Source organism: Pieris brassicae, chromosome 11, assembly GCF_905147105.1.
Source record: "Pieris brassicae chromosome 11, ilPieBrab1.1, whole genome shotgun sequence".
NCBI classification, from domain to species: domain Eukaryota; kingdom Metazoa; phylum Arthropoda; class Insecta; order Lepidoptera; family Pieridae; genus Pieris; species Pieris brassicae.
This window is the reverse complement of record NC_059675.1, coordinates 5,451,687-5,713,234: the sequence shown is the minus strand read 5'-3', so window position 1 is coordinate 5,713,234 and position 261,548 is coordinate 5,451,687. Positions and strand designations below refer to the sequence as shown.

The window sequence follows — 261,548 nt, the reverse complement described above, 5'->3', positions numbered from 1 at the left end:
AGTATAATCATCGAAATTCTGTCCATACCTGAACATCCTTTCAGACTTTACAACCAGGCTTTTAAGAGGTATACTTTGCACTTATGTAAAGATAGCTACGAAGTTTGGCAAAGGATATTAAACGAGGCTTTATCATAAAGGATGGAGAATGTTTTCTATTGTTGATATTTATTCGAGCTGACGTGTGTCGGTTTTATGTAGATTTACGATAGTACTGTTCAATAACGTAAGTAATTTTCCTTAACCAATATTGCTATTTTAAGCCATATTTTGGATCGGGTAAAATCAAACATAAATCCGTATTACGTAATGTGTTGGACTTTCCAAAGACTAATGTAATTTAAGGATCAGAACAAACATTTCGATAAACTGTAAAACTTTGATATATAATATCTAAAGGTAATAGATACGTACCGTTGCCTTCGCTTAGGACAGTTGAGCAGAAAAGTTATTACGATCACTTATCTCACCAATCGATATGGTTTGATTATGATTAAAGACCCTTAGATAAATTTAGTCAGACTTCACATAGTTGTAGTCTTGTCTCTGATCTCCCTCGACATACTAAGTATAATGATGACCCTAGCTAAATCAATATGTTTATTATAGCGCATAAGTAGATTATATTATACGCTATGAACTTTATAATAAACTCAAGTGAAGTGGCAATTACATATAAGGTATTTTAGTCCAATAAAAGTAGGCAACGAATACGTTAATCGTTATAATATAAATATTTATATGGAAGTATTCAACACGCGTCTGAAATTCGAATTATTTAAAGAAACAATAAAACGTTATGTGTGCTTAAATATTTCTACTTATTTGCGTAATATTAGTTTTGATATATAAGTATGATTTTTTGATGTATTAAAGATTGTTACATGTTAATAATTAACATGAAGTTAATTGTAATTGTTATTTTTATTGGTGTAACGGTGAAGTGTAAAGCTTTTAGTTTGGGTATGCTCGTTTTAAGTAATGTAAAATAATCCTTGACGTAAAGGGGTTACGAAAGACATTGTCAATAACAGGATCATAATCCCATTATAACTTTTGTTTTGTTCTATAAGAGCTCAAACATATTGCCATTGGAATACTACCAGTTATATATTAAAAGTATGTTTTTTTTTAAATTTCAGATCCGGACTGATTTACTAGTTCCATTTCAATGATACTCTATACTTTTAATCTTACAACTTTTTTTTGTATAAAAAACGTTGATAACGTTCGCTAATAGTTTTTTATACATAATTTATGTCACTTTATAAAAGGTATTATTGTTATGTACCTATGAGTTGATTCTATACACAGTATAGAACACAGTATACGTGCAAGGTGATATGTACTAACCATACGTGCAAGGTTTTAAAGGTGTGTTTATCTCCAGACTACTATGATGCCGGTCCCGACTTCGATAGGCCGTTGGATAATGATTCTGAAGAAGATTCAAATCAGGTAGGTGTGGGAGTTTTAAATAGGACTTATTCGATCAAAGCTTTTTAGGTACTTCAAACATATCTATGTACTTTATTCAAAGCTTGTTCGAACACCATTGAGAGAATAATATTTTGTACGGAATATGTGATATTTCAAAACAAGAATGTAATTATAATGTACTATCGGCCTGTCCCGGTCCATGACAGGAAACTTATAAAATAAATATAGTTTATTTATTTAGAAATAATTTATTTCGAACGGTCAATTAGTTTTTGAATTAATCTGAAGTAAAGAACACAATTTCGGGCAGTTTAAAAATGAGCTATTATGAGCTTGGTTAAATGCCGTTTTAAATTAACAAAATAATTTAATATTTCATGAAGGATTAGTCATTGCCAATAATTTGATGATGAATTGACACCTTAATAATTTATTGGTTTGTTAAATTTAAATTAATAGCATTTTAGGATACGTAGTGTTATAATTACTAAATCTATCGAAGATTAGTAATAAAACTCTTTAAAAGTTTGAGTTACTATTATATCTATATATATATAAATTACTCTCGTGTACGTTGCAGGACGTGTATTCATTTGTAGATCCTTAAAAAGTACAAATAATTGTATTTTCGAGGTCTTTTGTCCACTATGGCGATCATTCGACACATAAGAAATTAGCCTGGTTTTAGCAAAAATAGGAAGATACCTCGATATATACTTTTCGCTATGATAATGCCTATATAAGTATAAGAAAGTCATTATATTAGTCGAGGCAGCGCGATCTATGACTCAAAAATCCGAAATGTTTTGTCCACTTAGCACTAAGAGTGTTCGATTAACAATAACTAACCTGAAATTTAAGTAAACGACAGCCACAATTATATAATTCTTTTAAAAACATACACAGATATTGACTCCAATACCACATAGTATATATGAGACACCGGGGTCACTTTAGTAAGTCTACTATAGACTTAATTTTTGTATGGTTTAAAACCATTAAAAAATAATAACAGTTTAAGATAATAACAACATCAATTTCACTTGCCATCATTGCCCTAAGGAATGCTACGGGAACAAGTTACATGCGTGTGCGCTGGATATTGTGAAGTCCAATACTCGTGCTTTGAGGTATAATATTTGCATAATGAAGTATTCCCACAGCAATCAAGGTTCTGATGATAACTCTGCTGACAAGGTACGACTTCTTAACCTAGTAAATTAATTTGTTAAAGATCCAGTAGAATTATAAATTGAATTTCAAAAAAATGAAACCAATGGCGCTACAACATTTTAAAGTCTAGTGAGCCTCAGATTTCTTTTTTTTTCGTGATCATTTGTTTCTTTCTAATATACAAGTAAGTAGGTATAGTCTTCTGCGCCTGACACACGCCGTCGATTTTTTGGGTCTAAGGCATTCCGGTTTCCTCACGATGTTTTCCTTCACCGTAGACTTTCTACGTGCTCATACTACACAGTAGTACGTAGAAAATCTACTTTCGCCCAGTAGGAGTTCGCAAAAATACGCAAGCTGATGCCACTCTGATGCTGTATAGAATTATAAAATAGTCATTATTTTTAGTTTAACTACTGTTCATACATTTGTAATTTATTTTGCGCGGTCGTGACTATTCAGCAACACAATTTACCGATCGACTTTTCCTGAATGAACTTTATATAGACATATTATTTTAATAAGTTATTCTAATGACAGAAAAGCAAAATAAATGAAACTTATCAATCACTTAACTTTTCAGTGTGGCAAAGCTCTGTATATCGACTCAGCACCAATAAGGGAATGCGCTAAGGGTAAAAGAGGCACTGAGCTTCTAAAATACTACGGCGAAGAAATCATAAAGGCAAATTTAAAGCACGTTTCACACATTCAAATAAATGGTGTCAAAAATGACGGAAAACACTTTATGCGAAATGTTTGCGCAGCATTTGCTGAGCCCCCTACAGAATGTCAGGATATTTTGTAACTCGAGCACATTTGACATTATTATATAGTTCCCATATGAACTCGGATATTAGCTATATACATGTCGAAGGTAGAGGAAATGAGCTGGTGTGTGAAAAAATAAATATAATTAAAAAAGGCTTTATTTTGAACACATTCATTTTCCTTACACACAGTAAATTAAATTAAAAACTGCAGTTTCTTTTTACATGGACCTCAACTAACCCGAAACAAGATTCAAAGAAATAAAGTCATAGAACCTAAATCTCATTACACTCAGTCGAAGTGAGAAATGTCATGTTGTCATTTATGAAAAAGAGTACCATGTTTTTGATAAGTGTATTAAATTATGCTTTTTCGTAACATCATAAAGGGATTTTACTACTTCCAAAGAATAATTTAACTTTTTGTTAAATATGGTTGATTTTACCACAGGTACAGGTATAATTTTAAATATATTTTGCTGATATTCTTTATACTGGTATATGTGAAAATAGCTGGTACGTTAGGCGCTAAATCATCTACACTACATTTAAATAATATAAATTATTTCCAATGAACTTGTAAGTTTGATCTGTGGCTAATGACCCGTGATTGATAATATTAGCTATATCTAATAAATGTGTGTTAGTTTGACATCATTGTCAATAAGATACAGAAGTTAACATGAAGACTATAATTTATTTGTTTTTGGTTCATTATTTTACAATAAGAGCATTAGCAGGTATTTTTTTTATAATTTGTCCCTTTTAAAAATCCAGCCCTTGTATTAGTTCAAGTTCAGTCAATTATGATTATTATTATCGACCATTGAATAGTCGTTAATTTATAATTCTATCAATATATTATCACAGACTATCAGAAAGTCTTTTAATTTGTAGATTTATGAATATTGGTAAATCAACTAAAAAATATAGCTGATTTGAGCTAATTTAAATTTGATGTTATTAAAAAACGAAAATGGCAGGTCATACCAGCACCATTGCTCCGACATAATTATATAATATTGAATGTAAAACACCAGTAATCCTTTACAGAGACGAACGAAATTACAGAGAAAAATGAAACAAAACTATTTGATGAGAACGCGGTAAAAAATCTCTTTCCACATTTTTTAATCTGTTATAAATCCATTAAGCTAAATTTGTATTATAGTTAAACTGTTAACTGATAGTGTATACAGTCGGCTTGACTGTATACACTATACACACAGAGTAATGTATTATATTTCAAGCACTTATCATCCAATCGGAATATGTAATTACTATATTTAATTGACTGATAGTAAAAAATCGCAATTCGAATTCAGCGCAATATTTATTTTCTATTCAAATTTAGACCATTTGCAAGATTAAAACGAGTTTTATATCACATTTTTTAATACCGATGTTTTCACGTGTTACGTGTGTTTGCGTTATTCCTAGAATTATGTCAGACTATATGGAAAAGTCTTTAATATATTAATGCCATTCATTTTCAGGACATTGAAAAGCCTCCGAAATTAAACATAAAATATTATTATGAAAGCCATTGCCCTTACTGCAGGAATTTCGAGACAGATCATTTTAAACAAATTATTGAAAAGCTACATGACTATTTGGATATTCAAACATATCCATATGGAAATGTTAATGTAAGTTTATTCTCAGTGTTTGTGTATGATTGAATTATAAAATAAAATTATACAAATGTCGCATAAAATGGGCATACTAGAGATACCTACTATGCAAACTTTATTGTATTTTCAAAAAGAAACAATTAGCATTTTTTTTTAAACCTGCCATTGTCAAATCCTATTAAAAAAAATTTGTCCCGAATAACAATTCCTTTGATTTTAAGTCTTTCAGGTGGTATTCGAATTCGAACCTGGTATATGAACGAGTATATTATTCATAGATTTTATGTAAAATAATAAGAAAATAATGAATGATATAATATTCACTAAAGATCTGATGCTTTCCTCGCTCAACAAATAATTATAGCAACCAACGAGGATATGCTGCCACAGGGACAAAACTTATTAAATTTATTTTATAATTATCCAAGTTTATTTATTAAAATGTCAAAATGTATTTTTTATGAGGTCTTAACTACTGTAAATCTAATTTGAAAAAATAATATTTTTCTTTTACAGAGATTACATCTACCAAATAATACATTTGAATATGCGTGTCAACATGGGCCTGAGGAATGTTATGGTAATAAATTGCATGCCTGTGCTTTAGATGTAATTAAAAACCATACTGCTGCTCTACTGTTTAACAATTGTTTGATGGACATATCACAAGAAAACAAGGGTTCTGATGATAAAGCTGCTGACAAGGTATTTTCCTATTTTGGTGTAATCTCAATTTATAACCTGTAGAAAGTAGAACAACTTAGCAATTAATAGTTATAAGCTAATAGGATCGCTAATTAAAAAATACTTGATAGATCTTAAAATATGTTTTATTTTTATAGTAAATAGTAGAGGTATCTTTTTGCAGTGTGCCTCTAACATGGGATACGATTCAAATGTAATAAAAGAATGTGCCCTTGGAGAAAAGGGCAGTGAACTTTTTAATTACTACGGAGAGGAGACAAGTAAACATAAAATACGTGGTGTACCAAAAATATGGATAAATGGGTCAAAATATGAAAGAAGTCACGACGTTATGGGAGATATTTGTAAATATTTTCTGAACCCTATACCACCTTGTGAAAATTATGATAGCACGAAAAATGATGAAGAAAACGATAAATAAATCACTATTTATTTAATTAATTGAATTATTATTTAATTCATTTATCCATCCTCTTAGTTACATGTAAATCAATACTTTTTTTTACTAAAATATTCATACGCTGAGATAAAAGACATCGCCCTTTAGCTTTAGCCTGGCTGTTTCACTATAGTGCATACCTTGATATATAATAGACGTTTTCTCTGTTTGAAAGTGAACTCACTTCCTAGGTTGACTGTGTCTGGTCGTTGATTACATTTCTTGCCAAAACTACTTGGTTAAACTACTACTGCTGTGCCTTCTAATTCTGAGTCTTCTCTTTCACATTATGGGTTACCAAGCTGTATTATATACTATTCATTTTATTTAAAAAATGTAATTAAAAATATTCGCAATAAAAAGAAAATTTGATTAGAATGTTGTGAACATTACAAAAAATGTGAAATGTCTAAATAATAATGTTAACTATATGTTATGGCTTACATTTACCAGGGTATTTCCAAGTCACATATATAAATAATAAACGATACGTATTAATTGATACAAATATTGTGTCAGTAGCTCAGTATCCAATGAACATTCGAACCGAGAGAACATAAAATGGTGCGTGATTTTCTTCTTTGTTTATTCTTTGTGACATTAGCCAATTCGTACACAGGTAAGGAAACATTTTAATTATATTAGCAACGCTTTTATAGTGCTTAAAAAATATTTAAATTTTATTCACGTCAGAAAATACAATTAATTTTAAAATTACCTTTAAAAACCACAGAAGTTTATAGAAACTTAACGAGACTTGTCAGTAGCGCGTATTTTTTTCTAAAACTTTGATTTCTTTCTTCTTTAATCTCTCTCACCGTATATTACCTTGTGAAGTAAAGAGCGGGTACGTTACACGTTACACATTTATTTTATTTGACGATTATATGTTTTAAATATGGTATCCAAATTATCTGGTATACATCCATCCTAGAAAATAGAAAATGATTTAACATGAAACAAGAAACATTTTTTTAAAAATTTTAATAATTAGAATAATGACAGAATAACATATATATCCTTATACAATTCTTACAGATGTACTATTTAACGACTTGCTTGATGAAGATCCACCTACTATTGATGCCGATTTAATGAATTTTATTCCTGACAAGGTTAGTTAGTTATTCGTATAATAAATACTTAATATATGTATTATCCTTACTAGATATATTTTGCAGACGTACACGGGAGAGAAAGTCAATATAAAATTATTCTACGAATGCTTCTGTCCAGGTTGCAGAGATTTTGAGAGCACTGAATTTAATGAAGCAATCAATAAGTTGAATGACTATCTTGATATTCAAACTTATCCCTACGGAAATGCTGAGGTAATATATAAAACTGTAGAATACCCGTCATTTTCAAAGTTAAATTCATTATATCACATTTGATACATCAAAATTCATAATATAATAACCTTTTAATGAATATAATTATTTTTTAGATGTTAGAACAATATAATTGCATATTTATTGTAATATTGAAAGAAATTTATAGTAAAAATTAAGTAAAACCCTATAGAAACTAAAACCGACAAATGTCAAAAGTGTCTAATTGACCCTATATTTTATTGTAAGATTTTTTTTGTAAATATATGTAGGGTTATATAAATAAATAAAAATCTATTCATTCATACGATGCTCACTATTGATTTAACAGACAAAAGAACATGACGGTAAAGTGGAATTTATATGTCAACACGGGCCTAGTGAATGCTACGCAAACAAACTTCACGCATGTGCCTTGGATATAATTACAAATCACACAGCTGCATTACTGTTTAATATCTGCATGATGGATAATTCACAAGAAAACTTGGGATCAGATGACGAAGCCGCTGATAAGGTAGTTTTTGTCTCAATACCTTAAATGTTCTGCTTTTGTGTATTTGATCAGATTATGTCGAACGTGAAATCCCGATGTTTCAGTTGAACGAACGAATACCATATTACGAATGTCTGCTCAACATTATTTTCATAAAAACTTGCTTATGAAATGAAAGACACAGAAATTTAAATAAAAAATATAACTTAATATACTTGTTATGTTTCAGTGTGGGGCAAATATGAGAATAGATTCAACGCCCGTAAAATCTTGTGCCAAAGGAGCTAAGGGCATAGAACTGCTAAAATACTACGGATTAGAAAGCAATAAAGTTAATTTTAAGTATGTGCCATTCATTCTTATAAATGGAGAAGAGAATAAAGGACAAAATTTTATCCAAGATGTATGCAAATATTTCTCGAAGCCACCACCACCCTGCCTTGGTTTAAAAAACTAAAAAATAATTGTCTCACAATATAATATTTTTTGTTTACTTATTTTAAATTAAAGCAATCGGTAATTATATTATAACAGAGAAAATACCACCCAACCGCTAAATTATATGTATGATTTTCTATAATTATATGTAATATAAAATAACTAAATTCATGTAATGAGGAATAATATTGATACCTTCCTTATAACTAGGCCTGTGTATAGAATACACACATCCTAGATTATAGTAAATGTTTTAATCCAATAGTATAATAATTGCAAATAAATTACATATTTAGGAGCATAAATGTCCTATAAGTTAAATTTGCAAGTCACTATAATACGCACTTTAACCCTTCGCCAATACAAAAATTGAGATATACAAAAACAGGATAACTTGAGGCTGTGGATTTTCCTTATTTTATCTTATTACCAACGAAACTACATTAGGTTACGTATCTCTCAACCAATTGTACGCTACATTACATTAACCACGAGCTGATTTTTAAAATTTATTTAACAATTTGTGTCACACTTATGGTTCACCTGTTTAATTAATCTGTTATTGTTTATTTATTTTTCTTTATCAACGTCCATCTCCCTACTTCATGACCTGGATGAAGCTGTTACACAGTAATAAAAAATATGAATAATATAGGCGGAGTGTTTCATTACCCCAAATAACAAAATAATATTATCGTTATCGTGGTCATAAATATTATTACAAATATGTTATACCGGTTATATATGGTGCACGTTTACGTCGGTAACATTGAAAATGTTTAGAACAGGCCAGTTAAAAACATTGCTAATGAAAACTTATTTGAATTTTAATTTAAGAATTTTAGTTTTTTTTTTATTCTTTGGTAACCTAATGTAGTATATTGCATTCATTTGTCATTTGTTTTTGAGAATTGGAGGCAAACCTAAAACTCTTGTTACAAGAGAAAATGAACCTAACGCGAAAAAAAAAACAGTCAATGATTTATTATGACTATCTTTGTGGGCTTACTCAACAACAAAGCTATGATAAGCCCCATCTTGTGTTAGTGGCACTAATTTACAATTACTTTAACGATTTAAAGCATGAACGTAGCAATGTCAATAATGATCCGCGTGAGGGACGTCCTGTAACAGCGACTACTGAAGATAACATCAGTGCTGTGCGACGCATGATAGAGGAAGATAAGAGAGAACCTATCAGCAGATACGGGTAAACCTAGGCATTGATATGAGTCAACTTCAAAAAATAATACACGAACATTTACGCGTCAGGAAGCTTTGTACCAGATGGATTCCTCATACTTTAACCGATGACTAGAAACACCTACGCATGGACTGGTGTCACCAAATGTTAGATAAGTTCAACGGCGGCGACTGAATGCTTTATTTGACATCGTCACAGATGATAAAAACTGGATATATTGCTACGAACCCGAAACCAAAAGACAATAATCTCAGTGAGTGTTTCCTTTCGACGATCGGCCAACTACGGTAAAGAAAGGAAGAAGCCAAGGAGAAAAGATGATTGCCACATTCTTTGGTCGGAAAGGTCATTCGTGGCAATTAAGCTAGAAGAGGGAAGGACAGTAATTGCAGACTGATGTCAATCGCTGTTTGCCTGTTGTCTTGGAAAAAATTCGACAGCAGCGCCCTCGAAGCAAGATCCTCCTTCATCAAAACAATGCTTCAGCGCACTCCGCAAAACGGACTATTGAATATTTGACTAAGGCAGGTGTCGAGATTATGAGTTGTCCGCCATCCAGTCCTCACCTGGCGCCCTGCGACTTTCATTTATTCCGAAGAACTGTACTGTACGAGCCCTGAAGATCCGGTGAAAGCGTACGAAAATGCCATAGAAGGGAACCCTGAGGAGGAATGGGCCCACTGCTTTTCTCAGTGGTTCTATCGAATGCGACGATGTGTAGAGAGGTACGGAGATTACTTCGAAAAACAATAAAACTACTGGCGACTTTCTGTATTTAGTCGTTTTTCATTTTCAGGGTCACGGCCGTTTAAATTAAAGTTATAGCAAATATTTAAAAGGTGCTAAAGGTGCTATATTAAAAATTTAATTCGCCTATAAAGAATAACTTGTTCGTTCTTACTTAAAACCAATATTGTGAAACATTTTAAAGGGCGCAGTATTTTTTAGTCATCACAAAAAAGTTAGAATATAACACGATATCAAATATTATAATAAAACTTTAGGACAGACACCATACATCTTTTTGGACTTGTTTATCTCACAAATGGCCTTTATAGAGGACTATCCGAATAGGAACCGATTTATAAGCGGAAAGTAAGCATTTGTATGTGTCGAGGCACACGCAGATCCGTAGCCAAAATCCCGTTGTAAATAATTCGAAGTGGCAGGTTAGTACGAGATTTATTTATAACTATCCCCTGTACATTTGATTATTTCAGGTCTTATTGAAATGACGCAGCTCCACAACATAAAAATGAATTTAAGCAAAATGTTGAAGGGGTTGAAGTTGAAGGGTCTTAATTACAGTTAAATTAGATATTTACGAACGTTTTTGATTATTCGATAAACCTATACTAGCCGCACTGTTGGGTATCGTAGACTCGTCGGGAATTCTTGGCGCATGTGCGCTGTTCCCACATGTCTGGCACAGGGTGACACGGCAAACTACATCGCTTATTGTTCCGAAGCAAATACTTAGCTTCATATCGTTTATATCCGCATAACAGACTCTCGCTAAAATTGCGATTGAATTTTTAACAGGCGTTTTACAATTTTATAACTAAGAACTAGGTAGGTAGGTAGGTAGGTTTCAATAGAGCTTATAGTAGTATAAGATATTGTAGCTTACGACATGGGAAAAGCTTTATGATATTGGAGTACAAGATTTAATTTGTTCTTCACTAACTATATAGTCAAAGTAGTTTTTATACAGAATTGGGCAGACGTTTGGCCACAATCTCACCTGATGTTAAGTGAGATGCGGCCCATTCAAGGGCAAATCTGTCCAGAAGATTATTATTTACTTATGCGAAACAAAAAATATTTATTATTTTCTTTGTATATGATTAAATTACAATCAAATATGTCCAGTTTAACATTATTAGCAACCTGCATCGCAACCGTATTTAGCTAAAGAGAAATCAATTACATAGTTTGTTTGATCAAAAATACACAAATAATCTCACGCATTTAATAATTAAGTTATGAGTTCCACAAAACTTCTTCAGATAGCAATAGTTCGTAGTCCATAAGTTTATTTTAATATAATATTTGTATTACTCTCAAATGCAGCTTTCTAAATAATTATAATTTGGTAAGTTTAATTAACATACAAAAATAATATATATATACAATCTTATTTTATCTAATAACACAAGCTTTCCAATACTTACTATTACATGATCGATAAGTAAATATGGTGCAATATGAATCATTACAGAAATATCTCAAATATTCGTATGACTAAGTTACCTCTACATTTGATCATAAAGAGTTATTTACGGCAAAGAGAGTTTACATTACAAAGACAGTTTATTACTTTGAACAATAAATTATTACGTTACTAAATTGACTTATTTTAAAAGGATTTGTTTATTTAAATAATTTTAACGTCTTTAAATTAAATATAATAATGGGGCTCTTACCGATAAGTGATATCTAGCCATTTCAATATTTAAGATTTGTTACTCAATTTCTAACTACTAATTATAAAGAGGAAATATTTGTGAATTTGTAACGAATGATAACGGGAACGATTTTAAAAATTATTTTCCTATATCCCTGAGTAACATAGGCTCCATAATAAAATAATATTACTGTGCTGCTGACTGATACATAAGACTTAAATGGATGCTTATCATAATACCTACTTAGCTTGACATGTTTATAATTATACTGAAATACAACACCTCAATAAAGAAAGCATCATATAACAAATATAATTGCTTAGATAGAATGTAATAAATAGATACATAATCAAAGATTATATACGTAGGTTACTATATCTTTTGGAGCAGTTAATACTAGGTTTCCTACGCAATCTTTTCGTCTTTCGTAACAACATGGCAGATAGTTTTTCGGTAACTATCATAAAAAACTATTTTTTTTAATAATTGATTAATAGTAAGAAAAAGTAATAAAATTAAATAACGCCAAGGCAAATATATAACAAAAAAAGGATATTATTCACAAAAACATTATGATTACTACTATCGTATATTATGAATGACACTTCTATTAGGTTGCTTGTCGATTTTTGAATGCAAATAAATTGATTTTCTTTAACTATTTATGTCTTATTAATAACACTAAAATATAATGAACTAAAGCGTTAATTTATTTGGAATATAGCAGGGTACAACCAAATTGAGATTGTTTGTAATGTCTTGTGCAAAGCGAGATGGAGTAACCAGTTTTATCCATTAAAGATCGGGGTTGTTCAGTTAGATTCACGACCAGGCTATTTAAGAATAAAACACCTCCCTTCTAGAATTCAAAACTAACATGCTGTAGTTGATTTTTATAATTAATCTTACCCTTAAAAAAAATTAAGAACGAACTTTTTCTATGGTGCTATCTTGATCGTGGGATGGGTTCCAAATTTGAATAACATATATTAATAATTCTACAGGAGCCTCTGTGTGTAATAATATGAGTTCGTAGTTATTTGTAGTTGCATAGCAAACGCATTTCCGCGCCTTATGCGACGCGGATGCGTGTGCAATTCATTATGAGCTTTGACAACTCCTGCGTATTAATTAAAACGGTAGTGTTGAAAGGTTTTTAATTTTAAAGTTCAAGGCAAGAGAAAGGATAGTGAAGGAAAATAAATATTATATACAATGGAAAGGTTTAGCTAATGTAGTTTAGTACTTTATTGTTATTAAGATATATATATTTATTTAGATTAGATATGTTTATACAATTAATTAAAAAGATGAAGGAGGTTGTTGGTTCAAAGCGCTAATTTCAGAAAAATGATTTGAAAATCCCTGTTTGTTTTGTATTAAGACACCACGTTAGGACCGAATTAACAAGCAATTAGCAAGCAAAGCAAAGCACAGCTAGTATATTAATAACAGTTTCTTTGTAATTCTTTATTTTTATATATATAGTATATTGTAAAATATGTGGTTGATACGTGACAACTATTACATAATTTAGTAAAGAACTTGTGATCAAATCATATGCCAACTAGATGTAAAATCATGAACCTTGACAAACGCGGTGGAAATTCGACACTCCCACCGCAACACATGGGTTAATAGTATGAAAGCTAAACATCTTTTTTGACATCTTAATATAAACTACACCTGTCTAATTGAACTGTTTGAACTAAAGTATTCAACTGTCACTTTTGTGTCAAAGTTTATCTACCACATAATATAAAAAGGACTTCAGTTAATACACTGCAATTACATTGATTTATTTTTCAAGAACAAGTACTCCTTGTTCCTCCCATTACTTAAGAAAAGCATAAATCTGACACTTCTCAGAGTCTACACCAGCGTCGCCTTATTTGCGTTTAGCACATAATTATGTTATAAACAGGCTCCTGTGTAAATAAAATGGCCGTTGCATGGAAGCATGAAATTTTAATACCCTTCCTAAAAAACTTATCTAAAACTTAATTGGTATGATATTGATATTTAGACGTTCTTAAGAAGGTCCCTGTAACGTTTAAGTACAATTATCATTGTTTTAATACTTTTATTATTTAAAATTATTTAAATAAAGAACACTTCCCGGCCAACAAATAAATATTTAAATGACCATTGACAATATCTTGCAACTCTTTGACTATATGCTACCAATCCTCATTGCTTTAACGACACGTTATCTAATACTATTATCTGGTATGTTACATAAGAGTGTTTGTATCAAAATACAATGAATCTTTGCTATCTAAGAAAACCACTCGTCACGATATTTGAACCGCATTCTTCGCTTTTTGGGATTTATTATAATTATTTATATTAAACATTTTTACGCCTAAACTAACATTTTAGATAAACTAAGGCAAGGTAAACCTATCGATCACAATTTGATTGTTTGCTTATATTACATACTATAATGAACCTAAACTACGGTACCAAAGAAAAACTACCAATGTTTTGATGGAGCCAAGTGTTAATGATTTTAAAAGCCAAGTGTTAATATTTTTATCATTTGAACACCAAGGTCGATCTTTGCTCTAATTTTAAAAGATCAAACAAATGACTGCTTCGCATATTTTATAACGAAAAAGTGGATTTCAATGCGGTTTCTAATAGCGTGCTCGAGGTTCCAACAAGGCCAAGGCCTGCCGTATAATAGAGCTCTGCTAATGGTCGTGTTAATGCTACAACAATACCTACCCATTCAAACATATTGCGGCCATTCGACCCGGCCAAGATGCGTTTACGAAAAGTGTGGGAGGCATTGCAACAATGCTTACAACAATAATACCATATGGGTATAATCACGTTTTATTAAAAAATCCGTTTACGGCAAAAACTAACCTGTAGCAAAGTATGTAATTGAATTAGAAAGTTTGTTAGTAGATAAAATATCTTACGACACTTTTATCAAACATCTTTAGCTACTTGATGGTTAAGATGAGTTTAATTATATAAAATATATATAATATTTTTCTAGAAATAGAAAGAACCTCTTGCAGCACAAAATAAAACTCCATGATACCAGACAGTATTAGTAGAAATATGTATTATATAGAGTGAAATTATCGAAGTTTCAAATTGCTGTGTAAGACAGGGGTAAATTCAATGCAGGGGATTACCCGCCCTAGACAGTGAATGCGTCGCCGTGTAATGAGGCTAGAGACGCATCGCGCTATGCAATATGGGAATAAATAATTTATTATATATCTTTGAGTATTATATTTTTGATCTCAAAGGAAAAAGTATTCTTTATAAAAATAAAAATCTTTAGTCTTTCGCCCTTCCAGCATTTATCAATAAAACTATCTATAAAAATATACCTGGAATCAATTGTTTATTACTGATGAGGTCGTCAATTACCCTTTGTGAATTTATTGCTTTACTGTTGTAGCTTTGTTCTATTATGAGCAATAGTTAATAATTAAATACAAAGGGTTCGAATTCAATTCCTGAAATACAAAGAACATATTATATTTAAATGTAGAGTTTAAGTTAATTACTCTACTATAAGGTTAAAATTATTGACATAAGCCTCATCTAGGGGGTGGGGAGGATTCCAGACACTCTCTCCTGACTTGGCACTTTGCCCAGTGACGTGTGCCAAGCGTCATCCACGTGTATCCAGACAAATAATGAACGAAAATATCAATTTCATGTTTCCTTACAAGATTCACGCTTTACAAAACACGGAACGTTCAACTCGTTGAAATATTCCGCGAAAATGACGAATGCTAAATGAATAAACGTTACGAAGAAATTTGCGTTAATTAGGTAGGTCTTTCGTAAACATGATTTGTCGTCCGCTTCCAATAAAAGCGTAGACTATATTATATATATTATAGCGAGAAATTATAACGTAGAATTAGGAGGAACTTATCCAAAGACGGAACAGATATGTACACATAATGCAATCACTTGAAGCAATTTAAAGCTACATTGGGAGCGTTGATTTTTAATATAATAGAACTCAGCGTGCCGAACATATTAATTTAGAAGCGTGATCCAGGAATAACAGAAGTTATTTGGGATAGACATTAGTCAGAACCATAGAAATCTGTAAAAAAATACAATAGTAATATAATCTTTGGAACATAGCTAAGTCACAATCAAATAATATTAAAATTATTTGTCAATATGTTTTAAATTCTATCGCCAACCTAAAAGTATGAGTAGAATGCAAAATTGGTTTGGCGTCTTTTGTTCATCAATTGAGGAAATAAAAAATGTGAATAATTTGCATAGGTCTATACGTAATGTAATAAAGCTTCTTTGTGCAAATTCCATTTTCATTCATACATACTTTATGACAATTAGGTGGGCAATTCACGTTTTAAGTGGAGCTGAGAATCGCTTTACAGCAATGTCGTGATTACTTGGAATATTAAATTTTATTTACTGATTCTAAATAATTATACATCGTAATGGCATGATATATATAGAGTGGATCGGGCAATAGTGTCTTCTAGGCGAATTAAAAATGCATGGTGTTTATATTATCAGAAATTAAATTCCTTAAAGTAGCAATTGCTATACTTACGCAAGGTTTACTAGTATAATTAGTTTTTAGACGTAATAATATAAAGTGACAATAAAATTTCTTAATCTAATTAATTAACGTGAGAACAGTCATGAATTGTTAATCTACTTTACAGTAGTTAAATGTTTCTTCTATTACATTTATTGAATCTTTGTACCGTTTTAACAAAAGCTATATATAGGCAAATATACATTCAAGAGTTATGCGGACAATCGTAGTAGCTTGTCCAGACGAACGACACCTTAAAATAATTGCCTAGGGACTCAGCAGGTTTCTCGTACAGCGAAAAAATAGCAGCACTTTTTTACAATTATGTATTAGGGGTAACACACTTCTTTATTTTAATATGACTACTTGTATTTTCGTTAATGAAAATGTATATTAAAATTACTTGCTCAACAATATGTTATCTAAAAACTTTTTATCACTGTCTTATAAATCTACTATCATTAAAAAAAGATTGTTCAGCTAGCTATATTAATGTACAATAATAATAAATTAACAACGCAATTTATAATAAAAAATGTTTAACCTAGGTCGGTAAGAAAGTAATCATTCATTGTAATAAGAGTATCTGACATTGATAACAACATAAATGAAATATTTATTAGTTTTACAAAACAATGTTAACATTTATATTATGTAGTTCGGATGTAGAGAGGTCACTATTAATTAACATAGTTATCGGTATGATTTCGAGTCAAGGATTTAGGAACCTTTCATTAGGTTTATTTCAATTATAACGTCGGTAGAATGAATTCAAGGATATAAGATTTAGAGCGATTATCGCTTCGATAATCTACGGCTTACGATTTTTTTGGACAGTTTTGTTCTGTATTGGAAATCGTGTCTGACATAAAACTATTCAGCTATAGTTATTAATCCAATGCTGTCAATGTTTTAATGTTATCGAACCTCCGTAAATTTACGTGTTAGAAATCCCAAAAGGTGTCTAAAATAAAAGCTAATTGTATCGTCATGAATCTAAACAAGAATCTCCAGGTAATACTAATAAATAGTTAACCAAATTGAATAAATATGTTTAACTTGAGATGAAAATATTTTGTTTCCATTACATAAATGATGAATAACTTTTTCTTTATGGCATGGTCCATTGTGGGAGAGACGGACGCGCCTTTTCGATGACGTCACACTCAGCTGACTCACTCTATTAAGATGCACCAGCGCATACAATGCTGCCTACCTGACAAAACCAACCCAACGGTCACGATATTATTTTTTATCACTAGACCTTTAACTTCACCTTACTTACGCCATCGCTATTACGATAATAATGATACTGTATTTGCTATAATAAATTTAGGATTTATGAATCCCGTAACAGGTCAGGTAACAAACAGGACTTGTGGCAGGGTCGGATTTTGGACAAAGACTACATACATACAGTTTAAATTTACCTGTTTTATCTGTATAAAGATGTGTCCCGCGTAAGCCGACACAAAAAAAAATCAATTCGACCCGACGCTCCCGACATTTGTACGATTAAACAAACACTGACCAATTCGAAAGGATATTATTTAAATAAATATCATATTCAACAGTAAATGTAATCAAAGTCTTAGGCATTTACCATTGATTTACATTTGGTGCTATGCTAAAAGGTAGTCATCAAGAACAATGAGGATATCGAATACATTAGGTAACCAAACCACGTTGATTACGGTATCGGCTACTAATAGCCCTATGGCAGTTAAGTTTACTTTGTATCTGTTATTAAATTATACAATATAACAATATTCGAGTATATAGTCATTTGCAAATACGTTGAGGAATTTTTTTATTAAACTGTATATATGATACAATACTTTATTTTTAAGTGTTTTTTTATGTAAGAGACATATCTAATATTAACATTATTCAATATTAGAGATGTAACTGAGTTAAGTTTTTTTTTAAAATCATACTTCACGTTTAATTTTTATTAACAATTTTCTTAACCTACAAAATAAAAAGAAAATCACAACAAATTTAAAAAGTTTCGTGTGTTCCTGTGGCAGTGTACCTTTAATGCTGCCTACATTTCCTCGCTGTATTGCGATACTTATTCGTTGAGCCACGAAATCACCAGCTCCAGGTCACCGGTAGTATCTACCAGGCGCCAACTTAAATCTTTAACTAGTGCCTGTGCACTTAAACCAAAGGGAACAAAATAATTTAGTTGTATTTATTTATTTAGTTCGAATAAAAAGTGTTTAATTTGTCACAACTGATTTCATGCAAAGCATGAAAAAAGCATTTCACTTTAGTATAACTATAATCTAATTGGAAAGTATAAATGTAAAATAAATGCTGTTAATATATGTGACAGCTAATTACAATTGCGCACATGTTTATCAATACGAGCCCTTATCAATGCAAAGTACAAAGGAATGGAAACATTAATCAATGATTGATAAGCGATTCATTGCTTTCAAATGGTATGTCAATATCATAAATCATTCTTTTGTGAATACACACTGAGGGACAATGTTCGAAACGTATGGAAAGAGTTATTTTTACTTTATAGACAAGTAGGTGATCAGCCTTCCGTGCTTAATTCATGCCATCGATTTTTTATCTAAAGTATGCCAGCTTCGACACGACGATTTCCTAAATCGTTCAAATTGCGCGTCATTCACGTACAATTAAAACAAAGCAATTCCATATTATTCTCTTCCGACTCCGCGCCGCCATTACGTAAAAGGGTAGACGGAAACTGTACGAATATAAAAAAAATTGGTTTATTGATTAACAAAATGTGGTACTGGGTAGAGAACAATAATCTTTTAAGAATTTTGTTAACACGAGACAAGTGAAAGCTTTATATGGAACACGTGTTGAGAAGATACTTGAGTGGGGTAGGGGTGAAGAACCTACGTCGAGCGATAAGCTGCCATGTTTACTTGACAATCGTTATAAATCAAAGACAAAACAGCTTCTGACCCTCAGCCTTATTCTTGATCTTCCATTTGAATTAATGGGATTAGTGGGATTATAACACAAATTACCAGCAATTATATATATATTTAATGTATTGTCTTTTGTTAACATAGCTTTTACACACTAAGAAAACACTTTTTAAACGGATTGAAGCTATGTATTATTATTAAAAACTTACGTCACCGTGACGCACGCTGTAAAGCACGCGAAACGTCGGAAAAAAATAAAATTATGCAAATAATTATAAGTTTTCAATAATACATAGCTTCAATCCGTTTAAAAAGTGTTTTCTTAATATTTAATGTAACTCAAAAATGTTTAAGAAATAATTAAAAATACTCTGGTACATTTCATTAATAATGGCTTTGTTATTTTATATTAAATATATATTGTAATGTTCAATGCATCTTAGAACTTGAGAATTTATTATAAATAAATGTTTTGGTTTTGTTTAATTTTTTTGTATAGATAGGATTTTTTTAACTGTGCTTAATGTTTATGTTTGAATATGTATTCCGTTTTTGGCTTTTGAGTATAATGTATTTATTTGGATAGTGTTCAGTGCAAGCAATAGGAATACTGATGAGCAAATAAATAAATAGATCACCAAGCTAATTATTACAACCACGTTTGTATAATTGAACATATAACACTAATCGAGAGGATTTAAGGATCGAATTTGAGAAACCAACTCAATATGTTTTAATTCTCAGTGAAATTAAATGTTATGTATTTATTGATATGATTGATAGCTGTAGTTTGGTATATAATAACAGAAATACACAGAAGTAGTGAATATTATGAATGAATTATAAAGAACTGCACAGTCAGACAGAATTAAATTATTTTAGTGTCATATATTATTTGTATGTATGTCAAAAACTTATAACCTAAGAACTCAGAACTAGGAATACAGGTGGTATTATAAAATCACTGTGTCTATGTATGTATGTGTAGACTCAGTTTCCGCACTTAGACGCTCAATAGGTCCATTGTGCGTAAAATCAAAAGCACAGAAGCCTCCTAGGCACTTCGCAGGCTTCACGGAGCGACCTCAGTGTTCCGAGGATTTCTGCACGTTGTTTAGTCACAGCCTCGCATTCCAGGACTACGTGGGTGACTGAATCCTCTGCGCTGAAACAGCCTCTGCACAGGGGGCTGTCTGTCGCGCCTAGGACATAAAGATGTTTATTAAGGAGACAATGGCCCGTAATTGTCCCTATCATTGTTTCTATAAAAACTAAATGACTAAAATACTTAGAGCGATAGGTCCAAGGAAGTTTTTATAGGATTGATAAGCTCTGACTCTGATTTCTAAGACTTTTGTACGGAATATTTCATTGACGACGATGCAAATATGCAAATTATTTTTCTTTATACATATCTGTGACAGTATATACCAATATTACAACCTCCAACTTAGTGATTTTAAGATACGCCATAAAATTAAAGCACAACGTCCTAGCACTCCCGGTTTCAATTTTCGGCGAACCAACTGTCAGTAGGCTCACTTACTTCGTTTTAATAATAAACAAAGAAATAGCTGAAATGTCTGTCCAATGGTCTTAGGGGAGACATACTTTGGGACATAAACTTTAAAGAATCATTATCAGCCTCTTTATTAGTCCATTTCTGAGAGTAGGCATCCAACCTCCTTGACGATGTCGTCAGTCCAACTAGTCGGTGTGCGGCCGCTCGGTCATATTTCTGCCGAGGTCTGTGTTCAAGGAGCCTGCGGATCCATCTTTACGCGCTATGGTGTCTGACCTCCGCCACTTGGATGTTGCTTACTACGTCGCTCACACCAAGAGAGATTCCAAGCATTGCACGCTCCATCGCCCGCAGCGTGACTTTCAGTCTTTCCGTCGTCTGTTGTGTAAGCGATATTGCTCCATAAGTAAAGACAGGCAGGATGCACTGATCCCGAATTAAGTCGCTGATCATGGTTGCCATATCCTCAGGGTTATCAGCGAATAAGACTATGCCATCATCGAATCTCAAGTCTCTCTCATCAACATACCCGACCAAAGTCTTACAAAGTCTTTGGTCTTATTGCCTTAACATCGCCACGGTAGCATCTTAAAGACGTTGCCGCAGTGAAAAGTTTTGCGGAGTTTCTCCTCTCTCCAGCCGAAACTCATTCGTTTTATCATGTAACACAGCACATGATGTGGTGTGAGCTTGCAAGTTCTTCAGAGCCGTATCAGTGATAATATATCGTTGGCCGATTCATTCTTCTACAGTCCATGCTTTCAGCGTATCAAAAGCCTTTTTTAGAGTGTACGAATGTGATAACGATATTATTTTGGTACTCGTTACATTTCTCTTCTCTTTGTGTGCATGTGATTGCAAATGCTATAACCCGTTCGAAATCCAGGTTGCTCTCCAGCTTGATTAAATAATATATTTTTATCAACATATAATGAAATAGACTCAATAAATACAGCTGTCAAATGGGTAACAACAACAAAGTTATCGTATCACCAGTTAATGTGCACTGTGGGCCAGTGGCTTGACCACTTCCGGTGACACAGCTCCCGCGATAAACGGGCTAGCTTCCGTCGCCAGCACATACCTACACTTTCCCTGCATCCTAAATCATCCTTAACCGAATTAACCAGGATTACAAGACATTTTAAACTGCCATTATAATTGCATTTTCTCCAGTAATTAATACCCTTAAAATTTATCAATGATATCTGCATATTGTTGCCTTTTAAGTAGGTAGTTGTAACGTTTTCCAATTCAGTACATATTTTTATTACAAAACACTTTTGACAAAAGAGGTTTGAAAATATAATCATTTCGAAACCTCTTTTATCATGGTTTCTATTCAAAAACCTGCTGCTAAGAGTAATTTAAACGAAAATTTTAAATTAAAAAAAAACATAATTTCGCACTAATATGTCTATCGCATTCGCACTTATTAGTAGGAAAGACATTAGTTACATCGTTTAATTCTGGTTTACGGAAGCTACATTTTAACTTTGATTTTAATACATGCCAACTTATGTGAATCATGATAAGAAGACTAAATATATAAAGGCAAACACATTGATAAGCGATATAATTTGACATGATTAGATATTAGGGCCAATTGCTAAGTAGCAAACGTACGATAACGGTCCTAGTTGCAAATTATTATATGTCATTTACATATTTCAAATAATCTAAGTTTATTACTTCTACATCTGCGGTACTTAATTAAACTAAACATGATGTTTTTAAAAGTCTAACAATGTATACACTATTGTACCCACAATTAAGTGATTTCCAAATTTTATACTTATAATTTAACTATATTGAAAATACGTTCGGGATCTGATGAAAAGAGTACTTACTGTGTTGTAAGATATTTTTGGTTTTAGAGTATGAGCACAATAAAATCACTTTAATGAAGCCAGTACCATATGACGATTAATTCACGTATTTTATAGATCATTAATGGTTCTACTCTTGAGCCGCCGACCACGTTAGGCTAATTAAACAAACCAAGCATTCCACTGAACCATCCAGGAACTTAGGTTGATAATAACAGCTAAGGTGACATTCCTTTATAAAGCTTTGGCTTGCTGAACCTACCACGTATGGATTCACGCTTCATTGCCTTAAGAAGATATCATTACTTATATCAAGTGCCGTACAAAAGTAGGTTAACAGTCCGATATTTTTTATCTCAAAAATATTGAAATCGCGAATAAATGCCAGGTCAGTCAACGCAAGCGTGCTAAAAATACAGTTAAAGCCGCTTGATTAAGCAACATATACCTACATGTTATAAGAAATATTTAATAAGTGAAATCTATTTGCCGTAATTATTTACGCTTGCCTACTTTTGACCCAAAGACATTTTGTCTTATTGTCTAACGAATATCAATTGTTTACATTTTATATACTAAATATTTAAAAAGAACATTAGGTATTCAAAGGTTCTGTATAACTTTCTGTTATTATTTATAAGCGCCAAATGTCAGAGAAAGACATTGCTTTTTCATTAATACAATTTAATTATGAAATTCATTTAGCGTGTCATGCACGAGGTTGCATAATTTTGCTTTTATTATATTAATAACAGTTTCTCAAACGTTGCTTTTTCCTTTTCTTTATACGTATCAAGCTAATTATGGCTTTAGTAAATGCGTCCATTTACCGGTTCTCATTTCAGTACAGGCCAGAACACAATTACAATTTAAAAATACTTCGACTTACGAGTGTCCGTAATAAGGGTTCAGTTCAGTAAATTCTATTATTTTGGTCCATTACATGAGCCCGGTACGAGTCGTAGCATATTAACAGGTGTATGTCAAGGACTATTATTAAAATCCTGCGTTCCATTTTCGCATGTGAAACTGGACAGTAATAGGATGCAGTGATAGTGGTTGGTTTGTCCTGAAGAACAAATACTTACACTAAGTATTATGACTTGGCACCAAAGTCGAAAACTATCCAAACAGAAAGGACGAATTCCTATTTTTGCTATAAAATTGTTCCTTGACAGGATTTGTTTTAAGTGGTTTTGCATTTTAAAAAGTACACAATCCTATGAAAGCGCCATTACGATCCATAAAAATAATAATAAAACTCTTAATACATATATATATATATATATATATATATATATATATATATATATATATATATAATCACTATGTATATATATATATATATATATATATACATAGTGATATGATCAAGACTCCTTCAAAAAAGACTTTACCTACACATTAAATTGTTTATTTTATCTATCTATATTTTTTTGAAATATGTTTCAAAATTGCCGTCAGACTTAAAAATACTTATAATTTATATAGGAACGTGTAACCAATTCGATTTTGAATAGGTATTCGATTTGGCCATCTCCTAACTTCAGTTGGTGTTGTAAATTTCATTAAGTTCTTGGTTTGTATCACGAACAGGAAGTGAGCAAAAAATAAACATTCAAAATGCAATACTACTGACGAGTCTATAGGACTTTTCTTGTTTAATGTTATATTTGGCAGCAAATTTCCTATATACAAAGTTGAATCATTACTGAAATGGTCCTCTCAAATTCCCATTATCAGTTTGGAACGGCCATTTAGAGCAATTTGTCGCTTGCTCGGTGTTTTTGTTTGATGGGGCAATGGTAATTAATCAGTCCACGGAAGGCAGTGAGCTAGTTGAATAATTTTATTTACAGCTTCGTATCTCGAGTAAGAGATTTTCTGTGTTCCACTCACGGATATTGCAATGTTTCAACGAATCTCCAGGTTCAAATTAATAAAAAATAAATACTGAGATAGTCAAGTAATAGTGATTGCTTTTTTTTACAATCAATCTAATACACAACAAGAGTTCTGTTGACAGACTCTACTTGGGCAAATAAACAGTTCTCTTTTTTTATAAGTCGATGATTCTGCTCTCGAATCCCAGTTTCAATTTCACTGTCTAAATGCGCTTACAGACAGCTATTTGGTAAAGTTTAGTCGTTTCATTTATTTATGAAAGAATTATAATAAAAGTGAGTAATTTATTGCTATTAAATATGTTTACGGTTATATACATTGTGTAGTTTGCGATAGAATGATATTATAATTACCTTAATATCTATTGATTAATGAGTTTATAGTTTACCATACCAAACCTATAGTATTATCACAGCAGTTAAGGGGTAGTTAAGTTACATATATGAAAAAATGTTACCAAACCTCAGCTCACAAGCGCAATATATTCACCCTTCGCAATTATGGCCTTTGCGCAAACAATTTGCCATCAACATAAATGTTACCTACGCTGTTTGAGGATAAAATTAATCGTATAAATAGATTTTATTTCGGTATCGCAGTACCATAACTGTTGTTGCCAGCTGCGTCGGTTCTCGAGGCATTCTATCGTTTGGGACCTTTGTACCGATAACAAAGTAAATCTTTTCATACAATGTACTTGTATTTCACATTAGGCTTATCTAAAACATACTATTTGCCTTAGCTATCTAGCACCCATTTCAATGAATACATAGGCAACAAATGATAAGAAATGTCTTCCAAAGTACTGTGTTATAGGAATAATAGGTGCCCGGGAAATAGCACAAGTAGTAAATGTGAAAATCGCTTTTTGCACGTTTGCTACTACAAAAACATTCGCAAACTTTCCCCCACTACGCATCATCCTGTAAAAGTACGTGCGGAGACTAATAATAAACTCGCGCTCTATAAATCTCCAAATAATTTTTTTTGATGAAAATGGAACTTTGAACATGGAAGTTGGTATGAGTTTAGATATTTATATTTCTAATTAGCTAGATTTCTGGTTATGTACCAACTACGGCTTTTGATACGCACTTTTATTCCTTGATACTTGCCGAATATCTAATCAAGCAGGCATGTGTTCCCCTATGCCACACATACCGTGTATTTGGTGTATATGAGGCAGACCTGATCAGTAGTTTTGGAAATAATCAGGGATAAAGGCATAGATATAGGTCCAATATCTCATTATACATCCGATCAGAAACTTAATTATTCTAGGAACGTGTAGATACAGTTTCATTCCTTTTTTAAATTGGCTTAATGTGTGTTTAGGTCCAGCTGCAGTAGGGCAGACGGAGTGATGCAGCGACAGTAATTATCGGGCGGGTCGTGTCGACGACTCCAGGGAGAGCATTCACCCCGAGGGCCGCGCACAATACTCACAAAACTCAGGGTTGCAAGTCGATCACATCTAATCTCACGGATATCAATATTATATCTATATCTGTTATTTGTCTGAGTTTTCAATTGTTTAGTTCCAAAAATAAATTATTGTCTCTGATTATCAACATATGTATAAGATAGATAAGGTTTATCAAAAAAATCTCACCATGTTTTTACGCCAATACTGTTGGCGAACCAACTGCAAAAAGGGCTAACGCATTGGGCGTATAATCCTGGTTTCGATTGCCAACGAGTTATTGTTCTGTATTGACGCGCAGATGACTGATCAACGCCTTCTTTTTAGAAGATAGAAATTTAGAAAGAAACGAAGAAATGTGACTATCATATACTCTATGGGGCAATACTCTAGATAAATTATGTTACAAAACATAAACATTGAGCAATTTATAACTTCATATTATTGTATTAAAAACAAAATCGGGATTCCAGAGACAAAAGACGTAACGTGCTATTTACTGTAACTATTCATGGTACGCTTATTATAATCAAGGTCGGGATAATTGGTTTTTTATGCTTTAAACGTCACAGACAATAAAAAGTCACAAGAGGAGCTAGTAATGCAAGAAAATAATATAGAAATACACAGTTATGATCACGAGTGATGAATAAAGTTTGTAATGTAATGTGCAGCCATTCTTGGGCGATTTTTTCCTTATACATTTCCTGTTCTTCTTAGAATTATTATAATTTATTTCACTGTTAAAAACACTAAGCTTGTTTCATAGTAAATAGGTAGCTATAGCATATAACTAAATGTTATAAAGTATTTTAAACCTAGCTAAAAATATGATTAAAGCCATTGAACAATATATTTGAAATATATACAGAGTTTAACAGCCGAATCGCGTATTGACAATTTACATTAAGTGCATATACTTGGAATAGTTACCACTACCGTCGAAGAAGACTGACACTACATTAACTTTAATTGTCATTGGAAAACACACCTTTAATACTAAGCTAGTCTAAGACTAAGCTAGCTCACAAGACATCACAATTTATAAGAACTAAAAGTAAAATTAAATTATATTGGTTAATTGCGGTCATGACATGACTATAGGATGTATAGACACTGGCCTAAACTTGTAGTATAATTTAATATATTTATAAACAACAAAAAACTACACCACACATTAATATCTCACTCTAAAAAACTTTGCAAAAATAACGAATATTTTAAGGGTGTGTCGCAAGCGCAAAGGGCGGACCAGGCCAATATTACAAGTTGACGTCTCATGGTCGCCAGCTACCCACTCGCGCTTTAACACCTTATACAGTATACAGACAGTAAAATGTATAATATCTTTATATTTGCTTAATAAAGCAATCTATATGGGCAAAAATCTAATCGGCATATATATTCGTAAACAGAGCCAAGAAGGTTTCTAAGGATATATGTAGCTTTATGTAAGTAAGTTTGAGGATTTTCAATTTAATAGACTTCGTAAACCTGAAGATGAAGTCGGGTCGAGAAGATGCTGCGCTTGGAATGGATCGCGATGGAACCAATACGTCTCTGTTGGTTAAGATATGTAATAAATAAGGTAAGAAGTTTGTTTGTAGGTATTCGTCGGAACTACTGAACCGATTTGGGAATGTTTATCAGTATGTAGATTTTTATTCCTGCGTGATTTAGCCAATAGAGATAACATTGTAATGAACTGACGCGAGCGAGAATTTTTTGACTATTTAGTATTCCATGCATTAAGTCAATAAAGTTTATTGTTTACAAAGCATTAATAAATATTTTCTATCGCTGTTCGTAGAAAGATAATTCTGAATGCATTCCCTGTAGTTTAATATCAACAAAACTGTCACGTCATAGAAGAATGAAAAGTTGTTTTGAGTCTAGACTGTAGACAGTCTAAAGGTTTCTATTTCAAAATGTATCATTTTTAATTTTGTGAAATTGTTTATACTTTAAACAGATTTTGGGGTGTCGTTTTTTTTTAATTACCATTCATTACCTTATTGATATTTAATTATATCGTAGAAAAGGATCATTAAAAACCTTTATCTTAATTATTGGTAATGGATCGAAAACGAATCCCGTTTCCGGCGGAGCTAGACCCCAGAGTTTAAAAGCATAGATTCTGACAATGCATCAACGGACCTGTCAATTGAACGGGCGTTCACCCTACACATTATCTATCCTTCGTGGCATAAAAATTATAGATCAGTTTGTGTTTCATAGAGAATCTTTCATAGTCTATGATAATACCGGAAGTTGATAATCCTGTGACTTGTGACCGTTAAAGTCAACAGTGAACCAGAAACAATGCCCCATTAGCTTTCCCTAGGCTAGAATTTCCCGCGCATAAACAAACTTTAAAGCAGTGATTACACTTTTAGTGAAAGGTTTTTAGTACTGGCGTTGTTATGTAAAGGATTTCCTTCACGTGATACAAGCCATTAAAAATTATAGAATTTCTAAAAATCAATTAGCCTAGTAATTAAACATCTTTACATAGTATGAGATTTATGACATTTAAATACATATTTAAAAAAATATATTAATATTACATAGAGCTATTCATAACCAAAATTACCATGAATTTTTAAGTTATTTTAGATTTTTTTTCAATATTTCAGATACAGTTCCCCTGATCCACTTCGATATTCTATCTAAATCAAATTTAGATAAAATAAAAATTTTATTTTTATCCTTTTTTTATTACGTTACCCAACTCAGTCCTTAATGACTCAACGACATATGTCTCATTCAAAACTGTCGAGGCATTCCTGTCCTACCTGCTATGTTTGAATGGCTTTAAGTTTTGAAGGTCAGCGACCCATATCTGTTTGGGTCCTTACAATTTATATAATAAACATATTGCTACTACTGTACTGATATTATATTATAATGCAAGGATGTGGAGCGATCTGAATATGTTGATACCAATTAATACAAATACGAAAGTTAAGACACCATGTACTTCACTACGCGGTAATTTTTTCATCGAATAGAGGCAAGAGGCTGACCTCATGTTGTGATATAGACTCGCCCATTGACACAGCCACAAAGATAGTGTGATGCCGTATACTGTTTTATATTCAAGCAATCTTAGAAGTATCCGATATCTAAATGCAATGCGTTTGTACATACATACATATTGGTCATAATTAAGGCTAAGTCACGACTCTCAATATTTCATCGTATAGGTTCATAAATAAAAAATAAAATACGAAGAAGATCGAAAAGACAGTTTATTTCGCGTGAAGCAAAGCTTTTAAACCGATTTTTCACGATAAGTTAGGTCCATAAGTACAACTGTATATATAGGTGTTCTTAATAAATTCCACAACTTATCTATATACTTACCGCCGTCCATGTCAAATACCCTGACAGCTGTCAGGCATTTATAATATAAAGCTTAAAACTGGGCCTCGTGTTAACAATAGATGTGTTAATTTATCATAGTTAAGCATCCTCTCGCGGCAACTGTATCGGTGACCTAACAATTTAGTGTGATGATCCACTTAGATTATTTGGGACAACTAGTTAAAATAGAGATGGTACAATTTGTCTTTTACACACCAGCCACGCTAAGAAGGCTCGATAGGTGTTCGTTTCGGATTTTTACGCTTAAGTCGTTGAATTGATTTCTATATACTCTGTGTCATTAACATTATTTAACAATCTATAGTTATTAACATATGCTTGTATGGTTTATAAATAAACAATTGATATAAATTAAAGGTGCTTAACAGGCAACGTGTGCGTCTGGTATGCGGCTTTTACAGAATTCGAACCTAACGCCAAACGTAGCAAACAACAATGTAAAATCCTTGTTTTAGACAGCATACATATGTACTCATAAAATATTCAAATGAAAAGACGCTATCACAGTTCGTATTACAAACGTTTCAAAATAATATTGAAGTTCGCTTTTTCAAAAGAAAATCTCTTTGTCTGTAAGTTAGACGAAACAACAAAAAGGCCTTTGTATATCGGTGATGTTATTGTTTTATGCTCGTTTTGCGATTACAATACCAAGTTGTGGCCAAAATTAGTAGTTTCAAGGAAGGGAAGGGAGACGCGAAGGGTATAACGCAAATAGCACTGTGACCCGGCCGTTGACTCGGTTTATCCTAATCCGGCCCACTACTCCAGTTCAATTTGAATCGGGACGCGGAATCCCGATCTCTAAATTTGTTATAGGAACGAACTGTGACCCAGAATATTAATTCACTTCTAGATGTCTTATTCACAAGGAAATATTATCAGTATTTTATAAATAAATTTAATACGCTTTGCCGGATACTATTTTGACTACTAATGTAGGTGAAATGATAGATTTTAACTGGTTCGATTCCAATGAAAGTATACATTAGTATCCTTTAGTAAATATTAGTATCCTTTCCAACTTAACAGTTATATGTACTAATAATTCTAATTTCTAAATACGATTTTCACAAACTTGCCATTTTTATAAATAAACTCAGTCGCTACGCGCTCTTAGTAAAAATTATGCTTTAATAAAGATAAGGGTATATATTTTTTGGGTCATGTAGATATTGAAACAGCGCTAAACGTCTAGTAAGCGATCCAATTGCACAAATGGCAACGAAACAAAGGAGATTAAACATTTTCTCCACTGGCAGCAGATGTGAAAACATGCCCCTTGTGGCTGCACCGAATCAAAATAAATATCTTGTCATGGTCTAGGCAAACATACTTTTAACCTACTTTTATATTTAGCAGCTGTGCTCCTAATGCGCTATTGATTTTCATACTCGACTAATGTACTTCAAGTAGTGTTATAATTTATTACACTTATCGTTATTTAATTTTGGTTCACTACGAAGTCTGGTAACGCTCTAATTGGGCATGGGCTAGATTCACCTTTCTATATGAGTTTCGTTTATGTGTCAACATGCACAAAGCATGAGCACACAGCCTCAGATTGAGTCACACGCATCACTACTAACATTGTAATTTGTATACGAAGGAAAGAATAAAAAAAACAACACATATTAATATAACAATTGATAACTCTTTAAGTTTAGTAATTCAATTAAAAGTGCTTTAGGTTTAACAACGTTCAACTTCCGTGTAGAATAAGCTGTTGCTCAAGAATTATATCTTTATTTGAATGTTGTTGGTTATAAGCTGTTTCCCCCTCTTCATTAATTCTATAGAATATCGTTGTAATCAGAATGTTATCGTATCGAACTTCTACAATAGACACGACCTCATGGAATTAGCTAAACGGATACGTCACTGCTCATACAATAGCTGACTAGTGCTGGCGACAAACAGCGACAAGCAGACAATAGGCGATAGGCCAACGTATACATTGCGGCAATATTTCCCATATTTGTAATTGTACCACGTGACATTGATTTATATGCGAAATAAATAAATCACATTTTAGCCACCATTTATTTACGAGTACGTTTAAAACCAAAAATAAACGTTGTAAAATTAACACGTACGTACACTCGTAACTGAAAACGTGTTAATTTACCTCAGCAGTGTGCGTAACTTTTTACCTTCAAAATGTAAAGAAGCTTTATTTTTCTTTCTAATTATTATTCTAAGAAGCGAGTCAGTGTTCTTATAATCAGGTGCGGAGCTCATTTTATCCTGTTGTCAGACACACACTTTCAAGTTAGGGTTCACACGCTTTGTTCGAATACAATGACTCTCTACGTTCTTTTTGTTTTCATTCAGACGACCTTTGTTGATAATAAACAATATCGCTACTTTAATGAAAGAAATCATGTAGCGTGAGATTTTTATAACATTTATTTTGCAACTAACCTCCCCGAGCATTCCTAAATGAATTCATTTGTGACCGTTGAATGAATCGTCTTGCAACTTAACAGTTATATTTACTTAACAAAGAGTTTGAAACAGCTTTTATTGTTTTATTTCATTTGTAATTTATGTTGAGAGTGAAATACCATGATCACATTAGCATGATTTTTATATTCATGGTAAAATGGCTAAATCAACATTTATTTTCGAAAAACTTTACGTACATATATTACGAAAAGGGTTTAAGAAATGTTTTATTGTATTGTAACACCGATAACGGGCTGTTAATTAATAAAGAAATTCAATACAAAAATACACACTGGAATTTTCCGTTTTAATTCGTTAGGCAGGCATTTTCATAGGCAGTGTTTACGTCAATGTAACTGAAATAGGCCGAACTGAACACGCAGTGCTAAACCGTTTGCCGCATGAAATTATTATGGTATTTAATACATTTAGATTATATAATAACGAGTTTACTTACTGTCGCTCGCGACTTCATTAAAGCAATTTAGTATATCCTATAGTGAGACGAACGACATCCAAGGTCTGCGATACTGCAAAGATCGTCGATTTAGCATAGCATGGTGAATGTTTAAATAAAACTATTTATAGTTATTATAGTATTACGATATAACATTCTTTACGTGACTAGTGGAATGTAAATGCATGGTGGAAGGATAAGATAGGATCTTCCATGTGTCTTACCAATGACTGGCGGGCCCTATGGAACTTTGGTTGATATCGACATGTTTCATGTTGAATAATCAGCCGTCAGAAATAATTCGATGGCGCGATTTAAGATATGACGTCATCGTACGGATATATTCGCTACTAATACGTAAACATGTAATTATTTGCTGATGAAAAGTAATAAAATCAGTTTTCCTGGTGGACAGTCACGAACATAAGCAGCACAACGTGTTTTTCTCTTATTTTTGTTTGTTTTCAAAATATTACACAATGTTGTCGCATTTAGCGCACGTGACATTTCATAAAACCGAATCGCGCGCAGGGACCGAATCTTTAAATTGACTTTTGGCCTTTGTTCAGTGCAAGTGGGATGTTATTGTAGTTCAATGATAAACTTTCGCTTTCAAAGTTATGCTTAAATTATTATTTACCTGGATATTAATAATTTATAAAATGGATACTGATGTTTTTTTATGACAACTATAGAACTCAAAAAGTAAGTGTGAAGTATTATATATAATTCAATTGCATATTTACGACTCAGCTCTTGAATACATCCTGAACGAATCAGGGGAGGGCCGTTTAAATAAACCGCTTGTTCTTTTATTGAATCCTCTATAAAACAATTTAAAAACTAAAAATAATTTTAGGTTTTAAATATATTATGTATAAACATTATTTAAAAGCAATCTGTCAGTTACAAGAAGATATTGGCAAAAAATTTAAAGCACGCGTGTCTGATATGCCACACGCGTGCTCTCCGAAAATTTGGCTACTGTATAATATGCGCTGCTTGGAATAGCGTTACAAATATCACTACAAACTGTTAACAATGAAAACTTACATTATACGTAAGAAATAAATATTTCTCTTACAAGTTAAAGGTATTCATTATAAAAAAATAAAAAATAGGCATTTAAAGATGCATATGTATTACGTTTTTCCAATAACTATGTTCTTCTTCGTAAATGACTAAAAATGAAACGATCGTCTTTGGAGCGGCATTTCAAACCATTTTAGCGAGTGGTATTACCATTCATTGCTGCTGTGACCTAAAGACCAAAGTGGTTCTGACCTGACTATTTATACATCGAATTGAGAGTACTTTCAACACGTATCCTCCTCGGTGTTATGAAAACGAACCGGTTTCGTATATATATATATATATATCAATTGAAAAGATTAACTGTACTCATGTTTAATAATATTGTTTCATACTTGCAACAGCAAAAGACATGATGGATTGTGTCGAATGTATGGCTTCATATATATGTCTACGCTTGCTTATAATTGTGTGTTGACCAAGTTTAAGCAAATTCAGTAGTGTCTCATTTTAAAATATAATATATTATTTTAAAGAGGCTAGCGACCGTAGCACATTGATTCCCGAAAGAACAAACGATTAGTGAGTCCGTCGCCGGCCCATCGGGAACGAATAGGTTAGAAGAGATGCCAGTCGTAACCTTGAGAAGACCTCCTCTGGTAGCCGATTCGACAAACCGCTGGCTAAAGGAACTAACGCCCCAAATACTCCAAAGGCCCCGACGGAGATGTGGAGGAATCCAGCCGTGCGCCAGCGACCGTACCAGGTGGTGCGCGTGAACAGCGTGTATATAATGTTTAGCACCTACCAAACCCCTTCTATATGCTATATCACAAAGTTTTGAACCGTTAGTATAAAAAGTGCTGCAAAAAGTAGTAATGATCGCAATTACAATAGTTTTAAGTCATTAGGTTTTCCTTTTGGGCACTTCGCAAACGTGTGAGAATCCGTTAGATATGACGTAGTATCGTGCCCTCAATATGCATACGATGGGACAGGCTATCAAAACAGGTTTAATTGACTTCTACCGATTTAGTGCAATTGTTGATTTTAAACAATGAATAGTTAAGTAACCTTTAGAAAAGCTATTTATCTTCGCTCCTGTGTGCAGAGTACTCCGAGAGAACAAAAGTCGCAACTTTTCTAAATTAAATAAAGCAGTTTTTGTAGGTCAAATGATAGGCGGGTAGTAAACAAACCTTAGCCCATGGCCAAAATAAAGGCTTAAACGCTACAAAAATATTGCTTTTAAAAATCATATCGTGTTCGCTGAATTAATCGCTAGTAACCAAAGAACTAAATAATTAAAATAGATTGCCTTTATTAAAACTTAAAAGCTTTCCTTGACAGATGTATCTATGCAATACCAAAGCAGATATGAAGCAGATGTAGTGGTTGGCAGCAAACTAAATTGATTTTAATATACGACTTCTACATGTTATTTATCGTCTCAAAGTGAGGCGTGTGAATATATTATCTATTCATGGTTACTCAATTATGTTGTAATATTACGTCCAGAACATCAATTTTGATGAGAAAAAATTGTTGTAATGTAGTTATTTCTTAACAATAGTCTTTAATTCAGACGGTGGTAACTTTGTAAATTAGTAATCATTAACTGTATACTTTAAATATAAATATTGGTTCATATATCGCAAGACTAAGAAATTAGATACTGAATTAATTAGCATCTTTACCTTCATTGAAAGTTGCCTCTGGATGCCGAAAATGAGAAAACGGTTTTATAATAAAATTTACTTAATTTATAAACTTACTATGTTGTAATTAACAAATAAATTTAAAGTAAAGCACATACAGATATACATAATTGATAATAAACGTAGATTACTTTGTTCTTTTATCAGCGTGAATTCAAATTTTATCAATTACACTCGAATTTTTCTTTATAATAATAATAATTTATGGCAAGAATATGGTACAAAAAGGTGGTACAATAGTTAGTTCGCATATTCTGCCACACACAATGACGCGCAAATTTGTCTTTAAAGGAGTTTTACATTTTACATTATTAGTCATATGAATTGGTCAATTCTTATATTATTTGTATCGTACATATCATATCAAATGTTATTAAATTTATATCAATAACAGTGTCTCAGGCAAATAATCTTTTATTGAATAATACATTTTTTCCAAAAGTAATACACCAAGTCAATTTTTAAAGTCTCTAGTCGGAAGATCTTTTAATTCTTTTGGAAATTTATTATAGCTTTTACTAACGATTAAATTCTGAACTAAAACTTTGTTGCTTTCAAAGTTATTTTTATAAAGTTTTGATATATGATGAGGTTAACGTTGGCTGTTAGTCGAGGTTATAAAGGTCAAATCGAATGTCATTCACGCGTATCCGTTAGAAGTGCAGTAAATACCAAGCATTTGATTCACTTTAATGAACCGTCACACATATATAGGTGTCGATGATTCAACAATGACGTTCGCTATCTAATATGCTTCCAAGGCAAACAGTCATCTATCTACTTGTAATAATAACCGATTACAACACGCCTTTTCCTTGTTCACGTTTACTTTTGAAGCTTTTCTTTAACTAACTAGAATCACTGTCTTTGATTAACGAGAGTACTACATAGTTCTAATAGTTACTTATTTCAGAAAAGAACTGAAAACGCCGAGTCAGATAAATAATGTCATAAATCTGGGTTTATCCGTCAAAGAAGTTTAATTGAAATAACTAATAATTTATTGATAGAATATTATGCATCTGTTACGTTTGACTCAATGTTAAACCACTCGCTGAGGCCTGAGGTTTCTACCTGCGGCATCTTCCAGCGGAAGAAGGGCGGGGGGTATCCGAGTATGGTATGTTAGGGTAGTGTACAACTCTATACTTTTACTAATGTACTACTATACTCCCTGAGTAACGTAGAGGATGCCCGATGTCAGTCGAGCCCACATGTCTTCATAGTGGCTTTAATTTAAATGGAATAATATAAAACGTCCTCTGGCTGCCTGCGTGGCTATTTATATGTATAAGCTGGCCAAATAATGTATCCAATTTGAAATATAAGTACAGATAACCAAATCTAAGCTGGTGTAATATTAGCTGTAAAACATACAAGATGCCTACATAGTTTTAATTTGCCTTTCAATGGCTTTTATGAGCGTTTATTTATTCCAAAGCACTGATACTCGGTTGAGCTTAGCTAACGCGTATATAAATAGAATTAGAAACAATAAATGTGCTTGTCTGCATAAATATGACCATGTAATAGAACACATTTCTGTAGAAGCGTATCATATAGAATTGTCAGCATGTGTGTGTTGTTTGATTTGTGTGATGTCCGTTGTGTGCTTATCGCTCGACAGGAAGTGGCTTGGTTTATTATTCGTGTCGTGCATCATGCGGCTGCGTGCGCGGGCGCAGCTCGGGCGTCCTGGAGAATTTTACTCAATACGCAATAACGGGAAAATGATATTGCTTCTAATTATTATTGAACTAGATTATGTTTTTTGTATCATTATACGTATAGTTTCCTTTGTATTGTAGGATAACCTTTCTTAAAGAAACTCTGTGTTGGAGCTAAATGCAAAATAACATGTAACTGTTTAAACAAAAATAACTTGGTTTGGTTACAAGATTGGTTACACGCCATAAAGTCGTATTGTGGTAGGAACGAAATTATTACAAGGTCACAAATTCAAAACAGTAAAAAACAAAAATCGCAGATAATATAAATAATTATAACAACAATTAAAATAAATTGCATGGTTTATAATTAAAATGCGCTCGTCGATAACCATAATACCAAGTAGATTAGTCAATTTTAAAACCCTTGTGGGTCGAAGGTGAATAATACACAATACAATAAACATAACATCAAAAAATTAACTTATGTATGTTTGTATGTTTAAGGAGATTGCGAAGGTAGGACGCGGCGCCTGCGCTGTCAGTCTCCGTAAGAACTGGTTTGCAGGCAATTGCAGGTCAACAACTTGAAGTACGTAAGCTGATCATCCGCGAAAATCCGTCTCTTGGAAGACATAATTCTTTGAGATTGTTATCATTACTACAAAGTTATTGCTTAGAACGCGATGCGTGCAATCCAGCTCACGGCTAAATAACCGTATAGGTAGGTAGGTTATATAAATATATCAAAAGGTTCATAATACGTATAGTCCACAACTGCCGGATATGCTAGTGATATATTCAATTTTGGTGTTGGTTTCAATTCTTGGAAAATAAAAATATTTTTAAGTTTATAAAAGAGGTTACCATGTAATTGGTTGTTGCAACATATCATTGAAAACGTACGCAGAACCAAAAATTAAAAGGCAAATTGACAATATATAATAAAATTCTTCTGAAGTGTAGCCCTTCCTTGTACTCCTGCATCTTGTACAATGTAACTCAAGACAAGATACGATGCCAGGTATGGAGATATTTTCATCATGTGTCATTAGATAATTTTATTATGTAACCGTAACTAGTTATCTAGAACGTCATAGCAGCTGCGTCTTAATTGGTGATTTCGGTGAAATATGTACACAGATGTCTGGCATAAAATATCGTACAATATTTGGATATAATTAAAGAGGAAAAAGCTAGGTATATTTTACCATTATTCCAGAGAAAAGATGCCCGTGGCATTCAGAACACTACGGACACAACTGGTACTATATTATACATCCAAAAGTGATAATAGACATTGTTTTTTACAAAAGTGAACAACAAAACAAATTAATGAGATTACAAAACAAACAAAACTTTAGTTTAGTTTTAGGTAGTACATATATACATTTAAATTGACTTTGTGTATTCGATCAAATTCGTTTAGAAAATAAACCTAAAGACTGATTAAAACATCATGTGTTGTGATTACGAGAAACAGACGAGCCGCTACTTAAAAGTTGGAGAACATAAAAAGTTGTTAAAGAGTTAAGACTTAAGATGTGTACTAGAGAGCCGGATGAGCTAATCAACACTGAGTCACATAAGCAACTTAAGAGCGCACGCGCTCCCGTCCTGTTAAGAAGCCCCTATTCTTGTCTGCATGTGGGTTTTCATCCGTTTGAATGTTAATGTATGCATTATATTTTAAATATGTCGCCATTAAATAAGAAAAAAGAAAAATAGTTTATTTGGGTCCCATTGTATAACCATAAAAGACAATTACTGCGCCACTCGGCTTTTAGTTAAAAACTTTTCATCATAATGAAAAAATGAGAAAAGTATATAAATTATTAATCTGTGCAAGTCAACTCTTAAAATGTTCTCATCTTGCAACTATCTATTACAACAATATCTACGTTATTTTAGTAAAGCTTCCTAATACGCTACCGAATGACGGAATTAATATTTGTAATGTATTCGTTTGACGTACCCACTTTTTAGATTTTACATAAAACTATAATCACTGAAGGTCTAAAACACTTTGTTCTTAGGATTTTAGGATTGGAAGAGGAATTTAGGATGAGGGTTTAGTACCTATTATTTAAAATATAATCAAGTATTTACATTTCGTTATCCCTAATTACAATCTATATGCATATAATGCAATTTAAAGCTTAACATCAAGTCATTGAAAATCGCTGATAAATAAAATTAATTATTATCGGTTAATAAACATAGTTAATCTTTCGAAGCCGTATTCGGAGAGGTACTTATTGCGCAAACTGTTCTTGAAATCGCTTTCTACGTCGCGTCACGTCTCTGCCTTGATAAGCGAACTTATCTTACGTAAATCGGCGACTTGGTATCGGTAAGCGCAAATGTAATACAAACAAGGTGATAATTTATCGGAGTATAAGCTTATCAGTCGTACTCAGAGTCATTTCGGGGTAGGTTTAGAGTCGAGAATTAGCGCTAAGCCGGTCAAAAACGTTAATAGTTTTGACATACGGGACTCGATACCATACCCTAAGCCTCGACTCTGACATTTTTCCAAATATTTAAAGGTCACTTAAAACAATTAGTAAAGATTAAATAATTTGACTACATCTAGCCAGAAGCGAAACAGGGATTTTCACTGTCCGCCAAAATCCACATGCAGACGAGAATCAGTCGTTAACTAATCTAGAATTAAAATTCATATCTGAACTGCACCATTCTTTACGTGTATAATTGATAGATAGTGAATTGTTCATTTAAATTTGAACGAACTTAATGGAGAAAGACTAAGCACGATTGCTAGTGTCTCGAAAAAGCTTATATCTTTATTATAAGGTTGGAAACATGTAGGTAAAGCTTTTTCTTGGACGGTTAGCGTGATCTACTAGGTAGGTTATCTCATTGAAGACTGCTTATCAGCTCCTTGTAACATAAAACTATAACTAATTTGCTTATAAGTCATTAGTTGCAGTAGACCTGGTTAATATATGTAGATAAACGCATAGACAAAGGTAACTTTCGAATGTTTAAATATAAAAAAATCCAGCATCCAGGGAATTTGAGAGAAAAAATAATTATAGTTTTAACAAGCGCGAAATTACAATTTATTAACGGTTTTAATTAGTTAACTTTAACCTCTACTTAATTTAAATACCTAGGCGATAGAATTCAATAACGTTTTTTTATCTACATTGATATTTCCGACTACCGTTGATAATATTGTTTAGAATTATAGGAAATAATATGAAAGTGAGAGTGATTAATACTAATATATAAGAAACGAAATTATTAGGAACAAAATGTCGTCATTTCAGTTACAAATCAGGAAGCCGTTAATAACGTGAGACGTTTTTATTCTGTACATAATACTACATTTAATTGCTTTTTAACCTTCTAGTTACTGCAATTTGCTTTAAATATTAATGTGTGTGTGCGTGTGTTTAATGCTTGTTTTTCATATATTTCATTGTATGCCACACGACATTCAAGGTACTAAGTTTTATCTCTAACCAATTCAGTCGCAGTTCGCATAAGAAACAAAATAAATGCATGCTAAAATGATAAACGACTAGAAACTCTTTAGTGAGTATTATAAGTTTTTTTTGCGAAAAATTTAAATTATAATATGCAAAATAATTGTTGTTTCTGACGTCATTTACAAAGTGCACTAACTGCGCCCACCTTCACTTTCTATCAAGCAATCTGCCATTAAACCTGTTATACCGAATTAATCTTTCTGATAGCCTTAAGACCTGTTTCTCTTACCTATATTATAAAACTGGGACAGTTAATTAAATTAGAATTTGATAGGTTGCATGAAGGGACTCGAATGCTTTAAAGATCTGCAACACAGTCCTTGTAAGTACTTCTTTGTTTTTGGTTTCATAAAAAATAGGTTTACGTTTTATGGGAAACAATTATAATGGACTATAATTTCAATGTAGGTAGTTTTAAATCTTAAAGTTTTTATGAAAGTACCTTCTTACCATGTTTTCCATTCAAAAATGACTGAATAATGACTTCAACCTTAATTTGAAAGATCTAGAATTCTGAATTTCTACTGTTTTGTAGTGGGCACCTTAACATTTTTACTAAGATGTTTTAAGAACTACGTTTAACATGGCGTAATCTACCAGGACCTAACCAAATTAGTAACATCCGATGCATCTGCTCCTTGTATTATTTAATGTGAACACAACGTCATTACATTTTTTGTAACAGGATGAATGAGTCATCCTTTGTAAAAAATCTCATAAGCTCATCGGCTTTTTGAGCTAAGCAAACCTATCAATATGTATTAGTATGTTAGTGGATATATTGTTTTTTAGACTAGAATTGTAATGGCATTTAGTTTTATAATAAGAAAAGAATAATATCAAATGTGTTTAATGGTAGGTTTTATTATAAAAATTTACATGGATTACAATCTTAACGATAGTTAGTGATTGTACATTGAGTGCGTAAATATTGAGCCAAATCACTTGTTCTCTTGGCTTTCAATGTTAGACCATTAGTTCCTTTGACCACCGTGTAAGATATTGTTGTATTCATTCAGCAATTATTCAGTCGATGTTTGGCGATGTGCCACAACCGCGGGCCGTGACTCAAGCGTGTGTACACAATTATTGACTGCAGCGCTGCTGTTAGCAGTTAGCGCACATACTTCAATGCAATTAGTAACTTGTGTAGAACCATATCGGTTTTTTACCAGTCGCGTGTGAACACGCGATTTCTCCGCTAAACAGAATAGTGAACGATGATACTTCGTTACGTTCGATTTGACGTAGGCACTCTTACGAATTGTTAATTTTGTAAAACGGTCCAACCGTTTTTTTTACAATGAATTGTACGTATTTTACTACGAATGATGAGATCATTAAAAGCAAACTTCTCATCGAAGTATATGACGACTGAAGTTGTACGTATGCAATGACTTGACATAATATGATTGTTGTCCTTCCGTATAGTGACTACCTTCTTCCTGCTTAGATGAAGGATTTTTTACTTTAAACATTTCGGATGAATAAAATGTCGAGTCAACGGTCAGTTACAGTGCCTGTAAAACCCAGAGATTATGCGTAGTAGTACCAGTACATGACTGATAAATAATAAACAACTAGACTAGAAAAACGAGAGAAACACGCTTTGAACTATTCAAAATAAAATCACGTTTGGAAACACATTTTCTACCTTGACCTTGTTTTAATAGAATTGACTTCGAGTAATTATAAAGGATTTCAACCCAATTAACGATGCCTAGTGATTTTAATTCTTATTTTGTATAGATGCACACGAAATATGTAGTAATATTATAAACAATACATTTCATTAATGTATTGTTTAATTATAATATGTATATTAATAACGATCATCTAATGGTATAAGAGCTGATTTAAAGCATCATCTTTAAATATCCAAAATCCTTACTACTCATTTACAAGAAGTTCTAATAGGTAATCTCATTACATAAGCCATCGTAGTTTCGATTTGATACAGAGCAAAATTCGTCTCAGGCGCACACTTAATTTTACTTTCTGGTTTCTCTATTAGAGTATCGGCACTTCGATAGTTGAATGCTTGTAACTCACACGCACATAGAATCTTTTTTTCTGTGAACGTGAAAGAAAATTCGACTAAGTTTCTCCTGCATATCCGAGGCTTGAGGCACAGGGGATAAAAAAGTATGGTACTGACTACTGACTCATCAAATATATTTTTAGTATTTATTTTATTACTGAATTAATTTTAATTAAGTAGTATCTTATGCAACTTTGACTTAGTTCATTAGGATTAGGAATCACACTGCAATTCACCACGGCACTCGGGAACATTGGACGGTGGCGGCTACTATCGAACTAGGCCTTATCGAAATTCTTTTCAAGTTTAGAATGCCTTAACAATATTAAAATAACAAAGTATAATAAAACGTAATTAACTTGAAGTAAATCGTAATAACTACATAATGCATGAAATGTCCCCCTATAAGGTTCCATGACTTCATACTATGGACATGGCAACGAAGCATCGATTTCCGTTTTAGTTAGTAATTGTGATCTTTGACCGCATACGAATTGTGTATTTAACTTGTGGTAATTTTAACTTTAGTACATACTGAGTAGCTGTTCCCACTGATTATTTAATACATTTTTAATAAAGATGAGTCGATATTATGATCTTCCAATTAAACAAGCTTATTGTAAATATATATATATATATATATATACATATTATTTAAGTCCTGGTGTAGAATAATGCATAAACATCGGATAAAATTTAATGAAAGTTTTAGTTACGTATATTATTTGATATGAACACATTCAGTCGATTCTAATATACTCCGACCAAATCGGTATTTTATATAACGGTTCATTATCATAAGCATTAGTTAGTCGAACTCGTTTGATTTTTTACTCGAAAATACAGAATCATATTGTAGCCATGTTGTAGACTAGAACACGTGGTCACATCTTGCAGGGCCAGGCCAGAGCAAACAATGCAACTCATTTTGTTATTGTCGACCCTCGGAAACTGAGCACGTGTTCACTTGCTCATCCCACCCGTTAACAAGCCTCAAATCATACAAACATATACTTTAGTACCATATATTTAAGGCCCATTACAGCTGTAATACTATGATAATTAACGAGATAAAGCATTCATTTACTTCACTATACTGAGAACTAGCGACAAAAGACTTGTGTAAGGCACCGATTTTTGGAGAATTCGTTCACAAAGCTTAATTTATAAATTACTAATGTAGAGAAAGACCTTCTTAATAAATCATACAGAAATCACAAACGAATAACGATGTATTTATTATTCAAAAGTAATTAGTTTTAATTAAAGCTAATAAGCAGAACGTGTCATCGCAGCCAATAGATACGGTGAAATCTTGACATGTATTTAAACCAGCTTACCATGTTCGGTGCAAGCAATGCAAGTCAAGGTGGGCGTTTGCGCAACTCGCCAAGGACTGCTGCTGACTGCTGCAATGCAACCAGCTGCCCACATACTAGCAACAAGTCGAACAGCTACATACACCAACACTATAATACTCCATATAAACCTAACATTTTAATAAAATTTTCAAAAATTCACAAGCCGGATTAAATTTGTTACATATTTTACTAAGTTTTCATAATGCAAGGATTACAAAGGCAAATTTTAATTCCAGTATTGTAAATTAAAACCAGTAGCTTGGATATGTACTAATTAATACCATCATTTCGGATGTATTATATTAATATGTATATAAGTTTAAAAATAAAAGGATTTTTATTTAATTGTATCGTTGAGTGAAAAATTAATGCGTACTTTCCTGAAGTGCGTACTTAACTTGGTAGTCTAAGTAGGTGCTTTAAATAATAACTAAAGTTAATAGTTATTACAAGAGCCACCGCTATTGTAATCTAAACACAAAGGCAATCATAATAAATGATAGTTGAGAGTTATTCATGCGTTACAACAGTAATTCCTGCTATGCCCGCATTGATTGTATAGATGAGATTCGATTTATAAGAACTAAGGGCTATTGAGTAGCCATTCAGCAAAAGGTTCACTATAAGTTTTGAGTGAATGTGAACCTAAAATTAAAACAATACATTTGTGCGAGTTCAGTACCAAATAAAGCGTTGTGATGAATAAAAAAACCTAAACTATATGAGAGAAGGTGAGCATTAGAGAGACAAAAATCTACTCTTTAAACTTCTACTTTGCCTAATTATTAATGAGGTATTGAATTTACTTCGTTCCGTAATGTACGATCTGCCCCAATGGTATTTATGTATTTATAGCTGCCCCACACGCCGTATTAACGTACGAGATGCGCGGGAGACGCCCATCCAAGCTTCTATTCCCAGCGAGACCTTGTTTTATATACCAACACACGAATATCAAGATTATTGAACAAGGGCATGATATTATACTAATAGTTTACGTTCAAATGTAGATTGGTATTTTCTATCATAGTTGATAATTAAAATAACTATTTGTCAACTAATTATGAAATACTATTCAGTATTTCTTTCGTTAATTTTCATAAAAACAATGTTACAATATTTTAAACCAGTTAACCCGCGAACAATAACTATTATTTATTTGATCTCGGTACTACCGGTATATATCGTTTTTCGAATTGTACATTTTTCGAATCACACATTTATTATCTATGCAAAATAAAGGAAATTCTACGTAACTTAACTACTTTCTAGTAGGTAAACAAAGATATCATCATAAGCTAGCCAAAGGTTTCCATTAAAATAAAAGGATCTAAATAACTTAGAGACTGCATAGATGCAAGGCTAACTTTTTTACAAACCTACCTGGGCCTACCTAGAACTGGATACATTGCTCAAGACGAAGCAATGACTGATAGTTTCCTACAAGGTAAACTTATTGTAACTAGTTCCTTAATAAATAGCTGACAGTCTACTGGTTTTTATGTTACGCCGAATGGTTATTGAATTATAAATAAACCTACTCACTTATAAAAGATGGAAACTACAGATCAGTGATGTGATCAGAAAACCCATTTACTATGTTTTTTTCAAATGCGTTAGCTACAAGTTTTATTTCCGACTATTATCGTAATAAATAACAACAGATTCTATCATAAAGATTAAGCTAATAATTGGCATTTATAGTATGTTATATTCTATGTTACTTAGCCTTGTACACAATTAATTCTTCTAAATTATGGTAAAATATCTATCTGGGCCGGTAACGGCACCTAAATTGTGCCCGTAGTGACTCGGGCCGACTGTGCAACCAAACCATGACCTTAAACTCGTCATGTCCCACTTTAACGAGCCTTTACAAGACAGATATCATGTAAGGAACTTATAGAATTGGTACGTCAATAAGTTTATCTCGAAAGCTACGAAACAAAGCTATAAGCTTTCTTTAGAAGGATATACTGAATTTAAGTCTGAACTCTCATCAAACTGGTTTCTCTTAAGTTGTTACCAACATTAACCATTTATAGAAGGGAAAATCGAAACTGTATATTGATCGAGAAAATTATTGCAACGATGTAGAATAAGTGGTGTTTAAAAAGATGGTTGCGCACACGATTGTTATGGTCCAACAGTTTCTTTCGATTACAAACACGCGTCCATTCTGATTGCACCAGTAACAGGCCCTTGAAGTAATACAGTTTACTTTTTAGGTAAATTATAACTCATCAAAGCTTAATAATAAATTTCAAAAAAAATATCGTAATTCCCTTGTTAACTAATAACAGTCTCATCCTTAAAACAACCAAATGTATTTTTATGTATTTTGGAGCCTTACTCGGGAGGTATTGTTATAATAATTTGCAACAAAACAACAAATCCCCATTATTATAGTTAATAAGATGTGGCTGCACTTGTAATATTTATTTAGAATATTAAATGATAAAACATAAGCAAAAGAAGCTATTAGGAAGAAGCATGTTTTGTTTTTCTACTTGTAATCTAATAACTAAGACTGTTGACTTTAATACCTTTTAAGCATCCTAAAAACTGCAATTACATTTTAATATTTAAATTGGATCATCTTTGCCAAAAAAATTAAATGAGCCTACAACTAAGCATGAAATAATATCTCAAGGATTTTTTTGGTTGTATGTTCATTAAAGCAATAGTGTATTCTGTTGGTGAGTTCACAATAAGTTTACTTTTCATAAAAGATAATTACTAGTTGAAATACTATGGCATATAAAGTTTAAATGGTTACCTGGTCAGTCCATGAATAAAACTTCACAAATTAATCTCCCACTTAAAACTTTTATTATAGATATTTTGTTATATGTATTATCACAAATCCTGGTAGACTTTTAAAACACAATCACACATCTGACCAATCTTAAGTCCATATTTTCTTGATTACTGATTTCTCATATATAAACATAATTTACACAGTAAAACACAATTTCAATATGACTTAGGTGTAAACGCTTATTCATCGCACTTCACTCTACACAATCATATAAGATTATTGCATAATTGGATGGCCTTTTATTCCCTAAACCCATCCCTGTCCTTTCTCATTTTAATCTCATGAAATTATAAATTATGTACAAAGTGACTAATATTAATATACAATACATTATTATTGTTGCTTAAAATGACAATAATTACACTGTCTGATGTTTTAAAAAGTAAATAAGTTGTTACGATTTTGGAATCTTTTAATAATACATGTAAAAAATCCCTATTTAGTTGATGTACTTGTTGCTTTCATATGAAAATGATTATTGCGGGAGAATCTACCAGTACTAAAGTATGAAAATATAAGATAAAGCACCTCGATTGGACAATGGTATGTATCAAAGATATTAACAACTTGATATGACGCGCATCCCGATCGCTAAGTGTAGAGCGACCAGGGCTGGCGCGCCGCCGCCCAGGCCGCCCTGGAGGCGGCCAGTCGTCGAGCCAAAGAGGACAAGCCTCCACCTCGCCGTTGCAGTCTTACGAGAAATAAATGCCACATTACACTCTAAGTTTTAAAGCACTGTACAACAACAATAAGGTTTCTTTTCCTTTTCAGGACTAACGTTCATTTCACGCACAATTTCCGCAAACATTTCGTTGACATTGGTGCGACTTTTCGCAGAGGCCTCCACAAACGGACAACCCCACAGCTGGGCAAGGGCCGAGCCTTCGGCTTGGGACACTTCGCGCTGGTGTTCCAAATCCGCTTTGTTGCCAACTAACAATATGGGAACGCGTTCTGAACCCTTGACACGCGTTATCAATTCCTTCATTGGTTTTATATCTTGGAACGTCTGGTGATTAGTTAACGAATAAACTACAACAAATCCTTGGCCATTCTTTATATACAAATCTCTCATGGAGGCAAATTGCTCCGTGCCGGCAGTATCCAATATCTCTAGAACACACGGAGAATTATCCACTTCAATTTCTTTCCTATAGAAATCTTCTATGGTGGGGTCATACTTTTCCATAAAACATCCGGAAACAAACTGCACTGTTAAAGCACTCTTTCCGACCCCACCCGAACCCAACACTACCACTTTGAATTCGCGCATTATTGTTGTGTAAAATCACTTGTCTAGTCTTCTAAAACGTTTGAAAAACGTATTTCCACTGTGTGCTATAAAAATGTCATTGCTATGTTGGTTTATGACTCACTCGAATGTGATCACTGAGGAACGTTCACGTACAGAATGATAACTAAATGATAAATAGCGACGCCATTTTAGATTGATAAGTGGCAAAACAACTGTCTTTGCATCGCGGTACTAGCTCTTTCGTTTTCACTACACACCCGAAGCTATAAACGCGGAAGCAACATCAATTCAACTGACTTGCAAAGTGCTGGAATTGGCAGCAGTAGCAGGTTGGTCAATGCACTCAATTGCAATGGTTTGATTGGAGAATGACAGTTGGTACAATTGGTTTCAAATGTTGCAATATCATCAAATTATAATTACGGACAAACGATATGAAATTATTCAGGGCTAGAATCTAGATTAATGTTATTATCGTTCCGGCTTATTTTTATTTTATTTTTTATTAAAAAAATATGGTTGGGTTACTAGGGTGGGTACAATGGTGGAGTAAATTTTATTTCTTAACTGGCTAACTTTTGGCATTTTGCTTTTAAAGATGTAAATCTTTTATAAACTAATTAAACACTAAATACTAAAGAACATTTTAATACTAAAGAACTACATATTTCGCTTTGGTTTTACTACAGTCTTTTTTATGGCAAGTTTTTTTTTTCTTATGTTGTTGTAGTTGTAAACGTTCAAAAACGTACATGTATTCACTAATCTAGATCTTTTGATAGACAACATTTTGTTAAATAGGATCGCATAAATTTTATATTTGAGCCATATATATTAATTGGTACCTTCAATCAAATACATAGAACTTTATTTCGTTTTCAAAACTATTTGTCGACATATGTACATTATAGTATAAATTATAAATATATTACTATGTCATCTGTGGAGTGTGGATTACAGTTTACACTCTATGTTCGCTACTGGGTGAACCTACTAATACTAATTATTAATAAAATTTACTTGATTTATTGATTTTCCTAAAGTCAAAATTCTAAATATTAATTTAATTGGGTTTTCCGCATTATGTATTCAGTAGTTAATATCCTGACTTAAATTGTTTGATATAGTTATAGCTACGGTAAATAAGGAAATTGGATAGTGTAATAATCACTAAACCGTTCTACTGAATTACATTTTTAAGGTAAAGTTGCTGCTCGTAAAGTTTAAGCAATAATTTTTGTCACTAGCTTTTCTGGTATTTATAAATTTACTTAAATAAATTACCAAAGGAATCTTAAAGAACTGCAATAATATAAACATTGCTGTCAGTTTTTGCAAAATAGTTGTATTAAATAGACCAGACGCTGTCCTATTCCTTAGTTTAGTTTTACCCTTTTTCAAGAGAGTAAACTAAGTATTTAACTTTCTTACAGAAACAAGATGTCTCACAAACCAACGCCATATAGTCCAAACTTCCCATCTAGTCAGGGTTATGCTCCACCAGCAGAAGGGGGAAAATCAAATGAAAGCTACCCTATGAATCCACAAGTTGGGTATCCAGGACCACCACCTTCGCTACCCCCAGGAGCTCAACCATTACCAGGAATGCAGCATGGATTCCAACCAGGTTTCCAGCCTGGCTTTCAACCTGGATTTGTGCCTGGTTTTCAGCCAGGATATGCTCAAGCACATCCTGGATATCCACACCCACAGCCTGGTTATCCACAACCACAACTGGGATATTCACCTACACCAATTGTTCAACAGCCTGGGCCAGGCCAAGCTCCAGGTGAGATATCATGTTAAGCTGGTGTGTAAGCTTTATTGAGTCAATGTTTCAATGCATAGTAGATATTTTGTATTAGAAATGTGATATATAATTTCTTTAATATAAACAGAACTAGTAATAATATTGAGACTAAATTTGATATTATTAAAAAGTTGAACATTTTAAAAATGATGGTGAATTTCACAACCTGAAGTCTAGCTTTTAAACAATAGTTACTAATATTAAATGTGTTTTTACTAATCATCATAAACTCTTGTCAAATTATATATTAATTTACATATGAACAGTCTTCAGATTATAAACTTAAACATTATTTTTGTTCATTGTTATATTGTAAGTAAGAAAATTAATAATCTATTTGAAAAATAATATTTTTGATTTATTCTAGAGTTGAGATAGTAACTCTTTAAAGATAATAATGATGTTTGTTTACCCTTACAAGCACTCTCAGAGGCATCATTTCAGTCCATTAAACTGTAGATAGCAGTACTGCTGTCAGTGAAAATAAGTTTTAAGTTAATTAAAATTATTTATTTTCAATGTCAAAAAATCAAGCTGGAAGTTATTTTGATAACTTTTATGAAGAGCCTTATATGAAAGTCAAAAAATCTGCCATAGGCTCAAACTTTATTAATAATTTTTTTACAATAAAGATAAAAAAAAACCTACATTTGAAAGATAAACATGTGAATTTGGAAACCTTAAATATTTCATATGTGAAAAGGGCTTCAAAGCGCTTATACAAAATATTTTTTACTTCTAAATGCATTAAATATGAAGTATTTATGTCTGACGATGAAAAAAGGTTGATTCATGCTACTGTTGATAATCATAGTGTGGTGGAAGGCTTATAGTGGTGTGTGGTAGTGTTTATTTAACTAGTTGTAACTAATTATTATTGTGTTTTGTGCCGCAAATAACATGTGTTTGTTGTAACTGTTTAAGTCCCATTTACTTGCTCTTAATGTAATCTTTAATGCATACTAAAATTACCAGCTTTTTTACATATTTCATACATTTAAAAAATTCCTCATTAAATACACCTATACCTATTGGTGTAATATTGTTTTTATTTTATGCTAAAACATATTTTTTTTATTGAGACAGGTGGATGGATGACTATACCGCAAGGACTCAGCAACTGTCCTCCTGGTTTGGAATACCTATCTTTGATTGACCAATTACTTATACATCAAAAGGTGGAACTTCTAGAGGCGTTTGTTGGTTTTGAAACAAACAATAAGTATACAGTTAAAAATGCAATGGGACAAAAAGTATATTATGCTGTTGAAGATAATGATTGTTGCACAAGAACTTGCTGTGGGCCAATACGTCCATTTGATATGAAAATCATGGACAACTTTCAGAATGAGGTAATGCAATATACATGTCTATCATACTCTAGTTTCAGTACATCGTACTTTGTAATGTATAAATATATTTCAATGTTAAGCCAAAAACTAAGAATTTAATATAATGCATGCAGTTCTAAAACTTCAAGAGAGTCGTCATAGGGTAAGTCGGTTATATTGAAATAAGTGGTTCATACAAAAAATTTATTCAGAACCAATCGCTTGAAAATACTAGTAAAATACTCGCTACTATTTTCAGGTTATTCACCTAAATCGCCCTTTAGCATGCGATTCTTGTTGGTGTCCGTGTTGGTTACAAAGCATGGAAGTAACTTCGCCTCCTGGTACCGTCATTGGCTCCATTGAACAAGAGTGGTCAATCTTCAAGCCCTGCTACGTCATAAAGAACGCCACAGGAGAAGTTGTACTTAAAATCAAAGGGCCTGTCTGTACGTTTTCTATCTGTGGAGATGTAAAGTTTAATGTAAGCAAATTTTTTTCTCAAACTAATAATGCTTTTGAGAGTGTTTCCGTGGCATTGTATACAAGAATTTGATTGTTATACCTTGTTTTAATCAGTTAACTTCGTACTAAGCTTCGTAACTAGCTAACAAAACCTATTTCGTTTTAAAATGGAAAACTTATCAATGAATCTGGTCAATTCTCCATCACATCCATTTTATATACTTTATGTTTATCGGAAGATTTTTACTATGACAATAAATTAAATAATAATATGCAACTATAAATACGTTACAAACGCGACGGGGACAAGTTGAATTAATTATAACAAATTAATAGTTAATATGGTTTTTTTAATAATATTTTGTAACAGTATAAAATCAATATCGATTTGGTACAATGCACCATGAATGTTGTCGCAAGACAATAAACATGTTTATCAAACACGTATTGACGTACTCCAATAAGTCCTTAGACAAACATTGAATTATCAAGTAATTTAATTCGAGTTCAACTGTTATCTGAGTTTAAACAATATATTATCAATAACAGTGCTCTTATATACCTAAATGGGTTCTTATATAGACTAAATGAAATAAATCGTACCAATTATATTTTGCATTTCTGCGATTATGTCTGTGTAAAATTGAAATTAGTTATTGCCATTTTTAGTCATTAGGAACTTCATTCTAAAAGTCTATTGAGAGTTTATAAGGATTGCTATTTTATATGTTTTTTTTTAACTTAGCTGGGGGTGTAGCAAAGTTTACTAAATACATATAAAAAGTTTTGTATCCAAAAGTACAGTAATAGAGATTTCAAAATAACCCATAAATCTATTTAATATCTTTGATTGGTGTCATACACCAGCATTTTAATTATTTACATCATTGAAGGATATTTTATCTACTCGCTAATTAATTAACAAAAACTTTTCTGTAAAGAATATATTAATTGTTTTTTGTAATTGTATACAATTTTGAAATTTTATTGTATTATTTCAGGTTTATTCCAAAGATGGTGAGACCAAAGTCGGGAAAATTACCAAACAGTGGTCGGGTTTGGCCCGTGAAGCCTTCACCGATTCAGATTATTTCGGCATCACGTTCCCAATGGATTTGGATGTCAGGATAAAGGCAGTGCTGCTTGGAGCATGTTTTTTGATTGTAAGTATATTGTGGTAATTCTTGATTATTTCTGTTACGTGTTCTTCATGTTTCGAATGTAAGTGTAAATGTAAAAAAAATGTAACATTTTTTTATGGATTTGTATTTTTTGACCAATGGCGCTACAACATTTAAAGTCTGGCCTCAAATTTCTGTATCTGTTACGTGATCGTTTTTTTTTTCTTCCAATTTTTCTATAATTTTATTTTCTACGACTTGGTGCTCAGCTGAGGTCGAACCTACGACCTCAGGGATGAGAATCGCACGCTGAAGACCACGCAGCCCCATACTTGCTCTTAAATTTATTTACTAATATGAATTTCAGGACTTTATGTTCTTCGAAAAGTCCGGAAATCAAGAACTAGATCGGCCCGGTATGCTGTAAGTTGACTCGTGGTTTTAATGCGATCACTGCGATACAAGTTTCTTTTGGCACTGAGCTTTTGTTAAATGACGCGGACTTAACCTTGTAAAATGGTGTTCTGATAACAAAGAATATTTTTAAGTGCCAAGAATCCTTGTATGATTGTATTTTTATATTAATACTTATATGTTAGCCATATATATCACAAAGGCTTGCTTCTATTAACAAATGTTATAGCCATTTTGTTTCGTTTTTTTTATATTTGATCTTTAATGGAAAGTAAATATAAGCATTTTCCTTTTAGTATTTAAGAATTTTGTGATTTTCATTTGTTCTACTATGAATCTATTTTAATAATGATTTTGTATTACTTCGTATTATTTACATAAGTATTTAAACGCACTCAAAGAATCTCAATTTGTGAATTTCAGTTCAGTTTTAAAATCTGGTTAAGTTTAACGGTTTGACTTGAGATGCGTTGATGCCTAAAATACGTAATTTATGGTCTTTTAATAATAGCGGTTGACACAACAAGAGAAAGAGCCAAAACAGTACGTAAGTTAAAAGAGTGTAATTATACTGATTTGGTTTCCATTCATATGGGAGTTCATCTTATCTCACCGAAGTATATAGCTGGATTTTTTAAACAAAACCTTGGAAAGTACCCTAGAGTAAATACATTTCAATTTTCCTAAGAAACACATGACGTGTGCCATAAATGTACGTAAAGCCTGCCTAATGTCGTAATAGTGGTTCCATCGGGCTATAAGACTTACCTTCCTAAGTAAGATTTGCTAAGTATTACAAATCAAAACCTCATTTGATAAAACAAAACGGCAATGAATTTCAAAAATATATAACTTAGTTGATTTATGTTTGTAGTACATATTTAATATGAACAACCAAATGCTCTAATTTTTTGTAACTGTTACGGATTTATGCCGATATAATCAAATCAAATAAAATTGCATTAAATTAAAACTCGCTCTCTATGGTATTTTTCGTCCAGGTGGTGATAGAAAATTCCACCCTATATACCAATGCTCCCTTAAATGTTCATGGCACTATATTAGAGATCTTATGTCTAATCCTTGAAGTGATCCACATAAATGTAACAAAACTTGTTTGTACGTGAGAAATACCACCTATTCATATAATATAAACGAGTAACATATGCTGTTTTTATTATGTACTTATTTGTCATTACGATAAAAACAGATAGATCTAATGGCCTACCAAGACTATTACGATTGTTTCGTCAAGTTTGTCACCGTGAATACTGTATTAACAATTTGAGCGCTCGATTTTGCATAAAAGTTGTACAACTTATATTGTATTCATAGAGCGCTGCTCAGATTTTTCATACAAATTTCTATCGTTATTACGTAGTCGACTTTAAGAAATACAGTTTTAGTAAAAACGGCGTTATAAGTCTGTTTGTTTTTCTTGGATTTTTGTTACCGTAATTTGGGTTAAATCTTATTATTATTCAATGATCCTATTAACAAGAGGAGATAATTTTTCATGAGAAATGAGGCTTATATTCACTAGAAATTTTAACTTGAATATTTTTTTAACTCTGTGATATTGATTTAAGAAATTGACAAAACCAAACTCATTTCGGCATTTACAAACTTTTTTAATGATTTATAGAAATGGTTGTTTGGTTTATTTAACATTTATTTTAATCTATCCCTGTGCTTGATATTAAACCTAGATATAGTCAATGTACAGGAAAACGGCACAATATAAACATATTTATACATGTTTGTACCCAAGTCAATATTATTCTATAATGCACAATATTGTCTCATATTTATATGTTCTGTATTAAATACGTCTTGATAGAATTTTTTATGCCTCTGATATTCGGAATTATACTATTTATTATGTAATAAAATATAACCGCTAATTTTGTACTCAATGAAGAAGCATATAAGTTTGATATGAGTGCCAAAAATTATATTTTGTCTTAATTATACATCTACAAAGACTAAGATAAATGTATACTTATGCACGTCTCTGTACTGCTTTAAATTTAAACCGTTGCGACGAACTATGGTTAGTAATAGTCAGTGTGATTGTTATTGCATATTAATTATTATTTATAATTTTGTTAAATGTTCATATTATTGAATATCTTTTAACTCAAAAGTACTCTTGGATTGTATTCTTGCATATACCGGACATTACGGCGAAACACGTCGTGATGTCTACATTCTGACCTTTTATAATTTTTATAAGAATTAGTAATATTTAATTGTATTGGTGCTAATAATTTCCTATTGAAGTGTTATTTCTTGTCAAAATGCATTTTTTTATATAAAATATTCTAGTAATTTACAATGTATGGGTGTGTTTCTTGGAGACGACTAAGTGAATTATTGTCAATCTAAAATATAAATTTAGAATAGCTGAAAGACGCCCATATTGTACGCTTTGTAAGACTTCAATAAAACAGTGTATCTTTTTATGTGTGTTTATTTTATTAATTTAATAAGTACTAAAAATAATAATGGAAAACCCAAAGTTAGGGAGATATAGTAAAATCGCTCTTGACTTTTAATTTCCTTAAGATCTCGGCTGCCTCTTTCTTAGCAAGATGATCGTCATTTGACTTAGCAGGATAACTGGCAGCCAATTTTAAGTAATATTTTGCTTGGTCCTCCTTATTTAATTTGAGATAGCAACAACCAAGTCTCAATAAATTGACACTATAAAATCTTGGCTGAGCGGCTTCTGCTTTTAAAAAATAGTCTAGGGCATCTTCATACGACGAGTAAGGTAAAGGCGTGTATAGGGCTTCGGCTGTTTTCCGTTGGTGCCATGGAAACTCAGTCACTTGATAACACCATTCGCCAAGCATGTGTAGTAATGCAGCATCGTTTGGGTTTAAGTTAATTGCCAACTAAAAAACATTTGTGGTTACAAGGTCTAGGTATGTTCTTTAGCTTTATAAATAATTAAAATGTATAATTATCCAGATGGTGAACCAACAAAACTAGCTTAATTATAAAAATGTTTAGTTTCCTTTAGCTTTAGCTAAACATTATGGAGTCTATGAACATTGATTCTACATACTCATTTTATGTCTGAAAATAGATGTCTTGGAGCGGGTCACTTATTAAAAAATAAACAGTTTGTAATACTGATATGTGCACTAATATGTTTAACTGATATGATTTTATACGATAAACTTTTAAACAATAAAATAATGACTTACTTCCATATGTTTTTTAATATTCGCAAGTTCTTGTATCTTTCTTTTTATACCATCATTAGTGCACTTTAAGTCCAATATTAAGGCATACCATTTTTGGACTGCAAAATGATCCGAATGGCTTTCTAATTCTTCAGCAATAATGCTGTAGGCTTTTGAAATCAACTCATCTCTATGTGCTTGATCATGTTTAGGCTGCTTCGCTATATTATACAAAACGCGACACACGCGCCATTTAATTTCTATGTTATTTTGATCCTGTAATTAGTAATATAATATTTTATAAAGGAATTTTATATATTCGAAAATAAATGTAATGAATAAAATTTGCATTAAAGTATATGCTTTAACATTTAAATTGTTAAACTATTTGTTTATTTTTTATCTAATATTATTTTCTAAACAATTTATAATACACTATTTTCTGGACTATCATAATATGTTGTATAACATCAAGTCTAAAGTTGTCATAACCTTAACTTTATAAGTGTATTTTTATAATAAATTTAGTGTAGATACATATAAAGAGTGAGTTCAGAAATGTTATTTAAGCTACTTAACATAAAGAATTAATGCTCCAATATTCCATAGGAACTACAATATTTTGCATTATTATGAAGAGGTTACTACAACATTTTATAATAAGGAGGACATATTATTTACTTGGACAATGGACTACCTCTGTGCTTGATAAAAGTTTGAAGCATTCCTCATATTTTCCATTTTCAAACAATTTATCAGCAACACTGGTTACTTCAACAGAAGGTTTAAAGATCTCTTTCTGTTCTGAAGATGTAAATTTTAGTTTTGCAGGCCATGCTATTGTGAATGTTATAGGAATTTTAATCTTTAAGACAGCCTTGGCAATGGAAAATTTGATCTGGAAGTTAAAAAAAATATTATAAATAATTTATAATAGGAGATAGTGTAATGTAACTAGATACCTTATATAAATAGTACTAGTAAGTAGGTAGTGAATATAGGGACTAAGATCAGGACAATTAAAGCCAACTTGAGGATCTATTATTTTATATTATATAGGTACAATAGTAATAATTTTCTGAAATATGGTCAAAACATGTTTTACAACACATACTTACTGGTCTCATCCAATAATTTTTGTAATGTAGTAAGTTTGTTTGTAACATAGTAACAAAAACATTCTTGCTAATAGAATTTGGTTTAAAAATAGGAATCATATATTGTGAACAGATCAGATTTTTCATAATGTCGCTGCAGGAACCACTCTACAATATGAATTACTGATTTATTATGTTTTATCATTAATTAGTTTCTATAAATAAACAAATGTAGAATCTAAGCTAGGTCGATGGATAATTTATTAAAAAAACAAAGTGAATATCGTCCGAGATTGATTCATCATACGACTTATATAAGCTGAGAATATTATAGAGTGATAATAATTACAGTTTAGAACAATAAATCTGAATTTTTATTAAGAGAATCGACCAGCAATCGCATAACAACGTTAATATTCCTCTAGAATTACGATTTCTATGTATGAATATAAGAATTTATTTATAATATCATGGATAAACACACACAAAACAACTGTTGATTTGTGATTTTATACTAAATAGCAAATACCTACTTATTACTTAATTTTCCATGTTCATAACTACGCGGGAAAGCTGCAAAATAAAATTGTATTTATTTTTATTGATTATTGCACAGTGTATATATTCTTCCTTTACTCTTTAAATACATAGATGCGGAAGATTGAAGTCTAAACCAACACTTATCAAGTTCTGCCAAAGTCTGTTAACAGAAATGCAGATGTCAATGAAATATAGAGAATATATGAATATGTATTAGAACTATACAGAGGTTTAAGCGGAAAAATTTCCTTTTTTGTTTTTAGTAACACTATTATTTTTTTATACGTTATTAAAGATGAATAAATATACTTAATATGAAAAAAATTCTGAATAAAGAAAAATTTAGTTTTTATAGCCACCATGACATTTTTGTTTCCGCGCATATTCTAGTTTTATTATTATACATATTTAGGTATGAAACACTTTAATAAAATTTACATAGAACAAAAAATATAAACCTTACAAGTAACACTACACTTGACTTAACTGTTACTGAAAGATAGATGTTACATATACAAAATATGTATACACAATAAGATACACGTGAAAATAACAAAAAAAAATGGGGTGTGGCATAAAGCGCTTTATTGAAGCCTCCAGCCTATGGTCTTCCCGAGAAATTATGAGACTGGATATTCAGCTTTCAGCTAGTCCGATCGGAGTGAACCATCGGGTCCCACAAGGTTGTGTCCTTTCCCCGACCCTGTTTCTATAGAGATGTGGGGTCCCTTGTGGGGGGCATCTTCTACCGCATTTACCACGGAGATTGTTCAGAGGAGATGTTCGGATTAATACCTGCAGCTGAGTTTCATCATTGGACGTCGAGGCGGAATATGAAATTCCATCTCGGCGTCCGTTGTTCCACAACTGAGCGTTCTTTAAGGCAGTTTTTGCCACGCACCACCACTAAGTGGGACCAGCTGCGGGCTGCCACTGATGTTTTTCGACCAATTCGACTTAGGGTCCTTCTATAAAAAAGCGCAACAAAACTGACAAGGCCGGCAACGCACCCGCGAGCTCCCTGGCATTGAGAGTGTCCATCGGCATACCGCTGCCGCTGCACTTAACATCTCTATAAAAAAACTAGAAATAATTTTTTGGCCCGTTCACTTATGACACTATCCAATCAGTACTTTATCTTTGTAGTACCAAATATTGCAGCATATTATATAGATTGTTTAAAATAAGTATTGCTAGTAATAATAATCTTACAACAATCTACACTTCTGTTATAAAATATAAATTATAGATATAAACTTCATTATATAATTAAAATTATCCATATTCAGGTTTTGCAATTCAATTTTTAAACTAATTAAAAACTAGAAATTTTCTCTACTCTGGCAAGAAAATCAAAAAATCAATTACTACCCGGTGCTGCCGCAAAGGGCGGGTGTTGCTGTTGACAGTTGTACTATAGTGAAGTGCTGATTTAAAATTTCTGCTGTGTATTAATATGTTTTTGAATTGATATTAATGTGCGGTTATTTGTTTACTATATCAATATGCAGAGATCAGGTAAGAATGATTGCTTAAAAGACTTGCGTTATAAGCAAAATAATTCGCGCCAAACAAAAATGTTAATTCTTAAATGATCAAAAATTAACAGATATTATTCTGTTATCAGTAAGCGTTATAATAAGGTATTTTATAGGATTTCATTGCTCATTTAGTAACTATATAAAGTCAATCTATTGAACACTGTACACCAATGTAAAAATTTCAGCGTCGACATCTGTAATTAATAAAAATTATGATCTTCCATGCATGTTGATGGAAGATCATGATTGATCACTGTAGTTTCTTTCTTTTGTAGATTTTTTATTCCTACAGAACATAAACAAGGATATGCATTTCTTAGCATGAAAATTTACCATACATTATTTGAACTTTAATGATTTTTTGTAAACTCATATTCAATGTTTGAATAATATCTAAATGTTTAAAAATGTTTGTAGTTTCTACATTTCTTTTAATGATGATTTAAGTCAGTTGTAAGAAGAGTTTTTTTGCCACTGCTTGTGTATGTAATAAGATATGCATCAACATGGCACATGATTTAATAATTCTAATATATAGCTTTCCCAGTATGGAAGTCACTCTCTTCATCCTAGATATGATAGAATTATAATTTTGATGTGTATATTTAAGGTAACTTTCAAAAATTCTATAAATGGGTTCCAAAGAAAAATAATTTTGCTTTAAGTTATATTTATTTACCTATAGGTTGAGGAGCCACTTAACTAGTCACAAAGAAAAAATAGACATTAAGATCTGTCAGGTTTTTGTTTATTAGCGAAATAGATAATGTAATTTTTTGTACTATACATATTACTTGTGAAGACATTATAGTATATATATAAACTATATTTATTTATAATGGCCAATAGTTTTTTTATAGGCCGGTATTCATTTTATAAGTCTCATTGATGTAGAATCTTTAATTTCTTTAGATTCAATTTAGCTAATAAATTGTATATATCCCACTTGTTGGAAGAAGTACTGTATGCAGGCATGTGGAATGACACCTAGCTTTTGAGTGCCTATTTAGACTTTAAAATAGCTATGTTATAATTATTTGGGAAAAATAGATAAAGGGAGTGACTCACCTAGTGTGGAAATACTTGTTTTTCTGGGGCATAAAGTCCTGACCTGAGTTACAAAGCTTGATTGTACTTATTCTGCACATTTCAAGTTCTCTTGAGCAAAATCTCTTATTTAATAATAGATACTTTTTACATATTTGTGCTATATTTATAACTAGGAGAATTTTTTCTAAATAAATATATTGCAATTATTTCGTGTACTCTGATTTTACGTCAACGTTAGGCTTGTAACCTCATACTTTACGTTGATCTCTCTAGCGGAACTCCGACCACGGTGACGTACTTACGTCCTGTAAGGCTGTAAATTGACACCGTGACCGTAACTACTGGTTTGGCTGTAATTGAATATTAGAAAATGTACCATTAAAATTTTAAAATACCACAAAATTTTAGTACCAGTACCATACACTTCGTTTTAAAAATTGGTGCAAAAAGTTTGGTTTGAGTTCCTGTTCATCGCAACGAAAAAATACAACTATCGATCGGGTCTACCAAAAACAAAAACCTTTTTTGCTTACAACCGACGTTTTTAATACGAAGATAAAGCTGTAGTTGTGACCTAGTTCTTGTTCGTGTCATCATTAAAGTACTACATAGCGGAGTTGACCTCAAATAAAGTGCTTTAGATCGACCACCCCTGGCGCTGTGGAATCTGTTGAGTTGCGAATTCCCTGCATGTATTGAAATAGCTTAGAGTTCAGTTGCATATGTTGCCGTTCCTCTACGGATTGCTCCCGCGTGCATACGTATCAACCACTCTCAGTCACCGCCGTTAAACGCACGCCAAACTATACCCAGACCTCTAGTTAGTCGCACATTTTGTATGTTAGTTATTTTGTCAATATTTACCATGCTACTCAATTATTATTTGATTGAGAGACGTGGATACAGTTAAATTAGTGACAGTATTTGTGGTGATTTTGTGATGGCTCCTTGAAATTAATTACGATGGATTCGACAGACGCATCGGATTTATTATGTAAGATTCAATTTCGATAATGCATTTGTCATGTCGAGAAAACGTTTTGTTTATAATAGTTTTCTCACTCATGTGTACAAGATAAACATTGAAATTAAAAACAATGCTGGCATGTTTTCTCTATATTGGCAGAGACTCATTGTTGTATTTTTTTAATGGATATTGTCGTGCACGTACGTGTTCTCACTTATGCATTATTATTTACTATGTGTACCTATTTGGAACATAAAATTTAATGGAAAGAGAATACATGGGTAGTGATAGCCTAGAGGACGTAGGTACATGTTGTCTTCCTTGTTTCGGTACGTGATCGAATGTAATATGATCGAACGGGCTTCGGCTCAAAAACTATTGTTATTGATTAAAAATGTTAATGTTTGCATTTTTTGTTACATGTGCTGATTTTCTTCGACATTGCGATTTTAGCGGTAAGTGCAATTTGTAATTAAAATATTTTTTATAATACACGAGTCCAAATTTACAAAACAGCGTAAGTTGTATAGTGTAGGTATTTTAATATGTAGACTTTCGTTTTGTAAAAAATCAAATGAAGTCAGTAGGTGACTATATCGTAAGCGTTGTCATTTATGTATGCAATATAATAAAAAAATAAATTATTAGGTCACAGAGGCCAAGGACCGTTTGTCCATTGGGCACGTACGAGTACGTTTCGTTGCACGTTGTTTGAATTACGAGTAGGAATTCGCGACCGCTATTTAGCCCTCGATTGTTGTGACTTGTCTACTATCCTGACACCGATAGCCAAGTCCCCATGGCATATGTGACCGCAACATATACGATACGGATTGCAGTGACGACTGTATTTGTCACTTCGACGCGCCCTTGCCTTTGTTCCAGTATGCGAAAGTCGAATCGCGTAGTGGTCGTTCTTTCGTAGACTATTTTTCTGTCATTAAAATTTCTGCTCTAGAATTCCGCCGGTGAACAATCGCTATTTTCAGTACGGAGCAGTAAACTGTAAAGCATGTGGACGTGAAATACTTATTATAGAACCATATATGAGTAAACTGATTTTGCATTAGTGTCTTGCAATTAGGACTTTTAAAAACATAAAATTCTTATCAGTGCTTTAAGCCGTAGTTTGCGTTGATTCGCCCGGTTTCATTCGACTCTTCTCCGGATGTGATTTGTCGACGGAAAATGTGGTATCGCATTTGGTAGCAACATATTGCTGTAATTGTAACAGTATGTTTCCTTCGCATACCATTGACGGTTGTTTTATGTAAATAAATTGAAATTAAAATTATTGAGCGACTGTTTAAGTGTTGTGTGTGCAATAAAATGGCGTCTTTGTCAGACTCGCCTTTAAATAGATCTCGTAATCGGCCCGTGTTATCACGGTATAGACCCAATCCTTTGGATTCTGCTGAACAGGTGAGTAAATCAAAATTAATATTAAACAGTGTTATTCTCCGTAATTGGTGCGCAGTGCCATCGCTTCCTTAGGCAACCTAATTTGTATATTCTAAGCTCAAATTTTAATACATCAAATAAAAAGCCTAACGAATATGGTAGGAACTAGGCAGAATACAACATATGCATAACGGAAACCTAATATTATAATTCAATATAACTTAAAATAAATATGATAATATTAACCTTACACAACGGATATTCCGGCAAGTGAATCTTATCACTAAATAAACGTTGCGCCTATTACAACGTACAAATACGTACATTTTCATTATTTATATGAACCTGTAAATGTACTAGTAATAATTACTTAAAAGTAAATTATTCATTCTTTTTGTTGTGGCGTTAATAGAAACCACTGCTCAGTAATATCGCAATTCTATTTTTTGTATCTACTTTAGTGCTTTTAGTGTAATATAATAAGTTTAATCAATTGTTTTTATAGTGTTTGTAAAAATTGTTGGAGCTAAGCTATTTTTTACCTATTCATTTCAATGTGAGCCTTAAGTTCGAGCAACGTAATCATAATGCCGTCATCAAAATATTGAAATACAGTTCAGCTATTGATTACTGTATAAAGTTAAATTAGTATACGTGTTTAGATTATTACATTTCGGCCCGTTCCTTCAAGGCATATGTTTTAGAAACATTGATGTTGTTATGATGGCACACGTGCCTTTCAGCTAAACAAACGCTGCTGTAACTGCTTTTTGATTATAGCCTCTTGGACAATACAGTGTGTTCACAGTAATTTCCGATTAAACACGGTTAAAAACTCGTAATAACTGTAATGTTCGTTTTATTGACGCACGCCCCACAATATACGCCGAGGGCTTGAGGCACCGTCACTTTTCGACCTACTAACGCCAAATTTGTACGAATATGGTCATGTGACAAAGCATAAGCCAATGTAATTTCAATACAAATATGTTTCATTCCGTCTACTCCTTAAGAGTACCGTATGAGCAATATCTTTACAAAAACATTGAAACCAACACCCGCTACATCACTTCCACACACACTGCATACCAACCACTTCCAACTCATATTGGCAATAGCCTATTATGAGTATACTAGTACTAGTACATAAGCTTTATTATTAATTATATTATACCTAAGATTTGATATAATTTATTCATTAAAACAATTTTATTTCTACTCGAAATACAGAATGTAAATGATTCACTATTATAACTGGTTACTCACCTTATACTAATGCTTGTATCATTAAAAGTATCGTAACGCCATTTATTTTCCTTGTGACAAACCAAATGAAGGATAATTATATACACTGACTGTTGACGTAAAACTTATGTACATTTGATTACCGGAACGATTAGTATTTGTGTTACTAACCTAAATAGGCACTTATCTCTTGGTAAAGGTACCTTAACGTATCGCTCTTTAAATATTTTATCATGTGCTGGACAAGGGAACTTAATTTATACATAACTTGTTAGGAAATAAGGTTTTCGTAACATATAAAATTTGGAATTCAACTTAAAGCACTTCATCGTCTTTATACGTAGTTAAGGCTTATATTAAGAGCGATACAAAAATATAGTCTTACGGTGTCTGAAATATTTAAATTAAAAACATTTCAGTATGATACTGGTCAAGATCTGTGCCTTTTTTGTGTGTTTGACATGTCCAAAGGTATAAAAGGACTTTGATTCCTCTATGTCACTGCGATTTGCGCCGTCTGTTGTTTGATCCAGTTAGAATCCAATTAAAGGAAGTCTTATAACGACGACGCTTGAGGTATTTAAAATGAAGTGTTCTGGGAAACAGGCATTTGTTCCGTTATGCAATGTTGTTTAGATCCTTAATCGGAGTAACGAAGTTACTCTTGTCAGAAATAAGCTTTAAAGAATTTAAAGATTAACAAAATCGTTAATTGTTGTCATTTATCATCAACATTTTTAAGGTAAAACTCGGTTTATTTGAAAATTGTATAGTTAGTTGTTTAACGTTTTCCTTTTAGTAATCGACTATATGTGAAAAAGCGGCTGCTAGCGGATTATGACATATTGTATCAGTATGCAATTAATTAATAATTTTTAAACAGGTACATCTCAACAGATATATACAATAAAAGTAAATAATCTAAATAAAACATATAATTAACACATTGGATATATGCACAAAAAGTTTCACTGATAAAAAATAAGTTACAAAGCAAAACAATACAAAACATGACAGTAGAATGTTATTAAAGTAGACGATACTATACAAAATGTATAAATCATGACAACGACAAACATACTAGTAGCTATAATAAAGAAGAAAGATACAAGGTGTAGGACATTAATAGTTGTTTTAACCTATTCTTAAATGAAGCAGTAGAGGAGCGCGATAAAAGGGCCAATGCTAGTAGCAAAATCCAAAGTAGAACATAATATCCTGTGAAGAGGCTCGGAAGGTTAAAAGGTTCTGTGCGAGCGTAGAGATCTGGCAAGAACATTGAATTTTATGAGTACGAGAGAGTTTTCTTATAGTGACACAATCTATCAAATATAAGTATAAATGGCAATATATAAATAGATGTGACCTTGAAATAGCAGAATACGTAAACGAAGCTTTGCGGTTATCAGTAACAATATGTTAACTAAATTACTACTATTATTGAAGAAATCATACACGAAATCTTCAAAGGGAGATTTCGTATTTTTAGGTTGAGTATAATTTGTTTATCTAACGTATAAGGTAACAGACGTGTTCTACATCTTTATAATATCTTTCACTTTGTTTATGGTTCAACAAACTTGGGTTGCTTTAAAAGTTATTGCATATAAAACTAGCAATATTGCTAAATATATTTTTGTAAGGAATATAATTTTATGAACTGGAAATTTCCCTTAAAAAATTAGGTTTTTTATTAAACTTTATTTCATGTTCTGTGATTGTAAATAACCTCGTCAACTTCAGATTAATTAACCTAATAAATATTTAGCGATTCATGAGCACCATTTATGAATGAATTTTTAAATAAGTTTAGCATAAGACATTTAAAGACCACACGGATTCGTACGTAATTTCAATATACAATATTTTTGACTTATATTTTTTGTCTACGAATCATTGAATACGTCATACTGTAATGAAACGGTAATTTATTATAGACTTAATAATTTCACACACCTATGTTCTTAATATCGTATGATAGTTCCAATCGGCTCACTTTATGGTTGTAGCTAACTACGATGCCTTCTATGCCTATCTAATATTTGAATACTATATAAGCGTATGGTATTCAGGTTAGATGCCAGTAATCAAGGAGTAGCTGAGAATTCATTAAAAAATTCACAACAAGTCACCCGAATTAGGTACATTCTTCATGAAGGTGTTTCGAAATCATTACATACTGTGAGTTCCATGTGGCTGTCTACATGCATTTAAGTATATCTTTAGACTAAAATCTATAAGCTTGAACGTAGGCATGAACATATAATCCTTGCAAATCTCTTTTTTATTAAACTTAATAGATCGTTCGCGTTTGTATTTCAGTGTGCACAGAATCCTGGCTCGAGTCTAGAACAGTGTGTCATTGTTTTTGTGCTACTTCCCACGTTTCAGGCGTACTTGACTTAGCGTAACGAGTACCTGGGGAGAGCTTGTTAACAAACGTAGTGTAATAGACAGAGTGCCTATGTTGCGTGTATATCTAGCTAATATTAATTCCTTCACTGTACGGTGATGTTCAACGCACTATAATAAGTTTAGGTAGGATTATTATTCGGACTGATGGTAAATCATCTATCTTTCGTAATTATAAATTATAACTAGTACAAAAGTAAAATCTCCACACACTACAATTTATTAATACACAAGGGCTAATCTTATTTGTAGTTTTGCTATTGCGCATTAGTGTCAGTAACTTACAAGTAGGTACTAGAAAGGCATTTTAATTGTGTTTTAACATTGTTAATTACAATACAAAACATTTTCCACAACTTGGTAGACGTATTCTTGTGTTATTCTAAGTGGTTAATTTTAATATGACATAGATAACTGGTGATAATTTCCTGCCTAGTAATATCTTTAGTACGATAAATTGTATCAATTTTTACTATGTAATGAAGTACATTAATTTATTACACTTTGTGCTGCCATCTATGTTCTGTCGCATGCACTCTGTTGCATTTAAATTATAGCTTGTTCAATTTGCGGCTATGTTGAGCTACATTGAATTATAATTATATTATAGGTGGCGCCAATTTACAGTACATTGATAAATAGTAATTATTACATGTTTTATTCTGATAGTTGTAAAAAAAACTTGTGTAGGTTTAGCTCTAAATAAATTGTATGCAATCGCTTGAGTTTAATAAAAAATCGTATCTTACATTAAAAAAGGAAAAATGCTGTGTGTTTTGTAAAGATTAACAACAACAGATTTAATTGTTATTTTATATTGTGTGTGCCTTGAATTAATGAAGGACCAGAATATTGGAGATTTTATATGATTATATACTATACCACATATACCACAGTCACAGAAATTTAGTTTGTATTTGTATAGAATAATTTTATTATCTGAATTTAGCAGAGATATTTCTGCATGTTTCCTTATACTCGTAGACTAACACTTCTCCATAGCACGGGCATACAGCTGAGATTAAATTCGAATGTACGATGACAACATCCTAAGCGATAAGAATTATGCTTAATACTTGACTCACGCGACTTTTCCACACATAGAAGACATCATTTAACATATACTAATAGGCAGCCCTATGGTGAATGCAGCGTACATTTTACAGATGTTTTTTTTTAAAACCACTTAGATGTGTAGCTAGCCGAGCCCAGTAAAAATTTCGTTTAGGTTTCTACGCATGCATCAATTAAATAAAGTTGTGCGCATGCGTGATGCATGTTACGGTCGATTGCTTGACCATGATCACAAGATGTTGTCTGTCACGTTGTTTTAGTATCATGTCCTTTTCCTATGTATAAGGTTTTACTATTTTAAATATTGTGGTATAAGCGTTAATCCATTAGATACTTTTGTCTTAGAATATGCAAAATATCTATCATACAAAATATATGTTATGTAGTATAAAACAGTTGTGCCATAACGATGAAATCGACAGGATTTCTTGACTTAATATGGACAACGTTGCATGATAGGATAACAACAGATTTATTGGTAATATAAATTGCATTAATTCAATACAAGAATTCTACTATTCTAAAGGTAAACTCGTACAATTAACACCAATTAGAGCAAGTCAAAACCCTTGCCCTTACATTGTTAATTGGTGCCGTGGATCGTGATTAATAAATGCGTGACTGGGGAACTCAAAATAGCACCGACATAAGACGTATTTTTTTATTTGTAACAAGGCATAATGTGCTGTAAAACATATTTAAAAATATTTATTGTAACTCAAAATATGCTCTGGGGTTTTTATTAGTTCTAAATAATGTAAGAAACACTTAAAAATGTTAAGAACTAAACGTGAACTAAAAAGCATTACAAGAACTTTATTTTCTTTATGAATAAAATTTGCTTCAATGTCGGGAAAGAGATCGAAAGATGTAACTGTCTGTTTTATTATAGTGACTACATCTTTTTAACTTGTGTTCATTGAACTTTGTTTCTTTTAATTTAAAATTTGACATATATTGTTCTATTTAATTTGAGAGTTATGAAATTGTATTTTAAACCTGGAAAACTATAAAGAATTTCATTTGCATTTAGTTTACAAAGATTCTAGATGTTTATGTGACAGAATGACGAACAGTCTCCATTGTTTTATGTTTCGTCACCTTATTGTTAATAATTTGCAAACAATTCCCAAACAAAATTTACTTTAGATTCAATATTTAACTACCACAATATATTAGCTATGTACTTCAATTATATGCGGTATAATATGCAGCACGTTAAAGTGGAACGTTAGTGAGGTAATGTAAAAATGAGTCCAATGGGGGTATGACTGAATTCGCCAAGAATTCAGGAGTTGGCCTTGACAGAGAAGCAACAGTGCGTTTTCAACCCTCCCGCGGAAGTCTTATTCCAATAGCTTTAAGAACCACAGGGGTCGCGATAACCGCGGCCTGTGCGGGGCGCCGCCAAATGAGTCCACCCGCGCGCCTTGTCTGCATCGCGGAGCTGTCAAACCGCCTCCGACGGGCACCCCGCTCGAACGCACCTATATTGCCCGATCGCGATCGTATTCTTGTGTTCTTTCGTGTGTTTATAAACCTCGTATGACGTGTTAAGGAGATGAACGGCAGTGCAGCGACGGTGAATGGTACCGTCAATGGTACCAACGGTACTCTTAATGGAATTGGAGCCGCTCCACGTACAGCTACACTTGGAACTCCAAGCAGCTATGCATATACATCCAGCGGTTCCTTACTTGGTAGAGGAGGGTCGGCAAGGCCAGTGCCGCCACCGACTTTGCCCAAATACAGTGGATCGTTTAGCGCTGGTAGTGTTAGTTCTACCGGATTGAGGGAAAGAGATAGGGAAGGAACAGGTGGTTCTCACAGATTAGCAAGTTTGGAAAGATTAGCGCTTCGACAGAGGATTATAGAACAAAGTTCAAATAACCAGGTAGTTACTGGTGCTCTCAATAATTCCACTACCAGTACTGGACCCACCTCAGCTACAGTCACCCTCACCGATACGGCTACAGTAAGTCCCCTTTTGCCATACATCTTATTCACCCTCGGATCGCTCCCCTAACTAAAGTTATTGCACCCCCAAAAGGGAGTATTCGTTATTACAAATAAACGTACCCCATGAGTGCATCTAGTGCATAACAAAATACTAACATTTTCAAAGACTACAATTTATAACATAATATTATAAAATACATACAAGTAATCCATTTTTAGTTACACATTCATTAAGATAACTCTTGTTCTGAATAGTGTAGTTATCTATCGTTATAGTACATAGGTTAGTAAATAATATACAAAAATAATGATTTCATGAGTTGATGAGTAAACATGTAGACAGATACTGTAAAATATTATTCCTACCCGCTTTACACAACATAAACATTTACTTTCTTAGCTTACTGTGATTTTTGATCAATTTCGACTAACAAATATAAAATACATTTTTTTTGGCAATTTGAATCGTGAGAGCATCGTAATAAATTGAGGGTACAAGATTATTTCTGTGCTTAATTGCTTTAGATTAATTTGTTTATTTCCTAAGGATATTGTTTATTCCCACGCAAGTTCCTTGTGCTTGGGACTGGTCTTTGCTGCAGTAGAGACCGGGTGACTGACCCTGATGTCTACAGGGTTAAAAATAACTCGTATCGGCGGGCATTCTGTTCGCATGTGTCGAATCTACTAAGCATTAACTGTTTCAGGGTCAACCTGACCTGAAATTTCTTAGGATCCTTTGACTTAAAAGTTCTTTGTCATTTGAAAAGTCAATTTATCCAAGGTTATTTTCATTTATGTTATTTCGCTCATGTCGTGTTAGTTAATATAAACTTGCATATAACAATATAACGTATCGATATGTTAGTACAGACACATCTTCCTTGCAGATGCAATACTTGCACGAAGATAGGCATAAATAATTCATAGCTATTTACAACACAAGTGCTGATATCATGAGTCCTTTTGTTTGTCTCGTTCTTAGAATTTCTTATCAATTACGTTATCACTGACAAACGCAGGACTACAGATAAGTAAACAAATTATGAATGCTGTCATTCAACTTACACGTTCTGAAGAATTTATAAGACTTAAGAAAATATAACTTAAAACACTTGACCTCAAATCGCTACAATTAAGACGAAGTTATCGAAACACTGTAGCTAAAAGAAGCCATATTGACGTTCAAATTTTTTATCAAGCCCGCAAAGCGGTTAGGGCACGTTCTCTTCTTGCATTTTGATTTGTGAACTAAAAGGACTTAAGTATGATCAAAAGCGGGTAATCTTGGACCTTCGTGTTACTATAATAAGATTGACAATAGTATTCTATCTACTTGCCTTTTTCTTAAGTGTGTAAACTGTCCTTGCTGTTGTGTGCCTGTTGAGTATAAGTGTGACGGGCTCAGGATCCTTTTACATCTCCCTATATAAATGTACAGCTATAATTAACTTATACCTGAGTTAACTTTAACCGTTTCACACGCGCACTAACTCTTGAGATAAAGTGTCTTACTTTTATTAATATTTAGATTTTTTTATAAAATTTAAATCAGTTTTTAATAATTTAAAAAGGTTTTGTCACAGCATTTATATGTGTGTGACGCCGTGTAAGCGAGTAAAAATTGTGACTAGTGGCTAAACAAGGGCGTAGGCTTTAAAAACATCTGTTCGTGCTTTCGTTCCACGTGATAGGGCCAGGGAGCTTGTTTCCTGCCAACAGCCGGCTTTGCCGGTAACTTAACCTCAAACCGACAGACGTGAGCGTACATTAAGTTGAGACAGACCATTTAAAACTTATCTTATTGACTAAATTGAAAAACGAATATTGTGGAAATATGAAATCATAACAATTTATTTTATTAGACGTTTCTATTAATAAAAACCTAAGTGAGTGCAAAATGTGTGTTGTGAGCAGGATTATCTATCTGTGCATCTAGTCGGTTTATGTGAGTTGAATGGATAATATGGCATCAAACGGACAAACTAAACTCACAAGGTGTGCGAGTAGTGTTGGCGATAGTGGTATTGATAAATCCAAGGTGGGATGGACAAGTCCCAGGGAGATTTGGCGAAATTTGTCGTTGCGCAGAAAAGTAGAGGTAAATTGTAGAAATAGCGTGAATTATGTAATGAATTATTAGATGTTTATTGATTTACCGTCGAAGATAGTGTCCGCGACACGTGAGTGACAGTTAACCGAAGTTGGCGCCTAGATAGCCAGATAACAACATGCAACGTTTCATTACAAAGAAATGCCCTCATATTATATTATGTTTTATTAGTATGCACTATACAAGCTATAAGTATATAGTATATTAGGCATATTAGATGCGCCTTCTGCCTTTTTATTTACGCTAATCTTACATAGAAAAAATATCAACATTAATTTCTCATAGCTGTGGTATGAAAAGTGTTTTACAAACACGTAACTTCGTATTTTTATGTATAGTAATTTATATTACAGTTTAAAGGTTTTGATTATGCCTTCTAATATTTTCCTTGCCACAATATATAACATAACATGTCAAGTTTGATATGAACATGAAAGTTGTCTGTTTTCTAAAACATTTGCTGCTATTGATCGGCTTAGTGACAACTCAATCCATATACATTTCTAATAGCCGACGACTAGGTCATTGACTTGTTCTTATAGTAAATCACAACCGCAATATGTCTCAGATCACATAGTATTAAAGCGATAGCAGTTTTCAAATATTGTATGAAAATAGGATTTTTTTTTGGGTTATGGTCTGTGTTCAAATAATGAAGTTACTTAGATCCACAACTGTTGTTTATTTTTATATTTATAAAGATTTGAAGTTTTGTGTTATATTTTAAAAATTATCTGAAACTAATTAATTATATTAATAATTGCAATATAAAATAAATAAAGCTATTTAAAGATTTTTAAGATACGTGAGACAGGTGTACTTATTGTAATTTTTGTACGTTTACAAGTGTCAATTAAATTAAACTTTATTACAATTAACTGAATGCAAGACTTAAATATTGTCTGAAGTGATAATACGAAACATTTATGTTAAATATATTCGATTCTGATGAAATGTTTGCCTCTGAACCACGTAGTTTGCAGATGTTTGTAATGCAGGACAAAATGGACACTGTATTCGCGTGATTTATAAAATATATTCCGGGTCAATGTATGCGTGTGTTTAATATATTTAACAATAGATATTTTACATTGCATATCCTTAGTATAAATCGAATCATACAAACTTATCGGCGTACTTTCATATAAAATAAGAACCTATCATAATAATGATTCTAAGGTAAGAAAGTTCATTACAAGGTCTGCAGGCTTATGCTTTTATAGAAAATTATTGTTAATTCATTCGAGTTTCCAGTCTTGCCCACGCCTGAACATCATCCACCCACTTCTGTTATTTATCCTATTATAAGCTATGAAGTTAATTCTAATATTTGTTACGGTTTTTTCGTTAATCGGGGAAGAAAATGATCCCTTCATTAATTCATCCAAAATAGCGGTTCATTATTTAACAGCATTGCATAAATGTAGTGGTTTTTTGATTTAATTTGTTTTACCTATAACTAGCCTGCCTTGGCTTCGCACAGGCATAATAGATTAAGTAGTTCTGTGTCTAGTTACATGACTGTGGAGGATTCTCTGGCACTTAATAATATCTATAACGCCTTGTCGCATTGGAGGCATAATTTCACGAACAACAAACTAGCGGTTTCTGTATGTAGAAACCGTATTATTCAATAATATCTATGTAAGTGCAATCGTGGAGAAAGTAACAATGATGTTAAATGAACAGCGTCGACCTAAATTGCAGTTATCGTCTTTGGACATGACGTAGTGAAATCAGATGACTCATTATTAATTTTATTTAATGTTTTAAAAAGTGGGACAAATACCCAGGTTTCTTATTAATTATTATTAAAGACTTGTTAATAAAAAGCCTTAACATAATGAGTTCTGACTTAAATATTATCCTGTTTTTGTTTATTGTTATTTAAAAATACTCATTGTTCCTTAACTAGGATTTCAAAACATATTTAGACCATATTAACCGTAATATGATTAACTGTTAATCGATTCGTTAATGAGAATGAATTTTGAACTACAGATAAATGTACATACATTTCCTTTTGTTCTTATCATTATAACCATACATTAGATTTAGGTATTTCATTAACATTCTTTTGTATTTGTGTTTCAATTGCTCAATGCATAGCTAATTAATAACTTTCAAAGAAAATACATCATGCGGAACTGGTCGTGTTTGTTGAAGGAATACTCAACCATTGTTTCGTGACATTTTCTACTAAATGGGGTTTTGTATTATCCTAATGTAAAGCATTGAGAACCTTACATTCATTATATTTAAAACAAAATTTTATTGATTGTAAGCTTATATATTAGATAATACTCAAATTGACAATCACGACGAATTTGCTTACCATAAATCGTAGAAGAAAAAATAGTTCCGTAAATGTCTATATTCCATTATACAGAATCGCAAGCTATAAGCTACTGTTATATATTAGTTAATTCGAAAAGCTTGAACAGTTGGCTATGATTGTTAGCGCACGTGCATTCATTAATGTTACTTCCCGTGGCTGGGAACGTAACGTTGTTTGGGTAACAGTGTTAGTACGTACCAATGACCAGAGACTAATCGTTTGTCGTATGTACAAAACTGATTCAAAAAAGACAATCTTATTATATAAGGTTAAGAAATTAAATGACAAAGTTAATTACGATAATGAGAAATTCACATTCGAGTCTCCGGAATGTCAAAATATAATCGTCGAAAACGTTTTCGACATATGTGTTATGACTTAAAATACGCTTCTGAGTCTGACCCTGAAATTAATAGTTAGTTAATACATAATTTAACATTGGTAAAATTTATAACCCTCCAATTTGACAACTTAAAATATATATAACTGGGAAATATGTGATTTGATGGAATGACAAGCCGAAGAATACAGTACTATTGACAGCTTTACAGTTTTTAACAAAGTAAATGTATTTGTTGTTAACAAAAACAGTTGATAAAATAGCCATATATAACAAAATTTGTTCCATTTTGTAACAGGTTTTGTAACTATCGAACTAGTATTCCCATATGTCTAGAACCTTAATCAGACTTCTTCAATCTTGTTTATGATTCGTTAAGAGTTTTCTTGCTATTACGGTGACCGCAATGAGTCAGAGGTATTAAGGAAGCCGGTTGTGCTTGTTAGTAGGTAAATCGTGTTACCGTACACTATGAGTAATTTATTTTTTGTTAGCCAAAGACATGTGTATGAAGGGATGCCAAGATTTTAATATATTTTTATAGGATCAGTATTTTTGGGGTATTACGAGTACATTTTCATTAAATGAAAGACCCGATTACAGTTTTATACCGACTTAGACCAAAATGTCGACGGCGTGTGGCGAAACGGATACGGAAATCTGAGACCTTAAAAGTTTGATTTGGCGTTATTGTCGCTAATAGTGGAACATATGTGTATACTGAATACTTAAAATGTAAGAAGGGTCCTCTACCGGAAGCCTCTGAATTGCTTTACTATTGAATTTACATACAACGGAACTAGGCTCGATTGACAAGACGTGGTGCAGACAATTCTACTTGACTTGTCATGATTATTTATTGCTGCTACACTCTAGTGTCTTACTAATACGATTCCAATGTAGCCGATGACATCGACTTTAAAGCAATAGTTATGTATTTTGAGTAGTAATTTAAACACAGAAAAGTCTCTCGTTTCGAAGCGAGGGAAATTTAACATTCACATGTAATTTCTAATGTATACTAGATTATAAGCTATATTATTTGCGGTCTGTGGTTTGGTATATATACCTTCAGTTACAACGCAATTGTACTATTTAATGCAACTATTAACTCTTTAGGGGGCTACCAAGGTCCAACCCAACCATATTAAATGAGTCCCCAGGTGCTATATTGTTTAATGTAGCATGACTACATTGTACACTTCATGCTCTGTCTCACTTTGTCACCTAATGAATACACCTTCGACAACAATACTGCAACAATAGACGCTAAAAGACAAAAAGAAACTATACTGAAAATGTTTCAAAAGAGAGCAGCTTTATCAAGATTTCCAGCGTTCTAAATAGCAATAAATTTTTAGATTTCATACTTAGTTTTCAGTATCTGAAATTCGAAATATCAAATATCATGATGAGTATTTGAACGGTGTAACGGTTACTGTTTATATTAATTAACCATAATACAAAAATCTGTTATTTATATTGAGAAGTGATTTATATAACTTTCCAACAATTAGTTTATTACATTTAAGATATACACATAACATGTAGGCCCATTAGCTTAATCTAAACAATACACCCAATTTTAGAGCTTAGGAATGAATGACGTTAATTAGTCGTCTTAATTCAAAAATAACAAATTTGTTGTTATTAATAATGCCGGTGTATAACGTTATTTTATGCTATTTGTGAAGGTCAATTAATCTAGTTCTTATCAACCCTAAAGTATGTTTGCTCGTCATTTGTTTCCTCATTAATTCGTTCGCTGTGGTCCTATTTAGACGGTTCACTATTTTGTGATGTATTGCAATGTATTTAAATAAGTTGTTTAATATGGTTAAGAAAAAAGTTCACAATCCGGAGCATGAATTCAATACTGTAAGTATTTTCCCATTGTTAACAGTTTTTTATTGTGTCATGGAGAAAGGAGGCTCGTACAATGGGTTTTTTATGAAACGAATTAGATATTACCAGTATAACTTGTGTACAGTGCATGCTTCGTAAATACGGTACTAAACATATTTGTATCGAAACCTTTCAGTAAGAAATGTAATCATAGAAAAAAATTTGGCAGTCATTAAAAATCCAAAATAAGCATATATAGTGTACATTATGTTTTTATACGGCTACGTTACAGTATTGATAATTATTACGTATTGTAAGTACAGCATTCGATATATGGCCGAATGGAATTTCGCACTCGCAAAATACTCATATGCATAAAACCGTAGTGAGACTTGAGAAACGAGACTCTCATTTTGAGCCTTTGGTAACGGTACGTACATTTTCGTTTCCTCAAAGCACCTCAGAGTTGTTAGCGAACTGACTTCGATCCAGGTCAATCATTAGTGCAATTGCTGTAATTTTCTGATACAAGTGTCATGCCGATAGAAAATTATACCTTTGAGATTCTAATAAGCATTATTATGAGATGTACTATTGTTAGATTTCTTGTTGTATATGCACGATTGTACAGCCAATAAAGAATTGTGTGAATGTGGCTTGTATACTTTTATATTGATACGTTACTTTGATGTGACATTTAGTCTGTTTAATCATGGGCGAGAATAATAAGTACACTTGCTTTTAAATCACTAATCAAAGGACACGCAACTTAACCACGGGTTTAAGTTTACTGGTTTTGTATTATTCCGAAACAGCGTGTAACAATTGATCAAATGTTGTGTTTGAAGTACTCAACGTAAACGTGTTTGGACCTAAATGCATTCAATGATTAATCGCTATGGGTAGCATTGCACGTTTTGCCTTGGTATCGATGAGTCATCTGACGCCATATATCCAGCTGTAGCCTGAGCCAAGATTATATCGCTATAGTGCCTCTTGTTTCACAAAATGAATTCATGCCTCACAGTGGGAGTTATTTGATAAAGGAATTATACGTCACGTCATATTCTTGTTTATTACCTTCTCTGTTTAAGACTTATGTATGTATTAAATATCTAATAAAAAATCTAAAGTACTCTAAATGGCTGCCATATTTTTAAAGGCAGTCTTAAAGAAATATATAGAAAAGAAGAAGAATATTAGGAAAATTAAAAAGCCTTAATTAGATTTCCATAAGTTTCAATTTGATTTTCTCGTACGAAATGCTAACTTGTGTGTGTTTTTTGCAGTTACAAAGTAAACGCGAGCTGTTTTTCAAGTCTGAATCAGTTAGCAGCGGCGGGGTGAGCGCAACAGGGCTGCCAAACGCTACGCCGCCCGCTCCGCCGCTAGCGCCCTCGTCCCTTAAGGACGCGCTCGCGAAACGCTCGGCGACTCTCCCGGAGCCGCAAGAGAACAACCACGTAGAAGCGAATGGTACAGCGAAGTTGATTAGTAGCGCATCAGTTGACATAAAATCCAACCCGCCACAAATGCCCGCTCCGCCTGTACCAACATCAGCTCCGCCTGCTGCGCCACTCAGGAGCACAGAGAATATAATTAAGGTAATAACTGACATCTTACTTTAACGAATTTACTTCTTTGTACTGTAACAAAAAATGCTATATAAATGAAAAAAAAAAGGGAATATTTTATCAGTCGTAAAAGATCTGAGGTCGGCGCCATCAGTTTATATGTACGTGAATTTTTTAAATCACATTGATTGCCTCTGTTCCTCTTATCGTTGTTCCGTATTCCTTTTATTTTTGTTCGTCTTATTACTGACAATAAGTGTGGATTTAATATGATTTCTGCCCGTTTTCACGTTAACTTTTACTTGGCCGTTATTAATTTGGTTGTCTGGATATGGTAATGTTAGTTAATAAAGTTGTTGTTTCAATAGACTTGTGAATGCAATACTGATGCTAATCAATGTTTTTGATTAGTTCTGGTTCATTTTGTAGAATTGGAATTTAACCGTTAATTTTGAGTAATTCACATTTTAGCTTATCGAAATTTACTAAATACAAGTTCACTACGTTTAACCCGGAGGTTGAAATAATTTCTTAGGTACCTGTAAATAAATGGTCAATTCATTATAATATATATATATATATATATAATGAGAGTTATTGTTTTTCTTCTAACTTAGAACAATTGCCATATTTTTATAACATAATTTACCAAATAAAACGTTAAGTAACGTTTATCTGAACTGTTACTTATCTAGTAATATGTTGATTATGGACATTTAAGACTGTATAATAAATAAACTTATTCATTATATATGAGTACGCAATAGTTACTTTCTAACAACTGCACGAATGTTTAGTTTATTTAACGTTTATAAAAATGTTCATTGTATGAAAATATATAAAGTGTTATAATTTTTCAGAAGCCAGATCACCCACCGGTTGCCCCAAAACCAGAACTACCTAAAATAGAAAAACCCAAAACCAAAGAACTAGATGGTTACGTCGGCTTTGCAAATCTCCCTAACCAAGTATACAGGAAAGCAGTCAAAAAGGGCTTCGAATTCACTTTAATGGTTGTTGGTAAGTTTGTCTAAAGTAACTCCCTTTTACATGAAAACCATATCAGTTTTGCAACGTTTGAGCTGAAGCAATGTTCTGAGACGAATGACTAGGTATTATAATTAAAAGCTTGTATTAAAGCTGGATTTCCTTTTTTTCTCAAATTGATTAGTGCTGAAAGATATCTCTTATGCCATTTAGTGAGTTTTTCAAAGGTCCCGTTTCGCTATTTGCCTCATTATTTTGTGAGCGTGTTGACTAGGGAACCCTGATTACAATAGCAACGTACTTCCGAAATGAACTTATAGTCTTAAATAAGTTTGCGATGTACCTAATACGGTAAATGAAAGACCGTGAAAATACATACTAAATTTAATACTAATTATTAAACGATAATTCGAAGATGATGGGCCATGCTTATTTGGGGCATATTCAACCTGACATTTTTTCATACAATTTCCGTACAATATGGCACCACACAATTATAAATCCAGGCACCATAAAGATAAAAAACAATCTCTTTCGGAGTATTCTCATAACTTTTCAACTTGAAATGGCAGATACAATTACAGTAAACATTTCCTTTTAAGCTTTCTCTCAAACATTTCCATATATGCGAGAGCCGAGAAGTTATCTGCATCAAACAAAGCACGAAGAACATGCAAACAGTTCTCTTAAACTCACTCATATTTTATGACACACCCCATTACTCATATTTTTAACATTATATAAGATATAACCATAAATAGGATAAGTAAGTTATTATATCTGCCGCGTGTTCCCGTGAAAACGAGTACTTTATGTTTGGTTGCCACAAAAAGATAATTACCGAATTATAAAAATTATGAGTAAAATACGCTCGGGTTTATGGCCTGCTTTATTTTTTTGCTTCGTTTATTTGGAGTTAAATTGTTATGCATCTCCATAATCGATGGATAATCTAGCTACTACAATATCTATATTAGATCGGATAAATTTAATTATATTTTAAAAGTCTTAAAAAATGGGACAGTTTATCCTGCATGTCTGGATGTTGAAATTGGGATGATATTTAGATATGATGATCTTTTAACGCGTCCCAATTTCGTAAGGAAGTGTGAATTTCTCGAAAAGGAAAAGTCATACAGGCAAACACTGATGGAGGGTAGATATACCTAGGTAAATTTTGATAGGTATTTAAACTCAACAAAATGTTTTTTAAACTTTTATTTGGATAACACCTGATTTCTTAACTTTCAGGTGAAACCGGTTTGGGAAAGTCAACATTAATAAACTCGTTGTTTCTGACCGATGTTTACGATAAGGACAAACACCCGGGTCCATCGCTCCGGGTTAAGAAGACAGTTGGTGTGGAGACCAGTGTTGTACTGTTGAAGGAAAATGGCGTTAATCTAACATTGACTATCGTTGATACGCCAGGATTTGGAGATGCGGTGGATAATAGTAACTGGTAATATATTGATTTCTTATCTCTATCATCTATGTTTGACTGTGCCTTAGGTAAAGAGGCTGCCTTTTAAAATATGTTTAAGGAAATTTAAAACGCAACCTTGGCCTCAGACCTGTAAATAATTTTCACTATAGGCAAGTAGGTCAGCCTGACAATTGCCGTCGATTTTTCAAAGAGTTCAAGTCGAGACTTGTAAAGTATGACTTCTGGCAAACCCAATATGTGACTCATGCAACTCACCCTGGTTTAAGCTAAAAGCAAGACTGCTTTGAAAATACTTTTAGATATTAAAATATAAATATATTAGTGTACAGGATTCGAACGCACGACCTCACCCACCAAGCGTAGGGTTAAAATTGTTTTATTGTTTATTACTTTCATTCGATGTAATACTAATATTATAGTTTAAGAATGTTTCTACTACAAACGAGTCGTGGTGTAATTAGTTGTTTTGAGTTTCTTTATAAACATGTTGTAACATAACCGGATTATATAATAATTAAATATTCATAAAGATGCTTTTTTCAGTGCATGACTAAAACTTGTTCTAGTCAGAACTAGTAAGTGAAAACGAAAGTTGAAATTATAATTCGTACGTTCTAAAACAACGAATGTAATCTTTTAAATTGGATTATAATTAGAAGCCTAACGTACCAGGTTAAATTAATTATTGCATATTCTTGTTCGTCGCTTTTCAAAAAATAAACAATTCTCACATCTACTGAATAATTCTAATAAATGTTTGAATTATTTATTTATACGAATTCATTGATAGAATTACTAACCATATAACTTGCATAAGTGTGCTTTACTATGGGTCTAAGTGGTCATTGCTATAATTCAATGGAACTGGAAAATTTACTTGATACAATTTCCCACATAATAAAGGAACCCGTATATTACGTAAATCCCTAAAGTAAAAATCCCTGTTGAGCCCATATGAAATAGTAAATGCGTTAAATTCTGTAAAACTGCTTTATAGCTGGCAACCAATTATCGACTTCGTGGAATCAAAATACGAAGAGTTTCTCAATGCGGAGTCTCGCGTGACGCGTCAAGCGGCGCCACCTGACACGCGAGTCCATTGCTGCCTCTACTTTATTGCGCCGAGCGGACACGGGTTGAAACCCCTCGATGTAGAGTTCATGCAGCGGCTCGGCGATAAAGTTAATATAATACCAGTTATTGCTAAAGCGGATACCATGACACCAGAGGAGTGTATGGAATTTAAAGAGCAGGTTAGTTTTGAGATTTTATAGGCATTTAAAATAGTAAACCAAACATGAGGTATACTATTTGAAATGCCTTATTTCATCAGAATATTTTGATACTGAATTTTTAATACGATGAATTTCTCATAAATTTTGTTTTATTACTGTAGTCTCTACTTTGTTATTAAAAAGAGTAAGAGTTGCAAAACAAACGTAGAAGTGTAACAGGGACATCCATCGAAAAGCGTAACCTTATATTGTAAGAAAACAATTATTTTACCGGATTAAAGTTATTTGTATTATTATAAACTTATAATTATTTACATAATTTTAAATTTAAATTTTCCATCGTTTCCAATACGCGAAAATAGAGGACACCGTGAGTCATTTCTGCAAAAACCCGTCATCTTTTAGTCGATACCAACTCTGGGGAAATAAATACAGACAACACAACTTTCTCTGCAGCTGTGATACTTTTGACATTTAACACCTTTTGTCTTCAGTCACCGTGACCACGCACCCTGAAGAGTACGCGAAACGTCGGAAAAAATTTAAAATTATGTAAATGATTATAAGTTTATAATAATAGAAATAGCTTTTATCCGGTTAAAAAAATTGTTTTCTTTCAATGTGTAAAAGTTATGTTAACCAAAAACAATAAATACTATGTAACCTTACATTCTAGAATTGATGGTTTTGTGAACTTGTACAAGACTTATTTCTTATGTCTTTACGATATTAAACGTGCTCAATATATAATCTAGAAGATGTTTAAATTTAATATTATCTGTATATCTTTAGATAATGAAAGAAATAAATCAGCACAAGATCAAAATCTATGACTTCCCGGAGAGTACGGGTGAGGAGGGCGAAGGAGATGCGACTAAGACGCTTCGGAACAGAGTGCCATTCGCGGTGGTCGGTGCCAATACGGTCATTGAACAGGATGGAAAACGTATTCGGGGCCGGAAGTACCCTTGGGGTATTGCGGAGGGTAGGTCATATATATTTGTGTATTAGAATATAAAAAACTAAGCTGCTTCCATTATTAAGAAAACACTTTTTAAACGGATTGAAGCTATGTATTATTATTATAAACTTATAATTATTTACATAATTTTGGATTTAAATTTTTGCGTGCACACAGCGTGCGTGGTCACGTTGAAATTATGTAAATAATTATAAGTTTATAATAATAATACATAGCTTCAATCCGTTTAAAAAGTGTTTTCTTATTGTGTAAAAGCTATGTTAACAAAAGACAATACTATGCTTCCATTACATTTGTCTCTGAAACAAAAATATCTGTGGTCGGAATCCTTTGGCCGAATTATGAGCACTGCTGCTTTGATGCTTGCTTTTTCATTACACAAAATCATAAAGTATTGATAAATGCTTATCTCTTTAGGGGTCTGAAGTATTCAAAGTCAAAGTAAAAAATCATTCATTCATATAAGTAACACAATGAACACTTATGAATGTCAAAAAAAGTAATATACATTAAATGCTTCTAATTTTACATTTACTGCCAGTTCTCAAATCAAGGGCGTAGAACGGAAGAGAAGAACTGGCAATAAACTCTCCGCCACTCTTTTGATTCGCCAAGTTTTTTGTTTTACACAACGTTTGTAAGGAGCTGCAACGATTACACCATGTTCCACATGACATCTTAAGTAATAAATAATAATAAAATAAATTAAAAACAAACATTTTTCTCAAGTTGTCAAAGATCCTCTATCAGCATGAGAGGCATGGTGAAATCGGGGCACGCACTTACATTCTCGTGCGAACAACACGCAAATACATAGTCGAAATAACTAACATTGATAAATAATAAAAATTAAATAACTTTACACCAGACAAGTCGCTGGTTCTAAAAGCTTGGTTGGGCAATATATATACAAACAATTGAAATTATTGAATTTAAAAAAAACCCTAAAAAGATCCCTATACGAGTATAGTGCACGTAACTACGCAAAGCGTAATGCATGACTCAAGTAGCCTGATAATCAATAACTCTGAAAAATTGTTAAATGCATTCCGATCAATTTCGTTCAATTTATGCATTTCATATATTCCAATTACCTGAACGATTTAATTGAAATGCGGAACAGCCAATTGAAAACGTATTTACTGTCCACTTAAGGCTAATAAACCTCAATGAATCCCAGTTGAAATTGCGAATCTGGAACATTGCTTTCTGCCTAATTATTACTAGGGGTTTAATACAAAATCACTTGACAGGCGTGATCCCTGATCCGTGACGCCAAACGAATAAGCATAATCCTAAGAGCCTCAGTGAACTGAAGCCCATGATACGATTCGAGAATAAAAATATAACAACAGAGTATATATCCAAAATAAAAATTTTGATTTTAATTATACAGATTTAGTGTTATTGTATGAAGCTCAGACCAATAAAAGGTTGGCAATATTGAATTCTGCCAATTAAGCTTATTATTGGTTTTATCATTGAAACCGTTATTGAGAGTTATATTGTATGGAGTATAGAGTTATACTCCTAAGTCAGACCACTTAGGAGTATACTTTCTGATTCAATTATACCCGTATTATTCAAGTATACCACGTTATTACATAAACATATAATAGAGAATACCCAAGAGACGTAAATTAAATATACAACTTTAATGATTGTTTGAGAGAGTGGCCACTAACACTGGTTTGATGTTTGTGATATTTACTAAAACTATCTAGATGTATACAAGTAATAAATCCTTTGTTTTAAATTGACCAATAAAAATACATTGTATGTGTTTCCTGATAAATAATAACAAATTCCAGTTGAAAATCTCGAGCACTGCGATTTCCTGGCGCTACGGAACATGGTAATAAGGACTCATCTTCAGGACCTGAAAGATGTTACCAGCTCAGTTCACTATGAAAATTATAGATGTCGCAAGTTAGCTGGCCTTTCACACGACGGCAAACCGCACAGGATCAATTCTAATAAGTATGTATAATTTCACTTTGATAGATCACATTGTCATATGTTAGGGCAACCGAAGGTCATGTGACCTTTATTGACCTTGTGACACGTTATTGAAATTAACTTTTTTTATAAATATATTTGAGGTTTATTTAAAGAAATTATGGGATTCTTGTTGATGGCACCAATTTGCACTGTCACACTTCGTTAATTGTTCGAATTTTAAAAAATACTACTAGATAATACTAGATACGTTTTTTAAAATTCGAATGTTCGTTAACATATAACGAGTTTACTGTCCTACTGTACTTTCGACTTGAAGACAATGTGATTTACGGATTGGCTCCTATTCCAGAACGCGACACGGCTGATTTTAAGAGCTGTTGTATTTCATTATGAATAGTGTATGTATGACAATAACTTAAACTGAGTTATGATGCGTTTTGAAATAAGAACTAAATTGTATGAAAAATACTATCCTTAAGTTTCCTTTACTTTCCAATAATAGCGCTCTTAGTTATAAATGGAGGCATGATGACTAACAACCTATGTAGACGGGGTTGGTATTTACATATGTCGTCACTTCAAGGTGACCAGACATGCCTATTACCATAACCAACTTACGAATAATTACCGTACGTTAAAACCCGTTTTTTAGATTTTATTTTCACCAAAACAATTAAATCAGCCTATTATGATGAAAAATCTACATCTTTATTCTTGTGAAGACGATTTCTAAGGATATCTATCGTAAATAACGGTCAGTTATTCGTAAGTTATAGTAATCGGAAATTATATATGAATCCGAAACTAAAATTGTGTTACATTGCTGCATGTCTGGTCATCTTCGAGTTCGCTATTTTCTTTTCAACTCCTATTAGTTATATATATGCGCTTGGGCATGCAGAAATGAAATACGTGGATGTTTTGGTGATTAGCGAAAATTAATTAAAAAACTTAAGATTAAATTACTCTATAAGTGGCGATAAACATCTTAGAAAAGAGATTATTGCATTATTGGACACTGTAGACACAACGACACAGAGCGTAAAATAAAAATATTTGTGAAAATATTGCAAGAAATAAAAATTGGTTTTAGATTTGTTCAGAGCTTTGTCAAAAACATATTTAATAAATTTACATTGTATATATATTCTTTCAAAGATATTTCCTATTAAAACAATTAATACAAATTCAAATGTTAAAATAAGTGAATGTTTGAGCTTCCTTTCAGTAAATGTTTTAGTCATACATTATATAACTTTTGGCTTTGAAAAAAGAGGGAAAATGTAAAAGTATAACTGCATACAATAAACATTTATTGTCTCTTTCCTAAGGTCGATTGCATTATTGTCGAGTCTTTTTTTGACAACTTTCTACCACGGATAATATTGCATTTTAAGTTGGCATAAAATTGCTTTATAGATAAAAAATCACCAGGACATCATAATGTCATGGAGGTTTTAATAAACAATCCACAAATTGTACGCTCATTAAAATATCCATGACCACCTCATGAATCATAATACTAACATCGCAGTGGCATTAAAGCAATTGTAATTTCGCCCAGTTTTTATTTAAATAATGCACGTGTTATGTAAATTTGGTCAAAATTTGTACACGGTCTGAATAAACAATGACAGCCGAGGAATGTTGCACGTTTTTTGTTCGTTTGCATAATTGCCAATGTTTGGCGTGTTTTATTACTCACTAGTCTAACAAAATGTTAACACCAAAGCACTTTCATTCTACCAAAATTCTTCGAAAGTGACTCGGCAAGACTCGTCTCATATACATAAATGTCTCGTAATTTAACGTTGATCTCTGAACTGATCATATACAGTTTAACTAAAACATGAAAAGCTTGAACTTTACATAAAAACGAGTAAAATAACATGCATTGCTTGATGTCACTGCGTATGCACAGCCATTGGTATGCTAACTGGTTGTGTTGGTGTTCAGTTTCTGCCCGCAAGGATTGATGAACAGTTTCATGACCGTCTGGTAAGTCTCATCGCATCCCCATATATGTTATCTATTATGTTTTATTGGGTACAATTAGAAAAGATTTCATTTTCAGACCGTTAACATATAACGGAGTTAAATTAGAGTACCGGAAAGAGAATCGGCGTGGCGATTATGCAAAATGACAATGACTTCGTCATTTTATAAAGTCACAATAATTATCTACTTAATTTTGACGGTCACCAATCACGACGGTTCCTTTTCCGCACAGACTACATGAACGGAAATTTAAAGTTTCCAAATATTGGTCTTTTATGTCTCTGCATGCAGGTTTTTAAGTGTAACTTCAGTGTCGTGTATATTTGTAGTGCATGTACATTTGCATATCAAAGCTTCATATACGTCATCGCATCGGCTTTTCGTTTGAAGCACTTTTACAATAATCTCAATATCTAATCCATTCTTCCTACTTGAGATGAACTTTGCAATAATACCCTTAAATGACGCAATTTCCCATATTTCTTTGGTAAAATTGCAAATTTTTAAACATTGACTTAAAACACATTAATTTAAAATCCCCTCGCATGTCACACTCGATTTAAATGAGTGTTTTTGTACGAGTGTGTAGAAATTACTTTTGTAGTTTTTTTTTATAAACATGGTTTCGTTACAGGAATCCGTTAGCTCAGATGGAGGAAGAAAAGAGGGAACATGATCAGAAAATGAAGAAAATGGAAAGCGAAATGGAACAGGTATAATTTTGTTCAAAATTGATATCTACTTAAAACCGACTTAAAAACCACACACATGGCCAAGGTTGTACGACACTAAAAATATTCTTATATGTCAATCCGATACTGTCAATATTTGACAGCTCGAATAGATGACAATATGAAAAGTTTACACGATTTATATTCTATGTATTTTCGTATTTCCGATTAGTCTCAAATATGCCTATTCGTTTCTTTGAGCTAAGGGTCTTACATAGATTTCTGGATCAATGCGGTATGGGAATGATAGTAATGTAACTGAAGCACATTTTCTTTTTAAAATTGGCTTCATTTTCTATAAGATCTGGGAGAATAATTTGATAAGATTAGATTTTTAGATATTTTTCTATTATTTACAGGTCTTTGAGTCCAAAGTCCGCGAGAAGCGTGCAAAGCTCAAAGAGTCCGAGGCCGAATTGGCTAGACGGCACGAAGCCACGCGACGCGCTTTGGAGGCTCAGGCGCGGGAGTTGGAAGAGAGACAGAGGGCGCTGCAAGCGGAACAATCTGCCTGGGAGAGGGAGACCGGGCTCTCGCTTGACGATCTGCGACGCCGATCGCTGGAGGCCAATAGCAAGGAGTCAGTATTTTATTCGTTTTTATAGGTTATGCGGCCGTAACAGCCGAGTACTGCATACCGTGGACAACCATTTTATTAGTGGATGCTTTACCGGGGGAGAAGCGGATTGTGAAATATTTTCAGCCATCAAGGTGATGCGGAAGAAACCTGATATTGGAAAGCCGATAGAAAATATATAAGTCTAATGTTTTTGGCTTGCTTACCATACCATACAGTTATTAATATTTTTAGTATTTTGTTTTTAGCACAGTTAACTTGAACCTCAGTAATTTTCGTCTTTAAATCCAAATCATGTAATAATACTGTTCGGAAGTATAGGTCGTTTTGGGATTAACGCACCGTTGAAGTTCTTTATATTGTTTGGCATTTTCTTGACTGTTTTTTTTGTCTCAGCCCGGTCATTTTCATTCATACTTATGCCTATGCTTTCTGAGATTAGATTTGAGCTGGTGCTGTGAATTTAAGTATATTGGTGAAAATGACCCCCGAGACCATGTGTCAGCTCGATGTCTCGTTGTAGGTATCACATTTGATAATACCTAAATGTGTGTGAAATTCTCCATCCATTAAACGTATAGATCACTTACAAATTACAACAAAATAATGCATTGAATGAAAAATTTAACGGCTCTATGAAACGGATTTTAATAAAAAAATTAAGGTATTTCTATATTTGAATGTGACATTTAACCAACTTCAATAAAACATTATCTATTCGATATTTTTTGTGCATTTATTAAATGATTTGGTATTAAAATTTCAGAACAATGGACGGCAAGGAAAAGAAGGATAAGAAAAAGAAAGGTTTGTTCTAATCGCGTTAAGCGTCGGCTTCGCACCCACCGTAACACACGTGACTAACCGTATACCAGCGTAAGGAACGTGGTAACATTGTCTAATTCTAATTATATAAAGATGTTTACGTATGTATCCTTTATAAAAATCTTATTCACTCAGAAATAGTCGAAGTACGATTTTATTTTGACGTATACGACACGATTTTTTACCGTTATAGGTAGTATTGTGACATTCTATTTTTAAAAATATGTTTTTTTTCTGTATTCATAGTGCCTCGATTGTAGGCCGATGTATCTAAATTGGTTTAGCCATGGAGTTTCCGTTTCCAATTTGAATCTATTTCCGGTTTATGACGTCTGATTTTGGTCACATACTTAGACATCCTTATACTCAGTAGGTCATTAGACTAAAACCGGATGGGAATTGTCGGATACTCTTGCTTTGGCCTTGTTGCTAAACACATTTGTATAGAGTTTTAACACAGTGTTTTCATTTCAAGGTTTCAATTCGACATATCGTAATGTGTTGAAGAAATGTACTTTATAAAGTGAATCGGAATTTCATGAGATTAACTCAGTGCCATTTCTGGAGCGGTTTCACTAAATATAAACCATTATACCTGTCTCTTTCATTACGCTAACTTTAAACAGAGACAACATCCCAAATTTAAGGACAAGTATTACACTTTCTAAATTTCTATATACTAATGCGATCTCCATTTTGTGATGTAAATAAGGTTCCGGGGTTAACTTGTAATTTGACATTCTTGTATAGTTTTCTATATATTTATTATTTACGACTTTCAGATTGGTCATTTAAGAATGTCACGAGCGGTATAGCACTATAATCGAGCGATCTAGTATTAAATTTATAATAAGAACAACGATTGTAAGACTATTGAATTATTGACCATTATTCCATGACAAAGCATTTATTTGTAAAGGCCTAATTTACTTTTTGTATCGAAATTTTGTAACTTTTTGAGCACAATTTTTTTCGAATACGTCCGCGGAGATGCCAAAGTAGTGTAGGAATTAATTAACATCTTTTGTAAATAGGGGTTTGTCATACGGTTATTCGTAAAATTGAACAATTTGACCGCAATTTGCATTCATCTTCTTTTCTAAATCTTTGCGTAGTTTAAACGCTAGTGTCTTAATAATTGAAAATTGTTTATCTAGAATGTTCACGTTTAGACACACCTCTTACTTATACACAAACGCTGTTTATTATAAGTAAGAGGTTATTTTAGGAAACACGATTCTAAATTTTAATGAATTTAGATATTTTTTATAACTAAATGCTTGACATTGTGTGGAGTGGCACGACGTTATACATGTGCTTAGTGATATTTAATGCTCATAGCTCAGTTGTGAAATAGATCTAGCATTAGCTAGGACTCGTATCTTTATCATAGGCGTATGCGCATATTGCTTCATACACATTGGAATTACTTAACTGTTTATGAAGTTATTAGTTGGTCGAGTCATGCCTTCATTTATTCCTATAAACCAGATTACTCTACGCTGTTGTGAATTATGTTATTCCATATTAGCCTCTTAGTCTTTGTAAATATTTTCGTTTATTCATAACATGACAAAGATATATACAAGTTATGAAATGCATAATCTTTATTTAATATGTATTCTCACAGTATTGACTTCCGAGTTGAATTAGCGTAGTTATAAGTGTAATGCTTTTTTTTTCAACCCGATCTAAAGTGCGTAGTCATTACAAGGAATGTAAGATGAGCGACGTTCGGACGATGTAATATATTGTACCTTTGAAAATATAAATAAATACGTAATATATAGGCATGGTGTGTATTATTTATTTACCTTATAAAATGAAACTACTTGCAGTATCTGTAGACTATAAGTCACTTGGACGTTTGAAAATAAATTTCGACTCGTAAATTTATTACGCTAACGTACAAAACGTTGGCCAATTTCTCGGGTTTTGGTGCGAGAAATCGTACGTGACTATCACCAGCAATAAACGCCATAGTATTAAAACATTTACATACAGGCAAGCACTAAATTCTCACCTACGATTATGTCATACGAGAATCGCCAGTGATTTAATAATATAATATATATTATTATAATTTAGGCGATAATTTCCTGCGTCTGTTTACACATCGGCATATTAGTAAGAAAATTCCTACGAGAATCTCGACTAGTATAAACACGATCTTGTTTGACATTCTTTTATGTTCCTACGAGTATCGTACAAATTGGTTTGAACCGTTTTGAGTGCGAGATGTTTCGAGGTTAGTGATTACTAGGGTATTGCTCTCCAAAATCCTTTAAATTTTGCGCTGCCGATAAAATTAAGTTCATTGAACTTTATGGAAGACACGACTGTTCGTGGAACACGGAAAATAAAAATTAGCCCAACATCTTTTTTCTGTATCCGTTTAAGTAATTCTTGTCTTAGAAGAGCAGATATAATTAGAACACCCTCATGGTAGCAACGGGCCCAAAACCTCGAAATACGATTATTGCCTTTGAAATTCTTTGTACACGTATAATAAAATGGTCATTGCAAGGCAATTATCGCCAAATTGGAAGAACGAGAGGTGTGAATGTTTAGACGAAGAAACTTTTTTATATTCTTTCGGTAATCCTTCGAAACGACAAATCTTCCCATCTAAATGGGCCTTTAGTGTGGGGGTCGCTGTAAAAATTTGCGACTTAATAAGAATAGGCATAGAAATAGCGTTTAAACACGCAAACGAAGGAATATGTTGGTCCTTTTTTTTTTTTTTTTTTTATAAAATAGGGGGCAAACGGGCAGGAGGCTCACCTGATGTTAAGTGATACCGCCGCCCATGGACACTCTCAATGCCAGAGGGCTCGCGAGTGCGTTGCCGGCCTTTACTTTCTAATGCGACAATAAGAGAAAACAATGTTGTCATTTAATTTGTGTAGGGTGGCAGGTGTTTTCATCTATTAACCACTGTCAACACCTTATTTCATTAACATAGAAATATTTGTACCAGACGTAATTCATATTGTCGAACTGGTGTAAGTACCGTATCACACTCGTGTGGTCAAAAGGCGTTTTTTTGTCTAAGGATTGGTGGCCCAAAACAATTAATCTTAGAAAAAAGGGTCTGTATCGAATTTTTCAATTATATTGAGATAACTTTTTATTTGATATTGTAGAAATACTGATATTACTGAATCCAAACATTGTTATTACAAATAATTTATTAAGGATTACATGGATTAACATATCTTTTAAAAATGTTAATTTTTTTATGATTTCTAAATTTAAATATTCGATCGTAACGAGGAATGAGAAATAAATAAGTTCAATTATTACGAATACTTTTTATTCAATAAGTAAATACAGTTATGCACATGCCAACGCAGTATAAGTAATTTGACAATTTAGTATAATTCTTTTTAATGTCTAATTTCTTAAACGATTTTGGCAGTCACATAATAACTTCATAATCAAACATTAAAATACATTATTCCACATACAACCTCAATTCTTGATGACGTAAATATCGTGACTACGTCTATTCATATTAAACTTTGGCAGCCCTATTGAAAATATACTATATTTTAATGAAAATGCAACATTGTATATGATAACAATCACAACAGTTTCGACAATACCTAATTTTCCACTCTTATTAAAATATTGAGTTGATTTAAATACGACACAAAACGCGTAGACGAGAACGATCTATCATAAATATTTACATTCGTTTCTGGGGTTTATTCCTTCAGGGTTACCAACGTTTACACTTTAGAAAAAATAAATGGAAAGCCAATTACCCACTAGTCCTAATTTTAAATATATATCAGAAACTAGAAATCTATAAAATCGGGATTCGAAGCAGATATTTAAATTTCTATTTAAGAATATTAATAAATTAATTTATTAATGTGCGATATTTTGTAAATATTTTTTTAAACATTTTATAGACCAACGCAGAATATATCTATTTATATCTTCGTTTTAATAAGAGAAATTTGATAATTAGCAAAAACCATGCATCATGACTAACAGCTGCTCTCTATATTATCTTAATTTACCAAATATGTATAATAACTAATCACTATGATTTTATATTGGTGTTCATTTCGTGTCCCACTATTCTAAATATTGAAACGATAAAGGACGTTGTACTAAATATCAATTAACTCGTAATATCACAAATCTGTATAGCTATCTACGTCACTTATCTAGCTGGTTATAAATGCAATGGAAGTCACGGTTATGGTAATATTACCTTTATGATACATCTCAGCCTTTAGCCAAGTGGCTTTTCACGCAAGTTACTGACGACGTACCTACGATCTATTCTCATTGAAAGTTAACAGCCACGCAGTTAAATCTGTTCGTAAACATTTTTGTTTCTTTTCGCCGATGTAAACCTCGCGTCTAAAAGCTGAAGGATGTATCTAATATTCTAGTGTTGCTAACAATAGGCAGTACGTAATGTGATTTGTACATTAATTTTCTTGAACACGTACAGATGTGTATATTTATTATTGCATTACCTACACAAAATTCATACTGTCAACTGCACTTCCGAAATACAAGCCTAAACTTGACATCTGTACGTTCACAGAACATAAATTTATACAATTAAGGTATTGCGTGGCGATGCTTGCATCTAGCCATATCTACTATAAGAGGCACGACGGCTATTGTATGTGTCATTCACCGAGCGATCTAATTTGAACATGAGGTTGTCTGCGATCCGTATAAGCCTACTGCACTACAAATCTCTAGCTTATGGTAATTACATTGGTCATGAACATAGTTACAACGTTATAAGCAAGTTCCTAATGCCATGATTTGTCAATAACGTACACTGTATTTGTTACGTTTAAACTTAAACATGTATTTAAAAAATATATTAGAAAAGTAACGTGATTTGTACGTAAAACTGCATACTTAGCATCTGTACCTAATATAAGCCTTACAAATCGTCATTTAGAGCTTGCTTTATCGGAATAACTATATGAAAACTCTTATAAAATTAGATTTATAATTAAGATCGAAGGCATTCTATACTAAACTTGAGTCTAAACGTTACGTGGCCACGATTTCGATTCACAACTCTTATGATAAAGCTTTGTAAAGCTCTTTACATTAATCGAATATTGTTCGTGAATAAAACTTAAGGCGTTTTTAAGAACTTAAGCTAACTTACAATATTTTAAGAAGATTTAAAGATTAAATAGAAATCGATGTAGATAATCTTAGATTAAGTAAATTGAAATCGAGAATAATGAAACGAGAGTTATATAGACCCTGAAAGACAGATCGAAGTAGACCACAGGCATGTTTTAAGACATAACTGAAAAGCGAATTTAATATTTCTACGTTCCTATCCTAATAAATATATAATAACTTTGATATGCAGATTTATATTATTGCTTTTGTGTTTTATAAAATAGGAATACAGCAGACTCACGCCTTTTAAAAAGCAATTGTTTATATCAAAATTAAAATTATTAAAAAAACAATGTCTTTATTGTTCTATTCATGTGATAATATGTTTAAATATTTCGTTGATTAATGTTTATTGCGGTGTTATATCTAGTAGGTATATTTGTCGATAAATGTATAAAGATTAAAAAAAAATTGGTGTTACAGTCGCTGATATGTATAAATCAACATTTGACTCTAGCCTAAGCAACTTAGCGAAGCGTGATATCCGAGTTGCAAACCTTGAAGTCACTTAAACACTAAATAACATTACCCCCGATAAGCAGTAGATATGTTTTTGTTTATTATTGCGAGCGACATGCCGAGCGATGTACATTTAGCAAACACAGATCATGCAACATTAAACTTGCCAATGCGTTCCTTCATTCGGTCTATATAACATCTGTTCCAAGGCGACGTGGTGGTGGAAACCACCAGAGTCAAGTTCCATCATGTTTATCCTAAACGTCTTCCCGTTAAGATGAAGTACGACATCCATAACCATTGTCACACACATGCAACACACATCTATTTTATCCGATTCACATTCATGCAATGTTGATCCGATGACGTTTGCTATATTTACAGTTAGACATGTAACACGGAATGGAAGTGTTGTGATTGTGAAGTAGCTTGTTGAAACTGATGCAACGAAAACATAAAGCAAACGTGCGTAACTCAAAGGTGCAACAGGACCACAGAGGTGCATATTTAGAGCGTCGATTAAACTTAGAAATAGGAACTCTCTACCTAACGAATAATACACAGGTCTGGACTTAGGTCAGCTAGAGGGAAAATTAAAAAAAATAGGCTTCTTTGTATCATTATGTAACATTGTGTAACAATATTCTAGTGTAACAAGTATTTATTGTACGTTTTCACTCTTAATTAACGATCACATTTATTATAACCATGGAAAATTCGTAACGCGAGTGTATGCTTAGAAGAACTACGCTATGAAACATAAGAACAGTGAACAAGAAAGAAGAATATTACGATTATAAGGTATGTTAGTTCCACAGCCTTATGCGTGTCCGCTCTCTAACAATAAGAAGGCTTACTGCATTATTCACGAATTACCAACGATCTTGTGTGTCGCAAGTGGTCTTAAAATTATTTCTATATCGTACTATCCATCTTAAAATTAACTTGTTGAAAACCAAATAACAATGGCAAAAATTTGCACATTATTAAACACATTTTCAACATTTTTATCGGTTTACAGCATTATATTTAATAACACAGTTTGCACGATGATATAATCCCATTACGGACCAGTTAATTCAATTAGACTGTAGGCGCAGGTTAATGAATATAATGCTTAGAACAAGGCTTGGTTAAAAATACATAGCGCAAATACTGTGAAATAAACATTGGGTTCTACAGTGATTTCAACTCTCAAGGAATTGTGCTCCCGTTGCTAACTACACATGTGAAAAGTGATTTTTGTCACTTTTGTCACGTCTTACGTTATCATTTTATCTTTGTTTTTGTATTATTTTTACCTAAGTTTGTAATTTTAAACATGCCTTTGTTGAACCGAGTGGCGACGAGTTGTTTTAAGACGTTTAAGTGCTTAAAACAGTAGGAAGCTGACCCTGGTCCGGCGCGCGTCGCCTTTGCCGCGCCGGCCCATGCCGTACTGTCACATGGCCGTATCTGACGAGCTCCCTCCAGGCTTCGCATCTGTACCTCCGCCACCTCCGGCTTCGTCGTCCCTGGCCGTCCGGCTTGCTCCAGCCCCACCGGCGGACAGCCCCGTGAAGTCCAATTTGTACTGCATAAAACACATTCGTTAAGATAAAACTTGCTGGTGGGTCTCAATTATTTCGACGATTGTTTGGCGAAACAAAGGAGACCCACAGAACACTACACCACCGCTAACGCACCCACCGAAAACGCCATGCATACGTACTCTTGTTAAAATACGATTATGAATTAGCTTCAGACGAATAGTTCGTTTTAACGACAGCAAAAATGTCGTATGTACTAGCATATTCAACGATAGCGAGACTTAAAGTTTATAACTGCTTACAAACTTTAAGAATAGTCCTCACACGTATTCTAAGCTAGTTAGTATTTCATTGCAACATCACATAAACAACATTCATTAATTAGCTATGGGTAAACACCATAAAACAATTCTACACTAAACTCCATTAAACCATGTAGATGTATAGGCCTCTGACTGTATTACAGTGAAAACAACGCTGTTAGTGAAGAACACAAAACGTTTACCACACGTATACCTACATTAACCATTCAATACACTATTTTCACTCTTAAATGTAGATGCTTTTCGTAAATTTGGCTTCCAATACATAGGGACTCTCTCGGGCATACAAAGCGAGTACTGAAATTACGTAAACAGAATAAAACTTAATTGGAAGCTTTATTGCTTTTTTTGTTCGTTGGAAAATTTTTGACATACTATACGTATACTAGGAGATTCAAAAAATTAAAGACCAATTTTTCAAGAGATACCACATAAACATGCTTGGATATGACTAAATACAGGGTCCAACTTTAGAGGACACACACTGAATAAGAAAGTCTTTCGAAATGTATAAGAAAATTTTAGTAAAACGATGTTAAAAATATACATGGAAATGTATTAGCCTATAGGCCCCATAATAAAATTTTGGAGAGAAACGAATTCGTGATAAGCACCAGTTATTAAATAAAACCAAAATGAAATTACAACAGGATGTGACACCAAGATAAAAAATTACTATTAATCTATTGTACTAAGTATATCTAATAACTAAATAAATTTTATTCTCGTTTTATACTTAAATATTTGATTAAAAAAAGCAATATCATCAACGAGAATAAAACTTAACAACACACTGATCACCCCCTCAAGTCTAACAGACAACGAAAAAAAAATCGAAAGTACTTAACAGGTGCAACACTCTGGTGCCTTTTAACTCCCACACTCTTCTCCCACGGCAAAGGTACCTAAGGAACATTACGTTCCAATGCACTAAAATCTTTAATTTGCCTAGAAAAATCTCTAAAGGATTTTAAAAATGTGCCATGTGTTGCATTTAATGAAAAATCAATTGATAATGGTCATGATGTTACCTTGTTCGCGCAATCGAAGCAGGTCGTGACAACTTTACTAATAACGTTCATGAGGTGTTTAGTTTCTTGAATAACATTATCGACTTTGCTGAAAGTTGCGGCTCGACCGACCGTTGGCTCCTTTACCGTAAATTGTAACTGTTGTACGTACGTTGGGACTCTGTCCAAATGTTCCAACAACTCTTTCTTAGCTGTACCTGCTGGAACCTTTAAAATAACCTTCGACTTAATAAACTGAATGTCATGAATCATATAATACATATATAATGTAACGATTCAGTTTGAAAAATTCAGGTTTCAGTTCGATGTCAAGCTATATTATATTTTATTAATATATACATAGATTATTCAGGATGCTCAATAGAGCTGTGTTCGATTATTCGTAAAACTAAAATAATTCAACCTTATTTATTGGCGTAGAAGGCATAGAATGCTATAAGACATTTCTCCTAAAAGTAATCATGCCACGCCCACTAAAGTTTCACGCCTTATATTTTTTTAACAATTTAGAATGAACAGCCTCACCTGGTATGAAAACTGTCTAACAATTTTATAAAGTCTATTCGCCTCTTCTGCAAAGTATTCTGCTTGGGTGAAGAGATCTTGCGTTGTATTAAGTCGACCTTCACCTTTTGTGAATTGGTACATAGCGAAGGCCATGGAAGACATATTCTTAGCTCTAAAAACAAAACAATGGCAACTAAGAGCTCGCCTTTGAGACGTATAGAAAATATTCTATACATGATATTAAGTACCTTTTCACGATGTCATTATTTTCATCTGCGCCCTGCCACTTTTCAGTTTCAGCGTCCATTTCAGAGGACATCATTTTCATTTCAAGACCCGATTTGGCAATTTTCGCTTGCTCATCCGAATCTAGACGAACTGCTTTTAAGGGTTTACTAGTTGTGCCGTGTTTCTAAAATAAATAAGCACATATGAATGTTGTCGAAAATAACAATAAAGTTTATGTTAAGACATTGTTAGAAGCATTTATAATATGAGAGCATGGAAGCATTGATGAAACTTTCAAAGCCTTTTATGGCTGCTGCGTATCATAAACACTTTATAACAACTTTTGAAGCATCATAAGGTATTTAACGGCCTCTGCCGTAGCGACAATTTTATGATTTTTAAACTTAGATACGACTCATTTTATTGCTTGCATCAATAATCTCTCTAACAGAGAAAATATTACAATTACCTGTCACTATACATTTTTAAGTTAATGTAATACCTGCCTTCCAATAAACTGAATGTAAAGGTATACTACACGTACGCACGTACGTGATCAACAGTATTGATTTTTTCATAAGTTACATACTGGTATAGGTTTGTGATACTAAATCTCAATAAACACATAAGAATACTTACACCAGGTCTAGGTAAACTACTATATTGTTGTTTATCGGGTCTTTCGTCTGTTAAATCTAAAAGTTCTTTAGCTAGGCGTGCGGCATCAGCTAGGAGCCAAGCCCACATATCTACGAACACATCGAGGTTTTCTCTTGCCGCGGCACTGCCCGGATGGGCAGCGAGAGTCCGCGCTGCCGTCACCACTTGAGGGCCGTATATCCTTAAATTTATTTCAGCGAACTTAGCACTAACTTGAAGAGTCTCCGACAACGCTATATGCCTAAGTAATTTGCATACCTGTCAAAATAAAGTGTTTCAACCTGAAGCTATTATAAACTGGTTTGATATAAGATCAAATTATTATATTAGAAGATATTTATTACACTATAAATACCCACAAACAGCAGATGATCCAAATGTTATTGTTAATGTATCTTTTGTGAAATATTGGCTAATATTATAACCGCTTAAAAAAAAATAAAGCCGTCAAAAACTCTTATTCCCTTCCCTAAAATTTAAAGCATAATATATTTAATGTATAGATTGTGATGATATTTTATAAGGCTGTAACTTGCCTCAATTATATGATCTAATTGCTCGTGAAGCTGGCTTGCTATATTGTGCAGTCTCTCTGATTCTCTCTCACCACAGGAACTAGCTGAAACGAGTGATAGGGATTTAACAAAAATTAAATAGAAATAAATATCTAGCTAAAGCGAACACCTCTGTGTTGGGGTTTAGTATTTTTAAATTAGCAGCAGTGTTTTACCTTATACCAATACCAATCTATGTTTAAACCATTTGTGATAAATTACTAGTATATCTATGGCAGAATGTTATTAAGATAAACTTGCTAGATGACAAAGGGCACTATAGTAAGAAATTTATCAATAAGCAAAACATTACACAATAGCACCAACTCATGCACCATCCTTATATATTACACTCGATTGTATCGGCATACGCTGCACCTGAATTCTCCAATTACCAATACACACAAGTGTTCGCTACTCATACAAGTACGACTGTACCTATTTTTCTTCGAAGGTTACCTATGTGTGCGAGGTCTGTAGCTATTTTTCTAGCTTGTTCCGCTAGGGAAGCCAAATCTCTCGCTTGATCCCTGGCGGCAGCAACTAAGGCTCTTTCTAATTCACCCGCAGCAGTGGTTGCACCCGCACAAGCGCTTTCCAATGCTGCTAATGTACCACTTACACTCTGTTCCTCCTGAAATAGGTTTTCACGAGTAATATGTAGTTTAACCAAGTCAGATACACGATGCCGTTTTATAAGCTCTAATGGCGTTCCAGCTGAAATTATTTCACGTTTTCGTGCTATATAAATCCATACAAATAATTGACACTATGTAAAGAAATAGGGTTTTAATGTGACATTAAGGCCAAAACTAAAGGTACTATGAAACAATATTTACTCACTAACGAGACAGCAACAGACACTAATCTCTCCAACTCATAGGCTATTCGTTCAGCTAAGGCCAGTATCCTTTGTCGATGTTCGTGCGAGGTATAGGCGGAGTCTGTGAAGTCGTGTGTGCGTTCGACTAGAGCTCTCAATGTTGCCGCTAGGGCTCTTCTCCGTGATCCGTCAGCGCCACCCCTTGCTCTTGCTGCCCGAACCTGCGTCGTCAGCCCCCTTAAAGCACCTAACGCCGTTCCTGCTTCCCATTGAGCTGCCTAGCAAAAAGTCCGAAATTCGTACGTTGTGCAATACTAGCTCACGATGCATTTGTTGCAAAAGATAACACAAATATGATGCTTCGATGATCATGTATTATTATATTTCTTCTTTTGCAACATATCACATAGTGAACAATAATATTAAATGCTAAGCCATTTCAGAGAGTTAATTTGAAAGTGATGCCTCATATGTTTACATATTACCATGCAACTGGAAGAATTAACCTACATCTTTGTGTCTACTAAAAAGCTTTTTTCTACATCAGACACCCTCACTTAGCGGTTCGAATAAAAAAGTGGTATTAATAATTTAAGAAACCTACGCGGCGTGGCACTAAACAGCTTATATATAGAGATTTGTGGTAAAGCATTAAGCGTTACTCGTAGCTTATGGTAAGTGGACAGCGTGGTATGGCAATTCTAAGTAACCGTTTCTTAAGCATAGCTTTGAATGTAGTGTTGATTCTGATAGCTGAATTTGTAAGGTTTTATTTTTAATACACAAACAAAGGAATATCGATAAAAATATTGGATACGTTATGTCTACAAGAACTATGCTTCCCCATTGTCTGATAATTAAAAATGAAATTGTTTACCTTACGTTCTGGTTATGAGATACGATGTAATTGATATAACAGAAGTTTACACGTACAAGCTTAGTATTAATATATTTTTTTCTAATTCAACGAGGCTTTTTATAAAGAAACAACTTTACCTAAACAAATACTGGTATACCTGTTCTTGACTGTCCGAGAAAGGTTGCAACTACAATAGAGAAATTTATTTAAAGTTTTGATAGTAAAAACAATCTACGTAGAAGATGTTTAAATATTAATGGGAAAAGAGCTGAAAATAAACAATCGTACAATATTAAATCTATATCAAATAATAAAGGTTCAACTACACGCCGATTTGTGCCGTTTATGAAGGTTTATATTTTAATAACTTTTTATAACACGCAAGTCGTAACTCAGATTTACGATAAAATTTCAAATCAAAAAGCGTAGTTACTGTAACTTTTCTTTTACCTAGGCACGACCTACATAAAAGTCATAAATACTTCTTTACGATTATATAAAAAGGCCCTAGAAAGAAGACCGAAGAAAATACATGTTATTGACTTTTGTTAAAATACTTTTTACACATTAAGAAAAACACTTTTTGAACGGATTACAGCTATGTATTATTATTAAAACGTATAGTTATTATCTTAAACTTATATATAGTGACCACGCACGCTGAAAAGCACGCGAAACGTCGGAAGTTTAAAAGTTAGAATTATGTAAATAACTATAAGTTTTAATAATAATACATAGCTTTAATCCGTTCAAAAAGTGATTTTCTTAATGTGTAAAAGGTATTTTAACAAAAGTCAATAACATGTATTTTCTTCGGTCTTCTTTCTAGGGCCTTTTTATAAGGCCTATATTAAGATTAGCACGATTATACAGTTGTTCCGATGGAAAAGTTTAACGTTTGGGATAATTAAATGCGTTCTCGTGAATATAAATAACTTTAATAAAAAAACATTAACATAATCACTTGAATGGCGTGAAAATTTACAGCGTAGTTTCAAGATAAGACACGTAAGAAATACCTAAGTGAATATGCATTCGTGCATACATTTACATAGTGGCGCAATGCATTCAAAGTAGTCTTGACATAAGTAATTAGGGTAGCGTGTGCAACGAAGCGTTCTATGTTTATTGCTATTATTAGGAGGGTATATCTGTAATTTTGCACCAACACAGTTACTTATTGGTACTAACACTAACTAACTTTCTTTGGTACCTATTTTTTTCGCGCTCCTCTACTGCTTCATTTACGGTTAAAACAACTATTAAAGTCCTACACCATGTATCTTTCTTCTTTATTATAGCTACTAGTATGTTTGTCGTTGTCATGATTTATAAATTTTGTATAGTATCGTCTACTTAAATAGCATTCTGCAGTCATGTTTTGTATTGTTTTGCTTTGTATCTTATTTTTTATCAGTGAAACTTTTAGTGGATTAATTTTTTTTTTACTTTTAGAGATGTATCTGTTTTGTTTCTTATATGAATAAATAAATAAACATATATCAATAAGTAATATTTATATACATAAAACCAATAAAACTACTAGTGGTCTAGGCCTCAGAATTTTGTTTCTGTTTCGTGATAAATTTTCTAATAAACAAGTAGTTGATAAGCGACGATGGCTTGTCTATAGAATTTCACAAATCATCTTAACTCTTAGATTTTTCAAAGTATGCCATAGTATCGATTAAAATAAAACTAAGTGAAATGGCGTGTCTTGCGTGTATTAAATCACGAATATTTTTTTATGGCTAGTAGCCCGTGCTTAAATCAAATGTCTGTTTACGTAAGCGCCGTATACACGTATCTTGATGTGTTTATGAATATCCTACGCATTTTACGACCACCAAATGATTTATATGTTTGTTTAATAAGCGATATCCACTAAAATTCTGGCCGCGTAATAGTATTTACATTTGTGTTAAATTCTTTTGAATTCAAAACGCGGGTCAAGTTTAAACAAAAAGTACTAAATTCATTTTTGATGACACAGTAAGTAACATCAGAATAATATATATACGATATTACATCAAGAAACTTTTTCCTTATTATGCCCGTTAGCGTCTGAGAATCGCATAAAATGTGAGTGTTGGTGACATTTCAATCATTGATTATAAAAGACAGGATTTCCAATTTCGATTACACAAAACAAATATTTGTACTAAGTCAGCTATCTAAAAACTGCATATGAATTATGAAACACACATAAATGTTAACTTGTGTTAACCTTATGTAATAAATTATTTTTTACGCATTACATTCGACCTTCAACGCCTAAAATTATGATTCCAATTTGGTGAAACTGCAGTTTTTTTTCAAATCTTATGTTCTTAATTTAAAACAATAACATCACACCTAATAGTGGTATTTGGTTTCCATTCAAGAGACTTAACTACACCAGAGGTCTTACTGACTAATAAGGATTTAACTAAACAATTTAATATGAGTGAAAAGTCCAAATATATTTTATAACATTGAACGTAAAAAAAACTGTGCAATACAGTGTGGTAAATTGCGAAATGAAAGTTAAAATCTGTAAAAAGCTCATTCCTGTAATGCGACTTATTTAAGTAGGCTCACCTGCTCTTTATCACGAGAGTAGGTTACCTTAAAGGAACAGTCAAGTTTCATATTAGCAATTTCATATGGTAATTATGGCCAGAACTTAATTCAATACTGACTTTATATGCTATACCTGTCTAAGTATATTAAAATGTAAGGACGTATCGCATAAAGAATAAATAAATCAAAATATTAATTATATTTATCAATACTAAGGTAATTAATTAACCATTGAAGAACATTGTGACATGGCCCTTATCGGAAATACATTTAATATTAAGAAAACAAATCTATGAGATAATGATTAAGTGATATTAACGCTTATTAGATTAGTTCCAAGCGCCAAAAAGATTAAATGTTGATTTTTATTAGATTATTCGCATATAAAATAAGGCATTGCACAGACCTCTTGTGATTGCTCTTCATGTCCCGGAAGTCCGTCTCGAACAACGTAATGTATTAGATCCATAGCTCGTCTCATTTGACAGAAAACTGTATCTCGATTTTCTCGCGCTGATGCACTCCCTGGATGCCTTAAACATGTCTGAAAATAGTTCTAGGTATAAATAAAAGTTCTAAGAATACCTGAGTTATTTCTGAATTTATTAATATTATTGTACTTATTTTAAGCTTTTCTGAGCAGGTTTTCCTGATACTTTACTTTTAACTAGAGACGAAATTTCGCTCATGTCGAAGTAGGAAAGCAGAAGGAAGGAAAGAATAGTGTGTAGATTATTGTACAATTGAACCTCCTTTTTTAATATCTTTAATCTCCTTTATATTAATGAAGTCTGCTGATTTAAATTGTCCGTACCGAAGTTTAATTTACCTAAGAGGACAACAGGAAAACGACTATTTAATACTTTTCAGACAAAGACAGTTAATTAGAGATGTCATGGCGTTATCTGTGAATTTGCGAAAATTGTACTCCATTTTATTGTAGACTTTCTAACGTAACGTTCAATTTAGAATACATATATGCGAATTCGAACACGCTTCCACTTCCTACACCAAGTATATCGATCGGTAAGATCCCAAAATACGAAGGTATTCGTAGACCGGTAACACTCATTTCAGGTTAACTAGATGCAATTAGAGCTAACATCCCGGTGAAATGTTAAAATAGCTTTATAGCTGCAGTAGACTTAGCAAATTACGTAAGTTGGATTAATGTCTAGTCTTTATCGCATTAAAATATATCCGAGATTATTCTAGCTTTATTTAAAATTATGTTAGTACTGTATGCATAATAACATTCAATATGTTGACTAAGACTCAATGAGTCTTAGTTGTAATGTTTTAAGTTGCAACGGCGTATTACAGAAATAATTTATTTCTACACATTATTATGTTTTGCATTAATTTGCAGCAGAATGCTTTTCTATAGAATAAATATCTGGGATCATATATGAAACAAATTTACTATTAAGAAAAAAAGTAGTTTTAGGTACAAAGGCGTACAACAGAAATACTTTATTTATACGGATAATATTTCGACACAGTGTTGTTTGCTTTAATTTGCAACATAATATTTTTCTGTATAATAAATATCCAGGATCACGTATGAAACATCTGTTTGAAATGTCGTCAGTGCTTGATAAGTATTTGTGTCTCTTCGAAAGCTTAAATTAATATCTAAGCCGGTCGTAACTTACCTTAGCGTCGGGTAGCCTTTACACGCAAAATATGCATATTTATTAGATTTCTCCCTATTTTGTTAAAAGGGTTAACACATTTTTCACCATCCAAATGGGAAAGCGGCCGAAAATTAATATTTCTTTTTGTGTTTTATTTCTTTTCGTTTCATAACCTTGCCTTACATGTTAATTGCTTGAGCTTAATCCCGAGAGGTAATTTTTATACAAATTAAATTTTAGGATATTATTTTATATAACGAGTGTTATATAAAATATGGACGCTATATTTCGACAAAAAGTGAAATCATTTCGTACGTGTTAGTAAGAAAAATATGATTCGAGAAGATCTTGAAACTTATATTTCCAGCCTTTCATTGATTGTTATACTTTATAATGGAGCTAGTTAATAGTCATTATTTTACGTAGCTTTACTATCTCTTTGAGAACTAAAAAGGTTCTTAGTATGAATTGGACCTTTCTTTTATTTATAGATGTAATTGTATTGTCACACTTCGAAGTAGCCAAAACTCGAACTCACTCTGAACCTACATAATTGATGGCGAATCCCAGAACGCTCCTTCTAATTTACGAAATACACGAACCGAAGGCGCAGAAAGATTTATTGTGACCTTTCTTAAATCACTATTCTCGATTATAGACACTATCACAAGCTAAAAACGTAGCAATATTTTTAGATTAATTTTAAAATATATGACGGGAAATTTTCAAGAATTTCACGAGCCATCCTATTAAAATATTTCAAAACCTTTGCTACATGTGTAGTTGTTTGATATGCCAACAAACGTTAACTGAATCGATAATGGACGTTCCACTATCGATTCAGTTCGTAACAACCCGATATAAAGTTAATAATTCACAGCAACCACCATTCTTTTATTTTCTATGTCGTATTCTTCTTTACTGTGTTCTTATCAAGAATGTGCAAAAACATTATTGACGAAGAATTAATTGTCTTAAGTAAGTATATGATACTGTGATAACAAACAGTGGTATTTCCTTCTTTCCATCCTGAAGCTGTATGACTAAAAGATACATTTTCCAAGAGCAAGTTACCTTAGATGACGTCAGAAGCATCAGCGTAGACCTTTCAAGTACATTCCTTGCTGCTGCTACCTGCGCCCTCCGCCTCTCATCTCTTAAATCTGCTCTCCGCTCCGCCGTAAGTCGTGCAAGTTCCACCATACTTCCTCCAAACTCCGTGAATGCGCGTACAAACTCTGCAAAGTTGGACACCGACTCCAGACGATCCAATGAACGTGCAACCTGCCAGAATTCAAGTTATCTAACTTTTGCTTCTCGCGTTCAATTTTTAAGTTAACTATCAGTTAAACTTGTGTAGACTACAGGTTACGATTGATTTAATTTTTATACATGTAATAGATGTTTTAAAGTTATATATATAATAAAGTGATATAAAAAAAACACGGTGACAAGGAATAAAATGGTTGGAACGAATGAATGAGCCGCTTATCATGGCTAAACCACCTAAACATACGAAGGTATTGCTTGTATTCTAGGAATTGGAGGTATTGCTTGGGTCCGCATAAGCATACGAGCCAATACCTGGTGCCGTGCATCGAAGGCAAGAATAACAGCGCTTCTATCATAATAAAGCTGATTGAAGCGGCTTACGAGTAGGATGTACATGGCAGCCGTAGATGATGAGGTCGGTTCAGGTAGCTTCTTGGTTCTAGGTTCTTGTTGTACATACCTGGACGAAATCCAGGATATACTAGAAGGGGCAGTTCAAAAAAGCCCACAATCAACGTGCATGCATGGTAACTATCACGAAAGTGGATGAAGCGAGAAGGCTAAAAGAGGTCTGTGGTCTCGATCTCGGTCTACCTCTTCGGGAAAAAGGCGTGAATGTTAAATTTTTTTTTTATTAATAATTACAATAAATATATAACTTGCCAAAATTATGGGGTTTTTGTATGGCATGGCTCGGCATCGAAAATCTCTGGTAATTAAAAGTATTTATGTTAAGCAACAGCAGGTAAGTATAAAAATTTAGTCATTATTTGATGTAAAGATATAGTTGCGTGCTCCGTGTCGGAAATAAAACTGTTTGCCTATTCATAGTTCGCGTGACTGGATAAAACGTTTAGTCGTGACAAATAATCATCATCAAATCGCCCTACAGCTTTATTGGAGGTAACATCGTAAATCATACATGATAACACACGTGACTCTTGCGGATTTTGTAAATTCTTTTACAGCCTTATTACATAATATCATTATTTACTTTGACTCTCTTTCTCTCAAATTGTGTTTATGGCATGATGAAAAGAGACAGAAAAGCGGTTAAGTAGTCAATTACAAAACAGCGAAATTATACTAATTTATATTTTAGTAATAAAAATATAAAATGTCTCGGCTTGTGTATTTTATTTTAAATATTGTAAATTTACACGGTTACTGTGGTATTCCTGGTAGAATTCCAAATTGGGGTAAGTCTACATTACTTACACCCGTGCCAAATTTGGTGAATAATTTAGTAATAAAATATATATAATGTAATACAGTAGGCTAAAGAGTTGGCAGCGATGCAATTTAATTGAAGCGATTAATTGAATTAATAATATCATAGGTTAAATCTCTAATCACAGTTGAAACCAGAGCAAAGGCTACATAAAAGTTGACTAAATAATTATATTACCCTATAGAATAGTTTATCTACCGAAATAACGAATAGTTCTGTTTAATTATATTCTGTAAGCCGTGTATCTAGGCGCGCGATTAACTTGCTTGTATCTAAGCGAAGCACGAAACCTCGGCAGAGAAAGATTATCCTTTATACAGCGCGCAAGCTGGTGGATAAACTATTTGTCTATAGAGAAAATACAGAAAATTAAGGTCATTTATATAATTCGAACCATACACATAAACTCCTTCTATATATGCGTATGTTATTTTAAAAGGGGTCCATAAAACCTAACCTTGTCCTTGGCCAATAGTAATTGTCTGACAACCACCATATCCGCTAAAAGAAGGACCCTAGTGACAGCTGCAAGTAGCGCCCGCGCAGCTGACACCATCCCCGCACCATCAGTACCACTGCACACTCGCTCTATCGCACGACCTGCAAAAAGATGTTGTATTATTGACAGAGCTCATTATGGATATTTCATTGACGACCTTTTTTTAGTTAGCTAGTACATTTAACGACTTAGATTATGTAACTACACGCTATTGTACCTGGTAGTTTGATTTTATATGTTTAAATGAATTGAAAAAGAATATATTTTATTGATAAACCGTTTGAATACATATGGCAACATCTTGCCAGCGTTGTAAATGTATCTACTACTTTCCTTTATTAAGTTCTGAACAACTTATGGACCTTTGTTTAAGTTACCAACATTAACTGGATGTGGTGATGCCTTTGTACAACTTAGATAGATATAAGTTAGTAGTTGCAATTATAAGATAAAACTTGAAAGTTATCTCACGCATAATAATTATAAAAAACTAAAGTTTAGGTTATTTCAATTATCGTACTATATATTTATCATACGCTATGTTGTTTTTGCGGAATATATAATACGAGAGCTCTTCCAATAGCGATATATCGAATGGATTTTTATTCTGGGGTCCCAAGGCGACATTAGCGCGGATCGATATCGATGTCGCTGTTGGAAGTTACAGAGTACCTGACCAGGCCTCTGCAGTGAGGCGTTATAAACTTAAAAAATAGTATCCAAATGGAACCTTAAAGAGTTTCTTCAAGTTAAAATATAACACACATAACAGATTTGATTAAAACAATTAACAGATATGAATTTGGAAAAGTCAACGACCGCTTTCGAAATAGTTTTATAGTGTCAGTCATTATTTGTACGTCTCTAAAAATACAATCTACTTTTAACACGAAGTTTTCATATAGTTTCTACTGAAAATCGAGGTTTTATACGACGCGATCGGGATGTCGAAAATTTTTCAAACGATAAATACCTTAACTTTTATTATCTTATAATGTCAAGTAACATCACATTAAATAGAGTTATTATGTAGAATAACAACAGGAAACAATTGATTTTTTTCGTAACCACCATCTATAAAATTAAATATAATTTATAACGCATTAGAAAACCTTACTATGAATATGTATAACAAAAACAAAACAAAATGTTAATAATTACCAAATATTTAAAAAAAAATGCATATATCTCATGTTAGATGACATTTCGTGTTAACATCTTCTAGTACAATTGGTAGCAAATACAAAAATAATTAACACTATTCAGCTATATATACAAAATTAAGCGGTTCCCATGAACATGTATTATGCCAAACCACCGCATACATTACTCAATGCCTTAAACAATTAAATACGTAACCCTGGTAGCATAGTCTGCATGAAACAAACAATTCAAATTAATTTAACAAAAATACAATTCACAACACTGCGTAATACTTCACTGCAATCACCAATCGCCCCTGTGTTTTTATTGAACAACCTTCAACAAATAATTACCTATATACTTATTATATAATCATAGGTAATAGTAATATTACCTTAGCTTAAAGGTCTAGAAACGTATATTAAAATTTAAATATTCAAAGGTAGCGCTAAGTAAAGCTTTAAATAAATATTTACAAAATCTAGTTAAGCTTCAAACGATCCCCGTGGAAATGTTTTTGTATGACACCGGCATCTAAGTAGTTGGAATTTCCAGCAGTAATTTATAGAACTTTACTGAATTTATAAGCTGCGCTGTTAATCGCGTACTTAACAAAATACAAACACCAGTCTCATTCTTTCCTTTAATTCGCGCTAAGTGATATTATACTGAATATTCAATGCAATTAATTTAAGAACGTCACACTTTAATTAAAAGAAAAGCCGTTTATTAATTAAAAACGCTACGGAAATTATGGAAAAAATTATCTTAACAAAAATTTAATATCGATAATTCATATCTTGCATGTAATTATTTTCGTAAAATAATATATCGTCGTAACCTACTTCTCCATTCTGCATAAAATACTGCGCAAATATGACATATTAAATTTTCACATCGAAAGCAAGCAGGAATATAATGATAATATTTTTAAAGATATGTAATATGCTATAAGAGTATTTTATATTGCTTATCTTTTAAGTTATTATAAATTTAACATGTCTATATTTATTTACAAAGAACGGTAAATATAGTAATAAACCCGTTTCAGTCAGTCAATATCACAAATTAAAGAGGGCGAAACGGTAAGTTTGTTTTTTTCCAGAAATACGAGAGTGACCCGATCCACTTTTGGTAGGTTTTGTAAGAGCCTCACTTGCGTTATCTACATTTTTTAACATTCATTCTTGTTAGATAAATCTTTCGAATTTTATTCTTCACATGCTCCTGCAACTTTATAATTTTAAACATAGATTTGAATTTCGAATGCACTATATTATGATTTTAGCTCATTCGAAAAAAACATGAAGGAGGATACTTATAATTCAGTCTTGTTTTTTTTTGTCTATGGGCAGGCATAAATACGTGAGTAAATTTTTAGGATTATTACCATTATTCTCTATTTTAAGGATTTTTTGAATACGTCTATATTTCTATTATTCTATGCAAGACCCTATAAGAAGCACCAACATATTTATTGCATATTTGTTGATATTTTCTTAATAAGTTCACTTTTATTATTTAATTTAGTTTATTTAAATAATAAATGTTCATTGAACACCATCTACGTGTGTTTGCGTTTCATTATGTATAATTTCCAATTACTAAAATTTGCACTGATTTATCTGTTTTAAAAATATATTATCCAAAGCGTTCAGCAAGTTGAAATGTATTTTTCATTGTTTATGAAAATTGCTTTTTGATAAAAGTGATATGGTTTTACCGCAGTCTGCGTCACTGCAGCGTTTTGCGGATAACGCTCAGTCATATGTGAACGCATAGCTGTGCTAACTCTGTATGCAGGAATCGCTTTCCGCATGAACGGCTTTAGAAAATTTGTATTTTAAGGCATTTTATCAAATCTATCGTGAAGCTAACTTTACGTCTTTACATATTTCTGATTAACTTTAATTGTATCTAATGTCGTGTAAATCTCGCTATCCGGTCTGAATTATCTCTGCTTCTCTTTAAGGCATGTAGGTGATCAGTTGAAACAATTTCAGACCGGGCGGTAATCGAATCTAAGACTTTCAGTCTTTATGTAAATTGACATTTTCGTAAATATTTAACACACCACGAATTTGCAAGAAATATTTATTGCGAGAATCTTAAAATGATATGTTTTCTAAATCTCAATGTAAAATCATTAATTGGCAAACAAAGACTCCCGTTACACCGTTTTACGAACATGCATAACACTTTACATGCATTTTCATTTCACAACTGTTTATATCATTTACGATAAATGAGAATATGAGATACATGATAAAAGTCGTTACTGTAAAAGCTAATTGAAAAACCGGCGTATCGATATCGTGTAACATTTTGAATTCAATAAAAAATAAATTTGTCTGGGCTTAAATAGAGGAAAACGGATCAAGTTTTATGGCTTATCTCTAAACTTCCATAATTTCAAGGTGGCTTAAGGGTCGGTAGCAGACATAAAAGTGTTGAAGCATTTAATGTTATGCTCTCATCGAGCGATATAAAATTATTTGTGACCTGAGAAAGTTCATAAATATAAAAACATGCATATTTTTGGATACATTATGTAACTAAAAAACCTTTCATATTTAATAACTATGTTGAGTTTTCGTTTAAATATTAGTTTCGTATTTCTTATTGTTTACATAATATTTTTAACATTTATAAAAATCCACTGTCTCGTGAAATAAGTATATTATGAGCCTAAATAACAAGCAATATAAGATATCTACTTCTTTAAATAAGAATTCAAAACCAAAGTTATGATCTTTCTTATCTTAATAAAAATATCTTCTCTGAGGCTAATTCGTGTGTGTTTTGATAAACTAATGACTACAATCATGCAAAAACAAAACATAAGTAGAATCTATCATTTAATGTTTTACGCTATTGATTTTCTCTTCATTTGTGTTCATATAATACACAGTTTATACTTCATATGCTCCAATAAGCACGTGAAAAGTTCAAATATGTTAATATATCTGTCATAAAAGGTTAATAACGGAACTAGACGGCACTATACTACAAAGATGATGTTATCTGTTATCTGTAATCTGTTTTGGCTTAGTATATTATTTAAGTATTTTGTTTTATAATATGGATATGTGTAAACTTACAGTTTACTAATAATTTTTTTGAAAAATGTACTGAAATTTTAATCTTTTATTGATAGATTCATGTCTACATACATTTTCATCTGGTATGCTGAACACAAAGCGTTCTGCATGTCGAAATGTTCTTTTAAAATCAAAAACGAAGTTCCAATAGATATTTCAGTACCATCATATAAATCTGCCTTTGGTATTTTGTAACTTAGTTTATTTAGAGTATGTCACGCTTTAACGTTTTTCTTACACCGTACAACGAAGTGTTTATTACAGGACAATCGCATGGACTACAGATTGAGAATCGCAAACTAGCCCATCTTGCCAATTTTCTAATGTGGTTATCTAAACTGTCGTCCTCTGTTGTAATAAAGTGCGGAAGGTATTTAAACTTTTAAAATATTATGAAACCATTTTACTCCGCACCTGTGGCTGTTAATGACTGAGATAAAGTTAAAACCGTTTCAGATAAATGCAGTGAATTTATATGGTTTGATATACAATTGGGATTTAACACGTAATTAATTTTAGTCGTTGAAAATAATTTATTTCAATTTAGCAAAAGCCCTAGAGCTCTTGTAGCTGGCTTTTGTTTTCACTTTGTATACAGGTTGTGGTTAACGGCTTTGTCAAGTAAGTACTTATTGAAATGAAGGAGATTAGTGTGGTGATATTTTGTATGTGTTTGATGACTACGACTTAAGGTTACAGCTGTTAGTGTAAGGTGAAAGTTAGGGTTAGTAGCACGAGTGCCAAAACTTAAGAATAATGAATGAAATTGCTGTATTCGTAAATTCTATAACATAAATAAAAAAATATGTGTTTAGTATATTGCACATTTAAATAATGTTAGTAGTGTGGTGGATACAAAACCTACAGATTTTTTTTCTGTCCAAATCTATTTACCAAAGATATTAGAATTGTTTGCCCCAAGAAGGTACATTATGACCTGCCATTGCAAATCATAAAGATCAATCAATGTAAATTAAAGAAGAAAGGCGAATGTAGCCGTCGCATTTGTTATACAAATTTAAGTTGCTAAACATTGTTTCGTTTAGGGAATATAAAATTAAAAAAACAGCCTGAACTGAATATTTTAAACCATGAAAATATTATTAAAGAAGTTATTTTGTGTCCCGGTTTCATGTAAATAAGGGATCGAGATCCTTTTACGCATCATTGGGTTAAGGTAATTTTTAAAACACTCTGTTTTCCTTTATGTAACAAAAAATACGTTGAAGTAAGTCCAAGAAAATATAGCAAGCGATGTTTAATACCAGCTGCAACCATATTTTCCTATCCATAAATTTCAGACGAAAATGAAAGGTGTGCAATATTCCCTACTTGGAGTTGCCAATTTATCAAATTTTATTATAAAATTTTCAATATGAAATTGAAGTTTTGATATGTATTAGTGAAATAACATAACATTGTTTTAATTGTTGTTATAATATTGATTTTTTAAATGTATACGAAGAACATTCACTTTTGAAATAGCTTAATGTAAAAATATTATAATCTGATAAACAATAACTGTAAAAAAAATCGTTTTCTGTTTTAAGAGACTTTTTTTTCCTGGTTCAAAAGCTCCGACATACCAATATTTACTAAAATTACTTTAACGCTTTACGCTTTACTAATCGAATCCAAAACACACTGATTATTATAGATCAAGGTCCGATAATGTAAGCACTTCCTTCAAATAGTCAACTTCTACATGTGGTGAAATATGTGGCTACAATCAAGCCATTAAATTGCATAATCTACAATCCTAATTAAGCATAACACAAACATAATCCCATTAAACAAGTCACTCAATTCTCCGCTGAATTGAAATCGATTAACATAAATTATGTGCAGCTATCAGCAGACATATCGATCTGATTTACGATTTGATGACATGGATTGTCACTAATGCGGATTACCTTTGCACATTAGAGTTATGTGAGCAGTGGCGTAACAATAGGGTGGCAGGGCTGGCAAAATGCTTCGGGCCCCCGACCCAAGAGGGCCCAAGAGGCCGCGAGCTTATTTTTTTTACTTCATTGTAAATGTATGCAGGTTTCCGCAGGTTTCCTTCACCGAAAAGCTAGCGAATAGATGATGAATGGATTGAGATATTATGTTCTATCGATGAATACAATACGCATGGGGCTAGCGTAGGGACTATAAACCATTCCCTCTCACCTAAGAGAGGAGTTATTATTGTGGCATTAGTGGGATATATACAACGTGTAATTAAGTACGCTGAAAATCTCGAAGCTTATTAAAATGAAACTGAGTACAACGTGGCGATGATTACTGATAGGGCTCCATCAAAAGAAATTGCCACGGGCCCCAGATGGTATAGTTATAAAGATGGTATAGGTATAAACTTTATCAACTTAGCAAAAAAAATTACCAACTTTATTAATTTGAGATATAAACTTTTTTTAAACAGGGAAATTTAAATCCTAGCCTATCGGGCACGCAGTCAGGCAGATATGTGACCGAATAGCTAAGCAAAAGGGGAGTGTCGAAGTCCCCGCTTTCTTAAACAGGGACATTGTTAATTTAAAGGGTTGCCGTCTCCCGCCGGGCCCGGGCGACAACTACTCCGGAAATACCGTCATGATATTTATGGGCGCGACGGAGCCCGCTGCCCGGTGCTACCCACGTTACCTCTCGTGCAATTAATGTTAGTGACATATTTGACAATCTTGCCGCAGAATTTTTCTAGCCCAGCCGCAATCTGTGCTTAAGCAACATGTCGGATAGCCCATCCCGGGATACCCTCATACCAGTCTCGAGCTTCAAATCGCAACTGGCTCTTGCAAATGTAGCACAGTCAACAAGTAAATGAACCACCATTTGGTCGGTTCTGTCGTCACTGTCACTCGCGGGGCTTGTCTTCAGTTTAAGTCAGTGTAAATAGTGTCCAAAAGCCCCGTGGCCAGTCAGGATCTGCGCCATGTGAGGTGAGAAGCATGCAGCTTGTCTTAATTTGTTTGTATGCAAGAGGCATATAAACAAATCAAGACAAAACTCTATGCGTTTGCATCTTTAAAAAATATTTTTGTTACTGTTAGAACTCGAAGCTTATTAAAATTAAACTGAGTACAACGTGGCCATGATTACTGATAGGACCCCATCAAAAGATATCGCCTCGGGCCCCATATGGTATAGTTACGCCACTGTATGTAAGTATATAATATTGTACGTATTAATTACATAAACAAAGTTAGTACACAAAGAAATGTAATTGCATTATATAACCATGCTAACTTAAACTTTGGTATTGTTTATCAACTTGTTGTTTCAATAGACCAATATAATAAGCTAGTGGCGCTACACATCCATATGTGTCTGACATTTAATCATTAGTTTCATCTATCATTTTTATATATAGGGAAACATACTGATAATAATAGCAGGCGCTGCAACCCTATATGGTTTTTGGCCTTAAATGACATTTCGTTCGTTTCTCTGATCATTTTTACTTCATAGACAAGTAACGTAGGTAGCCTTCTCTAAATCTATAAGCGCACATTGTATCGAATAGCTTCCATCAGGACACCGAACAAATTATACCAATGATAATATTATGTTGTTCACGAAACAAAACGAAATATTTAGCGTTGCACCGCATAACACAAATTATATTAATACACAAATGACTTCGCTAAAATAAACTATACCTTCACATCTCATTTTCATAAAACAAACGTACGTATTACTATTTAATCAGTTTGTAAAAAAAACTAAATCCTTGAAGGAGATTTACATGTTTCGCAAAAAATATAATTGAATGGAAAGATTGCATTTCTTTTTGTTTAATCGAAGCTTGTTCAATCTCAATTGTGACTTCGATTTGTCGATTTATTTCAATCATATTTGAAACAGGAATCTGGGACATTCCCTAGACGGGATTCAATCTTTACAACTTGTTTTATCCTGCTAAACGTTTATTCTGTGCAGAAACTATTGTAGATCGATTACTTCAAGCTTCTTGTCAAATTTAAAACTTGGCGATTAAAGTGAGCGGTGGATAGATTCAAGCCAGTTCTCGTCCGGATTTGATTTTAAAACTAGTAAAGTAAGTTTAGTATGATCATTTCTTACATGTGCCTAAAGGGTACATAACCCTACATATATATGAACAAATATGGTTGTTTGACGGACTTGATTCAATCTAATCAGTATGCATAATTTTTTTCTAAATTTTAATTTAAATGCTCTAATTGTATAGCACTTAGCAATATTCAATGACCGATAATGTATTACAGAACTTCTAAGTTAGTGAGACCCTTTTTGCCTTCCAATAGGATATCTTGTGAACTTATTTTAATCACTCAAAAGACAATCTCAGCTAACTATACAAAAGAAATTTAAGTTCAAATGGTTTACATATGAAATATTTAAATTAATTCCAATTGCTACATACACATTTAAAGTGCATAGAAGATCATGAATGACAAACGCGGTATACGCACAAAAGCAAAGACAATAAAAGAACTAGAAGTAACTAAAGTACAGAGAATTTCCTTACGAATATGACTAGAATACCAATGCAGATTAAGTTTATTTATTTTCTGTTAGTAGTGAGTTTAATCTTAGCGAAATAAATGTAACAATGCGACTGTTTGTGAATGGATGTGACAGAAACGGAATAATTACCATTCTCCTGCTGAAGTTTCAAAGATTTCGTAAGCTCGCTATTACGCTTTTATCTGCGACCCGTATATTTCCACTTTAATTGTGTGTACCTTCGCTTTGTATGGATTTAATTTTTGACAGTAAAGGGTTTGGTCAGATAATGTCAGTGTTTTATCTTATCCCTCATAATATTCTGTATACGTTTAGAAGAAAATCGTTTGTAATGTTAGAAGTTTTATATGAGCAAGACGAAAATTTCATATTTTGGTTTTTGTTTCTTACTCGCTCTTGTTACCTGAAATTTGTAATTAATTAAAAACATAAATACATGATATGTTATGTAAAATAACAAAAAACTACTTCACCATTTAAAGGTTGCAACAAAAAAAAATATCGGAATTTGTAGACTTTTATTTGCGAAAGACTTTAGATGGTGACTTTAGATAAATGTAATTAATGATATAAAAAGGCAATGATAGCGAAGTTAACCCTAGCCACGAGTTGATGATTATTTAGTGATAGATGATCTGAATGGCTCACTTAATGAGACTTCTACTCTGTTTAGCATCCCTTTCTCTCGGATTAATACGGCGCAACCCCCTTTTATTTATGGGGACTGGAATACTACTTCTTGGTTTCACAACTTATCGATGTATAATGTGTATGTGTATGTGTATAATGATTTCATGATTGCGCAATAGTTGATTTTTATAGAATCGGGGGCAAACGGGCCCGAGTCTCATCTGATATTAAGTGATACCGCCTACCATGGACACACTGCCGCAGCTGCCACTGAAGCAGCTCGAAAAATATTATTTGTATAATGAATACAAGCATACTTAGATACTTTGACATGGAAGAGTTCATGGCATGACAACTACTTAAAAAATATTATACTAATAACTATAATCGACATGCAGAAATTTCTTCATTTTCATTTAAATTATTTGAGGTGGTTTTTGAAGTAATTTCCTTTACAAGAAAAGTAAGAGACGTAAAACTTTTTATCTTACGTCGAATGATTATCCGACAAAAAGAGTCCCGTTTAAACTATCCCAGTATAATTGAAGCATAAGCGTCTTTTCGTATAGAAAGAATTCGCATCGTGAGCACTCACTGCTCACCTCAAGCCCGTTTTTATTCCTTTGTAGACTCAAGGATTGCTGAATACACACGATACTCAGCATGAAATTAAACGAAGTCTAATCTCACAGATTATCTTCTTTTATGCACCTTGCGAAAACTCTTTTAACTCTTTCATCAATTCATCTTTGAATTTAAAACTGAATAAAGCTAACTATGTTATGTTTCGTACCCCTTAAGTACTATTTTTTAATGACTTTGTCCAGATGTAGTTACAAACAATTATTTAATCGTAATATAAATACCTAAAGAATGTATTTATGATATGGAGGTCTCGGATCGGCTTCCTCGTCATGCAATAATTGTTAAAAGGTAGTTAGTTATTATTTATGAAATAGATGCAAGAATCTTTACCATGATTAACAGTTGTCTTAAAATAAGTCAAAACCGTATATCGAACTTTAAAAAGTAAGTTCCGCGAGATAGGAACTCTTGTTACAATAACGAGCACCGGTAATGATGCCCCTCGGCTATGCGACGCTTGCTAACAAAGTGATGTGTATAATTAAAATTAACACATCAGCATAAGATAAATAAAAATCTAAGGCAAAATAAAAAAATCTAAATACTGTTATTTATAATAGATTATGTAATTAGTTAAGACAAATTAGCACTCTTACAATTGATGGGATCTTAAAGAAAATACTAAAGTATCCAGTATATAACATAACAAACCAGATACTTGTGCTGAAATAAGTATAAAAAATTTGGTATCTGCTAATTAGTTTTATCTTTGTAAACACCAGCCATTATCAGCAACATACTCAGAGCCAGTGATTCCCCTGGCTTTATTGCTTGCTAAAAATATTACAATATCCGCCACCTCGACGGATTCTGATACACGTTTCAGTGGAGCGTCATCAGTCATCATCAGTCATCTTCAAATTTCAAAAAGCCAACACCAGCATTCTCCAACAGGTCTGTTTTTACAGGTCCAGGACTCACGATATTTACCCTCACCCCTTTACTTGCCAATTCAAGAGCTGCGCATCGAGAGAAATGAGTCAATGCTGCCTTTGATATGTGATAGGCAATCATTGATGAATATGCTGGAAGTATTTTGCCAGCCACACTGGAGATATTTACACTATTTCCTTGAGTTTTTATTAAATGAGGAGTAGCCAAAGTTGTAATATTGATATGAGCCCTAACATTAACTTTCATAATCTCATCGTACGATTGTAGTATGTTTCCTTCTAAGATGCTTCCAAATCTTGTCAAGCCTGCGTTGTTAACAAGAACATCTAATTTTCCCAATTTTGTTATTAATCGCTCCAAATAATTTTGGCCTCGTTGTCATCGCTTATATCTGATTTTAAAATGAGAGGTTTTTGTCCAACCTTTTCGATTTCAATTGCAACGCTATTTAATTTTTCTTCATTTCTTGCTACTATTGCTACGATAGCACCTTCTTTTGCAAATTCAATTGCTGTAGCTGCTCCTATACCAGAACTAGCTCCAGTCACTAACACCACTTTATTACTAAAAATCATTACCATCTTGTTCTTAGTAACACGGTCAAAGAGATACTATTGCATAATTGCTTGTTTATATGTATTCTTTTCTAATATGTTATCAAAATATTATTATCTAATTAATCTTTACGATGATAAATAGTTTCGAAAAGATTATTGTGCAGGTGACATATTTTTTTTAATATTAAGGTAATATTGACAAAGAAACACAATTTATCTTGGAGTATATATCTAGTTTATATATTTTTCAATTATGAAAATATTATTTTATTCATATGAAATTCGTATTTGAATTATTATTATTATCGAAAATTCGGAATAATTAAAAAATAAATGTACATATAATTTCAGAATAAAAGTTTTATTTTTATGTTAAATATTTAATCTTTTTATGTTTATTTGCTTGCTCATTACAAACATCTAAACTTAAATATTAAAAAGTTAAACTTAATTCTTAATACACCATCCATTATCAATAATATATTCCGCACCAGTTATACCATTTGCCTTGGCGCTTGCTAGAAAAAGAATGACATTCGCAACTTCGACCGAATCTGATACTCGCTTAAGTGGTGTTTCAGGTAGAACATCTTCCATTTTCGTGGAACCAAGCCCTGCATTTTGCAATATATCCGTTGCTACAGGCCCAGGGCTAACCGTATTGACTCTAACACCTTTTTCAGCTAATTCTAAAGCTGCACAACGTGAAAAATGACTTAATGCAGCTTTCGTGATGCAGTATGGAGTCATACCTATTGTCCCTGTTTGTGTTCCGACTACACTAGAAACGTTTACAATATTTCCTTTTGATTTAATTAAATATGGAGCAGCTAAATTAGTAATATTGATATGAGCTCGAATATTCACTTTCATTACAGAATCAAATGCTTCTAGTATTCTTCCATCCAAGATACTTCCAAATGTAATAAGACCTGCATTGTTAACTAATATATCCAATGTACTAAGTTTCCTTATTACCTCTTCTATAACACGTTTTGATTCTTGATCTCCGCTTACATCCGCCTTGATTACTAAATACTTTGCTCCAATCTGATCTATTTGTTTAGCGATTTTCAAGAGTTTTTCTTCATTTCTTCCAACTATTGCAACAGTAGCACCTTCTTTTGCAAATTCAATAGCAGTCGCCGCTCCTATGCCTGAACTGCCTCCCGTGACTAACACAGTTTTATTTACGAAACTCATTATTTGTATGTATTAAACTGAGGAGAACACTATACTAATTACAACAACAAGAATCTTGAATATGATAAACTGTACTTTAATATATAATAAAAAGGGTATTTAATATTGCACGTTTCGTAATTAAATGCGCGTTAGTTTCGTAATTAAAGCGATAAAATAAAATGAAAACGTGAAGTGTTATCCTTGACTATAATATACTTAAATATAATGACTTATGTAGGACATTTGAATATCATCTATTTTATTTGACTGCATACATAATGATTTCAAAGAATTGAAGGCTTTTATCGAGTAATTAAAAATTATTATGTTTATGATAAATTACTATTCCTGAGTTTAGCTTAGTTACCGCAACAGTTGAAAAACCTGTGAAGGCGTTAAATAATTCAGATAATTTATCTAAACTATCATAACTCCATCAGATTGAAGCGAGATTGAGGTGATAGCAAAAGACCAATTTACTTTATGGGAGATAAATGTATAAAATAATTGCACTGACGTAGATCTTTGAATTGAAATTTTAATAACCATATACCACTTACTTGAACAGGGTATATATTTGTAAAACTAAGAGTCAATATTCGCCGAAAGATTAAAGCTGTCGCTAATGTTTGTGAAAGTAATAAGAAGCAGACACTTCTATTGTTTTAAGCTCATAACCAAGCATTCTGATTCTTTGTTTATAACTGGATCTCTCCCGCTCTTAAAAACGAAAGCGAGCCTATTTAGAAATTTTCATTTCCTTTCGTTTATATTCCGCAAAGTTTATGAAGTCTTTCTGGAATAATTTATATTTTAACTTTCTAAAACCTCTTGAATAATTGACGTCTATTTCCTTAAAAGTAAAAATTCAAAACTCATATTGCTTCATATACAAATAGTCTTCTTAACAATTACATATGTGCTATAAACATACTATGCCTTTGTTTTGTTAGTGTGTACGTTTATGTTTCTTACGTTTGAAATTACAATGGGTTACGCACTATGCGTGAAGGTTATCAAAGAGACGGTTGGGTAGTGTAAATAACAATTACATTTGATAAAGATAAGATAACTATCCGTATTCCCTAAAACTATCTATACTTAAGATCCATTTTCCCTTATTAGTCCATTCTTCTTCTTCTTCTTATCCGGTACACTCTTGACAGAGCGGTCGTGATCGCTATTTAGTAGTGGTAATCAAAGGAGCAGATGTGATGCGCTTCACGACGTTTCGCCATCGTTGCCTATTAGTGGTCATCCTGCTACACTCATTGAGTGTACCTCCTACGGCAGACTTGATCTGGTCAGTCCAACGCGTAGGTGACCTGCCGCGCGGTCTAGTGCCTTCTATCTTCCCCTGGACGACAAGGCGTTCTATGGACTGAATACCACGTCGAGATATGTGTCCGAAGAATGTAAGGATGCGAGATTGTACTATTGAAAATAAACGCTCCTTAATACCGAGTTCTTGAAGTATCGAGACATTTGTACGAAACTCGGTCCACGAAACCCCAAGCATTCTCCTCCAGCACCACATTTCTAGCTTCATAGACGCTCTATTTTCTGTCTTTCCACATCTCGCAAGGTCCACGTTTCAGCCGCGTACAGAAATATGGGGAATATAAGAGTCTTCACGAGCCTGATCTTCGTGGCTTTTGTTATGTTCCTGTTTCTCCATATCTTTTGCATCTTGTCCATAGCCGTTCTTGTGATGCCCATACGTCGTTTGACCTCATCGATGCATCCGCCATTGTTTGAAATCTGAGCCCCAAAATAAATATAAGATTGGACTACGTTGCATTTCGCGATTTGAGTCACTTGAGGCGAACTATTTCTGGCACGGTCAACAATCATTACCTTGGTTTTGCTGCGATTTATCTTAAGTCCAAACTCATGGCTCACTCGTTCCATCCTTGACAGAAGCTCTTCCAAGTGTTGCGAACTGGATGCAAACAGAGTGGTGTCATCCGCGTAACGCAAGTTCGCAATCCGGTATCCACCAATTGTTACACCGTCTGTCCAGTCTTCCAAGGTGATGCGCATTATGAGTTCGGTGTACACGTTGAATAAGAGCGGCGATATTATGCACCCCTGGCGTACTCCGGCACTTGGATGGGAATCATCTGTGCGAACCGAAGCTGTGCCCTCTTCATAAAGCCATCTTAATAGGTGCACAAGATGTTTTGGTGTGCCCATATCGAGCAGGGTCTTCCACAATACCGGCCATCTCACCGAGTCGAAAGCTTTGGAGAAATCAACAAAGCAAATGAATATGGGCTTATTAAATTCTCTTGACTTCTCCATGATCTGCCGTAAAATGAGTATTTGTTCCCGAGTGCCCTTTCCCTTCACAAAACCAGCTTGTTCTGGAGCGATCTCATTATAAAGGTATGCTTTCAGGCGCTCGTTGAGAATATGTAACAATATTTTGCTAGCGTGTGATATCAGAGCAATGAGGCGGTAATTGTTACATTTCTTCGTTGAGCCTTTTTTGTGCAGGGGTGTAAATATGGTATGTGTCCATTCCGAAGGCCAAATTCCTGTCTGCCACACCTTATTACAGATGAGATGAAACATCTGGTCGCCACGTTCTCCTAAGGCTTTAATTGTCTCTATAGGAATTGCATCTCTAACAGTTGCTTTTTTACTTTTCAGATGTTTTATGGCAGCTCTTACTTCGGACAGAAGGATGTCTGGTTCCAAATTATCTGGCTCTGGTTTTGTGTCTATAGACTGCCGCGACTGCGGATCCAGGAACAATGACTGGCAATAGCTCCTCCACGTTTCCGAGATTTTGTCGAGTTCTGTTACCACTTCATTTCTGTCGTTCTCGATAGCCCACGTTTTAGCAGGTAGAGATTTTGTAATAAGACGAATTTTGTGGTAAAGATCTCTAAATTCGTGCTTCATAGCATGTTTTTTAAGTTCGTCACAAATGCTATGAAGGTGGGAATTGTGGTCTCGCCTGCAGCAGGCTTGGATGTTAGCAGACAGTTGATTCACCTCTCTTATGTCTGTTCCTGCGGCTTTCTTAAGGCGCCTCTCGTCTATAAGAGCAAGGGTACTCTCCGTCATCCAGTGTTGACGTTTGCGCGTTTCTGATCTCGGACTGGACTCCGCGACTGCATTTTGGATGAGTTGTTTAGCCTTATTCAATAACGTGTCTGGTGTAGCTTCGTTGTGGTTCATAACTGTCCAATCCTTCCAACTCCGCTCAATGGCTGTATTGAATTTCTCGATATCGGTTACTTCAATCCGTCTTGACTTTTTGAAGGATCGAGCGGCTTTGAGCTTCAACCTCTTCTTTGCGATAACGAGTTCGTGATCAGAACCACAATCAGCCCCAGGAAGTGTGTGGGCATTAAGAATAGAGGTGCGCCAACGTGATCTTATCAATATGTAATCGATCTGGTTTTTGGTACCTCCTCCAGGTGATGTCCAGGTGAACAGTCTCCGGGGATGGTGTTGGAATAGACTGTTCGCCACCACCATATTGTTTTCGTCAGCGAACTGCATAAATCTTTCACCTCTTTCGTTACGTACCCCAAGTCCGAAGTTTTCCACACATTTGCTTTACTGGGCAGAGTTAGCGCCAATTTTTGAGTTGAAATCACCCATTATTATAAGTAACTCTCTATTAGGGATTTTAGCAATTGTTGCTTGTAAATCTTGGTAGAAACTCTCCAGGACGAGGGGTAGAGATTCACTGGTGGGGGCATATGCCTGTATTAGATTGATGTTTACAGGTGACGCTTTGAGCTTCATTGACATAATGCGGTCGCTAACTGCCTCATACCCCATTACACTGTTATTCGTATGCTTAGGAATAATAATCGCTACTCTGTTACGGCTACTGTCATCGCTACGGGAAAAGTAGACGGCATGGGCGTCGGTAGAGAAATGCCCGTTGCCTCTCCAGTGTGTTTCTGTTAGACCGCAAATGGATAAACCACATCTGGTGGCTTCTCTCTCCACGATATTAAATTTACCGGGTTTAAGCAACCCACGAAAATTCCACGTGCCTATCTTCTGGATTTTTCGCAACTTTATGGAGTTTCCAGTAGCATTATTTCCACGTGAAGCCTGGTCTCTTACTCCATCATGGCCGGTAGTCCATTTCCCACCGCTCGATCCGGACGCGGCGCGGCGCCGCTGGCTAAGCGGTTCGCATGGCAATCGTGATTCTTTTGGGACTACTTTCATACCGATTTTCTCGGGAGATTAGCTGCAGTGGTTTCCCGTTGCCTTCTGCGCCAGTTCTTTTAGGGGCTATTTGAACCCTAAGGCCGCTGTAGCCTCTTCTGACCTCTGGTCAGGAATGTGGTTATACCGCCACTGCTCGGTCGCCATTGCCTCGCCTGTTATCTAGCAGGGGGACCACGGTATAGGAATACCGCCGCGGATGATGTGTTGTCCGCGCGTGCAGGTGAGGTTGACAGTTGGGGCCGGAAAGATGTTAACTCCGTTCTCCCCCATTAGTCCATTTAGAAAGTCGTTAAATATTAACCATAAGCTATGTTATTTTAAAGTGTGTTTGTAAGAGTGCCGCCGTCATGTCGTGGCAGTTTGCCAGATACAGTCATCTTACCTACATTTGGGAGAGGGCAGCCATAAAGATCCTCAAGAGCGATGCGGTCATGAACTTGTGATAATTGCACAACCAATAAACAAAATGGGTTATTCGACTTGGCATTAGCTTATTAAAATAACGTAGGTCCTTTTACATTGTAGCTGACATAGTGCACACGTACAAAGTATTTTAAGAGACGAGACGAACAAGGCTATATAAAACGATAGCTTATTTTACTTTAATTACAAGACAATATAATTAAATATGTTGACAGCGTTAACTGTTGTGTCCTTGTTTACTTCGAATGAAAAATATTGTATTAGATCTACGAAGAAGTTTTAATTATTATAATTAAATTATTAATAAAACAGTATTTATTAACAAAGAATACATTACGAGTACTAAGGAATGAGATAATAATAGAAATTAGCTGTTATTTCAGCACATTACTCAAACAAAGAGTATCTTGGCCTACTTTTTTCTAAGAGAGGAGGCACCGTGCCCGGTTCCATTACCTTCATTTGCTTTTTCTGTCATACTTTCATTTACATTATATAATATATAATTTAAATTGCGCTCATAGTTTACTTCTGTAACACGTGGTTTATTTAGTGCACAGAACCCGGTAGCCTGGATTCCATTCAGACAAAATTTATTTTTTCCGTTATTGTTAACATAATGGAAACTCAACTCTTGTGGAGTTACCTAAGCGTGCTAGCGATTCAAGAGCAATATTGCTATGCTCAAATTAAACTCCTAAGACTCAAAGTCAGGCAACGCAGATTGCCGATAAAGAATCACATTATACAATGCAACAACATTAAATAGTACAAATATTAGGCTTAAGTCTCCTAGAGAGTTGTATCGCTGCTATATATATATATATATATATATATGCTCAGTAATATAATGTGGATAAGAAATACTATGGCATTAACTCAAATGAGTAATTAAAACTTGGTATGACCCGACGCGGTTAATGTTCCTTATCGAAGTTTCTTGTTCGTGTTCCAAATGCTCCTAATATAGCGTAATGTTCTAACATCTTCGAAAGTAATGGTCTATTAGTGGACGGCTTGATATTTTCTTTAATTACTTACGATATTTCATAGAATAGCGAACAAAAACATACCGTTCCTGCAGATCGTGAAATAAAGCAATCTTCTCTATCCATATAGATTAAGGAGGTTAAAAATCTTTAAACAAATTGTATCGTGTTTTTTTTAAACTGTCGTTTTTGAAATGAATTGATGCTTTTTTGCTGGTGTGTTTTTTTATTAGATGTCCTGAAGTCTCTCTATTAAGTTCTTGTGCTTGGTTTTAAACCGATTATATCATATTATTTTTTGTTTAATTTATTTTGTTTACACACAGGAGCTGCAACAAGGAAAGAATCTTACTACTGAAAAGAAAGGATCTTACGAAGGCGGTTTTTTCTTGTCGTAATTAACGGTACATACTGTTTAAAGTTTGAAATTAAATTATTGAATTCAAAGAAAAGCATTAATGGGACTACAATGATTATTACTCTTTAAAGGCAAGTAGGCGATCAGCCTTCAATGCCTGAAACACAACGTCGGTTTTTGGGGTTTTTATCCTTAAACATGATGATTTATGGCATTGCCCTATAATGCTGAAGTTACATAACATGCATGCAAATTGACAAATCAAGGGAAACCCGAAGAAGTAAGCAATCTAATTTGAAATGCTACATACATCATCAGCCTCATGTTGAACAGATTTTCAGTTCTTTCAATTTTGATCAAAAAATTGATATATGTGTGCAATGAACACTTGCACATACTTGAGTGTAACTTTAACAGTTTTGTGTAGTTCACGTAAAGGTTTACACAATATGTATATCGTAATTTCATATGATAAATATGTTTTAATGATAAATAAACAGTGTCCTCAGCACAAATTTATTGATTTTATTTCAAGATTGCATTAAGCATTTATTTTACGTAAGTACCTTCCTTTAGCGTAAAAGTTGCAAATAAAGCCCTCCTTTGGTTCTTGAAAACAAAAATTTCTCAAAACAATTATTTATTACGTGAACAATTTGATTTTGACCTATTATTACTAGTAAATGTGAACAGAGTATCTATGATAGGAAATAAACATGTTTGTTATTTGGAAAAAGATCATATTGTTATGTGTATATTTTGTAATCATGATAGCGAATGCTAATGTAGCGGATGCTCAATTGGCTATTAATCAACCACAAACCAACGTCGATTCAAGATGACTGGCGATTAATTGCTCAGTTGACGGGGTAAAGCTCGAAACGTGTTTTAAATGTATTCTGTATTTAAATATTTTATAAAATTTACTTTTAGTATCATCGTGGAATGTGTATCCTTTTTTGGTCCCTTGGCGTTGCGTAGAGATGTTGGGTCTCTCTGCATCTTCTACCGCATTTATCATGGGGAGTGTTCAGAAGAGTTTTTCGGTCTAATACCCGCAGCTGAGTTTCATTATCGGACGTCAAGGCAAAATACAAAATACCATCCGTATCACCTCGACGTCCGTCGTTCCACAACTGAGCGTTTTCTAAGGCAGTTTTTGCCGCGCACCACCACTATGTGGAACCAGTTGCCCATTGAAGTATTTCCGAACCAATTCGACTTAGGGTCCTTCAAGAAAAGAGCGTACCAATGCCGAAAGGCTGGCAACGCACTTGCGAGCCTTCTGGCAATGTGAGTGTCCACGGGCGGCAGTATCGCTTCACATTAGGTGAGCCTCTTGCCCGTTTGCCTGCTATTACATAAAAAAAAAACAATTATAACACTACTTTTGTGATATTATTAGTACCCGCTATTGGAGTATGTAGTGTACTCGTAGTAATGATTTATTTATGCTTCCTAAGCATTACATTTTTGTTACAAAATTTCTTGGAACTTTGGTGTCATGTCGATGATTTAAATCAAATATGGAATATACTTAGTGAACAGTGTTTCATCTGTTAAGTAGGTTTTGGTTGGTAAATAATGTTCTTTAGTTATAGTTACGATATAGCCTATTAATATGCTAAAATCTCTATACTCGTTCTACAGAAAATAAACAAATGGGTTCTATTTAGATAACGTATTATATAGGCTTAAAATATACCGCTTTATTATTTATAAAACACAGTACATCCAGCTTTGAATTGGAAGTGTTTATTTAATTTACTTTCTATGAAAGGCCATATACATTTTAACAGTCACCGTTCACTTATAATTGAGCCAGTTCCCTTTCATATAAAATAATGAAATATGCGTGCAATTTTAGTCCAGTATCATTTAATTCAAAAGCAACGTAAAGTGTACGAGTGCAACTGATAGTCGTAATTGAAGTTGAATCTGGGTAATAAATTGTGAGTGCGACGGGCCCGGCGTCTCAGGGGAAATTATTGACATTTCTTTTCCAACAAATTGCAATACTGCGATCTACAAGACCGCATGCCGCGACAGAACTAGGTGATTTGCAAAAAAATGTGTATTATTCTTTTTAAATTTAGAACGTTTTTAAGTATGTGTGCGATTAACACTTTTACCACATTGTGTTTAAAGAATTGTATATATACACGTTTTGATCATTATTTACGTTACATACAGCCCTGAATAAGAGCCGTTGAAGTATAACCGTCTTCACAACGACCCTTAAATTCATATGAAATATAAATAATTTACCTCAAAATCCCAATTTATATAAGCGAGGTTAGTCTGGCGTGACCTGGCAATAATGACGCGGTTAAGCACAGACGATCGATACACAAAGATGACCACAAACTCTGGGCGTCTTCTAACTTTAGGAATGCATTTAAAAGCGCAGGAAGCTAAAAAATTCTGAACTGGTAGCTCCAACGTTCTGTTTATTTTTTCTTGGAAAATGCCCCAGTTTGACTTGAGTCTAAAGAGATAACTTTAATACTTGATATGAAATTGTTGGCTACTAAAGAATACTTTGCATTTTGAATTTAAAATTACTAAGAATGTACAGAATTTTAAAAGGGACACAGTGTTTGTTAAATAAGAAAAAATAATGTCTAACGTAAAATACTAAACATAAAATATGTAAATTATTTAGTAAAAATGCTGGTTATTCCACAATCTGCCGCCGACAAAGTCACGGAACCACATCAATTCGTCGGAACACCGCTAACACGACTCTTTTGTACGCTTGCTTTGTTGGTAATGATTAATATATTGTTCAATGATAGTAAGAATAAACTACAAAACACTATTAATCTTTCTTATTCAAAGCCAGGATTTCGAACTATCGAATTTGTTAGGCTAAGTTTTGAATATATAGCGTCCTGATACGGCGGATTTGAACGAATATGTTTCTTCTGTATGCGATTTCACCAAAGACAGTAAAATATCTATCTATCTATCTAAAATGACAGTAGATATTAAGCGTGACGCAATCTTTTATTAAATATATGAAGTTGTGGCGATTACGTGACATATTAGTAGAATTTATTCTAGCGGGATATTCCGATCCACAACTGTAGTCTATTGCAATTGGCACATGACAGATTGTTTCTTGATACAAATAAAAAGCCTTTTTTAATAAGACCGTAAAATATTTGAAGTTTTAAGCTTGAACCCCCTGAAGAATGAGCTTATATGTTTAAATGCTTGACAATAAGGACTTTTTTTAAATATAGGGGGCGAAGATTTGTATTTATGTTCAAGATAAATCGTATATGGCTATGTTTCAATTTTATCTTAAACCATCGCTCGGCTTCGCCTGTGCCAATATTTAATTACTTTCACTCCATACAAGTTCATAAATCACCGTTCAATAAGACTCCGATGTACATTATTATTTTATATATATCTAAGCCCTAAACACCCTAAATTGGTTTTGGCGTAATGTTAAAGTAAATACAGGCAAAAATTCTATATCAATTTGTCCTAATATTACGCTGACCAAATGTAATTTCAGTTATAGATTATAAATAATTACTTTCTTTTTGTACAGCTACGCTAGAATACAAAAGAATCTCGTGGTAAAATCTATTTATATGAAACACCAAATTAAAGGGACTGTTATAAAGCGGCTTTGTAGTAAATGGATTTCAGTATTTTAAACTCTATTTTGTTGTGCTGAGCGTTGATGAACACTTGTTAAATTCTAAATATACTTTTAAATTTTCAAGAAGTTTATTTTAAAAATAAAGTTTTAGTTACCATCTACAACACGGATTTTCTTGAATTATTTTGTTGTATTTGCAAAAGTTCCTTCCAAAAATCTGATTCCCAATACTACCAAAAAGTTTATAAAATGATTCTAAAATCTATTTAACAAAATAAAAATACTTATGCTTATTCAGTACTAGTTATTAAAACATATATAAATCGTCATTAACAAGTTTAATTGAACGATTCAAATGTATATTTTAACTTTTATATCAAATATTATAAAAGACTAGGCATTATTTCTGATTAATCGCGACTAAAGTCGTGAAGTAGAAAATTAATGAAATTGTATCGTAAACTGTATAGTGAAAAATAAAATGATATCGCCTGCCAAAACAGAATGAGCTGACAAAACGATAGTTTTACGTTGAACATCAAAGGGGTTTTAAGAGACATGTAATGATTTAAGGGCTATAAAACGCCCTTGGCTACGTCTTAGAGATGTTATGTAATCTGAGATGAAATAATAAATTGTTTTTTAGAAACTATTGAGCCGCCAGTGCCAGAAAAAACGTTCACATATTAACGTACCGTACGTACGTGTATTACATACGTACATGTATAGTTGTACTGTTATAGTAATATAAAAATATAAGACCCGAAATACAGATTACATCTTACAAAGAACGACCGCTAAGACTGATATTTCCAGGAATTCCAATAATGAATAAGAATTGGTATGTATTCTATTGTATTATTGATTTATAACTGGTATGTGTTGTGTGTTTTATTTATGCTTGTAGAAGTCTTACTAGTAATTAGTGTCAGAAAAATCTGTAAGGAAAATACGGCCTCCAACTAACTGTGTTGTTAACTAAAACTACTCTTAGTTACAAGCTTCTATTATTTTTCTTCTATTAAAGATATAGATAGAAATGTGCCGTATTCCTCAAGAGAAATTTATAAAGAATATATATATATCTCAAAATCCCCAAGGTAGAAGTAAAAAGAATATATATATATATATTCTTTTTACTTCTACCTTGGCTACCTTAACTATTTTATAGTTAGTATAAAGTCTTTTGAACGAAACAAATTCAACATGTTCCACGTCCAATAAAACGGAAAACGACGACAAGTAATTTCTTCTATTTACCGTGTTTCCTGTTTATTTCCAAACTGGGTCCAGAATTGAGGACTTACAAATTGCTGACACTAGAGAATCTCCGGTGGACCGGTTTTAATTTCCGTTAAATAATGCTGAACGATTACAATTATTTGTCACTACGAATGTTTTGCACACCATTGCCAATGATTTAATGGTTATGAAAATAGTACATAAACATTCGAAACCAACTTATACTTCTTAATCTTAAGTAGGTTTTAACTATTTTCATAATTATAGCTTCAGGTCGGCTTCGTCGTGCAGACAAAGAATCAAGAAAACACGTAGATCGTTTTTTACAGATTACAACTAGTTATAAATTTATATATAAGTGTATCAGGTTTTGCCTGCTTTTCTTTTTTTCCAGACTTGGAAAAAGGACACGGATACGGCAGGATGTGACTTTGTTTTCGCCTGATTTAAGTAGAAAGATGAGGGTTGCTTAATTTTAACGTGCTTAACAAAACTTTTTTATGCCGTGGTTCGTCATTTATACGTATTTAATGTTTGTTGTGAGTGCTACTAAATATGATTACCCCTTTATAGTTAATAATTCTAGGCTTAATATAGTTTATTAGTTGTTGATTTGTTATTTTGAAAGTACATATAGGTCACATTTTGCACGTTGTTAAATCATATAAGGGCCTCTTGTATGTTAAACGTTCATTGAGCATTAAATATGATAAAAACTGGCTAGTTTTTAATAATATAAGCTTATTTTTTCTGAAATCATATATGTCATTTTGATGAATCTGCTGGCTGTACTAATGAGTCGAGCGACAAGTCATGTAATCGCAAACGAGAAATGTCACTTTGTGTCAAACTCGAGACACTCGATGTATAATTTATCGGAATACATGATACGCAATATACGCAGTTTTCGGGGTGACAGTTCGGAAATTCGATCAGGCGTTGCTCAAATTATATTTCATATATTTGATGTACCAACTAAGAGGTTTTACTGCACCTAATATGAAGATATAATATGAAGAATATTAAATTGCGTTCGAAAACCATAGTACCTAAAATTAAAATAAAAAAAATTCGCTCAGGATATAAAAAAAAAACTTTATGGAAAATTAGTTTTGAAATAAAATCGCTCATGAAACTAAAAGTCTAATCAAAATAATATTAAGCACATCTAAATATTGTGTCATGTCTTCATCTTCTTAAGTTGTTTTCCATTATTTGGCCGTCCTATAATAATGGGTCGTAAACTCCGATTTATGACGCTTGGGACAGTAGCAGACAAGAATATTACTTTTATTAAATAAACACGTTGATCGTTTATTTCAGACTATATTTGCTTTGCTGGCGACTTTGTTCCTGGTTCCAGCGAATCTAAGATAAGCTGTATGAAAAAAGTTGAGTTACATCTAAATTATATACAACTTCTTGGTGTACATATATATTTATAATGGTTTTATTGTAAAAAAACAATATAAAAAAAACATGTTGTTAAAAATTATTTTGAGATTTCTGTCTTAGAGCGAATTCTAAACTCCAATCTATAATAGGTACGTTTTATTAGCTAGGTAACACTGAAAATGTTCTTTTTGTAATCTCAGTATTGTAATTGTAATCTGCGTTCCTCTGTACACATCGTCGCATTCGATGGAACCATTGAGAAAAGCAGTGGGCCCATTCTTCCTTCTTGGTCTCTTCTATGGCATTTTCGTATGATTTAACCGCATCTTCAGGGCTCGTAAAACGAGTACCTCGAATTTTATCTCTAGTCCTTGGGCATAATAAAAAGTCGCACGGCGCCAGGTCAGGACTGTCGGACTGGCGGATGACTCATTATCTCGACACCTGCCATAGTCAAATATTCAACAGTCCGTTTTGCGGAGTGCACTGAAGCATTGTCGTGGTGAAGGGAGATCTTGCTTCGAGGGCGCTGCTGTCGAATTTTTTCCAAGACAACAGGCAAAAAGCGATTGCTATACCAGTCTGCAGTAACTATCCTTCCATCCTCTAGCACAAGTGTCGCAAAATGACCTTTCCGACCAAAGAATGAGGCAATCAACTTTTTTCCTTGACTTCTTCCTTTCTTTACCTTAGTTGGCCGATCCTCGAATGATGTTTTGGTTTCGGGTTCCTAGCAATTTATCCAGAATTCATCACCTTTGACGATATTAAATACAACATTTTACTCACCGCCGTTAAACTTAAACTTTGGCGACACCAGTCCATGCGAAGATGTTTTTGGTCGTCGGTTAAAGTATGGGGAATCCACCGGGTACAAAGCTTCCTGACGCCTACATGTTCGTGTAATATTTTTTTAACTTGACTCATACCAATGCCTAGGCTTGCCCGTATCTGCTAATAGTTCCCTCTCTTATCATGCGTCGCACAGCACTGATGTTGTCTTAAGTAGTCGCTGTTAAAGGACGTCCCTCACGCGGATCATCATCGAGATTGCTACGTTCACGCTTTAACTCGTTAAACCAATTGTAAATAGAGGCACGAGATGGGGCTTCATTAAGAGTTGCTAATCGCAGTTTTGTTGTTGAGTAAGCTCACACCAAAAGTCATAATAAATCATTGACCGAAAATATTCTCGCGTTTGGTTCATTTTCACGTGTCACAAGAGTTTTAGATTTCCTGCCAATTCACAAAAGCAAAGGACATGAATGCAATATTCTATATTAGGTTAGCAAAGAGTCCTTCCTTCCTTCAAGCGTCCTGAGGCGATGAGAACAGATATCCTCTCTGACGTACACGCAAACTCCCGCCCGCGGCACAAATGAATGTTGAACACAACTAAAAGGAGGGGTAGGAAGTATCAGCCGAGGAGAATATCTGAGTCTCGGTAAGAAAGCAAGTAAGGCCGTCTTCGCAGTCTCTAGCTCTTCAGCGTTGATGTTAGAGTCCCCTAACAATTATGAAGTCCACGGCGAGTGTGCGAGCAGAATTGCATCCTCCCAGAATACGAAGTGCGCCTGTGCGTCCACCACCGGGTGCTGAGCGTCCCTGTGCACACCCAGAGGGGTATTCTCTCTCGCAGCTAGATTATACCGTGCAAAACGCGAGTACAATAAGGCGAACCTACAGCATCACTTTACGTTGGATTTCTGAGAGACAGTGGTACTGTCCCGGTCGTGCCTGCCTATTTGGCTGAAGCCAGAAGTTAACAGCATGGCACTCCCACTAGTAAGGGGTTGAGTGTAATATCCGCTATCACAGGTTATTTCACCAGTTGTGGTTGTCACGTCCCGGCGCCAAAAATACTTTTATATAACGTTCTTATTACTTCTTAACACGTGTGAGGTAACGTGCGCGCAAGTTATTCTATTCATATTTAATTTTGGCCCATATAGTACGGGAATGTAGCGTTCATTCAATTTGCAGCGAAGCCCCTGAGGGCGTAATCCCTGGCTTAGGTGTGTTGCGTCCTGCTTTTGATACTTCGAGAAACACAAACATTGGCCAAGTCATTTTGAAAACATATCCAAAAGCAAAAAAGATAAGCTCATTCAATTTCGTTCTATATATGAGGGTGTTATAATTTTTGTTCTTTATTGTGTTCGGTAAACGGATATCTTGTTAAATAGACACGCAACACGCTGTGTCGTTTCTTATGACCAATAGTCAAGCGAAACATCATCGTTTTGCATTTAAGAAACTAGGAGAACACGTAGAACATCTACAACATTGCTCGTAGAACTTGTAGCTGTCATACAATTTCAATTGCGTACTACAAATCTCAAGAAAATGAGAGTTCACTCTGATCATTAATTATTTAGACATATTTTGGGTATTTGTATTTGATGTAAGTAATCTACAAATTTAAATGTGTTAGTTTTGTCTCAACAATTATGTGTAGTATGTAATTTTGCACTTCTTGCCTACCTTATCCAATTTAATACATTTTTTCTCTTCTCACAGTGGTTGCCTGGAAGAGATCGCTCGAAAGCGATAAGTCCGCCAGTTGCCCTCCTTTTAATTTAATTATGTTCACTTTATATATTATGTGCAACGAAGTGTTAATAGATAAAATAAATATTGGTAAGACAGAATAGTAAAGTTGTTTTAATGTATAATTAAAGAACCATTTATTAATCTTTATATCAAATTTTAGCTTTAGGTGTGAACTTATAATCATTATCATACTCTTAACCTGTAAGTAGGTTCACAATAATTTCGTGTCAACGATAATTTAAGCGTTTAATAAGCAGTAAAACCTAAGTCGTACCACGATATCCCTTCGTGCTTAGGTTTACTTCTAAGAATAACATATTTCTTAAATAATGAATGACACGCACTATTTTTGTTAAAGCTTTTATGTTTATACAATGCTCTCAAATACTTAGTATTTTGGAAAAGGTACAGTACAGTTACATAATAAAACTATAAAATAAAATATGTAACTGAACTGTTTATGTTTAAAATACAACATTATTATTGTTACTGAGACACTTTGATATAGCCCCACATTATAATATCAAATATGTGGCGCAAGAAGGCCTCAATAAATAATATAAAGAGCTTATTTGTGCGCAGATCCCTGAGCCATAATCCACAGGCTCAAGTCCGTACTTCAGATTCACATTATCACAGTATTATGCTGATTATACTAGTCTGATTACGAAAAGGGCTAGTAATTAGTTACTATGTATTCGGCTTACTTGCCACATATTATTAGTTGCCTATATTCTGTAGTGTGCTTACGTGCTTACTTGAAATCGTTTTTATGAGTTAAGGTAACATTTGCATACACATTTAAAAGCAGAGTCATGTTCATTGGCATAAGACGGACGAGAAGAATTGGACAGAAGCTCCATCAGTCTTTCTATTTTAAAAAATAGGCGCAACCGTCACAGCTTGGTCATATATCCTCAACTGAAAAACCTCCATGAAAGATCGCAATAACCCTTTTTAATTCTAAATCTCAGATTTTGTATTTGATTGCTGACATTGTTTCAAGAGTTCTATTATCAAAGTAATCATAGATCTGGATTCTATATTTTATTATAGGTAAGAATAGAAAATATTCGATTACAGATCTATAAGAGCAGAGTTTAACATCATACCTCAATATGGCCCTCTTGTGTATTGGTTATTATTTCTGTGAGGTTTATATTCAAATTCAAGCCCAAAATAGTATTTAAAATCACATATTTCTCTTTTGTTGACGGGCTGCAGATTAAAAGGATCCTCTCGTAAATGGAATGTTACAGTAAAACTCTATACAAAGGGAACATTGGTTGTCGGGCTCATTTAATCTACCTCGATTACATACTGTCGAGAGAGCATCCCCAAAATGACGCGATAAAACCTAATGATCGCATGTGCAATAAAGCCTTGAGGAAACCTGCGGTTTATTAAGTCATAAAGTGCCGATTTATGCTCTTATTAGTGAGTTATGTACAACATAGTAGATAACTAGCCTTTACCGCAAAAACACTTTTAAGCTAAATCTGACACAGTTAGGGAACCCCTAAGTCGTTTAAAGTTGTTAGTTTTAACATAGATCCATAGATAAAGTTATTTGAGCTTTATTGTACAAATAAAGATTTTATTATGTATATATATAGAAGTGTCATTATTATTTATATTTCTGGTTGTAATGTAGGATGTTAATGCAACGAAGTGTTCAAGAAATAATGGTTATAAATTATTCATCATATCAAGCTGATACATTATAATGTATGAGACTATCATCTTGAGTAAGGAGATACATTAGAATAATAGTATATTTTCTACGGCACGGTACATAGAATACATTAATATCAATTAAAAGTTTAAAACGATTAAAAATACTCAAAGCTTTTATACAGTTCGCATCGACTACTTGAGTTGATATTTATTTAGTGCATCGCTCATAGCTGACTGCATAGTATACGGCACACAATGGAACAAGTACCACTTATACCTGAAGCCAAGTAAACGCTGAGTGAAGGCACTGTGCATATATGTTTTTCCATTTTGAGAGCAATGTATGTTCCTACAGCGTTTTAAAAACAACTGTCAAAGTATATAATTTTTTAGGTAGCTTAAAGTTTTAATAATTACTTAAATGAAAAGGAAACGTGCCAAAATTTAGAAAAGGCTAAGTGAAGCCTAAAAGGAAAGTATGGTCGTGATTGGATTTTTAAGGCGCAGAGCTTCTATATTTTTTCTAAGATTTTGGAGGTTTGGTTAAGTTTAAAACGCAGTGTGCGTTTTAACACACTTACACGTTACACACAACCAATAAAGTATTAGTAAATTGTCCAGGTTAGTACGTAATATTTTCGTTGTCTCCGAGTGTAACCCGTTTTGGTTACATTCTTTAATTTAAAAATTATAAATTTTATCATCAAATGCATGCATTGGAATTTAGAAAACTAGACCGTGTTATTTTACTTATCTATTGAACAAAGAAATATTTTAAAAAGGGTTCTCATCTAATTAACAGAAAAGGGTTTCTATTCTAAACATTAACATCGGTAGAGGTAAAAGACATTTTTATTCCTACTCTCCAGTAAGTAATTGACACAGTTACATACACTACAGACACGCTTACTGAGATTTAGCATAAACTGGATTTAAAAATAGAACATGCTTATTAACGAAAGCGAAAACGTAAATGAAAAACGGTCGAGAGTAATTAAAATAATTACTTTTCATAGAGCATAAAGTTATTATTCTAGGTAAGCGGATATGTGGCCTCTGATAATTACGTATTCACTGATTCGGTAATGACGGTTAATTGCGTATTATAATGGTAATTATTCTTCGTATTAAAAATTACTGACTTTTATGATAACTTTTCCATAGACCACATTAGACCCGTTTTTTCTTGAGATCATTGACTCGTAGTATTTTTCTTATGGTTCCTTTACTTATCTCCTTTAGAATGTTGTCGAACGTTTAGATTGTTTCGTTTGGTCTGGTAAGGTCGTGACGAAGTCTTACTTTAAGTTACTTTAGGCATTCGATATATATACGACACCGTATTTTTTGCCACACCTCATTGATATTTTGGGCAAAATCATGGCCGAATGTCCTTTAACCAAAATCCGTCTGCGGCCAGGCTTCTACAGTAACCAGTAGTTCAGGCCACATCGTGATTGCATATCATATATTGCGTGATAAATATTATTTATACAATAAAACCAAAAATATGTAGCAAGAACAGTGTTAGTGTCATACGACTCTCATCCCTGAGGCAGTGCGTTCGAATCAAGACTGTGCATGGTGCATTGCCACCAGGCAAGCATTGTCATGTTAAATAAAGATGGTCCAAGAATGGATGATGAGGTCAAGACCTATATAGAGATGTAGCGCCACTAGATTATTATTATTAACAAAAATACAGACAATAAACTCTTAAAAATATATTTTACAATATATAGATCTTTTTTACGTGCACGACTTCATAGCTGACTAGATTCCGTATTATGTCAAGTTGACCCAGCTAAAGTTTCAATAGACTGACCTAAGGCAAGATATAAACTGTCGCCTGAACTCTGAAGCACCATATTGCTATATAAGTCTTCAGTACTAAGGAAAAAGCTTGGCTTTCCTCAGTTTAAAACTGTTATATATTGGAAGATAAACGATATAAATTACGGTGTAAAGTAAATTGAAATTGCACAACAAATTGAGACTGAATTAGATTTATATTTAGATCTTGATACCCATATACACACTAATGTAAATCAATTTTTAATTTTGTTTCTACCGAATATGTTATATTATACATCGAATAACATATATTATACGTAAAAATTAAATCTTTACTCATGCCCTAGAAATATGCAATAAAATCAATTGAATCAGAATTTATAACATAATATCACATACGTCTCCCTTTCGCCGCAGTAATGACAACGTTGTAAAACAGACCGATATTTTACTGAAAACAGCGAAAGGGCGTAAATAATTATGATGAGTATAAATTTAATAATCGCTATAACTTATAACTATTTAAAAAAATCCTTCGGATGCATTATACTTAATTATATAGTTCTGAACATATTATTGGCGTTATAGGATGAAATGCCACCAAACTTCCTCGTTAATGTTCTAAAAACAGGTCAACTACATACTATAACACTATATTATTATGAGTCTGTTAATTGTTATTAAAATAGCTTGTGTCATGTATTGTAATTCAGACATTTAGCCAGCTGTATAATGCAATTTCAATTAGGCGATATAGAGAGTGAAAATATTCAATTTCTTTGGCTAGAAATTTAAAATGCTACGCTTCTGTTTACTATACTTGATATTATCTTCTGGAATACATTTTTCTTAAATAATCGCGAACTGTACAGTGTACAACTTAAATTGCAGTATCAATAAAATATTTCTACTTAAATAAATCATCTTCAAATAAACGTTAAAGCGAATTAAGTAAATATTGTATTTACTGAATTCGCTTTACACACAGTCGTGGACAATAACTCAACGTCCAGATATGTGAGCAATGTAATTAATAAAATCCGCCAATGACGTTTAAGTGCATGATGTCTGCGTAACTCAAAGACTGAAGAATACTACTAGTATTGTGTCACCAAGGATTGGATGAAATCTTCCATTACAAACACGCAGTCAAAAAATCTACTCAAGAGAGGAACTCGCAAGCGAATTTTAAAATTATTCTTACATACGAGAAAGAAACCAGCAGACAACTACACTAGATACCTAGGTCGTACTAGCTTGGAAATACAGTAATAGCATTAAAATTATTCATTATTACAGGTTATAAGCGTTTAACTAACTTGACTCGCGTGTTAAGGTTTTCATCATATTTTTTTTCTGTTCACTAAGAATACAAAACCTGCGAATGCATTGTAAGGGTACACTTTATTATTGAAAGAGTTTTAAGTATATACACATCTAGAAAGTTCCAAATAACCATTTATGGTTATTTTATATGTTATTTTTAGGGTTTTAACCCTTGCCCCTAAAGTTTACCATAGGCGGGTTCAGTCATAAATAGAACTACCGCTCCAATATCTCAAACTGAGTTTCACTGAGGCATCATTTTAATACAAATATTCCATTCACAGTTCTACAAAATTGGGTCTGTTCCCGGAGACTAAAAGAAGTGTTTCTTACAACATGACTTTTATTAACACACGAAAACTATTTGATACTTAATTATTTATAAAATATATAATCATTTATATAAACACACACAATATAGCGAACAATATTTTTATTTCAAAAACCGCAGTCCGTTGTAAAATAAAAGAATAACAATAATAAGGTACTAGCGAAAAGGTGAAAGTTCAAAGTCTGCCCTTTGTGAATGAGACAAAGAACACTGTAGTCTCGCTAATCTTTAATGACGTAATTTATGATTAAATCAAATGTTAAAAGTGCACTTTATAGACTAAGCGTATAATAGTTTGAGAAATATACAATTATAATACTAAATGATCTACAAACATTATGTGTTATTAACCCGTTCTTATTCATGTCATGGAACATTGATTGCCAAAAATTATTTTAACTAATTTAACGCAAAATTTGTAATTAAATATAAACAAGTGTGCTAAAATAATATTTAACGTAAGAATGTATCCAATAATAATTTATGCGACGATTCAAAAATAGTAATACATACTAAAAACACATATGAAAAATTAAAGACAAAATTTTATTTTAAGAAACTAATTAAAAACCGCTACTCCGAATTGTAAATTTCAAAAATTGCTTTCAATTGATGCTTGATATTATCACGGTGACAATTTTATAAGAAAAAATAAAACCTTTTAGGCTAACCCAGCTGTGCCGTGAATCTATAGTCGGAGTTAAAAATGAGGTTGTCCAATAAAGCTTTCAAAACTTCGGTTTTACGACTCTCTCGAGGATGTATAGCTTACCACAGTCATTATATAAAGCGAGGCCACCTTATTTTAAATTTTCCCCTATGTATATTCTAGAGATTCGAGATATTGTAGACTAGGACTGACAAGATAATTGTATGAAATTGCCTAAACATGGTCCAAGTTATTAAGTACTAACCTGCGTCACATTTATTACAAACTCTAACAGATAATTTCCGTGTGGCTTAATCTGTGTATTAGAAATAAATCAAAGTGATGCTTACTCTAACCGATTTGATAATAACAACGATTGTAACTCACGCTATACATTTGTAACTGCATTTGATAATCCTATTAAAGTAGTATAAAACAAAAAGGTTTTATTTGAAACAAATTGTCCTAATTATTAATCTAACACAACATAATCTGTGCAATAATAAGTTAGTCTGAATGTTTTAATAATTAATTTAAGGGATGTAAGGTACAATAGCCCTCCAGTAAAATAAACGGCCACATTTAGTCGTCTGTTTCATTGTTATCTTTGCTTTATACACCGCACAGAATTCCTCGATATATATGTTATTTTACTAGAACAGTATACAATGTTACAACAATTATCATCGTAAATTCTTCATATTTTAACTTGCGTAATGACAAAAGTTTCCGATTTCATTACCACCGCCCCGTCGTAAATATTAAATGTTCAATAGCCGTAATGTTCGTGAATAAATGGAGCGTTGAAATTTATGTGAAACTCATTTACGAGGCGTACGTGGTTAGAAGGTAGAGTCAAAGTACTTGAGCAGGTAACATCAAGGTGTTTGAGACGGAATTTACGTTACATCGCTTTTACGGGTGCAAACAATGAATAATGAAAACGCTAGAATGTAGATGGTAGATAGGATATAAAGTTGACAAATGATTATAGCTAAGACCCAGTTTTCTCAAAGCTGCGTGGTGCAACTATCAATTGTTTACTCAGTGGTTTAGCTTTTCCGACAGATAACATTAGTTTACAGCCTTACATATTGTAAGCAAACAGAACATCACGATACATCTTACAAGAATATAAGGATATTTCTTTGAAAATATTTACGTAGATTTGTTACTTAATTCAATACACAAAGGTTTATAAAAAAGTGGAATTTGAAATTCTCTTGTAACGCATAAGGCTGGAGAACTTCACCATTGCGAGAAATATTAAATCTCGTGCATTAGGCTGTGAGATTACGTGTGAATAAATATATTATCTGATGCTTTGGACTTCGCAAGTAGAAATATGTCGTAAAATGCTCCCTACTAATAGAATTATTGTTCCATTTCATTAGGCAGGAGGTGCAAAGGTCATACGACCATTCAAAATTAGATTTGTATAATTCCCATATTATAATCTTGTTACGCGGGAAATTTTTCATAAATACAATGTAAGTTGAATATTCTATTTGTATTGTTTAATAGGCTTCTGTTGTTTTACCATCGAGACAAAAGCCATTTTATACATTAATCCGCACACGTTAAAAATAAATTCTGCAACTCACCGGCTTTATGATTTTTACTATATTGTACATTACGTACTACAGAGACAATTCAAAACATGAAAATTTTATTCTACAACGCGCGACTCGAACAAAATTTATCTGTAGTGTACATGTTATAAACACACTCTATTGAACGAAAATTTAAACTATTACTTATATACTTAGTTGTCTTAAGGAATTAGGATTATTGTGGTAATAAACAAAATAACAAACTATACAAGTAACACTAAATATAATTGTGTTTTATTTTTAATTAATTTTTCCAATAGTGTTTATCTGTCATGCATTGTTGCGTAACCAACTGCATATTTACTCATTCTATTTTTAAATTTTCGTCCACATGTTTTGATAAAAATATAAATCAATACTATAAAATAACTCTTGAAATCATATCAGCAATTTGTTTCGGACAAATTTTGCTGACGTTTGCGTGATTGATCTTCTTACCATTGGGAAATTGAAAGCGATTTTCACGGAGGATTGCTAGTCTTTAGTTATTAGTCAGCGCATTTGGTATTGGCATTATCTGTTTATGAGATAGATTAGATAAGTATTACCGTTTTATATACGATAAAGGAAAATAAGCCAATAGACATTATTCAGTAGTTTATGGACCATGGGAGTCTTCAGCGATTGCTAAATATATTTTCATATTAATATAAACAAAACGAACTCTCTAAAGAATTGTCTTAAAGGAATTTTCTTTAAATATTAAGATCTGTAGAGCTTGCCAGCTAGTAGACTGTGAAATGTGTGTATAAGTATAAAATGTCAGACGTATAGGTATTGTATATATAGTGTATTTATTAGCAAGCTGCACTAGATAACTGAATATATGAGATGGTAATAACCTAACAACCCTACGGATCGCTAAGCTCTATAGATCTACTCTAACATTTAAATAGTGAATATATAAATAGGTACGGGATGTCACCAAGAGAACAACCTAAGTTAACAGACGGAGCGCTACGCGTAGAATCAAAGGTTCAAGGTATTGGTATTATCTCAAGGCTCACTACAATAATTAAGGGCTTGAAGGAGATTTTGCCACTTTGAGAGGAAACGAGAATATGACAGAGCAATATTCAAATCTGATTTAGTATATACCTATTCACAAATACATCATATTATTCTTGTGAGCTGTTTCTGTATCGCATCTTCAGCTATTCAAGTATGGAACAGCCACGTGAGCCATGTTAGCAGTTGGTCAATGTTCTACAATCATTCTCCCGAACTTATAAGAGTATTGCAAATATGTTGGATATATGATACCTGTCAATTGTCAGCTTTGACTGCTAAATTATGAACATGTAAAACAATTATTAATTCATAAATAAGACGAATAAACTGACAGTATATCCAAGGCTACGACCACCACCTTTGAAAATCTGAAAGCTATTGGCTAAGACATGTAAATAAGTGTGTAAGCCATATTATATTGATTCGTGAAACACCCTTTCTGGATAGACAGAGGATCTATTGTTTTCTTTTGTTTGAAACACGCAATAACGTTCGAACATTGAAATTCGGGTCAGGTGGCTGACACAAATTTATGGAGGCTTTACGATATCATAGCCTTGATTTTCTGTAAGTCGGCGATTAGTGGTATTAGAAAATTAAATGTGTAAATCGATACGTGATATACCTGATTATCCTATTAGGTGTATGCTGCATTTAATTTTTCTTTACGATAGAGGATTTCTTGATTTTCAAAACAGAAGTTTTTAATTCGTTAAAATTCTCAGGACTGTTTTTAAACATGACTGAGACCTTAGTGTAGTTGACATTTCATTACATAAAAATCATTGGTTTTGGATAGTATATACGCTTTGCAATACGTACCTGATGTTGATCAAAGTCACACCAAGTTACGTGAGCAATTGTCAGAAGTTAATTTAATCACTAGAACTGAATAACACAACAAACATTACAATCTCTTCAAGTAAATGAACATAATTTAGTATAACGTTGAATAAATGGAAAGCTGTTTTTGAATGTTATAAATATACCTATATATTCTCGGCGTCTTGTTTATAATAGCATTAATAATGTTACAGTTGCCAACAATTATCCACAGTCAATGCATGTCTAAAGTTAGCCAATTTCAATATAAAGTTAGATACTGTTCGCTCAGTTTGAAACTATCATTAAATGTCTAACAAAGGACGTGCATATAAATACTTGAACTATTTTTCCACGCCATTTACCGAACAGTGTCACTGAGTATACTTTAATAGATTCTCGTGCAATAGATTTTATAATAACATATTCAAGCCATAAGTTCTGTTACTAATGAAAATGCATTTTATTTTAATGAAGTAATGTAATATTATTAAAATACCTACATATTTATTAAAGTCTCAGCAAAAGATAACAATCCTTTAATCTGTTTGGCCCCGAATCTGTGGATTTACGCAGTGTTTCCAAGGTAAATTTTGCCACTGCTTGCTCCAAAGATTTTTTAAGAGACTGAATGTCACCGTGTCGTCTTAAACTCACCAAAATTTGTAATCAAAAGGGTTAAGGTCTGGGCCACGCCTATATATATTATAAAGCCTGGAAGGTTAGGTTCAAGCCAGGCTTGGGTATTTCATGTTTTGTGACCAAGTGCAGAATCCTGCTGTAAAGTCCACGGCATATTTTTAAAAAGTGCACTGCTGAGAGGTTGTACAACATGATCCATGTCTGTATCCTGATACACTTTGGCTGAAGTTTTCACTTCTTTTACACAAAAATTAAGTTTTGTGACTCCTTGTGACACGCCCCACCATCACTGACGCAGGATGATGACCAAGTTGTACCTTTAAGACCACTTGAGCAGTTTGTATAGAATTGTGAGCGTATACTTTATCATTTTGCTTATTGTAGTGTTCTTCAATCGTGAAAGTTTTTTCATCGGTAATGTGGTATTTTTTGGTATTTTTCTGTGCTTTTCACCTGCGTATCGCGACAGGAGGCGTTTTGATCGATCTACTCTCTTTAATTGTAAATGTTGATTTAGGGCAAGACCTGTATATTGTCGATAAGCACTGAGCCTCAGGTCTCGTTTTATAATACGCCACAGATTCCTAGCGGGAATCTTGATTTCTCGCGATAAGGTTTTTTGCTTCCTAATGAGGTTTCGACGAATTCTGGCTTTAACAGCATTAACGGCCTTTATAGTTGTAACTGCTCGTGGCCACCCCGATCTTGTCTGGTCTTTGACAGACGAGGCGTTGTTGTATCTGTTGATAGTACGATATACGAACATACGGCTGATACCAAGCTTTTGAAGTGTCTGGAATATGACCGACGGTTCATACCACATTGTGCAAGGCGATCATTGTAATCCTATTATCTTTAACAGCACATTCCATATTGTAATTTAATAATGAACACGAAAAAATATGTGAAACGCCGCAAAATCGAAAGATGTTTTTACAATAATACACGTGTTCCGAATTCAAAATAATTGGAAGTTGAAAAGAATATTTTTTTTAATGTAACAGTATTTATGGCCAGACTAGTTATATAATAAATTGTCATTTGTGTGGGTTTTATAGATCATCGTTATTCTGTGGGTGGTCGACTGTCAAATGTCACTAATATTTAAGTTTAAGTTATAAAAACTAAAAAATCTCTCCTGCTGGTTCCTGAAACGTATGACATTATAATCAAGACTATAATAATGTCCACATTGACCCGACCATAATATATACATGGCACTGCTAAATCGATATTTCTATTTATGGGACAAGATACAGGATAAAGTCTTAGTGTTTAAAAGTATAAGTCACAATCGTAGTCACTAAATAATTGATTGTTTGAATGATACTTTGTAAATTAAGAAATTAATACCTGCTGACCGAGCCTCTTTACACGCAAGAACCATACTGTGCCGAACATCTGGGTTGTCATCCGCTATAGTTTCCCCCACGGCTACGAATCGTTCCACTGCGCACGCGACGGCAGCTCCTACTCTCTGTACCGCGGCTCCACCAGCTGCATCACCTCTCGTTGTAACCAGACTGCTGATCTGTAATTTTAAATTTAAATATTAAAAGATCTAAAGCGAACCTTATAATAATAATAGAAATGAGATAACAAGTATATGGTATGTATGTTATGGAAGAATTGTTTTCAGCTATGATGTATAGACTGTTTGTAAAAATTTGAATTGTAATTAATATCAAACTATTTTTGAATTTGAATTTTAAATACAATTTAAACATTATTACATAAAAAAAATTGTGAATTTGGTACACGTATATTATTTTAAAAATATCGTAAGATTTTGCGCCATTTCACATATTTTTTCGCGTTCATTATAAAATTACAATAGGTATGGAATGGGGTGTTAAAGAAAATAGGATTACAGTGGCTCATATTCCAGACACTTCAAATACAGTCAATATACGGGATATGCCCTAAATCAATCTGTACAATTAAAGAGCCAAAACGCCTTCTGGCGCGATACGCAGGTGAAAAGCGCAGAAATATCCTCTTTACTAGAGAAACTGCTCAAGTGGTCGGAACGGTACAACGTGGTCATCATCCTGCGTTAGTGATGGTTTTGCAGGGCGTGTCTTATCATGGAGTCACAAAACAATTTTTTTGTGAAAAAGTAGTGAAAACTTCAGCCAAAGTGTATCAGGATAAAGTCTTAGATCGTATGTGAAACATCTCAGCAATACACTTTTAAAAACTATACAGCGGACTTTCCAGCAGGCCTTTCCTGCCTGCACTACTCAAGCCTGGCTTAAAACCAATGTTCCGGACTTTATAAAAGCTGAAGACTCGCCTACTGGCTAGTAATGTAGAGTGTAATATTTATAACTGGACAATCAAATGTTTTTATGTGATACAATTATTTATATATGTAATGGCCGTAACGTAAAAATTAAATGTAAAAGACGAAATTTTAAGACAAGAATATTTTTTTTCATATCACAGCCATATAGCATCAACCAAAACTTATATATTTTGAACTGTAGTCCCACAACAATTAATTAATCAAAAACCTTATTGCCTATCTTAAACAATAACACAAAGGGTTCTCACGGACGCTGTTTCATGAATTGACTATTTATTTAATGAAATAATTTATTTGTAACATTAATTACACTTATAAATATGCAATGTTCAACGAAGATTTGAATAATAATAAACCTATCGAGACAGTTTGGCATCATAGCGCCTTAACAGCTAACGGCGCCTTGGACCGGGGAAATAAGAAGGCCGCGAAATTCGATCAAGGTCGTTCTTGCACGCAAGTTTTTGGCATAACTACTTGTTGAATTGATATATTTGAAGCCCCAGGAATTCAACGTGCACTGAACGCTCTGTTATATGCGGTCAGCTCTTACCTGGGGCTCCCGGCACGTGTAATCATCGTCATCGGATAGCGCGTCCATGTCTCTTGTGTGCGTTAAGCAAGGGCCCGCGTTGCGGCGGCGCGCTGAGTCGGCGCGCACGTGTGGACGCGCGGGCGGATCGCTGCGGCAGGGCGCCGCTCAGCCTGCCTCCGCCGCGGCACTGCCGGACCCTCACCCGCGGCCATCGATCGCTGCCGACACCTGCACCCCGCCGCCCTCCCACCCTTACAAACCCACGTGGCCGCCCGCCCTCCTTCCTCTTCATATCGCGTTTTATCAATCAGTCATTTCCGCTAATTTTTATATAGAAAGGGAACTGATCCCTTCCCGCGATGCAACTGTTGTTTGTTACGTTGATATTATACATTTTCGAAATGCCCCATTACGTCAGAATGCATGTACTGCGCAGACGCGAACCCGTATGCAACAGATGTCGAAAAGGCGGGAAATTTAGAGTTTGACGTAAACTGTCGTGCATTGACGCGGATAAATCTAAAAATATAACTACCGCTTTAGACAGTGCGTAAGAGCACCGATAATTCCGTCAGTTTATCGAAGTTCTGACGTAGAGGACGCGTGTAACGTGGTATCTTTACGAGCGTAGTGACAGGATTCGATGAAGTTGCGGAAATGAGCAAAGCGTGTTTAGCGTACCTGCTTGATGAGTGGGAGTAGCGTTTTCTCGATGGAGTGTGTTTTAATTTTGGAGAGATAAGCTTCGAAATCTGGCGAGTCGTCGGCCGCCATGGCCGGCGCGTGCGCGGGCGCGACTGCGCGGGCGCCGGGCTCACAGTTCTCACGTGGCGCCCGCCGCGCCACCCGCCCACGGTAAACATAGGTTTGCGTGTACACACGTACTTCTGTGGGATTATAAAACCCCACAACCTTGAGTATTTTGTTTTGATTGAGAATGCCATATAAATACAATCGTACGTTTACTGTTTACGTATACTGATTATCAAACTATAGCTCAGCCTACATACTTTTAATATTTAGAACGTCATTAGAGACTATTTCTGGCTTGACTACCTTTAAGCTCTTATTTATCGAGAGATTAGAGAAAATTTTAGCTCGCTGAACCTCCAGTCCCATCCGTAGGTAGTGCTGCATTTGTATTGACTCAAACTCAAAATAACTTGTTAGCGGTAGTTGATCTAGTGTTTAGGGTAGAAAATTAAACACTTCAATGATGACTTAATTCACTATAATTTACTTCACTGATTTTACGTGAACTGTATAACTTCAAACTTGTAGAAAGGAAGAGTCCGTGCGCATGTGTCACAACCTCTTTTTTAATCACAACTTCCCTACTCCGACTCGACCATCCCACTTCGGGGAGATGGTGGAGTCAATTCGTAACAATTCGTAAACAACCGAACGAATCAAATGAATAACTATTAAAAATATTTAGAATTCAATTAAATAAATATTAGAAGCTAACAAACTTTATTCATATAGGTAAACAAGTACCCTTATGAACGTCAAAAATAAGTTAAATTAATTGTAAATTTACATTTACTATCAGTTCGCAAGTCAAGGGCGTAGAGCGGGTAAGAATAACTAAATAAAAATTACAGACAATTCAGATTATTACATCAATAACGGAATTTAAAATGACGTACCCCATATATCGTCACTTTTTTTAAATTAATAAGCTTAAAAGTTTTAACGACATCACTACAAGTTATATTTTTAAACTGAAATTTAGATACACGTTTTTCTAGTAATCGATCGCAGCAGCAGGTGAATAATCCAAGGACTTTGTCGTATTTAGAGGTACAATTGTAAAAAAACTCTTCAAAAGTAGAAGCTACCTCTGGGTCCGATTTTATTAATTTCCCTTTAACACTTGCTAACCCTAGCTCAAAACATATTGTTACGAGCTAGGGGATCGGATAGAAAATTATATATTAATAAGGAATTTATAAGCAGAAAACACTTATTATACACACAAAATACAGTCACTATTTAGGTACTTTAATTATGCACTTTACACAGTACTTTATCTCTTGTCTTCACTTTATCGCTTCGGTGTATATCTCTTGGTATCGCATTCAAAACGAATTTCACTAGTCGCGTTTCGGCTTGCTTATATATGCCTGGAAATAATCTTAAATGATCCGCCTCCGCCCTTATCCGTCTAGAATATTTCTTCATATGAGGAGTATAACTAGGCCTGAAAACGGGTCTCCTGAAAACTGCACCACTCGACTAGACATGTTCTGAAACTGCCTGAAAAATGTTTCAGCTTTCTGAAAACTAGGGTAACATTATGCAAATTACAATTTTCTATTATGTGATTGACCCTCTCCTGATACGGTCAGAAATCATAATTTAGCCTATTGAAAAGATCTCTAAGTAGTGGAAATATTGCAGTCGAACCGTCTTCGCATCAAATATAATTGGTTCGTTTGTCAGACGTTTTACCTGATTCTTTATTTATTATTTTCCAGGTAGTTTTTACTTAATCCATGCAATTTTTTATTTTTGAGCTTAAATATTGTGACTTAGCAATTTTGCAATCTTTTTTGAAATTATTTGAATACAACCTAACATATTCCCGAAATTCCACAGTGTTATATTGCTTTTCATCATACATTTCATATCATTTTAACCTTCATCTGTGTAACTCCTCATTTGCCCATTCACAGAAACCAATAAAGTCATTTGAGTAAATGCTTTCTTGAATTCATCAATAAATGATCCAAAAAAAGTACTGTATAAATTAGGGGATGAGTTTTCACACAGAAATGGCATCTACAACAAATAAAGAATAAACATAACTATACTCGTATAACAAAACTACTAGCATTCAACATACTGTAACTGAGCTACAACCTACGCGTCGCTCTATACATATAAAATAATTTGCAATATCTCTCACGACTGTTAAGGGATGTTATAATGGTCAATTGAATAAATTAACTTCCGCCTAAAATAAGCATTGCAATAACCGTCAGTGTGTTCAAGCTTGTTTTCGAAATAGTCGATATAATTTATCGTGTGATTTTTGAGGCATAGCTGAAATATCGAGCGAAGTTGAATCACATTAATTTTTATCAGAATATTTATGCGAGAAGAGCTTTATTTGATTGAGTATTTCATTAATGGCGTTGAATATAGTATAGTATAGTCCTATCAAGATCGGAGTGATGAAAAAGCGTATCTCGGAGTAGGACCTACGCGAACTCCAATTGCCCGCGATCGGCAAAGATGGAGTTCTCTAGACGGGGCCACACTTTCGGTCGCTGCGTCTAATTTACTTCATTTTATGGCAGTCAGAATTTTAATGCTCTCTTTGGTGGATTCTGTATAATACAAAATTCTCCTCAAAAAGATGTATTAATTTTGAAGGGAAGACGAAATTGAATATTAATTCAGAGAAAATACATATACGCAACATTCGTTATTAGCGTAAAACAATTCAATACTTTGAGATTTTTTCTTTATTTAATAGGTTTGTTTTATATAATATTGGTTTACAGATTTTGTACATATTTTTCAGTAATCTATACAAGATAATGAAAGAAGTTGAAGAAGAAGAAGTTCATGGAACTTTGGTCCACACTTCATTCGGGAAGCACTTACTTTTGTTGCTTAATCCTCCACCTAATGTTTGGATCCTTTGTTAGCTGTATGACGTAGCAATAAAACTCGTTTTAAAAAATAAAGATCTATTCATCACAAACAAAACACTCAAAAGTACCTTAACAATAATAGACAAACTAACAATAATCATTGGCACATTATCACAAAAGTCGTCAATGATTTTCTTTCAATTTCAAGTATTTAGTAGTAAAGAATTTATTTTGAAATATGAAGGCATCACTTATACATAACTTATAAACATATTTAAAAATATACTTTGGTAATGCTTTTATCTTAAAAAAGAATACATTTGTAAATAATTTAAGATAAGGTGTTTAAAGAAGATTAAAGATGCTTAAAGGTTCTCGCACTTAAAATATTTTCTACCCATTTTACAGATATTTACTTAAAAACGGACAAACTATGTAATATAATTATCTAAAAATGGTTTAAATCTCTTTATCATATAGAAATAATTATTATTAAAAAGGCGTTATGACCTTATATTTCGTAGTTCATATAAATTATGGATGGAAAGGAAAATTCTTTGATACTTTGTCAGAGCTGTCGTAAATTAATTGTAATATACTCCCATACTTATTTGAGGTCGCCGTTTGTTATACAAGTCCTTTGAGCTATTACTATCTTGTGAACTGTCCGAGAGCCAGGGATTTTGGCCTGAGTTTTTCACTTTCCTCTTACGAAGGCTTTCAGTGGGTCCAACCGTCGGTCGTAGCAGTTGCTTAAAGCGAAACGGTCCGTAATCATCGTCAGAACTGAAGATTGGTTTTGCGAGCATTTCTGGGGAATTTCTAAGAATCTTACGCAAATCTGATTCTGGGTCGTAAGCTGGACTGTATACTTGCCGTGGCGGTGGTTCAGATTTTTGTGACTTTTTCACCAGCTCTATTATTTTATTACTGAAACGATGAAGGAAACATTAGTTATTTGCTGTGTGCATTACAAAATAGAGTGATAAATGTGCAAAGTGTATGGGTGACTATGACTTCTAAAATCGATTAGCAGGTGGATACTAATAAAATACAAAGAGACAATAGTGATATCGATTAGTGATTACCCAAACGTGTTTAGACTTTTTCATACTATAATGAATGCGTGTGTAATGTTTGTAAGTTATTGTTTGCTGGAAAACGTCATGTATGTAGTGAGCTAAGGGATATAATGTCAAAAGACAGTCTAAGGTATAAAATCCGATTGCCATAAGGGAGTTTGTTCTGAGGACCGACTGTCGACTGTGAATGCAAAATAATCTTTGCATAGGTTTCGTCTAGGTTAGTTATGAGATACTTTGCACGGTGTTAAATCCTCAAAAAGGCGATTGAGTCTTTTAAAACCTCACAAACTGGGTATTTATTAAAAATTGTTTTACAAGAACATCGCGGAGGTAACCTACTTTCTGGTAATTTATGCATGAGCCGTAGAGCTCCTGAGATAAGTGTCGAAAGGTTGGCGTAATTACTTTTTATTATACCAACTTTTACTCTGAATGAAAGTCATTTAAAATTTAATTTAACACTTTAAAGATTAAATTAATGTTTAAGTAATGAATTTAGTGCTTTACGTGACACGCTTAGAGTTTGTAAAGCTGTATATATAAAATACAAATACTAATTATCTTATAAACGAATTCTTAACCAAATTGAACCAAGTTTATTATCAAAATGAACGTTCTAACGTTTTGAACACTAATTGATTTCTATATATTACAGATGTTGATTATCCGTTAAAAGATAAAAAAATGTTAATCTGGAAAATCCATCATAAGGAAATTTATTCCGTAATATTGTTTTTAGCTTACGTGCGTACTACACATTTAAATAAATTAACGGATTTAAACACGAACTTATTGCATTATTGACCTTTCGAATGGAATCACAGCAGTAGTGTAAGCCACGAAGAACTACTTCTTAAAAGTGTATCATAATATACCTAAAATTTGTAGCATAGACTTCAATACATTTTATTTTAAATATAAATAAATAATACGATTATCCTTATAAATCGCGTTTAAATCCGTTTTGGATGATTTTTTCTAACTATTTGAGGTTTATTATTAGCAAGAGAATGCAATAAAAAACGGATAAGCACCTAAAGTCTCATTAAACTCATACCCTTGTGAACCATCCTTACTGTGGCATGCGAGTTAAAAATAATATTAATTAAGGCCAATAGAATTTTACGTCATTATCATCATACCTGACAAGACCACCACACTGTCTATTAGAGGAGAATTGTCTATTATGGTTGCTTTGAAGTGGTCTGTCTTCAGCGTTGCTGTGATTGCTTGACCTGGAATATAGTAATAGTAAATTTAAAGGACTGTTGTAAATAGGTAGTAGGGTGACTCATTTTCCGCACTTAAAACCAATTTTTGGATATTAATTCATCTTAGTCAACTATTTTCTAGACTCTGCCGTAATCTATAAATTTTTACTAAATTTTAAATTTAAGAGTCGATCTTGGTGTGATGCTCGGCGAAGTGAAATTGTTTTGGATCATACCGCTTCATATAGCTGATCCCCTCCCGATCCACTCATAAATTTATCATTATTTAGCTTTAAAAGCTATTTTTTATTATATTTAGCTTCTACCCATATAGGGCTGAAGCGCTACTGAATTATTATTGCGCAAAAACACAACGGCGACTCTTAAGTATCTACCAACTAACCTGTTAGACCTAAGTATCTTTACATTATTTTCTTCATCATAAAACTCATTATTCCAGGGTGTACCAGGACTCATCAAGAACTCTGGCGACGGACTGATTCCACAAATGGTGGCGTGAACAAGAATTTGTGTTACTTCATACATGAATGTGATGCCCAAACGCAATCAAAACTAAATTTTATTGTACCAAGACATTACATTATTATTTGTAGTTTTTAGCAAATAGCCGTTACTTACGCTATCGGCTAAAATAATATATCTATATACTCTCTGTGAGAGATTTTAATTATATATAAGTTATCTATCGAGTATAACTTTAAAATCATATAATAACGTGTTGTACCTTTATTTTTTCTTTATTCCTGTATTCGTTAGTAGAATGAATAAGGTCAGTCATAAACAATATTTAAAATTTGTCAGTCGCGCTACAATATAGATTTAATTTCGTGACGAATTGTAACGCAAGCCTAGCAGGAGCAAAACGAAACCGTCATATTTAATAAAAAATATCTAAAAACTTACTGTATTGAAACGCTAATTACAAAGTTAATATGTATGGGTAGTTATCACTTATACCACCAATATTTATTTATGTATTAGCTTTATATGCCTACAGCTTACTAAAATTATATTTATCAAACAAAAATTATGCTAAAAATGGAATATAAATTATATATAAAGATGATTTCACCATTAAAAAAAATCCCCAGAAATTCAGTGAGTAGGTAACTCAACCGTTTGTTTATAGAAATTACCTTGACAGTCTGCTAGAGTCTATTTCTAGGTGAGATGGTTGTCCTCTGATAATCGCAGGAACCAAGGTAAATCCTGGAGGCGGACGGTAATCCTCCGGTGGTTTTCGAATGTCGGACAGGTGAATTCCCGATTTGTTCCTGCGTAAATTCTTGTGGATTTCTTGGTTTCTGTTATGTATCTACAAATGTATAAATATACTATTTTTAATAAAGGTTTACACTTTTATAGGTAAATGTTTCAATGGAAATTCACAAATAAAACAAAAAACAACATAAACACATGTCAACGAGGCATGGAAAGGAGCATGCTAAACATTAAAAAGGTAGACAAGATCAGAGACGCGCCAAAAAACTGAAGTGGAAGTGGGCGGGTCATATAGCACGCCTAACAGATCACAGGTGGACGTAGTCACTACATGGAGAGGCCCACCAGGCAAACGGTACAGAGGCAGACCTTACGCTCGATGGGATGATGACACCAAAAAAATCTCGGGTCCTCAATGGATGCAAATAGCTCGAGATAGAGAAAGACGGCAAGCCTTGGAGGAGGCCTTTACCGGAGAGGGTTCCTGATACATACTAACTGTTACAAATATTTACTAACACATAGGATAACCGGATATTAGTGGATCGGGAAATAATTTAAGGCTTAAAATAAAAGAATAAATAAATAAGTAAATGTTTCGACTATGGGACAGTCACATTTCTTAGTCAAATTAAAATATAATGTTTTTAAGCAAAGCGAACTTTATTTCTGCGGAATCAACGAAATGTGACGTCTTACAATACGTATTGCATACTTGGGCAGACATATATCTGTGCCTATTTAATTCCGATTATTTATAATATGTATTTAAAAACATCATATTAAAAGGCTTGACAAAAAGGCGATTGCAGTCTACAAACAGCGAACCGATAGAAAACATACTTTACTAAAAGCAAATTATCTTACCCTTCATCTATAAACACTACAGTACTAATATATATATAGTTAATAGTACAGTTACTTGTTGAAGTATCAACTAATTATTTTTTTACGAATAACAATTCTAATTGTATAAAGCGCCATCTGTGTTATAATCAACAAACTACGATAACTTCAAAGTGTTTTTGTATTGTTAAATTCATTTAATTCATAATCTATGAAATATATAACGAACTAAGACAAACTAACTTTACAAAATACCACTGATAACGTCATCTATCGTACTATACGCGAACTACGTCGTATTTGTAAAATTTTTGTATTAATTATGAATAACGCCATCTTGGTTATTATTATCGAACTACGTTAGTAACATACCCGTTCTGCAAATATTTGAAGCTGAGCGGCTCTCTCTTGTACGGAATGGTTAGACAGTTTCTGTGTAGGTGGCGCTGGCGGAGCATGGTTAGGTGGTGGCGGAGCTTGACCTTTTTTAAGCTTTCTTCGCGTGTTATAGCCGCGATAATCTGAATTAATAATTCAAATAGTTTTTATAATTTTCTTGTAAATTTCTTTTATATACGTTAATTCAAGTATATTTTTAAGTGATAATTTTACCATCTTTACACCTTTTTTAATATGCCAGGTACAATTAATAAATAAATACATAAAGTTTGTTTGATTTTAAAATAAATAAGGATTAAGGATACTAACAACTTTGTATAACGACTGCTGCCTTATCGGATATGTTTTCCTTATTATTGACGTTATTGTTCTCTTCTGACGTCATTTGTTTGAGCACCTTCGCTTTCATCATGGCTTTGTTTTTGTTCAGCAAACCTTATAGAAATATGTGTGGTACTATTAATTTATATCCTTACTACTGAATGAATACAATACTGTAATTAGCAATACTGTTTAACTGATTTTAAAGTATATGATGTAAATCATACATTTTAAATAGGCTGTTTATGGTTGTCCTCCAATCGCCTACTGAGTAGGCGGCAGTAATCATAAGACATAGTGAAACTTATTTTTAATATTAAAGTGTACTTTTTTGTTACCCGCACCTTTATCTATACTGAGCCTATAATATTATATTATTTCATGTCATGTGCTTGTCACTCTATATAGTGTTTTTTTTAGGATTCCATATATAATCTATACACATTCTAAAATGATATAAACTGTCTCGGTAAGTATGGCAAATAGAATAAACAATTTATTTGGTCTAGACTCTAGGTAATTGAAGCCCGTATTCAAGACCGAATTACAAGCCACTTAGAAAGTCCTACAGTCGTTTTTATATTACTTTGAATGATAATTTATCTCTCTACCTCTTTCTTGTTTTCTCGATTTATCTTGCTCTCTCTGGAACTCCCTCGCAAGCAGTTTCTGCCGTTCCTTCTCTAACCTCTTCCTCGTGAGCCAGCCACGCACGTGGCGTTGCAACGTCAATGCTGATATCGCCATCTGAGCGCGTAGGCGTTGGTACCGTTGTCTGGCCAACCAGCCGCGAACTTGAGCTTGGACGAGCACCACTTTTTTTATCTGGAAATTTTATTAGCTATATTATTAGAAGTACTTGAGCTAAGTAAATAGTAGGAATGTAATCGTAATACATAAATATAAGTTAATTTCATAGGGACGAAAATAATTTCCATTAGGTATTGTTCGGGCTCACAAAATCAAGAAAGCCTTAATTTAACACGGCACCTACTAAGTAGAAGTTACGTTAGCAGAAGCCGATTTACCTTAAAGAGCATTGCACATTTTTTATATAATTAGTCAATTTGGACTCGATCGAATAAACAGGGTTCAATGGCCGCGATTAATGATCACTATAAACAATATAGATTTTAAACGTACCTGTTCCTCATAAATTCTTGCTAAAGTCTCAAGATGATAGTATTTAAGGAACACCTTCGATTTACCCAACGCCCAACCATCCATTCTTAGCCGTATCAGAAGTAGACGACACGAATCGCGATTTGGTTTGACTTCCTCGTTGTAACTAAAGGCTAAGAAGCCGTACCTGTAAATAATTATGAATATTCGAGTTCTTTGACAATCTTTGAAAGAAATATTGTTCTCAAATAGTCACGGATATAGGCATGAAGAAAAAAAAGCTGTGACTGTTAGCAAAGTCCGCACAATAAATTTTATTATTTACCATAAATTTTAATGTAAATTTATGGTTTCTTTATTTTGATAAAATAATTAAAATATGTACCATGAAGTTATCTCGATATAATCTAGGTTATTTCAAGTATCTGTCTTTTACCTTTTGATAAATTCTTCATATGCCAATCTATGGGAAAACCCATTCTGTCTGATCCTTATGGTTTCCAGTACTCCAGTATAACGCAATTGTTTTAGTATTTTCGCTGAATCGAAATGTTTTGGCGATCGGGAATCATTTGGCTTTAAACACCTGACGAACTGAGGCGTACCACTGACCATTTTCTGTAGAAGTTCCATTAAAGAATATCGGAAATAAGTGGCCACCGTCTGCTGAGCGCGGGATTGTGATGCGAGACCTCGACTGTTGAATCGATCCTGAAAAACCATTCTAATGAAATCCGCAACTGACACATTGGAGTTTTAACAAACAATACAAAAAAACGTATTTCCTGGCCAGAATTTAAAGATTGTAAAAAATACATCTAAACATAATTTAATTTTATTGCTAGTTAGAAATATATATTGGGATTTTATACAATGTTATATAGATTTATAATTGTTGTTAATACATATTCATATTTGATTCGCCTTACCCGAAAATCTCCTGATGTAGGTCCATCCAATGTTCTGGAATCTAAATCGCCTTGCAAGGGTGAGTAGAGATTGCCCGTTTTCGTTATAGGGCACTGAAAAAGAAATCTTATCACATCGTACTGACTCTGTCGCATTAATTGTACCACTTCTGGAGGTAAAAAGTTCCTGTTTTTCTCCAGAAAGCCATCAGCTTGGTATACAACACGTCCGGCGAAATGGTGAATCGCAAAACATATGGCATCTGATTTCGGACGAACATAGAATTTACTCTTAATGTTTCGGTGAAATTTTTCTAAAAAATATAAAACAACAAATGTTTAGAAATTAAAAAAATATATATATTTATGAACAGATTCCATGAACTTTTAGCAAGAACTATTATCAATTATTTTACAATGAAGCTTTGTAGTTACCTATGAGGCTTCGATCTGTTGACCGTGGAAACCGGCTCTCTTCATCCAGAAGAGCAAGTAGACCCATAGGTCGTGAAAGCAGCATGTCTAAAACGGGTCTGTTGTCTGAAAACTCTACAAGATCAACCGGGACCCCTTCCGCCATGTATTCCTGCTGTTCCCAAGTAAATATATGCTGATTGAAGTAATACTGGATTTGCTCATTTGCGACGTTGATACACAACTGTTCAAATGAATTTCTTGTAAAATTTTCAAATCCAAAGATATCCAGGATACCAATAGAGAGTTCATCAATACTGTAAAAATCATAAACATTGCTCTTGAATTACATTACTCAAATGGCGTATAGCTTATGTCTAACAAATCCACTGCCAGGCTCCTCTCTATAAAACTAAAGTTCTTCTATTACATACCTCTGTGGTCGATTATGAGTTAATAGAGCATTAATTCTCTCGACGATTCTATCAAAGGCTCTGGCATACAGACCCCTGGCAGTTGCGTCTCTGGCTACAGCCGACTCTACCGGTGAACAATATCGGTTTATTGTCTCTCCTCTCGTAACTACACTGCTGCTTGTCAAACAGTCTCTAAGGTCGACGGTTTCAACTCCTAATAAACATGACGCTAAAATAGGCAAAATTCAAAACTTTAATGAAGTCACAACGTATTATATTTGTTTATATAAAAGTTACTGACCCCTATGTAATGGCGCAGTGTCAATAATAGTTGCTCTATTATCCGAATTATCTTCCGCAGTTTCAGCGAACTCTATATCTCCCAAGTGCAATATTGCCGCCAGCATTTTGTATAATACTTGTACTTCCTCTTCGTGAAATCCCACCACCTAAAATAATAAATATATGCAATATAAACGTGTTTGGAAAAGTATATCTTTTTTTTTAAATATTGTATAATTTCGTATACATTTAGTATTTACCTTAAAAGCTTGATTTAATTGTCTCCATCGGTAAACGTTATGTTCGCGATGAGTAACGGAAAGTGGTTGTAAATATCGATGTCTCGATTTTAATTGTTCATCGAGGTAAAACTTCCTCCAACGACCCTCACTTTCAAGACCATCGTACAGATAGTAGAAAACGTGAAAATTGCTTTCACCTCTGTAAATCGCGGGAATATATTGAATTATTATATTCATACTTTAACGTAAAAAGTATTGACAAATATTTACTCACAATGCTTGATGAACAACTCGAGATTGTTCAAGTAAATACACGGATATTCTAGCTCCAGATATTTTGCCAACTTTCATCATATTTAGATCTAAGTATTTTCCAAAGCGTGAACTATTAGCATTAATTCCAGTTCGTGCGTTTCCAAACGCTTCCATTATTGGATTTACTTGCAAGATTTTGTCTTGTAAATTTCCACTTTGAGTCTATAACAACACAAGTATTGTCAGATTAACAAATATTTTTCAAATAGTAACAAGTATTTGAAAGTATATAAAATCATTGCTAACTTTTGATAGGTACACTAGCTGTTTTAATATGAGGTTTGCAGATTCAGTTTTCCCTGCTCCACTTTCTCCAGATATAACAATAGCTTGGTTTTGCTTTTGATGCATCAAAGCTTGGTGAGCTGCATCAGCAACTGCGTAAATATGGGGTGGGTTATCGGATCGACAGCGTCCTTGATACAATTCTTGAGTCTAAAACATAATTGATAAAAATTAAGTTTGGAGTTTTTCAACAATATTTTGTTGCACTTTATACGTACCCTTATTGTATAAATTCCAACGTCTGTAAAAGGATTAACAGCCACCAAAATATCTCCAATGTAGGTATAGATTTGGTTTTGAGCATATCTCTTTTGAAGTTGTTCTACAATAGCTTCTTCAGTGAGGACTTCAAGAGTAGCAAGATCATCAGTATACATTTTTTCTGCTTTAGCTTTTCGATGGGATTTAAGTTTGCCTCGTTTTGTCGTTGCTTCAGGAGCTCGACAATTTCGACCCTCAGCTCGCTGTCTTTTTATTTCAGCTTGAAGTTCTTTACGAATCTGTAAAGGAGTCTCAATTAAATATATAAATGTATGAAGTAGCTACCAAATAGAGATAGATTTGCTATTCTAGACGTTAAGTATTGGATAGAACTAAACACCCCTATTAAAACATAATTACAATTAATTAGGAGCATACTTACATTATCTTCAAAACTACTAACAGCTAATAGTAATGGGTGCTCTAATAATTCACGCGCAAACGGCCTTTGATTCATATCTTTGACCAAGCATTCTGAAATAAAATCCGTAAGTTGAGGAGAAAAATGTTCTGGATGGGATAAACTTGGTGGTGGATTTCTAGGAATTTGGAATAACGCTCTCATTGGATGTAGCCCAGATAGTGGCGGTTCGCCTTCGGCTAATTCAATAGCTGTTATGCCCACTGACCATACATCACATCTACAGTCATAAGATTGGTCCAACTGTTGTTCACAAGCTATTACCTGAAAAAGAAAGGTATGAATTTGGTACTTTAAGGAAATTATTTATTTGTATTTTGGCCCGCATGGGTTGACTGTAATTTTATGTTAAGATTTCTATCATATTTCTTTAAGTCTTTTATGGTATAGTTATGTTTTTATTACGTACTTCGGGTGCCATCCAATATGGAGTTCCAACTGAAGTGTTTCGTCTTGCTATTGTAGCAGCCAAGTGAGACGATACTCCAAAATCGACAAGTTTGACTTCAGCATTTTCGGTTAAAAGAATGTTGTGTCCTTTGACGTCGCGATGCATACACCTATGCGCGTGTAGATGTGTAAGTGCCCGCACAGTACCACGCAAAACATAGGCAAGCTGTGGTTCTGTAAGACTTGAAGCTCTTGCTCGCATTCCAGCGCTTAAGTCAGTGACTGAGCCTCCAGTACAGAGCTAAAATGTATATATATATATATAGTCAATACAACTTTAAAATTAAGTCTTAAATTTTCAAATATTGTTTTTCCAGAAATCAAACAACACGCTTCACGCATTTTATATATGAAGTAGGAAGTAGTCATTAGGCGTATAATTTTGAATTATTAATTAAAACAGTCAGTTAACAACTAACCTCCATGACGAACCATATTTGATCATCTTCCGATGAAATTCCACGCTTCAAAAATAAACCGAAGAATTCTGGAATATTAGGGTGACTAGAGAGATCACGAAAGACTAGGAACTCCTCTTCAATTTCTTCAATATTTTCAGCAATATTTTCCAGAATCTGACAAATTTAGAATAATTAGAAATATTGACTGACATAAAGTATACCTTGAGTTCTAATAGCAATGTCATATTTTTTGCTACAATGATTAAGGCTATTTTATTCAATTGCAGGACAATAATGACCACTGACACAAAGGCTATATAGATGTAGGTAAATTACGAATTGTTTAGTGACCTTGACACGGATTCCGGTGAGATAAGATCTGCCTACGCAACTACTTGCCTCTTATAACAATACATTTGTATTATTCATTACACGCAGACGTCACATAGTTTCAGTATTATTTATAATTATTTAAATTAATATTATAGATATAAAAACAACGTTTACAATATATTTATACGTTCAAAAACATGTTATGAAATTACAAAGAGGGTATAGAACCAGTATAGTCTCAGAAAAAAAGGTTACATTTTGGGACCTCGAAATTAAAACGTCATTAAGTTGTTAAATGTAATCGATTGTGGTGTGGTATATCTAATGTCATTAATATTTAATCTGTTTCTTAATTGTATTTATCCAACTAATTATTAGTTTGTGGAATCAATAATAATAACTTAATAAGATAATGTCTTCAATGCAGGAGTTTTAATTTTTTTTACAATAATTGTAATTGGATTACCTTGACAGCAACACGTTTTCCGGATTTCTTATCGCGAGCACTGTACACCTCCCCATAAGTGCCTTCACCTATGAGGTCCTGGAGGGTATACTGATCACTAGGGTCCGCAGCCCTGTCCAGCTCAACATACTGCGACAGCCCACGGTACGCCATATCACTTCTCATGCTTCTCACATTGATGAAATCTGGAAAACCGAAAAATTTCCGTAGTATAAACACTACTGAATTGAGTCGATAGAAATATTCTGAAGTAGGTACTACCCTCTAGTAATACTCTGTGGTTTTAAAATCAATGTCATCTCTTTTTTAGCTACGCTTTTGCGTAACCTACGAATACCTACCAGACGAATAAATTTTGTAATTATAATAATTACTTTTTGGTAGAAAAATAAATAGTAGATTTGACTGAAATACTTTTGTAACTATTTCGTAATTTACAGTATACTCTGAACATTCTAAATTCTAGATATTGTATGAGGAAGCCATTATTATATAACATAATTGAGGCAGACGGATACCTCTTCATATATAATTAATATATTGGAGATACTCAAAATACTTACTCGTGTAAAATACTTATGACAATATAAATTATCGATAAATGAAATTTTTATACTGTGACGGAAGTTAATTAAATTTAATCGTTAATCGATTATATTTTAGTTTTATTATCTTATTTCGTTGAGCAAAATATTCATAACTCAATAGGGCAGAGTAGGATCTCACCGAGGAATGATTAACAGGTTCTGTATTCATAATTCTAATTATTCTAGATTTTATTTGAATATCCGGTAATGTTTAAATTAATTTATCAAATGGATAAAGTTTTTATTTGGCCTGTGACTAATTGGAATGAATGTTCATTTGTGAATTATACTATTTACACATTCAACTGCCAATAAATTCCTGCATTTAGTACTATGGACTCCATAAATGGACTCAATCAGGCGGCGTCATTCAGCGATATCGGGAACGACCGATTGGTCAGCGGCCAGTTGCTGATGCTTCTTTGATAATTTTTAGGCTCATTATACGCGCAAGCGGTGTGAATTATAAAATAGTAGGTTCATTATGTTGAACTAGTAATTTTTAATGTCACCTCACAGCACCTAATCATACCGAACGTCGCACTAAATACAACCACAAACCTACCGCAGGTAAATCATATTACCTACAAGCGAAGCAAAATATTAATGCTAGAAATAAGCAACACGCTAACGTCCGGTTATTTAAGTTATACTTACTTCTAAATATTTTAATAAACGAATTCAATACCAAAAAATATTAATTTTCTAATGCGAATTTACCAAAGTAACTTGTTAATTCAGTATGTATACTATATATAAACTACATATTTATATATGTTTAATCGATTTTTACATAACTATGGCTAAACATTTCGGTCCTTTGTTGAATCTTAAATACATAATTAGATTTTTGTCATAAATTTATGCGAAACAGAGTTCAATATGCAGGAAGAAAATGAATGGGTGGCGTGTGTTTCTGGTAAGAATAATCTTATATATTTTAAATCCTTAAAAAGAAAAATTGATGTTATCAAATAAGAAACTAAATATGGATTAAAATTATACTTTACTCTGTGCGTGCTGTAAACACATTAGTTGTAGTAATAATGTTCACGATATCCAATAATATCATTGTCACACGGCTGCCGTATGAAGAAAACCATGTTATGAAACTCTTCAATATTGTTGATTCATTAAGAATGAGTGTTATGGATTTAGTCTGTAATTCATTGATCATTGATCTGTGTCATTTGAACTAATTTATTGCGAGCCACGCCTACGTTTCTACCTTATGATTTGTCAAACAAAGGACACCGGAAATTTATGCTTCGGTGCAACAAATGATGGAAATGTGATATAACATAAATGCGAATGTGTGTTTGTTACGCTTTCAAACGTAAACTAACATACAACCAGTATATTGATAACTTTTCGAGAGATGGGACCTTGGCACAAATACAAACAAAGGCAGAATCAAATATTACAGATTTATTGTACACCGTTATGAAAGTTTGTTGCTTTTATTGTATGGTCTTTAAACAGTCATATTATGGTAATGTAAATAGTTTTAATTTGTGGCGCTTTAACGAGGTGATTATCAGAACATTTTGATTAATTATGATTATGATTTTACACCTTGTTTGCATTTTTAAATTTATATGTGTGTACCCGTACACAAAACAAAGCAAGTTTATCTACTCCCTAATAAAATGGGATTTTTTGTTTATCTCTTTATTAGTTTGTTATGAATCATCTTTATACTATTTTGTGATATATTATTATTAGTTTCTCGCGATATATCTACTCTATCAATGAGGAACATACATTATAATTATTTAAAAAATAATTGATAAAATAATATTTTGGAACCTTCAGGACTGGCTTAGGTAGGTTATCAAACGTCCACTGGGACTGGCCTGTATCACCATCTAAACATATGTACCACATGAAATGGTTTCGTCATCCTAAATATGGCTTCCAAAAAGGTCGTGAGGGCTAGGGTAGCTTAACTCAAAGACGCATCATTGAAACTTTAAAAATTTATTAATTAAAATATTATTCTGAATCTTTATTTAATTAATAATTAAAAACAAATTCGTCTCGTTACAAATTATAATTATATGTTTACATTAAATTTCCATATTTTTAGTATGAGCGAAAATTTTACTGACAAGCGTATGGAATGTTAGGTTAAATTTAGATGTTTTTAATAATCTAATTATATATGATACTTTGGTTAAATACGTATTTAGTATCATAGTGTCCTTATTTACACAAAGGTATAGAGTGTACATATAAATGATGTTTGACGTGTGTTTTTCCAAATTTTTCACGGAAACTAAAATATATATCTTACCTAGGTAAATAGGGTTAACAATTCGGTGTTGGTGTAATTTATAATTAATTTTATAGAAAAACTTAAAATTACATTAAATTTAATGTCAAACATGACTGTATTTTGAATAATAAAACCTAAGGAGCTATAAATGTCCTGAAATTGCAAATATCTTGATAATTGACCGAAATCAAAGATCTGTTCCACAGAGTAATCATGCATGAAGTGGCACTTAACTGTCACAAGGAAACCTAATTATGAGGTTACTGTATTGAGTTGCAACTTCCTAGTTCTCGCGTTTCGAGTTCATATAAAGTATTGTTCGTAAATTGAGAACGGGCAAAGGTGTCACCTGTGTGAGAAAGACATTGTGCTAATATACAGTCCGCCAAGTGTAAGTTGGCATGTGGAAAAAGACAAACTTTAATAAATGTATATTTGAAAGTTTGGGGGTCTTGCAAGCGTCGTTTAGTGTTCAATTTAACAAAACTTTTTAAAAACATACTTTACCTACATTACATAATAACTAACATAAATATATTATTTTCAAGAGCTTGGCAGAAATAATGAAATTCAATAACAAATACAGTGTACGAGGCACCTTTAGCACGCCAAGTTATACTTGACAGCCTGTAACTGACGTAATCGGAGTACACTTTGTATTGGCAATTGGTGTCAGTTTTGTTTGATGGGTATCGTAATCGTAACGTGAATAGCAATATTTACAAAGCCTCATTAAAATTACCATAATATTACTATTGCACAAATCATTTTGTAATTTATTATGCTTCCGTGATTTGTTTGACATTGAAATTTGTTTCGGTCAATAGTCAAAAATAATAAATTATCACACAATAAAACGTCATATTGGACTTGTGATATTCTAACAAATCTCAACGTCACATTTATTCGTTTATTATTTTAGTCAATTTAAAAAAATTACATACCAATACATACAAGTACATCATATAAAACTCAAGTGACGTAAGTTCTAGTCTAGTTTATATTGGCTAATGCATTCAGGTGACTCCCGCGCACCCATGACGGCAGTGTCGTCATTGTGGCTTAATTAGTGCTAAGTACAATAACGTAATGCATGTATTAAAATATTTTCATGCACTTCTCTCCAACTCGGTGCCGATGGACGGATGAAGGCGACACTTTCACTGTCCCATTGTCACGAACAGCGACCGTTGTTTCATATTCTGATCTATATTTATTACACGGGAAATAGCAAAATCAATATTCTAAAGCCGTTTGTGCTTAACTAAGCATATTATTGTAAGTTGTTTGAAAGCAATCGATAGTAACCTGCTATTAGAAAGTGATCTAAGGGATTGAGGTAAATCCGTGGTATTGAATTTTCTTAAATGTTAACATTTGTAACATTGAAGATTTTTTTTTAAATAAGACCTACCAAGGCTTTCTACAAAGTTGTACATCACACAAAGATAGCAAATATGCAAAAAACCAATATGTTAATTACCGAATTACTCAACGTTTTCTAAGCGACGCTGTTGCTCTGACCCGCTATAATTTGAATTACATTGCGCCATCAAGCGTAATTAATATCTACGCATATACTTGCCACGCTCGTATCGATTGAATTACACATGAAACATGTAATTTGTAATATCAATAATGCATATTGTAATGTGTATATTACATTAATTTGCGTATTTACTTTCATAACGCGCAGAAAGGCACGTTCCTTCATTGTTATTGTATGTACCTAACAATACAAAATCTCGAAACATTCGCAGTACAATTAGATCATAGATAACATTATAGACCTTATATGTAAATGAGGATTCATTTTAAAACGTAATATTACTGAATCATGTCTCAATATTTAAAGCTAAATAAATATTTCCCGTTTTTTTATAAAATAGAGGCCCTAACGATTTTAGCTATCGTTCGTCCAAAGAGTATTGGATTTTGTCGTACGAGATTCGTATTAGAGAAGTAGATATAGTTTTGTAAAAAATACTTATGGCATACTTTGAATCAACGAACATACCTTTACTACACAAATTGTCAATATGGTCGAGCTGTCAAATACGGACATTATTAATATTGATAAAAAAATTGTGTTGCTGTATTTATAAATAAATAGTTAGTAGAAAAATTTAGCAGCGTTCTATGAGCTTATTTAGACATTACGTCTAAACTAAGACTAAATCAGATTAGACTATAGTTAAACACTTGCCACTATAGCAAACGAATGCGACATTCCAGTCCTTACGTATATAAATACAGATTCACAAAATATCATTGGTAGATTGAATCGTTATTAATTCGAGCCTTTCGTGCTTTTAAACACATATTTACAGTTAGAATTAGGAATAAACTATTTCTAGAAAAAGTAAAAATAGCGGTAATATTATACGTTCACAAAGTGTTAATCAAAATTATTATAGCTATTACAAAGAGTAATGATTAAGCTATATTCCTAATCTAGTTTTGAAGATTCATTGCTACAAATGACTTGGCCAGGTGTCACTGTCAATAATAATGGATTATTAATGTCAAAACAGTGATGCATTGCTGTCATATAACATTAAAACATACTTTTTAACACCGTTGAAACATTGATACATAACAATACTTTATGACGTTAGTTTATTGCAAAAAAAATTAATTTCTTGAACTTTTAAAATTACATTTCAATATCAAAATCATTTTAAATATATCCGGTCTGAACTTTGTGTGGTAACTATCTGAACACTACATTATTTTTTGTTGTTTGTAATGCCAATAAACAAAGTACAATTTTAAGCATATTATCTTTTTATGTTCTCAAAGATTTGTATTCAGACACGAAACCTTATCTCGCATAATCTTCTTTGCGAAGTTAAGTCTAAGTTAACCAGGGTCATACTCGTGTCATATTAGTGTACATAAATAGTTCAAAGCTATATAATCATATGTTTAATACCATTAGTTTCTAAGTTAATAATTTATTACTTAAAGTCAAAGCCGAAATTAAGTTTAGACTTATTTTCATGATGCGTGTGTTGAATTTGTATTTTACTGCAAAACCAATATTTTCCGGCCAAACGCCACTGACGTTTTATAAGTTCGTCGTATTATTACGTTAACCTACGTTTGGCTATTAACTAAATTGACTTTTATGGAAACGTTTTTTATAAAAGAGAAAAAATCGTTTTGGTTAATTTTAGTTTACAAAGACCTACTTGAAAATACTTTAAAAATATTAGTCGCGGACAAAGGTTTCTAATTTTATTTATTCTGTTTGCTTTGGGTTCCAGTCTGAGATTATAGAAATCTATTTTCCCTACAGATGTACTGCAATTCCGCATAGACGGCTTCAGCGTAAAAAACGGTTAGTTATGCATTTTATAACACTTTACGCTTTAACATAAACAAATAACAGCGTGACAATAACTCGGATTGTTGAAATCTTCTTCAAAATAAACGTGAAGTTTAAAATTGCTGCCATAATACCGAGAAAGTACCACTTTCTAGTCACAATTAAGGTAAATAATAGCTTTCGTCTATCGATAACGACTTTTCTGTTCAATCGGCAAAGTTAATACGAACAATATTCTTTTTGTATTCTATATATTGTTTCTATGGACTAACAAATGAATATACCTAATTGTAAAGTCTCTTTAACCTTTACTTATCATGATTTATGTATTATTTATTTGGTATCTATTGAATGGCGAAAGTCAAGGATTGTACTAATTTGGATTGATTGAAAGTCACATCTTCTTAAGGTAGTACAGGTTCGCTTGGTTATTATCAATGTTGTTTGAGAAGCCAGTTTCTAAAGGTTCAATAAACGAATGATAACTACAATTATGTTTCTATAGCATGGTTCGCCTATCTGTTTATTATATTGTATTTTTTACGTAAGGTGTTTCTGTACTTGGTTATTTTCGCAATTAAAATATTGGGTTAATTCACTTCTTTATTTTTGCTCGAAAAATATTTACTTACTCAATCTCTTTAACGACAAAATAGTGGTATTTCGGATGCATTTTATTCAGTAGATCAGCAAAAGTCAAAATTATAATCGTATGGCGCCAAAAGTCAACTATATCGCGCATGCGTTGCATGCAACTAAATGACGCCACAGATAAATTTGTAAAATATTGTGTCATATAGACGTAGTGGTGACAAAAACTTCTTGCTCTTCTTGGACTAACTTTAATCGTAAAAAAGTACAGTATTAAACAAATTGTTTATACTTACTGTTTATTAAATACGCGATAGATACCATGTGAAATATACCTAATACTGTGTAAATAATTCCTTTACCCCGCAATAACAAATTAACGATAATTAAAAAATCTATTAAAAGACAAAATGTAAACAGAGTGTAATACGGGTTGCAGACAAAGAGCTAAGCTAAGTTAGTTTAGCTTAGCTCGCATAGCTGTCGCAGTTTTCCATACTTGTATGCAGACCGCAAATTATGCGAACTAAGCTATGTGAGCTAACTAAAATATGCGAAGCTAAGTTAGTTGTGTATGCCGATGCGCAGCTACACGAGCTAAGCTAAGCCCCTCCCGCTTCCCCGGACACCCTTTGCACGACCGTCTAATTGAACCACGCAACACTGACTGAGCTTTGGCTTAGCTGTTGGTGTGCACGCTATTTATTTCTAGCTTAGCTTAGCTTGCTTGGCATAGCTTAGTTTAGCCTCGGTATAGCTTAGTGTTCGGTCTGCAACTGGCTTTACTATAACAATCAGTTATAAACGCGTGAAACAGAATCGATTTAATTTATCCGAGCTATCCCGTTCTGAATCGATTAATGATAACGGTGTGTCACGCTTTTTGCTATGAAAAGTTTTTCACAACATCGCAAGCGCACTTTTATTATGCACTCGATACATGCATTTACCTACGATTTCATGTTTTTAAAGAACTGGTAAGTAATAACATGTAATTTAACTATTTGTTAACAATCTTTAAAAGATATTAACATTTAAATTTGGAAGGTATATAATCTATACGTCTATATAGGCAAATAGGTCTTAGGAATATTCGCGATATTCTTTTCCTGTGACCAAAGAGAGTAGAATCCACAGCCGGGGCTCAAGCTTACAACCTTAGGGTTGAAAATCGTCTACTAAGTCTGGCTAACACTGCTCATTCTAACCTTACTTTGAAAAGGCGATTGATGACTAATTAAAAATATAGGACAATGGCTTTTTCAACCAAAATAACGTTTTCTGGTAAAGTAATATGGTATTTATATATTTTATTAGCTACATTGATGGAACAATTTAAAATTTAAATGACTTACTAGCAGTGTACCTGTGCATTTAAATCATATATATTTGTATGGCTTTTTACCAATAAATTTGGTACTTATAATTGAGAAATTTTACTGAAATTCTTTTAAAGGCCCACATCAGGAATTTGTTTAGATGTCTGAGCTAACTGCATATGCTGTAAAATTATGTACTGACTTTTTAATCAAATGTTAATCACGTATTAAAGAAAACGTAATCATTATAAATTGGCAAAATGTATTAAGCGCGTGTTTTAATGTATGGCTTCATACTCAGCACAACTATGGATTCTTACCACGTTACCTGCACCGTCAATTGTCACAATGTCACGATCAAGAATAAGCTGACCGTGACATTTTACACGTGTTTTTATGTATTTAAGATAAACCTTCTTGCCGGATCTTTCTATTTTTTTTTAATTTGTCCTTGCTGAATCACTCTCTCTTCACTCTTGCCAAATAAATTTTATATTTTTTAAACGGACCTAAATTCAAAAAACGAACGAAATTAAATGCAGAGGTTGATCCGAATTTCACATTTTCATTTCTTTGCATAATAAAGATATTTTTGTAATAAATGTGTATCTCGTTTTTAATCACCCATTACATTTTTTTCTTAGAAAAAATTCGTGCTATTTAACTGTATGAAAATCAAATCTTTTAATTTTTAAAGAAAGAGTTTTCCGTATAAAATATGGCAATAAAAAGCGTTAAGGAATAAATTGCGATTTCTGAGTTTTAGATAAATTCATGTGTGTATATGATTATTATAAAAGTAATAAGGTTAGCACGTTTCTGAATTATTTGATTCGAATAATATTTCGCAAGGCATTCCATTCTTAATTATTTGAATGTCAAAATAGTGAGTCACGAAAAATGCAAATGCTCGTTTGAATGACCTTTATTTAGCTTAGGTTGTGTCTACAATATAATAACCTTAGGCATATTCTTCAGTTGAGTTTTTTTTTCACGTAATGCTTAAAATTAATCATAAACGCACGGTGAATGTTGTAACTGCATTACCGCTAATAAGCGACTTCTTTCAGGTATCTTGAGTGAAATAAATAACGTAAAAATTACGAATAAGTGCGAAAATATAATTAGGTGTTTGTGAAAAAAGGTTATTTTTAAATACTCAACATATGAATAAATATTTAGCTTTGATAGATACAAGCAAAAGACAGTAATGTACACAAAACGCAGTAATTTCTATAAAATATTTAACATAATGACGCTTTTTAATTGGTTTGGTACAACTTAAACTCAGTTTTAACTTAGTTGTTAATTGCGATGCGTCAAACAATAAAGTTTATTGTATTTATTAACGTTGCATTCAGAAATATAATATAATTTACATCATTATTTAATCTTTTAATTTGAAAAGGAGGTTAACTGGCGGCCATTCGAGATATCTCTTCAAGACAATAAAAAAAAATCATTTTGTAACTGTCAATGAATTCAATTGCTCATTTAAATATTCTATACAGTTCAAAAACTAACTAGGGTGTAATGTTTACTCTCATAATACAAGTCAACACATAATTATCTTCCATTCAATTATGAAGGCAAACATGATTTAATACCTAAAATAATATAGTACATAAAAATTACCTGCGAACCACATACAACGTTTCTCAAGTTATACCATATATAAGACATACTGAAATTGCTTTTAATGTAAAAAAACACGATTTTTGTAACTGGATAGCCCTGGCAGATTGTGTTGCGAAACGGGTTTTCGTATTATTTGTTTTTGGTTGCGTTTAATTACACTTTGTTCTCCACTTATTAAATTTGTGTACGCAACTTTGTCTGTTGATTTTACGCATCGTTGTGTCACAATTTTCAAATGTCAAAGACTTTGCGAATAATGAGTTTCATACGGCTCGATTTCAAGGTTGGGAAATCGGCGTTACGGGTATTTTTTTATCGAACAGGGGCAAACTGACAGGAGACTCATCATATTAAGTGATACACATGGACACTCTCAATGTCAGAGGCCTCGCAGGGCACCTCCGTTGCCGACCTTATAGGAATTGGTGCTTGATATTAGATAGTAAGAGAATTATATCGAACTTGCATTCAAAAATGTAAGAACTATTGAAAGTCAAACTGAGACAGTGTAAGGAAGCAGATTTACACAAAGCCTGTATCTTACTCCGCACTAAACTTTATCTTTTGTGAAAAGAGGAGAATTCAGGCGAGATAATCATAAACAGAACCAAACAAAATGTTCTATTCTTACACACAATAATTTCCGGTTAATTAATTAATGTACACACAGTTTTTTTTTCTATCATGTGTATTTTTGCAATTTTGCTCGAATTACAACTGATGAATTATGTGGCCCGAGGAAGGAACGGAATGTAACAGTGATAGTTTATTATTATTGTATAGTTTTATTTGGACCAATTTTGGTAAATGTGACGTAACAACCAAATAGACGTACATATAAACATATTAAAACGGTTCCGTCTTTTAATGTGGACACGACCAGCAAAATTAAGTATTAGTCCAAAAAATTAACATAATCAAAAAAAGAAAGTTATTAAACTTTGCACAAATACAAATTATAAAGAGAATTAAACTATCAAAACTGTTCTTGTTTTTGTATTAAAACTGTTTGTTACAAGAATTATTCAAACAGGTAACTGTTATTATTTGTTATAGTTTGGAAATAACGAATTTCCCAGTTCATCGCTCTGCTTTATCGCTTAGTTCTAAGTCATTTGTCTTATCTACGCTAATTACTTACAAATTACTAAAATAAACGATACTATCGTTAAATATACATATTTGTACTTGAAATTAATATGTTTGATCATTAGACGATTGAATCATTTATTTAATGAATCTTACGTGATTTGCGTAATAAGATTAAGTAAATAGCATTTTTGGAAAGTACGTACGTACTATTAAGCAATTTGTTACTGATTTAAGTATATAGCGTCATTACTTTTAAGGGATCAACGTAACTTCAAACGCCGGCAACGCACTCGCCTTCATGCCTTCCGGCATTGGTCGGTTGAACCTCCTGCCCATTTTTTAATAAAACAAACAATCGATCGTAGCCTAAAACTTTTCTTTGAAAATAGACTTTCCAAACTTATTTTTTTTTAATTCGTAAAAGTAGTTCCTTCAATGAACGCGCTATAGCTCCATGAGTGTATATGTAAGTAATTATTTATTTAATAGAAGATTTTTAATGTTCATATTATATATTGGTAGCAGCTTTTTTTAATCTAGAATACAACAAATAATGTTATAGGTCACTTCCGTGAATTAGAAACTATGACAAACAAAGTTTTGCTCCCTGACTTTGTGGTTATTTTTCATACTTAAAGTAAATCAGATTAAACAATCATTCTTTCTATATTTAAGATAAAGTATAAAATTTGCGGATTTTATGCTAATGTTATTATGTACCTATTGAAATGGATATTTTCAATGTATTTGCAATTATTGAATAAATAAAAAACAAGCTGTCAAATATGATATATGAGGGTCGATATCATTAATAATACTTTAATAACTACTTAAATATGATGTAATATCACTAACTCATTAACTAAACTCTAACACATTAATGCAGACGTAACTTCGCATACGAGGTTGACGCTTACACCACAGCATAGTTATGGAAGAGAAATGGGTATAGCACAGCCTCTCCACCCCGGAGTCACCTTGTGGTGAAACCAGCATGCCCTAGGAACTCAGAAATTATGACTCCCGTATGCCCAAATCCAGTACGATATTAACATTCATAAATATTAGCGGTAAGCTTTACAACGCTCTTAATCTTCAATCTTAAAGTAAATCTGACCTTTGACGCGACCATTTTGAACAACATGAGTCAATCGATAGAAGTCACGATTCTGAAACTCATGCTTAGGTTCTTTTAAGGTAAGACAACACCTACTTGTCTATAGAAAATACGCATGAAAACACATTTAAAAATCTGATGTCAAAACCTCCGTTTTCGTTCATATATCATTAATAAGGCAATTAAAACGTAAGCAAGCCGAATGTAACAAATGAATTAAATAACTCCGTATACATTTAATAGACTCTTAATATTTTTTTAATTATTATAGTCAACATAGCAACAGTGTTTCTGGGACATTTTAGGAAAGGCTCTTACAACTTATTCCTCATCTTCCAACATGGATTAAGATTTTTGTTGACCAATTTCACAAGTGAAATCGGAGACTAGAGCTTCGAGGTCGAACTTGCAATTGTGTAGGCGCATCGCTCTGATTGACAACACCGTGACGTATCGATGTCGGACTATTTCACGCGACCGCGACCAATGTACGAATTATGCAGTTCCAAGTGATTACAAGAAATATTAACCAACTCTCAGATTTCACGAGAATAGTTCTAAACATTATTACGAATGCTCTATCATACCTGCAACTGATACCTGATTGCAGGTCTTAATTTAGACGCAATAGAAATAAATTATTTCTGATTTTTTTTGTTACCACTTTTGTAAACGGATCTATACTAATATTATGAATCTATATTAATATGACCAAAACAATCTAGGAAGACTTTAAACGCCGACGGATTGTATTTTCGGGTGAAACCGAAGCGCACAACTACTATATGGTGCTATGAACAAAACAAAGTATCGGTGTATTGTAACAAGATGAGGTTTTGTTACGGTTTCAAGATTTAGTGTTGATGGCGTCGTTTTGTGAAAATTCAGTGCGCATGAGTGATGTCGCACTTTGACAATTAGTTACGGAAGACACAATGCACGCTAACCATCACTTAGGTGTTCTTCCGTTGTCTTTTAATATGTGTAAAATAACAATGTATGTACAACATAATAATAAAGCCTCTTTTAATGTAATAAAAAAGAAAATTCGTACTTTGTGTAACTTTTTTTGTTGGAGTAAGAATTAAGAATATTTTGCACATTAGCTTTATAAAAAATTTCTTATTTTCAATTAAAATATATCCGAGATAATGTAAAGAAGTAAATAGGTGACAATTAATATTTTCCAAGTATGGATATCCATAAACGTTTATATTTCTAATCGCAAATACAATACCTATAAAGTTAAAAATGTTGTTTGGTTCAGTATGTCGTGTAAGACAATAGTGAGACTTGAGACTTACATAGAAAATCGTTATGGGAAAATGGAAAAACAATACAACTGATACAAAGAACTCGTCTGTTTAAAGAGGCTGTATAAAATGAGCCGTGCATACAATTGTATTTCAAGATAATGATCGTTTTTTAATAGCGAGCGTGGGATATAATTTATTTTGTCTATAACATTTGAAATTAGAATATGTCTAGTCTGTAACAGATAAGAATGTATAATAGTGTGAAGTCTATTACTGGAGGGGTTTTTTATCTTCTATGCTTTACCAAATAGTTTGTTTATTCGCGAATCGAACTAGATATATTTAAACGCTTTGAATAAAAGTTGCCCAGATATTTCTATTATTCACACAATCGACATTATTTGGTATGCCTTGTTTAACTAGGTGATTCACCACTACCCGAATTCCTTTTTGATAAGCTTTAATCTGTAGTTTAGGTATGTGTGTGGTTTAGTTTATAGTTCTGTATCTATAGTTTGCCCTCAAAGTTTAGTAAACGATGAAGGTAATTTCGGCGCATAATAGTTACTTATATACACATATAACTGAAATCAGTAAGATGTATAAGTATGTGAATATAAGTAACTATTATGCGCCGTATAAAGTATTTACTTTATACCTGTTTGGAGATCACTTATTTATGAGATACAATTAATTTAATTCCGCAACTCGGTATTTGTGGTATATATTTTTATTATAACCAAATAAGAATATTATATTTGCATAAATTATGCTTATCCTCATTTACGACTTCAAAAAGAATATATTATCATACATGTTGATTAAAACCTCTTTAAAAGAGTTCACCGAACAGTAAAGTTTATAGATCGTACAAATATCTGGTATAATTTAGAAAATAAATAAACGAAGACTAGAATGTTTAGTGGCTAAATACGAATAATAAAAACTGTTATGGACGATATCCCTATAAAAAATAAAAATTACTCAAGTTTTCTTAAAATATAAATTCATATAAGGTATTGACTGATAAAAGTCAATGAAAATGACTCATGTGTTGATAATGCCTCTGAAATGTATAACCTTCAGTCTTTGTAATATTAAACATTTTCCGCAAATGCTTTGGCAACACTTTTACAACCAAAAACCAGCATATCCATTTTGCAATGTGATATGAGCAAGAATTTTGAAAAAGCTCGTTACCTAACACGCACAGTTTGCAAAAACACCCTACCAACAATTTAACAACACCAGGAACCAAGCCATATAAGTGAATCTGTCCTACATTACTTGTAATTGAAAATGTATCAATGCTTAAGAATCGAATATCAAGTTAACCGTAACGCAATTAACAGTGTTACATATTTCATGAATACAAAAACTTACCCACGGAAGGAGGATATCAGTGCACTAATTACAAATAAACACGATTGTCACTTAGCCACTATTTATCAAATAGATTTAAGTTGCCGGCATTTCTGCAACAGCAGAGACGAGCGCGCGACGCGGCGGTCACAGATATGTGAAATCAGCTGTGCAGTATGCGGTGAAGCTAACGGGCCTGACCCCCGCTCCCCTGCCGTAGATAACCAGATAAGATAAATGCTGTTTGTTTATGGACAAACATAGCCACTTAAAGTGCGTGACCATGCCGTGGGAATATTAAGAAGTTAGTTCTTTTCTAGTATTCTACAAATTCGAGTGGAGTTACACAGTTTCCATGCTCCATGCTATAAGTATATATTAGTGATTATCTGCCAGCTCTCTTAAAGGTTGAGGTCTAAGGATACTTCTGAAGTGAATATCTCTTAGAAAGGTACTTATTATGTACGACAGATGACATCTCGTGTAGGTCTGCGTGATCTGCATAAGTGCAGTGTTTTCACTCTGAAGTTAACAGGATGTACCAAGTATATACCGACTGAGACAACGGCAAAAAAAATCAAATCTGTAATGTATGTTCGTTAAGTTTAAAGACGCCTACTGAAAACTGAAATATTACTGAAGATTTCGTGTTATTTGTCATGTCATGTCATACATTACTACTTTTTATCAACATTATTCGTCAAAGTGATTTATCAAGCTAATAAAAATATTTACTTTTTTGTTACGTATCCTACCTAAATTTACAAACATTGTCAACAAAAATTAAATTCAACACATCAAAGGTTGTGAGGTATACATCTGCACGTGGCCTATCTCCATGTAAGCTCAATGCCCATGTATACCAATAAACTTTTAACATTAGTACCCTTGTATTGGTCTTATGCTTTTAAGATAAATGGAAACCGATGATGCTCATATTATGATTCAAGTTAGCTAATGCTAAAGAAGAGATGGCGCGATTTGTTTGAGAAAAAAGATTATATCATAAAATGTATTCAGATACGAATTATCACTTGTCTATAATAAAATGCCAAGGAGGATGTACCAGAGTCGTAAGGCCAGTTTTTGATCGTGTTATAAATATATATTTAGCATGTTTTTTGGTTGTATGATTTCTGCCGCTTTAACAAAAATATCCAAAAGACTAGTTGTAGTTTCATGTATTTGTAAAATGAATATATGTATAATACTGAAATAATAGTAATAGATATACTATGATAACTAAAAATCAACAAAAAAGAAACTCATCAAAAGCCAGCCTTTCGCCTTTTGGTGACATTCACAACAACATGCCGTCGGCATTGTTTGCTGTTTGTTGTTCCTCAGGCGTTACTTTCCCATTTGCAGAATTCTACTGATACATTCAGAAATTTTGTATTTACTCACAAGGGTTAGGTTAGACTACTAGAAACTCCTAAAGACTAGAGTCATGTGTGAGGCAAGTCCTTTAAGTTACACATATGATTGACTAATGACTATATTGTTATGATTAGTATATCATTGGCCTTAGTATCGTAATTAATTATTTAAATCTGTTCGACGTCCTGGTGGACAGTAAAACTGTGTCCAGTATGTGTTTCCACCACACCGTTATAAACGTCTTTTTATTTCAGATTATGTATACAATAAAAATAAAATAAAACGTCTTTGTGTAACCGATTATATTGTCATTCAGAATTCTGTAGAACGGAGACCTGAACATTTTGAAATATGGAAATGGATGGAGAAAGCTGGTGAAAAGTTCAATCTAAAGGAAAAACTGGACCCTTGACCAGTCTATCCATTAACTGGCCGGCCCGAAGGCCCCATTGGCCCTTATATGAGGCCGTTTTTGTTTTACGATATCTTAAATGATAAATTTTACGATGCGGCCACGACATGAATTATTTAGGTGCTTTACTTACGTTTTCAACAACATAGGTGAAGGATGTAGATAGTAGTAAATAATTTTCTTGCTTTCGAAATAAATAAAAGTTTTTCGTATTTATTTTTTTCTTCCTGATATTGCACTAGCCTGACGACAAGGCCTTAGGATTAAATGGAAATCATAAAATGTCATGTGATGGAAAGAGAAATATTCTGGGTTTTGGTAGTATGAACACTTGCAAGCTCCACTTCCAAGACGCTGAAATTATGAACGGCTTTTAGTATTTCAAACACTTCCCTTCAAGTTTCCTGTTTATAATAATCTTAAGTTTAATAATAGTGTAAAATTTAATAAGTATAATGGATTAATTTGTCAACATTGAAAATAATGCATCAATTATTGAGGAGTCACGATTTAACTACGGAAACTCCTTATAAAAGTACAATATGGTTATATAAGCACTATTCAGTAAGTCTCAATTAATCGTAGATGAGAGACTGTATATGTAACAGAAGTCTTTTGTTGAAGACAGGATTACTATGACTCACATACTCGTATACTCCAAATGTATTTACTACTTAAACATATAACAAAAATGACATTTCATTGGGACCTTTGACATGTAACCATTCTATCAATTGAAAATACAATATATTATTATTATTTGTTGTACAGTTGGTAATCATACAAACCTCTCCATCTGTGCATCTAAATACTCCAGTTGGTACTCCAGATAATGGCTCAAAGCTGGGTCTTACGGAATCGCAAGGCAATTTGTGTCCATATTTTCGCGTCTTAAAAAAAGATTATGTATAGTAAGTACCTAGTAAACCGCGATTTTAAAATTGTAATATTAGACTTTTTAATAGGTAACTACTCAATGAACAATGAACAAGATTCGAATAAAGCACAAATATCACTTCACAGTTTTCCTTTTGCTTATAAGTATCTAATGTTCTTGTTAGTGGCTTGTGAGTACGAATATGTAATGCGTGAAGAACATCGCTAAGATAAAACAAGATTAATAAAAACTATACATTAGATTTTATTGTTTTGTCGTTGATGGAGGATAAAATCTATACATATACATAAAATTCTCTTAGCATTGTAACTTTAACAGTTAAAATTCTCCAAAATGGTTAACCGATTTCTAATATTTTTTGTGTCTATATTGCTAGGTTGAATTTTATATCCCTAAGTGATGAGAGCTAACCCTAAATTGTAGATCTTTGCCAGTTTAAAACTGTTTTTACCGGCACCTCATAATTTTTATCCAACCTGAAGGAGATCTCTTCTCCAAATTTTAATCTTAGTGAGTATTTACTTATACTGTTCTTGTTCTCTTTATAGATCCTTGATTATAAATGACTGATAAATGAAGACGTACGTCATAGATTGCTGGAGACGCTGCATCTGGACAGGGGCTCTGGTCTTTCGGAGGCTCTTTGCTATCACCACTACAGCTATCACTGTATTTCGCGGAAGGAATATATTGACTACCAATTTTTCTAAACCAAAATTTTTGAGGGAACACCTTGGGTATTAATAGTTTTGACATTGTTACTAAAATATATTTTTACTTTGGAATTTTAATAATTTTTGTTCAAATTTAATTAATTTTAAAACTTGACATTATAACGTCAACATGTCAATGTGTAGTAAAGGAAACAAAGCAACTTTCATGGTAAAAAAAAGGGTGGCCACGTTTTGATTCTGGCAATGTGTATGAAATGATATTTATTTTAGCCTTTATGCAAATGTAAGGTACCTTTTAAGCAAAATGTACCAAGAACGAGATGAGAGATACATTCAGTAAAATCGGTTTATTGATAAATTTTGTTTTTTTTAAATAAATTAAAAAATGCATTACATTGAATAGTGTGAGTCTAGTTACCCTCGAATATATTATATATATAATCATTGATCAAGGAAATTTACAAGTATATTATCTAGATCAGACCTGCCGCATAAATTGTTTTTCAAAAATAAAAATAAAAAACAATCCAATAAAATTTATTTTTAACAATAAAATTAATCAAATCATTACATTTACGATTATCATATTTTGGGCATCATTTTTAACATATGTAGGTATTTATTTCCATTTATTTTTCTAGCGAATCGAGTAAAAAATAGATAAATTTAAACGTGAAAATCTCTTAAATTGAAGATAGACTAACAACAGAGCCCTTAGTATTGTGTTCTAGAACAATTTATAAGCGATTGAATTTTATTTGCTTAAATTTTAAAAAGCAACATGTATATCTTTATATCTATACGTAGCTACAATTCTATCTAACAATATTGATCAAGCTGGCATTTTTTGCTACATGTTTCCATTACCCATAAGTTTCTATAGAATGACTTATTAGTTTACTATTTATATATATTATTACTAGTAAATATTTTGTTGGATACGTTATGTTGTGGCAATTCTGAATAAGCTTTCTCATAAAAAAATATTAAAATTGGTACAGCGGAAATGTAGTATTGTTGGCATATTGACGAATAACCTCGATAAATATAAACGATATTTATAAGTTTTAAACTTTATTTCCTTTTACTCTTCACGTTACATCAATTTTAACACAACTTCATTACTAAGACTGGCAGGCCTGCCGCAGTCTCTGGATTGCCACTTTGCATCGCGCTTCCTTTTGTAGAACAACCTGGTAACATTTTACTGAATGAGCGTAAGGATTTTTACTTTCTCGCCCGATTTGTAGGGTCCTGCATTGGGGCCACCACCGCCAGTGAGAGGATTGCGGCCTGGTTGAATTCCCGGGGGTGCCTCAAAACAGTCCGCCTTACAAGGAGCATCCCAAACACATGGCGGTGGTGGTTTCCAATGCACACAGCCCGGACGAGTACAAATTTCTTTTGGCGCTTCGACTTTAGATTTACGAGGTCGTCCCCCGGGTCCTATAACAACCTTTTCTTTGCTTGACGCGACCTCTTTATTATTAAATTTACTCATTATACTCTCTAAGGTTTTTTCATCAAACACAAACATTGACGACATATTGGGACCCTGGCTAGAAGAATTACAATGACAATCTTTGCTACCAATGGTTTGAACTTTCGAGTTATTCGCTAAAGGTGGGCACTTACAGCACTTGGTCGTTTTATCTGCTTGTGAGTCCGGAACTATGCCTTTCAATTCACAAACAATGAACCTTTTTCCGCCACCGGCAGCTCCACTAGAGTCATTTGAAGGGCCAGCTCCACCACCTTGCGCTCGGTAATGTGCTGCCAAGGGTGCGGGGTCCGCCAGGCCTCGTGCGCGAGCTAGCTGACTAGGGGCACATAAAGGATCAGGAAGAACTAGACATGATGGCTCTCCGCCACAACCAGTTCGTCTACAATCATGTTGTAGCCCGTTACGTTTAATACAATGACAGCTGTAATACATTATCCCACCGCGAAGTTCGCGGCTTTTTGTTCGTTTGAGCTGGTTTTCCTTATCATTCTTTTTTTCATTGCTACTCTCCTCTTGAGGTGTTGCATCACTTGATCGGCCTTTCTGAGGACAAAACAATGCTTATGATTTTAACGGTCACCCAGAGCCTCCAAACGTCCGCCGTGATGTAATGAAATAAAATTACCGATGCTCTCAGAAGCCGGGGAGTAGCGTTTTCATTTTTTTACCATTGTGAAATTAGGTCAAAGTCACTAAATCGTGTCACGTAGGTTTTTCCGGGTGGTGGGCGTCGAACACACGGCGGACAGGGCGGAGGACAAGGCTTCGGACAACCAGGACCATCTCTGCATAAATAGCGTATGGACCCTTGCTGGAAATACTGGCAATCTTGCAGACCATTGCGTTTGAATGCTGATCTCGGCAGGCACTGAAGCTGCACACAAAACATGTTGTAATTTTGATAAAGATGGTGTTTGTAATGAAAATGTATTAGTAGATATTATGACCCCCCGAAAATAATGAATATACTTACTGGAGGACCACAATCTTCGTACTTGTAACATATCATAGGACCACATGGTGAACACCTGGAAGAAGATAATAATATAACGTAAAAATAGACTAACAGAACAGCATAAAAACCTATACACACTTACATTTTGAAAAAATGGTTTTTATGGAATCACACAAGTAAGGAGAGTTAAGCTTTTAATATTTTACAGATTTTTATTTATTTTAATTTTATTTTATAGATAAATTTTTACTTGTAAATTTAGACAAAATTTTTTATAAAAATTAATAAAATATTCATGTGCATTTGTCGAAAGACGATAATCTTCTGTCACTTGTATATGTTTCTATTAAGAATTTCATTTTATTCTTCTTAATATGAAAATACGTGCCAGTATAGTCCTAATATATATAAAGGTGTTGCTCGATACTGATAGACTTTAATAATTATTTTTCCGCATTTTACAAATGTTGTATAACGGTTCAGCGTGTGGATTATATCTGTGCTTAGCGCAAGCTGTGTTAGCTGGTCCACATAGAGGTGCTGGTAAAGTTTGGCAGAGTTTGGAAGCTTGGCAGCCACTTCTTCGACAGTCATACTGTAAACCATTTCGACGTAGGCAGTGGCAGTCGGTATATAGGATCCCTCCTCTTAGCTCGCGACTTTTGCAAGCTTTTAAAGGCGCACACATTTTACGTCCCATTGTTTTTAAGTAAAAAATAATATAAATTTAATATAAAATACACTGGAATTTTGCTATGAATGTCTTATTGAAAATGAAGACTGTTTATATTTTCATCTAGATGGCTATGTTATAGTTTTATATTTTTAATCTATTGTGAGCTAAAAATAAGCTTTTTTTTATCTACAAAAATACGATAAGATGAGATATATGTGTTGTTACCCTTTTAATACGTCACATAAAACCTTTATAATAAATCCTTTTTAAAATATTAAAAAAAATTCTTCCATTTTCAAACCTATTATCATATAAATAGCAGTCCAAAGAAGTACAATCAGTAGTTCAATAAAATCTCCGGAGTCAAATAAACCTAAAAAAGGATAAAAAAAACCTAATAACTTCGATTACTAATATAAATATTTTTTATTTAACTTCAGTCGTATAAATCTTAATCAGTCAAAATGTGAGCATATGAAGATATTCTTTAAACTAATTACCTTACTGGTTTTCAACTTTCTTTTTCCTTAGGTGTGGACCTTGCGGTGGTTGCGGCGGATGCTGTGGAGGATGCGGCCCTTGCTGCCCCTGCATCACTATATACACGTGCTGTACGAAGATTTGTTAAGCAGTATGAACGGGTCGACTACCTGGTACCGCGGACTATGGTGCTTCGACCCTATGTGTTCAGTCAACTCAGTGCCGTCTTGTCTTAATAAAATATCCTAACCCATTGGTATCTTTTAATTGTCGTACAAATAAATTAGTATCTTCGTCATAGAGCTTCTGGGGGTTCCCTTAATAGATTGTTAATGGGGAAACGGCGCAGGACCATACCTCACCAAGATGCCATGGCGACGTGGCCAGGGAAGTTGCCAACTAGTTCTTATTGAAATGTGTGCCGGCTAACTCACTTGACGACCGACTGGCGACGTTGCCAAGTAGCCTTCGTAGCCAGAGTCGAACACTCCGCATGCAGCGACTGGCAACTCTGGCGTCGTCGCCAGTTTGCACGTGTTTGTATGCTCCATTCATACTCATACTCAGCCGGCATACATCTCAATAAGAACTAGTTGATGACGTCGCTGGCCACGTTGCCATGGCATCTCGGTGAGGTAGGCTCTTACGCTAGGAACAGTGTTCTGTCTGTTAAAACCAATCTAAGAGTTAAGGCACCTCTCATTCTAAAGGTGGGTACAGACTGGTGAAACGTAACATGAAATGTATAATTCTCCCTTTCATTGCATGTTCGCTGCAAGCGTGGACGCATAGCGCGCTCTTAACGCGCATTCACTACGAACCTCCCGCGTTCGTCTGTTTCCGCCATTCTGCCGCGAACACGGCCCTTCGATACACGTTTTTAAACCGGTAGATCACACGAAGCATGGAGTCCGGGGACTCTTATACAAGTCTGCAGTATACGTTTAGAGTATCAAAACAATCCATAAGTGCTATTGTACCTGAAGTGTGCGCCGCAATAATGGAGGAATTAAAACAATACATTAAGGTACGTATTATGAAAATCTTTATTTATGTTTAGAAGTGTCTTTATCACATTAAAGTCATCCATAGAAGACGTGTAAGACTCTTGTGAAGGGACCGACAAGGGTGGCTGGATGGTTGGGTAGTCAGTAGTATCTTCATTTCTTGCCGTAGTATAGCCATAGGGTCCCGCTTCGTTTGTGCCCGATGGTGGTCCGGCCGACATTGAGGGACGATTAGAATATCCGGTCAGATCCACACAGTTCTTGCCCTGGATAAATAATCATCTTGGTGTGAACCATATGCATGGTTATTTTGATGACGCCACGATTCGTAATATCCCCTTCAGCTTTCGTAATTATTTCAAAAATTGAATTTTCCACCGAAGTCCTAGTTTGTGGAGAATAACTAGTCATTTTAGCCCCTATAAAGGAAGCGAAACTTTTCGTTGTATCAGGAATACCTATCGAATTGTCCAATTTATTAGCTGTTGTTTTCAGTATTCCCATCACATCTGAGAGCACATTGTCATCCCTCCTGGTTTGATTAGCGCTCTTTGGAGTACATTCATTTGGTAGTACTGGAGGGGTGAACACATTTTGGTCGGCAATGTTTTCCAAGTCCGAGCGATGAAGTGACTCCTAAAAATGCAAAAAATAATTAATTGTTTTCTTTTTAGGTACCAACGACAGCCGAAGCCTGATTGAAGATAAGCAAGGAGTTTGAAGACCGGTGAAACTTTCCACACTGTTCAGGGGCATTAGACGGAAAGCACGTTACACTTGAAGCACCTATCAAAAGTGGAACCGAGTTCTATAATTATAAACAAAATTTTAGCATCGTTTTGTTTGCTCTAGTTGATGCAGATTATAATTTTATATTCGTAGACGTGGGATGCCAAGGGAGAATTTCAGATGGCGGAGTTTTCAAAGATACCACATTATATGATATGATAGAGAATCACACAATAAACCTGCCATCGACGCGTCCACTCCCCGATAGAAATATTTCCATCCCATATTTTGCCTTTGCTTTAAGTGAAAACTTGATGAAACCATATGGATCCATCCATGGAACACATCCAAAGGTGAACCCTTTGAGAATATTTAATTACCGATTAAGTAGAGCTAGACGGATTGTTGAGAACGTATTTGGAATTATATCGTCTATGTTCAGAGTTTTAAGAAAACCAATGCTTTTACAGCCTGATAATTCTGAATTGGTAGTTATGGCAATCGTTCTTCTACATAATTATTTGAAACGTCATTCTAGAAACGTGTTCATAACTCCAGGATTAGTTGATCAGGAGGAAGAAGGAATTTTAAATGAAGGTTCATGGAGGCGACATAATGACGACATGACACCATTACTGCCCATAAGAAATATTCCCAGACGATCACCTGCACATCTAAATGCTATTAGAGATGAATTGGCTGATTATTTTACGAAAGAAGGAAAGGTTTCTTGGCAAGACAGATGTTCATAGAATAATCCATACCGTATTTTTTCTCTTTCTCGGTGTGTTCCTGTCGTCTAAGAACTTCAAAGCATCATAGGCAAACCATCGACTTATGTATGTTTCCGAGGCACCTGCAACCAAGTAATACAAAGTTAATTGTTCAGAATAAATAAATAATGTAGCTGAAACATGAGGTTTGAATTCCTTTTTCTCGTTTTTGCATCGAAATTGGTCCATCCGTTTAAGCGCTACGATGCTACAGACAGACAGACCCACAGTTTTAGGGGTCAGACTTATAACACCCCTCGTTTACGTCAGAAGTAAAAAATTACACATTCTCGTGGTATTTTTTATACACTTACATTACAATATAGGCTGTCCCGTAAATAGTACGACATACTGCCAGAGGTTAAACTACTCATCAATACGAACAACTTTTACTATGGGACCAACTTCGAAATCGCGAAAAAAAATCAGCTGTGGCAGTATGTCGTAGTATTTACGGGACACCCTCCCTGTATGTCTTTATCTACCATTATACTTTAAGTAGATACTATGTGGTTAATGTTGCTGGTTTCACAATGTTATAGGTTTAACTACCAAAATTTTACACTAATTAATGTGATTACCTACTGTTTGTTAATCTTTATAAATGAAGAAAAAAAAGACAATAATAATACAAACATTAATCATTATTCTTACCTTTTCCTGTCCCCTTTGATTTTTTTCCTTCAGCTTTTCGCGGTGGTATGAAGAGAGAAGACTAACAATTTTGCTGTTGCATTTTTGTACAGTCATTGACATCAACTTTGCAATTTCCGACCACGCATCTTGCTTAAGATTTTTCTTAAAATAGTTTTCATTTTGCGGGTTCCACAAAATTTCACGAACTCTGTACGCATCTATCAAGCAAAATGCCTTTTCGTCACTCCACGCAGTGTCGTCCTCCATGTTCGTTGCGTGCACGTGTTGATTTCAAAACGACCGTCCATGTTGGCTGCTCCGCGCACCTTTGTGTTCGTTCGACAAACCGACAAATCACGGATCGCTCCGCACGCGGCTTGTAATGCTCGTAGCGTGCGCGTGAAATGCACATTCGCATCGCGCGCACAAGACGTCCAAACTATGAGAAATTGTTACAAAAGTAGTTACCTTTCATGATACATTGCAGCAATGTGTTCGGTGAATTCTTTCATTGCATGACACATTGCATGTTACGTTTCACCAGTCTGTACCCACCTTTATGTGCTCGTTCAGACATGGTGAAAACCGCGCGATTGTCAGATCGTGCTGTTTGAACCGCAAAAATGTCGTCTATTCAGACATTGGCGGTTAGTTAGCGATCAGTTTTAAGATGGAAGTCGAAGAGGAACTAGCGTGAACGCAAATGAACGCTGAGTAAGATCTTCGTAGTAATAGAACCGCGCGGGTGCCGAACGATTCTTTTTTTCTAGCGGTTGAGTGGCGGTAACCGCGCGGTTCGACTAACCACGCGATTATGTGTGGCCGATTATATAAACACCATGTAAATAAGATCCGCGCGGTTCACGTGTGAATTTCAAACCACGTGGTTCCCGCCGTGTCTGAACAAGGCCTAATTCTTCGCAAATACAACACAATGAACACTACTTTATTCAGAGCTTGATATATTCGGTAGCGTAAGAAGAATTTTATACAAAGGGTTGTTAAGCGCCTATCGGGTATCTAATAAACACTAAACACTGGACGTGTAATACTTTAATAAAATAAAGAGATATGAGTAAATTCTATTATCTTTAGTTGCTTGTTTATCACATCATAAATCCAGTAGATCATAATAGAAATTTCTAGACGATCCAAACAAGATAAATGATTACCAATGTCAATGATTACCAGATTAAGGGAACGCATAATGAACACATGAGTTTACAATAGGTACATTTTAGGAGTATTTTCAATTTTTTCGAATAAAAGGCTAAGTAATTCTCTTATCCTTCGTTCTACATTCAATCTTAAGTACTTAAAAATATATACATTAAAAATACAACGTATACGTTTAAAGCCGGGTTAAATACTGTCAGAATTGCACACAATTTTTTTATCCGTAGCGCTGATATTGCAACCTTGGAATAACGCTGTACAATATCCATCGTTATGGAAGTTACAGATTGCCGGTGCGATTCCGTATATTTTAAAGGTAAGTTTATATAAGTTAAGATAACATTTACGCGATGGCAAATATTCGCAGGTCAACATTGAATAAACAGTTGGAAAAACCATATTACTATTATGTAGTTATTATATTTGTTTAAGGTTTTAATAAATAATATTTTTCTATTTTCACTAATATAATCTAGAATGGTCTAAAATTAAGTTCCTCCAAAAACATAATAAAACCAACACTTGTTGGTTCGTTTATTAAAACTATCTGTACCTAAAATGACTACTAGCAAATTATTTTATACGTGTGAAAATAATATATTTTTTAATGATTTTTTTTTCATACTGGACATATTACTTACTATACATAATATGTATAATAGTGAATATTAATTATGGACAAAAATCAAAATATATTGAAGTAGCCGCATCACAATTAACTATTCTGAAAGAAAGAATCTAGTGTTTTTGTATGACAAAATTGTCAAACATAGGTGAGAAATCAAAATGTATTTCAAGTGAACAAAAGCGCGTGCACCTGTTAGTTTTAAATTGTAAATTATATCAATAGTCAGTATGATTAATGATTATTTATCAATAATCCAAATAATAGACAAGAGAACAAGGCTATAAAACATGTATCATGGCGAGTCTAACTAGTCTGTCGTATAGTAATCTTCCAACATGAAAGTCGCCGTGATAGCTCTATTTGTAGCTGTTTGTGCAGGTGTGTTATTTTTTAATTATTTTATTACATATTTCAATAAAATGTAAACTCTCTTTGGAGTAACGCGTTTCCAGAGTTCAAGACCGATTGTATAAGGCTAGATAAATATGACCTCATTACTGGGGTTATATTAATAAAAAGTTCTAAGTATGCAAACTGTAAGTTTTATAATTTAGAAAACAAAATAATAATAAACAAAGAAGTAATTAAGTACATTTCTAACGTGTCACTTTAACGTGGTCGTGTTTTGAATTCTGTGTTGTTTTTACAATTTATATTCGAAATACATTTTCGCTTTTTATTCATATTCTGTTTTACTTGTCTTGCATTTTCGCGTTAGCAATTTTCTCGCGTTACGGCTGTATGAAGAGGAAAATTCATTTATTTTCATCTAACCAGGCGCACCACAACAGAGAATCACTGGTGGAACTACAGTGGATATTACGTCTTATCCCTATGTAGCTGCACTCCTAAGATACGATTCCGAAGTAGGGGCCTACTCCCAAGCCTGCGTCGGCGCCATTATCAATAACAGATCCATTTTGACTTCTATTAACTGTGTTGAGTAAGTTTAATCTTAACCTACAATTTATAACCTACCGATTTTTCTGGCAAATAAATAAAGAGGTATATCTCAAAAAAATAATATTTCGATTAAATCACGCAAATTACGTCATTGTCAGAATATTGTATATTGAATTGCCATCATGGGGGTTGGTTTCGGTAGGATTGTCCGTACACCAATAGATTTTGTCTTAATTAATACACACTCGTACAGTGATAGTTAAGTAACATCTTGAAAAAATCACCAACGCAAAAAATGTCCACACAAAACGAGTTTTAGGCTGGATTCGAAGCCTATAACCTAGTTGCAGAGCCTCTGACTTTTTATAAATATTTATATATATCTATCTTATCTATATATATATATATATATATATATATATAAATAAATGAATCCCTATTTCCCTTGGTCACGGCATCAACGGGTGAACGGCTGAACCGTTTTCGCTAATTCTTTTTTTGTTGTGTTTGTTATTGTCAGGAGAAGGTTCTTATGATAGAAAAATTAAGTAAATTGCGCGGAAAATTAGAAAACTTAAGAATACCGAAACTTAACCACTATATTAAGTAATTCTGACTTTTGTTACGACAGCAATTTTTTTTTCAGTGCACTTTACAATTCAAGTTTTGATGTATCGTTATGGCGTTTGATATAACATTGACAGAACGCGTGCTGCAAATATCGTCAAAGAGGATGGAAGAAAAATGAATATCGTTTTAAACAAATGCTTCGATCAGAGTTATTATATTGATAAAACACATATAAAATAATTACAGTAGCTAATTGTTTGTGGCATTAATTTTGAAAATCCACGTTTTTAACATGGCCAACTATATGTCCCGTATTGGAATACCAACAAAACTATTTATATACGCGCCAGAAAAACAAAGTATTTTGCATATCATAAAGCATTAAAATAATAAACGCTTTGTTTCTGAAATATTTTTAGTTACCAATTCGAAATCAATATTCATAGTTAAGACAGGACGACTCAACGTCTGTCGGGTCTGCTAGTTTTTATAATAACAATGTTTCCATAGTAACTTTATTGGTAATTATGAAAATGTTATTTTAGTGCTAGGTGGTGAATTGTTTTAAAGATTGGCATCAGTGACAAGGAGACACAGATTTCAGGTATAATTTTGACTGAAATTACAGGATTGATCCAGTTAACTACTGGCGTGCCCGACTTGGATCATCCCGTGCCAGCAGTGGTGGTATCGTCCACTATATGAGAGCCTTCCTCTTTAACCCGAGCTATGACAGCTTCTCGTCTGACGGTGATGTTGCCATTTTAAGGACATTACAAACCATCCAATACGGAGGTCGAGTTGCGTTAGCTGGCAGAAATTACGTCGTGGCAGATAATTCTCCTGTCACTCTTCTCGGATGGGGTGACATTCGTGTAGGTGTTTGTTAATTATTGATAAGGATTTAAAGGCGCTAAGTCACATTGTTAAAGCATTTGGTTTTTTTTTCAATATTTGTCGGGGCTATTGTCTGTCAATAATGAGTGTTTTTTGCTATAATTTTTTATTATTGATATTAGACTATCTCACTACATCTTTTCGTTTTCAGTATGAAGGACCTCGCTCAGAAAATCTACTAAAGGCCGATCTCATTACGATCAACCAACAGAAATGCAAAGAAAACTACAACTTAATTGCTATGACTGTCACTGAAAATATGCAGTGCGCTGGCACTGCTGAGGGCGGCGCTGACTTCTGTGAAGGTGATGTTGGAGCTCCCTTGATTCACAATAATGTGCTCATCGGCGTTGCCTCATGGCGTACACCAGTTTGCGGTCGGGCTAACTATCCTGGTGTCTACACTCGCGTTAACCGATACATTTCATGGATACAGTCTTACGCTTAAATTTAGAATATTAATAAATGTTTAATGTAATTTTTCTATTATTTTCACGTAACTAATCTCTACGTAATATTTATCGTTACGTGGATGGTCTGAAGGTCGATTTACATCAAACGCAAATAAACCTAAAGCTAGAACACAAGAACGCTTTGAAGAGACCGCTCAGGGGCGCGATGACGTCCGAACACGCAAGAGCGCTCAAAGCAACTGTTCCGTGTTCGCGCGGTCTAGCGCCGTTTACATCGAGCGAGCATTCTTAGAATATTCCATAGAATCTTTGTGAACGCAATAATAACAATGAAAGAATGCTCTACGCCTCTAAAGAAATTAGTACGAATGGAGGACATAATATACATAATATTAAGTCCTCCAATGGCCACAGTCCTGATGTCAGGTTCTAGTGCGCCAGACGCGTGACTGTTAAGCCACGCGACGTATACGTAATTAACGTATTCAAGTTAAACGTGCGATTCATGTCAATAAACAATTCTCGTGATTTTCATGTTATTTTAATTTAACACATATTAAAATTTCATAAAATGACAACATGTGAAAAATTGAAATTAACTTTCTTCGAAAGTCAAGATATTTTTAATACCTTGAATGCCTCATCTATACAGCTAACGTAGGTGATATTACCTAAATGATTTATACATTTAAAAAATATCTTAAGTTAATTCAATTATTTTATACAAAAGGTGTGGGATTAAAAGAACCAATCTGAACTTCATCTCAGACTTTTTAATGTAAAGTATAACAAATATTTCTTATTTCTATCGATTTTATGAGCTATAACTGTATCACATTTCAACCCTTTTTAATGAAACCAAGAATTATTTAAATGAGAAACCGTGTCATTTTGTTTAATGACGATACCATCAAAAACATAACGTACCTACTACATATCGCGACAACATTTTCATTAAGAGAATATAAATTTTATTGTTGTACACATTTACTCAATATTAAGGATGACATTGCATCAATTTGTGACAAATACATAGTCTTAGTTTACCAAATTGGCATGCAAGGGCCGCAACACCCGCAGCAGACTGGAACTCCAGGATGACTGCAACGCTTCGGTGCGCAAGTCCCGGGCCCTATACAAGAGTAGCAAGGGCACGGCTTGCAACGGTTAGGCCTGCAAAACGGTATCGCAACGCTGTCGCAGAATAGGTCTGGTTTAGGTACGGGTGTCGCAGGCTAGAACAATATAAAAATGTGTGAACGTAACTATATTAGTATACCGCACATTTACCAAATTGGAACTTTATGTATTAAACGTTTTTTAAATATATTTGTGTAATAAGTTACCTAATAATTAACAAGCCAAAAGAAATGAACTTACCTATGAAAGAAGCTGTCTGAAAGAGATTTTTAAGAATTTTTTTATTACCTTGTCGCAAGGTGGGCATGGTGGTAGACACGGTAAGACTGGTGGAGCTGGACATGGTGCGGGACAAGGTCTTACTGGTGCAGGACAGGGAGAGCATCCTCCTCCTGGACAAACGGAGCACTTGCCAAGATCGTTAATTGAGGCTGCACATGGCTTTGTCGAATACGGGTAGCAAGCACCACACGGCATACCCGTGCAAACACACGGATCGTAACTGTAAAAAGGAGCACTCATTTTTAATTTTTTTATAAATTTAATAAAAAAGATGCCGAAATTTTCACTTGAAATTTATAATGGCATATTTCATTAATGTCATTGTTTTAAACCTCTTTCCGACAAAATACTGCTGAAAAAAAGAAAGAAAAATTATAATCTGTCAATAATTTTGAAAAGTGACTTATACTTTCTAGAAAATCATAAATAAAAAATTTAAGTAAATATAAATTTTTAAAAATCAGTAATTCTTTAAAACAAAAATCTGAAAAAATGTGTTCATCTATGTGTTTTTGCCCGACATGCCCATCAATATTGCCGTGTGGCAGTGGCCCGTGTCGCTTTAATTGTCCTCCACCGCCTCCCTGCTGTCAGCCTTGTTGTCCACCACCTGTCCCTTGCACTCCCTGTCCGGCTTGTACATGCAATCCAACATTCAGACAATGTCCGGCTCCAGTCATTCCTGATTATGTCCCTCCTATTATACCCATGTTACCTTGCTGCAAGCCACGCCGAGAGCCCCCACGTGACCCACCACCTTATCCACCACCAAAACCTGTCTGCTGCCCACCAATATTACCCTGTTGTCCTCCTCCTGAACCTTGTGATCCACCGCCAGTAAGTATACATAGTGTCAATTAAGAACACGTATTATTTATGAAATATAAATAATATACTTTCAGCATGTATGTAATTTATTATCAAGTTAAGGTATGCAAGCTCTTGTACATATATGGATATCTTTTTCAGGTAATTCCGTGTGTAGAACCGATAAGGTGTTACCAACCAGTTCTACCCTGCTGCAATCCGCAGTGTCCTACCCCAATTCTTCCAAAGCAGCGCCCCATTTGTCCCAGAGCACCTCCCTGCCCATACCCATGTCTACCAGTTTGCCGAAGCTCGTGTGAGGATTGTGAGATAGACCCAGTTACGAGACGAAGACCGCTTATCGTCCATGACAGCGTCTTCGCAAAAAGACCAACGGCTTTCCCGAAGGAATGCATGCAACGCAAAAACCCTAATGTCCGGTATTCGGTCAATAATTGGATGAAACAGGTATGTGATATTTAATTATTTACGGGTATGTGACTCTCATATGCCAACTTGTTTTATTTGAGTATCAATAATTGGCCACTGGGTGCTAGAATTCACCATTAAAAAAGAAACAACGGATGGGGAGCAGAACCAAGGGTTCACGTGTTACCTGTACTCATCATTGTGACATCTAAGATCATGCTTTTATTTTTCGGTTTATTATAGAAGCAGAAAAGATCCAATAAAACTGTCATAATAGTATTTTATCACTAATTCACTATTTTACAGGGTCCAACGCCTAACCTGTGCTATCATGTTCCGGTTCCTTTGGTGTAAGTCTTAATATATGACCAAATAAATAGTGTTTTTTAAACGTGTATTACTTCGACGCACTGTGTGTAGTCCTGATAGTATATACTAATTATGTGAAGCTAAATCTGAATGTATGTCAATAAATTAAATTTTGTTCTGTTTTCTTGATTTATTCCGGTACCTACTTCGTAGTTTCCTCGTTTTGGAAATCAGTAGTATTCGTAGTATAAATGTAATTTTGTATTCAAAGTCACAGTCAAAAATCATTCATTCCCAAAGAACGCTGTGTCAAATGAGTCGGGGTCACTGTTATCAATAAAAGTAAATAATGCACGAAACAGATGCAGTACTATGGAATTCTTACTTATATGAGACAAAAACTTGCTTAAATTATATAATAGCGTGAAGCTCCATCTGTAGTACACTAGCTAAATTATATCTAACATGTACATAAATACAGTACCAGTTATCATGATCTACTTTCAATAAGTATCCTATGTAGTTATAAACTTGCTGAGCTTTTATAAAATGTCTCATTTACACGATGCAAGTGTATTGCCTGTTGAATACAATAATATTAGAGGAATAAATTACTTGCATGTTATAATATAACATAGGCATTCTTGATTTCTAAGTAATCATAAGATTTGAACGAAACATAGATTAAGTGGTTCCAGTCCGAAAATAGGTAGAAAAAAAATATTAAAAAATATATTTTAATACTCCTCATTCGTTTTTGGACTATATACGTCTCAGTTTTTGATTCTACAGACAGGGTTTATAATAATCATAAAAGATAAAATATTAGATAACGGACTAATCCATTTAAAATGGTTTATCACGAATTAATCAAATTGGATTACGGTAATATTAAGTTATCATAAATTGAACTTTTCTAATAAAGTTGAGAGACCCGTCTATAATTACCCGGCTTAATTCAATAAAAAGCTTCGTTATATACTATACTTTATTGTTGTAGCCTTCAGGATTCAGACATTTCTTGGTTATGTTACATAATCTGCGTGTGGCAGCTGTAGATATTAATACACGGATTCACTGGGTAACAACGCTGCGTTGGTGGTATATTATTCTGACACAAGTATGGCCCAGGTCCACAGTTAGAACTCGGGAATGGAACGCAGGCTGGAGCGCACGGAGGGGGTCCACATCCACTCATGTTCATTGTTCTCTATTGAATCTTCAAATTTCACAAAGATTTAACCTGAGGTGGGTGACCAAATGGATACTTTGAAAGGGCTCAAGAGCTTTTATAAGATTCAAACCAACTAGATTTTATTAAAAATCTAGAAGGTCATGCACCAATCATTGCATCGAAGATTCCGTAAGAAATTGCAAAACCCATTTTTCACGACATTTTTCTATAAAATGTAGTAGTTATGAGTTCTGAATTAACTTTAAAATACGAAATGTGAGAGAAGTTGATATTCAGATTTGCTTTCTATATAAAAAGCGCCTCGAGCATTATAATTGCATTTTACTCCATAAGGAATAAAAAAAGTTCTTTAACGTAGAACAATGTTTGTATTACAATTCTCGTATTCAAGAATCAAATTGAGCTATTACCGCATTCAAAAACAATACGTAGACATTTTTCAATTTTCGTCGAAAATATATTTAAAAAAAATTAAACAAGGGGCAAATGGGCAGGACACTCGCTGTTGTTAACTGATATCGCCCATGGACACATACACTGCCAGAAAGGCAGCGCACTTGCGAGCCTATTAAGAATTTTTACGCTCTTTTCAAATTGGTTCGGAAATACTTCAGTCGGTACCCAGTTGTTCCACTTTAAAAATTCTCTCTTGTGGAACGACGGACCTCGAGGTGATACGGATGGAATTTTATATTCTACCTCGACGTCCGGTGATGAAACTCAGCTAGAGGTATTAATCCGAAGAACGCCTCTGAAATTCTCGATGGTAGAAGATGCAGAGAGACTCCACATACCGCTAATTAATCAAGCTGCTCGGAAAGTGACTGGTCATCGACACATCGAAGACCTACTTCGTTTAATATGGACAAGTGGAAGGAGCTCCCACCCTTTCACGAAGGAGGTGTGTGGTGGCCTTTCCTTAGCTTTTCCTTTCAAATTACCGCTAAACGAAAGAGTCCTTTGAAGAGAGGAGTACCGACAAAGGGTGTGGGCTTTGCAATGTTAATTGTGGCTTCAGTTCTTCACTGACATATGCATGAGTAATATGAATGTATTATACCATAATCCAATGATCAGTTTATTATCGCAATTATTAATAATCAAAAATAAACTTTATCTATAGATTAAAAAATGTGACGTCGAGCTTATTTACTATTTTTTTTCCATCTAATATCACTATGTATTTAAGATTCAATAAAATCAGTAACAATGTCAAAATAACGTACTCGATATCTCACTTAACGTCGCATAACGTATATCAAACGAGAATAAAGCGTTAAATATAAGTATTGGTTCCGAAAGACTAAAAAAATATTTTCTTGAAGGTACTTATATAAGTAAATGTAAAATTATAAATATTTTATTAATTTTACATTTAGCCCTGCCTTCCCAGTTTCAAGCTACCGATTGTGAAACGTGCGTTAAAGTAAAAGAATGCGTACCACGGAAATAATAATTATTATTATATATTTTTATAATTATATGAATAAAAACTAAAAACTTTAATCGAAGTTTTGTAATAAAGTGTTAATAATATAACACCTAAGTTCTGATAAAGAGAAGTTATATAAAAAAAGAAAATTGACAATAACGTCATTTTCGAAATAATATAACTAAATTTTTGTGTATTATATTTGAAAAATATTAAAACAATAATGTGCAGTCCAGTTTTAAATCTACCAAGCTATAAAGACCCTCCAGAGTGTATACCATGCTATCCAGTGAAGGTATTACATGCATTATATTAGTATATGATGGTATTAAACAAGTACAAGTATAAAAGCTTAAAAATGGATAAATAAGTTCAAGCGTCTACTTTGATTACCAACACAAAACACTTTTTTCCGAAAAGCGAACCCAAGCGTAGGTATATATTTAGTTTAATAACAATTTTGGTTGATTAATGTAAGATATTTCAATGAATTCAGCAATATCAATACAAATACATTACTTAATATAGGTACTCCACGATTGTGTAATGTCACAATAAACGTCTATTAAAAATATTTAAAATTAAATTGGTGTAACCACTAGGGACGCTGTATATGTTTGGTATAAGTAAGGTGACGAATAATGCCACCACTTTATCAATCTACGATAATTTAGGTAAGTAGCTGGAATAAAGTCCGATATGATATTGTCATTTTAATAGTGTATGTTCAAACTATACAGTATACAGTTCAATCAACATGTAATTGTTGTCAATATAATCTTTGATAAGATATGGCATTTAATTTTACATCATACCTAAAATTGTCTAATCGTCATTTGTAAAAAAAACAACTGTGGGTATATATGTCAAACGAAAGACTATAGAAGGCGCGTTTCATGTATTGTAAATGATCTATTTGGAAGTATGATAAATAAAGTGTTTGGAGTAAAATAGCTTGTATACTTTTATAAAATACATATTTAGGATTTATACATCAGTCAGATTAGAATAAACAGACGACGAGGTACCAAGCCATTAAATAATATACGCTTGTCTAATTGGAGTTCGATTTCGTCAAAAAAAAATGATAATTAACACGTAAAAAAAATGTTTTCTTATATATTTGAACGTATTGTGACGTGTTTACTAGCATGGTATATCACAGGGGTCCGACGCCATACAGGCTAGAGTATCGATGTGGAGGGTTCTTTAAATTATAAATTTAATTCGAAATTCCAGAGCCCATTCGTCAAACGAAAAGTCGGATCTCAACGGCTGACTTTAATTAAACAATATATGTTACTTGTTTAAGTACATAGTGATCACCAATTGCTGACTATGCCCATTATTACCAATCAATTAACTAACTATAGAATATATTTTTAATCTTTAAAAAAAATTATTGGAAACGGGAAGCTCTGGATAGATTACGATGGCGTAAGTGTACTTGAGGAGGCTAAGGCCCACAAGGGGCTGTATAGCCATTATCATGATGAAAAAATTAATAAAACTCTTTTTAAATTAGCCAGTGTCATTGTGACAATATAGATGATAATAGTAAGTCTGTTAGCTACCTTGAGTACCATAAATATTAAGTAATTATTATTTAATGGTAACAATACAATTTCGTATGGAAAACTCGTGCAATAAAAATAGCAAATTGTTTTGTGTCGTCAGATATAATGTTAATGCTATTTGGCGTTCCTCGTAATAAATCTCCCTCAATTGTAACTATGGTTTATAGATTATAATACTTTATAACTATTTGTATTACAATTCAGGGTCTTCAATGTTTGCCTTGCGGTATGGACCCAGTAACAGTTCGCCGACCCCTCATAGTCCACGATAGCACTTTCGACTACCGCCCTACCAGTTATCCTGGAATGCTGCTTAACAATCAAGATAAGAAAGTCAGATATCAGTTGGTCAACTTCCAAAGACCTGTATGTTCGTTTTCATTAAACATAATTTAAAAAAATATAATACTATTTGATATATGAAATAAATAATGTATACATATTAGTATACGGTCGTGTGGAAAATTTATCCTTATTATGTTCAGACGAAGTTACACTACTGTCCTAATTAAAAGAATAAGTTAGTAGAATTAATGTACTATATTTGTACTATATATGTGTACAGATCTATTAGTTTTGGTTCATTTCTAATTCGAGATTAAGCGCCGTTTCTAAATGGGTATTTTTGTTTTTCAACATTGCTTAAATTCTTCTTTTTTTTAGATACAACCCCACTATCCGTCTTGTGCTCCTTCGTATAATTGAAAAGTTTATGTAAGTATGGACTAAATACTTAAATAGAAATTACATAATATCTACTGCGACTTTGAAACGCCTTTAATACGCCTACTACTTTTTGGAAATGGAAAAACCTTTTTTTTAATTGTGACAGTTTTATAAAATATGTTGTCATTTGGACATTGAAAAAGAAATATTAAAATTTGAAAGTTATCAAAATCACTACACGAATTAAAATATCTCGGACAAATTAGTAAAAATTTTCGGAGTGTTTTATATCAATAAATTTAAAAATAAGTAAAATGTGTAACAGAATGAACATGATAAACAAATTACAAGCCATTGTATCTGAAATTCAGTAAGTTTTAATATGAGTTTTCAAAAGGCTTATTAAAAACGGTTGCTTTTTACTTTACTTTTATAGTATTGTATTTTGTTAACATAGCTTTTACGCATTAAAAGAAAACACTTTTTTACGGTCACCGTGACCACGCACGCACACGAAACGTCGGATAAAAAATAAGTTTATAATAATTCATAGCCTTCGGTAAAAAAAGTGTTTTCTTACAATTTACTTTTATAGATAAAAGAAGGAATAGAAAAATAAAAAAATTGTTTAATGGCATATCTGTCTGTCTTAGTTCCTTAGCCTGAAGCGCCGTGTATAGAGTACAAGGTCCCGTACTCTATTTCACTATATATTCCCTCTGTCATTTCAGACGTGGTGGTTGTCCTTCGCCGTGCTGTTCACCATGTCAGCCCTCTCCGTGCTGTGGAGGAGCTGGTTCCCTCGTCACAGTTTACAGTCAAGTAGCACATATACAGTGACCCGGTGACATGCGCTTCACCTAAGTCAATTTCATTATTCGATTATTTTTGTCCTTTAGATCGACGAGATCATATAAGGTCTTAAAACTACAAGGTCATTCGACAGAGGGTCAATGAATCTTGAATAGGTTTTCTAAAACAAACCTTGATTGATGAACATAGAAGTCACTTTTAAACTATTTAAAACAGTTAAGCAAATCAAGCAAATAGGTCTCTCTGATTGTGAGTCTGGAGTTTGCTAATAATTTTTGCTATATGTTGTGATATGTAATAGCGCTATTTAGTAAGACGTTTTCTCTGAAAGTCTACTTTTTTCAATTTCCTACAAACACTAACAAGTGATTACCACGTGGTCTTTAATAGCCCTAGATGAACCGCCTAAACAACTTAATATAAAACGGGCAAACAGGCTCCCCTGATCTTAAGTGATACAGCTGCCCATGGACACTCTCGATACCAGAGTATCGCGAGTGCGTTGCCGGCCTTTTAGGGATTTGAACGCTCTTTTCTTAAAGGACCCTATGTGGAATGCGTTCGAAAGTAGAGAGTAGCTGAATGTTATCATAAATTTTTCAAAAGACACTGACAATAAACCTCATATTACAGATGCAGTACTTGCCGTAGGACAGCCACCACAACCAGTGGCGGCTTTTGACAAAGCAGTGATTGCTATAGGACACCACGGCACCAGCATGAAGACTTGTTGATATTTATAACTGAAATTGTCCCTAGTTTTGGTTTATACATTGTAACGTAAAATTTATATTGTAATAAAGCTTGTGACTTGTATGTTATTTATCTTATTGATAATAAAATCGTAAACCGCGTCTACGTCGATCTTTCTTACTTGTCATTCCCGATGACATCAATTATTATACGTGAAACTAAGATATAGTAGTAAATTTCCTAAAATCTAATCCGTATTATTACGAGTAGTATGATAACGGGAAAATTTCAGAAAACCCGCGATCTAAGCTTTTTTTTTTTGAGAAAAAAATCCTACCTAATCCTGCCTACAGTTCATTGACATATGTGGAGAAACAATATTCGAAATAATTTTGTTAACGCGTTTTAAAGTGTGATGTCATAGTACTGATTCTGAGATGAGATGAGGCTACATACAATATATAATACATATACAATAAATGGAAGATAAAAAAGAAAAATTAAATTAAATTAATTATACTATATATATTATATACATTTATAAATCAAATCTAAACTTTATGGCGATAAGAAAAATAAAAGAATTTGCCGCTATGCCGTACAAGCAGAATTTAAAATACCAATTTAAAAAGAACGTCTTCAAAATACTGTCAGAAGAAAGAAAACGTTTTTCTTTTCATTGTTTTTATTTTGTCAAATGTAAAACAACTTTCTTTTTGTTATAAAATATAAAAATAATAAAAATCGTAAATTATTGTATTTCAGACTAAAAACAGAGGTACGGTATTACAATGCGTACAAGTTACTGTAGATTAAAAATTCGTTACTGTCGAATTTATTTTCCATTTTCAGCTAATTACCACCAATACGATTGACAAGCATGTCAGTGCTTCCACGAGGTTTCGAGAGCTGTCGGCCATGCCCAAGGTACGGATTTGTACGGGGTGAATACAGTGTATACTATAAAAGACCACGGTATGGTCAACCCCGACCACAACCCTACATAAAAGAGGCAGCGAAATACCACAGCGGTCCGACCAACGCCCCATCTGAAAAGTAAGATTTTTACGATATTTTCTTGAATGCAAATCTCTTCTCAAAACTTTTCATCTGTTCATAGGATATTTTATTATTATTTAAATCACGGTTGGAATATATTTTAATATTATATGATGATACAAAGATATATATGCGCAATAGCTCTTAAAATATAATAGTTTAATTATAATAAAATACATTATTTAATGTTACTGCAATTTCAATTTTATTTCTTTTAAGAAGCTACTTTTGATAAAAATATAATTGTTATATTTAATAATAATTTATCGTTGATATAAATTATCATACGATAATATCGTATTTTTTAAATGTTGAATTGAATTAAATTGTAAGCGCGTAGTAAGATTAAACAAACATACTTCTTAGACTTTGCATCTAGCAAATGATTCAAGGCGGTTGTAATAACAAAGACCTTTCCTATAAGATTTATGTTACATGCTATACCCAATACCATTTTCAATAAGTTTTTCGTCCATTTTAGGCCATGCTGCTACGACTATCCCTGTAAAGCGCACTGTTTCAACCACGGAGCGTGCACAAGACCGAGCGGCCGATACGCTCGCACCGTTTGGTACCCTGGTGAATGCTGTCCAGTGGTTCCTCCCTGCCAGGCCTTTACGTGTCCCAATCCACCATATCATCCCTGCTGTTATCACACGTGCAACAAACTAGTCTAGATCGGTAGCATGCTGTTTATAAAGATGTTACGATTGGTTTTTTTTGTTGAAGAAATTTCAACTTTTTGATATTTCTTGCGTGTGAAATGATATTCATATATATTCTTGTAGCTTTGATATGTGAATCGACTATATTATCAAGAGTCGCCAGTTTCTGGGATCACGTACAAGAAACATGGTCGGTACATTTGTGACTCGTTGGTGCCAATTTTCAATGCGTCTGGTACGCTTGTGAATCGTAGTGTCAATAAATGTAAACAGATTAACGACTTTTTTTATTGATTGATGTCTTGTTATAACAAGGTCCTATTGATAAAATTTGTTAATGGGTCAGTGGTCAGTTAATATGCAATAGAATATTATGGATATTACCAAAATACATATAAAGGGTAACGTACAAATTTAAATAATAAACAATGCGATTTTAGTACCTAACACTAATTTTTTAATGAGCATATTCACGGTGATTGGCGTGGCACGACATACACAGATATTCACACTATTACCACTACCTACTATCTAGCATTAAGCTACATATAAACACATTAACATTAAGTAAATAAATAAAATTAGTATACAAGTAATCTAAGACGTTATAGAAAATTGATACGGAATTAATTTTAAATTTCCGCGTTGATCACAGAGTCTCAAAATTAAGAGAAATATTTTAACATTAATATATATTTATAAAAATTTATAATGTATTAAGTATTGATATGTAGTATCAATACTTAACATTTCTTAAGTCTGTTAAAAAGTTGAGTACCCTCATAATGAGACTTGCTCTTATGACTATTAACCAAAAATTTAACACGGAAATAGATTGTGCAGTTTGTAAACATCGTTCCATACGATCCTATATAAGCGTGTTAAATATTATTCTGGCACCTGTGTCGTTGTGCCACCCACGCTAGTCTACTCAATACAAGTGCGAACGCGGAGTTCATCAGTTGCTTTCAGTTGCCTTCAAGGAGTCTGCGGCTACTGTCGAAACACTTCTGCAAACTCTTTTCCGTATCCGCCAAAAATGTATTTTCCGAGCGTGATCTTGATTCTCACTTTACTTGGTAAGACTTTGTACATTTTATTTATACTTTCATGTTTGTTTTATTTGAGTACATCGATACAATTTAAATATTTATTAACATAGCAATGTGCGTTGCTTTATTTAAAATACATAGTCATCAAAATCACGATTACTAAAAAATACTAGACAATGACAAACCAGGATTTAAAATATGAACAGTCTATAATAAGTCACATAACAGATAACATAAGCACAAGCTTATGTACTTAATACAAAATATTTATATAATTAAATATTGTCAGAAATAATGATAAAAACAAACCCGATAAAATCAACTATTGGCGTATCCTACGCATCGGTGTAAAAAAGAGTCATGTAACATATCAGATAAAAAAATATCAGATCATTATTATTTAAGTTGATGACATCATTATCATTACTAATCCTTATAATAAATGCGCTATGCATGAAACTGCGAATACTGCAAATGATATTATAATACGATCATTTAAATTCTTTACTTACACGTGTTATTTATAGCGATATATAAGATAAATCAATCAGTGGCCCTACAATCTTTTTAGGTCTGGGCCTCAGATTTCTGTATTTCATGATTATTTTTTAATGTAATTAGGCGAGAGGCAAGAGTTTATGTCACGCCGTCGACATTTTAGGTCTATGAAAAGCCGGTTTCCTCACGAAGGTTTCCTTCACCGTTCGAGCGAATGTTAGATGCGTACTTAGTAAGAGTGTTCATTTGTGCACAGCTAGGGATCGAACCTACGACCTCAGGGATGAGAGCCACACGCTGAAGCCCCTAGGCCAACTTAACAATTAATTAAATCTATAATTACTATTTTATGGTGAAATTTCATTTAATATATTATATTTTTATTTAAATCACAGTATTATATTATACGGTACATAAAAGCGATATCTATAAAAAGGCGTGCATAAGAGTTATAATCATTAACCGTACTCTTGGATGCATCAAACAAACACATAAGTAAACATGTTAACGTACAAATCACATTAATGATGATGGATTGGATAGTCAAAAAGTTATAATTAGCCCAAATAAACAAAATAATGTCTGAACTAAATTAATATTTTTCCTCACGTGTTGAAATAAATCATTTGTTTTATGAATCAGAATTATTTGAAATTTTTCTGTGCTTTGATGATTTATTGTTTATTTGGAGATAAAAGTAAGAAGAAAGAAAGTATTTGTTAAATTTTTGTTACTATTTGCGATACAGGCAAATCAGTCTTGTCCCATAGAGATTCCATTTTTTTTTAAATTTGTGTTTTCGTATGTTACATGCTTAAATTCAATTAATATTTTACTCACCAGCAAATCAACACAATTTTTTATCGAATCGTATGTTTTTTGCCTGATTAGAATAAAACGAAAAATATTTGTATTGAAAATAATTAATTGGTAGTTACCAACAATGGCAACTATTATATACAATACAATTAGGTACATTAATTCTATATTTTATCGTAGTTCTTAAGAACTCCATAACACATTTATTTCCCGTTATCTCTTAACAAATATTTTCTATTCGTAAAACAGAATTGTCCTTGGACTTGTCGTACTACGCATTTGTATTTGCAATAAATTTTCGTAAAATTAGACCACTGAAAGAAATATTAGACTAAATATTGTATCGTAAAGAAATTTCTACGAACACCAAATCACCACAGGTATTAAAAGGTTAACGTACATGGAGTATATATATAATAATAATAATGTAATCGGGGTTGAATTTTGGAGAAACAATAATGTTTAAGGTTAGTAGGCACAGAAGGCAGGTTCTTGCAATTGTATGATTTTAATCAAAAATGATAGTATATAAATATACAGTACTATATTCTATATCTCCTGTTTAGCTTTAAGGCACAATTTTAATTATTTAATTGCTATACAGCCAATATTGAACCAACCCGTGAATTATGGTACATTGCTTATTGTATTTTTTAGGAAGTGTGAGTTTGCATCTTACGGAGATTGATTTCAACAGGTCAGTGACGCTTGACGCACGCGCGCACGCTTAGCAAATAGTTTTGGTAAATTCGACATGGCAGTATAAGCTTGAATGGCCAGAATGCTTTAAAATTTAGAACTAAATTATAACATATTTTTTAAATTATATTTGAAATAATGTAGTATTTTAACACATCATCTCCATCCCTCGTGTGAGTAAAAACATTTTAAAAAGTAACATTTTTTTTATTAATCTAACAGCCTATTTGCTTCATATATATTGATTTGCTAATAAATATTAATTATTTATTAATAACTCTGCTGATGCTTTAAACTTTCGCGTATCTATGAGTTTGCTGGATTTATTGCTTATTCCAACTATGGATAACTATTCTTTGATTTAGATTTTATGAGGATTTTACTGTATTGTAGCTTTGGGTCGAAAAATCTTATATATTATATTTCCCAAATGTTCTATAATTTTATTGAAAATGCCCACAAAGGCAGTAGGAATCGCAGTATGACTTTACACGCATTCCAGAGTTGCGATCACAAAGAGCAATATTTCAATGTATTTGTAATGTGTTTGTGCAATTTTAGAGATACCATTTATCAATAATCCTAACGGCACTTCAAATGCATTCAGAATATTTTAACATACCAGTTTGTTTACATATGGAACTAAAATTATGCTACAATAAAGCTACTTTTAAATGGTGTTTAAATGTATTTTAACTGGAAAAGTCAGTCGCTGTTGCAATAAAATAACTACTTAATGGCGTAAATGTTAATATTTTATTTTAATAATAATTTACTTCTGTTGAATAATAATTTTGTTTTGCTTTCGTAAACCTTTGCTGATATAAATTGATTATTATCAATAACCGGCCAGTTGTAACAATTTACAAAGAACGAAAGTTTGCGCCTGTCAAATTAGCATGCAAGGATACCAAAAAGACACAGTCATCCGCGCGACCACAGACAATGGAAGACGAAGAAACTCGTACTAATAATAAATTTATTGTTTGTAATGTATAGTTTTAATGTACGACATATACAATTTATGTTAAAGCTTTTCTATAAAGATGAAATTAGCACTAGTCGTGTTCTACAATGTTATTGTTAGTTTTTACGATAAACAATCTATTTTCATTTTTTCTGCTTATAGAGTCAATAACATTCTATGCGTATTACCGTCTGGCGTCGACGCTAGCGTCAGATATGCCAGAACTTTAGCCTAATTAATAATACTTTAAAGACCTAGTAACAATATAGGGTTATACTACACTATATACTTCGTTTCCGCACTTAGACGCCCATTTCGTCGGTTGTGCGTCCTGGCTAATTAAGCCGGCCTAGCTCCTTTCAGAAGCTACTGAATACTCCGTATTATTCACGAAGCCACCTCACTGTTCTAAGGATATCTGCTCGTTGGGAAGGCACAGCCACGCATTCCAGGACTACGTGGGTGACTGATTCCTCTGCGCTAAAGTACACAAAAGGGAACGTCTGTCGCACCAAGGGCAAAGAGATGTTTATTTAGGCGACAGTGGCCCGTAATTGTACCTGTCATCCCATCCCTTTTTAGATAATAGATTTTCCAAATATAATCAACTATATTACTTGTCCTATAATCAATTTCAACAATTTACGTACGTATATTTAACCACATGCGTTCCTCCCAATTTGATATTTCTAAAAATATGAGCATAATTATGTTAGCTCTATATCTTAAATATTTTTATAAAGATATAAATTTCGGAAACTACTAAATCTGTTAATGACTAAATAGGTAGAGCTAATAGACAGTACATGAGCAAATTGTATTGTAATTGTACTTTTCTTTATCCGCCGCTATTAGTCCGAGTCTATAGTCAACAAGTATATTTTTTATTGCAGAATACGACAACTACCGAACGAGTTTTCGCCTACATACAATTCAAACAACAGAAGGTCTATAGCTCACAATTTATATAGCAAAAAGAATTACGACCACTATAAAAACTACGACTTACATTCCCAAAAACAAACAATGGAAAACGAAGTCATTCAGACACATCAACCAAGGGAAGACCCAAGGCTTTTCTATCAAACCGATAGTTATCTTAGAGAAGTTCAGGATCATAACCATGAAGTCACTTATATTTACCCGGGACGGGAGGTCATCAATGCTGAAGAGGAATATATACGACCTCGGCGTCTCAGGAAAATGGTTAAAAGCTTAACATTAAATTCAGGTAGTTAAAAGCAATATAAAACATACATTTAATTCCAACAAAGTTTCTTCTAATCTCTTTAAAAATTGTTGATGGTTCATCACAATTTTGTCAGATTTTTTTATTTTTTTTATTATGGACCCTGTTAGGGCACAGCAAAAGAAGGCATTACGAAACCTATATAACATAGCTAATAGCAACACAATAAAAAGTAGCACATAAAACTTCACACTCCCGGCTAGTACCAATTACATAGAATAAATTTTTTTTATTTATTGAATTTTGTATATTTAGGGATTAATAATCATGAAATTAAGCTATATTTTTATCTTCTAGGTACTCATTAACGCTATAATAACATTTACGTATAAGAAGTTTTTTTAGTTTGTTTGTAAATATATGTATCTTTTTTCATTTCTTAGTGTCTCCGGTAGTTTATTATAAATTTTGATTGACATGACTAGTGGGCTTTATGCATGTATTTGTAATCGGGAAGATGGTAGGTTTAGGCGTTTTTTGTGTCGAAGTGTATATCTTGTCTGTATGTCTTCGCGTGTGGTGTAAAATTCTTTGTGTGTATGGGCAAATTTACAGATTTCCAATATGTATAATGAGGGTAGAGTGATAATGTTTAGTTTTATGAAATGTGGTTTGCAGCTGTCTGTTTGTTCTATGTTAACTATGATCCGAATTAACTTTTTTTGAGTTGTGAATAGTGCTGGTGCGTCGGTGCTATTTCCCCACATTATTACACCGTAGTTTAGTTCCGTGCCATTACGATAATCCATTGTCGTCTATATGAATATTTCTTTGTATGTTAAGCCTAAGGACTTATTACTTCATTACCTTTAGGATCTAAATATATTTCGCGCTTATTTGACTAATAGTCAAGACATAGACATATCATAAATAAAAGATAAGATGATTGTATGCTTCATATAGAGATAGATGTAATATGTAGGTACACCGCAAGCGACCGTAGAACGTAAACCTTGCGACTTCTAGGTAATTGGTAAGTTCCGTCTCTGAATATCACCTTAAAGCATGCCGGCTCACGTACCTGCATGGTAAGGGAATATGTAATGCCAAATTATTTAAAAATTATGAGAAACAGCTGCAAAATTAAATAACCCATAAAGCCTTTTATATGTATAATATTCTTTATTTTTTAGATGACCGCAGTCTATGTATGCAATGTCCGCATGATAGAACGTTAATAGCAAAAGCAGGCTTAGATAAAGTTGTTCTACAAAGTCCAAGTCTCTTGTCATGTAACGGAAGGACTGCATCCCGAGAAATTCGGTTTGTTACTATGTATGGACCAAATTTTGGTGCCCTACTACATCAAGGCTCTTACGTTATAGTAGGAAAAATAATGTACAATAGACAAGTGAGTATAGAATTAACTACCTTATTGGTATTTTAATAATTCAAGAAAGAGAAAGACTTCATTGGGGCCTAGTATTGTATAAATGTCTGTGATTGGACGAAACGTGACAACATGTCTTTCTTTATACATAATTTTAAATATTAGAAATAATGTATTTATTTATTTTATTATGAATATTTATCGTAGACTGACGTTTTTTACAGCGTTTAAGATGTTATTTTCCTAACTCAAAACTACATAAGTATCTATTTCAATTACTGCTTCCTTAATATTTGACGAAGCGTTTTTTATTTCTGTGTTTTAATATAGATATTTTTGGCTTGAAAATAAAATACTTTATGCACAGGTACTGCAAATGTGTAAAATGCAAGTACACGTAATTCTCCAGTCTTCACGTAAATGTCCACTTCCGAATAGTTTACAAGCGCATTGTAATAATGATTATGAATGCAGTTTTACCTGCCAAGACCCTAACTTAGACTTGCAAGGACCTCGAGCTCTTGTTTGTGACAAAGATTTAAACTGGGAAGGCAATCTTCCAATATGTAAAGGTTGGTTATTTCGCCAATAATTAAATCAGTATTTGCACAATATATTTAAGCTCTTTTTCTACTTTAAATAATTGATCTACAATTGTTTTAATTAATTCATTGAATTTACTAATTCTGGCTTAAGGTACTGATTTATGAAGCCATACTAATCCATTGTTATTATTATTTAGATCTCATTTACTAATGCTAGTCGAATTTATATAGAAATTATAGCAGGGCCTAGCGGGCTATGTTATTACTATTATAAATATCGAATATCTTACCTTAAATACTGATGATTGTTGAGTACAATACTTAAGTAAAACAATGTTGAACAGGTCGGAAATGGTGTGTGCCCCAGGAGCCACCAGAGCATGGTAGAATAAGCTGTAAGGGCATTTCAGCAGATAATGGGCCAGGTTTATCAGAGGGTTCAAGGTGCAGAGTACGTTGCAGGTTAGGGTGGAAGGCTAAAAATACAGTAGCAGTTTGCCGACGTGGATCTTGGAACCATGAACTAGCGTGTCAACCACGACAAAAAAATACTGTGTAAAATCTTACATATGGAAAGAAAGAAATAATATTTTATTATTCTTGATCATTATAACTAACAAATTGTTTTATTATCTGCTAGCGCCCGCCCCACTTAGGAAAATGGTAGAACAACGACATTTAAAAAATCGTTTTTACTATGTTGCTATTGTCGCACTTCAACCGTTTAAAATTAATTTCTTTCAAAAATATGTAGGAATAGTTATAAAGTGTAATAATACATTTTAAAAAGCCCATGGAATGCAGATTTTAAAATTAACAAATAAAACTAGTAGGTTTTATGATGATATGTATATTAAGGAAATTGAACAGTAAGTGAAGAAAAAAAACACAGCTTTCTAATTTCGTCGAGACTTTTGACAGTTGCGGATGTCTCCCGGTACTTTATATTTTATTTTGTTTTGTAGCGTAGATATTCAATAATGAAATTTATTAAAATGAAATGGGGATACGTGCGGTTTCGGAAGTTATCGCAAAAGTATGATACAAGTAAGGAAACAGTAACCCTCTATTTATATTGTGGTTTCTAAAGTTGAACTATGTAATTAATTAATTTTTTGCGCTTATTTATTGATAACGGTACGTTTAATATTCATTTTGCACTCATTTCGCGGTATAATTCACACATTAATATACATATTTTTTCAAGTACTAAGTATAAATTTTACAAAATTTGAAAAGCTTAAATATTTTATGAAATAAATATCAGTAATCATACCTTTTAATTACTTATTAAAATAGGTATGATCTTTATTATTGTTGCTTTATAATAAAGTAATAAAAACTTTTTATTCACTACTACTACTAAGGAAATAAAACAAAGGACATTTCTTTAAACTGTTGTTTTGTATCATTTATTTATACATACATACTGTAATAAAAGTAAAGCATCTAAGCTTTATTTGAAGCCCTATTACCCTATGCGTGTGCAAATATTAAATGTTCTTTTTTTTTCTTTTCTATTTTTTATATGAAACAGACTTCGATGTTCCATAGTGAGCCCCAGCAGGGTAAGGGAAACTGTGGCCCGAAAATTATATACAAACTCAAACTCAAAATAACTGTATTCATATAGGTAACCAAGTACACTTATGAACGTCAACAGAAGATATATTAAATTGATTCTAAATTTACATTTACTACCAGTCCTCAAGTCAAAAAGGAAGAATAGCTACTAAAAAACTCTCCACCACTGTTTTTAATCGCCAAATTTTGAGTCATTCAATTGTTTGTAAAGCAAAGCAGCCATAAATATTTGAACTGGAGCAAATGAATCCCAAGGTTTAGGATCATTTAAATTATCGTCAAATTTATAAAAAGATTAATTTACGTTTAATGATTTTTGAATTTATTCAGTTATCATTTTCTAATTTCGCTTGAAAGTTTGTTAGAAAAACGAATACAATTTCTATATAAGGAGTGGTCTATCTTCTGGAGCCTGGTTGGTCGTGTGCTTAGATTTGTTCTATTTCGAGTATTATACTGGTAAAAATAACCATTTGTTTTAAAATCGTTTATATTTTTTTTCTACATACAACAATGCTTCATTCACCAGATAGTGTCATAATATTTAATTGCTTAAACATATTCCGTACCGACTCCCTTGGGGAAACAGAACAAATCCCTCGAGCAGCCCTCTTCTGCAGCACAAATATGGATTGAACCTCTCTGCTGCAGAGAAGTAGAATACCGTGGGACATAACGCTATGAAAGTAGCTATGATACGCAATTTTAGCCTTGTCCTGATCAGAACCTGAACTGTCTGAGCTCAGCCTATTCGAAAGAGTCTCTATGTGTGGGCCCCACTGGAGTTTATTATCTATTGTTAAGTCAAAAGTCAAAAATCATATATGTCACGTCAAAAAAAGAAATACTTATACATTAAATGCTTCTAATTTCAATATTTACTGCCAGTTCTCAAATCAAGGGCGATGATGTTGCTGACTTTCTTGTATATCTTAAACGTAGATGGGCAGAGGCAATTGAGTCCAAGGGTTAGGCGCTAGGGGTTAATTTGGACATAGCGAAAGCCTTCAATCAGGTGTGGCACAGAACACTGCTCTCGAAGCTACTGCCTACGGGCTTCCCGAAAATTATGCAACCGGAGCTTTCTGGCCGAACGGAGCATCAACGTCGTCATCGTCGGAGCATGTTCCAACATTAAACCCGTGAACGCTGGGGTCCCACAAGGCTGTGTTCTATACCCGACCCTGTTTCTTCTGCATATCAATGATATGTTCCAACTTAGGAACATTCATTGCTATGGAAATGACAGCACTGGGGATACTCTTTACACTGGCCGAGCAGGTGTTTCTCGGGCAGTTGTCAATGAGTACCGGAACAAACTTGTGTCTGAAGTCGAAACTCTACTACGTGGAGTCTCGAACTGGGGTAGACTAAACCTAGTTGGAATACTTGGGGTTGACATATTGAACGATGTTCAGTTTCGCGTTCATTTGGAGGGAAAGGCTAAATTAGCCTCCAAAAAGCTTGGCTCAGCAAGGCGAGACGGTATTTCACTCCGGGCCACCGCTTGCAACTCTATAAAGCGCAAGTTTGGCCCCACATCGAATAATGTTCTCAACTCTGGGCGGGAGCTCCTCAGTATCAGCTCGTTCCATTTGACCGTATTCAACGAAGAGCGATTCGAATCATCGATGACCAATCCCTGTCCAAGCGGCTTGATCCTTTGGCGTTGCGTAGAGATGTGGGGTCACTCTTCATCTTCTACCGCATTTACCATGGAGAGTGTTCTGATGAGTTGTTCGCATTAATACCTGCAGCTGAGTTTCATCATCGGACGCCGAGGCAGAATACGAAATTTCACCCGTATCACCTCGATGTATGCCGTTCCACGACTGAGCGTATTTCAAGGCAATTTTTGCCGCGCACCGCCGCTCTGTGGAATCAGCTGACCACTGGATACTTCAGTGCCCGAACCAGTTCGATTTAGGGTCCTTCAAGAAAAGAGCGTATCAATTCTTAAAAAGCCGGCAACCTACTCGCGAGCATTTGGCATTGAGAGTGTCCATGGGCGGTATTACTTAACACCAGGTGAGCCACCTGCCCGTTTGCCACCTGTTCTATAAAAAAAATAGTTCTGAAGATATTGGCCGCGTTCCTCCTTAGTACTTTGAATGGCTAAACTAATTCTTTGTCCGAGCTAGCTGCCAGTGCCAGCGTGAATTATTGAAATAAATTACAATCGTGTTATTTATACGTATATTAAGCATACGCCTTTTTAATCTTTAGTAAATTTAAAGTCGTAAATGAGAGTATTGTTTTTATTAATGAGGCTTAGTCATATTTATTTGATAATATAATTGAATGATGATTGAAAGACGATAATAGAATTTGCAATGTAGAAATATGCCATCTAGCGTTGGGTCTAAGTAGCACAGACTGTCAAGGTTGTCGTAATTTCCCTAACATAATTTGTTTTGTTTCTCATAATTCCTTAAGTAAATCTAATAAAAAAACACTATGACTAATCATATACTCAAAAGAATTAAACTTCTTTAGTTTGACGCCCAAAGAGTTTGTTTTATGACATACTCTACTGACGCCTACCGGCGACTGCGGTCATTACAAGTTTAAAAATAGAATGACAGTTTCAGCCGTTATTGCGTTGTTAGGGAAGTAGAATTCCATTCCGTGTTCCATTTTGTAGTATTTACTTTTACTATAATAGTTGCTGTAACGACGATGCCTGTTGGTATTTAAACTTAGTATTTATTTAAATAAAAATCAGTAAAAAGTAAAATGGGGAGCAATAATAGTAAATCGCACGACACAGCTGCTGCTAGCCAAAAAAACGAAACCGGCAAGGACATTGGCGGCAATCCTGATCCTCGTTCGCCAACGCCAGAAATAACTCGGACTCCATTACAGGTATATTTATGTACTTCCGCAATTTTCTATATAATATTCAATTTATAAAAACTAGCCTTTATAATAATATATTAGATAGGTAAGTAATACGAACCAAGAGCACGAAAGTTATAATTTATATAATATTTCAAAAGATTTCTTGTAAAACTAACTAGATCTTTTGATTTTCCTAAGCTTTATCAGTGTTCTTAGTTTTAAATAAATTCAAGATTTGTTTTAGAATAAACCGGGATCGAAACATCACATTACTAAAAATATGGATTTAAGAAAGGCCTTAGAAAATGACAAGAGTGAAAGAAAGCTTATTCATAACAACCCTATTCTATCAGCAGTTATAAAGAACCATTTGCAATCATTTGACCCAAGGTCCCCAACTCAAGAATTTAATAGAACACCTATTGTTATTACATCAAAAACAAGTGAAGCAAGGGTGGAACAAACATTTGATGTTAATTACTGTGGTAGTCCCACTCTGGATAACACTACACTTGATTCTAGTAACATTCAAATATCACCAGCATGTCCTGAACTTGTACCTAAAAACCTCTATAATGAATTCTACGACCTGAGTCTTAGTGATAGTTTAAATAATGAAGAACCACTTGGTTCCTCAACTGCATCTAACGAGGTGTTGGAAAATAATATTTCTCATGGGTCACCTAAACTAACTCAGCTACTGGAAACAAATTTTGATTGTAATGAAAATGGTATAATCAAAATCAGTGAAATGGATGAAACTGATGGTATCACAAAGAAAAATGAAACATTATTTAGTCTGCTTAACCCAGAAATAAGCAATGTTCCAATATTTAAATTACTTAATGATGACCCTCGATCACCTTCCTTTGGCATTGACCGAACCCCCATTGTAGTTTCAAAACATGAAGAACCTTGTATTGAAGAAAATGTGGAAGAGATGTCTAATGAACTGCTTATTAAAGTATTAGAAAATTCCAATTCAGAGATTAAACATATTATAAATGCAGAAAACAATTCTGAAGGTATTCCTATTTATGAGGACATAGGTAACAATTCAAATGATACACCAAAAAAATCAAAATCTGCCAGCAATGATGGTTCAAGAACACCATTATCATGTATGAAGAATAAACCTGAACCAAGTCATGGCAGATCAAAGTCTGCTAACACTTTGTTTGACCCTAAAGCTAAAAAAGGATTGTCCCAAATACGAAAACATGTTTCTCATATTCCAAGGCTAAAATCCTTAACAAAACCAAATGGTCTTTCATTGGGCAGCAGTATTTCACTTAAAAATTCTACTATGAATGGAGACTGTGAGAACACACCACCACATTCACATCGTGATAAATGGGACAAAGAAAGTAGTATTGTCCTTTAATTTTTATAATCTTACTGTGTAATTTTAATAATTAGCTAATTTTGTTGTACCAAGTGTTAAAATGTTATTTTCATGTATGAAGAATATCATATCTCAAAATAAAAGCTATAATATGTGGGTACAACAAATTTTCTAGCATAGAAAAAAGGAATTGATAAAATTGTGTTCATTTAATTTGGACTAAGACATTTATTATCATTATTTGATATGAATAAAATGTAACCGACTATTACATCTTTGAATATTTGGTTAAAAAATATAGCTACATCCAACCATTTACCTGTTCATGCAAATTGAGGCCAAAACGAGAGCAGCTATCTTACTGGCTTTTCACCAAGAACCAAGCCTACTATTTTATTTTTATATAATAGATCTACCAAGATTTATTGCAATTGAGAGATGTTTATCACATTCTGAAATAGTTCTAAATGTCATTGTTCAATATTTTACAAAAAGCAATATGTTATGGAGTACATTTTATCCATTTATATAATAATTCTTAATAACCTTTACTAGATACATTCAGATAGAAAATAAATATGCATACTTTTGAAAACATTTTAATTTTATAATTTAGTACATAATATATATTTAAATGTATTCTGTAAAGTTATGTTGAATTCAAGTGTAAAGTATGCCATAACTGGACTTAGCATAGGATGGAATGACCTTTAAATAGTTATCAATTGGTTAAGAGAACATTAAATTCCATATAATGTCCTGTTAAACTGTTGTCTTCATAGACCCCAAAGAACTAAAAAAAATAACTATTATTAATGAATTCAATTTAACAATATACCTAGCCACTATAATATTGATGGAAAAAAAATGACAATTATTATTGACATATCACTAAACAAAACACTTAAGGATAACTTTTACAGAACTATATTATAATCTATTGCACACAATAGTAAATGCCGTTAAATTAGTTGGGAAAAACGTATCATAATTAATGGGTTAATTGTTAGCTTGCTAGACTTGAACACACGACAAATCTACGATTTTAATAGTAACATCAAGATAACGTTATAAATATTTTAAAATACAACTACGAATAACAGTTAAACGACGTATGCGTCGACATAAAAGCTTTAACGTAGTATCAGCACAACATCAAAACTAAGCTAAATTATGCTTTTTTACTATAACATTATAATATTAGTTTAATGATGGCCAGTGTTACAACTACTTAAAAAACACATATTTAAGGTATGTGTTTAATAATATAAAGGTACACAAAGTGATGTATTGTTCTGAGGAATAGCAAAAAAATACATTTTATCTTATGAATGAGTCAACATATATGTAAACATCATACTAATATTATTTCCTCTATAAGCATACAGAACCAAAAAATCTAGGGTTGAAACTATCAATTTGTGAACTTTACATTATTTAATTAAGAATTTTTAAGTATAGGGTAAAACCATCAACACCAGACATTAAATGCACTTTAATAAGTTATGGAATTCAAACAGACACAAAAAATTAAGTAAAAGTAAATATATCACAGTGAGGGACTTAATTATGAATTTGCATTTCACAAACTTTAGAACAAAGAAAATAAGTTAAACCTTGAAGGCTTTCTAATCAATATGTAATATATTTGTTTTATTGTATTACAATGAACAAATGTTATTTCTTTAAATTTTCAATATAGCTCAACAAATATTTTACATTAAACTTATTCTCATCAACAAGTGTCATGATTAAGGCAAACTCAACTACATATCATCCTATTGTGACAAAATCTTGTCTATTTATTGTTAGTAATAAAGAATATTATATTTAACATGTTTTATTTATGTACAATTTTTTTTTAATTAAATCTGGACACAGGTTTGGGGCAAAATTTGTTTTACTTGGAACATCATATAAAATGTTGAATTAACTTGAGATTTGAGATCAGTAAAAATCCCAACCTTACTACAAAATCTTTAATCCTTAGATTATAAGAATTTCAATCTATTTTAAGTAAAAAGAAATCAGTCTGATAACATTTGTTTTCAATTTTTGTTATAGCTATAACAGTAAATTGAAATAATGTAGTATTTATGAAGGGTAAAGATCTCTTAGCTTGATACATGGGTAACATTGAAAATGTTTAGAATGGGCCAGTTAGAAACATTGCTAATGAAATCTTTGTAACCTAATGTAGTATATTGCATTCATTTGTTTTTGTGAATTAGCGGCAAATCTAAAACTCTTGTTACACGTGAAAATAAACCGAACGCGAGAAAATTTTGGGTCAATGATTTATTATGATTTTCGTTGTGGGCTTACTCAACAACAAAGCTATGATAGGCTGCCATTAGCATTTCTTAATTAAGCCCCATCTCGTGCCACTACTAACAATTGATTTAACGAGTTTAAGTGTGGATGTAGCAATCTCAATGATGATCCGCGTGAGGGACGTCCTATAACAGCGACTACTGAAGATAACGAGTACCGAGAGTTTTTTACGCCGGCTTTTTCTCTTGGCCTACATCCTCTGTCTTCTTTGCCGATGAGACTTGACTATAGATATTTGACTATGGCAGGTGTCGAGATAATGAGTCATCCGCCATACAGTCCTGACCTTGTGCCCTGTGACTTTAATTTATACGCAAGAACTAAAGATAAAATTCGAGGTATTCGCTTTACGAGCCCTGAAGATGCGATGAAAGCGTACGAAAATGCCATAGAAGAGACCCCTAAGCAAGAATGGGCCCAATTTTCTCAGCGGTTCCATTGAATCCGACGATGTGGAGAAAGGAATGGAGATTACTTCAAAAACAATAAAATACTGGCAACTTTCTACATTAAGCCGTTTTAAATTTTCTAAACATTTTCAGTGTTACCTAACTAGGTAACTAACAAGGTATTTCAAATATAGGTAGGTAACTACCTATATTTGAAATACCTTTTATTTTACTAAAACAACATAGATTCTCTACAAAAGCAAAAATAACAAATTTCCTGTAAAATCTAGATTTCTGGGTTAATTAGGATTATTTATAACAAATCCAAGCACTGCTTACTTGTCCAATGAAGCATCTTTCTCTGTAATTAGTAAGGGGAGTTAGTAGTCAACTTAAATTAAAAAGGGCAGAGGGTTCAAATTAAGTAAATGACATTGTTATCCGAAGATAATAAATCATAAATTTATAATAATATAAAAACATTTCAATTATTTATGTGAATATTAATTTATAAAGATAAAACCCCTGATACACAAAATAAACAGCCTAATTTCACACTAAGCTAAAGCACTTGTTCAGTAAATTTGTGTTTATGCTGCAATAATATGACACATATAGTTTATAACTAGTTCATAATATTACAAGTAGTAGTTGTTATTTTTCTTAATTTCTGATGTATAGGACAACATATAATATCATTTATTAGTGTATTGTATATGTACTAAGAAGTTTTTGATTTCAATGTATATTCACATAAATAATTTATTTTAATTTAGCTTCATTACATTAAAATATTACCTTCGACTGCATTATTCATGTTTTTGCCAATAAAATCACGCAATTCCGTGTATGCCTTCTCTATACTGTCATTGAGAATAAGAATATGGAAGTTTCCTGGCTCCATACCTGAAATTTTTTAAACACCGAAATTTTAATCCTCATTTGAATTCCTACAAAATGAAACAGACTACATACATACTAAGATGTAATCTAAAAAATTGTGAACAATAACGAGAAACTTGTGCCTCTTTCTAAAATATTACATCACTCTGAGGGTACTTGCAACTTTAGCCTCCATACTGCCAAAAGATTTAATCATAGAGAAACAAAGAATGAATTATATTTTTACACAGATTATTATTATTGAATCAAAAGGAGATAGATAACAAACCATAGATCTGATGGGTAGAGAGGAAACATCTTGGTAACAAATTATTATGTGATGTTAATGTCTATGTCCAACATTGATCTTGCTATATGCAAGAGAAATGTGTAAAAATTTCATATTTATTAATTTTCAAAATATATACAAAAACATTATCACCTTATAAAAATACAACAACAGTCTAATATCTAGGATAAATACCACATACAATATGCTGGGTCAATGGAGAATAAAGTAAATATACGAATTAAGGTCATGCATGCACATTACCATATTCAATCTCATGGCGAGCTTGTTCCAATCTCTTTTGTAGTGCATCTTCTTGTTCAGTATTGCGATTACGAAGTCGTCTCTCAAGCTCATCAATAGATGGTGGCATAACAAAAACAAGCAATGGATCCAAGTCAGTTCTTTTTATTTGCTTCACTCCTTCAATTTCGATATCCAGGACACAAATTCTGCCTGTACGCCTAACGTCTTCAACAGCTTTCTTGCTGTAAAAATAAAATATTCATGAAGCATGAATAATATGTGAAGGTCATATAAGTAATGTTCAATACATTATGATAATTATTTAATGATTGAACACATCATCAACATTCATTTACAAATATGAAAGACACTATAAATACAACCGTTTTTTTGGTTACCGGTATATAATGAGTTTTAAAATAACTGCAAGTTGGATTTTTGCCAAGTAAACATCAAGCACATGGCGTTCACTTTTATAACATACCTTGTTCCATACATATTCCCACTAAAAATAGCGGTTTCAATAAACTCCCCTTTATCAAGAGCCGACACCATTTGTTCCTTTGAGGTGAAGTGATAATGAACTCCATCTTTTTCACCGGGTCGTGGTCCTCTCGATGTGTGAGACACGCTAAAACCGAACTTGTCAGGGAATTCTTTTAACAACCGTTTTAATAATGTACTCTTCCCAGAACCTGACGGGCCACACAGAACTAAAGGACGAGGTCCTTTTTGAACCATGTTAGTGAGATCTGTAAATCAAAGTATACAATATTAAAGGTTAAGAGGAGAAAAAATGTGTATATTGTTATTATTTTTAAAGTCTAAGTATTTACTTACATCTTAAGTAATTCGTGGTCACAACAGTTTATAAAAGTGACAATGTATTTTCAATGCTTTGACTTTAAATCAAAGTCTATCTTCAATAAATCAAATTTTCTATATATTAAAACACATTTCACAATTCACGAGAGTTTAATGTGTGGAGTGTGCACAACTCTTAAAATGGCTTACCGCTTAAGCCCTATAGAAATTGCTATTGCTTGTATATTCCTTTTTAGAAATAGGCTTCTTCATAAATTATGACAAAGAGTTTTCTATATTTCAATACTTATATAGTTCGTTTTTTTATAACCATAATATGCAAAGAAACAAAAACTGTATAATACTGAATTTTCTGAGTAAAACCAGATTCCGAATGTTTCACCCTAAAATTAAGCATAAATTTTTTGAGTCGGTAAGTATGCACAGTGCACTTTGGGCGTAGCCACAGACCAAGTAATTATTTTAACCACAGATGCCAAACTTATCTGCAACCTCAAGATTAACGTTCTACGGTCCATGCAAAAGTTGACATCTAAGCTAAAATTAATCTATTAATACAATTTAGTAATAATGCATTCAGATTATTTTCTATATGAATTGTAAACGTTTTTTGTCATTTAATAATAAAAGAAACACCTAACCTTTAGCTTACATACGATAAATAGTTCTTGCACAATGCACAATACTAACCTAGAACAAAGGTACTGCCAACCTCAGTATACTAAAACAGAATAATCATTGTTTTATATCTTTTTTATACTTCTATAATTTAATTCTTACCAAAAGGTAAAACCACACATTACTCATTTTATATTGTCACAAAGTATTATAATTGATTGCAGACTTAGAGGATTATTGAATTTTTATTCTCTACGATATTTAATCTTTCGTCTTTACCACATCCGTTCACTACCTCTGGTAAAATTTAGCCAAATTATATTCTTTTATTTTAAATTTTCAACCAAATGTACATTATGAAATATAAATAAATTAAAATTTTAAATTCTTTTATTACATTTTCAAAAATAAATATATAAATATGTTATCGTTAAATGTTTCAAGTAAGATTCAGTTGACTTCCGGCAACCACATCAACCAATTACAAAAGCATCCTTTTTTAATACAAAAACGTTTTATCCGTTCGTTATTTTCAAGCTTACAATCGCTTCGACAACGTCCGAGTTTTACAGCTGTTGTTAATGTTTATTCATTTTAATGATTATTATTTGCTGTAACGTTCTCATTTCCTTGTAAAACACTAGTTTCATATTCGAAAATAACCCAATAGCTTTTAAACCTAATCACAATGGAAGTTAAGACCAGGAGGGCCCGTCTTGTAAGTATTTCCAGCGACATTATTCAAAAATTTATTTGAATTTCTTAAGTTTTAAATAATGACCTCCCTTTTTTGTTAGATTCATCATGTCGATGAGAATGCACAAGTTTTTAGAGGTAAAACCATCTCTTCACGGCCGAAAGAACTAGGAATGACAGTGCGCGGAGTTTTAGGCGAAGTAAATGCTAACTCTGAAGTGCACCGTGAGTTTTCTGGAAAAGTGGCCCTCTCTTCGAATCAAATTGATAAGAAGATTCAAAAACCTGTTTTACGAAGGTATTATTTTAAATTTTACTACCTACCGAATAATCAGTCCATATCCATATATAGTGTTAACTATACCACCACATTTTATGTCGTTATAGAGAGAAGAAAATCAGAATTAGAAAAAGAAAAAGTTTAAAAAGTATCTTATTTTAATGCGATTGCGTATAGTGTGTTATTTTCGTATGACGTCTTTTGCTGCATTAGTAATTTTGTTGTATTTGTTTACTTATTTTATTAAAATATTGTAAAAAAATATTTAAATAAAAAGATATTTCTTTGTAATAAAGGCAGTATTTTACCAATAATCTTCATCTTCTTGTTCTTGATCTTCAGTGTTTCACACTTTACTAGCCATATTTACAGTTTGAAGGTAGTGAGCAACTATGACTATGATATAGATAATCCATGACTCCTACTTATTAGTTACGATCGACAACAATCTACACATGCAAGCATTCCCAATTTGTAAACATAAGGACATATTTCTTAAAAAGTTTATTGTGCGCTAGTATAATGTGTGTTAAAAGAACATACACAGCTGTGCACTTCTTACTTATTTTAGCAACTTAAAAAGTACTTTAGTATTGTTGTAGTTATTGAGAGTAGGTGTAATGCTATGCAGAGTGTATCATTGTATGGATGACAAGCTAAACTAACCAAAGCCAATTGATTTAGATGCTTTCGGGAGTTTGTCATAAAATTGAAGGACATTACATGAGTTTGCACTGTATTATGGATTTTCAAAATTAAGGCAGATATATTGTTTATATGACTGAATGTTCTTTGAAAATAACCCATTTATACAATATTTAGGAAAAGCACTATAAAACAAATGGACTTATGATTGTCTGTTTTAAAAATTAGTTTTATTAAAATACATTGTTTTATATACACATTCTTTTTGTTTTATAGAAATTATTGCCATGTTCAATCAAAAATTGACACTGGGCTGTCTGCAAAGTCCATTCAAGTTTCAGCAAGACCACCTCTTCGACGGGAGGAGAGTACAGCAGGGTTTGCGACTAGGGCCGCTCTACTGACCAGGGTAAGATAATTATAATTATAATTGTACTTTTCTTCAAGAATAAATTTAGATTGACATAGTTTTTATGGCTTCAATATTTATAATATAATAAGTTGTTGGTGCTGCAACCCTATCTGGGTCTTCAATAAATGGAACATGCTTTTCAGGCATGTAGGTTACCAAATTTCTGACATGTATGAGACATACTACATTGCTGTTTGTTTACCATATAAGTATTAAATTAAATGCAGTTTTTAATAGTTTTGTATAGCTTGTATATGTATACAATATTTTATAGAATAGGTCCTGACCTATTACCTGTAATTACCCTTGTTTTTAATAGTCCTAATTTATGTTATAATTACAGGCAGCAGCTAAAGAACTTGTTAAAAAGGATTGTGAAGGTAAAGAGAATGTTCTTCAAGGAAAGGTTTTGTCTAAAGAAATAAAAAAACCTGTTAAACTTATTGCTACAAAAGAATCAAAAGACAAAAAGCCTGTTAAGGACACAGCTGAATCATTCAGAAAACTGAAAATTGGTGAATCTTTAATTGCAAGTACAAGGTTTGAAGAACACTCATACAATTTACCTGATGACATTGAAGATATAGATGCTGGTGATAATAATCCAATGTTAATGTCGATTTACATTAAGGATATCTACAGATACCTGACTCACCTTGAGGAGATATACCCAATTGAGGAGAACTATTTAAAAAATCAGGTTTGGAACTAAAAGTTTGTTATTAAACTGGAACCTTTGTGTATATTAGTGTTGAAATCTTTAAAGTTTTTGATAGAAATTTATTTTCAACTGTTAAAGTTATCAACACCTTCTTGCTGGCTTAACGTTGCATGGTGTTTATAAAAACAAATATTTTTTTACAGAGTATTATAACTGGGAACATGAGGGCAACACTCATAGACTGGCTAGTGGAGCTTCAAAATCAGTTCTCTTTGTTAGTGGAGACTTTCCAGTTGGCAGTTGGAATTATTGATCGTTATTTACAGGTAACTATAGATTATTAAATATTGTTTGCCAGAAGCCATTTGGGAACCGTTTCATTAAAGGCCTATTTAATACAATCTGCCAGTTGATTTCACTCAATAAGAAATCATTATAGCAGAAAAGTAGCTACTGAGATATGAGGAATTTTGATTCTTAGGTTATGTCTATCCTGCATATATGTATCAGGAGTGCTATATGCAACAAGTGGTTGAATCGAAATTAGCCTACTAAAAAGGTTGAGGTAGTGAATTTATAATAGATTTTCTTAACATGTATTTTGCCTTATTTCTTATCATGTCACTGTCATTAATAACTGGTATCCAAAAACTCTAAGGGACCAGCAAATTGAAATTGTTTTGTGGTCAGTAGCAAAGTTTTAAATAGACCTTAATCTGAATCGTGAATTAACAGTAATAATATTTTTCAGGCAGTATCAAATGTCCCAAAGGAGAAACTTCAACTTATTGGTGTGACAGCCATGTTCATTGCAAGTAAATATGAGGAAATTTATGCCCCAAGCATTGAAGATTTTGCTTACATCACTGACAATACATATACCAAAAACGACATTATCAAATGTGAAAAACAAATTATGATCAAACTAGAATTCTGTTTAGCCCGGCCAATTCCTATCAGCTTCTTAAGACGGTAAGAATATAATTGTTATATGTATTAACAACAGTCTTTTTGGCTTAGTTGGTAATGCACAAATTGTGAAAACCTTGTTTAAATTTAGAATATAACAATTGTTTTGGAGTTATGTAATGGAATAAAATATTTGATACATTAATTACACTTTCAGGTTTGTAAAAGCTGCACATGGCACATCAAAGAATCACCACTTGGCTAAATACTTAGTGGATCTTTGTTTAGTCGAGTATTCAATGGCGCATTACAGACCTTCCGAGCTGGCAGCTGCAGCCATCTGCCTTTCCTTGCACCTGCTTTCAAGTGCACCACTTGAAGAGGTTTGGTCACCTACATTATCATACTACTCTGGCTACTCATTCTCACATATTGAACCTATTATCAGGAAAATATCTAAAATTGTGTTTAATATAGATAAGTCGAAATTCCAAGCCGTTTATCAGAAATACACTAGTGCCAGTCTAGCAAAAGTGTCGACTCTTCCTCAAATTAAGGGAACTGCTATATATGATTTGATAAGGAGTAGTTAATTTTAGATTATTTTATAAGTGTGGTTGACTGAGTTTTGTAAACGTTTTAGGTGTTTGTTAGGATTATTTTTAACTTTAGAGATTTGTGATTAATGAATTTTGACATGAATATATATTTATTTGCATGTAAAGTATATAAAATAAATTATAAGTAACGACAGTGTCGAAATTTATTATAGAAAAATAATTTTTACGATACCCAATGCTAGAAATTTGAGTGGAATGTATGTAATGTACTATAATATTTTGTGTTGATTTAAAAATGTTCTTGAAACAATTTGACTTGTTATATAAAATTGATAATATGAAAAACTTAATGTTTTTACATCCAGTTATTGTAAGGCATCTGACTGTACCTTTTTACTTTAATTATTACTGTATGTATTATAAATGCAACTAAACAAAATTGCATTATATCCTATATTATATTTTAACAATATTCGGCCATTTTTAAGAAAATTTATTGAATATTTGAGTCTTTACTTTGAATGCCAGTTTTCTTGCTCATTTTTTTCTTATATCTTAAAAATTTACATATTTTAATTTACTTGTGTCATTATTAGTGGAGCGCATTCTTACTACATTTATACGTCATCTATGGCTTAATTTAAAATATTTGTAGTTTTGTTAATTAAATGTTTTATAATAAATGTGTTTTACTTCCCATTATTTCTTTTATTTTTCATTATTAGTTCTACTAACTATATGTTAAAGCTGATATTGTAATTATTGTATTATAAAACGCCACAAAGTAATGCAAGTACATGGGTACCCTACAAATTAATACAATGTTTTCCGTGTATTATGTTCAAAAATTCATGAACTGTGTTGTGTGTGTGTGTGTGTGTTGCGCGATTAACTAAGATATTGCAGTTTTTGCCACCACCATGTGTAACCAGCTGCCCACTGAAGTGTTTCCGAACCAATTTCGAGAAAAGGGCGTACCAATTCTTAAAAGGCCAGCAACGCACTCGCGAGCGCTGTGGTATTGAGAATATCCATGGGCGGCGGCGTATCACTTAACATACGTAACGTAACCAACGTTTGATGGAGTTCTTGAATTACGTGCTAAGAAGATCGGAATCGCAATTGGAAGTTACGTGGACATCGTTTATCACACAACAAACAACATTCTTATGTATGTTTCAGTAATCTCTTTGTACTTTAATTCTAGCTAAACTTTATACTTATTCAAAGATTGCGAGGAATCGTGGTAAATGGAGGTAGCTGGATGAAGCCTTTGTGTTTACCGATAGATGGAAATATAATCTATCCGCAAGTTCGTTTGAAAAAAGGTTTTTAACGTTCAATAGGTGTAGGTATCTAAGAGAGGTTGGTCTTGTCCTACCTACCTACTGTCTACTTTATATAGTACAAAAGAATGTGTCAATTCACAACGTTCTCAATTATCTTAGTTAAAGTATAACCGCAATCAGCATTACTGTTTCTTGAGTAGTGACCTAAAAACGTATTGTTTGATGAGGCATACAGAAGGCATCAGACTTTTTCAACAAGGCCACGCTTAGCACTTTGCTGTAGCTAAATAGTAGAATTATAAGCTTACGATGCGACGCCACTTCCCCTCATATTTCTGGCAAAATGCATTATTTTTTTATTCTTATTTCATTAACACAGTCTTATTCCTAAGTTAAGTGAAGAAGTTTTAATCTAAGGTCAAAATATAAAAATTATTTTAATGGTCAAGCATAAGATACCCCCGCTTTATTCCCCAGTAATTATTTATATAACTTAATCGTTACGAACGCAAGTTTACGCTATTCTAGAATAACAACAAAAAAAGGTTCTGTGATGAGACCACAAATTCGAACTTGAGTTGACCAAAGTAGGTCGTGGTAGGCAAGTCAGCTATCTTAAGGTTATTCTTACATTTTAAGCCGTAACACATTCACGTATTTGGTGTACGTAATGCTTGAAACTGGGGAGGATTGCCTCGTAAATATTTTGTAAATGCAATTTACGGCACGGGAATCCTCTTAACGCAATGTTGGAGATTTAGTGAGCCCTCAGATGCTTACAATATTTGGTTTTAGGAGTTAAAACTAGATTAATTATTATTTTTACATATGATAGATATGCTCGTTTTCATAAACGTAAAAGACAAATAATAAAATAGCTGGTTATGGCTTATAGAAACGTTTGTGTAAAACAAGTTAAAATATTATTTAAAACCGGAAACACAAGTTTTAGTTATCGCAACTACAGTCTAGACTTATTTCATAAACTGTTCGCACAAGCTTATATTTTAGAAGTTAGCGATGTCTGACAACAAAATGTCTATATTATTCTATATTATTGTCGTGTTATACTTTTCTACTTAACGTCGAGAGTCGCAAGTGTCTCCAAGTAACATTGCTTCCGTTGTTTCCCAAACTTTTAACGAGTTTGTCGGACACGAGTAGAGCACGAAGACTGCATAGCACATGTTACATATAAACAATGCTACAAATATTAGAGATCTCTTTCCTAATTTAAGTTTGTGGGAATAAGTCTTGATTAAAGACGACACTTATATAGCGGGCGAATTTTTGTTCAAGAACTAGATGAAATTTTATTGCTCTTTTTAGCGCAATGAGTATAATATTATGTTCAGGTTAAAAAGAACTGATGGCTTAACTTTTCGATGTATTATTTGTCAAATACTTAAAGTTTAATGGAAAATGTAGCTATAATAGTTTAAATATATTCAGTGTTCCATATTTCTCAAAAGTAAACAAATTAGTTTTAATCTTATACATTTTATTATTGCGAGAGGTTGCCTTAATTGTACTTCTTTGGTAGATCTGAATTATGAGTCGAATTATATTTTAAAAATAATGTTAAACTTTATGAAATAACAGTAGGTAGGTACTGTACTACCTAATAATAATTGTCCGGTTTATCAAAAATCTCTGTAACTTTTGCTAAATACCACTTAACTAAAAGGCGGTAAAAATGTTTTACTTTAACAAAATCACTTTGAGAATTAATTCGTATAATGAGCCAAACCCATAAATTATTTTTTTAGTTCCTATAGACATTGTACACAACGTTGAAAGAACTTTATTGCTTTACGGCTTTTAAGTCAGAAGATATTTTTACTTTTTGGACCGTCCAAGTCTCCTTTTTAAACGTCGTTGTAAAAGTGTGTCGAAGGTATTGAAACAGTGATAAACGTGACTGATCAAAAAAGTAATGTGATGTTTTTTTTGGATTTACAGATTCTGTATAAAAACGTTTCAATTTTGACTATGTTCCACCTCCAACAAGAATTTTGAGATCCGCTCTTAATGCTAGAGTACGTATAAAGTATCTGAAATTATATTGAGTAAGTACAAAAAGCGGAGTTAACCACATATTATATATACAGTTCACAATAAAGTAAAATAATCAATGAAACAAAGACAGAAACGCAGCGTGGGGTGTTAAGACTTCAATGGTTACGCATTTCAATGGCTAATAAAATAAATCGCTCCCAACCTATCAACTGGACTCTAGTATAAGAACGATCTGCAATTGTAGCCGGACCACGGGCACTTAAAACTGCCGTTAAAAGGGGCACGGCTTCAAAAGCATCGTATAAATAACGCAGGCTCCGGCGTTTACCGTTGTGACGATATTTTACGATTACATTTCATTTCCTTTTGCTGATTTGTGCGATATCATACTAGCTACCGACATTTTTAACAAGGATGCAAATAAAAAATTCTTCAACTGATAGCAATCAATCTATTTTAGAGAAACACACGCTGACCACAGTTCCTGTAACACTAACAAAATCAAATTATGTAAATAATAATCATAAATACGTCCCCGGAAAAAACCAGGGATATTACTTGTTATATGTTATTCTATGCAAAAGTAGAAGAATTTGTAATTAATCATCTATATTTATCTTTTAACAAAAATAATGCTATCTTAATTACGTAGATTAGAAACATAATATTAATGGCCAAAATTGCCGAAATTACTTGATTTAACGTTATCTGTGTCATGTCATGAATCGTAGGACCTCTTAAGGATATATGGGATAGTTAGTCAATTCTTTAATTTATTAATATGAAGTATGTATATACTAGCATAAAAGAAGTTGCCTTAGTAACATACTTAATATAAGAAATAGATTTGATAAAAATGTTTTATAGAAAAACATTGTATTTTGTAAAATAGTAAAAATGTATTTCCACTTTGATATAAATAAAACAATTTTTTCGGATTAATACCTGCAACTGAGTTTCGTTATCACCTCGACGTCCGCCTTTCCACAACTGAGCGTTTTTCTAGTTTGTGCCGCGCACCACCGCTGTGTGGAAGCATTGCTGTATTGCATTGTGTAGCTGCCCATTGAAGTATTTCCGAACCAATTGGACTTAGGATCCTTCAAGAAGAGAAATTTAATTCTTAAGAGGCCAGCAACGCACTCGCGAACCCTCTGGCCTTGAGTGTCCATGGGCGGAGGTATCACTTAACATCAGGTGAGCCTCCTGCCCGTTTGCCCCTCTGTTCTATACAAAGATTTAAAAAAAAATTTAAACAGCTTCAGTAAAACCTTAAATTCTGATCTATCTCTCTTGTCGGCATCGCGATATCTGATGTAGACCATGTTACCACATGGTAAAAACTGTGACTTACATTTTTCATTCATCACCACTGTTCTAAAAACATTCAATAAAATATTGTACTATTTTTAAAAGGCTCTTTAAAAGGTGATTGAATCTCGCGAGTCTTTTGGTACATCGTGTGCTCCCTACGAAAAATTTAGAATCAAAGTAATAAATAATTGACATTTATCTGTACCTGAGGTTCGTAATTATTGTCCTGAGGTAGGGTTTGTTGATATAGCCATTTAATATTCTCTAGATGTTGTATCATAGACGTTGAACCTTCTCCTAATATCTCTATAAACCTGTCGAATTTCGTAAACAGAGTCAAAAGATTTACGACGTGTTATCGATAAATTGTCTTCGAAGGGACTTCTGCAAAATTCGCGTCAGCATGGGTCTCGGCAGTTGGCAGGGTCGGACTGATTGCTCCATCCATCTGGCCCGCGGGTTAAGGTTCAGAAATAAAATAAATACGAAGAATCCTCGTTTTATTTTGTATTACGATAAGTGAACTTAGTACGTAATAAATTTTTCTAATATTCATGTTTATGTAATTTATAATGAGTAGGTTGTTTAATGTTTGTTTACACTTAATCGACCTTAAGTTAAATAAAGGTTTTCATGGTGTAAATAATTTATAAATTTTCCATAACTTACGATTTTTTTTATTTTTACCATATTAACGTTTCACTAAGTTTAGGCATAAGCCAGTAATAAAACCTTTTATCAACACAAAATCCGATACGATTTCATACTTGTATCCATTACCGATATAGAAAAGTGAACAAAGTCGAAAGGTTCAGTTGCGATGCCTACTTGTAGTTGCGAGGTTTTTCAAAACCGCTCTCAGTAATGTCTGTGTTACGTGCGAGTGCATCTACAATGGGCAATTTTATCGTACCACGTGCATTTCAGACGTAGCTATGAATTGATTGTGAGAATACCTTTACGTAGGTAAACGACAAAAGCCTTAAGCTTTCACAATCTTAGTTGCGAAAGCATAATAAAAGAAAATTCATAACAAAAATGGATTCTGTATTGTTGAATGGTGTACAATGCTATTTGTTATTGTTATTTTGATATAGAATTTATCCAATTCCAAAAAAAATTTATCATCAGTATTTTTTTATTATTGGCTGTATGTTAAGGACGACCCATCATTATTTTGGGTATTTTTTTAAATTTAAATAATTCTTCATTCTTAGAATATATCTATCTAACATATGAATGTATAATAATCTTCTTATGCATTAAGTAATTTACTGTTATTGCTGTATTTTTATTGTTCGAATGAACGTGTTTTGATTCTGTTATATCAGACAACGCTCTGCGGGACACCGCGCTCCTGTCGTTTGCTGAATCTCTTCCGTTTCCGTTTGATTCCTTAGAACCTAAGAGTTAATAAATCTTATACAATATACTATAAACATGTTTGTGTATATTAATAATAATGTAGCACTCCCATTAGCCACATATATTTCTGCATCTCCTTCATTGATTGTAAGTAACAACTAGTCCATAAAATGTATGTGGCCCGCGAATCCTGTTAAGTCACGGAGGCAGTATAAACAGTACCTTCTTAACATAATGAAAATGTTACGCGTATTTTAATATAATTTATATCAAATCAAAATACGTTTATTCAGTTTAGATGCGTCTTAGCATAGTTAACAGCTGTTGTCTTTTTGGGTTTGAAATATTTGGTTGTGTTACTCAAGATGATTTCATTTACCTCACGAGCGACAAAAACTTTATATTCTGTTGGTTGGTCCATAGCCTACTAACCTACGATTTCCGGTATGAGTGTCGCACGCATGAGTCACTAGGCCACCTAGGATATGAATGGATACTAAAATAATTCTGTGATATTACACGGTCTTTTGTGAAATATTGTCGTTCACAAATAAAAGTGTGGAATCACTAACTCTCACTAACCCAACACTCACTGTGTTCGTGAGATTCCAGAAATTACAGTGATTTTTAAATTTTACACTTTTAACTATATTTTTAATTTGAATATTTTTTTAAAATAGTATATGTTAATAACTAACAGGATCAGTTATAAGTACAAAGGAAATTACCTTCGAGATCACATTGTTCTAAAACTTTAGATGAAAGAATAAATTGTTTTTGTGTGAGCACAATTCGTGAGAATATTCTTAACTGAAGTGTTAGTCAAGAAACTCTGAACTTTTGTCGTAAAAGTAAAGTCACAAATAAAGCTACTTTTGACACTAATAATATTGCTGTTTTGAGGCATTGTAAGTTTGATAGATTCTAATGAAATTATAATTTATTGTAATTTTAATTTGAATGCAGCAATAATTGTTGTTTAATTTTGACTAGTCTTTGAGAAGAAAAAAAATATTACCTAAACGCTTAGTGAGATAAAATTTACCAAAATAAATAGAAAATTATTGCTGTCATGACGAAAAATTATTAAAAAAAAGCAAGACAATAATTGTTTCTTAACTTTTTAAGTCTAAGTAAATTCGAATAGTGGCAAAGTAATTCCACTGGACGTAAATTCAAAGTTTCCCAGAAGTCACTTTTAAGCCTTCTTTAGTTTCGTTTTTTCTTTGTAAAAAAGGTACAGCGCACCAAGACTAACTTTCTGGCAATCAGCAAGCCTAACTTTGGGGTGGGTTAAATCAAAGGGTTCCGGTTTTATGAAGACTTATTTCAGACTTACCTTGAAGTTGAAATTAGATTTAATCTGAGTCGAAGCTTTAGGATTGAATTTTGTAAACAATTTCAAATAACTCTACAAGTTGCAGGCTTTGTTAAAATACCAATGGGAACCCGGGATACCGTTGTTTAGAAATTCCGCTAAAATGAATTTGTACTTATATTGGGGTTTACATTGGTTTTTGGGAAATGTCTATTTAATTGTGGATATTTTTGTTACATATTTGCTTAAGTCCTTCAATGGGGTCTCCTCCCTTGAGGTGTTGGTTTAGAAAGAGGAAATCGGCATAATTTTTTTGCAATTTAGGAGTTGTTGAATGTTTAACGATAAACAATGACATATAAAATGTTCGTTTTTAAAGGTGTGACAAACGTGATCGACATTGGAGTTCATAAAAGTATGAAACTATCGTATGCCACTCACGAAAACTGCCACGTCGACAATGGTCGGGGCCGGATGTGTGTTTCTCTTTTGTATGAGGGCTTTTAACACCGAACCGATCACAAACCGTCAGGCAATAGTGAAATCAGAAATTTCTATACAACTGTGTTTCTTTTCATCTCAAATAGTACAATGAATATTGCTGTTTCTAGTGTATTACAAGTGAATAATTTCAAAGTAAAAAATAGCAAGAAATTACGAAATTATCCATTTGTATTTTAGTTCCGTTTACATATCAACATGGATCATTCAGACTGATAAACCTACGTTTCATAGCTATAACAGCTAAGGGTTTTAAAATAATAATACATCAACGTATAAACCTTACATACATTATATGAAAGCGAACCACGTTCGTAGCTAATTATCCCTTCGAAATCGTCTATCAAGTGTTTTGCTATAAAAGAGCATGAATCGTTCACTTGTATTTATGAGAGGGGTACTTAACGACGTGCTGAATTAAGCCAACATTTTTTCTGAGTGGTTATAAACGGTCTGCTTTCACCCGTATATATTGAAGTGTCGTATATTTTACGATCTATCCCGTTCAAGGGCTCTTCCAGGGGCACGAGTGGACGAAATTACCTTCGTGTTTTACAAACTGGACAACTTTGTTTTAAGTTGCGATCGCTTTTATGGCCCAAGATAATGTAGCCTATATTTATATATTATTGCGGTTTTATTTAATGTAATTGTCAACTTAGTTTGTACTTTAGTTTGATAAGCTTAAAGGTAATACTGGTGTTCGGCTTAACAATCTACTAATTATGAAAAAGAGCTAAAACATAAGAATGAACAAACATACTAAAACTTTGACAAAATTTGTTAAATATACATTTTAGTGAAATACTTTAGAGGGTAGATCTTCAGTGGACATGCAAACGATTAATTAGCGAGGTTATTAATGCAGGACATTAGTCAGGGACCGGCCGTGTCAGCGGTTTGTGCCAGCCCTCATCTTATATACTATTAAAATTCCAATATTAAATCTTCTTGAATGGTAAATAATTTAATAGATATTCATAATATATTTTATTTTAATTTTTAATATAATAAAATTCATAAATATTGATTAAACATCGACTTAGATATCGCATTGCGAATGTATTAAATTAGATCCCCAAGATAGTCCTAGAACTCATTAATCTTCTGTCTATATGTTTTAAGTATTTGTATGTCTTTTTTACGTATATACATTTACTTACGTATTTTAGTCATAATTATTATAAAATGTATAGTTAATCAATTAATAACAATTTCTACGTATAATGCTTAGCATTCGCTAAATTATCACATATCGGCGGTATGTATACGTATTATTGTAAAAACAAAAAACTTAACAATCTAAAGTAGCTTACGTAGAGAGTAGTGGTTGTCATAAGAATAGCAAGACGACACTGAGAAGAAGAATGAACAAGAAAAATGTATACCATTTGGGGATGACATACTGTTATATCTCTCATTGATCACTCTCAGTCAGAAGACACGATAAAGAAGTTTTTGCCCACAGCCGGGTTACGAACGCACGTCCTCAGATATGAGAATCGCACACTGTAAAGGTTCATATGAATAGAAAAATAAAGGAAAACACTTCAGCTTCGCAAGCGTTATTAAACATCGATGGCCGAGGCAGGCCTGCGATGATAACGTACATAATCCCATAATATATCTTCTAGAGCCTGTATTGCTCGTTAGTTGTAATTACTCTATGGGATTGCACCGCATTGGTATCTCGGCCATTTTATAATTGACTCCTGACGTGCTGATAATATTAAGGTTCTGCAAAGGATGGTCAATTTAATAAGTTTTTTTCAAATAACACTTGCTTAATAGAACTGGAATTAAACTCAACTAAATTAGAGTTCATTTGTTGTACATGAAATACATAAAAAAATTAAAATCATTCTTGGTTCACCGCACACCTTTATATAGGTCATGAAGCAAATATATTTTTAAAGAAAGGAATGGAAGTTTATTGTTTATGGTCAATCCTGAGGAAGAATATTGTCGTATTGTCTTTTAGATGTACCGCGTAGTACGTACTTTTATTATAATATTTTCTTGAAAATTTAATTCAAGACATCTATCGAAGGTTCTGCAGCAATCTAGGATTCCACACAAATGAAACTGGCATTATTAATTTTAAACGAAAATTGTGACATGTACAACCTTTTTCGAGTGATTTGTAGTTGATATAAGATAGAAGCTAGGAAGCACTTAGATCTCTATCCGGCCCATCGTACAACCCGGGAAGTCGTTTGGAAAAATTAGGATCCTTGAAAAATTCTTTAAAGGCCGATCATGTCGATGTCTATTCATAGTATTGTTGTGGGGTTGTGTTGTATGTGTAAAAAAAGAAATAAAAATCAATATAATGTTTTCATTGATAGACTGTCATAAATTGTATTCAAGAGTGTTCATACATACACGCAATGGTCAGGCGCTTTGTCGCGGCTAAAATTTCACATCGTTTGATGTGTTTAATTACTTTGTTCTTGTTTGACTGTTGCTTGTGGTCGCCCCAAGTCGAAAACGCTAACGAAACTGTTAGTATTCCTAAATTAAATGTAACCCACGTCAATCTAAACGAATAGTTACGAAATTAAAGCAAAACATGTTGTAATATCTTTAACATTCTCGTTTTGGTTATGTTATATTTTACGCTTGTTTAATGATTTATAAATATATGAAATGTATGTGTTTATTAAAATGCAAAAATTACTGTTGTATGTTCTTGATATGACAAAAAAAACATTATTGCTCATATAATATTGATCCTATATTTATTATTTATTAACACTTCGTTACCTTATACAAAAACATACTTATAAAAAAAGCAGATTACATGTGTAATTATGCAACGGGCGGCCTTATCGCTAACAAGCGATTTCTTCTCGGTAACCCTAATTTGGAACAACAAAGGCAAAGAAACACCTACAGAGGGTTAAGTAAAAGAAGTGCATAAATAATTAAGAAAAGAAATTCAAAATAACATAATGTATAACACTACCTATAACTAAAATAAAGTGTCTAAAGAAAAACCAAAAAATAAATAAATTAAGAAAAATATGTATAAACAAAAATATATAATATTGACCGGTCAAAGATTAACTGCACGAAGTTTTCTGGCCAGTGTTTAATATTTGATGCCATTCAGGTTTTATTACAATGTAATAAAACAATCCAAATAAATCATATTTTTAACTTTAAAGTCAACATTTCAGTCATTAGACATTAGTCACCCAAAGAAAGGAGCAAGAATGAGAAATGGCAAGATAATTTGTCAATGAGGATTCATTGTTATTTGGTTTAGTGTAACCCGCTAGTGAGGCTGATAAATGTCCTTTCAGAGTTGCCGTCAGTCAAATCGCGGTTGCCTGCCCGCAAGATATATTGTGAACCCAGGGATAGCCCTACAACCCAAACGAACCCACTTTAAAACTATCCCTTTAATTAATATTTGGTTATTTAATAAGGTGGATACAACTTTTCATGCAATGGAGAATTCTCTTAACCAGGCCCTGATAAATGTTGGCCAAACCTTTTTTTCACATCTGTTTGCGGATAGCTGTTGCGGATGTTAAATTTAATAAATGTTAATCTAATATTACTTTTTTTTCAGTTTATTATACAATATAGACGTATTCGTAAATATACAAAATGTACACACTCGTCATTATTTTATATCCAATTTCTTAAATATTACCTTAAGGCCCCTCAGAATAACATTATTTTTGTAACTTACAACAAATAGTATTTTGTAATTATACTTTACTATATCTAATACTTAGTCGGTTTAAATTATCCTAAACTATAAAATTATAATTGAAAACGCAGACTATTGTCTTTTAAATTCTCTTACTAGTGTAGTGGAAATGGGTCAGTTTCAGAGCGCTTCAAACCATTTTAATCACTATCTCATTAGGAAATAAAGTCTTGGGATAATGTTATTATAAATAGACGTGACGAATTACTTTGATGTTATACTCAATAGGGCTTCGTGTATAAAAAAGAAATAGATATAAAAAAAAACATATTGAAATAAAAATTAGAGGAATGCAAGTCTTTTAGCATCGAGCAGTAGTAAGATTAGTAGTGCTTCATAAGACGAAGCTATAAGACATCTATGAAAGTGAACATAAAACGATAAACCAAAGCTCATTTTCCGCGTGAAGTAAAACGGGCGGTTACAAATTGCTTTGGGCAAAGCGTAAATTTTAATTTTATCTCTAATACCCAAATGAGTACCGTGACTCGACATAATAAATGTACATACTCTCTTTACGTTAGCGGTTCACTCTATTTTTTTGCGAATCAGCTTTCAACTGCAATAGTTTTCATTCATACCGCCTCAGCTATATATGTATGTATACTTGAAGTAATACAATTAAAATACTATAATTTAAAAAGCACATGGAACAAAGGATAATCTATCGATATATCGATAATAAATCTAAATATTTTGTTAAGCGCAAAACTTGTAAACGGCTGAAATAATTCGAGAAATTTTAATTCTTGAACTCTGAGGAAGGATTTTATAGTGAAAAATTCTGAAAAAAATGGGGTTATTCAAGTTTTTATTTCGAAAACAACGAAAAGTTTCTATGTGGTAGCATAGAAAAATGTACCATATGTTGGCTACTAAAATGGTAGGCTAAGTAAAAAAATCATCAGAAAAGCGGAGTCCGCGGGAGCAGCTACTTAAATATGTAAAGACGAGTGTTGTTTAATCTAATTTCACCTACCAATTATGTAAAGGGTAATTCATAATGAATGTGTATTGCAGTAAACAACATCCTCTATACACATACACTGTATGTAGACGGTTACGATTACAATGTAAAGTACGCAGTAACAATATTAAATGTTGTCTCGGTGTTTTGCTCGTTCTCTTCGCTAGTAAGTGAATCATTAGTACGCAATTTAACATTTTATTTATTATTAATTACAAAATTGATATGTTAAAATCCATAAACTGAGTAGAAAACGCCGATTTACACGCATGGAAGAATTTGATTTGAGTGCGAGTCACGACAGACCAGTTTATTTCAACTTCTCAACTTTCCCGCGAGCGTTCGTATGGCGGGTAATTTTCATAAGATACGCGTAGCAAAAATTAGATTCATCAAGCCCCCAGTCACATTTGCTACAGAACATTTTCTCATAAATTCAATTCCGATCTTAAGACGAGTGCGTGAATAATGCGATGCTAACTTCTTCTTACAGCAAGAACAATCATTACAAGTAGGTACTTTAGATTATTAAAGATAATGGAAGCTGTAATAGATCGGAAAATTATACTAAATTTTTTTTCATAATTCGCTAAGAATAAAGGAAATAAGCGTAAAACACTGCCAGTATAATTTTGCAATCCACGATATATTGCTCTTATTTTATGAAACTCGCGTTTCTAAATATGAAGAATTGTTGGATTAAAATGGTGGCTTTCAAGATGTAAACATAATTTAGTTACCTCGGGACAGAAAGTTAGTTCAAACAAATAATATAGGTTTCCATCGGTGCGACACCTGGGCGGCACTACGATCGGTGTGTCCCCGGGGAAATAAAAACTTTGTCGCACGTCGTTTGTGCTAAAGCCTTCTTGCTGGGTCTCGAGTGTCGGCTACGACACGTGCGCCGATTTGCTCGTGACGTACACTTTATTCCTTTGATTCACTGTGACGTCATGTTTACATAAAGATCGTTATACAGAATTTTATTTTATCAAAAAATTAATATTTGTATAAAACAATTTAAATACTTTCTTTAATTATTTGCTCAGTGAGGGGTACCTAGTTTACATAACCATATGTGCGAACGAACCATACGCTATTAGGGTGATTTGTTTACCAGGCTAGTGTACCTTTAGAGCATGAACAATTTAAATGCTGAAAACTGAAAAAAAAAGAGAATTATCAGACACATAAATATGTCTTAATTTACTAAGCATATTTAACAAGAAGGGTGATAAACTTAAATTGAAATTAACACTCCTACATTCTTAACGTCAGAATTTCTTGAAATGTCATCTCTAATATTAGAACAGCACTGAAAGTTTCCGAGTTCGATAACTGCTCGGATCTTTGCTGGAATTCTTAAATTAATTCAAAGGAAAAATAAAATTAGCAAACTTGGGAAAGATTAAATTACACCGACATCATTTGTGTCAAGAGAGTGGAAATATTGTTGAAATTGTTCTCGCACGTTCTCAAATTCAACTTTTAATATTAGTTATCTCATATTTGAAAATATCTTCAGCGGATAATCAACCAGAAACTCCACTAAAAACTTCAGATTCAACTCTATTCAACGTAATCTCATTCGCGTAGTTACTCGGTTGTTATTAAGTTAGTAAAGGATTTCTTTTTCTCTCTCAATCGAATACAATCTATAAACCTTTAAATAAACATTTACCTTCTTCGCATTCGCAAAAGGGATCTTAGAAGTTCACCCAAAACTTATTTAAACTTTAGCTCTAGAAATCCTTTTGGAAAACACTTCAAATATACAATAGAATATGTATTAGGTAACAGATTACGGAAACTCTACAAGCTCTTAGGTCTTATAGATTATTAATTTTACATTCATCCTTTTACTTTCTTGCCAGTATTAACTATTTAGCGATAATAAATGGAATAAATTTTTTTAATGGAATATTTTATTTGGTTATTCGTGGTATGTACAGGGAGGTCAGCTACTTGGTCATATATAAAAATAATCAATGAAACAGACGCATTGTAGGACCCGAATGAAATTTTCGCGTCACTGGGTTATTATTTCAATGTTTTGGGTGAAAACTTTTATTAATTACGAAATTATGTTTGACTTCGACAAGGGATCACAAAGCCGTCGTTATCCTCATATCACACCGTATTCAAAGACGCCCAAACTTACTTTGCCCAGGGCTATTTCTTGATGCGTCAAACCGTTTTCCAATTTTAAGTTTCATAAGCTTCACTTGCGGTTTCACTTGACGTCGACTCATCAAATTCTCTTGTTAGCCTTTGATTTAGAACTTTTAACTTTTGTTTACATTTATGTAGAAATTAAATACTTTTGATTAATTATATATTAATTATATAATTATAAATAAAGGGTGAAGGATTCTTTGTCATATAACTTCTAATTGTTTAAAAATATATGAAATAAACAATAATGTTGCAGCATTTTTATGTATAAATTTTACATCGCTAAAACCTAAACCATTTTATAGATTCATTGCAGCTAAAAGCGTGGTTTCTAAATTCGGTGCAGGGATTAGGGCCGGGTAGTAGTGGTGTGTCATTGTTTAGAGATCTCGGGGACGTCGCTGGAGTCAATATGCGGAACATTTCCTATTACACGCCCACTTCTTCCCGTGAGCATGCAGATTTATAAAGAGCTGTTAATAGTATTTTTACCAAGGAGTTATGTATCTTTCTATAAAAACCTTATTAAGTAGACTTGGAATTAATTCATATATGATAATACAAGCCCGAAAATCAATAAGAGTCATAGGGGCAGGTAACATTATAGTAATTTCAATGATTTTTGTCGTTTTCTAACTACTTACTTAAAATGTCAGGAGATATTCAAGTGAGGTTATGCGTGAAAGCAAGACTTACATTAGAATTAATAAATACAATTAAGTGTTATATAAAGCAAAGGGAAAGGGAAGCGTAAATAAAAATGAAAAGGAAAAAGCGAAAAATAAGACGAAGATTAAAAGTTATGGCAATAGTCTGGGCGAGCTTATAGCAAGATGCACAGAAAAAAAGGTAGACTTTAAAGACAACAATAACCAAGGGAATAAGGAGAAGAGGGCGCCCTAGAAAAAGGTAGATAAACTGTTAGCAGACTTAGCAGAAAAAATGCCATAGATTGAAGAAATTTGAAGAAAGCTGGAGCAAGCCCAGACCCATGCAGGGGGTAAAGTAGAAATAATAATAATATGAATATAACATATTATTTAAACTATTTAGTGTCCAATCTTAATAAAAATCTCATATAGATCTAGTAGGTATATTAGATTTCAGATCACTTCAAAACATGATAGTTTCTTACATTTTTATTCATAAGTTTTTCCAGATTCGGCCATGGGCAAACTTTATTGGAACTGTCTGAAGTTATCTGAAGTTCTGTGTTATATCTTTGATACAATGGTGGGAATTTTACTTTTTTGAGCACACCCGGCATGTTCAAGGACCGTGACGGTCTAAGAATATATAAAAGAATATTGTTGTATCAGCTCTTAAAGATGAGGAATATATTTTATTCCAACACAATTTGTAATGGAAGCGACACGCGGAGACAAGAGAGCAAGGGGGCAGCGGGTCGATGTAGGCGACAAAATTACTTGCAAATTCCATTTACTAACTCGACAGTCGGCGTCAAAAGAAACGGTTGAAATGGCCACGGCTTCGTCCTAACACAACGGCGAACATCAAACGAAATACAAATAAAAGGACTTAATAAAGCTGAAACCTAATTAAGGATGTCTTAGAATAAAAACAAAGGGGTAAAATGCAATTAAGCGTTTATAAAAAAAAAACTAGCTGTCTTTTATTACTAACGCAAAAAAGGTTTCACATTTTCCTATATAATCTTATATAGCCTATAGTCCTCCTCAATAAATGGACAATGCATTATATTTTTAATATATTAAAGAGCTCTCACAATCTTTTGTCGCAGTTACTACCTTAATTTTTAATGTGATTTAGAAGGAAAAATTGAGTTGTTTTCAAATAATTTTCTGTCCATTATCTATTGAAATTGGTGCAGCCCTTCTCGATGCACATTCTTCTTCTATCAATATTTGTATATATATACAGGAAGCAGACTGGCAGGAGGCTCACCTCATGTTAAGTAATGATACACTTGGACAGTTGCACTGCCAGAAGGCTCGCAAGCGCGCTGCCGGCATTTTAAGAATGGGTACGCTCTTTTCATGAAGGAAAGTCGAATTGGTTCGGAAATACTTCAGTGGGCAGCTGGTTGCACATAGTGGTGGTGCGCGCATTGTGGAATGACGGACGAAAAAAGTTAGTGTTAGTTACACTATTTATAACTCAAGAACGGCTGAACAGATTTGGCTGAAAATTGGTGTGATCTTCCCGCCTCGCTTAGTACTAGGAGACGTACATTTTTAACCGTCATATTTTTGAAGAACACGACATAAGACGTGGTATAACAAAACGCAACAAACAGAAAAATGAAAAATGTATCAGTTATAAAATCAGTCTCGACGATCATTTCTTAAAAATGTTAGAACAAAACGCAACTGACAGCTAAACGTTCTATCGTTAAGTATGATTAGACATTTGACAATAAGAAGTATTCAAGTTGATGTGTTTAATTCGAGTTTCTATTTAAGCTAATTGTTAACATCTGTCGGGTCCGCTAGTATTCTATAAACGAACATATGCCAAATTATACTATAATAGTTATATAAATTATACAATAATATATACTTATAACTATATATTTTTTTATAAATATACAGTACAACTCATCTCCAGCTCAAGCCAGGGTATAAAACCTTTTATACTGTTACTACGAGTGCCACTTATCTAGACTTATAATAAACCTGTTATTATTGTATTTTACAATGTATTATAAAATAAAACACATGAGATAAAATTGACCTATTTTTTGTATATTTTTGAAATGGGCGTAAATTTACTGGATAATATTTCAAATCGGACATTTCAAATGTTTTTCTTGTACTCACAATGTGTACCCGGAGGGCCGGATGTCAATTAACAGCGAATCATTGTTTTCGGTAGTTTAGTTTATTACAAACGTCATAGAAACAATTTCAACCAACGATTACAATAGCCCTAATTTAGCATTGCTTCCTTATAATTGCATTCGTTATAGCCTGTGATTTGCGCACAACGCAGGCAGCACTTTCATTCTCTAGATTATTTTTCCAAGTTTAAAAAACTTGTGGAATAATCCAATAACTTTAGCGTCCTTTGGGGTACAAACATGATTAGAAGTTTTCTGTTTTCAATGTTTGTGGCATGATTACCAATGGCGGTAAGGTTGGGTCCGATTGGTATGTAAGTTAGGAGATGTTACTGTGAACTTAGCTCATTACCGTTGGTACGGTGAGTGAATGATAATGCTACAATTTTTTACTTCATTTCCATTGAGAGTTTGTGGAGCGTGCTCTTGAATAATACTAATAAGGCTAATAGTTAAATTTTAGTTTAGGATACTTAAAACTATTGTACCATGATATTTTTATTTTGTGGAATATTATGTGGTGTACATATTATAAAAAAAAATTATTTTAAAATATGTATTTACCGATTTACTGACAGTCATCTAACTATTTGGTTACGTTAAAAATTAAGCGTGAACCAACATAAATTTATCTTTCAATGTTGTGAAGTGCTCGTCGATCCCACTTACAGAGGATCACATGTGTGAAACTAAGTCTGTAAAACTGAATTATATTGCAAAAGTCATAGGATAAATATTGTATTGGTTTGTAAGGTCTTCGGGTAGCCCGTTTGAAAAATATTCTTTTTACAAGAACGTCATAACGCAGGAACGAAATTAAATAGTTTCGTACCCTTTCTCTTTAGTGATACAGTTGATTTTTACCCTGGCAGAGAGTGTAAGATTGTGATATATGTTTTGGTAGTGAAACCCGGCAGTAAATAACAAGTGAGATCGGATTATTTCGATAAGATCGTAAAATGAAACAAGGCGCGCCTTTGCGGGACATTCGGCCTTTGAATAGGATGTACAGGGTAATCGAAAAGTATTAACGATTGTGAAATATTTGATTGATATTTTTATAATTCAGTACTTTATTTTGTTAAAATTTACAAGCAAGGCTATTAAATAATTCATTAGGCAAGATATTAGACAAGATAAGGATATGGAGTGTTTGCAAAATTTTGGACTAAAAAGTTTAGCTTCTAGTTTACACTATACAGGCTCTTTGACTACCCAATGTTTAACGTATTACGATGACATTCTTTAAAAATTAAGTTTTAGCCCGCTCTATCAGGGATATCTCTAAGCATTTTACGGATATGTTTAACAAATAAAAATAACAGCTGAGAAGCAATGGCCGACGAATGGCTTTTGCAACACTGCAACCGGAATTCGAACCATATACCAATAGTTTAAATATAACGATACAAAAAGTATCACGGGGCTGTTACAAAATCCCTTTCGAATAACATTATTTATTTCTCAAACGAAATAGAATTGATTATGACGGGAACCATCGTATAATTTAGAAACTAAATACGCCTAATTTAGTTCTCATGGCATGACCTATTAACTGTATGTGAGGGCACGCACGGTGAGTCTTCAGGATCTTATTTTTCCGGCGGCGGCGCTTTGCCAACGGCTTATTGCCTACGTGCCGGCGGACCGGACTCGCTGTCATATTATTCTATCGGCTATCGGCTGCTTCCAGACACGTGATATAAGTATACTGCCTTCCTTAGATATTGGCCCCAATCGTAAATAAAACTAGTTCCGCGAAGTCGCCTCTAGCTCTCGCTACTTATCACCTTGAGACGTCTTAGTTCAAACGGTAAAATTGCTTTGGTATCGGAATTCGAATGCAGGCAAATTTATGCATTTTCAAGTTTATTGGAGATATTTCTTTGTAGTTTTCAGGTTTAGTAAAATACATACACCGACCCATACAAATATAAAACACTAATGTATAATTGACTGCGTTTTATATATGTTTAATCTAAAAATGAAACACAAATATGTATTGGAAAAGTAAACTTCATGTAGCGAGTTGTATGTGTTTTCATAAACTTTCTTAGAACGATCTCTCAAGTCAATGTAATAAAACAAAGTAGTGTCAAGGCAGGTTTGTGTTACCACAAATGTGACCGCTGAGGAATGAAAAAAGTGAAAGTTTTATCTTTAGGGGCTCCCCGATCGCCCGTTCTCATTTCCACGAAGGCAGACTTGGTGTTGATCGCAATCGTTCCAGTAGGGTTGCACCGCATGTTTAATTGCTGATCAACTGATACATGTTTAATTGCGGTTCACTCACCGTACGTTAAACTTTACTTAAGGCTACTTATGCTTATTTCTATAGATCTCTACTAATGTCAATCTATGCAATGGCAAAACGTGAAAGCAACTAATTTTTTTGAAAGTGACATCCCTATAGATAATAAGGTATGGAGAACAAAGAAAAATATGTGTACACTCTTGGGTGTGATAACTCAGAAATTTTGCTCAGAAAAGATTGACTAGATTATCGAATGATACGAAGGACGTGTCATCTATTTTAGGAAATGTGTAAATAACTTACTATAATAAAGTTTAAAGAGAGTTTGTTTTATTTCAAACATACGCGTGTTAAAATCTTCTTTGACTTACAAGACCTAAACTAGATTTACATTGATTTTTTAAATAACATTGAAAATTAGAAATAAATAACAACACCTTTATTAAAATTTTGTTTTTATCATCACTCATGCGTAGAATAATAATAAAAATACAGTAATGGCTAGGTACTACCTCATCACAAACTTAGGTAAAAGTATGTTTTAATTGTATATGTCGTCTTTATCGTTGTTCAAGTGTGTCCTTAACATTATATTATAAATTTAAAAATATCCATGACTAGCTAAATAGCGACATGGCCGTACCATTCTTTTCTCAAAACAGTTCAGACAATTTTCATTAGGAGGTCGCCCTATAACTACGTTCTGCAAGAAGCCTGTATTTATATAAATCAAGGAAATACTAAATATGTATTTTGCAATTTCAGTTAATCTATTAACTATTTAGTTAAACATACATTTTTTATATTGATTCACTATATTATTTGTTTAGCTAAATACGTAATAACTTGACTTTTAACCCATATTAAGGCTTTAAATTATATAATTGCAACAAAAATTCGATCAGAGAATGTACCTAGAAAAAATGTCAGTAATATTAGCATATCGCGTTAGTGGTTGCGGTATATCGGACCCCTAATAAAACGAGCCGAGGTAACGGTGTGTTTGCCCACGCCCGCCAGATGACAGATAGGGCACGCCGCCCTACAGAGTTCATTCGTTCTTATCACAGTAAAGACTAGTTCACTCCACACCAACGGGAATGTGATTAAGTTCACATTTACCGTAGATTTTTTAGGACGGATCTAGCCTTCGAATCAGGGGGGAACCTTTTTGGGCGTCCCGCAGTCTCGTGTGACGACCCGTATTATATAAAAAAAACAAGGTCAGTAGAACTTTTAAACATATGTAAACTATTTACTTCTTTAAAGATATAAAATCACAAGGATAAAACGGAGTTACGTGTTTTTTATTTAAACAGTATTTAATAGGGATAATGTCCTATCGAGGGCCTTAGGAGATATGAGATACAAGAATCTCGGAATCCACAATTCTAGGATTAATAAACTGGAATCGATTCAGTCCTTTATGAAAGATTGTAGAATATAAAGTTCTGTCTATATAAAGGTAAATAAAATCAACCAAAACTCCAAAAACGCCGATTCAAACAATCTCATGATAAAAGCATAAAGTGTCTCTTCTATGGTGCAAATCCTTATTTCATAAAAAAATATTCTACTACAAAATCATCTTAGACCTGAAGGTCTATAAATATATATTTCTTATTTTAAACAAACATGGTGTATCATTAAACACTGACAGGTTAAGACAAAAATAAAACAAAAGATCTAATTTATACAAATTAGATTTAAAATCCTAAATGAAGATCCCTGCTACTACTATCTAGACAAAATCCGTAGTAACAACGGTAATTAAAATATACAATCTGTATTGATAGATACTCGTACTGATAAATATAATATAATAGTATAATTCAAGAAAGTATTAAACTAAATTTATACATCATTCCACGCCCAAACACCTCGTGTATATAAATCAGCAGTTTAATAACATTAAGCGACTACGCCTAAAGTGCGCTTTAAACTTCCTACTTTTAATTTGCTTGCGAGATTTTAATTTAGCGTGAAACTGTTTCGAGAACTTGTTTAATGCATTCATAAAATTAACAATAAGTATATCAGGCTGTCAAAGTAAGTATTGTATTTTATACTTTAACCGCTAAGCTTTTATTGATGTTTAATAATCGTAAATTTTATGCAACCTTAACTACTCAACAGCAGTTACTGGTTATTTAGTTCACCTGATTTTGAAATAAATGGTTTCTAGTCTTATGGCCCCAAATACAATAAATAAATAATAAATTAGTGGCACTACAACATTTTTAGGCCTGGGCCTCGAATTTTTGGGTGTAAGGTGTTTCCTTCGCCGTTCGAGCGAATGTTAAATGTGCACATACAAGGAAAGTCTATTGGTGCACAACCGGGGATCGAAACAACGACCTCAGGGTCTGAGATTCGCACGCTGCCGCCACTAGGGCAACACTTCTCTGGTGTCTACGATGTTTTGTCAGGGAATCAATTCTAATACCTTCAGATGTATTAAGCGCTAAGTAGTGGAGGTAGGATTTAAAATCATTATACATTCAAACTGTTTCACCGCATTCCAGGAAAAGTATCAAGTAAAGGAACCAGGAAAAGTAGTAAGGCGCTTTGAGTTCAATTCTCGGAAAAAGGGTTGCCCAAATTTACCATATGTCCAGATATATTGACTTAAATTTCCGTTTTTAAATGTTTCTAACATTTTAAATTCACATTTGAAGGACTGTCTACGTGGAAACACGATAGAAAAATAGAATCACAGATATCGAAACGGCGAAGCAGCTGCAATAACTAAGTTATTCTTTCCAAATGTTGTTTCAGCCTTTTCGATAATTAAACAAGTAAAACGGGATTGATTACCCAGATGTTGACAGGTCACGGTGGATTCTAGTCGTATCTTTACAGGTTCAGGTTTAGACAAAGTGCTGCCAGTCCTTGTAGCAATACAGCTGAAGAGACGGTGTAACATGTTCTGACCGATTGTCCAATGTATGGATGCGACAGTTATAACACTGAACAAGCTATGGGCATAAAAGTAACAGAGACGAATTTAAGGGAAATAATGTTAAACATTTGTTTAAGAGACATCTTTTTGGGATTTAATGTTAAAGTTTTTAAAAGAAATGGATTGTAGTGTTTAATCGTCCAGGTTTGCAATACCATTTACGTAAGCTATTTAATACCTCCGACGACTACATAGTCGAGATATTATTTAGAATTAGATATTTAAAAAAAACAGCACATTTTAAAATTAAAAGGCATTAAAATTTTATATTAGCGATTTTATTGAGTCTGTGTAGTCTATTTATCAAATATGTAACTCCTTTTGTCTGATAGACTCTCTAGATAGTTCCAGCTCAGCTGATAAACTCATACAGTTCGTGCAGTTACCTACAGTACACGACATACAGTTATCCTACAGATATAATACTTTACTTTTATATGTATAAGAAAATAATTTTCACTTTATTTTAAAACTACTCGTCATCAAAATTAATATAATCCCATTACCGAATCCTTTTAAATTAGTGAAAAATTGGTCGTAAAAAGGAAAAGTTATTTTTTCCTTGCGGTGACACTTTTCTTTACGGCTCGCCATGTTTTCATTAATTTTCTTCTCTTAAAACAAAATCTACGTTTTCATACTCTAAATACCAGACGAATATGTTGGCTTGCAACCAGAAAATACGGAACGCTTAGCTAAAAGGATTAAAAAATGAAGCTAAATGCATTTTGAATAGTCCCAAGCGGAATTTTTATGTAACGTTGACAAAATGTTCTTGAATTACTAGAGATCTAATGCTGATTACTATAAATTTAATTCTATTTTATTACACCTGTTTTGGGTATTTATGTAATGTGTCAAAATTTCCTCTAACTTTCTCGCATTGATATAAAAAGTTCAATTGCTCACTTTGTCAGTATGATTTTAATATATGAAAGATTGAAGTAGCTGATGTTCAATTCAATTAACTATAGTTTTTTCTATAAAAGCTCACCTAAAATAATTCAAGCAATTTCTGTACTTTCGAATTGATTCGACATTTTAACGAGTCATTCAAGAAGTCATAAAGTTGGCGCCGTCTCACTGCTTAATATACCGGCGTTGCAAGAAACAATTAGACAGGGGTACGCTCATAGGTACCACAGTTTCTTCGAGATGTATTAAGATAGTTAAATCTATGGATATGTAGTATAAAATATAGTAACATATTATGCAAATAATGCACACATGTAGTTCGGATTATTATGTAGATTAAAAAGCTTAGGCAGAATTATCTTCTTGCCTGAAATTATAGTAAATATAGAACGAAAGATCGTAGCAAATTAAGGCCGGAATACAATCGCCTGGAATCACCTACTGGCATATGGAGTGTCCATGGGCGGTGCTATCACTGCTATAACTTAACATCAGGAGAGCCGTTTGCCCGTATGCCCACACATGGTGGCATACGGGATCTGGTTATGATTTGATATACTATAGAATAACAATAAGTATCTGGTAACCAATTCTGAATTTCCATCTTTTCCAAATTCTCGTTCTCGACTCACCATAAACCAATTCATTAATACTTCATAATTCCTAATAGGCGTAGTTCTAGGGCTGTATACATGTAGTTGTTACAACTAAGGTAGTACTTAACTTCACAAAGCGGCCCATTTTATGTCTTGATTCAAATGTAACGAGACTCTTTTGAAAGTAACTTGAAAATAACTATGCTAATAGTCTTAATGCCAATGTGGTAATGTTATTTTGAGCCTCAAGGAATTCAATAAAATCATATATATTACCACTAGTTGAAGCTATTCGTAGGTTCACGTTAAAGGTGCTGTAACGTGTCGAATGACATGTAATACGTGAACATAAATCGTGTAGAGACGGTGACAAGAGGCGCACTTACCTACTGAATGAGAGAGCTACGCCACGCTCAACGTGCGTTCTTCTCCGTGAAATTTCCCTTTAATTGCTCCTTTCAACATGCGATGCTGTCGACTAAAACTATTTAAATAGTCTCGTTTCCAATATCAATTAACCCTACATCTATACTAATGCTAGAGATACTACTTTTATGAGCACTTTGTATTTAAAGTGCTCAGTTAGGACGATAACGCGGGATAACAGTCGACTTGCACAATATTCAAATGAAATTGCATCTTTGCCAAAACTATCGAGAGAATGGCGTCGCTAACATTAATATATAATTATATATCAGACCCTTACATTAAGAAAATGTCGTTTTTTATTAGAAGTCAGTTGATTTTCGGGGGATTGAGAACGTAACATTACTATTATCATCTACGCTAAGATTAAAGTTGCTTTTTGTATAATGCTTAAAAATTAGTTACAAAATTTTATGAATAGGGAAGATATTTAAGTGAGTAGAATATTTTTTCCTATAAGAGATAGAAATAAATCACTGTTATGAACAATGAACCTATACTAGGATAAATAATAAAAAAAACAAACGAATAATTTAATTAACAGTATATTTTTTTACAGTTAGTACAATTACAGTCCCGGAACACAATTGCGACATTGGCTTGGGAAGAGCCTGTAAATGTGTGAAAACAAATATTGGTGTTGGCAACACAACTCGGTGTTAAAGATATTTGAACAATTTGGACCAGATAAAAAAAGTGTTTTAGAACAACAATTTCGGTAGTTACGGTTAACAATTAGTATGGAAAACTTTAAGAATATTTTATGAAATGTTTTATCGTAAATAATGAATATGTACTTTTGAGTGATATAATGAATAATAACTAAATATACATTCTAATTACAATATGGAATGGGGTGTTAAAGAAAATAAGATTACAGTGATCGCCTTGCACAAACTGGGTATGGAGACGTCGGTCATATTCCAGTCACTTCAAAAGCTTGGTATCACCCTTATGTTCGTATATCGTTCTATCAACAGATACAACAACACTTCGTCTATCGAAGACCAGAAAAGATCGGGAGGGCCGAGTACTTTTAGGCTTACATAGGCTGTTAATGCTGTTAAAGCCAGAAGTCGTTGAAACCCCATTAGGCAGCAACACATCTTATCGCGAGAAATGAAGATTCCCGCTAGGACTCTGTCGCATATTGTAGAACTAGACCTGAATCTGGATGCTTATCGTGGATATATAGGACATGCCCTAAATCAATCTTTACAATTAAAGAGAGTGGATCGATCAAAACGCCTTCTGTTAGGATACGCAGGTGTATAAAATATGCTCTTTACCGATGAAAATATTTTCACGATTGAAAAACAAATGAACAAAATGATAAAGTGAACGCTCACAGTTCTAAAGAAGCTGCTCAAGTGGTTGGAAAGGTACAACGTGGTCATCATCCTGCGTTAGTGATGGTTTGGTGGGGCATGTGTATCAAGGAGTTACACAACTTCATTTCTGTGAAAAAGGATTTCAGCCAAAGTGTATCAAGGTACAGTCTTGGATCATATTGTCAAACCTCTCAGTAATACATGTTTAAAAATATACCGTGGACTTTCCAGCGGGATTCTGCAGCTGGTCACAGTGCGTAAATCTATAAATTCGTGGCCAAACAGATCATTGGCCTGTATAAAAGCCAAAGGTAGCAATTTCGAATAGAATTTCGAAAGAAGGTATAAATTTTAATAATATTACATTACTGTTATATTAAAAAAATGCATTTTCATTTTCACTCTATATAACTCAGATGTGATGCAATCGCGGAGTAAAATATAATGTGTTTTTAGATGTGCCAGTGGCACTAGTCATTAATCGCATTTTTATCCGTAAGTATGTGTACTAGACTTTTTGACTATACTTTTCTTACGGATATAAAACCTTATCGCCCATCTCCACATTCGTTGCTCGACTATAGGATTGTAGCTAAATAGATCAATAAACAAATAATAAAAAAAACACGATATGTTTTTAAAATATTTGTGAATGCAATATGTAGTGAGGTCAGCGGTAAAACCTTGTTATATTGGATTGATTTCGATTCACATACGGTCGGTCCCGCGGTACTACATCAAAAACGATGCACTTCAACTAATTGCATTCGCTATTGATGCTAACTTATACGCGGGCAATGAATACTCTGACCTCTGTACATTAGTAAATTATTATTTAGGAGCCCTAATGGTGATTGATTAGAGGCATTCGCTGTACGACCTAAAGTTATTCGCATACCTACGCACTTTCTAAAGCAATCACCAATTAGTGTAACTAATTAATAAAGACATCAACTACTTTTAGTGCAATAAGCGTAAGGAATGAAATGATAAACCTTCTAGGTTTATGAAGTGAAACTTCTTTATCGGGTCACATTTTCCCGTTACGCGCCATCTTTTTCTTGTCCCTACCACGGTTGATTCGAAGAGAGATATATATATTAACGAAAACAACGTTACTAATAATTCTATTACAATTAATAAAATACAAAAAAATTATTAAAAATTATTGTAATAATCGTAGTATTCATGTCTATGATAATAACTTTTGTTAAACTTTATCTTATTTAACCAATTTCTGTATAGTTGCATATAGTAGATAATTTTTCGAAAAATAAGGTCATAAAGAAGTTTCACTTCTTACGTGTCTACTAGTACACGCACACATTTTTTTGCATTAGTAATGTATTGTCGAATATTGAATCAGCTAAAAGTATACTAGCTGATGCTTAATATATCTACGTTATAATATTTATTCCGACTATTTCTGTACGAAAAATTCTTTCTCAAGAATGTATAATAAGCATCCTATTAATTTAGTCTTTTGCCGCCTCATCTCTTACAACGAAATGCCTTTAGTTCATTTAATTTTCGTAGTAAATAGTTTAATTAACGTTTCATTCGGGTTGTTCAAAGGGTAAAATATTTTACAGTTCGTGGAAAATGCACGAATCTGTCGATATATGCTCAGCACTGTTGATTTACGATTTCATTAGTTCCAGCTTGACGAGGCGCAGTTATAGTTATGGGTTCTGAGCATTAGTACATAGGATTTCCGTATATGTAACAAGAGTTATTGAGTGGAGTATATATAAATATACATATATCCCGTGGCACTACAATCCTATAGGTCTTGCCCTCACATTTTAATTATTATTCTGTACTTGACACAGTTTCTGTCTACGACATGTATATATTTGATTTTCAGATTTATAAAAATTACACTGAAAGCCTCTTGCTGAGTACTCAAGTTCAAATTTAACCAAATGAGAGTAAAATTTAATAGGTATTCGTCATCCGTCATATTATTTGTCAACGAGCCGTCATCGGCAGTCGGCGGCGCGGGTGTGAGCGACGCATGCCGTATCCAATTACACATTCGCAATATTTTCTATGCTATGACACGCCTGTGGAAAATGCAATCAATCTATTGAAAGCCTAAAAATGTATGGATTTGTGAACCGATAAATTCGCTTTTATATGTAAGAAAATATTATGTGAAGCGGAACACCAGAAGTGATTCGTTCAAATAAATCAATTTATTATATTTATTTAAACATCAATATTTGCAATTAGCTTTGACTTATTATGTACCACAAACAATGAATATACGATAACGAATTCCGAGAATAACAAAAACGCATCACGCTTTTAATTTTCTTTATCGAAAAAGTTTCTTAAGTTCCAGCTCAGTACTTAACCTATTAATTACAATATTACAGATCAAATCTTTGCATATGACCGATCTAAACAGATTCAGACGACAGAATTGTCGGGGTTGATAAACATTAGTAACAATATATCGCATTTGTTTTTCTCAATCCCGACGCACCGTGTGATTATAACGTATTAAAATGACTAATTGTAAATCAACAAAAGTGTATCATTACCCTAAGTTTAGACTCAGAATTTGTTATGAGAGAGTAAAAAATTCAAACATGAAAGTTTCAAACTTAGAAAACAGCGAAGCGTATTTAAATAATTTCCTAACAGTCAACACTTTCTTAGTTTCAAGGGTTGTTTTCTATTCCGGGTATATCTGGCTATTCACCGTCCCGAATGTGCTATTGCGAAAATAGTTCTCAAACACTTAAGCTGGGAGTAGATTGAATTGAATATTGCTTGTTGGGTAGACTTCGGTTACTTGACTTAGCATTCGATAACTAGCTTAGTTTAAGTACTTAAACTACTTCAAAATAATATGTCATTGAAATTAAATGACGTAGATTATAATATCTTATATGTTTATATATTTGAAACATGATTAATGAATAATTTATCGTAGAAAAGATTCTTATATAGTTAAATTCAATAAGCACTAAAACAATTGATATAGTATGTGCAAAAAGTATATACAGAGGAATCTCGATAACTCGAATTTGAAGTGAACAGCAAAAAAAATCGACTTAACAATTTTTCTACTTAACAAGAACTTCGAGTTACATATGATTTAACTGCTAATTTCGACATACAGAAGCGCAATTTTAAAGTGTATTTTTCGATTAGTAGAGTCAAATTCAAGTTTTCTTGTAGATACTTATCAAACAATTGGTATCTAGTTTTTACCTACTTCTAAACTGACAATTAGTCAATAATAACAGGTTGGCAAAGTTCGTAGAAATAGTACATAGAAAAGCCAATTTTTTGATCGAGTTTGATTTAATTATTTAATATTGTTGTATCGTTGTATCGCAAACGATCACGAAACGATCACAACGATTATAGCGGTCATAAAATTTTTCAATACAAAATAGCATTCAGTTTCGGCGATTATCTCTGTTTTTTTTAAAATCAGAACTTAATTATTTGTAAGACTATCAGTCGGTTCCAATTTTAAAATATTTAAAGGATAAATTAACTTGAGGTCAAGGAAAGGTCTACGGTTTAAAAATAACATTGTATGTTGAACTACACGCATCAACAAGGTTAGTGGTTAAGCGTAAACTATAGAAAGCACAAAGGTTATCCAACAGTTATTTAAAGCAACAGACGCCTCACCCATGACCTGGGGACGGTCGTGTGAATGGTGCCTGTATATATCATGCTCTCGGTGAAATGTTTTGAAAGGAGCGATTTTACTTTGCGTCTCCCTCCCCGGCTCCCACGCGTCTCGCCGACTCGAATTCTAAAGGCAACTACAATCGCACAATATTGTTTTCACCATATACGTATCCCGGTTTTCATCCAAACCTTTGCACATTCCCGTAATGGAAATGAAATAAAAACGAACTTTTACTAACGTATTGTTTTTTCTGTCACGCTCGGCTCCAACTTTGTAATATTTTCAATAGGTTGAATTGAACGCTGTATTAGACGCTACTTTTACAGCGCTGCTTTGATTTCTATGCCTTTCATTTTGAGTAGTTTTGAGAGGCAGTTTAAACTTTCATGCGGTTTATTGAAGGTAAAAATACTCTTATAAAAATGAGGTAAACATTTTATTGAATCCAATGTTGTTGATGAATAGTTTTCAGGATAAAAAATATCTAAAGTAGATATTTTTACTAAATTAAAAACAACTTGATTTTTTTTTGAAAGAAGTTGTTAATAAAACAAAGCTGGGAACCCTGACACAGATATATTTTACTCAAAAGGGTTCCCAAGTCTTACACACTATATTGCATTGTTTATAATTAACAAACCTATTTAAATATTTTTTAAAATAAATAATAGATATTCGTCTAATAGTTGATTCCATAATATTTTTTGCTTTCTTAACTCGTACACGTAAATTATAATAATTAATTATGTTTTATTTAATTCATTTAGTTATATAGTGTAACATAGAGCTTTACTGCAAATCATTAGCTGGATAGAGACGGCTGTGGTCCGCCACATTCTGTTTGAATTTGTAATTAATACACTGTTTGTACTTCTGATTTACGATAGAGCGTCTAATGTGTTAATTGTCTGGACTTAACACCAATTTTCTTTCCAAGTTAACGTTTAAATACATGAGAGAATAAACTACTCGAAAACAGTGAGTTGAATTACATCATTAACTTATATCATAGTGTGTAATAAATTTTAAAAGCATTGTAGATAGTTAATGTAACTTAAAAAACGCATTAAATTAATAAATTAATTATGTTCAACTAAAATCAAATTTCCGTCGCAATTATAAAAAAAAAAACATCTACTTACTCAACAAAAAAATTCACGTAATATAGTTTTTAATCCGCCCAAAAATATTTATTTATCTACTTCTTAACAATTATTCTTATTTTTAATTTAATTTAATTTTAATTGCTTTTTTATGAATGAGGCGCAAACTAGCTGCTGTGGTCTCTGGCAGAATGACTGGCGCTGTGGAACAACTCTGCTCCTCATCATAATGCTGAGACAGGGCCCATTACAACCACAGCACACACGCATTACACAATTAAGCCTTTTTATTTAAAAAAATGTTATCTCTCTATTATTATTATTATTTTATTTCTTTTTGATTATTGTTATTTTATGTGTTTCTGGGTGTGTGTTTTGTTGGAAATAAATGAAACTGAAATGAAAAGCCACTTTCTTTCTCAGATACCTTTTCGATAGTAAGTAAACGCTGTGGTGAAGTAAATTGGAAATCTGATAAATACTGGAAGCTGTTTTTAGAGAGAAGTTTTACATTTAACATGGCAGTATCATCATATAAAAGGCTACACAACTGCCAAACCTTAATGAATCAATTCCTTAATGGATAATTGCGACATAAAACATCAACTATCCAAGCCACTGGTATTGCACTGTGAAATACTTGTATAGTAAATATTCATTAATTAAATTAGGAACATGTTATATTGCAAAAAAAAACTGAAAAAATATTCTTAATCCTCAAGTTAACTTATTTTCTTAAATTGAAAAATGATTTTCCGCCCCTTACTTTGTCAACTCGACGCGACTCAGTATAAGACTGGGGCGTGGTGTCAAATCGACAGAATTTGCATTTTTAGCGAAAGTACAAAGACGCACGTCTCGGGCAGACAGATTGTGCAAGAGACGAATGATCCCACGAACGATGAACAACTATTCACTTTGAAAACTCTTATAAGAATTTCAAATTATGTGGATAAGTTGCGAGTTGCAATACAGCGGCTGGCTTACTACGGTAAATCAGTGGTGGACAAAAGGGGTGACAAGAATTAATTTTACATACACACAGATAGAAGCGGTGTTGGCCTAGTGGCGTGCGATCCTCATCCCTCAGGTCGTAGCTTTATACCCTAGCTGTACACCAATGAACTTCATACCTATGTGTGATTTTAACACTCATACGGAAAGATAACATTGTTAGGAAACTGGAATGTCTTAGATCTTCTATTTCTATATGTGTTTTGTGATCTAGCCTCAAAGGTTGTAGCTCCAACTTTTTTTGGTTTTTAAAATGTCAATGTACTAATACAGAGCCTGTAAGAAAAGCTCGCACACGATATAATCTTCATTAATTTCTATAATAGTAACTATTTTCAATAGGGGATGGTATAAAGAGTGAAATCGAAGCACTACAGAGAATCACCTGTCAATCCATTTCTAATGAAATTTTAAATGCGCATCAACAGAATTTAAATATTAGGATATGTTAAAAATCCGACATAGCGTCCGACCGATACCCATTTACATCAAATCCTATTTTCATACATTAATTTGTATGGTGTCGGTTATTTTGAAATTAGTCCCTTCAAAGTAACGATAAAAATAATTTATCGCAACAAGTACCGTGAACTTTTAAGTTTCGAGTCTGTAATCACAAACTCATACACGTAGTGAAATTTTAATATTATTGCGTCTCACGTCCTCTGGAAGCAATAAAAATCCAGAAGTAAGTTTTGCGTGGAAAGTTTAGCTTTGCTTTAGCGAGCCGAGTCGAGTGGTATATGCGGGGCCTACAAGGAATAGGCGTGTGCGGAATGTATAATAAACAAGGAGATTAAAAACTACGAAACCTTGTCAAACACAGGCAACCACACCACTGGCAAGATTGATAAACACAATTTTACGTAATATCGTAGTTTTTCAGCCAGTGCTTTTTAAATTTATTTAAGTATTTATATTTTAGGCTTAGTCATTATGTTCAACCGACAGGTCCACTTGTTGTTAAGCTCTGACTTATTATACGAATGCCTTTCTGAAGGAAGTTTATTGAATATTACATTAATTTAAACACTCTTCGCTAAAGAAAAAAGCAAATAATGTGTGTGAAGTCATGTATCTCCCAATAAGATTGATCGTTTTCTTTATAGGCAAGTAGGTGATTAACCTTTTTGTTTCTCACTCGAAACATTTGCATCTCTAAATCCAGTTATATGCACGTTACGAACAATGCCTTATATGGCGGCAGAATGCACAATAAATGGGTGCAAAAAATTAAAATATACCTCTAAGTTATTTATCGATAATCTAATAGGAAGAACTTTATACTTCAAACAATCCGTAAAGTACTTGTACGAAAAAAGTAAAGCAAACTTATACTAAAAGTTTTATTGTACCGCACTTTGTGTACACAAATTGAAATTGACTGCGTCTCGGTATAAAAATATCGTACGTCATAGCAGTCGTCCGAGCATTTGATCACATGAATTTTTAATCTCTTTTCACCAAAAAATATTGCGAAGAACCGTTGGTTTCAGTTTAGAAACCATTACAGTAAGTGCATGTTTCTATATTGAGCTATTCCACGTTTGGCGTCGTTTTTCGAAGACTTGTTTACTTTTAGATAGCTCGCCTTTTGTACATTCTTGTTATACCTTGTTCCACTTTCCGAAATTTACTGAATTCAATTTATTAGTAAGCGATCTAGTTATAAATTACCGATTGTATATCGATCGAAGTCTTCATTACTCGAGAACCACATTTATAACTTATTAAATATAAATGCTATTTTTTCACATATTTAAATTTACTCATACTAATGTACCAATTTTTCTTGTGCAAATAACATATTTGATTTTAAGAAGTATTTGCATCTTTAAAAGAAATCATACTAAAACTCTGTTTAGAATGCTACACAAGACAGACACTTTTCATTGGCTTAAAAATACATAAAGAAACATTGACAAACCACAAAAATAAGTGACATCGATATGATAATAAGTTTACTTATTTATAAAGATAGATTTAAAAAGGGAATGTAAAATGATATGTAGTTGATACATGCAGGAACACTTTAATTGGATCGTTACGAATATGCTCACGAAATAAATTGTGTTTTCATTTAGAGGAAAGCAATATAATAAGCATTTTTCAGAGGCGAAGTCTCAGGTGCTGGCCCGTATTTGAATATCGAGTGTGATCAGAATCGAGATGCATTTTTATTGTCACCAGTACCAATGAAGCTATGAAATTTTATTGATTCCTTTTACATTTCCTGTCTGTAGTTGCTGGCTGTTACGATATGTAAGCACTCTTTTGTTTAAAATGAAATTCTTAATTTGAAATTGTAATTCATTCGAAATTTATTACACGTTTAGATATTTTGTATGCCACCACAGATAAAGTTAAACAAAGAATCAAACATCAGAAAGAATAACAAGCTACTTTTGAACACTAAAGCTCTTTCTACTTCTTGAAAAATGGTGTAATATTGGTATTTGTCACTATAAAATATAATATAATTTCTATTACATATATACTTTTATGGTTTTTATAATTATCAAGTAGACATCAACTTGTCTCTCTAATGGGATTTCACAAGCGGGAGATTTAACAATTTCATATCACACATTTGAAACATGAAAGTCTTAATTAGGTTTTACTCGATAATAAGTTTCAAATAAGCTAAGTTTAATACCAATCCGTACATATTTGTGTTCAATAACGTCACGGGAAATGAGAGCTTGTATCTTAGGATTCACACACGACTGAGCGGTGCAGATTGTCACGAAATGTGGCGTCACTAACGTAGCTAATGTTGTATGAAAGTTATTGCTTTATCGGTTATCTGTGTCGACTTATTTCATGTCACATGTTAATACATTAAAGAGTTAATTCCGGATATATTATTGTTGTTTAGTTAAAATATTTGTTAAGACATTTAATGTATAAGTTTAATAGCAAACAAAAACATCACTGTATAACCGGTTTTAGAATCAAAACAATAAATGAAAACCACAGAGATACATGAAAAGAAAAAATATTGTTATATTTATCAAGTAATTCATCTGTTTTATAATTAAAACGCCTTCTTTTTTTAAAAAGGCTGTATCATTTTGAAATGAATATAATTTAATTACGCTTTTCATAGTTGTATAATCTTTGACGGCGGGCCGCGTATGGCAATACATCAATCAGCCTGTTGTCAGCGTGACGGGAGGTTCGCAATCAAATAAAATTTAACTCGAAACCGTTAAGCCCTCCCATAAGCTGTTTATTGCAGTTCCATCGAACACTACTGTACGGAATACTAATTGCATTATTATCCGTGAATGCATTTGCAAATTGTACTCGATTGCTAATTGGCCGCTGAAGAACCGTTACCTTTTGTATCGTATCCCTAAAAGTTAGACTTACTAAAGTATCTTAAAGTACTTGAAATATGAGTATATTAGGCCACATTTACATGTGGCGTATATATTGGCCCGTTTCACTGGTCAAACAAATAATATTCGTAATATAACCTCATGTGCCATGTGCGTTAATCACTATTCGGTACGAAGTAATAATATCGATGATATTAATATATTTTAATTTACTCATTGATAAGTTACTAATAGTATTTTCTAACATATTACAAATATATCGTAATTTTGAAATGATATTCACTAAGTTTAGGTATCTAGTTTAAAAATATTTACGATATTTGTATGGATATAAAAATTTAGATTTTAAAATCGAATGTAGCTATTCTATATTGTGTATATTATCACATATCTTTCTAACAGA

The 261,548-nt window shown here is 33.1% G+C and overlaps 17 protein-coding genes, 4 long non-coding RNA genes and 1 pseudogene across 51 annotated transcripts; 12 read left to right on the top strand and 10 right to left on the bottom strand.

Moving 5' to 3' along the window:
• The first annotated feature begins 895 nt into the window (after positions 1-895).
• Positions 896-3,540, top strand: LOC123716327. The gene is made up of 4 exons (XM_045672015.1): positions 896-963; positions 1,391-1,458; positions 2,503-2,637; positions 3,197-3,540. The coding sequence occupies exons 1-4, from the start codon at positions 900-902 to the stop codon at positions 3,419-3,421; spliced, it is 492 nt and encodes a 163-aa protein (XP_045527971.1). The 5' UTR covers positions 896-899; the 3' UTR covers positions 3,422-3,540.
• Positions 3,541-4,035: 495 nt separating this feature from the next.
• LOC123716441 (GILT-like protein 1) lies at positions 4,036-6,175 on the top strand. The gene is made up of 5 exons (XM_045672204.1): positions 4,036-4,123; positions 4,437-4,489; positions 4,880-5,032; positions 5,534-5,722; positions 5,886-6,175. The coding sequence occupies exons 1-5, from the start codon at positions 4,066-4,068 to the stop codon at positions 6,141-6,143; spliced, it is 711 nt and encodes a 236-aa protein (XP_045528160.1). The 5' UTR covers positions 4,036-4,065; the 3' UTR covers positions 6,144-6,175.
• A 470-nt stretch (positions 6,176-6,645) lies between these two features.
• LOC123716442 (gamma-interferon-inducible lysosomal thiol reductase-like) lies at positions 6,646-9,078 on the top strand. Of its 2 annotated transcripts, none has more exons than XM_045672205.1 (5): positions 6,646-6,780; positions 7,200-7,276; positions 7,343-7,492; positions 7,824-8,009; positions 8,218-9,078. In XM_045672205.1, exons 1-5 carry the CDS (start codon positions 6,723-6,725, stop codon positions 8,443-8,445), a joined length of 699 nt encoding a protein of 232 aa, XP_045528161.1. In that variant the 5' UTR covers positions 6,646-6,722; the 3' UTR covers positions 8,446-9,078. The 2 variants fall into 2 exon arrangements, with proteins under 2 accessions (XP_045528161.1, XP_045528162.1); XM_045672206.1 differs by having other exon boundaries at positions 6,681-6,725.
• Positions 9,079-46,634: 37,556 nt separating this feature from the next.
• LOC123716545 (ras-related protein Rap-2c) lies at positions 46,635-48,277 on the bottom strand. The gene has a single exon (XM_045672342.1). The coding sequence runs from the start codon at positions 47,920-47,922 to the stop codon at positions 47,377-47,379; it is 546 nt and encodes a 181-aa protein (XP_045528298.1). The 5' UTR covers positions 47,923-48,277; the 3' UTR covers positions 46,635-47,376.
• A 607-nt stretch (positions 48,278-48,884) lies between these two features.
• Positions 48,885-55,508, top strand: LOC123715961 (phospholipid scramblase 1). 3 transcript variants are annotated; one of them, XM_045671362.1, is made up of 6 exons: positions 48,885-49,105; positions 49,338-49,693; positions 50,801-51,066; positions 51,305-51,529; positions 52,512-52,673; positions 52,999-55,508. In XM_045671362.1, the coding sequence occupies exons 2-6, from the start codon at positions 49,345-49,347 to the stop codon at positions 53,056-53,058; spliced, it is 1,062 nt and encodes a 353-aa protein (XP_045527318.1). In that variant the 5' UTR covers positions 48,885-49,105; positions 49,338-49,344; the 3' UTR covers positions 53,059-55,508. The 3 variants fall into 3 exon arrangements, with proteins under 3 accessions (XP_045527318.1, XP_045527320.1, XP_045527319.1); XM_045671364.1 differs by lacking the exons at positions 48,885-49,105; positions 49,338-49,693 and adding an exon at positions 50,159-50,498; XM_045671363.1 differs by lacking the exons at positions 48,885-49,105; positions 49,338-49,693 and adding an exon at positions 50,159-50,549.
• On the bottom strand, positions 51,236-52,001 carry LOC123715963. Its single transcript, XR_006754498.1, has 2 exons — positions 51,611-52,001; positions 51,236-51,507 (listed from the first exon to the last, which is right to left on the bottom strand). It is a non-coding gene; the product is annotated as an uncharacterized LOC123715963 (long non-coding RNA).
• Positions 55,509-55,510: 2 nt separating the features above from the next.
• On the bottom strand, positions 55,511-58,083 carry LOC123715962 (regulator of microtubule dynamics protein 1-like). Of its 2 annotated transcripts, none has more exons than XM_045671365.1 (5): positions 57,870-58,083; positions 57,358-57,504; positions 56,937-57,137; positions 56,261-56,515; positions 55,511-55,945 (listed from the first exon to the last, which is right to left on the bottom strand). In XM_045671365.1, exons 2-5 carry the CDS (start codon positions 57,481-57,483, stop codon positions 55,568-55,570), a joined length of 960 nt encoding a protein of 319 aa, XP_045527321.1. In that variant the 5' UTR covers positions 57,484-57,504; positions 57,870-58,083; the 3' UTR covers positions 55,511-55,567. The 2 variants fall into 2 exon arrangements, with proteins under 2 accessions (XP_045527321.1, XP_045527322.1); XM_045671366.1 differs by lacking the exon at positions 57,870-58,083 and adding an exon at positions 57,686-57,839.
• Positions 58,084-59,262: 1,179 nt separating this feature from the next.
• Positions 59,263-90,272, top strand: LOC123715981 (septin-7). Of its 8 annotated transcripts, none has more exons than XM_045671396.1 (12): positions 59,263-59,394; positions 61,888-61,889; positions 77,451-77,765; positions 78,596-78,755; positions 79,974-80,184; positions 81,167-81,422; positions 82,197-82,389; positions 84,198-84,366; positions 86,981-87,059; positions 87,437-87,657; positions 88,421-88,461; positions 89,262-90,272. In XM_045671396.1, the coding sequence occupies exons 1-12, from the start codon at positions 59,382-59,384 to the stop codon at positions 89,300-89,302; spliced, it is 1,701 nt and encodes a 566-aa protein (XP_045527352.1). In that variant the 5' UTR covers positions 59,263-59,381; the 3' UTR covers positions 89,303-90,272. The 8 variants fall into 8 exon arrangements, with proteins under 8 accessions (XP_045527352.1, XP_045527350.1, XP_045527349.1 ...); XM_045671393.1 differs by lacking the exon at positions 59,263-59,394 and adding an exon at positions 61,709-61,763; XM_045671394.1 differs by lacking the exon at positions 61,888-61,889.
• A 1,506-nt stretch (positions 90,273-91,778) lies between these two features.
• Positions 91,779-148,796, bottom strand: LOC123715990 (alpha-catulin). Of its 6 annotated transcripts, XM_045671421.1 has the most exons (17): positions 148,679-148,796; positions 146,508-146,685; positions 107,793-107,935; positions 105,907-106,116; positions 103,602-103,739; positions 103,214-103,240; positions 100,791-100,820; positions 99,795-100,052; positions 99,390-99,585; positions 98,934-99,016; positions 98,377-98,655; positions 97,758-97,921; positions 97,528-97,681; positions 97,003-97,209; positions 96,820-96,876; positions 96,169-96,268; positions 95,568-95,692 (listed from the first exon to the last, which is right to left on the bottom strand). In XM_045671421.1, the coding sequence occupies exons 1-16, from the start codon at positions 148,769-148,771 to the stop codon at positions 96,170-96,172; spliced, it is 2,316 nt and encodes a 771-aa protein (XP_045527377.1). In that variant the 5' UTR covers positions 148,772-148,796; the 3' UTR covers positions 95,568-95,692; position 96,169. The 6 variants fall into 6 exon arrangements, with proteins under 6 accessions (XP_045527378.1, XP_045527381.1, XP_045527376.1 ...); XM_045671422.1 differs by lacking the exons at positions 96,169-96,268; positions 148,679-148,796 and adding an exon at positions 148,016-148,200 and having other exon boundaries at positions 91,779-95,692; XM_045671426.1 differs by lacking the exon at positions 96,820-96,876.
• LOC123715991 lies at positions 118,411-119,362 on the bottom strand (annotated as a pseudogene).
• Positions 148,797-151,742: 2,946 nt separating the features above from the next.
• On the bottom strand, positions 151,743-179,634 carry LOC123715988 (myosin-IIIb-like). Of its 7 annotated transcripts, XM_045671415.1 has the most exons (24): positions 179,519-179,586; positions 177,615-177,804; positions 163,023-163,207; positions 162,242-162,397; positions 161,782-162,063; positions 161,334-161,636; positions 160,909-161,190; positions 160,652-160,840; positions 160,365-160,567; positions 160,109-160,289; positions 159,868-160,015; positions 159,585-159,795; positions 159,172-159,467; positions 158,758-159,050; positions 158,265-158,539; positions 157,850-158,015; positions 157,318-157,531; positions 156,695-156,820; positions 156,359-156,507; positions 155,056-155,234; positions 154,302-154,394; positions 153,830-153,922; positions 153,745-153,762; positions 151,744-152,532 (listed from the first exon to the last, which is right to left on the bottom strand). In XM_045671415.1, the coding sequence occupies exons 3-24, from the start codon at positions 163,185-163,187 to the stop codon at positions 152,187-152,189; spliced, it is 4,368 nt and encodes a 1,455-aa protein (XP_045527371.1). In that variant the 5' UTR covers positions 163,188-163,207; positions 177,615-177,804; positions 179,519-179,586; the 3' UTR covers positions 151,744-152,186. The 7 variants fall into 7 exon arrangements, with proteins under 7 accessions (XP_045527372.1, XP_045527369.1, XP_045527371.1 ...); XM_045671416.1 differs by lacking the exon at positions 177,615-177,804 and having other exon boundaries at positions 151,743-152,532; positions 179,519-179,634; XM_045671413.1 differs by lacking the exons at positions 177,615-177,804; positions 179,519-179,586 and adding an exon at positions 170,106-170,194 and having other exon boundaries at positions 151,743-152,532.
• Positions 179,635-179,703: 69 nt separating this feature from the next.
• Positions 179,704-180,940, bottom strand: LOC123715992. Its single transcript, XR_006754501.1, has 3 exons — positions 180,806-180,940; positions 180,174-180,275; positions 179,704-179,739 (listed from the first exon to the last, which is right to left on the bottom strand). It is a non-coding gene; the product is annotated as an uncharacterized LOC123715992 (long non-coding RNA).
• A 1,074-nt stretch (positions 180,941-182,014) lies between these two features.
• On the bottom strand, positions 182,015-184,222 carry LOC123716652. 4 transcript variants are annotated; one of them, XM_045672498.1, is made up of 4 exons: positions 183,805-184,215; positions 183,435-183,489; positions 182,593-183,004; positions 182,015-182,150 (listed from the first exon to the last, which is right to left on the bottom strand). In XM_045672498.1, the coding sequence occupies exons 1-4, from the start codon at positions 184,020-184,022 to the stop codon at positions 182,065-182,067; spliced, it is 771 nt and encodes a 256-aa protein (XP_045528454.1). In that variant the 5' UTR covers positions 184,023-184,215; the 3' UTR covers positions 182,015-182,064. The 4 variants fall into 4 exon arrangements, 3 of the variants coding, with proteins under 3 accessions (XP_045528454.1, XP_045528452.1, XP_045528453.1); XR_006754587.1 differs by lacking the exon at positions 182,015-182,150 and adding an exon at positions 183,087-183,335 and having other exon boundaries at positions 182,861-183,004; positions 183,559-183,832; XM_045672496.1 differs by lacking the exon at positions 182,015-182,150 and having other exon boundaries at positions 182,157-183,004; positions 183,805-184,222.
• Positions 184,223-184,435: 213 nt separating this feature from the next.
• Positions 184,436-184,825, top strand: LOC123716227. Its single transcript, XR_006754527.1, has 2 exons — positions 184,436-184,558; positions 184,624-184,825. It is a non-coding gene; the product is annotated as an uncharacterized LOC123716227 (long non-coding RNA).
• Positions 184,826-185,636: 811 nt separating this feature from the next.
• On the bottom strand, positions 185,637-188,112 carry LOC123716226. Its single transcript, XM_045671860.1, is given in 5 exon segments — positions 185,637-185,921; positions 185,924-186,215; positions 187,073-187,164; positions 187,736-187,762; positions 187,765-188,112. Coding segments are annotated over 5 exon segments (729 nt in total). The 5' UTR covers positions 187,985-188,112; the 3' UTR covers positions 185,637-185,823.
• A 1,682-nt stretch (positions 188,113-189,794) lies between these two features.
• Positions 189,795-192,369, top strand: LOC123716399 (trypsin, alkaline B-like). Its single transcript, XM_045672128.1, has 4 exons — positions 189,795-189,899; positions 190,299-190,464; positions 191,623-191,869; positions 192,043-192,369. The coding sequence occupies exons 1-4, from the start codon at positions 189,857-189,859 to the stop codon at positions 192,337-192,339; spliced, it is 753 nt and encodes a 250-aa protein (XP_045528084.1). The 5' UTR covers positions 189,795-189,856; the 3' UTR covers positions 192,340-192,369.
• A 1,735-nt stretch (positions 192,370-194,104) lies between these two features.
• LOC123716400 (keratinocyte proline-rich protein-like) lies at positions 194,105-195,453 on the top strand. Its single transcript, XM_045672129.1, has 3 exons — positions 194,105-194,563; positions 194,696-195,001; positions 195,269-195,453. Exons 1-3 carry the CDS (start codon positions 194,219-194,221, stop codon positions 195,314-195,316), a joined length of 699 nt encoding a protein of 232 aa, XP_045528085.1. The 5' UTR covers positions 194,105-194,218; the 3' UTR covers positions 195,317-195,453.
• A 2,606-nt stretch (positions 195,454-198,059) lies between these two features.
• On the top strand, positions 198,060-201,770 carry LOC123716274. Of its 5 annotated transcripts, none has more exons than XR_006754545.1 (5): positions 198,060-198,193; positions 199,680-199,841; positions 200,139-200,189; positions 200,873-201,005; positions 201,588-201,770. It is a non-coding gene; the product is annotated as an uncharacterized LOC123716274 (long non-coding RNA). The 5 variants fall into 5 exon arrangements; XR_006754549.1 differs by having other exon boundaries at positions 198,192-198,329; XR_006754547.1 differs by lacking the exon at positions 198,060-198,193 and adding an exon at positions 198,213-198,333.
• A 2,509-nt stretch (positions 201,771-204,279) lies between these two features.
• On the top strand, positions 204,280-211,902 carry LOC123716376. The gene is made up of 6 exons (XM_045672087.1): positions 204,280-204,450; positions 206,398-206,437; positions 208,300-208,637; positions 209,789-210,006; positions 210,353-210,557; positions 210,875-211,902. The coding sequence occupies exons 1-6, from the start codon at positions 204,411-204,413 to the stop codon at positions 211,087-211,089; spliced, it is 1,056 nt and encodes a 351-aa protein (XP_045528043.1). The 5' UTR covers positions 204,280-204,410; the 3' UTR covers positions 211,090-211,902.
• Positions 211,903-214,704: 2,802 nt separating this feature from the next.
• On the top strand, positions 214,705-216,568 carry LOC123716048. The gene is made up of 2 exons (XM_045671544.1): positions 214,705-214,979; positions 215,200-216,568. Exons 1-2 carry the CDS (start codon positions 214,851-214,853, stop codon positions 216,337-216,339), a joined length of 1,269 nt encoding a protein of 422 aa, XP_045527500.1. The 5' UTR covers positions 214,705-214,850; the 3' UTR covers positions 216,340-216,568.
• Positions 216,569-216,883: 315 nt separating this feature from the next.
• LOC123716050 (guanylate kinase) lies at positions 216,884-221,590 on the bottom strand. Of its 2 annotated transcripts, none has more exons than XM_045671546.1 (5): positions 221,281-221,590; positions 220,925-221,192; positions 220,459-220,682; positions 219,822-219,929; positions 216,884-217,093 (listed from the first exon to the last, which is right to left on the bottom strand). In XM_045671546.1, the coding sequence occupies exons 2-5, from the start codon at positions 221,179-221,181 to the stop codon at positions 217,077-217,079; spliced, it is 606 nt and encodes a 201-aa protein (XP_045527502.1). In that variant the 5' UTR covers positions 221,182-221,192; positions 221,281-221,590; the 3' UTR covers positions 216,884-217,076. The 2 variants fall into 2 exon arrangements, with proteins under 2 accessions (XP_045527502.1, XP_045527501.1); XM_045671545.1 differs by lacking the exon at positions 216,884-217,093 and adding an exon at positions 218,810-219,384 and having other exon boundaries at positions 221,281-221,585.
• Positions 221,591-222,391: 801 nt separating this feature from the next.
• LOC123716553 (G2/mitotic-specific cyclin-B2) lies at positions 222,392-226,729 on the top strand. The gene is made up of 7 exons (XM_045672353.1): positions 222,392-222,601; positions 222,681-222,877; positions 223,781-223,913; positions 224,260-224,616; positions 224,781-224,903; positions 225,329-225,549; positions 225,704-226,729. Exons 1-7 carry the CDS (start codon positions 222,572-222,574, stop codon positions 226,077-226,079), a joined length of 1,437 nt encoding a protein of 478 aa, XP_045528309.1. The 5' UTR covers positions 222,392-222,571; the 3' UTR covers positions 226,080-226,729.
• Positions 226,730-261,548: the final 34,819 nt, after the last annotated feature.

Coding starts and splice junctions, on each gene's coding strand:
- LOC123716327 (XM_045672015.1), top strand. CDS start 900: ATGAAGTTAATTGTAATTGTTATTTTTATTGGTGTAACGGTGAAGTGT. Junction 964..1,390: donor GTGTAAAGCTTTTAGTTTGG/GTATGCTCGTTT, acceptor GTTTATCTCCAG/ACTACTATGATGCCGGTCCC. Junction 2,638..3,196: donor ATGATAACTCTGCTGACAAG/GTACGACTTCTT, acceptor TTAACTTTTCAG/TGTGGCAAAGCTCTGTATAT.
- LOC123716441 (XM_045672204.1), top strand. CDS start 4,066: ATGAAGACTATAATTTATTTGTTTTTGGTTCATTATTTTACAATAAGA. Junction 4,490..4,879: donor AACTATTTGATGAGAACGCG/GTAAAAAATCTC, acceptor ATTCATTTTCAG/GACATTGAAAAGCCTCCGAA. Junction 5,033..5,533: donor ATCCATATGGAAATGTTAAT/GTAAGTTTATTC, acceptor TTTCTTTTACAG/AGATTACATCTACCAAATAA.
- LOC123716442 (XM_045672205.1), top strand. CDS start 6,723: ATGGTGCGTGATTTTCTTCTTTGTTTATTCTTTGTGACATTAGCCAAT. Junction 6,781..7,199: donor ATTAGCCAATTCGTACACAG/GTAAGGAAACAT, acceptor CAATTCTTACAG/ATGTACTATTTAACGACTTG. Junction 7,493..7,823: donor ATCCCTACGGAAATGCTGAG/GTAATATATAAA, acceptor TTGATTTAACAG/ACAAAAGAACATGACGGTAA.
- LOC123716545 (XM_045672342.1), bottom strand. CDS start 47,922: ATGCGCGAATTCAAAGTGGTAGTGTTGGGTTCGGGTGGGGTCGGAAAG.
- LOC123715961 (XM_045671362.1), top strand. CDS start 49,345: ATGTCTCACAAACCAACGCCATATAGTCCAAACTTCCCATCTAGTCAG. Junction 49,694..50,800: donor TGGGCCAGGCCAAGCTCCAG/GTGAGATATCAT, acceptor TTATTGAGACAG/GTGGATGGATGACTATACCG. Junction 52,674..52,998: donor TTGGAGCATGTTTTTTGATT/GTAAGTATATTG, acceptor TATGAATTTCAG/GACTTTATGTTCTTCGAAAA.
- LOC123715962 (XM_045671365.1), bottom strand. CDS start 57,483: ATGAAAAATCTGATCTGTTCACAATATATGATTCCTATTTTTAAACCA. Junction 56,516..56,936: donor AACTTTTATCAAGCACAGAG/GTAGTCCATTGT, acceptor TACTAATTACAG/GATCAAAATAACATAGAAAT. Junction 55,946..56,260: donor ATATTAAAAAACATATGGAA/GTAAGTCATTAT, acceptor AATGTTTTTTAG/TTGGCAATTAACTTAAACCC.
- LOC123715981 (XM_045671388.1), top strand. CDS start 69,128: ATGAACGGCAGTGCAGCGACGGTGAATGGTACCGTCAATGGTACCAAC. Junction 77,766..78,595: donor GCACAGAGAATATAATTAAG/GTAATAACTGAC, acceptor ATAATTTTTCAG/AAGCCAGATCACCCACCGGT. Junction 82,390..84,197: donor CCCTTGGGGTATTGCGGAGG/GTAGGTCATATA, acceptor AACAAATTCCAG/TTGAAAATCTCGAGCACTGC.
- LOC123715990 (XM_045671420.1), bottom strand. CDS start 148,771: ATGGCGGCCGACGACTCGCCAGATTTCGAAGCTTATCTCTCCAAAATT. Junction 103,241..103,601: donor ATGAAGAGCAATCACAAGAG/GTCTGTGCAATG, acceptor TGTTCCTTTAAG/GTAACCTACTCTCGTGATAA. Junction 97,682..97,757: donor AATAATGACATCGTGAAAAG/GTACTTAATATC, acceptor TTTTGTTTTTAG/AGCTAAGAATATGTCTTCCA.
- LOC123715988 (XM_045671413.1), bottom strand. CDS start 170,133: ATGGTATCTATCGCGTATTTAATAAACA. Junction 159,468..159,584: donor ACTCATAATCGACCACAGAG/GTATGTAATAGA, acceptor TGATTTTTACAG/TATTGATGAACTCTCTATTG. Junction 159,051..159,171: donor AACAGATCGAAGCCTCATAG/GTAACTACAAAG, acceptor TATATTTTTTAG/AAAAATTTCACCGAAACATT.
- LOC123716652 (XM_045672496.1), bottom strand. CDS start 184,022: ATGGTTTACAGTATGACTGTCGAAGAAGTGGCTGCCAAGCTTCCAAAC. Junction 183,490..183,804: donor TATATATTAGGACTATACTG/GCACGTATTTTC, acceptor ATCTTCTTCCAG/GTGTTCACCATGTGGTCCTA. Junction 183,005..183,434: donor ACGAAGATTGTGGTCCTCCA/GTAAGTATATTC, acceptor TTTTGTCCTCAG/AAAGGCCGATCAAGTGATGC.
- LOC123716399 (XM_045672128.1), top strand. CDS start 189,857: ATGAAAGTCGCCGTGATAGCTCTATTTGTAGCTGTTTGTGCAG. Junction 189,900..190,298: donor ATTTGTAGCTGTTTGTGCAG/GTGTGTTATTTT, acceptor TCATCTAACCAG/GCGCACCACAACAGAGAATC. Junction 190,465..191,622: donor ACTTCTATTAACTGTGTTGA/GTAAGTTTAATC, acceptor CTGAAATTACAG/GATTGATCCAGTTAACTACT.
- LOC123716400 (XM_045672129.1), top strand. CDS start 194,219: ATGTGTTCATCTATGTGTTTTTGCCCGACATGCCCATCAATATTGCCG. Junction 194,564..194,695: donor AACCTTGTGATCCACCGCCA/GTAAGTATACAT, acceptor TATCTTTTTCAG/GTAATTCCGTGTGTAGAACC. Junction 195,002..195,268: donor TCAATAATTGGATGAAACAG/GTATGTGATATT, acceptor ACTATTTTACAG/GGTCCAACGCCTAACCTGTG.
- LOC123716376 (XM_045672087.1), top strand. CDS start 204,411: ATGTATTTTCCGAGCGTGATCTTGATTCTCACTTTACTTG. Junction 208,638..209,788: donor AAGCTTAACATTAAATTCAG/GTAGTTAAAAGC, acceptor TTTATTTTTTAG/ATGACCGCAGTCTATGTATG. Junction 210,007..210,352: donor AAATAATGTACAATAGACAA/GTGAGTATAGAA, acceptor CTTTATGCACAG/GTACTGCAAATGTGTAAAAT.
- LOC123716048 (XM_045671544.1), top strand. CDS start 214,851: ATGGGGAGCAATAATAGTAAATCGCACGACACAGCTGCTGCTAGCCAA. Junction 214,980..215,199: donor TAACTCGGACTCCATTACAG/GTATATTTATGT, acceptor GATTTGTTTTAG/AATAAACCGGGATCGAAACA.
- LOC123716050 (XM_045671545.1), bottom strand. CDS start 221,181: ATGGTTCAAAAAGGACCTCGTCCTTTAGTTCTGTGTGGCCCGTCAGGT. Junction 220,683..220,924: donor GGGAATATGTATGGAACAAG/GTATGTTATAAA, acceptor TTATTTTTACAG/CAAGAAAGCTGTTGAAGACG. Junction 219,385..219,821: donor CATGAATAATGCAGTCGAAG/GTAATATTTTAA, acceptor TACTAATTACAG/AGAAAGATGCTTCATTGGAC.
- LOC123716553 (XM_045672353.1), top strand. CDS start 222,572: ATGGAAGTTAAGACCAGGAGGGCCCGTCTT. Junction 224,617..224,780: donor AGAACTATTTAAAAAATCAG/GTTTGGAACTAA, acceptor ATTTTTTTACAG/AGTATTATAACTGGGAACAT. Junction 225,550..225,703: donor CCTATCAGCTTCTTAAGACG/GTAAGAATATAA, acceptor TTACACTTTCAG/GTTTGTAAAAGCTGCACATG.